At 38.5% G+C, this 288,358-nt stretch overlaps 4 protein-coding genes across 8 annotated transcripts in view; 3 read left to right on the top strand and 1 right to left on the bottom strand.

The window, feature by feature from the left end:
- DACT2 (dishevelled binding antagonist of beta catenin 2) overlaps window positions 1-4,192 on the bottom strand; it is a 13,534-nt gene extending 9,342 nt beyond the window's left edge. Inside the window, exon 1 of one of the 2 annotated variants that reach the window (XM_051811143.1) lies at window positions 3,375-4,192. In XM_051811143.1, the coding sequence (XP_051667103.1) occupies window positions 3,375-3,614 (240 nt within the window). In that variant the 5' untranslated portion in view covers window positions 3,615-4,192. The remainder of the gene's footprint in view (window positions 1-3,374) is intronic. The other variant, XM_051811142.1, reaches the window with a different exon arrangement.
- A 38,732-nt stretch (window positions 4,193-42,924) lies between these two features.
- LOC127481659 (sulfotransferase 6B1-like) lies at window positions 42,925-50,238 on the top strand. 2 transcript variants are annotated; one of them, XM_051811182.1, is made up of 7 exons: window positions 42,925-43,204; window positions 44,338-44,474; window positions 45,145-45,234; window positions 45,887-46,013; window positions 46,803-46,897; window positions 47,399-47,555; window positions 48,463-50,238. In XM_051811182.1, exons 1-7 carry the CDS (start codon window positions 43,003-43,005, stop codon window positions 48,591-48,593), a joined length of 939 nt encoding a protein of 312 aa, XP_051667142.1. In that variant the 5' UTR covers window positions 42,925-43,002; the 3' UTR covers window positions 48,594-50,238. The 2 variants fall into 2 exon arrangements, with proteins under 2 accessions (XP_051667142.1, XP_051667143.1); XM_051811183.1 differs by lacking the exon at window positions 42,925-43,204 and adding an exon at window positions 44,205-44,234 and having other exon boundaries at window positions 44,313-44,474.
- A 3,880-nt stretch (window positions 50,239-54,118) lies between these two features.
- On the top strand, window positions 54,119-61,639 carry LOC127481658 (sulfotransferase 6B1-like). The gene is made up of 7 exons (XM_051811180.1): window positions 54,119-54,408; window positions 55,620-55,759; window positions 56,202-56,291; window positions 58,987-59,113; window positions 59,537-59,631; window positions 60,055-60,211; window positions 61,292-61,639. Exons 1-7 carry the CDS (start codon window positions 54,207-54,209, stop codon window positions 61,420-61,422), a joined length of 942 nt encoding a protein of 313 aa, XP_051667140.1. The 5' UTR covers window positions 54,119-54,206; the 3' UTR covers window positions 61,423-61,639.
- Window positions 61,640-100,164: 38,525 nt separating this feature from the next.
- Window positions 100,165-236,776, top strand: SMOC2 (SPARC related modular calcium binding 2). Of its 3 annotated transcripts, XM_051811164.1 has the most exons (14): window positions 100,165-100,181; window positions 100,879-100,983; window positions 143,309-143,480; window positions 156,063-156,169; window positions 157,252-157,351; window positions 164,798-164,845; window positions 168,826-168,909; window positions 169,691-169,765; window positions 192,080-192,266; window positions 199,332-199,414; window positions 228,711-228,813; window positions 229,708-229,982; window positions 232,346-232,389; window positions 235,165-236,776. In XM_051811164.1, the coding sequence occupies exons 2-14, from the start codon at window positions 100,906-100,908 to the stop codon at window positions 235,183-235,185; spliced, it is 1,377 nt and encodes a 458-aa protein (XP_051667124.1). In that variant the 5' UTR covers window positions 100,165-100,181; window positions 100,879-100,905; the 3' UTR covers window positions 235,186-236,776. The 3 variants fall into 3 exon arrangements, with proteins under 3 accessions (XP_051667124.1, XP_051667125.1, XP_051667126.1); XM_051811165.1 differs by lacking the exon at window positions 100,165-100,181 and having other exon boundaries at window positions 100,213-100,983; window positions 229,708-229,955; XM_051811166.1 differs by lacking the exon at window positions 100,165-100,181 and having other exon boundaries at window positions 100,215-100,983; window positions 168,859-168,909.
- The last annotated feature ends 51,582 nt before the right edge of the window (window positions 236,777-288,358 follow it).

Here is a 288,358-nt window from a genome sequence, read left to right as displayed (position 1 = left end):
AAAGCAGGTTCCTTTACAGCAACACAAGCTGATACCTCAAATTAAGGCACCAAAACCCACTGGTCATACTTGACTATTCTCAACTATTAATGTGTTATAAAGGGGTGTGTGTGTGACACTTATTGTCTGTAGTTAGCACCTGATAGTTCTATCAATCTGACTGTATTTTGGAATGCACAAAACATAGAATTCTTACCTGGTTTTGCCCATCTAAAAGACCTTTGGGTCTTTTTGTAACTGATGGTGCAAAGCAGCCGATTTCAGAGGAAAATTAATATCACCTATCCTAGACCTGTATTCTAGAGTGCGCTGAATTCCTTCTGGAAGCATCTCTTTCTCTCAAGTTGACAAAACTTGAAGACAGTTTATTAAAAAAAGATACTATCTCTGGTTTAAAAGATGTCTTCTCCTATTTAAAATTATCTAAAGGGGAAAGAAGTTCTGTGTAAAATGCTGGGCATCAAGTGTTTGGTTTTTTCTCTTCAATATAATGTGTCCCTTCTCACATTTTTATAACATCATAAATCATCTGAAAGCTTGCAAAAACAAAATCATCAGATTCAAATCAAATAAATGGTTTATAAACATGTCCTCTGAGGAAAGAGCTGAGAAAATACTGGGTGTTGTAGCCTTTGATACCCACCTATTTGAACAGTGATCATAGATTTCTTTCTTTGCATGAGCCTGAATTTGCATCTCTTCTTTTTCCTCTTTATCACCATGATACTGTTTGGCTAAGAGAAGTTTAGTAGCTTTGGGATCTCTGGCGGTGGGCAGCATCACTTAACTCTGCTCCTCTTCTACTACAGAGTTGACCCTGCAGGCACTGTAGTAATTTGCAGCTGCCAGAAGAGACCCTGGCCACCAAAAAGAGCCACTGGCTGGGGCAACACAGGATGTGACTGTTAGGGGCAGCAGACTGCCTACATCAGAATGTAGGCTGCTAGAGTACAGGCCAGCTGCTGTCTGTCTCTGGTAAATGCTGTTAGGGAGAAGACTGGGATTCTGGAATGGCATCTGCACCTGGTCCCCACAGCACTTGATGGCTTTGTTCCGCTTGTTTCCACTACTGGGGCTTGAGTCCTTGAGGGTACTGACTCTGCTCTTCTGTTTCTTACCCTACCATTATAGAAGCCTGGCTTGACTTTTTATCTGCCTTCTTTCCATCACTGAGATGCCCTGAGCCAGCTCCAGCTGACACAGCTTCCCGATTTTATGTTGCAAGGACCAAACTTTTTATGAATTAACCCAGGACCATGCTAAAGCCCAGAGCTACAGCCCTCCTTAAAACTTGGATCAAGATACACTGCAAGGCAAAGCTACATTTACATTGTTAATGAGTTTCTCAATCTGAAAGCTTACAGAGCAGCAATCACATACTCTATCATCCATGGGCCAACAACAACAAAGACGTAACACTCCTTGAGGAATGCTGTGCTTTGCATTTTCTGTTGTTTTTCAGTTTTAACCTAATTTCCTGCAATCATGAACAGAATTTTCATGGGTTTTGAGTGCAATACACTGCTTACGAGTCACCAAGAAAGTTTTCCACCTGTGGTCGCTGAGATCCTAGGACCTGTGGACTACTTCTAACAGGACTGTGAAAAGCCTGTTTTCAACTGGGTTTACTTTGCTATTAAGCATCTTTGAGGTCTGCACCTCTACTCAAATATATGTCTGCAGTTTGCAGGGGGAAAAAAACAATAAAGGTAACAAGTACGCCTGAGCAGCACAGTCTGAAAAGCTTCCAGAGCCATGGGTCAATTAGAAGAGCTTTATATCACTACTTTAAGCATTCACAGAACTCTGTTTTTGCTGAAGAACCTACCCCTGGATTTATGTAGTCATCCCTCTCAAGCTTTATGAACACCTCCCTTCCAGGCACCCTAAGAAACATGTTTCCCATAATTGCACTGGCACCTACTGGTGAAATCCATCCCTCTCCAGAGGTGTACAGAGTTACTTTTGTCCACTCAACTCCCACATTTCTAAGGGAAGCAATTAAAGGCTGGTTTTTCCTTCTGTTTTAACGGCTAGTTTCTCCCATGCGCTTGGAAAACCTTAAAAGGCGGTAGTAAGGTCCTGAAAAGCCAACCTTCAATTTAATATTTTATTTGAAAAATATATAAACAAATGAGTAATTAAAGCACAACAGCTGACATGAAAAAAGTACAGTCACTACGGTCAGAGGTCATTGGGTGATTCTGTTACTCCAGAAGCCCCAGACAGGCAATAAATGCCTTCAATTCTTTTGTTTAGTTAAAAAAAAAAAAGAAGAAAAAATGTAGAGTCATTTCTTAAAATTATCAATGACAGGTAATCAAGCGGCTGACCGTCCACTTGTCCTGTGTCTTCTTAATCAAGATATGCCTGCTGCCGTGTTTTCACAGAGTGGTGGCTAGGTTTCCCTAAAGGTTAAAGCCAGTTTTATTCTGAGATGCTGCCTGATAAAGATGCCTATGGGGAGCGAATAACCACGCTGTTTTCACACCTGATTGATAACTGATGGCCGAGCCTTCCACTAGTACAGGAAAGGGAAAAATTCTGAATTAAGTCTGAGTTTACTGAAGTGTGTAATTGCCCACACTGGAGATTAACGCCCTTTACCCTTTGATTGTTGTCTCACCTATGAAACTCGTTTCAGCTTCAATTCAGATTTTCAGTTTCACAAAAAGAGCTGTGCAAGCTGCCAACGTAACGCTTTAAATACAAGGCCTGGCATTCAGTTATTCTTCCCTTTTGATCACGCAATCCGTAGAAAGAACAAAGTGCTCCCGGCCCATGAAGCCTTTCCTGGCGGATCGACTCCCACGGGCGCACACCCGCGCGGGCACACATAGGTGTGCGCGCACACGCCCACCCGAACCCCCGGGCGCTTAGTCTGTGCATGTGTATCTCCCTCCGTGTGCCTTTTGATCTCCTATGCAAACGGCTGCTGCCACTGAGAGCCGAGCGCTGTACTGCTGAAGTTAATCATCACCTACTCCTCGGCTCCGGTGAATGAGCGGTGCCGGATTAACAACTTCTCCCGAGCGCTTCTCCTGGCACGGAGCCCGCTACCAGCGCTGCCTGCTTCGGGCCGCCCAGGTGAGCCCCGCCTGAGGAAAGGAAGCTCCCGCCTGCTGTAGCGGGGCTGTAGCCGCGACTCGCACCTGCCCGCGGGGGGAGCTGCGGCTGGCGGGGCGGGGGCAGCGCAGGGGCCGCGGCTGCAGCCCTTGCCTGCTCCCGGTCCCGTCACGGCGCCGGCGGCTGCAGAGGCGGGGCCGGGTGTCCGGCAGCCCGGCGGCGCTCTCCTCCGCTCCGCTCCCCGTCACCACCGCGGCTGGACTCACGAAGCCGGGTAACGGGGTGTCCCGTGCCGTACCGTCCCTTACCAGCTGCTCCTTCAGGGCGGAGAGGGTGGCTTCCAGACGGTGCTCCTTGCTGTGGGCGGACAGGGGCTGCTCTTCTCCGCCCGCCGCCGGCCGCTGCGGCATGGCCAGGGCAGCCCGCACCAGCTCCCGCTGCTTCTCCCGCAGCACCTGGAGCTCCTGGAGGCCGGCCAGGGCCGCCTGCAGCCTTTCTCCCACCCGGCCGCGATCCCAGCCTCCCGGCCGCGGGGCGCCCAGCAGCATCGTCAGCGCTGGGCCGCGGCTCCGGCCATGGCAGTGGGGCGGCGGGGAGGCGGCGGGGCTGCTCCCGCCCCGGGCCGTGCCTGCGGCGGGGTCTGACCGCCCCGCTCCGCCACTGGCACTCGAGCGAGTGAAGCAGAGCTGCAGCGGCTCCTGCGGTTTTGGAGAAGAGGTGGGGACAGGGGAGGGAGAGGGAGGGCGGGAGCGAAGGGAAGAGGCTGCGGCTCCAGGCAGTGCCGAGGCCACCTCTCGGGTGGATACGCGAGGAGAGCAGCCTGTGCCCGGCGCTCCCCCCGCCCCGCACAGGGGGCGGCTCCCGCCTGCCCCGTTCCTGCCCCTGCCCGGGGGACTGCTCTCGCCTCTTCCCCCGCCCCGGGGGTGAACAGGGGTCGGGTACCTGCCTTCTCCGAGCAGAGACAGGTCCTGGGGGGCCAGCAGGCAGGTCCGGGGGCAGAGCGCCAGTCCCGGCCGGCAGCGAACCCCAGGGATGCTGCGGAGATCGGAGCTGAGCCTAGCGTCGTGCTGCAGCCGCGTGCAAGTGGAAGCGATGCGAGGGTATGGTGCTGTGAGCTCCCAGGTATAACAATGCTTCCCTCACAAAAACGTGGCATTTGTAACTCCATCGCTTCTCCTCCTGGCTGGTGGTGCCCCCAGCTAGGCACAGCACTGGCACTCCTTATCTTGCTCTCCAGGAACCCGCCCAACTGGGATCTCACTGCACAAGTTTGCTGTCATGTACTGAATTGTTGATTCTCACTTTGGAAGCAAGGCAGAGTCCTGTCTTGAGGTCAAGGTGTGGCTCAGCCCTCTCCCCTGCCCCAAGGTAATATGAAGGGTTTAGGATCTGCTTTAAATGGGACGTGAAAACACAGCCATGGAAATTCAAGGCTACAGTGCTGTTGCTACCAGGTAATGTCAGCATTTAAAGCTCTCAAGACAGGCAGCTGCAGCTTCTTCAGAGGTAGCTGGTTAGCAGGCAGCAAAACCAGAATGTGTAGTCTGTAGTGATGCAGTGGGGGAGAGGAAGCCCTGATACCAAGAGCCTAATGAACACAGTGGAGATCATGCTACAGGAGACTTAATTTTTCTACTACCTGCACTGAACTAGGAAGCATTTGGATCCTACAGATCCCAGGAAAACTCTGTGCCACACTCCTGATTTACATCATTTCAAGAAAGGTGTATGATTCCTCATAAGGCAGTAAGCACATGCACAGCCTATCTGTCTGTGGTTATGTTCTGTTCACCCTGTGTCATATCTTTAAAAGCTGTCATACTTTAATTTGAATGTTACTTGACTTTGTGCTGGGATACAGGACTTTGGGGAGTGGGAACCAGTTGCTCTGTCATCTGTTCTTCAAGGAGCCTCTTCTCAACACCACGTGTGGGTGGCTATGCTCACCACTGAGCACTGTAGCCAGGCTAACTTTCCTTGTAGCAGTCCCTAGCTTTACAAATGTTAAAAGCAGTAGAGTCATGTCAAATCCAGCTCTTGCTGGGGGGAAGAGAGACAAATTATTCCCATGTTTGTTCACCAGGTGCCATGCAACACATTATTTGAGAGTCTCAGTAGAACCCAAGCTTTGCTTTCATAATGTCACTTTCAACAGTTTTTATGTATCTTGAAGATTTGAGAATGATGTTTACCTTGAAAAGTTGAACTATGTCAGAAGGGGTCCAGAGAGGCCCTGTTCTGACATGTTGTGCACAACTAATAACAGATGTCTCCATCTGCAGATGGAACAGGAATGACTGCTGTACAGTGCTTAGTTCAAGTATGTGAGATATGACTTGTATGACATCACCTAAGACATTTTGTTGTTTTTTTTTTTTTTTTTCGTTAATGAGTATACCTCTACTCTTCTTCCTTCCCCATTCATCTCACAGAACTTCCCTGTGCAGAGCAATACTTCAGTGTCAGGATGACTGAACTATTCATTTACAAGGTGGAAAGAAAAACTGAGTTCAACACCAAGATGCTCTTGAAGGTGCTGACAAAAGACAGCATGAAATTCTACCACCTCTCAGATGGAGTGTGGTGAAGAACCAAACAACCATCACTGTATGGCACGTGGCAAGAATCTTGCAAAATGCCGTTGCAGGTATGAGGAGTGAAGCGTTTTTGTAAATCACTTGGCTTGGCACTTGTTAAAACAGACATACAGTTCCTTATTTTATTCAAACCATGTTCTAACACGACCAAATACAAGTCACTGACAGAACTACCATTTAGTATATACTTGGTAGGAGAATTAGATATTATAAGGTCATATATTTTTTTTTCCCTCTCTTTCCCTTGAATGGAACTGTTATTCCTTGCTCTTTGTTTTTCCTCTTCTTTCATCATTTTATCTTTTTCTTAATGAATTCCCAAATGGGCTATATCACAGCAGTATCTTTATTCTAATCAGCTTCCTTATTATTCCCTCTGTTGTACTGATTACTTTCTTCCCCAGAACCCTTATGATGTCACTTAATCTTTTCAGATAACTCAACAAATATCTTGTGTTATCTGATTTCTGGGGGAAAGAATAAAAGGTGTGAATCGCACCCAAATTTAAAACCATGAGATTATGTGGAGGAGGGGTAGCAGTAAAAGTGAAATTTGCATGGTAGGGACTTAGAAAACTTCTGCTATTCTTAATGACTTACAGATAAGAATGTTCAATATTGATACTCTGTAAAGTTTCACTAGACTTTAAGAATTACTTAAAAAAAGTTAGCAGTCTATAGGTAACACCTTATTTTGCTGTCTAGCTTTAGGACACTGAATTCAAATGCTTAAACTTTGCTTGCACTTTTCAGGAGCCAAAAGGTTTGACTTTTCATTTATGTTACCTTTTTTCCATTGATTTCTAAAATATTGCTCTGGATTTATGCAAGAATTGGAATAAGATTTCTGTTTTCCACTTGCAGATCCTGAGGTAAATGAAATTTTGCAAAAAGCTGTAGTGAAGGAACAATATGGTTACAAAATCAGACAACAAAACAGTAGAAAATAAAACAATTTGTTTACATAATTGTTATTTTACATTCTGATTTGTATTATATAATTGTATTATATATTTGTATTATATTTGTATTATAATTTGTATTATATAATTGCACAGTGTTGTTCTATGGGTATGTTCCTCAATACAGGAACAGTGTGGCCAGCAGGACCAGGGAAGTGATTCTTCCCCTGTACTCAGCACTGGTGAGGCCACACCTGGAGTACTGTGTCCAGTTCTGGGCCCCTCAGTTCAGGAAGGACATTGAGGTGCTGGAGCAGGTCCAGAGAAGAGCAATGAGGCTGGTGAAGGGACTCGAGCACAAGTCCTATGAGGAGAGGCTGAGGGAGCTGGGGTTGTTCAGCCCGGAGAAGAGGAGGCTCAGGGGAGACCTCATCACTTTCTACAAATCCCTGAAAGGAGATTGTAGCCAGGTGGGCATCAGTCTTTTCTCCCAGGCAGCTATCAGTAAGACAAGAGGGCACGGTCTTAAGCTCTGCCAGCGGAGGTTTAGGTTGGACAACAGGAAGAAATTTTTTACGGAGAGAGTGATCAGCCATTGGAATGGGCTGCCCAGGCAGGTGGTGGATACTCTGTCCCTGGAGGTTCTTAAGATGAGACTGGATGTGGCACTTAGTGCCATGGTCTAGTAACCGCGGTGGTAGTGGATCAAGGGTTGGACTTGATGATCTCAGAGGTCTCTTCCAACCTACTTAATTTTATGATTCTATTCTATGATTTTATAAGTGTATAGAATGAAAGATACTACTCAATGCCCTCTGTCCTCGCTCTCCAGCCCATGCCTTATTTACTGCAGATCACTTAAATTGTGCACTACAGATAGAATTTTTTACTTTTTAAAACTAAGCATTCTAGCTATTAAGTGCCTTACAGTGTGAGTGAATGATGTCTTTACAACATCCCAAAAGGTATAAAGCTGGTTTTGTTTAATAAGGGAGGACCTGAGGCACTGAATTTTCTTTCAGACGTGCTTGTTCATTTTGGGTGCCCACTGGAGATGCCTTTGGCCTGATTTTTCTGTGTACTTACTATTATACAGTTAATATATATCCATTTTATTGTTCCAAGCAGAGTTCCCTTTAACTTCAGTTGTAGTTCTGAGCACTCAGCACTTTGGTAAATTGAATACTGGGTATTCTAATTTGAATCACTAGAAAAATGAGGAATACAATTAGTCCTCCTCATATGGAGCCAGCTTGGGTGTGCCTGCACCTGTGGTAGAGATGTGCCCTCAGAGCCTCATAAACTACCAGAAAGGAGGCAGGTGTTATTTACCCTCTTTGGCAGATGGAGATGTAAAAAGAGGTTAACTCTTTTACATAGAATCGAAGAGGAAATCTGTGGTAGCACTTGAAAGTGAAGCCAGATCATTCATGTGACCACAGAAATTACTTTACTCTCTATTTTTTGGATGCATATTAGCTAGTTTGTGTGAGACTATGTTAGGGGAAGGACAATATTTATTGATCTCCAGATGTGTTAAAAGAAAAGTAGTTGAATGTTTGCTTTGGATGAAGTCCAGAGTACACAAAATACTTTGGTATACCAGACAACTTCAAGACCTAATTGCAGTTTGCTTCCCACGTTTGCTTATGTTTTGTTGTGAAAAATAATTCACAGGGTGTTTTGGTAACATTAACTTGTGTAGGAACATGAAGTCTCCCTGCATAGGTTTCAGCCTGTATTTTATTTGGGTCTTTAGACTGTATTGATATCAGCATGTGTGGCAGTAGGTGAGAAAGGATCTCTTGACATGACAGAAGTACAGTGCATGCACCAGCATCCTTACTTTGCCAGCCAGCCACTCTGTCCTCTGTGTTGTCCTGTTGTTCTACTTTACAAGCCTTTCGCCATCGATCCTGCTGCGGATCTCATGCAGAGACACTGCCTAAGGCGGTCTTCTGAGCTGTTGACATCTGGTAGATGTTTAGAAGGTTAGTTGGAGGATGCAGTCACATGCGCATTGAGTCAAGTCTAACACAAGCCCGGAATTTTTTGGAAATGTTAAGTTCGACCATTAGGAACAACTAAAAGTGTACTAAACCCTTATGTTGCCTGCACAGAATAGTGTAGGTTCTGTGCTCGCACTGTTTGCCAGAGAATGCATAGTAGTGTGTGTGTGTCCCTCTGTGAGCTGACTCTAAGTAAATTGCCATCATCCAGGCATTTCGTCTAATTAGCAGAACAGCTGCCTTTGAAAACATTCTTCTTAAGATCTGATGTCTTGAGGATTATTTAATTAGAAAGAAGCAAATCACTGGTGGGAATGGGGTTTTGTAGAGTTCAGACAATTTATTTTGAATGGAAAAAAATTACTTTTTGAACTATAGCTTACATGGTAATGGATAGGTAAAAGGAAGAGGGAGCACAGCTCTCACAAATACAGCTTCTACAAACTCAGATCTGAGGTGATGGAATTCTTTTAGAAGGAGAAATCTTCTAAAAACATGACTAAAATCCTGTCTTCAGCTACCAGGGATTAAGAGATGTCCATCTGTTTTTGTGCTTGTTTCTGTTTGTTTTTCACGAGGTTGCAGGTTGTGCTGGGAGTGTCACAGGAGAATCAATGGTGCGGGTTGCAGGGGAGGGAGGAGGCTTTGATGAGGACTGTCACAAGCTTAGTATGAAAGTGCTTATTCTTGTCTCTCTCCAGTTTATGCCCTCCAACTGAAATCTTTGTAACTAAAAGTCTGTATTTTGAATCATGTAAAAATATGTGCCTATCCATAAATCTGTGGATAGACAGGCAAACTGGGTAGTCACATGAACAAGTGTTGCACAGATGGGGACCTCAAGAAGCACAGAATATGCAGGAGTGGAGGGGACCAGAAATCCAGGTAGGCAGAAAGGGTGGCACACAGTAGCCAGAATGAGTCTGGGGACCAAAGTCCAAGACTTAAGCCAGAAAACAGTCAAGGGTATCAGTATTCAGAAAAAAAGGCAGATGTGGGAGCCTAATAGAAAATGGAAAGAAAAGTTATACAATTTGGTATGACTGTAAAAGCTTGCCTCCTAATTAGCAGGGAAAAAGTTGAAGCTCAAGGAAATAATTTGAACTGCAAGAGGTCTAAGTTTACAACAGATCATAACTAAAGGTGTCTGGGGGGGCACATGGGGTGTGTATGGTTGGCCTGGGGCCAGCACTTAGAGAGTCGCTACACGTGTTCAGGGACACAGAGTTAGTGTAAGGCTCTTTGGAAATAAAGGAAACATTCAATTTTGGGGTCCCTAAGAATGAGATGCCAAATGTTGATGCTACGTGCTTCTGCCATGTGATGCAGGAGTTCTAAAGGAAAGGGAGGCGTGGACCAGAAGGCTGTCCCACAGTGACAGAAGTAAGGCAGTTTTTGAAGAGGAGCTATCACTAACTTGCTGCCAAGAGGGCCAACAGTCTTATCCCATCACTTCAAAACCTCTTCTCTGTTATGATGGAAGGAACCAGGCTGGCTGCTTGGGGCAGGGCACAGGCAAAGAGGAAATGGAGGCATGGTCATTCTGCTGCCCCTGCGGGCTTGGCTTACTTTGTCCAGCCCTCCTCTAATGTGGCTTCTAGCCTTGCTCTGGATTGTGCTCACTTGGTGCTGATGGCCCTTTCCTGCCTCAGCTTCTGCTAAGAACAATGTGCAGGTGAATGCTTGCCTGAAATCAGGCACATAAAGCCAGGACACAGTCTGCCTTGTGCTGTTACATCAGAAGCCAAGGAGAATAATGGTTGTTTCTCCACATCAAGCGATACCTTCTTTTACACCTATTGGTCACACTCATTGTCATCCTGATGAAAATTCATGTTTCCTTCCACCAGTTGTAGCTTGTATTTTTTCCCCAGAAAACTTCACTTTCTTCCAGTCCTCCTGATTTCTGTTGGCTCTGCAGCAATATTTTTCTGCCCTCATTATAATTCATATTGTTTAACAAGTTCACATCACATGGAGATTTCATTATAATCTTGTTTAAAATCTTCTTCTTGATCATTAATGTTAAATGTGAATTCCATCAACATTACAATACAGTTGCAGACACTCCTCCCAGTTTGATTCTTGGTCTTCATTATTGCTTTCCTTTTACTTCATTCCCTTCAACAGCTTTTCAATATAGGTGATCATTTTTGCATATCCAAGCAGCCACCTTTTTCTGTTTTTGTGCCAGGTTATACTGGGTGACTTGTAATCGCTCATTCCTGGATCTGCTCTCATTCTTACCTAGGCAGTTATTTTCACTTGTGTACTTTTCTGCTAATATTGGAAATATTTTTGGATTTCACAATTATCCTCTAAAAATATTTTGAATGATAGTCTCTGTTGTTTGGTTGATTTAACCATTTATCATTTTCCTTGTAGTCCAAGAGATCATGATTTTCTTCTTTCGCTTGTCCAGCATTAATAAGGAATTAATCCATCAAAGCCTAAGTTACACCAATTGAAGAATTTTTGTTCCATTGCTTTGTTTCACATTGTACATTTCACATCAGATTCTTAACCTGCATTTACATGTGGATTTGTCTTTTCACCATTCTTTCTGCGTATGTCTGTGCGTGTGTGTAACACTTTATGATATTCCTGTTTTCAAAGTTCTACACTTCTCTGAAAAACAAAGCAAATCCTGGTGTGTGTGTGAGGTCTGAGCCTACTTCCTCAAAAAAGGAATGTGTTTTCAACAGAAACAGCTACATGCCAGCGTGTGGTTCCAAAGTATAAAGTATTCCTCCTGCCCTAATGCAGGATTCCACTGATTAACTTTGAGGCCTTATAAAGGAAGGGCACTATCTTTTTTTCTGGACAGATGTAACTTAAAGTTTAGTTAGTGAAAAAAACCCCAACCCTCCAACAGTTTTTTCCAATGAGAACAAAACACAATGCCAGAAAAAAGAGGGAGAAAAAAAGGTCCTTTCATGGTGCTGTATCGACTAGCTTAGTTAAGGATGGCAAAAATTTTCAGGACATAAGGTTAGAAAGCCCCAGGGCACCTATTCAGCAAGATGTGTAAACACTCACCTAACTCTAAATAGGTGAGTGGTCCCACTGAAGTCAAAAACACTGCTTCTATTCTCAAAGTTCAACATAGGCTTTAGTATCTTGCTAAAGTGAAGCCTAAAGACCCATTACTTTTAATCTTGCAAATACATCTGCAAATTCTGTGTCTGTGGAGCATTCAGAACTAAACATCTTTTGTTAAAAGTAGTTAGCTAAGGAAGGAAAGAGGAATTCCTCTTACAGTTTCACAGCATGCTGATTTAGCTGGTGTTCATATTTATTTGCATTGGAGATCTGTGCAGGTAGCGGGGGTTAGACTGCAATGCAGAGGATGGCATGGTAATATACTTTTATTGACTAACGGGCATTGAATGCATTCAGATAATGCACCCTTAACTTTCTGGATCCTCATAGGCCTGCTCTTTGGATCCTTTCGCTCAAAAACAGAAGAAAATCAAGTCAAAAACCTACTAGCTTGTAAGGACTGTGATTTTATTGTGCGTGCTTTAAAATGCATTCTCTTTTCTAGGAAGGATAGAGTGAGACTGATCCAGTTTTGACCACTGACCTGAATGGTTAGTGAGAGTGTTTTTGTGAGTTTTGTGAGCTAAGAAGGTTTATATGAGGGTGTATAAGAATCACACAGCACTGTGGTGACTGGGAAATGTTTTCACTTAAATGACTTGTTATAGGAAGTGCTGATGTGTGTATCCCCACAGATGCACATCAATGTCAGCAACATCTGAGATGGGAGAAGAAGCCTTATCAAATTCTTTTTTCTGATAATGTTAAATCCTTTTTCGTTCACTACAATGGATGTGTATGAAAACCCATACACTGTATCCTGTGTTTCAGTCATTGCTTTGCTTCTATGTATAAGAAAGAGCAGATATACGCAAAACATGCCTTGGGGAGTATGCTTTCCTGCTGAGTCTATGCTGAAAGAACTAATCACAGGGCTTCAGTTGTGTCTCTGTTTCCTAAAACTGGGGCCTGCCTGGGCCCCATAGCTAACTCAGTGAGAAAACCTTAGTAGAGATTGCTTCAGTATTATAAATTGACAAAATTTACTGTTGTACATCACACCACTGCAGTATTGCTAAATATGATGGTGAAGTTTTCTCATCAGTAAAGCCTTTGCTTTTTTATTGTCATGTCTAAAAAGAGCAGTGGCAAACTAAAATTTGTTTCTTTTTCACTTCTTTCTTTCCTGTAAAGGTTAACTACACTAGCTACTGAATAAAACTGAATTACTTTACAGACAATGATTCTTTGCTCTTAGGCATATAGCAGAAAAAGAGCTGTGCTGGCAGGAAGATGGTGCTTATTTTGTGACACTATATTTTCAGCATGTTAGGCAACACCAGCAGGTTTGCAAAACTCCATTTACCTATTGGTACCAACAGTTAGTGTTTTGTATGCTTTTCCATTTGCATGTTGGGTCTGCTGAATTCTTCATCCTCTTTGCAGCAGGGTGATGATCAGGCAGTTATAAGTCATTAGTGAGCTATGGAAAAACAAATGGAAAACTTAGAAACACGCTGAGACACTGACTGTGTGCTCAGCAATGGGATGGGCTAAAGCACATATTGCACATTCCAGGATGGGGAAGATGAGTGGGAGATGCATATCTGATCTCTAATTCCTCTGACACTGGGGCTGGGGAGTTTGTGCTTTGTTTAACATTTCTGTTCACAATTTTTTGTGTGAATAGGCTGTGAACAAACACACACATATATACATTATATATGGCCCGACTTTGCCATGTCACCCTGTCTAAAACTTATTCCTCTTCAGCACATTTGTCAGGTGCCTGTGAAGATTCCTTGGTTACATTCTTAATTGTAGTTTTTATTAGACTAGTCTGATTGCAAAGTACATAGCCATGTGAATACCTGGGAAAGATAGGAAACAGAAAATTGTAACAAGAATTTTTTATAAAATACTGGGTTCTTAAAATCACTTAGAGTGTTATAAGTTTATATAAGCAACCCATGCCCAAGTAACCCTTAATCATAATTTGATTGCAAAAAAACCCATACAGTTAATTGGGCATGAGTTGTTTTGGTATTGTGTGAAATACATACTGCTATGTTCTGTACATACTACCGTAGGTAATATCTCATCCCTCACCACAGGAGACTCATGTGGCCTCATTCTCTTTCCACATGTCTTTCTGATGTAAGAATGTGAGCACTCAAGGCCTTTCTTACTTGTCTTACTGTCCTTTTGGCTGCAGTGATACAAGGTATTCTTCCTATAAAATAAACATCTTGAGTCTGACCTCTTGCTGAATGTTCTTGTACTCAGCCTCAGACAGGGAGAGGTTGCTTGGATAGACAAGAGTAGAGGAGCTTATGGAATTGACAGAGGCCTATGACAAGAGTGTGCTGGGTTAAATTGTCATCAAGATTGAGACAGCAGAGAAATTCTCTAGTTCCTGGAGAGCACAGGTTATACTAGAGTGTATTTCAGTTATGGCACTACTAGAAAATTTCCTGTGGTAACGACTCTACTCCCTACATGTAAATTATCTGCCTACTAAAGTTATTAAGACAGGTCCACTTTGAGCATGCCTGAATCCAGCTTGAAAAATTAAGTTTGGTCTGAGCTTGACCTACTGGATGTAAAACAGTCTCCTGATGTGCTGGTTTGACCCTGTCTGAGTGCCACGTGCCCACCAAAGCCCTTCTTAAATATGTTATTACAGAGGTGTTAACTACAATCTCTAATATACTCAGCCTTCAGCAGTGATGTGTCTGTCTTGGAGGTTGGCATTGGCTGTGTCAAATATAGGAGAATCATAGAATCCGAGTTGGAAAAGACCTCCAAGATCAAGTCCAACCCTTGATCCAACACCGCCGTAGTTACTAGACCATGGCACTAAGTGCCACATCCAGTCTCATCTTAAAAACCTCCAGAGATGGTGAATTCACCACCTCCCTGGGCAGCCCATTCTAGTGTCTGATTACTCTCTCCGTAAAAAATTTCTTCCTGTTGTCCAACCTAAACCTCCGCTGGCAGAGCTTAAGTCCTACTGCTGGTTGCCTGGGAGCTTCAAGCTTCTCAGAGAAGCCACTCTATAGGCCACCCAGCCTCCAAAAGGTTGCCACATAAACCCAATACACCTGATAATAGGTTTTCTGGTCAACAGATATGCTGCCATTGGGAGTGGGTGCAGCACAACTGTGTGAATTGCTGCTTCTCTTGTTCCACTGGCTGTGGTAATTGTGCTTCGGTGTTGTGGGCATGTATTCTCTCAAGTACCAGTGGCAAAGGAATTTCAGAAGAGCATTTACTCCTCACATAGGGGCTTTTGTAATTGTTACATTGATAAAACACTGTAGGCCATGATGTGCTGGTACACAGTTACTGCGAAATATATTGGCGTGAGAACCAGAAAAATACAACACTGCCACTACCACAATTATGACTTTTAGGTCAGTGAGGGAGAGGCATTTCTAGATCTCAGTCAAAACTTTGCCTGACTGTCTGCCCCACTATATAAATTTAACCTGGAGCTTGGAGAAGGAGTTTGAAGTTACAGTGTCTCTTTGAAAGTGTTTCCACAGCTAGATATTTAAGAACAATTATTGAAAAAAAAATCAGTAACACTATCAGGAATCCAGAACGACCCGGAGAGAAACAGAGGAAATCTGAAGTCACTTAAGAGATTAAGTGAACCTCCAAAAATTATTCAGCTCAAGTTTGGATTTGGTAACTTGTCCTTCTCCTATCTGCACATTTGTTCTTCATCTCTCAGATCTGAGATTCTTCACTCTCAGGAGAGACTGCTGTATTTCTGTTCTCACTAACCATGGAAGCACTGCTGTTTTGGAGATCTGGAGCTAGCTGCTACATTAGTGCAGTATGTGTTTACAGATACCTTTTCAGGTCCTAGCAGGACTGTGTGAGTTTTCTTTGCGTTGGAGTCCCTGAGCTCCTTTGTGCCCTAGCACTGCTCTGGCACAGCCACTTTGTAATTGCAATGCTAGCTCATGGCCCCATGCCATGGCTTGAGCGTCCCCTGAGAGCATCGTGCAACCCTGCCCGAGAGACACCATAGTTCTCTCACATCCATGCCTTCTGCAGCAGCTTGAGTAAAGCAGAATCAGGTAGTATGGACTTTGTTCTTCCCTTTCACTGAGCTGAAATTATCCATGAGATTGTTTCCACTCCTGCTTCCCAGATTCCTCTTCCCTTCTGTATGTAGTTTTTCATTAGCTATTTCTCAACAGAGTAGATACGTGGCAGAAATCCTTACCCAGAATTTGCTTTGCAAAGGTGGAGAAGTTAGTGCCCAGACCCACGTTAGCAGCAAGGTAGATACTTTTTTCCATGTTCTTCTGACCTTAAGTGAGATACTAGTGTTTTTTTTTAAAATTTGGAAGGTATGCCAGAAGCCCTAAGATCAACTCTCTCCAAACACTAGGGTGGATCAAGTTCTTCATTCTCTCTTCCAAAACAGAGGCAGCTGCTATCCTCATTGCTACCATGAAGAACATCTGCTATCTGTTATCAAGAGTGTGAAACCTTAGCTAACAAATACCCTGCTGAATGTTTTTAATACCTGTAAAATAACATTGGTGCACCAGCTGGAGTAGAATTTAAGGACAAACACAGAAGCACTCGCAAGAAACTCCACATGTATGGACACCCAAAGAAATATTTCATCTTCACGGAACAGGATGTTTTAAATTAGATGCTCAAATCTCTTTTCCTGCAAGCAAATTCTTGTGAAAATACTGTAAAGCTGTTCCTAGAGAAAATTCAGAAAGCAAGATTTTGTATTTGCTAGTTGGCATATTCTGTTGCAGATCTATCCTGACTAGAAGACAGTAATCCAACCCTCTCAGGACATCAAATTAAGGTAGCAAAAGGAAGTCTTTGTCTTTTTAGTCTTCTGGAGGCAATGTTGAAATGAACAGCATTGTCTCTTCTCTCCACCATATAAGGTGAAATGCAGAGGAGATGGCAGGCTTTACTATCTACTGCTTTACTATCCTGTGATGGAGATTTGGGATATGTTTCTGTTTGTCCCTTGATGAATGTGGGAAAATGAGAAAAGTTGAGACTAAGGAGGGTGTGATGAGGGAGAAAATGCTCACTTTCTTTTCTCATAATGCTGAAGAGAATGAAGGTGAGACAAAAGATGTGCTTTGCTGTCTTGCAGGCTGAGAAGCAACTGTCTCAGACAAACCGTCAGAGCCTTCAAGAATACCATGTGAATCCTGCAGGAGGTTTTCAGGAGAACAATTGTGTTGTAAAATTAGCAATTCCTTTTTCCAGAATTCAGAGCAGCAGCTTGCCCCTTGTAATGGTGAAGGCGATGGTGACAGTCAAAAGTTGAAAGGTTTTGGTTTCCTGCCACTTCAGTTTGAAATGCCTCAGTTTGAAATGCTTTACTCCTACCTAAAGAACACTCCTCACCTGATGCTGATATCAGGTCAATATTTACACACCAGGCTGGACTTGGAACACTTTGGTAATTTTTGCAGCACTCTTGCATCCTTGGTGTTTGTGCTCAGGCTTGTCACTTTGTCTGTCTTAGTCATACTGGGAACCCTCTAAAACAGCACAGCCATGTGATATGACCCCAGAAACTTGTGCTCTGGATCCTCATCTCTGGAGGAGGAATAAGAAGTGTTGGTTTCTGGGCTAAGTTCTCCAATGAAGGTTGTAATTTCTGATGTATGAGCTCTCAGTCTGACAGTCCTGTGCTTCTCACTTGGTTCAAAGTGAATTTTGCATACATGGCTATCAGAGCTTATATCCACAACTCCTGTTCTTTTGGCTTTCTGCTGGTGTGTGTGTATGCAGCATGGTTTCTAGGACAGTATAATGCCTCTGCCATTGGAAAGCAGAACCTTTAATAACCTGTGGGGTTTTATAATCCTTTCTTTAATTTCCTTTTAAATTAATCCAGCCCTGTCTTGCTGTGACATATGAGGTGCTCTGCTTAAACAGACATAAATATGATTAGATTACAAGGTACTTCAAAGACGCCCCACCTTTGGCTGTTTATGAGCTGCTTAGAATTAGTGGAATGATGTGGCAATGGGCAAAAGTCTTATCCCAAGCAGTACTTTTGCCTTTGGCTGAAATTCCAGGATGCACCCAAACTCCGCAGCTGTTGTCTGCAATACAGTCATGTCAACAGGAACTCTGGGGACTTTTAAAATTTGTCCTGTTTTGACATGGCAGCTCTGCTCCTTGCAGTTTATGTATAAAATGCCATGATGCCCTAGCCTGGGAGGTTGGGAATGTAACAAACACCATAAGTGCAGTTAGACTGTGATCCTGCTGCCACAAGAAGTCAATATGTAGGGGTTTTTTTCCCTCAGGATTTCAGCATCTGCAGAATCCACCTGACAAATGTAGGAGTGCCTTGCCACTGCTATTACTTCCCCAGAGATTAAAGTTACTATCAGTCACCCCTGAGGGAGCTGCAACAAACTGATGAAATGCTTCACTGAGAACAATTCAATCAGGATAAAACTGCAAACTAACCAACCAACCAACCAAAAAGACTAAAGGAAGTAGAGCCTGTAAGAAACAGTGCAGCAACAGAGTGGTTAGTCAGTTAGCTTCAGATCCAACCCACCAGATATCTCATTTTTACTGCCTTACTAAAGCTCAGACACTGTACTCATCATTGCCTTTCGGCCCTCTCAGAGGCACTCCACAGCTGTGTTTCTTCATGGTTCTGCAGACCTTGGAAATTATTCCTTCCTGAAATGAAAGGAGGACGGGACTGAGTTTTTGCTCTATGGTGCCTGACTTGCTTTGCAGTGTTTGCTGTTGTGTCAGCACAGCCAGCAGCCGCAGAGGAACGTAATGGTGGAGGCCAGGGTGTACATACTGGAGAGGGCAGATGGGTAAGATGCAGTCTTGGAAGAGGTATCTCCTTGTTTTGAAACTGAGGTTACTGTTTGCAGATGGGAAGATGCTAGTTCATGCTTTGATCTGCTTTTGTATGGTCCAGAGTGACATCTAATGGCACAGCACCAGACTGCACCAGGTCTGGAGAGTGCTAAGTGGACAAAAAGCTGGAGTTGCCAACCATTTATCAAGTGACAGGACAAGGTAAATTCTGTCAGGAGCGAAAAACCAAATAGACTGTATTAAACTAAACTACAACACAATCTGTAGCCATAATTTGATATATATTACCTGAATAAAGCTGGAAAATTAAACAGTCTAAAGGTAGGTAATGGTAGAGTTAAGCTCCTTCTTAAAATGTAAAATATTTCACATGATATGTTAGGTTATGTTAGGTTAATCAGTAAGTTTAAATGATATTAAAGGAGGAAGTCAGAACAATGTTCCAAAAAGGATTCAATCCCAAATATTCTGAGTTTAATGTGATGTGCATCTTTCATATATAACTGCTTTTATTAAAAAATTACAGTATCCTACAAGATTGTTTTGCCAGAAATAACATACTCTAATAAAATATGTTCCATCAAATATTTTCCACCACTAGTGTGTTGGGGCATCATTTTTTTGAACTGTGCAAATTGTAGATCAGAAATCTGTCCAGTCCCTTTTAGGCACCCGTAAAGGCAATTTTGCACCATTAATTAATGTTGCAAAAAAATACTTTCTGTGTTGTGTTCAAGTGTAAGAGACCGGCATTTAAAATATGTAATACCAAATAATGGATAAAAATAGCAAGAAAAACTTTGGAGTTATTCAAGACAACTTTTTAGGAAAATAGCAGTTTCCCTGTTTACCTTAAGTTGATTGACTTTCATTTGTAGTAATGGACACTGAATGTTCTTCCATTTAAATTAGTTTCAGAATTTCCAAATTAAAAGGAAAAATCTAACTATTACATTTGTATACATATATGTGTGTGTGTTGGTGTATAAAATGCAGTTAGTAGGTTGTGCATAGTACACTTTAAGAGTGCCAATGTCTAAAATGCATTAGAGCACACACAGTTTTAAGGTAAGGTTTTCATCTCTGCTATGAATTCATAAAGTGAACCCACACCTACTTGCACTTAAGACATGTGAATTGGTTCTCACCTTGAGGCTGAGCAGCATGTGGTGAACCCAGGGAGAAAAGGACTTTGTTGTGTTTTATGTCTCTTCAGTCATGACCTGCTGATACCATGTTCCTCCTGTGATCCTTTAGATTTGCAAATTCATGATAAATATAATTTATCAGGGAAAATGGAATTTTTCCCTTTTAAAAAAGAGGTTTCTAAAAGGTGTATATACTATTTTTAAAGGATTATTTTCTTTATGGTTTTACATTAATAAATTGAGTTTCTAGTTACCTTTTGCCTAGAAGTCTTTATAGGGTGATAACATTATGATTATAGGGGGAAATATCATGCTTGTGATAGGGCAGAAGCAGTACAAGAAAAATCTTTTTTGCACCACACTAAGTTCAGTTGAGGAAGTTATTGCTACAGGATGCTGTGGAGACTAAAGTTCACATAGCTAGACAAAAGAAGATTAGGAAAAATCATGAAGAATTGGTCCACTGGTGGCTGTTAAATGTATTTGGAGTACATCCATCAGCTCAGGAACTCACAGCTGCTGATTGTTGAAGAATGGGTGGATAAACAAGGGAAACGAATACTCTCTGACTCTGCCCCATTACATATATTATTTCTCTTAGCATCAGTATTAGTTACTGTCAGAAATGTATTTCAGCTAGCTGCACTTTTGCTCTCTCCCCTATGGCTGTGCTAATGGCTGATTTTCATTACATGAAACTCCAGTAACAGCTTTCTCTTTTTTTTTTCCTCTTCCATCAGAAGCAACAAGCTGAACATAAGCTAGTGTTTCTTTTTGTTCTATCGACTGTATGAATTCAGGTTGGAAAAGCATTTGCTTATCTTAATAAGTGGGCTGTATTTTAAAGGTAAATTTGTTACTGTTGTGACCATGTCATCTTAACCTAATATCCAATATTTTAGATAGTTATTAAGCTGGCATATCTGGAAAAGGAATGGTTTTGATAGCCTAAAGCTTCTTTTTGCTGGTTATTGATTGTGCTCAGAAAAAGCTTTCAGCTGAACATCTCCAGCCTTCGGGCAAGGAGCCTTTCTCTCACAAAGTATTTGGTATCCAGCAGGTGGAGGTGACATTTTTAGACACTGGTCCTTTCTTTGGCTCTGAGGAAGGTGTTTAATTATATATCGTTTCACATCCAGGAAGTAGGCTGGGAATGCATGAACTGTTCTGTAGGCTCTTTGTGTAAAGACAAAGAATGTTATGTTTTCATTGTGCTGGCTTCTTAAAAGACTCTTTTCCATCTCAGAGGAAAAACCATACCTTATTTGGGGATAAAAGTTATTAGAAACAGGGCATCTTTTTTGAAGCTGAGGTAATTAAGTATTGGAACATTTTAAAACCAAAAGAAGATGACTTATTAAAGGGTTGGAAATAGTTTGGAGAAATCCTGAATAGACTGTGACCTGTTGGAGGTCAGTCTGACTGTGATAATAGTAGGGAGAAAGAAAGAAAAAGGAAAAAAGTGAGTTGGGATTCTGAGCAATTATAATCTCCAAGGAACAAGACAATACAATTATAATCAGTGTTTCTATAAAAACATCTAATCAGTGCTCTGTGTGATTAAAAAAAAAAGTGTGATTTGACTACTAAGATCTGTGGAAGACAGTAGATGGCGCAAAGATGTCAGGCAACCTCCTGGCTTTTCAGGTTCGGGTTAGGGTTAAGATTCCAGAAGGTTTTAGGGTAAGCATGCCAAGAGGAATAGTATCTGAATGTGTGGGAGGAAATTAAAGAATGCAGCCTATATGGGTACCACATATAGCAGCTTTAAAGTGAATTGTCTGCAAATGCTACTGCTAAAATTTTTTGATTACAGTGTTTTACAAACATTACACCCCCACCTACACCTTTGTAGCTTTTCCCAATGTGTTTATTTTTAGCTGTCGTGTCCTTCAAATTTGCACCTTTCCACTCCACCTTGAGAGAAAACAAAGCCCTCAGAACTTTCCAAAATAATTAATACATTGTCATGCAGTGCTCCCTCACACCTAGATTATAGGAGAGGCATGTTAAACTCCTTTCTTTCTGGTCTCCCTGATATCCTTATTCCAGGCTCTATACCTTGGCTAGTTATATTCTGTTTAGGGTGGGATAGTCTCTTTCTTCCCAGTAAAAGTTTCATTCTGAAGCTGGGAAACTTTACCCAACAAAAATTATGTGTGAATATTTTGGTGGAGGAAGTGAATTCTCATGAAAAGTGATGATGATGATGCAGCATCTCCTGACAAAACCTCCCCTACAGCTTTCAGAGCACTGTGGTATTCCCCTAATTTTGTGGGACATAGGAGTCAGCTCCTGCTATGGTCGTGGAACTGGGGGTAAGCAGAAGTCACACAGGATCTACTCATGTCTCAAGTACATGGAGCTGGTGAGTTTGCCAGCTATTATTAGCATCTCTGTAGCTCTCCACACAGCTGCTGCCATCTCACAGCCTTACACATATGTCAGTCTGAAGGACTCACCAGCCTCTCCAAATGATCTCTCACCACTGTGTGCCTGGGAGAAGAAAACAGCTGAAATGAAGAGTATTAAAAATTTTCTGCTCTAGGTCAAAACACACTCCCCAAATTTATCCTAGCTCTTCTTCATTCTCTGAAATCACTTAGCATCCTCTACTGTGTTTAAGGGGTTGGCAACAGCTCTGAGGTAGGAGACTTGCAGTGAAGAGCAAGGGAGTAGCAGGTGTACTATGTAAAGGGCTTTTCTGGGGTGCAGGAAGGAAGGTAGGAATGGGCAGATATGGCGAAAGTGACTGGTGGAAATCAGGAACAAAGCCATATCTATATATAAGGCTAGCTTGACAGGACAAGGAGGAGAGAAAAGCTTTGGTAAATTGCCTACTTTAGAAAGTCAAGAGTAGGCATTGCCTCTGGGATAGATAGAAGTGCTTCCAGAAAAGGCAACTACAGAGATTGTGGAGCACTCAAAATGGAACCAAAGTAGGGATCAGTTGTAAATATGGTTGTAGAGAACTGAAGAGGCAGGTTTACTGCAGAGGAAGATGAGATCTTGGCAGTTAATAGTAGTTATGGAAGGATGACTAGGCGTGCTAGGGATGTTGCTTGCACACAGAACAGTGGGTGCCTTTTAAGGTGGTGGCACCTTAAAAAGAGAGAACCAAGGAGAGGCCGGGCATTACAAAGACTGTAGCTGCGAGTAAGAAAATGAGCTTCAAGGATATCGAATACCCTGGGCTGCAGACAGGCGTGGAAAGGAGAAGGGCTTGAAGAAGCAGGTGTCTGGGTAGTACTTTGACAGAGGAGCTAAAACTGTCAAGCTATCAGAGAATGTTTGTTGAAACAAATTTAATTTAAAAACCAACCACTTTTCCAATAGAAACGTTTTCTAGTAATGTATTGGTTTCAACAAGCTTCTGGTAAGATGCAGGTAGTTTCTTTCTAGCCCACCTGGAGGAAAACTTGTGGCTGTTGGACAGCTCTGCTACCCAGATGTTTCCAGAGCTTTTAGGCTTCCTGTTATATTCATAATATGCCATAGTTTGATTCCAGCCTCATTTACATTGAGCGAAGGAGGTCTCTGGAGAGAAACTGCAAGTAGTTCTAACCCAAGCTAGGGCATCCATCTGATAGTGTGGTGTTGTGCAGAGACAACAGACTGTGGCCCAAGGCATTAGTACAGGGTCATATCTGAGGTGATAAATTCACCCTTTGGTTCTCCTGGTTGCACAACTGGCTGGGGAGTCACTGGACCCTGCTCCATTAAGTGGGATAGATATCTTCCTCAGCATTTGCTGACATCTCCTTGGCCACATGGCCACATGGCCACATGGCCACATGCAAACAGTGCAATGGTACAATGTGCCATTGCCAACACTTCTGATACAAGGGTAAAAATCACATTAATTTGTTGCACGTCATCAAAACTATTCACATTTTATTAATTAGTGTTATCTTTATAAACATGTAATACAAGCTTTCTATGTAATTACTGAGAAACAAATAACCTAACTGCCTCCTTATATCTCTGCTTGCACAGATTTACATAGCCATAGGGAAAAAAAAGGCCAACAAGAAGTTCATTGACACGTGGTCAAGGTTATAACTTTCCCTGCTAATCTGTCCCCAGAGAAGCTGATATTCTCCTTCCAGAGAGTTTTGTACCCTGCTGTGATAAGCAGCCAGAAATTTTTAAAGCTCTTAAATCCTTTGAAGTCAGGAATGATGATGAGTTATTAGCAGAATATCCTAAATCTGGTGAATAATTTTTCTCAACTTCAAGTGAAAGTATTATAAGATGATCAGGAAGTATTTTAAATGAAATTGAATGGAAAGGAGTGAAATAAAAATGAAATTAAGTGAAATTAAAAAAAAATCTTAATCTACTGCTAAGTGACCACTAATAAGAAGTAAGTGCATTGAACTTGTGTATGTGTGTTTGGATAATATATTTACTTTGATTCATAATTAAGAGATTGGAAATTAAAAAATAAGCAATAGAAAGTTACTGTGCCCAAAGCAGTCTTAGACTGGCCTCCATACCTTCATAGTATGGGTGGTACTCAGTAACTTCTTCAAAAGTTAGTATGGCCCAAATCCACCTCCACTGAAGGGGAAGAGCTTTGGGGTTGGAAGGGGTATGGGAAGCATGACCATCGAAGAGTTCAATTCTTCTTTTCCACTACACCCATCACATGCCAGGGCTATGTCAGGAAGAGTTTTCACTGGCTGCTGAACCTGTTCATCTTTCCTTCATGTCAGATTCCTGGGCAGGGAGAGCTGGAACAGTGATGGACTGGGTCAAGTAACATTGCTGTGAGGTGCAAATGGAAGACACTGAGATGTCATCACTACGCTTGAAACAGTTATTTCCCCGTGGTTTGTGTGAGAGATCCGTACTGAGATTTTATTATTAATTAGTGGTTGGGGTGAATAAGTTTATCTGCAAAATGTAGATCCAGATGAGAAATATAGAAGCTTCTTCAGCACATTTCTTTCAATAAAGGATTTTACTTTCAGTTGTAATTTTTTTCATTGCAATTGCATGGTTTTGTTTTAAACAGAGCTTGCACTTTGTTTTTCTGAAGCATTTAGAAGGAAATGTGAGTAATGTAGCTGCTTATAACCAATAGTTTTCTGTATGCTGTACTTGAAAACTGAGAAGCAGACAGAATTACATGCACTTTAATTACAAGTACATCCATCCTCAGGTAATGTTAATGCTGCCTCTCAAGCGCTGATATAGAACTGCCAAATAAGGGAGGAGAGTAACTAAAGTCCAGTGCAGTGAAGTCCAGAAATAGATCTTGAAAACTGCACTTTGGTGAAATCAAGTTAAAAGTAGTCAACCACTGCTGGTAGTTCAGTTCAAAGTGAATTGTTTTAACACAAGAAACTGGATAAAATGTCACATTCTCCCAGTGTAGTCAAACCAGATAATTAATTGTTTCTTTTGGACTTAAATCTGTATTTTGGGTACTGATGGAACTAGATTAATTGTGAAAATGCTTTCTGCAGAAGATGGGTAGATAGCAGGGAGTCTTCACAGAAATAAATAGACTTGCTAGGAACAAGGGACTATAAAGCATACCCAAAGCAGTGGAAAGTTTGAGATGAAACTGAGGGCAAGGCAGTGCTAAATGCAGGCAGGGAGATGATTTTCATTGAATGGCAGAGTTATCTTGCCTATGTACCCTTGCTTGCAGACCCACTACTGAATTTAGTACTGTGGACTTAAAAGCTTAATCTCCATGGATGTGGGGTCATCTACCCTGTCCTTCATTGCACCCCTTGATCTACTCCAGGTGTATACTTGAAGAATTTCCTAGCATTTCTCTCCTCATTGATCACTGCTGCTGGTTGAAAAAGGGTGTTGATTAAGAACTCTTATTGCTCATTTATTGAATACAATTCAGTAGTAATTATGAATGAGAGGCCAGAATTCTCCCCCTTAAAAGCAGTTGTTAGGACAAGTGCATGGAAGTGTAGAAGACAGCAATTTGGTTTCAGAATGGTTGTGTCACTGAAGAGCATTTTTCACATCTTGAAATACTTGTAGAAATGGAGTCTTGAGATTTCATGAAACAAAGGCAAGTTTTCAAATATTACTGCTTGCTTAATGCAAATTTAAAATCAATATTAAACACTAACTTGCACAGATTTTTAGGTAACAGCACAAACATTAATGATCCTCTTTCTCCTTAAGAAAACAAAATCAAGATGTCAGGTGTTAACAATTGTCAAAATATGGATTATCCAGTGTGACATAAAACTGGAAGAGCAATGAGTTCTAAAACAAAACACAGAGAAAGGTAGTATAATGCTGTGATTAAGAACCTGTACACCTAAGGGGTTTAAGAAAGGAACAGGTGAATCCAATATGAAAAATAATATAAAGTAACTCTCATTGTACAACATTTGCACAAGTAGTGAAAATTATGTTGTCCATAAAATGGAAGATACACATTTCTTGGATTTTTTACAGGAGTTTTTCACTGTCTTTCTTTGGGCTTTTCAAAAATCTTTCTTTTGGGGTCTGACATCTAAAAACTTAAGTTGTCAGCAGGAGAAGGGCTGTTCTTTGGGTCTCAGCTTCTTGGCATGATAGCTGAGTGTCTTTCAAAATGAGCAGTAAATGAGGTAACTAATAACAGTTGGTTTAGGGTTTTTCGCATTACCATATGGAGAGGAAATGTTTGGGTGTGTGCTGATTATAAAGAAAATCCGTCTGCTAAACAGCACAATGCACATCTGAACATCAAAATAACAGCCCCCAGATATTTGGCTGGTGTCCATATGTGAAATTAAAAAAGCAAAATAAAACCTAGCTTTGTATTCCAGGCTTAAATACAATGAGAGCTCCAAAATATAAAGGATGGGAATGGGGGGTTGATGCAATTGTAATAGTCAGCCTTAGAGCTGTCTGTTTGACAGCTTGTACCATAATTTTCATGTGACACCATGGGAAAGTGAACACGTCACTGTGTTAATTTTTGGCTTGATTGTTTTTGAAAATAATTATTCTTGCATTTGAAGGTCCTGCTCATCAAGAGTTTCAAAACATTGCATCTGAACCTGCTTGAAGGTTAAGCAAGACTTGTCCTGAGGGGGAAAAACCAGAAACAGTTCTTCACTGGAGGCAGCAGCAGCAGATACAGAAATGTAATGTTAGCCAGAGCACTGTGTCATCGTGGTGCAAGAAATTCAGAAAAATGGAGAACACTAAATAGAAATAATAATGCAAAAATTGGTAACTTTAATAGATGACATTGTCCTTGAAGGCATTCTACACTTAACAAAAGAGCCAGCTTATATTTGAAATAGTCTGCAGAGTCATGTCCTCCTTTATTACACAGAGCCATCACTGTCAATAATGCAAAATTCAGCCTCCCTCTGTGCTTAGTACAGTGTGAAAAGTTCACTCATAGGAAGTTCATTAATTCCAAAGAAGGGCAAGTGCTCTCGTGAGCTTACTTATTACAGTTCTGCACAGCAGGAAGAGGCTTCTTCTCAGCAGATGAAAGCATTATTGCAAAGACTCAAAATCTGCTCCAGTGTTGTCCACATTTGTTTTTCCTTCTTTTGTTGTTTTCTTCTAATTCATCAATCTTTCAAACTTTGCAGCTACTTTTGAAACAGATGGGATTATACTCTCTGGGTAGCAACAGTCAAGATTATTCTTCTTTCCACCATTTTTATACTTCTTTCATAGTTTCTCATTTTTTTTATAATGCATTTATATAGAAAAATTGACAGATATTTTTCTTTTTCCTGTGGAGACCCTTTAAAAAGTTTAGCACAAGGTGGTGCAGTTGCTCAATGGTGTTTTTCTAAAGCCATTTCTTACCTATTTCATTGCACTTTCCAAATATCATGGGACATACCTGCAACAGATGCAAAGAAAAACAAAGAGGTGGCAGGTGAAAAATGAAATATGATGAAGAAAAAATGGATTATTCATAACTTGAACTGGGAAACTCAGGTAAGTCCCACATTATTACAAGCATTCTGCCTTTCTTTGAACCTCCTCACCCACTATACCACCAAGAGCAAGAGCTGCTTCAGCACTCCTTGAGCACAAATGAAAGCAACTGTGCCCCTTTGCCAGCCCTGAGACAGGCTGGTAGTGGTGGCTGAAAGCTCTTCAGCTGGAGAGATGCTCTTGAGTGGGTAATGGCTATTCTGTTCCATAAGTGTGCCAAGAGACATTGGTACTTCAGGGAGGCAATTCATGACTCATTTTAGTTGTCTGTTTAGGATGAGAAGAATGATGCCCTGACAGCGATTACATCTCTTCACTGACTGTAATGGAGTCCTTGGGGAACTAACTCACATACAGAGCTGTGGCCGCGCTGCAGCTATTCGTAAGGACATCAGCTGAAATGCCTTGCTTTTTAAAGCCAGAATAAAAAGCAACTTATACAGTACAGAGAAAGCCTCAAGTTTCATGGGTCCAACTCACTATGGAGGGAAAACTTGCGCTTCTGTGGCAGCTCTGGCCATTTATTCATAGACTGCCAGATACAACAGTATTAATGAATTGATAATTCCCACAGATCAACATAGCCATTTTTGCTGATAGCAAAATCTTTATTAAGAAGTTGTTTCACTGCTCCTGTTCCATTTCTTCCTTCCTGCAGTCACCAGTCTTGGTGTTTGTTCTGTAGTATCTGTGGTTTCCCAAAGTGATCTTGAAAGCTCACCATCTCTGTCTCCATTGCTACTCTCAGCTATTCTCTTCCTTACTTCAGTTCTTGAGTTCAGTTTCACAGATGCAGTTATTCTCTGCACCCTCTTAACTCTCAAGACAAATCCAGGCTGCTACAGAGGGATTATCTTTTCCCACTTCCAACTTAGATGACACCAGAAAATTAAAAAAAAGCAAGGCAGCCATTCATTTAATTATTGGAAGAAAGAGGAGACTGAAGTTTCTCTGGATGTCCAAAACCCCTCTTTTGTTTTCTGAAGAAGTTGGGTTACAATGGGATAAGCTTTGAAAGTTCCTGAGAGGCACATGAGAAATTTTATGAGAGCTGTGCTGGCTACTCTGTGATTTCCAGTGGAGCAAACGAACACTCTGAGAGCAACACGCTTCTGAGTTGCAGTCTGGTTAATATCTTGGAGCTTCTGTTTGCACAGTTAGGAAAGCAGGGAATAAAATAAGAACATTCAAACTACTGGAAAATGTTTTGGGAAGTCTAACTGAATTTCCCATAACTCTGTTAAATATATTTCCAACATCAAGCTTGTCCAAAGACCAAGAAAAAATATGTTCAACACCAGTAATTTGCATTGTATCACCTATTATTTTTCAGAACCAGATTCTGGGCATAAAAAAAATTACTTTTTTTTTTCTTCTAGATCTAAGTAACAGGAAAGGGTGTTCAAATAATTGTTGAAAATAGTAAATTCTGGTCTTGGGAAAAATGCCAAGAAAAGTCATGGAGAATGAGAATGTTCTCTCTTCTGCAAAGACACATTAGCAAAGATACAAAGGACAGCAGGTAGATTTGCCTCTCAGAATACAAGATTCATGTAAAGTGTCATCTGTAATCTGCTTTTCTATTTTAGGTATCAGCAGTACAGCTGATGAGAACTTTTCTCATGAAACAAAGTGTGATCAGAAAATATTCTGAAAGGCTCTGGAACAGTTTTATAAGAATACTATTTCCTCCGTATCTTTACATACAAATTCACTAATACTATGTCATTAGTTTTATTCTGAATTCTTTCTGTATTCCAAACTGGGTTCTCAGAAATTATATGTATATACATTCTATATTTTCTATAAACATTAAGTAATTCTGCAGTGCCCCATGCCAATAAGACTACATAAGCATCAAGGTAGTGTTCATCCTGTGATATTTCAAGTATGCTTTATATGTATCAAATAGTGAAGATCTGATCTGGGAAATATCTGTCCTTGGCGATATTCGAAAGCCGTCTGTGCACAGTCTGGCTCAACCTGGTGCCAAAGTCACCAAAGGTAACTGCTTTGGCAGTGGAATTGGAGTAAATGATCTCCATGGTCCTTCTCCAACCTCAGGCATGCTGTGTTTCTGTGATACAATGTGGGCAAAGCTGGCTAAACAAAATCTCTATTGAATAGGCTCAAATATCTGTCATAAAAAAAAAACGGGCTGGATCACTGCTTCCAAATTGCTGCTACTTGGCTATTTCAGCAGCTGAACTGTTGAAAAAAGGTTTCCTTTTTCATGGTAAGAACCAAGTATGTGACAGGAGGTTTTACTTCTGATTGGATTGCAACTCTGCCCAACATTATCAGGAGACGGGACTCAGCTCTTCTGCTCCTTACTGCTCTCATGCTCTGTAGTAATCTGGGCTTTTATGCAGGATCCTGTGTTGAATGACAAATATCAAAGTCAAATTTCTGCTCCTTACCCCAGTGATGAACTTCAGCTCAGCTACCTATGCAAATAAGTCAACAGTGGGCTGGTGGTAGCTGTAGTTTCCATTCTGCTAAATTTATGTCCTTTATATAATAAGTAATGATAACATTTTATGTAGAGGAAAATTTTTATGTTATTTTACTGTTAAGCATGGAGAAGAAAATAAAACTGGATAAAATCCACGTGATTTATACTATGCTTATTAAAGCTCTAACTAGGGTAAGGCTTGAAAATTTTTGTTATCTTAATCTTTTGAACATGCAGAAGAAAACAAACTGGATAAAACTCATATAAATTATACCGTGCCTATTAAAATTCTAACTAAGGCAAGGCTTCAGTCATGACTTCAGTAATTAAGTACTAATCATAGTAGCCATAAAAAGGAGAGAAGAAAACCATTTTTTCACATACTTAAAAATGGCAAGATCATTTTTGCTCAAATTCTCATAAAAATATAGCCTTTGGCAAAAAGTCAAATTCTTAGTCTTAAAGGCTTTGGAATGATTGACAGAATTGACATGATCCATTCTTCATAAAGTAATATGAAACAGTACTTACAGACCCTACAAGTACATCCACCTAGAGCAGGCTAAACCCCTCTATTTTTAAGTATAATTGTCAGCTAAGCAAACAGAACAGTGAAATAAAAGCCCGAAAACTGATCCTTTCACCAACTGTAATCTGAGAATGAGATTAATTGTGTCCTTTAAACAAACATTGCATAATATAACATATATTGAAGCTCAAGCCATATTTTAGATCAGATATTTTATTTATGCATTACAGGATAAATATTGATTCTGGCTAGACTCCTGTGACATGAGGCCAAGTTAAAATGAGTCTTTAAGGAATATGGGACCCTAATATCAGTTGTAGAATGGAGTAAAGTAGCATTTAGCCATGTGTCCTAGGTACAAGTGTGGACAACAGAATATCCAGCATATAATAATAATTCCTCAATATTGCTTCCCAGTCTCCAACAACATGTCACCTAAAGGCAGCTTGAATCTTGAAGTCCTTGTATTTAACAGCCCTCTGAGAATTTCTCTTCCATAAGGTTGTTGGTGCCCTTTGAAATCTTGGCTTTCAGTAACACAGTGTCCTGCGGCAGGGTTTTCTTTAATTGGTTACATACTTCTATGATGAATCGAGCTATGGCTACTCTTACTTCTAGCACAGAAGCTCTTCATTTATGTAATACTTGAAATTATAAAATTCTAGTCTAGATTGTAGCTCACCATTTAAAACACTTACATATGGATCATTACCTCTTAGAATAAAATATTGCTGATACACTTACCCCATCCTTGTGTATCAGACCTGCTATCACCTTTCCATTGCCTAAAATGACAATAAAATATTGTCTAGTTCATAGGATGGTTTGGGTTAGAAGGGACCTTTAAAGATCATCTAATTCAACTCCCACGTTCTTCAAGCTGATCATACTTTTTAGGGAAAAGCAGATGCCTGAAAAAGCACAGTGAACACTTTTCTTAGAACCTGTTGCTCTGCTGCCTTTATCACACCGAGCCCATTGATCTGACCCTCAGTGACACTGCAATGAGTGTCCAGTCTGTCAGCCATCAAATCTCTTTTCAGTGCCCTGTCATCATGATGATATTCCTGCTGCCTTCCCCCTTCTTCTGGACCCTCTATACCTTGATCTACATACCCAGGTCAAAGCTCTGGTGTTGCTGAAGTAAACTGAAAATGGACCGTCACAGATAGTCTTGCACTGTTTCCCAAATTTGTGTGTTCTAAATCTCCTCCCTCAGATTATTTGAAAAACAAACAAAACAAAACCACATTCTTTTGTGAATGTTGTCGTACTCATTTATAGGCCAAGTATAAAGCCTAATTTCTCTTAATTATCTCATGTCCAATGAACATATGCCAGAGGCCAGGTTAACAATGATGAAATTGGAATAAGTACCTGATGATATATGTTGCATGTTAGCTGTCCTTTGAGTCATCATTAAAAACAGATAGATTCCTTTATATTTCCTCTGGAGTCTATGGATTTCTCAGTGAGGTCAGTGAGACAGTTTGAGTCACTCAGTCAGAGTGACTGAGCTGCAGCTCATTTGGATCTTTTTTTCTGTGAAGGGCTGTAAAGGGCTGTTCTTTACCTTACCTGGGAAGGCCCTTTTAATTAAGAAGCACTCACGGATACAAATAATCCATAAATAAGTAACCTGTGTCTTCCTCTGCTGCCCATGATTATTACACATCAACATGGAATTTTGGAAAGCAAAAGAGAAGAGAAAGGAATAGAAAAGTCTAAACCTGACTAAGCTGATGTGTTGGAAAAATCAGTGATTGCTGCTGACAGACTGGAACATAAAGACCTGTTTTTTACTTACAAGGAGACTGCCTACCCCACTACTCCTTGCACTCTTGAAGTATTTAAAGCTATGATGTCCTCTGAAGCCAGAAGAGATGATGTTATCCTAGCAAGCTTTCCTAAATCAGGTATGTTTTTCTTGCTGCACAAAGAGAGTTGCCATAATAATGCTGATAATCAGAACATATATATCAATAGCAATAATAATGACAGTAACAGTAACAATAATAATAGTAATTACTACTACTAATGTCATTATGATGTTTCATTTGCAACTATGAAGTATTTATTTCAGGTTTTATTTGAGATGAATGAGAAAGGACAATGGCCTTCTTATTTGAAAATTAAAAAAGATCCTACCATAAACTTTGTCATAAAGCTGTCTAATTTCTTTTCATGTGCAATACTGTATGTTGTAGACTTCTCCCTTCCAATAAACTATATCCTATGTAGAGGGATGTGAATAATGTTTCCTGAGAAAGTAAAAAAAAAATTCTTTGCATTAACCTTACAGTGTCAATAAGGGTTCTTTTTAAGTGATGTTAGCTATTGGAGGAAGCTTTTTGAGGGAAAGTATAGTTTGGAAATGGAGAAAGTGTACAAGGAACGGTTAATAGCAAGCACTCCACATTAAAATATGTGTTGCAAATCCTGAGAGATAAAAGAGAGCTGTTAAAGCAATCATTTCTTGAACTCTAATCATGAATGCAGTTGCACAATACACAGGACAAAAGTCGGTGCTCCAGATAAGTGTTGTAATATTTGGACTACAGCTGCCTGTTTAGTGGCTGCAGTGTATGTCAGGTGTTAATGCTAAATGTAAGACCTTTGACATACTGAGTTAATTTACTGAACAGTATTATAATTGATCACATACAGAGGAATCTAATAGCTGTGCTTCATGCTATGCCTTCTTAATGGAAGAATATATTTCCCGTTTTATTATTGAATTCCTCAGACTTTTTAGAGTAGTGAAGTGTATTATATACCTAGAGACCTTTCTAAAGACTAAATTCAGGTCACTTCTTGGCTTGTTGGCAAAAAGTTTCTGCCGTAGTTAGGTTTTCATCCAATTACATTTCAAATAAATGGAAATTTTTCATTGACTTAATTGAAATCTGAATTAAATATGCATTAAACACTACTAAGAAAGAAGCTCATGACACATTAGTAGCTCAATCTGTTTCAAGTATAGTTATCTTTTTGAAGACAGAATATCAGCATCTGTCTCCATAGCTTTGGGTAATCCTGATGCATATCTACTTACAAGGGTTGCTTTGTTAATTCTCTGCCAGGCTTTATGCTTCTTTGCAAGTCTGCATCAAACAAAATCTGAATCATATAAACATGTATCATGGCTACTTGAGCTTCCTGATTTATTATTTTAGCCTAATAAAAATGGTTGTCATAAGGCAAACAGATGATGTTTATATGTGTCATTCCTAGATGCTGCTTTTGTTGTTGGTTTCGTCACTATACAGTAAAGCTACAGTTTAGAGCTGCCTTTGCCTTTGTTTCATGGATTTCTAACACGCCTCCCGACCTGTCTTGCTCTGAGATTCATTCCTGCTCACAGAAGCAGGAGGTGGACCCTTAACCATAATTTCACTGTTGACATCACTCAGTGGTGTCATTTAGTCACCTACAGGTAACAGCTTTTTTGATGAGAATATTTGGGATCATCAGTGTTAGCTCTATGCATGAAGACACTACTGCAAGGAACAGACATTTACCTGGCTGGCATGAATGTGGAAAAGTGATGGGTAGATGTTCCTGCCCTGGACTTGAGTCTTGGCTACTTTTTCCCTCCACTCAGGTCTGCTCTGAAGTCAAAAGTGAAGCACTGGTCCCAAACTTTGAGACTTTCCCCTGAATGCTGATGGGAGCTCAAGGCAATTCACTATGCTGCGTGTATGGTAGTTAGAAATTTTCTGTGGGAGGGATATGTCTTTGCTCTGACTATGGAAGTCTACTGAGGTCTGTTCAGGGCCTTAGCCTCTTGGGCTTTTATAGAAGCTCAGAAGAAACTTCCCAGCTAACCTTTAGCTACTCTTTGACAAGCACACCCTGCCTGACCACAAAAGGAGTTGTAACAGCCGCTTGTACCATGAGGTCAGTGTGATGACCTAAAGGACGCCTCTGTCTTCACCAGAGTCTATGTGCATGCCTTCCCTGGGGAGTGAAGGACCATCTCTGCAGCCTTATGCACCTGACAGAACTCAGCATGTACAAAGCTCGTGCAGTGACTGAGCAGCAACATTTCCCTCCAGACCAGGATTAAAGACTCTCAGACAGATTTTTTCCCCTGCTACTGGCGGCTACAGATAAAGATAGGACACAACTCTGAGCCTGAATATAGGAAGTGGTCCCAGGAATGCTTTTGTCCTACCTGTTCCCTCCAGACTAGAAGAGAGGGCTTCCAAGAAATCTGCAAGGCACTTATGCAAATATTCTTCTTCAACAGTTAGTTCCCCACATAGCAGATGACAGCTTTTGCTACCTGCTCTTTGCATGTGTTGCATTAACATTTCTTTATATAGTTCACAAATCAATTAAATATTCAATACTCATAAAAATATATATGCTTATTAATCTGAGAGTGTTTTAATATATAAAATCTATTGTCTCTCATCGAGGCATTTCCTCAGAGCCGCTCTTTATCCCTCTCTTCAAAGTTATGTTTTTCATTTCTCCCTCACCCTGCAATTCTCCAAGCTGGTAGTATTCAGGTCTGGGGAAAATGATATTTTTTTGCATTTCTACCACTTTTCTTTCATAACTTGCTTTTGTTTGGTATGTATTACCTTAACTAGAGATCACTCTACTCTTATCCGAGCCTACAGCTACTAAAGGTTAGTGAGAACCCAGCTTGGAAGAAAGGTAAGTGTGGGGGTTAAGACCTAATGAGTGAAACAACAGTTTCCCATGATATGATCTGGTCTGTGTATAATAAAACCTTCACTGAGGAGTTGTACTATTTAACCTGAACTTTATATGATTTAGTAATCATACTTATTTGGAGTCTCTTACAAAGAATATCTACTCATAACCTTAAGCCTTAAGTATGTCATCAATTCATTGAGGAATACGGTGATCCAGCAAAGCTAGTCCTGGTGTCCTCTGGTCAGTGACCACTCCTTCCTACAGCCATGAAGGATCCTAGTTACCAAGCACCTCTTGCTGCTGGTCACAAGACAGAGATTAAGTGTGAGAACATCACTGGAATTAATGAGGAGTGAAAAATATTATACTAACTTGGCACTCTACACTAACAGGGGCCTTTTTGTTGTCTTGTTGTACTGCCTTCTAGATCCTGGTAATTCTGATAAAGTCAGCAGTTACAGCTGTTATAAAATTGCTATATAAAATGGGAAACACAGGTTTCAAGCCATATGGTGAGACAGATTTGAAACTGGACTGGCCTCAGGTGTCTGTGCTATCTTACCATCATGGAGGACTCCTCCATCACTGGCTGAAGGAGAAAGGCCTGGTGGACTGAACTTCAAAAGCAGTTCCTGGATGGTATCCCTGGTACATCAAGGAAAATTAACATCAGTTTAAGAATACTTTAAAATGGAATGGTAAAAGCTGAGGGTATTTAGGACTTTTGTCATTAACTATTTGTATTTACTCCTCAAAGGCAGCAGCTGTGGAGTTCCTGTGATGCAGAACAGCCATAACTATTGGCAGAGAATTACTTAAATGAGATAAATTGCTCACTTAAAGTAAAAGGAGACAGAAATTTCAGGGACATAGACCAGAAGGAAATTAATGACAGGTTTGGAGGAAATAGGACATTTAGTGCATTAGCAAGAATCAGAATGTCCTCCATAACATCAGTGAGTGTTTTCTGACATTCCTTGCTCCTTCCTTCCTGTTTCTTCCTCTTCCTCTTTTAATGTCAAGTTGTGTAGATACACAATGAGGCAACAGAAGACTTCTTGGGGTCACTGGCCTGGCTTCTGACATTTATGTAGTAATAAATTCTCTAGTCAGAGAATTCCAACTTTTTACAGTAATTTGACCAATATAGTTGGGAGAGCTCACATAAAACAAACAAGCAAGGAAATTTGTTTTGGTGTATTGTGATTTAACCCTAGCCAGCAATTAAGTACCACACAACTACTTTCTCACTTCCCCACCCTCCACTGCCCTTGGTGGGATAGGGAAGACAGTCAGAAAGAGATAAAACCTGAGGGTTGAGAAAAGAACAGTTTAATACCAGAAATAAATTATAATAACAGTAACAGTAATAATAATTAATAATAACTAATAATTATTCAAAAAGGAAAAAGAGAATTAAAGCCAGGACCAACAAGTGATGCACGGTACAATTGCTCACCATCTGCTGACCAATGCAACAGCCCATGCCTGAGCAGCGGATGGCCCCTCTAGGCTAACTCCCCCCCATTTATATACTAAGCATGATGTTCTGTGGTATGGAATATCCCTTTGAGCAGTTTGGATCAGCTGTCCTGGCCATGCTCTCTCCTAACTTCTTGTGCACCTGCTGGCTGGCAGAGCATGGGAAACTGAAAAGTCCTTGACTTGGGATAAGCACTAATAGCAACAAGCAAAACATCAGTGTGTTATCAAAATTATTTTCATTCTGAATCAAAAACATAGCTCTGTACCAGCTGCTGGGAAGAAAATTAACTCCATACCCTCTGAAACCAGATGGTGGCTTGGGCAGTCTGTTAACACACATCTGGCATCTTCAAGTTAGTGTAAGAAGATTATTTCTCCATCATTGTGTGCTGTGACATTCTCTGTATTTACTGGCTTGTTCTTTCATATTATCTAGTGGAGTATTAACAGGAAGGAAAGGGTAGGTAACCATTGCAACTTTGGGAACTAGCCAATACATTAATAAAGATGATGAAAGCTGTGGAAAATTGCTTATTTCTTACTTTGTTCCAGAGTGGGGATTACAAGAATGGAAACTCTCCAGAGATAGCAAAGCTGAGGCTGAAAAAAAGCTGTGAGAAGAAAGTTTAGAAGAGATGTGGAAAGTTTTGGGAGGCAGAAAGACCGAGAAGGATATACTTCTGTAGACAAGGGATAGTGGTCTAATCTGATGTTGTCATGAGCTTCATCCTGGTTAGAGAAGGTGACCATCATTAAAAAGGCTGTGCATTTCAAGAGGGAAAAAAAAGATAAAGGAGAATCCAAGAAAATTTTACTACAGATTAGTCTGCAGCCCAAACAGTATTTTAGAGTAGTCAAGAAAATGAACCCTCATGTTCTGAGGGTTAGTTATTTTTTATCTCTATTTCAGTACTTCCTATATTGTAAATGCTAATAGTGTCATGCAAGCTGGTAAATAATTTGTTTCCTGGTATTTGTCTCATAGCTGTCATGTAATCCTTACATAGTAAGTCATGTAATCCTTACATAGTAAGTCATGTGCAATCATGAAAGGCTCCTACCTGGCATTCTTTCATGTGCCTATACCCGGAGACAGCAGTCTCTGCCAGTCTTCAAAATATTCTCCAGCACTGACCATTTTGATGGGTCACCTTCACACCAGTATGCTGGGGCTAAAGCTTGCCTGGGATGTAGAAGGGACCTGGACAAGGTGTCCCTTCGTAAAAGTCCTTAACTTGGTCTCTGGCCTGCCTGAGCTCCTCTGAGGTTGTGTAGACAGGCCTTTGATGAGCCAATGGCATGGGAGTATCTGGTCAGGGTATTATTTGGGCTCCCTCTCCATTGTTTTGCTGTGCTTCTTTGTGGGTGTGCAGACAAGCTTTTATCACATAACCTAAGACACCCTACTACCCTGGGCTCTGTTTGGAAGCTTTGACTCCACTCTGATCAGCCACATACTGAATTATTCAAAGGAGAAAATGCCACATATGGCATTTTCATTATAGAGCCAATTCTGCTTCAAGCCCTACTTTTCATGGGCTCATTCGTAGAATCCCAGAGAATGTCCTTACTCCTTCAGGCTTTTCTTTTTTTTGCAGATGAATGATCAGGGGAGTTTTAACATACCTTCTTGAATGGATCAATCTTAATGGATCCATCTTAAAACTTATTAGATTATTTTAGAGGAATAATTTGTGGAAGACTCCTCCAGAGTTAGTTACTGAGATTAATGCAGATCATAGGAATCGTTATAAAACCCCATCTCTTCTCATTTACCACATGAAAGCACAAGTTTCGAGACTATGCTTTGTTGTTTCATTTAACAGGGAATGGATCTGCATAAGCAGATCAGTCCACTACACAAGGGCCAGATGGCAGTGTCCTGTAGCTATCACAGAAAAGTCACCATCCTCCTTCTGTAAAGCTCCACAGTCTGGAAAGACCAGGTCTGGTAAGCATGGTGTGGTGGTTTGGAAAAACCTTTCTCCCCTGGGGCTGGTGATAGTCTGCCCCAGGGGGTAGTGTTTTTGATACTGGACCAATTAAAATTTGATGCACCCTGCGGAAGTTACATACAAAACTGGAAGAGAAGACGTTAATTTTAACTGCGTAGCTGGAAGCAGAAGCAGCCATGCCTTGAAACTCCACATGTTAGAGGGGGGCCGGGGGGCCAGGAGCAGCACTGACTGAAGCCCCCCCTGAAGCTGGTGATCGAGGGGGACCCCAAAAGATTGGGTAGACCCCCTGGGTTGCATCTTCTTCCCCCCCTCGCAGTGGGGGGGAGAGAAAAGCAGCGGCAAAAGCAGCACAACAGAGAGCTGTGGCCATGAGCCAAGACGGGCTTCTGGCCAAAAGACTGTGCAAAGGAACTCCAGGAGCAAGAGAAAATAGCAGATGAGCAGCAAATACGGCATGGACCAGACTGAGAGACGCAGGGACATCCAACAGAAAGAGAGAGAGAGAGAGAGAGTTGGTTGGAATTAGTTCTAGGGTAAGGACTAAACTAAAAGCCCTTAGAACTCTTTGACCCCAGGGAGGAGGGGTGGAAATCTCCAAAGAAGTCTCCCGAGAACTCGTCCCTGGGGACCAGAACCTTCACGAAGCAAGAGCAGGGGATAAAGACTTTAAACTTCAACTCCTTGCACTTTGTGCTGCAGACGTGGTGACACGGGTGTTCCCCTGAAACCCATGGTAACACCCTTGGACGAGGTGGCCAAGGAGCGAAAAGTGGGGGCAGACCCCCCATACCCCTTAGAAGAAAGAAGAATTCTAATTGAAACTGCTGCCTTAAAGATAAGAGACACTTCCAAGTGCCACAAAAATTAATTTGGAAGAGCTGTGGCCTGAAAGTGAAAAAAAGACTTCTTTCTTTCTGGACTTTTTTTTGAAGGAAAGGAGAGATGGTCCATGTATATATATTGTTTCACCATAGAAGAGATAGTTAAAATTGTTATATATATGTATATATATGTATTATAGTATTTATTGTATAAGTAATAACTTGTAATATAATTCCCTTCCCCCATACTGAGTTGTGCCTGTCTGAAAACTTCTCTACACACATTAGAACAAATTGTAAAAAAAACTTTTGAAATTAGCCTTTTAAAGTTGTTTTTCCAAACCTTCACACATGGGAAGCCAGAAGCCTTTAGAGGAACTGTGGTGGCTTGAACAACAAATACCATTAATCTGGAGATTATAAAATCCTTTAATCTGTTTTTAATCTCTGTGTTTTTTAAGATGCTTCTTAGAAACTTTAAATCAACTGATGCTTTCCGTCAGTCTCTTGGTTCAGTATTAGGCAGGATCAGAGAGTCTTGTGTAATGCATACAGGGTGAGGTACACCGCTCCCATCTCCCAGCTCAGCTGTCATGGCAGGTGCCTGTATCAAAGGCTCATATTTGTAAATCTTGGTGCTGCTGCTTTTTTTGCCAAGAAATTTAACTCCCCTCAATATCACGCCTCATGACTTATGTCTTCTAATTGTTTTTTTCTCCATTAATACATTTCTCATTTTTTTTTGCTTTTGGGTTGGTTGGTTGGTTTTTTTGGTTGTTGGTTTTTTTTTTTTTGGTGTGTGTTTTTTTGGTGTTTTGTTTTGTTTTGATTTTTTTTGTGTTTGTTTGTTTGTTTGGGTTTTTTTTTGATTGCTAGGGATAAAACATGCCTCCAGGGAATAATTGGCCTGACTGCCCTCTCTTGCAAAAATACACAGGAAACCCTCTGCATTTTTGCTATCAAAATTTCGTTGGATTATTCTGTGATAAGTGAAGTGTAGGATTGAAATGAGCTGTCTTTCTGTTATGGAAATCCTACTCCAACGCTATGCTATTGCATGAGATACATTAATAATTTGCATACCATTTTCTCTCTTTTTCCATCCTGAGGGAGGACTGTCCCAACTAATTTTTTTTTTTTTTTGCCAGTAGGTAAAAATACCAATTAAACACATTTTCTTAGTTTCAGTCCACAACAGTTTAATGCCAAGGGAATGTAAGGCAAAAAAAATAAGCAAGCTGCTTTTTGTTTTGCTAGGGTGGCTGGTTATACCTCAAGAATCAGCAAAGGTGCTATTTCACGGTTCAGCAATTCTTAGCTAACATCAGTGCAGTGATGCAGGTGGGGCCAACTGTCTGCCCTTTAGCCCAGATCTCGTTCAGCAGATGGATCCAGGAAGAGCCACGTGTTATCCACTTGTTTCAGATAATGCCTGTACATAGGTAGTCTTTCTATGTTGATACGGCCATACAGAGAACAGGAGACAAAGGGAAAAACAAAAGATTTTGTATGGATTGAACAAAATTGAAGCAAAAATGTAGGGCTACGTCATGCCATGCCTCAGGGACCAGGTGTGAATCCCTCAGAGAGAGCAAATGGCAAAAGTACACAGGTAGGTAGTTGCTGGTCCTCATGCTTCAAGTGCCTAGCAACCAGCATTCAAAAGCTGGAGATAAGAAAGCATGGTATTTAAGTGCTTGGCATAAATTTTTCGGAGGAGCTATTTTCTTGTTCCTTGTGACACATCCATCCTTTTGACAGAGACTTGAGTATTAAAACCTAACACCAGTTTTTCTGCTGAGGTCAGTGCACTCAGAAGCTCATCACCTTAAGTACATTATAAATGCTAATCATTGTAGCTGAGGTTATATTGTTACCAACTGAGGAATGACTGATCAATTGTTAAACAATGATTGAGCTCATTAAGGAAATGTATAAATAAGTTATTTTCGTGGAACCACCAGAAAAATAGAATTCTGTACCACAGTCTGAACAGTGGCCAAGGACTGCATGTGCCCCTGTGCCGTCCTGGGCACCAGCTGGAGGAAGCAGTCTGCCACCCTCACGGGACTGCCCACAGCTCAGTCTCTAGCACACTGAACATTTCCTCTCCCAATCTCAACAAGTTTGATCTAACTTTGGTGAGATAATAAAAAAAAAGAAAATTCCAGTAGAGTGAGTACTGGAAAGAGATTAATTGCCTTTAGGATTTTGATTTTGACATTTAAATTCCAGTCTGCAATTCATGTAATTCTATTTTGTTATATTTTTTTTACAAACTCTGTGTTGTAATCATGGATTTTTGTTGGCAGTATAAAGTGATAGGTAAGGCCACACAAAAGAAGAAAAAGGCTCCTGATGGTTTCCTGGAAAAACCCATCACCAGGGGAGACATTCCCAGGAACTGATAAAAGGGTTAAAACAAAGAAAGGAGTGATATGGAGATAACCCGGCCTTTCTTCCTGAACATTCTGGCCCTCGAACTTGGGAAGTGGACCCTTGGGCCTATTTCATCTGTCTATCACCCCAAAAATTAGTTTATTGAGTATAGCCACTCAAACTGCCTAAAGAAAAAGGTATAAAAAGACATTGGGCATAAGCAAAAATCAGGGAGAAGTTCCATCAATGCTGTGGAGGTAACCGAAGGGCTACCTTTCCTCCCTCCACCTTCTTGGAATACCATGAGATTAGCAATTGCTTTATACATATGCACTAATTTTACTTTTGTTCCGTACAACTTTAAAATTTTTACTTATTACTTCATTGTAAGTTGCTTTTGCTTTAGCGTATGGGCCTATGCTTTATATTATTGTTATTACTACATACTATAAGTGTGCTTTTTTAGCAGTTGGACCCTATTCCAGGCACAGCAAACCCCATATATTATCACAGATATGTATTAATAAACATGTTATTTTGTGAACTGTTGGAGTGAGTTCGTTTTCAGGTGCTGACAGTTTTGTCGACAGTGAAATAACTCAGAGGAGAAACCTGCCGGGGAGTTTTTCTACCGCTATTAAGTGCAGTCCCCACATAAAAGGTATCAAATGTCCTACCCGTCTTGGTGAATCTGTTAAGCCAAGGGTCTCATTAGGTGAGACGCTAAAAGACTGTTTTGGACGTTAAAAGGCTTTGACCTCCTGGGGGACAGTGATAGCCAAAAAAATAAATTAATACAGGTTGGACAGAAAATGCTTCTTTTCTGCCCCTTTTCATGTGACAGGCATGATATTTTGAAATTATCTAAGCCCTTTTTCCTAGAATGCAATTGCATTTGGTTGTTTATCTTGTTTATGTTCAACTTTTATCGATTTCAAAAGGTTCAAATTACTCTTTGAAGCGGTACAGTTCAGAAAGAGTAATAAATTAATATCATAGGGTCCAATAAACCTCCAAACAAACAAAACGCAAAAAACCCCCAACAAATCAAGAACCTATAAAAAGGTAACACGTGGGTTTCTTTTTCTACATAGCATTTCACACTGTGTCAGAGCCTGTGTGTGTGAGAGAGAGAAGTAGAATGGACAAGTCCAGGAAACATTTTACTGATCTTATAGATAAAGGAATAGCGGATGCCAGTTTACTGCCTCGGGATGAACTGCTGTTTTCTTACAATGGAACTCTCTACCCTGTCACTATTTGTAGTCCTGAAACATTCAGAGCCTTGGAGTCCTTTGAATCCAGAAGTGATGATGTACTTTTGGCAGGATACCCTAAATCTGGTGAATATATTTTGCTTTTTTGTTAAATAATGTAATATAATTGCAAATAGGTGGATTTGTATTAATATATGCAATATATATGATATAATATATATTATATTAAATAATTGTATTTAGAATGTTCACAAAATTTTGTGAAATGTATTTTGTTCTCAAAAAGCACAAGATAATTAATTATGAGGATTTTATGTAGGAAATTTTCCAAAAGACTGAGAAAAACAATCTGATTTCTTTTCTATAACATGTAAAGGTTTTTGTTATCTTTACTTTTCATAGTTATGAAGTTAAATGCATGAATTGGAGAGAATTAAAATACACTGATTTACACCACACATAATGAGATCCTTTGATATTACAGGATCTGCTGTCACATTTATCTTTTTTACACGGAATTGAGCTTTCCGTACCTTCCCATGCCATGCTGCGTTTTCTTTAGTTTGTTTCATATAGATGTCAGGAAATAGCTATCAAAAATATTTTTTAGCACTTGAAATGATCACATTGTTCAATGCTTATTAGGAAATCAGGAGGAGATCTTTGCTAGGAGTGTAAGTTTACAACCTTTGCTCCTTCTGCCTGAGAGCACCCTGTGCTGCCCCTTATCAGAGCCACAGGTTTGGGTCAGATGTGTCTCATATCCATTTTAATCTAGTAGTTTCTCTCCTCCAGCAACTGGGTTTGCACTGTCTTAGAGCTGAAAGGATTGCAAGGTTTTTGATTTTTTATCATATTTTCTTTTTGAAGAAATGCTTGCACCAGACTGCAGTTGTTAAGACTGTAGTGAGAAAGATGTAGGAACCCAGTATCCAGAAGTCAGGAAATGGTAGACTAAAGATGGGAGTTCGCTACAGACTCTTTGGTATGTTTTGAGAAAAATATAATAAAAGTGTATAGGAAATGTTACTTCAGAGAATTTTTTTCCTATTGGCAAAGCAGATGAGTACATACAGCACAGAGGACCAAAGGTAGGACCCTGACAGGTGATTGTCCAGATAGTCAGCTGTTATTGTATCACATGAAAGGAGACCAGGTAACTCACCTCGTAGTACTACCTTCCTCCTGGCTTTCCTGGAAAATCCATTTCTGTTTATTCTAAAACTTTTACAAGAAATTCTGTATTTTTCCTCTTTCAGGCACAAACTGGCTAAGTCAAATCTTAACTGACCTGATAAACATATCTGAAAAGAAAACACAGGATGGAGAAAGCGGTGTGAATGATGAAGAACTAGAATTCCCTTACCTTGAAGTTGGAGATGCCAAGAAATATGAGGTGGGAACAGAATATGTATAAAATTATTGAAATTATGTGCTTCAAATACTGAACATATGGAGTGTGAAATATTCCACTGTTTGAAAAGAACTCTCCCACTTTTCTGTATATGGGATCTGATCAGGACGAATCTTGTCTGGATTGCCAAATGGTGAGGAATAAATGAAGACTTCAATGAGAGTGACAGGAGCACTTACCCATTAGATACACAAGAACTGCAGAAATTCAACATAGCATCTTCTGTGTTAAGGAAGAGCTTCAAGAAGTATCAAATAATGAAATACTAGCTTTTGTGTCCTTTACTAGCTCTTCCTTCTCACCCCTGCATCCAGTCCTTGAGATCCTTCAGCTTTCACATATACCCAGTTAGAGTCTGTATCTTACCTTCAGTTTTGAGCCCTTGTCTAACAGAACATGTCAAATTCATTATCACTAAAGAGAATTAACAATGGATAGTCTTTCTCTAGTCACTCATTCTCAGGGGTTTTTGAAGAGTAGAGCTACTCACAGCAGCCCACTAATATCCCAGGGTAAAACATACACACACAGAAAAGTACTTTTATCAGACAATAACTTGATAAGTTTAGCAAGGCAACATTTTAGAATAGGCTGTTGGAAAGAATATTTGTACTAACTGAACTGTCCACTCTCCTCCTTCCAATTCCTAAAGCGAATGACCAAATTACCTTCTCCAAGATTTATGGTTACTCATCTCCGTCCTGAAAACCTTCCCAAGTCTATCTTCAAAAATAAAGTCAAGGTGAGTACTGATTTTAATGTCTCAAAAGCAAACACTTCAACAGCTTTTTTTTTTTTTTTATAGCCAATGAAGTACTTTTCTGCCAATTTTCAGAATCACTCTTATACTTAAGTGTTTAACCTGGCCATTTCTACATGCCTGTTTAAGTATTGCCATTCATCTCACTTAACCTGTGTTTGTCCTTATTGGCACCTTTGTGACAGTCTCCATAAGGGAGTTGCAGGGCTTGAACAAATCCTCCAGAGGCAAAATGCATTTTGACACAATTTCCCATAGGAGACATTTTGTGGTGTTGTCACAAGTGAGGGCTTCAGTGTGTCAAGTTTCAGAGAGAATTTGCATTTTTGTGATTTTTTCCCTGCTACCTAAATGATGAATTATGCTTGTATTGAGCAAAACATACTTAGATTCTGCATAATTAATTTGGTTAATCTGTATAAAATACTTTAATAATTAAAGGCAATCATCTTCACATGGTTCCAAAGCAAAGTTAAATACTTCACCTTCTTAATTTGGAATGAAATTGCTATGTCTGCAAGTAGCATACAAGATATTAGAAATTCCCCAACTGCAATTATAAAATATATTATTATTGTTTTCATGCTATAGTTTGTTACATCTTTCTGTACAAATAATTAATTTTTTTTTCTAGATATTGTTATTGATTCGTAACCCAAAAGATTTAGCTACATCTTTTTACCATTTTTCCAATGGCCTGGCTATTCTTCCCTCCTATGAGACCTGGGATGATTTCTTCACAGATTTCATGACAAAGAAAGGTACAGTATATTATTCTGGCTGTGTCAATTAGTCAATGCTTTGTCTAAAAAAGCTTTACTTCAGTAAATCAGCTTCACTAGGAATTTTTAGTTTACAGTACAAAAGCAGAGATTAAAGAGAGAAAGTTAGACATTTGCACTAAAGTTTACCATACTTGTCTTACTGCTTGAGGATAAGTCCCTGTCAAAACTGCAGTTCCACAAGCTGCTTTAACTTGTCTAAACTGATATTTTTTCTGGAAGAAGTAATTCTTCCTTATCTCTGTCTTGGATCCCCTTCACCCCTCCTCTCCAGTGTCCATCATCTTGTGTCCATACAGGCATATAAACACCTAGATGCCAAATAGGATGAAAGGAATTATTTGGACTAAGTCTAATGCATTAAAAAGGAGAGAAAATAATAACACTAGTTTAAATTGCATAAGTTTAGCATAGCACATGGCCAGCTGAAGGGAGGGTTACACAAGGTTTCAAAGTGGATTAAGGGAGTCTGCAAGATGGTTTGAGTACTGATAGCTCTTTGGTGGAGTCCCATCTGCCCTGAGATACTAACAAGTTTTACTGTTCCAACTTACAAATTGTATCATATCCCTGAGACTTGTGTGTATGCCAGAACAGCCTGGAGCAAAACCTATAATTTCCACAGAAGGGTGTAAACTCTGCCATAGACATGATTAATAGTGCTCATGGCTGAGAGATCAACTTAATGAATAAAATTTAGTTTATTTTTTAAGGAGCTTGTCTAATGTTCATTTATGACATATCTTAGGATTCTTTTGTTCTATTTAGTGGCCTGGGGATCATACTTCGAATACCTTTCCAAATGGAACAACTATGCTGATGAAGAAAATGTTATGACAATAACTTATGAAGAGCTAAAAGAGGTGAGGTTATCAGTAATTACAAATATTTTATACTTCAAAGAGCATTTTTTCCTAAAGCAAGTCACCATTACATTCATGTAGGGTATGCAAACTGTGGGATAGATTCTTATTTTACGTAAAGAAAAGGTAAAATGCTTTTTACCTTTTAAAATTTCGCTTGAGAAAATTATTATTGTTTTTTATTTAGCTGTGCTATAAGCCCAAATAACTGTAAATCAAAATCCCCAATAATTTTCTGGGAGGAGCTTTTATATATTCAACAGTGTAGATTTTGTTCAGCTGTAAATGGTGCACAGTCTTTTGTAATCTATAGGGAAACAGCTCATATCTCCTCTAAAATAATTATGGAGAAGAGAAACACTATGTATTACTCTAGTCCTACTGAACTCTATGAATATTCCATATATGTAGCTAGCAGAGAGATGTAGGGAATTGTAAACGCCTTGGAAAGCAGTGTAATTTGCTTGAATGTCATGTGGTATGTTACATTGCTCTTTCCAGAATCCTGTCGTGGGTGTGAAAAACATAGCTGCTTTCTTAGGGATTTCAGTGACTGAGGAGGAGCTTCAGCTTGTGGTAGAGAGGAGCAGCTTTCAGTCAATGAAGAAGAACTCACAGAAGACCCATGGGGTATTAGGCAACATTCTCTTTCGCAAAGGTAGGAAGCTCCAAGCGGTTCAGAGGTAGAAATGTCACATTCTCAAGAACTTGGGCCATTCTTTGCTTCTTGTTTTTTGCACACATATTAGCATTGCGAGTTAGTATCAAGCAGGTTATCACTATTTCACTTGAGAAAGCTATTCAAGGAGCGCTGGTGAGAAAGATACCCAGCAAGGCTCTGGCAACAGAGCAAATTTTATAGGCCCACAGACAGCTGTCAGGAAGGAGGAAGTGTCATGTGTCTGAACTCCGCTTCACCTCTGTGCCTATGTCACTGATTGTTCAGCCATTAGAGGCTTATCCGAGCAGGCAGCACCGGGCCAAACAACCTGAGTGGCACGATCACACTTTTTAGGAGGGCCACTGCCAAACCCCTGTTCACTCTTACAGGTTAGGACTAAGTCAAGCATGCAAGAATCAGGTACACAGAGGAGGGGCAACAAAAGGGAACTATTTTTGCAGCATAGTGTAGGGGACACAGAAGTGGGAAGGCCAACTGGCTGTCAATCTATTTATGCAGTTTACGTTAAAGAAGTCATTAGATAAAAACTCTAGCTGCCAAAGGAGCAGAAACCCAGCTCTGCCTCCTGCGAGGTAATTCTTAATCAATTCCTCATGATCTTTCACTTTGTCAGTCATAACTGACTGGAGTATGGAGCTGTAGGGGACCAGGACTTTAGGCTGCCTTTTTGAACACAGTCACCAGAAGAGGAGTATTCTCTTTTGCATTATAGCAGTTTCGCAGATATGTAGCTCCATTGAGTTCACAAAATTATATTGGTGCAGAAATGAGTAAAGTTTTATCTGGAAAAATAGATCAACAGTATTTAGTGCACAAAGGAATAAGAATGACAGATGTATAGAAAAATTTTTCTTGATTTTCAAGTTTCTTTACTTCTCTGAAGGTGCTGTAAATGACTGGAAGAATCTTTTCAGTGAAGATCAGAATGAGAAAATGGACAAAGCATTTGAAGAATATGTAGGAGGAACTAAACTTGGAACAAAGTTAAAGTATGAAGTGTACTGTAAAGCCTGAAGAGTAATAAGATGTTGTCAGAACAAGAACTTCTCGAGGCACACGCTGATAATCTAAATACTATATACTGGAAAATTAGATCAAATTATCAAAGCACTATTAGAATTACTGTAATAAACACATTGCAGCAGCCTTTATAGTGACAATGATGAATAGTAGGCTTTAGTTTTATGGTGAGATCTTTGGCTTGCTTTGGCTACACCCATTTGCTGCAAGATGTGTCAACTAATCATATTCACAAAAATTCAACAGCCCTGTTCCAGTAGCTGTCACCTGGAGGGAAATGACCCTTTTCTTTCTAGCCAAACCCCATCTTTCTAGACTATTTTGTAGTTATTTACTGTGCAGATAACTTTTTCTTCAAAAATGTTTCAAATCAAGCAATGTCTTCACAGAAAAGATTACTAGCAAAAATATGGATCTGACACAAACCTAATGACAAAGGATGTCTTCCATGACTTCAGCACAAACTGGATCAGAGCTAGAGAGAGAAGAAAGAAAGGGAATGAGGATCATCATTCTTAAGGATTTTAATCTCTCTGAATGCAAAATGTGAGGATGGATTTCAGATTATAGGCTGGTGTCAACCGGAAAAATTCAGTAAGAGTCACTGCTTTTATAGGAACATAGAACAGCCCAGGATGGAAGAGATCTTGAAAAATGATACGATCCAACCTTTCATGAGAAATGGAGCCTAGATGAGATTATTGCATCTTGAAGACCTCCAGTGATGAGGACAGACTCTACCGCATTTCTGGAGAGGTTGTTCCAGTGAATGATTGTTCTCACTGTAAAAAATTTTTTCTTATATTAAGATGAAACCCCTCCTCATGCAACATGAACCCACTGCCTGTTACCTTCTCCATATGGCTCCTTGTGAATAGAGAACCTCTGTCCTCTTTGTTGCTGCCCTTTAACTACTGAAATACTGTGATGAGGTTGTCCCTGAGCCTTCTCATCTTTGTGGTCCTCCTTTGGAACCCCTCCAGTTTGTCCGTGTCTTTCTTGAAAATGGTTCTGTTGAGAGAGTGGGAGTGCCAAGAGTGATGGTGTGAGACATTACTATACTCAGCTATATTGTACTGCCATTGCTATTTGGCTCTGTGGACACAGTATTTCAGACCTGTCCAGGGACTAACTGCACTTCAGCCATCTGTTCTGGGAAAAGAAGCAAAATTAAGTTCTTTAAGTACAGTTGAATTAAAAATAGGAAAAACCACACCCAATTTATAGATTCACCGCTAAGCAGATAAGAAATAGAAATAAAATATACACTAGGGAACAATAAAGTGACTTTTTGCTTCACTCTTTTAAAGCTTGTTGGTTCTGCCTGGACATATGTAGACATGTAGGGTTTTGCGAAGAAATAGGAATGCTTAATATTTAGAAAAAATGAATGAATTCAAAGGCAGAGCAGCTGAAAATCCTGATGCAAGTAATCTTTGAACAACTACAAATTATCTGTAAGAACTCAGAAAGGTACCAGATGCCTTGGAGAACATATGTAATAGCTGTGTTAAAAACTTGAGAAAGAATCAAAATAGAGCAGTCACCTTAACTTGATACCTGGAAATGCACTAGCAAAAATGACCAAGCAACCCTCCGTGAAACATTTTGAGGATAATAAAGTAGTAAGTATAAATCATGTCACAGCTGTTTGTGTTCCTCCTTTAAAAGATAACTTACCTCTTGAATAAGCCATAGACAAGAGATACAATAGGTGACAGCATCAGAAAGGGTCTGAAATTATATGACAGAAGAGACACAATGTAAATCCAGAAATGTATGGCCTTGTATGTGGAGATGGCAGTGTACAAATGTGGTTATAGAAATGAAATTGAAGTACTGAAAGTAGATTTGTGTTCCTATCAATTCATACAACAGCTACAAAAGGCATTCAGAAGCAGGGTCACCAGCAGCAATCCTTTCAGGAATATCCACTTGTTTACATGGATGTTATGAACTTGGTTGCATGCTCATGGTCAAACTGCATATATTGGATGACAGCAAAACTGGGAGGTCAATTAAAACAGTATCCTCTAGTGGTGAGTCCTGGTCATATTCAACATTGTTCTTAACACTGCTGGACAAACTAATATCACATACTGTGTCATAAATGATTGACTTTTAAGACTGGAGATCAGAATAGACAGCTGAAAGTACTTGAGAAAATGGGGAAACAATTTGAAACAACATAGCAAATTGAAAAGATTAGCCAACACAAAGATCAGTAAAGGTAAGTGTAAAACACTACATTTAGAAAAGAGAAAGCAAAGGCACAGGTACTCAATGGGGGTAAACCAGTGATGCAGCAGTTGGCATGAAAAGACCTGAGGAATCACACTCAGCAGGAACTAACATGGTGACAGTGCTGGAAAAAAATGGCCAAATCTTATTCAGGTCTACTGTAACAGGAGTACCATACCTAAAACACAAGCAACAATTATTACAGCCTCTGTTTGCAGGTCAATCTTAACTGGAGAATGATGTTCTGCACAGACTGCAAAGAAATTTCATCTGTCAGGGAAAAGATAATCATGCTTGATACTTTAGCAGTACAAGGTGAGGACTAGAAATTCACATAAAGTCACTTCTAGATCTTTACTTGTAGGCATCTTATAATATAGCAGACCAGTTTTCTGCATTCTTACTGATCCCCTGCCCGTGCCCCTTCTTACATGAATTATATTTTCACCAAACACCTCAGTTTATGGAACAGACAAAAGTCTATCAAGTCTGACGTCTTATGTGATAATTTTCCCCCAATTAGATCCACACCAGATTTTAGAGTTGCATTCTGGATTCTCACTGGCTGAATCCCATTGCAGCTTCATGGCAGCTTTTGGGTTTTCAGACACTGACACCACACAAGAGCCTTCCCTTGCAGTGAGGCTTTCCAGGCACAATGGACTTTGTTAAGTAAATCTGCGTATCGCATTTATTTTAGTTAAGAAGGTGAAATCATTAATCTTTAAAAACTGTTACCTTTGTAGCATTTTTGGGTGAGAGATTATGTAGGTAGTTGTTACTGAGTCTGGAAACAGTCTTTGCAAACACTGGATGCTACACGGCTTCCAGGGGAAAGACAAGCTCTTTGGGTAATTCCTCAAATAATAATACATCACCATTACTCTATTGAACTAGATTAAAATTAGTTGGAAAACACCTAAACTAAAATAAAACATAGACATGTCCTCACTGATCTGACAGAAAACCAGACCATGACCTGTTTCTGCAGTTTATCCTCTCCTGTGTCATCCCAAGGCTTGGGTTTAGTCTCTTTGTGCCCTTACAGTCTCACTCTGAAGGACCGAGCTATTCAAGCAGTAACACCTCACATGCTTTTGCCCTGTTGAAGATACACTGTGGGCCCTTGCATTTAGTGGAGTAAGGAGGTGGGAGAGAAGAGGATAAAGAAGGCAAGCTGCCATGTTAGAAAATTAATGTAGGCAAGGAAACTTGATGGATGACTAACATTATGAGAGAGTGAAACGTCAGCAGAGGTGAAGTCAGTGAGTGTGAGAATCAATTCAGAAAAATTTGGGAATCTCTTTTCAGGTTAAGATGTAACTGTCTAACACAATAGGAGTGGCTTTCAAACGTTATTACTGCTAGATCCTTACCAGTCTTCAAAATAAAAAAAAAATTATCTTTCTTTTTGGTCTAGTCTTTTTTGTTACTTATGATTCCTGAAATTATATATTTCCACTGAAGGGGATGCTTACATTGTATTCTTTGCTGTTTGCTTTAAGAAGATGAACGAACCAGAAAAATTCTATTAACCCATCTCCTACTTCATGTCTTTTCCCCAATCCATTTTTCAAAACAAGACTAAGGTAAATCTTTGGCTAAGGTGAATTTTCTCTTTATGTTGTACTGCAAATGCTTCTGATATCAGCATTTCTATCCAAGGCAGATTTTCCTGTAGGTAACTGAACAACTCAGAGTTTTGCCTGGTGACCATATGAGCTGTGCCATATGAGTCAGTCACCTGTTTACCCTGAGACACTGGCTGTTGGACAGCGCTGGGACTGGGACTGCCGGCATCCTCAGGGCACCTGGTTAGCCCTAGTCTCTCCAGAGAGACAGGGCTGCTCTGAGCCCTCACCTCTGCAGCTCCTGAGCAGACTGACAGGTGGCTGTGACAGCATTGAGCACCCTGCTCATAAGCAGAGATCAGAGTCTAAGGGTTAAAGGACCTGGAGGCACCTTTGTCCCCAGTAGCTCAGGTGACAAGTTGTTAAATTTCATGTCAAGGTCTTATCTGGTTCCCTCAGGATTCAGGTGGCTGGCTCCAAAGACAGGAGAAAAAAAGTTTTAATTTCTTGATGCTCCTTAGTATTGGCAAGGGGAAGGAAATTTTCCTTTGCAACTCAGAGTAAACACATGGACAGAAAACTGAAAACAATAACAAAAAGAAAGCTGGCAGAGAATATAATGTATGAACAGTCTCAAACTTTTATGAGTAAAATAGCACTGCTAAAGAAAATATTTCCAATAAAATGGTCCATTTTGATGGTTCTGCATTTTGAGAGAAAAAAAATTTTACATTATTGTTTGTAAGTAACTTTTATCGATCTTCCAAGTCTTACAGTTATGCTTTTGATTTTACACCTCCTCATGCTTAATTAAACTTGTGTTTAGATTTCCTAAGTGAGTGTCTAACAGCCATTTATGATGAAAGAGACAAGTATGTGATGCAAGGGTTCAATATATGGATAGTGAACAGGACTCATACTATATTCAGGGGCATGAAAAGAAGAGTGAAAGGCCCTCTACAGGGCAATTAAGCCTTTCTATATTGTCTGTCTGTTTGGATGATCTGTGGAGATATCTATTTTTGCACCTCAATACTATTTATCTTCTAAAAAGGTATCAGCTAGAATACAAATAACAGCCACATAAAGAACAATTTCACCCAAAGATTAAATTATGGATGTTAGAAGAGAGAAATGGAACTGAAGTAATACAGGTAGAATTTGATTCACATTAATGCAGAACCTAAGTATTGATCTTCACATGAAAGTGACCCTCCTGTAGGATCTGGTGATGTAAAAGTCTCAAATGTGAGTATTTCATGATGAGAATTCTGGCTTAAATGGTACTTGTCCTTAGCTCTGTAGATGCTGCCTGAAGTGATGATGTTACAGGGACTGGCTTCAGGACAGAGCCACCATCTGTAAGGAAGCCATGGTGGATGTGTATCCACCAACGTAGTCAATAAGCCAGGTTGAGATTCACTGTCCACATGTACACTACATGCCACTTGTCCAGTTTGCAAATTGCATTGCAGTGCTCAACAATTAGAGATATTTCAGGGAATACCTTTTATAGGTCTTGCTTTTGTTTCATTTAACATTTTGAATGTTATTAGTTGTTGCCCCAATATATCCTCTTCCTAATATCGGCTGCAGCAAAGACCCTATGCCTCCATTGTCAGTCTCCAGTCCTGTAATGTACAAAGGGGTTAACAGAGTACAGAGTTAATCAGTGACTTGTACCTTCAACCCTGAGTGAACACCCGGTCTGATCTGCTAACATTGCATAAAGCTTTCCTGCATTGTGGAAAGACAGTCTGTATTTGTTTTGGAAGAGTTACAGAAGGATACAAACATGACCAGAAATACTGAAAGAAACATTGAATTAATGGACAAATATTTTTCAGAGGGTGAAAAGATTGCCCCAGAAGACATGCTGTTTTCCTACAGAGATATTTTATTCCCTGCTTCAGTTTGTAGCCCAGAGACTTTGGAAGCTCTGAAATCCTTTGAAGCCAGGAGCGATGATGTGATTCTAGTAGGCTATCCTAAATCAGGTGAGCCTTGTTTTTCTGATCAGTAGTCAAATACAAAGTGCTGCAATCTAGAAGTTTGAGCCATCATTTAGCACAGTAGTAATTCCCGAGAAAAGCTTATGGTAACATCAGAGTTCATAGGATCATGGATTGAAGTTGTAAGGCATATCTGGAGGTCAAATAATACAACCTCCTGTTCAAAACCAGGGAAAGAGCTAACCTTCAAAGTTAGGTTTGGTTGTTCAAAGCCTTGTCCAGAAGAGTTTTGAAACATTTGAGGGTGGAGATTCACCACCCGCTGAAATCTTTTACAGTGCTTTCCTATGACAGTGTTTTTTTGGGGGGGAGTGGGGGGTTGGGATTTTGTTTGTTTGTTTTTACATCAATGCATTCATACATCCTTGTTGTGATAAAGGCACTGTCTTCATTATAAGAGCAATGGAGGTGTGCTTCTGCTTCTACTGAGGGATGGGATGTGTTTCTGAAGCAAGCAGGGTGGCACTTCACAGTATCTGCTTGACAGCTCTGTCCCTGTTGTCTTTTGTTATACCCTTGTTTATTATTGCCCAGTGTCGTGACTTAACCTCAGCTGGCAACTCAGCCGCACAGGGGCCACTCACTAATTCAGTCCTGGCGGGATGGGGGAGAGAAACAGAGTGGTAAAAGTGAGCAAAGTCATGAATTGAAATACAGACAGTTTAGCAGGTCAAACAAGAGCCGTGTGTGCAAGCAAAGCAAAATAAGAAATTATTTCTTAGTGGCAGACAGATGTTCAGCCATCTCCAGGGCTCCATAACATGTGACGGTGACTTGGTAAGACAAGTGCCATGACTCTCAACATTCCCCTTTGGGGAATATTCTTTAGGTCAGTTGGGGTCAGCTGTCCCAGCTGTGTCCTCTTTTAATTTCTTGTGCATCTTCAATCTACTCTCTTGTGGCTCATTGTGAGAAGGCCTTGGTGCTGTGTAAGCATTGCCTGGCGTAACAAAAATGTCTCTGTGTTATCAACACTGTTTTCAGCACAAATCCAAAACATAGCCCCATACCAGCTACTATGGGGAAAATTAATTCCATTGCAGCAAAACCAGCACACATACTTGTTGAAAGGCTAAAGTACAATATAGAACAAAACTGGTTCACATGGAACAAGATTGACAATATATCCTATCAGCCAGGTTTACATGGAAAAGTGCAGTTGAATGAATGCACTTCTGGTGTCCTTATCCTTTCAGGAACCAACTGGCTTGAACAAATGGTGCAGGAGTTGGCAGATGCCAAATATACAGAAGAGGAAAGAAAAGAGAGAATAAATGCTGAAAAGGAGGTAGAGATTTTTCAGCGTCTAGAATTTGGAGATCCTGGAATATATGAGGTAAGCAGGAAATGAAAATATTGGCACTACTCACAAGTAGTAATAGCTGAAAGAGAATTGCTGATCTCACAGGTAATGAAGAGCCTAGAGCCTTAACAACAGCTATGTTCTACACAAGTAGCGTGTGCTATTGCCCTTGGTGTCTCAATACAAAGGCATTCAGAGGGCACACAGGGCTGAGAAGCCACAGGGTGCTCCTGCCCTGGAACCAGTGGATTTGATCAGCAAGACCTTTCTTTTGGGTGTCCTGTCCTCAGGCCTGTCTCATGTGAAATGATGTTTGGTGGCAGAGGCTGGCAGAAGCCTACACCACCAGTGCATGCATTCCTGTGAGTTTTCCAAGGGATAAGATCCTTATTCTTTGGACCCACAGTTCCTGAAAAGGCACATCACTGAATAAGCTACTTCTGTCTTGTCACCTTTCTCCCTACTTTCTTTAAAGAGGATGAAGAAACTGCCTTCCAGAAGAATTATAGTAACCCATCTGACACCTCAACTCTTGCCTCCATCCATTTTCCAAAACAAGGCCAAGGTGAGTCTTCTCTTTGCAGCACACTGCAAAAGCTTTTTCACCTCAAATTAACTTCCCTCTGTGTGAGATGGGTTTTCTGCTTTTTCACCTGGGCTGGTCAATACACAGGTAGATTTCCAAGGTTGAAGGGACAGCTCTGTGAGCTAAGGTTGTGAAAAAACATCCTCTCCCAGCAGCATCTTTGCTGACTATTATGGCTTGACCCTGGCCAGATGCCAGGGACCTATTAAAACCACTCCACTACCCTCCCTCCTCCCCCTGCAGCTGGACAAGGAGAGGGGAAGAAAAAAACAACAAAGGAATTTCATGAGTACAGATAAGGATTGAGAGAAGGCAGTGTTAACAGGCAAAACAAACTCAGAGTGAGGATAAAACTTAAATTTTTTACTAACAGAATAAGAGCTAAAGAGTAAGAAATAAAACAGTCTTAAACACACTTTCCAACCACCCCTGCTTCCTTCCATGTTCTCCCTCCTCCCCCTGCATCAGTGCAGGAAGAGAAGTCTACCCATAGGGCAACAAGTCTTCCAAGTCTGCTGCACCTGTGGGTCACCCTTCCGTGGGCTGCAGGGATCAGCCTGCTCCACCATGGTCTTCACCACGGACTATGGGGGGGGCTAAAGCTCTGAGTCCTTCCCCTGTCCCATGGGGTCCTTCCCATGGGAGACAGTCCTTGATCAACCTCTCCAGTGTGAGTCCATCCACCCCTCGGGCAACAGTTCTTTTCAATCTGTTGCCCCATGGACTACTTCCCCAAGGGGGCGCAGTCCTTCATGGGTTGAGCTGTACCGATGTGGGTCTCCCATGGGGTCACAAGTCCTACCCAGAAAAAACTGCTCTAGCGTGGGCTTCCCTCTCCACGGGTCACAGATCTTCAGCAGGACTTTGCTCCATTTTGGGCCTCCCACAGGGGGTCACAGCCTCCTTCATGTATCTTCCTGCTCCAGCATGGATTCCTCCATAGGCTGCAGGAGGGTTTTCTGCACTCCAATGGTTCTTTATGGGCTGCAGGGCCTTCAGCTCTAAGTCTTTGCCCTGCTTCTGGTGGAGGGGGGCGGAAGGCCTCCCCCTCCAGCTGCACTGACCTTGGTGACTACTCATTCTCCCACAATGGAACTTCTGCCCAAGAACCTTCTCCTCCCCCGTTCTTAAATATATTATCACAGAAGTGCATCTCATTGGCTCAGCCTTGGCCAGCAGCAGGAAATCCCTCCCAGAACTAACTACCATTGGCTTTTCATAGGACGGTGAAAGGTTCTAGTAGCTTCTAACAGAAGCCACCCTATCCCCCCCTCCCCTAAAACCCAGCCACAGGTTAAACCCATGACACTGGCTCAAGAGGGCTGTTGGTGGGTTTGTCTCTGGGTTAACTGTCCCTTCAAATCTCCTTCAGAAAGGTGCCTCCAGGTTTGTATCAGACAACTGAGCAAGATGAGGAGTTACTCTTTTTGTTTTAACTTGCTTCCAAGACCAGGGTACTTGTGGAAAAGCCACCACAGGCTGAGACTAAGATAATCTTAAATGGGAGTTGTTGCAGAGTGAAGCTAGGGAACTTCTACAGCCTACTTGTGGCTCTCTTGTTCAGTAACCCATGAGCTCATTTTTCTGGAGTGGAACTAGGTCAGAACTGTCTCAAGGGAGTCACTGAAAAGCTTCGTTTTCAACCTGAAGCTCACATTAGTGGCAAGTAACCTGCCAAAGCTCTGATTTCTTCTCAAGAAAATGAAATTAGACCAGTATTATATAGTCTAGTGGGCAAGTAAATTTGCAGACAACATCAGTTTGGGTGGGAGTGTTGTTTTACTGGTAGTCTCCGTAGAGGGATTTGGACAAATAATGGGCAGAAGCCAATTTTATGGGGTTCATTATGCTAAGTACTGGGTCCTACCCCGTAACAACCCCATGAAGCACTACAGGCTTGGGGAAGAGTGGCTGGAAAGCTGCCTGGTGGAAAAGGACCTGGGGGTGCTTGCTGACAGCCAGCTGAACATGAGCCAGCATTGTGCCCAGGTGGCCAGGAGAGCAAATGGCATCCTGGCTTTTATCGGAAATAGTGTGGCCAACAGGACAAGAGAAGTGATTATCCCTCTGTATTTGGCACTGGTGAGGCTGCACCTTGAATACTGTGTTCAGTTTTGGGCCTCTCACTATCCTATAAGAAGGATATTGAGGTGCTGGAGTGTGTCCAAAGAAGGCAACAGAGCTGGTTAAGGGTCTGGAGCACAAGTCTTATGAGGAGCAGCTGAGGGAGCTGGGTTTGTTTAGCCTGGAGAAAAGGAGCGTCAGGGGAGACCTTATTGCTCTCTACAACTGCCTGAAAGGAGGTTGCAGCCAGGTGTGGGTTAGTCTCTTCTCACAAGTAACAAGTGACAGGACAAAAGGAAATGGTCTCAAGTTGCACCAGGGGAGGATTAGATTGGATATTAGAAAAAATTTATTCATGGAAGGTTGTTGAGCATTGGAACTGGCTACCAGGGAAGTTCTTGAGTCACCATCCCTGGAGGTATGTAAAAAGTGCTTAGGGACATCGTTTAGTGGTGAACTTGGCAGTGCTTAATGGTTGGACTCAATGATCTTAGAGGTCTTTTCCAACCTAAATGATTCTGTGATACTATGACTCTATATGATGTGTTGAGAAGATGGTGTTTTGGTCAGCCATCAAATCATAACCACATTATGTGTTTTCTTCCTCTAGATCCTTGTGTTAGTTCGGAACCCCAAGGACACAGCAGTCTCCTATTACCACTTCTACAACAACCTGCCACTGCTGCCATCCTTTGCCTCCTGGGATGAATACTTTCAAGACTTCATGAATGGGAAATGTACTTTGCCCTGCATCCTCTGGCATTCCTCCTTACATGAGGGACATACACAGAGACCTGTGCATGGGAATCCTACTCTAACATACCTTGCCAAGGCACTCCCAGAGCAGACAGACAGGCCCATATTATAGCAGAAACAGGGAGTACCAGAGAATCAGTTTTGCCTTCAACTCAGAACAGAGATCATGAAAAAGTTTGAACTTAACTTTTCCATTCCCACAGCAGAGCTTGTGGTTTGGTACTACCAAATGGTCATAGGTGGGGCATTCTGCACTGACCTTAGGAGAAAGAACAGACATGTTGAGCTGGTCACTACTTCACCATCCCAGTGTCATGCTTAGAGAGCTGTCTTGACTGACTGATTTGATTTAGGGCCTGTTTTGGGGAGTACTCTACTCAGCTATACCTCTTCTTTCTCTGCAGTGGCCTGGGGATCCTACTTTGACCACCTAGTGGAATGGAACAAATACATCGACAATGAGAGGATCATGACAATAAGCTACGAGGAACTCAAAGAGGTGTGATATTTCATCCAACTCTTCCTTGATGAGTGTACTATGCAACCCTTCTGGTATATATGTGTGTGGGGAAGTAGAAACTCTTGAGTCAAGCCTGTCAGCCCATTTGGAAGGGTGTACCTTTCTGAGCTACTCTTTTATGTTTGGGGGAGGCCTATGTGGGTTAGAAGGAGGATATTCTTGCCTGTTTGTGAAAGGAGTCATATCTACGAGAGGCACACCTGCTTTGAGGAAAGAAGAAAAAGCCTTGAAGCTGAGGGCAGTATATGTGGATTTCCTCTCTGTAAGAGCTCTTAGAATTCCTTGGTAACATATGTGGGAGACAGCCTCCTCTGCTGCACTTCCCACTGGATTCTGGCTTCATGCCACAGCCACACTGTCAAATCTTTTGTTTTCAACTCTGTGCTATGTGCCTTTGGGCAGGACCCGGTACAGGGGATGAAAAAGATTGCTGCCTTCTGTGGATTCTCCCTCTGTGAGGAAGATTTTTCGAGAATTGCCAAGAAGACCAGTTTCAAAGCTATGAAAGAGAAATCCAGTGAAACCCACGGAAAGTTTGGGGATGTACTCTTCAGGAAGGGTAAGTCTCTGCAAATGGAGAATCTACCTTCTGAAGTATAACTCTAGAAGGAGTTTTGAATATGTTTCCTCACTTAGCCATGAACTCACTGGACTGTGTAAATTCTCTCCTGTAGCACCTGTACAGGTTTCTGCCAGTGATGGGATTTGGGGGCTGTTTGTGAGAAATTTGTCAGAGTGCCAGGCTTAGTGTTCTCAATCATTGTTTCCATGTTGCTCTTTTTTTGTGTAGCCCAGTTAGTTAGGCAAGTGAGGTGAGAAGGTGCAGGCCAACGCTGGTGAGGTTATGCCAACAACTATGCACCAAGTCTGCCTGGGCTCTATAGTTACTCTGTGCAGAGGGGTTGTGGTGTGGCCTTTGCCTGTTGGTCAGGTGATAAGGCTGCACATGTCACTTCATAGAAGTCCTCTTCAGGAAGACTTGTGCTAATGGGACAAGAGTCTCTTGAACCTCAAGGGAATGCATTGCTCACTGCTCTGCTGGCCTCATAGGCATCTTATTGTTACCTATTCAGTGAAAGCTTAATGTCTCCTCTCAATGGATGTGTCAGTGGTGACCCCAGAGATGATCCCTCGCAGACCTAGGGCCAGCGCCGGAGCTCTGGCAGCCCACCTGCTCCTCGTGGCATGAGGAGGCTCTGGTTTCTGAATACTCTGGGTATGGGCTTGCTTTAATCCCTTTCCTTCACCCCTCCTTGGAGGAAGAGGGATTTAGCCACTCTCCTCTCTACCACCTACCACATGAAACTTCCCTCTTCAGAGGAAGCCATTCATGAATGAGCTTTCCCTTGTGACAAAAGCAGATTCTCCTCTCTCCTGTGTAAAAGATTCATGAAGCCACCATGGAAGCCCCTCTGGAGGGGGAGGGTTGGCATGCAGGCAGCCCATTAGCAGTGCTCCCTGTGGTCTGGCTATAGCCTTTCATTCTGATCTTTGCTACCTTGCTTCTCCCAGGCAATCAGACTTCTCAGGGGAATAAATCAAATCCTGCCTTGTGTAGGCAATGACTCTGTCCCGTTGCTGAGGTATTATTTTCTCCCAGGAGCATCTTCCTTCAGTTGTTTGTACTTGTTTTACACAGGGGTTGTTGGAAGCTGGAAAGATCTCTTCTCTAAGGCTCAGAATGAAGAAATGTATCGGAAATTTGAAGATACCCTAGGAGGAACAAAGATGGCAGCAAAAATAAAATATGATGTGTACTGCAAGGCCTGAAAATAAGCAGATGAGTAGCATGACAGCAAGTCATGTTCCAAAGATGTTTCTCCAAACGTGGATAGTCCCCATTTTTCCTTCCCATGAGAGAACAGAAAAACCCCTTTAAGGACTATCTGGTATCTCCAAGAATTTGGGTGGTAATTCTTAGGTGGGTCCTGGGTCTAGGGCATGTGATTTGCTTGATGTAACCAAATAAAATGTGTGTATACCTCGAGTGAATGCCTGGTGTTCTTCCAGGAGGGATATGGTGCACAAACATCATAGCACCAGTCTAGTGGCCTCCCTGTGTCTACTCCATGGCCTGAAATGGTTAATAAGGCCCCTGCAGTGCTCAGTGGTGAGGCAGAGAGACCAACACAGAGTCTCTCCTTCTGACACACAGTGGACTTTACATGGATATATGGTGTGGATCTAAACCCACAAATGTCTGTGTACAGGGAGAACATGATAATCTGGTTTTAGATCTGACGTGGCTACCATGGTGTTGACAGGTCAGAAAAGCCTTTGGCACTTTGGCTTCACACATTGATGAAGGGTGGGACTTCTTGAGCTCTTACAGTCATGAACTCTTAAGCAACGAACAGCTATATGTTTTCTGAAGTGTTTTGCTCCCATTGGCCTCTCTGGGAAAGTAAGTGGCAAGTAGGAAGGACCATGACATTCAAATGAGAGGATCAGGGGAAAGAAGCCCCTTGATGATCCTGTAACTAAATTAGCGTGAAGTGGCTTTATTCAACAATAAATACATTTATACTACATAGTTATGTTTTCCACACCCTCCTTGCTTATGTCAGTGTCCTTGCTTACATACATGCAAAACTTGCTGCATGACCTCTTGTCACAACCATTCTTTTGGGAAACCAGAAAAACTAAGGAAATGTCTGTCTGGCAAAGGGAATTCAGTTCCTTGGAAGAGGGATTTCTCTGATATATTCCCAGACAGATCTATCTGTCGGACACTTACACTGAACTAAGATTAAAAACAGAGCAATCAGCAACCAAAAATATAATTAAAAAAATTGGAAAATTGTTGAGTCCCTGTCCAAGTGGTCCTCAGGACTGCCCCCGCCATGCCCATGACCCAGGATCCCATATCAGCCCCTGGGGCTGTCATCCCCTGCTCCAGTGATGCCTCAGCAGAATCAGACTTCAGCTCCTCACAGTCTGTGCTGTCTGGCCACCAGCCCTGCCAAGCTGAACCCATCCACAGACCCACATGCCAGCCTATCCTCAGCCCATCACTTTTTCCCAGGAAAGTGTTCGATGCCTGCGGCTGAGGCTTGTTGCCCTGGTGCTCCCAGCTGCCCTGCACCCGGCTGGAGGATGGGATGGGCACTAAGTGCTGGGCTCTGCCTCATGCCTCCCTGGCAGGAATAATGAGAAGTGCTGTAGATTCATCTTTGATGGGCCACTCACAACCTGCTTCCCAGTCAGATTTTCTAAATGTCTGTGCAAGAGCTGCCCATGTGAAATTGCTTTGCTTGGAGAGGTATGTTTGTTTGAACTTGACGATTCTGGGTTTGTAGGTTTTCATTTCCAGAAGACAAGGATTTCATCTTATTCTGGGCTTCTGTGGATAAAAAGACACAAGCCACCATGACCCATAATTTTGGAATTAATAACATTTTGACCTAATACCTAGTACAGGTAACGTCGCGACGGAAAGCTCTAGACACCTCAATATGAGAATCCAGGAACTTCGTTTATTGTAGATTGATAGTAGCTTAATATACACTCTATAATAGGTTCATGAATATTACAGAAATTAGGCTCCTTATTGGTACTGGGTTAGGTGGTGATATCATCTTAACTGCTTTCCACTGTTTACACAGGTGGCTCATTAAGTGCCTTTGTTTTGGTAATGCCTAGCTCCTGTTTCTCAGCTCAATTTAGGATACCCAAGGACACTGCCGCTTTCTCACGGCCCTGCTATCTCTAACTTTCTCATGGGCCTAGGGAAACTGCTTATACTTTAGCAGTAGTCTTATACTTTAGCAGCTCATCCATAGCCTTAGCCATGTTCATATGTCCTCGCATTTCTAACCAATCCTCTACATACAGGTCCTTTTCTATTTACTACATGGTGATATCAAAAGCTATCTAGATAACAGAAAGCAGTGTGAAATCTCAATGTCTACAAGGAGTTGGACAAGGAGTCGAACAAAGGAACAAGACTGACAAAAAATGGGAAACCATCCCTGACATATTCAAAAGGCTTTTACTAAAATGAGAAGGGGACATCTCAAGATCTATTGGGTTTTTTCCCTGCAAAGACATTTTGCAGCCTGAGGGGCCTTGTCAGCCCAGAAACTTTGGAAACTCTGAAATGCTTTTAAACCAGGAGTGATGATGTGATTCTCACCAGCTTTCCTAAAATAAATCTTTCTTGCTTGAGGAAGTGTCCACTGCTGCAGTCCAGAAGTGTGTAACTGCGCATGACAGAGCAATAATGGCCATGACAGGTTAATGGTGACTTCAGACTGCTGCGAAGGCACAGGATCAGGAGTTGTTCCATGAAGGAGAGTAGAAGGACTTGTGTTTCCATAGACTTCCTCTTGCAGGATGTAGGTCTTTCCTAGGTGCTGGCTGGAGGTACAGGCACACCTGCCACCCAGAATCTTGGACCCTTTTCCTCTCCCTTTCGATGACTTTCAATCCCAGCAATTGGGATTACTGGTTACCTTTATGTTTTCTCCCAGTCACTTAGAGAAAAAACATAACAGGTCATTTGAAGAAAAAATAAAAAAGAGGAGTTTATATTTGATCTGCATTACATCCACTTAATGCTCAACTTGAAATTTTTTTTCTCACACAGGAAAGGTATAAAATTGTGAGGTCTTATGTAAATATCAAAAGTGTTTTAAAGATAATTTGATCTCTGAGTTGTAACATCTCAAAGTTTCAACCAATCTTAAAAGAACTGTGTTAGAAAATGCTTTATGTGACTCATTTTAAATGTAACATGGCCAGCATTCAACTTGCTTAATTAGATGATGTGATGGTGAATGATGACTAAGCTTAGAGAGATGCAGCCTAACTTTTAGCTCAACAGAGGGAAAGGACTTCTGGCTTCTAAAACAATGTTTTTCACAGAAATTGTTGCAATATGACTTGGAGAGATGAGCTCAGACTCTCCTGATTGTTAAAAGGCCAAAACTGGTTTTGGTTATTAGGAGATAATGTTTGCACAGAAATACCTCTGAAGAGCAGTAAAAGCTTTGGATGGGACTTAAATTATCTAGCCTGTGAAGACTGTCACTTTTAACTGATTCCTCCAATTTTTAAAATATTTTCTTTTCAGAAATTGATAAATTATACTTTTTTTTAACTAAGTTGTCATTCCAGGCTACTATCTATTTGTTTCTAGGCATATAGTAATCAGTCTTTTCTAATTTGTGAGATCTTCTAGTTTCTCAGCTGATGTTACCCGACTCTACTTAAAGGATTTCCTTCTTCTGAACTCTCAGCCTATTTGTCCTTCTGGGTGTACATACTGGAAACCTTGACTATAATAAAAGTCCCTTCCTAAGACACACAATTCTTAATATTTTTCCTTGCTTTTTTTTTTAGTTTCATTTATAGTTCATGGAACTATCTGTTTCTATTAAAATGTTTATTTTGTATTTGCTTCCAATCCCATTAAAGAGAAGGAAAAAATTATCTTCCAGAAGATTGATATCAACCTCATGTCCTGCCCCATTTGTACCTTTTCAAACCAAGGCTAAGGGGAAAACTTTTTGCTTTAATCTGAAGCTAGTTATTTATAGCATTTTCATACAGATTAGTTTTCAATTTCCTGTGTGTCTTTTCTGAGTCTGTATGTAGGCTTTAGAGTGGTAATTATACATTTCTGAATGTGAAGTGATAATTGATGTTTATAAGGATTAGGGACACACATTCTCTTTAGGCACCATAGGTTATTGTTACCTTCACTCATCTCTGCAAAAGACAAATGTTCCCTCAAATTTCCTTGGGGAGCTGCTCCCTGGCCTTTTTCATCCCAAATAATCCAGACTAGGATATCTTTAAACTAACTGTGAAAGGATCTTGAGTTGTCCATAGCTTAGAGGTAAGCCTAACTAGACTGTTTCTTTACAGCGTACACACCATAATCGCCTAGAGGGCTATAAACTTCTAAAGACTACATTGACCTTTAGCTAAACTAGGGCAATCAATATTTAAGATACAGAAACTTAGTTTCAACTGAGTGAGAACATAATAATATAACAGACCTTTCTACTCACAGTTCTTTGTCTTAGTCTAGCAATATTTTGTGGCATTTTGGGTTGCATCAGGCCCCACACAGGCTGAATATTCCTGAAAAATTTGAGCTCATGGCTGCTCCAAAGGCTAGGCTTACTTCCCTCTTCTGACTGCAGTTGTCTGCTCTTTCTTTTGCATGAGCTCTTGTGTTTGTCTGATGCCCCCAGCTTTTTGAAGCAGCACAAAATACACACTTTCAGTGGCAGCAAGCTGTCAGATTGTCCCAGATGTCTTGCACAACCTCACCCTTGGTGCCTCTGAGTCACTAAGAAAGAAATTTTTCTATTGCTTCAGAGACTTGGATCTGTCATTTTCTGCTTCTTTCAGGCATCTCCTAATATCTGCCCTCGTCGCAGGCTTCCTCCCTATGCGGTCATGCCCCCATGCTCCAGAAAATTCAGAAGACTTTCCCAGCTCAGGGTTCTCCTTCACACAGAGCAGGGCAGGCACAGCAAGGCAAACAGGCAACCCCCTGGCTGGCCACTGAAAGGGAACAGGGTAGACACAGCACTCTATGCATGCACTGACATACAACCTCCCTCTCCCTCATGCCTGGACAGGGGCAGCAGTGGTTGTAGATATGCTGGAAGTCATAGTATTTTGGCTAGAAGGGAAACTGGACTTGTTTCTCTAAGAGGAACTTTGGACCTAAAATCCAGTGGTGATCATTTCATGTTTATTGCATTCCCTTTGTTTTTTTAGCAAGAAACATATTCAATAATTGAAAAATATAGAATTTGTATCTTTACTGTCAAGAAACAGCTTACTAGCAAAGGTGTACATTAATTATTTTTCAAAACAGCATTGACAATTTAAAAAAATGTTAAAAATATATATTTTCTGAGTATTTAACATATTTTTTCTGGCCGCTGAGTTGCATAATTAAGTTTTTTTCACATCCAGAACATCAAAGATAAAACCATTTTTACGTCTACTTTTACTTGTGCTGCTAGGATGAGTACTTCACATCCTTACGTGAGAAGGTACTTCGTGGGAGGGGTACTTTCCATTGTCTAGAAAGATATTCTGATTATTAGTGTGTACAGGTAAAAATAGTTGTAGCTAAAGTGAGCCTAGTTTTTTTTGGCAATTAACAAAAAATTAGGACTTGACCTTGTGTTTGGCAGAAACTCTGTTTTTTGACATGGTGTTATTTATGTCTTTCCAACAGAAAAGTATGCAAACACTTCATGTATAATTTCTAAGGTTCCAAAGGCAGAGATGTGATAAGGTTCTGCAGCGAACCTCTCCTAGCAAGTGACTGAGCCAGTGTTTAATGACAGGGGCTAGTTTTGTGCATTTGGCTTCTTCACTCCCACTAATGCAGTGCATGTTGGCTGCTGCAGCTGGAACCTGATGAAGGGAATTGTGGAAGGAGGCCACTGTACCCTCTTCAGTGATTCCTCTGTGCCTCACTACCTCTATCCAACATTCTGATGGCTGATAAGAAGCAACTCTGGGCTGCCTGAGCAATGTTCATTTATCAGAGAACTGCTCTGCCTGGGATCCAAGGGAAAAGGAAAGGATGGACTGAAACAGGTTGGATATAGTCCTCAGACTTCTTGTTGGACAGTTGATGAGTAGGACTTATTTTTTGCAGACGTGTAACTGTTTACAACCTGTGCAAAGCACAACATCACAGCAATCAGACTGGCGTAATTGCCTGGACATTTGCTTATATTAATAGAAACAAAAACAAACAAACCAACCCCATAAAAAATGTTAGTTATGTATGATTCAGTAAAAGTTTATTAAAGTCTTGGGTTCATAAGAAAAATTTTCACAAGCTAAGACTGGTTTGTGGTATGGACAGTTTCATTCATTCATTTTCATTGCTTGTAATGAAATATCAATTACCTATCTTTGAGGCTTTGTTGTTACTATTTGTAAAAATTCCAAAGACAAGACATGTTGAGTACTGTATCCTGCATAAAATGGAGCAGTAAAATTCTTGAGTGGCAATTTTTTGGAGAGGAATAAGGTGTAACATGACAGTGAGAAAGACTGTTACCAGGAAAAAACTCACACTACATTCAAATATACAGAGATGGAAGGTTCTAAGAGAAAATGTTCTTAGAGGCATAGATGATGATAATTATTTCACAGACATACATGCTAAAATATTTGAAGTATTCTTTTGGAAGGTTCTTCCTGAATTGAAATCTAATAAAGCACCTCCTGAGTATCCTTCTGCTGGAGAAGGAGAAGAAGAAGGAGAAGGAGAAGGAGAAGGAGAAGGAGAAGGAGAAGGAGAAGGAGAAGGAGAAGAAGAAGGAGAAGGAGAAGGAGAAGAAGGAGAAGGAGAAGGAGAAGGAGAAGGAGAAGGAGAAGGAGAAGGAGAAGGAGAAGGAGAAGGAGAAGGAGAAGGAGAAGGAGAAGGAGAAGGAGAAGGAGAAGCTTTAACTGTTGCTTAATACTTTTTTCTCTTCTACAGTGGCCATGGATTTGATTTCACTGTGCAACTGAGTGAAACAGGCATTTCAGTGATGAATATCTAAAGTCAATAAGCTGCGAGGAATCAAATGTAGTGGGGTTAATTATTTGAAGTAAAGCATATTTCAACTTTTAGTCAGACTATTACTAAAATCATGTACAGCAGGGTCATAATGATCCATTAAGATGAGTTCACTGATGCTGCAAAACAGAAATAGTCAGCAAATTGCTGTTCCTGCAAGTAACATTAAAAGAATGTATATTTATGCAATATACATGTATATTTATGCTGGCTTTTATTGAAACTTGAAATAACTTGAAATAACAAATTTTGGGGAAAAAAAGTGGAAAACTTTGCATAAAATTTCTATTCAGTCAAAAAACCTTTTTCTTCTTGGAAAACATTTTGGCAGGAGCTCTTACCATATACATTGAAATGCATTTTGAAACACTAAAAATTAGGTTTGGATATGACATAATTCTAATGAAATCCTTTGGAAAAAGAGGAATTTTGCCAACAAAAATGTAATAAAGAAGTTAGGCTTTACAAACAAAAGCACTTTATATTACAAGCCATATGTCCAGTGCCCTCTCTGATGATTCTTGGCATCCAAAGTATGCATACCTACACACAGATGTAAATCCCCAGTCTTTTGACCGAATCAGAAGAACACTTAGAGGTTCACTTTTATTCCTAAATTATCTGGAATATGTTGGCCATGTATGAATACAGCCAGTGACCTCATTTTAAAAATTACAGAGCATTTATTTTCCATGGGTATCAGTAGATGGTGATAGCATGGAATAGCTCTTAAAATCAGACCCGATAACATCATCATAAAGATACATAAAGATACTTTGGACAGAAATTTTGCCCAGTATAGCGTTTTTTTTTTAAAGTTCCATTATGTTGTCATGGAATTTAAATTACAGGACTGAATTGAAGAGTTAACTATAAAATACATATCCTATACATGGAGTTGAAAACTGCATTGCACTAGCATGAAATATTATACATTTGGCAAAAGTGCTTAGCTACTGCTTGCATGTGTCCTTTCCTATTGGTCTTACTCCAGATGAAAAATGTCTTCTAAGTGTTTCTTCAAGAAGTCTGAAATAGATAGACATATAGGGGATGCTACCCTGCCATCAGATAGCCTGCTTCCTTAGTTCAGTATCTCCCCATCCACTGGGGTCAGTTCCCTGGGAAGTGTGCTTTTGGCTCATACCCTATATCATCCCAGAAAACTCATTGTTTTTGGGATGGAGTCATAAGCTGGTTCAATGAGTCTACCAGTTTCCTGGAAGTTAGTAGTAGTACAGTGTTTCCCACTTGCATCATTTTGTATGGACAATATAGCCTTGCATGAGGGGAAACATCTGCCCACTGCTTCCCTCTCTCTTCTGCCTCTTAGATTTCCTCAGTGGAGCTGGGACCCAAAACCCGTGCACAGCAAGCCCAGGGAAAACTGTGAAGCCTACAGTAATGCTGCTGAAACTCTGCCAAAGGTAGAGCTAAAATATAATTCTGTATAAATTCTGCATCAGAATAAAATGCTGGGAATCAGAAGAGTAGCTAAATTCCCTGGGTTTCCTTGACTAGTGGAGATTGAAGCAGCTGCAAAGAAGACCAGTTTCAAAGCTATAAAAGAGGAACCCTCAGAAACCCAAAAGCATTTGGGAATATTTTTTTTCAGAAAAGGTGAGCTGACAATTCTTTGTAGGCAGCTGTAAAAAAATCTGTTCTATTTCTTAGTACTAATATATCTCACAATTGTGCTTATTAACTCATGTTACACAGAAAAATATGTGTATTCATTTACAAAATTATACCAAGTACCATTGAGGTTACCTAGGTTCAGCTACTTAAAAGTTAGATATCTATGCTACTTATTTATGTATCTCCCCAATGGAAAGAGGGAAACGCTTGCAGCAGAAAGTTCATTACTCTATTGTTAGACATCAGTGTTGGGGTATTGCCTCATGGAGGTACCCACTCTTCCCTGAGACTGTTTTGGTCTCTGAGGAAGTCTCATCCAAAATTACAACAATTTCTGTATCACTTATTTAAGAGCAATCTATTTAAGGGTTATGTTATGGAAAAATAGGCCATATTTAAAAATAAAAAGTCAGCTGAGCAATACAGATCCGTTACTGCAGATTCCTAGTGATATTAATTCTAGGTTTTCCCCACCAAGGCTAAGCACAAGTGACCTGCTCTATTTGACCTTGGTGGAGCAAGCTGGAATCTTACCATTTTGTCTGCTGGTAAATATGACATAAAGTTTCTGTGAACTAAAAGAAAAATCACTTGGATTTTTATATCCTGTTGAAAAATTCCATTTACTCCATGAATGCTATGTTTGCTTTTAGATGAAGCTCAGGCACATGGTGTGACTGTTGGGGATGGTCCTATGCAGGGCTAAGGGCTGGACTCAATGATCCTTGTGGGTCTCTTCCAACTCAGTATATTCTGTGATTCTGTATGTGCCTAATTGGATCAGAGGAAGTATTTAATATCTTGAATGGAGTCTAAGCAAGAATTAAAGTACACAAATGTAATATTTTTCATCCTGTAAACCACAGCTCAGGTGCTGCCTAACCCCAGAGGTGATACAACTCCATTTTTGTCTTAAAGGTCTCTAAACATCCAAACTCTTCTTCAAGATGTGCCCCAGAACTCTTCTGTCTTAACAGGCTCTGAGCCCTGGGGCTTCTTGAAATCATATACAGCTCATTTGAACTTCACAGTTAGATCTCATCTTTCCCTTATACTCAGCACTTTTGAAATATGAGTGCTCTTTATGAGTCTCCATCTGGACCTCTCCAGATGGAAACAGCTGAAAACGCTAACAATTTTTACAAACCTTTTGCAAAGCATGTAGTGTTGATTCTCCAGAACAGTATTCAGTACAATAAAATGCTTGCTAATTCTGGTCTGCCTACACAAGCCCAGAAGAACAATCTTTATTTTGTTAAAATTGTATATTTAGCCTGTCACTTTTAAAATGCTTTCTTCACCTCGGAATTACTTGGAGGCTGAAAGGCTCACAACAGCTCTTCTAGTAATTGCAACCTGGCTCAAAGTCCTTGGCATTGGGCTGAGGAGAAATGTGCCAACCTGGGAAGTAGGGTCTTCTGGTGGCCTGAAGGGAAACATTGGCAGAAGGCTAAGGCACTATGGGAAAACCATTTGAAAGCTAATGGCATATGAAACAGTGCTTTATGTGTTGGTTAATATAGCACAGCATAATTTCGGTTTTCTCTGCAAAAATATTCAAGGGGAAAAAAAAGAAATTCCCATTTTCTTCCCTGAGCTTAAGTTTACAGACTTCCCACAGAAACTTAATTCAAAGGCCAGTTATGAAAGCCAGCCTATGTTTTCCACAAAGTTGTGTCTGAGTACAATTTTTCAGCTGCTGCTTGTCTGGCATGCTGAGAAGAGCTGGGCAGTTCTACACAGGAGTTGAAGTTTCATCTCATTTAAAGATTGTTTGAGTAACATGCACTTGGGGCAGCATCTTAAGCCCTCTCTATAGTTACTGTAAAGCAGTAAATCCCATTGAGTCGCAAAGAGTGAGTCTGAATTCAGAAGCATCGAATCAACTTCTGGCCTCCACTGGCACTACAGCAACTATGTTTCTACTTGACATCCTGCAGATGCAGATGAAGATGGAAATGAATTCTGTCCAGCTGTGCCCAGTACCAGCACTGGGCTCACGATATCATCATACCACTAGAAATGATTGATTCTGAAGTGAGTGGGTTTAAACTACTGGGATGAAAGGGAAAGCAGTCAGGCTCCACATGTATGAGAAGGCAGATCATTAGGAATTTTGTTGTCAGGAGTCCAGAAGTCCAAAGTGTTTCTAGCTGTAAAGGTTACACCCCCTAATACATTTTTTTCCCATCTTCCTGTGTGCCTTTTAATGCCACTTATCTCCAAGAAAGAGAGATAAGTGTAAATCTTATCGCTTAGAGTAAATCTTATCATTCATGTGCTTATTTTCAACTTTTTGGGCAGTATGGACCTTCCTCTATCAGCATAGACTCACTCTTTCACCAAGATATTTTCAGCTTACCATTAGAAATGTTCTTGCCCAGTTTTCTGCTAGTTTGGAAGGAAGAAAGAAGCAGGTGAAACATCCTTCGGGCTTCAGTAGATGGTCAACAATGGCTTCCAGCTGCATGAGGAGTCACAGTTTAATCTGTGTGATATACATATACACAAATGTGGAGCAAAAAGACTGTCAGACAAGTAAACTCAGCCGAAGAATCAGCTGGAACATATTACTTCAAGACTTTTCTTTTGAAATGCACAGTTTTTGCACCACTGCAAAACCATCCCAGTAAATCATCCTTGAAAACACATAGGGTATATCCAGATGTGTGTGCATTGTCAGATTTTACAGTTTGTTTGTGCTTCATTCTACTTTAGGGGCATTTAATCTGTACAGTCTCTGAAAGTCTTCTTGTTGTGCATGCCCACACCTCTAGCTAACAGGGCGCCTGAGGACCTTAGAGGCAGCGTATTCTGAGAGGATGGCTTGCTCCTTGTCCTAGACACAGAAAATACATGCTGCTATAGCATCACTATGCCATGGGCAAGAAAATGTACCCCAGAATGTAGATCTCCCTGGATATCACTGAACAATATTTGGCAAGGAATTGAATTGTGCTGGGGTTTATGTTGGAAGCAGTTTGGTAACTTAATTTTGTGCAGCTGAAGACATCACTTCAGACTCCTAGTGGGAATCAAAAGCTTGGGAAGGGTCTCCTAGCCCCACATGACTGTTTTAACCTGTTCTAGAATCCCACACAAGCACAGATAGGATAATGGTACTACATAGTCTCTATCCAAAAGGACTGTGATATTAACATTTGCAAACTAGTTTTAAAAATATCTTTGATACCGTATCTTTTAAATTTTTTTGTGTGGGGGGCTTTTTGTTGGTGCTATAACTAAATTTATCAGATGAAAGTTTTCATGGTATTAATAAATCCATTTGTTAGCAAATATTGATAGAATATGTAGGCAATGCAGCTTTCATTTTATCCCAGTTTTAAAAGATGGTAGCATTCACTGAATATAGAAAGTGTTCCTAGAATTTTATAGGGATGAAAATAAAAGAGTTCCATAATGTAAACAGGAGATCCATATGAGTTATTGTAAAAACAGAGGGAAATGTATCCTCTCCAGAGTCTTTGACTGTTTTTTAAAAAGTCAGCCCTGTTGAATTCTGTAATGAGAACAGATATTTCTTGTTAAATATTTGCAGAAAAAAAATATGTAGGACACAGAAAATTAGAAGACTTTTCAGCTGTGCTGTGAATACACAACTTCCACCAGCACTAATGGTAATGAGGGCACTAGCACACTGGGGAAGCAAGCCCACTGAAATAGCTAGCCAAGCTCTCAGTCAGGCAATAGCGAATCTAGTGGGTAATGCTCTTGTTTCTACTCTACCTATAGGCCACACCCGTTTATGTCTCAGGGATCTGCATTAGTTTCAAAAGGGAGAGGCAGAAGCCCTTAGTGTCACTTCCATATCCTTTGATAACCTGCTGGCATTTTGATTTCAATAAAGGCTTGCCTTCTCTGTGCTCTAGCAGTAGCAAAATAACCTGCACATTTGTCGATGCTTTTAAGAGATATCCTGTGCTCCTAAATTGTTCCCTGCGATGTCTCAAAAAGGACACCAGAGGGCAGAAATCATTGACTGCTTTCCAGAGCCAGACTGGCAGGGATGCGGAGCCCAGCGTGCCCCTTTGTCCAGGCGTGAACTATGTTTGGATGAGGCTGATGTGGCCAGTGGGGTGACTTTGCACTGACAGACCTCTTCCAGGCCGGTACGCTGAGCTGCTTCTCTACCGTTGCACTGGAGACAGGTCCTCCCTCACCTCCTCGTGACTAAACTCAAACCAGATGGTACCTCCCAAAGTGAACAGACATTTCTTTCTTCATTTAGTGCAAGAGTAATAGATACAAAATGTTAAAAATGCAAAATACAACAAGTGGCATGATAAATGTTGTTCTGTGTCAGAGTCACTCAAGTATGAAACGACTTGTTAGACACATCTCGATAAACAATCAGGCAGCTTTAAATAGCCTTACAAGGAAAAAAGAAATTAGTACATTTTCCCTTTGAAATTTTGGCAAGGGTAGCAATCACAGATTGTACTATTTTTACTATCCTCACTAAGTATTTACATGCCTCTTTTCCAAATGTTTAATTTTTTTTTTCTTTATCCAAGACAGCTATGAGCAGACACTTAGTTACTCACATTTTTGGGTACTCTGCAAAAAGAAACGTTGGAGAGCCTTTTGGGTATATCCTTACACTGTATTCTGTGTCACAGTGCAACATGTGGGCAGGATTTGCTGTGCCAAAAGGACCAAGAAGATTCTTCTGTGCTATTATTGTCACCAAGAATAACTGATTCTGTTGGCAATGGAAAATGTAGAATTTCAGCCATGATGGGTCTGATTTTTTTAATCTCATACTTGTACATGTATGTACAAGTATGGATGTATGGAGGGTACATGTGAGGAAAAATTGTAGCCACATCTGACTGTCTTATGTACCATTAGATAACAGAAAATGCAGTGCTTTATAAATCTGTAATACCTAAACCAGAGTTTTTGTAGGGCAAAATGAGTTTTCTCCAAGCCAGACTTGTACCATTGGCAGCTGGTGGCTCTCACTTCGTAGATGGAGCCTGCCATTTGTACTGCCTGTTCAGCCAAGAGCTGAGAAAGTACATCACGGATGTTGTTTCATCTCCAGATGTTCTGTGTGACAAGTCCTTGCCACGGTTCAACTGAAAATCTTTAAGGCCAAAGCAAGACAATCTAAAAGAGTGCTGCCAATTGTATGAAAAATGCTTGACGTATTTTACACAAATTTGAACATCTGTGATGCTCAAGGAAGATTTCATGGAGTTCTGTAAATCATAGAATTGTAAAATCATTTAGGCTGGAACATGTAATTAGCTTCACAACATTATTGCATTTTTATCCATGGTTTAAATCTAAGGAGGTTGGCACAGGAAAGATAAGCAATTAGCCCTTGGGAAAAAAATATTTTATGCCCAAGAGGGAAGCAGAACCCAAGCAAGTCAAGCAGTAAACCTGCCCGTATCTTATTTTCCGTAACATCATTTTGTGGAACTACTGTTTCCCATTTGGGGGAGTTAGCAAACAGTTTAGGGTTACAGAGGTGTTGTGCTTTACAGCAATAAAATGAGAAGGGAAATACATTTCTTCTCAGATCTCCTTCTTATAGGTATCTAATAGCAATTGACAATTCCAATAACACAAAGTATAATTTCATGAAATTAATTTTTCAGGCTTCAGAAAGAAGGAGATTGTTTTAAAGACTGTGTTCTTCTTTTTAAAAGGGTATTTGTGTCTTTTACCTTCCAATTTTTGATCCTGTATGATACACTTAAAATATATTTTTAGCTTTTCTCCACAACCACTAGAATTAGAAGCATCACTATTGTTGAGAATGAGAGCTGAAATCCCTTTCAGAAAGGAAGTAGGGTTTTCTGGCAAAGACAATTTCTATGAAGATTGTCACAGCCACCTGGCTCAGTATCATTTTTACTTCCCTAGGTTAGTGGAATAAAGTTTTAAAATGTCCCTATCTCTTCATGGGCAACATGGAAACTAAACAGGATCTTTCTACTGCTTTCAGATCACATAGCTTCTAGCTCGGATGTTCAGTGCAGGTGTCTGGGTTCTAGCTGGCTGACTGACCGGGCTGGAGACATCTTCCATGTACACAGCAGTCCCTCCTGGCCCTGGCAGACACTGCAATGCTCAGGGGCAGTGGCAACTGGAAGAAAAGCATCCCTCTGATATGGCTTGAGGATCCCATGCAGGATGTCCTAAGTTCTGTAGTACCATAATTTAGGTGTCATTGATTTAGGTGAAGCAATTGGTGCTGCTCCTTATTAGAAGTTGTGCCTTATCATACCTGTTCAATCTTTGCTGTTGCCTGGAAATGCACAGAAGCAACTGGGCTCTGAGCAGTAGAGGTTAACACAAAAGCAGCAAGTATCCTGCCAAACATTAAGACAGTCGTCCCAAGCTCAGGGGAATGCGGCTTTGTTTCCAGATCCTAGGCTGAGCTTTGAGGCTGTTAACAAGGAACAGATTTTTTACAAGTGTCGTAATAGTAAAAAGGCTTTCAAATTTGTTTTGAAACTTTTGACACCCACCTGAAACAGCATAAACCACCTAAGAACAGATGTGTAGGTCTTCCTGCATTAGAAGGAGTGGTCCCAATGAGATGGTTTATCAGTTGAAGGTGAAAGATGTCTGGATTAGCTGTCTACTTCACACAGCTGTACTCAATTTTACCCTTGCTGAAAGGATGAAAAGAGGTGAGGCAGAGCAGTGGGTATTTCTGTCTGAATTCAGATGCTTCTACACACTTGTGTGGTGGGGGGGGTGGGTAGTGTGGGTGAGAGGTCCTACAGACAGGACCAGGAGTATCATGATAGTGGTGGATGGGCTCCAGGGCCCTTCTGAGACCTCAGAATTACCATGATGGGCCAACAGCCCCCACATAATTCTCAGTCTCACCAATGGCAAATGGCACCATCTCAACCTAGCTGAAAGAAGAAGGTGATTACAAACTCAGACCAACTTTCTGGAGCCAGTGGTCAAGGAGTGTGGTACAAAAGCCCTCTTGGAGGTCTGAGTCCCATTTCAGATGTGAGGCAGTGTGTACCCTTCTCAGACTGTTTGGGATGTGAGCAAATGATCTGAGCACAGATGAGTTTTACAAAAAATGTCAGGCAACAGGCAAGCATGGCTGCTTCTGTGAAGTTTGTGCAGGTAATGCAAGAGCCCATACTAGGTTCACAATCTATTTGAAAGCATACTACCCAGTTTCAATAGTTGATAACTACTCTGTTATCAAAGATTACTAATGAACTAACAATACTTTGGGGGTATTTTGTGGGAAGGGAGTGATTGTAATTCAAAAAACTTGAAAGAATCAGAAGAAATGGCACCTAATGATTGGAGATAACATGTTGCACTGAGATTTTGTTTCTATGGAAGGGAGAGAAGCAGAGCTTAGCAAGGTAAATGCATGCAGTCTCACCAAGAGTTCCTCTGCAGGGTGACTTTCCAGCTCTGTCAGATGGAAGATGCTTTCTATGGGATATCTGTAGTTATTTTTTTATACAGGATACACTTCTGCCTTCCTCATCTTTAAGATACCAACCACCTATTAATAGCAGGAAACAAAGGTGAAAAGGTAGAGGTCCTGATTTTGTTTGTGACTTTTTTTTGGAAGAAGAGTAGAAACCCTGCTGGTTTTTTCCTGCTCTGGGCAGATTCCTGATAACTTACACACCATTGCATGATGGAGATAGACAGAAAAGAAATTGCAGAAATGTATGCACTGGTCTGGAGAGGTGAAAACGTTGGTTTTACAGCACTGAGGACAGTGGTTGCAAACAGAGGTGCAAGCTAGAAGAGACCAGCTGGTTAGTGGTGTCCTGCTTTTTCTGAGGCTCGTTCTGACTAGCTAGTGTCCAACATACACAGTGGCAGCAAAGTCGTGACCAAGAACATAGTGAATTCCACTGGAGCTACTACTTTGTAGACTACATGATAAATTGAATTAGAGATATTCCAAAATTTTTATTTTTTGTTATTAAAGATGGGATACTCCTTCAGATGTGGCAGCCTTTGGACATTATAAGCCCTGCATGCAGGGCTTAATTCACAGCCATTTGGAAGGCCAGACCTTGGCAAGGCTGTTTGAAAAGCCTCCCTAAGCCAGGAACCCAAGTGTTCCTTTCATGTTCAGATGAGATGTGGGCACATCCCACCTGCGTGACAAAGATGCTGTTGCCCCTGTCCTGCCTTCGGCCAGTACTGCCTCAACAGAGACTATCAGATAACATACAAGTGTTCACATTAGAAGAACTTCCCAGCCCCCCGCAGACCTAAACCATTATAAATAAAGTGGTGTGACTGCATTAACGATCTTGACATTGTTGTGTGGCAGTGTGTAATAATGAGAAAACGTTTGAAACCTGACAAGCCAAAAGCACAGAATGTTCTCGCCTTAAGGGTGTAAGCGCTAGGTGTCACTGCAGCCCAAGGAAAAGGCAGCATCCCAAGGGTCCCAGAAACTGCCAGGGAAGAAGTAATTTTTTTACATTTCAGAAAAAGTTGATTTTGATGATGGCAAAAAAATAAAAGAAAAGTAAAATCATATTATAAATACCAATTTACGTATAAATATATGATTTTTATGTGAATAGCATCTTTATTCAGAAGAGAAACAGATGATTCATATAGAAAATTGCTGTCTATTCTGTGATCGTATTTTTTAGCATACAGTGATAGACCTCTCATCTCGTTTCAGCTGAAGACTCCCATCTTGAAAAGGTCTGCTGTACTGAAACTGGTCAGTATTATTTCCCTAATTAGCAGCAATTTTGGATAACTAATATAACACAAATGAAACAACAAGTGGGGCACAAGAAATTAAGGAACACCATTATGTAAGTACAGAGCATACTAAACCATAAACAAGCCTATGGGAAAACAGCCATACAACTCCAACACCTCAAATTTCCTTGTTCACTCATATTTCTTAAACTTTTTAACCTTTTTCCCCCATTACTTTCTCTCTGCATCCTAAATATCCTTATTTCTTCTACTGTCACAATCTAAATGTGTTCTGAAATATTTGCAGACATTGTGACTTGCAAAATTGAGAGTGAAAAGTAAGCAATACAAATTTATACTCACAGCCAGTGAATCTTTGTATTTCTTTATGTCTGGCTTTTATTCTTTGCTGATTTGTAATGTAGAAGAGCAGTGTGAATGAGAAACAAAGTTCTAGCAATGGGTTTGGGTTTTTTTCTGTCTTTTGGCAAATGTTGGCTTCTGTCAAAAGAACCTCCCACAAAACCTCACAGAGCTCCCTTTTGAGTCCTTCCTGTGCCAATTAAGTTCAAATGAAATGTAGTGGCTTTTTATTTACTTTTTAAAAAATTTATTAAATGTGTCCAGACAGTCTCTGGCTACCATTAGAAATATAACAGACAGCTTATTGGTCTGTGTCAACTCAGCTCAGAGTCCCCTCCAGGATAAACTAGACATGTTCAGTACCATCCCCTTAGGCAAGGACCTGAGCTAACAGATGAACCGTGCATCCTGCCCAAAAAAATCAACAGTCTGGGATACTGGCAGAGCAATGGAGGAAATGATATTCAGAAGTAGACATCTCCTACTGCTGAATAGGTAGGAGGCATTTCCATGCTCAAATGTTCCTGCTAAAAATGACAGGTAAAGAACTATCCCTGCTTATCTTCTGCAAAGAAAGGGAGGGGAACTGGGAGGTAGTTTGGTATCTGTCATGCTTTCTCCCAGCAGTGGGCTCAAAGATGAGTTCTGCATTCACCCACTGGAATAGGTGGGTAATTATGCATCCACAAAGGTTCCTTGCAGAGGTGAATCACAGGATTGGGGTGTTGATTTTGCAGTTGCAAGGAAAGAATACAGATTTGAGGTGCTGGGTGAGTTGCTCTTGACCCTGCTTTGAGTAGGAGAGCTGAACTACAGACATCTGCAACTCCCCATCTCAGCTATGCTGTGATCTGGAAAGTTTTTCCATTTCTAATTCCTAGGTTCATAGGTTATGTTACAGAGAAAAGACAGAGAAGTTTGGATTCTGGTTTAAACCTTTGCAGAGGAGAAAAAACAGTGAGTTCAAAGATGTTGTAGTAGGATCAAAGCACTCTAAGAAAAGAATGTGACCTCATGATGGCCTACCAAATTTGCTCTAGTTTAGTTTAGAAACTTTGTCTTTTTTCACCCAGTTACTTCAAGTGTAAAATTATCCTCTTAAGAATGGGTGTTAGCAGGTTGAAGAGCTGCAGATTGATAAATGCAGATGTCCTCAGTCAAGCCTAATGAGAAGCATTTACATGCCACATGGGCTGCCAACAGGACAATCTATCAACTCTGTAGGTGTCCAGACCATAACTGAAGTAAGCTGGCAGATGACAGGCAATTTTTCATAAGCTGTGAATAACAGGATCTGTGACACACAGCTAATACCAGATGATGCATTTTCCTTATTGATGTTGTAAAAAAAAGGAAATAAAAATTTAAAAGTTAATGGAAAGTTTTAGGTAGCTGGAATTTTTTAGGGTTTAACAACTGTGTGCATAATTATTGAGAGAGAAGTTCATATAGTTAACATTAATTTAGCTTAAACCAATGTTTTTCATAATAGGTTGTGGTCTTTTATGTCAAGGCCTACAATCAGGGTCCAGTTCCCTAAGTAAGATAAATGTTTCACAGACAACTTGAAACAGATTAATTCTCCTTCTGATATTCTTAGTACAGAGTAGGGTATAGAGTAGCGTGTTTGGTGCCATCCCATCATTCTCCTTTCTTCTCATTTCTGTCCCATACTTCCTCTCTTCTCAGCTTATTTTCTTTCCTCTGGTCATGTTCATGTCTTTTCCATAAACTTCATGTTCTTTCCCCATTTTTCTTCTCTCCTTAAACATAAGCTCTCCCTCACCAGACCCAATTCTGTAAGAGTCTGAGTCTTGCTGAATCACTGATTAATATCCCCACAGACTTCTCTTGAACAATCATTTCCAACAGCACATCAGCACATCCTGACTGCCAAAGAAGCCATTTGAATGGAAACAGACTTTGACTTAACATACCCAGCATGACACCAAACACATGTGATGTCATTCCACAACCACAGGACTTAGTGTTATTTTATTTTGATTTTCCCCAACCACTGGTACTGGACTAGCAACTTCACAAAGAACAGTTATTTAATGTCAGCTATGTCAGCCAGAGTGTCTGAACTAGTAGCTTGAGAAAGTTGTGATTTGATTTCACCCTGGCCAGCCTGAAAGTCAGTGTCAAAGCATCTGACATTACACATGCCCAGACAAACAGAAGACATAAGACAGTGATTTCATAAGAAACACTGAACTGTTATAATAAGCCTAGGGACCAAAAGATGAACAGCAAAGGTTAAAGAGAGCATGTGGAAAGACACTGTCTACTTCTCTTCCAGGATAAGAGGGAAAATATTTGTCTTTCTTCTAGCTTGGAGCAAAGCAGACAGAGCTCTCTCCTTACTAGGTAGGATGAGCCTCCTATCATGTACACTATCATGTACTGTGTATTATAGAGTATTTAACCTACTCCTTTTCAATAACATACAGCACAGCAGCTGAGAAGATATAGGTCAAAGTGCAGTGAGACAGACATGATTCTGTCTTCTAATAGCTGCATATCTGAAAGAAGGAATGAATAGACCCTACCATGCTAACTTTCAAAGAAAAATAGACACTGTCATTGGGAATAAGTGGGTGAGCTAAGGTTAAGGAAAATAAAATTGCTATATCAACATATTCTCTGTGAAGAAAACCCAAAAAGAGCAGGCACAAGCACATACATGTACCATCTTTCCTTTGACTTCCTCTCAGACTCTTCCAGAGTCATCCCCGTTTCTTTTTTGTCTACCCATCAGGTCGCCAGGCGTACATATTTGTCTTGCTTGCTTAGATCCATTTTAATTAATACATAGAAAGTTTCTTCTGAGGTTCCTAGGTCAATAAAACATCTAATGAAAATATGACAGGAAATGTTTAGCTTCTCTTATTCAGCAAATCGTAGTCCTCCTTAATAAAAGCACAAAAGCTTTATTTGTTGTAAATGCTGTTCCATAAGGCTTCCTCTGCTTTTAGTCACAGAAATTCTATCTGCTGCCTTGTCTTGTTGTGCCAACCCTATGCCTCTGCCATGGCCAAACATGATATCCCCAATATTTATGATAGATTGAAACTACAGTGACAATAAGTTCAGACGTGCTCCAGGCATGCCTGTACAAACATCATGGAAAGGCTTTGAGAAAAATTCCTTTTAAATGTTTCCTCTGCCACTCTGTGTTTTAGACCATTGCTAACAAGTCAGGATATAAAGTATTTATTGTTCTGGACATGTTCTCTTATTGTCAGGTCATCCACAGAAATATTGAAGTTTTCACACTGATAATTCCCACTTGCTTCAAAATTTGTATTCCATAAACTGCCTATCTGCAAAGTTTGAGCCTGCTTGTGACAGTCTTCTGGCATCATATGATATCATTGCTGTTATCTGGGTTTGATAAACAGGAAAGCATTTCCTGCAAGAACTGTTGCACAGGCATTTTTCAGAGTAGTCTCATGGGAGAATATTCAACCAGCTTTACTAATTCCTTTTCTCTGGTATTCATGCCAGTGAAATGCAATCACTTCAATGTTTAAGAAAAGATTGAAATGTCAAAGGGAAATAGAAAATGGCATTGCAGTTATAAAAGATTCTTGGATTATTTTTTCAGTTCTGATTTTCTGGAATTCAAAATAGATTAATGAATTGGTACATGCCCACAAAGAATAAAATCTCATTTTAGTTGCTCACAGAACTGTAATATACCCTCACAGATTTAATTGGTGCTTCATATTTCATCTCAGGTTATCAACACTAGAATCTGTAGGACGGAAATAGGAATGCCATGGGTTTTTTTAAAGACTGATAGGTTTTCTGCTGAGTTCACTAGATGTACAAAGAAATATGCCAAACATCTCTGTATTTAAACCACAAATTTGCATTTTATCATTACCTCATTCCAATTTGCTTGTTTCCCTTTCTTTCTAGAGGCCAAATGAAAATTTTCTCTTATAAAGAAAACATACTTCTCATCAGAACGTTTTAAAAGCCATCAAAAGTAAGCATTATAATGACAATTTAAAAATACCTGCTTTGGTTAGAGAATGGACTATAATCTGTAAAAAGGAATTAATTGAATTATGAACCAAAATAAATAATGACTAAAAATACATTTTAAAGGTTCACATGAATTTGACAGCAATTTTCTATCCAGGTCAACATGTAAGACACTTGCAGTGTTGCCAGTTCACATAAATTAAACTTTAAAGTTTCAAAAGTTGGTGTTCTGCTATGAAGCTTGAAACTGGCCTATTTGCAAGCCTTAAGCTGAAATATCACCAACATATTGAGAAGTGTCCACTGAGTGTGCAAGCACAAAGTGTACAAGTTCTTCAGGGACAGAAATCATGCAATTGAGAATAGAAATAGTATCAGATGAATCAGTTTCAAACCAAAGTAACCCAACAGCAGTGTATTTACAAATTCCTAAGTGGAGAACATGTAACATATTATCATTGAAAGCAGGAGTGTCAAAATCACTGGGTACAGCACTTGCCCCAAACAATATGAGAGACTGGTGCATAAAAGAGTTAAAAAACCTCAGAAAAGTGTGTGTCTTTCCCTTCTACAAGTCAGAGCAAAGGGAGAAGAGAAGTTAGTACAGGGCTATTACTATCCTATAGTATAAAGACACTGATCTCTCTGTCCGATAGAACGTCCATCACTAGAGCATGACAACAGCTAATGCACCTCTACATTGGAAGTTGTGTTATTAATGGCCCTGCTAATAGCTGGTGACAGTAAGAGAGTGAATTTCCACAGTTCACAGCCCTTTGTAAGTCTTCTTCTGGAACATTTCTCTCCACTATCATCACCCAGACTCCCCCTCTGACCTCTTTATCAGTCAGTGAGTGGTACCAGAGGCTTAAGACACATAATCACTGCAGTGTGCCATGTGTGCTCTGCAGAGCAGCACAACACAGAGGGAAAAATTAGAGGAAAAAAACCCAAACAAAACAAAGCCCATTGCTTTTAAAAATGTAAGTTCCTGTTAATACTTTATGAGGTAGTGATAATATTTTCACCTTTTCCTTTTGTGCTTACTTACTTCACATGAGTTTTCATATTTCACCTTCAAGTGAATCTTCTTATTTACAGCTATGCAACCTGATCTGGAATTCACCACGGGCAGTGGAAAGGCTGCCATCAACTTCAGTGAACTTCAGACCAAGCCCTTATCTACCTTAGAACTCTGTCTCCCTTGACTCCTAGCCATGAAATCAAAGTCCAAGCCTGGCTTATCTATTTAGTAAGAACACAAAAGTAACATTAAAAGAAAACATTATTATTTTTGCTTCCATTTCTCTCTTCCTTTCAAGAGGAAGAGAAGTAGTTGCTCATTTCAGCACATCTGCAATTAAAAGCAGTATCGCCAGCGACAGGTTACAGTTTATTTCAAGCATGTGTTGTATTCAGCAAACCTTAGAAAACAAGCTTTCTGCCCCTGCTTTTTGCTTCACAGACCAAGTGGTTGAATGAATCCCCATTGTTTGGTACAGATAATGTTATAGAGATGTTGCTAAAGACAGTACTGGCTCTTGGACTGCACTTGGTGTCTGCAGGAGCATCTGGAGCCTTCCAGGGCCTTTTGGAGCCTTGCACTTGACTTTTCACAGTAACGTATCTAAATACAATGATGCTGCTGGTGTCTGTAACTGGAAAGGTGGCTGTAATGTTGTAATGTCCTGCTCCATGTGAGACAGCAGAGGCATCAACTCTCACTACTCCAACTCTTGAAATTGCCAAAGCTTCTTTGAGACATTTCATTTACCATTTCCACTATTAAAAGTTTCTGTACTTCCACGGAAGCCTAAGTTATGAGGTTAGCAAAACCATCCTGAGTATCTTCTCTCTAAGAAGAGACAATATGAGAACAATATAAGTACTTGACTATCAATTCCTTGAGTAACATAGACTTTGAGTTTGCATTTGATCTGTTCAAAGAGGTTTAAAAACACTGCTCTTTTTTTCTTCTTTCTTTTTTTTTTTTTTTCCCAGCAGCATGCAGGAATTTGTATTGCATAGAAATTTCTATAATTTCTATAATTAAAAGATCAGTGAAGCTTTTTTCAAGACTGCTTTACTGTAGAAGTAACTTCAATCTTTCTGTTACTCTTGGTGTTTTTCAGCCTTGAGCACTTGAATGAAATTTATGTATAATTCAAATTCAGAAAAGCTGTTCAATTAGCACAATGCAAAGAACAGTCTGCAGAATATTGCTGAGCAGTGGTCAAACAGGAAGAATTTATATACTTTCCCCCTCTTTGTTTTGCTTTGATTATTAATCCTAGTGGTTCCTTTTGGCTTTGTTGGGAGCCCTGGGGAATCAAGGAAGTACCTTTTTCTTAGTTTTATTTTCCCCAAGAGTCCCAGGTTTAAGAATCAAGTCAATATATAATGCACTCTAATAAAAGACACACAGTACCTAGAAGTTGTTCTGGAAGTACTAAGACTGGCTGTCTTCCTGAGAACATGTCATATAATCAAAGATGATTTAAATATTTCAGCAGTTGGAGGATCCCTTGGCCCTTTCTCCATCATAGCATATATTTCTGGCCATCTACTTTAATGAAATTTGGAAGATCTTAATTTTTTCAGTTATTGTTTTTACTCTATCAATTTCATCAATGGATTCAAAGGAGATAGGGCAGGAGGAGTGGTGAGACGCAACCAGAGACATGCAGATCATGACAAATGTCTCATTTCTCTAAGACATAGTAGAGAAAGCCATCTATCATGTTATATTTTAAAGGAGTTTAGATTTCTGCAGATTCTGCATGGGTAGGATACAGCTCCTTGGACAGGACTGGCAGCAAGAAGCCCAAGATAAATGGTGGTTTTCAAGCCTAGCTTCTCAGCAGCTTCATGGGGAGACACAGGCAGCTGCTCTGAGCCAGCCCCTCCTTTGCCCGGGACTAGACCTTTCCAGGTGCTGCACATGCTGGCCCCACTCCAGCAAAGCACTTAAGCACATGCTTAACTTTCAACGCATCAATTACTCATGGAGAAGTCAAGCCCGGAGAAGCTGCTGCAGAGATAGTGGTGAAAAGGAAATGGGGAGGTGGTGACCTTATTGCTTCTCTTTCCCAGTGGACCTGTCTGCAGACATCATTCAGGGCCTGAGGTAAAATGATCACAGAGGCTAATAGGTCAATGACCTGCTACTCTGTTGTTAGCCTAGCCCCAACCTTTACAAAAGAGAGGGGAAGGGAGAGGGGAAGATCTGTACAGTTTGTCAGATGTTATCGCACTTGATAAGACAAAGCTTTCCTTTCAGGAACTTTTTCTTCTCTGGTTTGCTATGAAAAAAGATGGCAACTTGTGGTGGCAAAGAGGAAATTCATAGTCTTTTGTTCTTCCTCTGCCACTCACATCTGTGACAGGTTTCCTTTCTCCCTTAAGCTATTCCAATTTCTGGCTCTGCATGTGTCAAAATAAGCTTCCAAAACAAATCACAAATGTATGGGGTAATTAAAGCTGTCATTTTGTGTCAGGGGAAGGCACTCCCCTTCCCCAAGAAGAGTACACCTCCTTGACAACAGCATATTGTAGTGAGAATGAAGAATTTCACACTTGTTTCTTTGATTAATTATTATTTTTTCTGTTCACTTGAGGGATGGGATAAGGAAAAAATAAGAATTGCCTTATGCTGCTGCCATATGAGCCCTTCTCTGTTTAAAAAACTCTTGGAAAATGGTGTTGAGAGGTAGACAACTTTGCACAAGCACTAAAACACACATACGTGACCCTAGAGTCACCTCTTCAGATATGTGATCTACCTGAATTTAAAGAAAATTTAAAAAAAAAAATTCAAAAGTAACTTTCAGAAAAATTGAAATACAGAAAATCGAAAGATAAGATTTGTTTCTTAAGATCTCCAACAACATGAAAAAGTTTTTCCAAAAGTTTGGAGGAGTGTCTTTAAAAAAGGCACACAGGCCAGATCCTCACTTTTCCAGAGAGTACCTCAGGGACACATCTGAAGCTTCCTTCACAAGACTGACACAGTAATGGTATACTCACGTATTCTCAGCTGTTCTAATAGATTTTTTTTAATGTGAGCGTTCTGTAATAATGGCGACATATATAGAGATAAGTATTTCAAAAACTCCTTCTTTTCATTGTTAGAGTTTAAGTGCACTCAAAAAGAAATTATTTTTCAATCAAACTGCCCATCCTTTGTTTCATACTGCTGTGCCATACATGACTCGCCAATTTTTGTAAGTCTGTTTTCTCCAGGGCACATGCACACTTCACTCATGGGAAATTTCAATTAAAATGGGAGTCACAGCTGTGTTTTAGATGCAAAAAGAGCAAAATAGTTGGATAGGCATCTAAAATGTGTACTGCAGCATGAAAATGAGCTTTCTAATCAAGGTGCAGGACACCTGCACTCGGATTTGCTCTCTTACTGCTGCCCAATCCACTTTTGGTGAGTGATTTACTTCTAGTCCCTCTAGGTTCCCAGCTCCACAGCAGGAATCACTCTGACTCCTTACTCTCATCTTTCCTGCATATTTTGCAATGTGACTTATTATTGTGCTGGCAGTAACTACTGTGGAGCACCGGGCAGAGAGGGAGGGCCTCTCTGAGGTGCAGTTCAGTGGAGGGGTTTGCTGGTGAACTCACTTTAAGGACTTCTGCCCATTTCACCTGCTTGTCCCTGCCTGTGTGCTGCATTTCACTGCCCTGCCAGTTGTTCCACTCTGAATTTTTCTAGAAGATGCTGAAAGCGTATCAGGAAACTTATCTAGTTAAAAATAAGTCTCTCCTCACCAACATAATTTCTCATTCATGTCAATGTACTGATAAGGACAGTGTGGTCCCAACAACAGATCCTAACACAAGTAAGTGGACTGTGAGATGTAGCACAAGGGTGGAAACAAAGATTTTGAGATATCTTAAATTAGTTTAACCATCATTTCATTTCACTGCAGCCTGAGTACAAGTTTTAGACTGGAGAAACATAAAATGTGGTTATATGAGTCTCTGCTGCAAGTCCATTGTGAAATTTTGCCCTTCTGCAGGATTTCAATTCAAGTACCACGATAGCTCTTTGCAAACAGTGTGTCCCTACAACACACCTGGCAGGCAAATACAGTATCCTCTTATCAGATGGGCAAAATGAGCTGCACAGTGATCATGACTGGCTCAGACATGTAGCACGAGCCAACATGAGAGGCAGCAGGAAGCAGAAAGCCCTAATTGGCTGGACTGGTTTTTGAACTACTTGGTTTCTGCTGGAAACTGATGGCCACTCATGGTAACTGCCAATACAAAGAAGCTTCAAGCAGCAATAGGAATGGGTGAGGAGTAGTAATGATACAACTTGCATATGGCTTTCATTAAATGAGTTTTTATTGGATTAAAGACATAATTTAGAGCCTACAGTAAAACTACTTGAAATAGTTTAATCTTATCTTGAAGATGCTTTTTGACCAAATCAAACATTTTGCTGTGAATTTTTCAACTCCACTGAAATTTCCTGGGGTATTCTGGTTTTGAGATGAACAATAAAAAATGTAATTTCAAAACAGTCATGTTTCTTAGTTTTATCACTGAAAATGAGATATATTTTATAGAAAATGTATGTTTATGCTTCTAAGAATAACTGTTATTTTTGCTAGTTCTTATCAGCAGAAGCTTTGTCACCGACTATCATGAGTGACTGACTGAACTATACATAATGTAAGAAGCAAAATGGTTTTCTGTGTTACAGTAGTCACAAGAAAATACTTATTCCAGTGATGAAACTAGTGGTGATCAACTTTTCCTGAAAGAAAGCTTCTTTCATGCTATATTTGCTCTCTTCAACCTTTAAAAATATTCTTGTTTTCATAGTAAAAATTATTATGCACAATCCAAATAAGATAATATACAGGATTACAGCTCTATTTCCTGCTATATTCTTAGATGTTCACGTAAGTTTTCTGAAGCTTTTCTTTTTGGGGATAAATCCACATAGGTAATCTCATGGATAGACACTGAAGCTATGACTGAACAAGGTAATTAAAAGTTTGCCTTCTTTGAATAGTCAAAAGAAGGAATTGCCTTACTAGGTTTTTGAGCTTGTCTGTGATTGCTTCAAAACCCAAACCAACTGAAATTTTAGTTGCACTTTCCTTCTAAGTTCCAACTGTTCAAAATTAGCTGGATATCTCAGGCTCCAAAACCCACTTAGGCTGACTCCTCGAAGGCCAGAGAAATACTTTCTGATTATGGTTCCTAAAAAAAAATTGTTTATAAGCATGGAAAATAATATTCATATTTTAATAAATGATGAAAACAAATTGTGAGGAAGGTTAATGGAAGGAATGGAGCTTGCAATTCTAAAGCAAAGAACAAAAAGCAAACCAACAACACTATAAAAGATTCAGAAGTCCCATCAGATGAAAACCAAATGTTTTCAAAATCTGCTGAAACCTTTTGGTATAAAATAATTTCAAGTTTCAATGACCGTGTGGTTGGCAATAAACTGTAAATCATTGCACACAGAGGTTTCTAACTGGCAAGTGACAAACACACAAAGGCTGTTTCTCCATGCTTTTGGTTTATTTGAATACAATTTTTGAAGTTACTCATAAGAAAACAAGATTTATATAATATTACTGTATTTCTCAGCCCTTTCAATCTCTCTGTTTTCCACTGGATAACTCCAGCCCAAGCTAACAGAGTGCTAGAGGCTTGAACTGATTGTGGTCCTAAATGGCCTATGAATGTCACTGCCCAGGTACTGGAGAGAGGCTCAAACAGAGGCACAGAAGAGCTGTGGTGGGAGATTGACTGCTACACCTGCCACTAGGAACATTGGAGAGGTGAGACCTGTGGTGGTGCATGCAGGGAAAGCTGTGGCTGGAGCTCACAGATCACCAGACATGGGGTGTTTCAGCTGCAGAATTGAGGCCAGAGGCAGAGTCTGCTGCTTACTGAACAAAATCAGTCACTTATTTGGGGAAAGAATGTCTGCTCACTGTCAGGTCTCCTTTTACTCTGTTGGTTTATTTTTTTTCACTTTTCTCTCCTTTAGCTTCATCTTGATTGAAAAGTTAAAGAACAGGAGCTAAGCAAATGTACCTATGGGCACAAGGATGTGGGCAGTCAAGTGGTTTTGTAACAGCTGCTGTATTGCTTTCTTCTTCACCTTCCAGGAATTCTTTATTCCTCAGTATTTCTACCAACAAAGTAAAAAATTAAAGCATATTCCCCCCCCATATTCACTGCACCAGTCACTGCTCCAGTGTAAGCCTCTAGTGGGGCAGAACCCTCCCAGAGATTCCTCCTGGAGACAAGAAGATGCTTGGCAAAATGTTTTTCATAATCTTCCTCTCTCTTAATCTCCTGTGACATTTCAGCCACAGGCAAGAAAAGACTTGTCTTCCAGCAGTGGATCCATATCTGATAGGGACAGGAATGGAGAAAGGTGAAAACATGGGGCAGTAATTACCTGCATTACACAAGCCTCTGAGGACTCTTCCATAAGGGCTCATGAAAGTCAGAGTTCCCCATCATACCTGGTGAATCAATTTTCAGACACAACCTGTACATCTACATCACCAACACTCCAGTATAAATGTGTTTTGGTTGCTACCTGCTGTATGGTGCAGAACCATCTGCAGACAGGACAACATTCAGCACTGGTAAGTCATCTGAGTGTTTAACAGCTTCTCAGAAGATTTTGAAAAAATCTGATTCAGGTTCAGCCTGCGGCCAGTGATATTCCTCCTAACTCCTGACTCCAGCTGGTCGGGAGCTTCCTGCAATCTCACTGCCACATGCAATGAGTGTATGGTCAGGTGTGACTTTGAGGTACTAGTAGTCATGGGCAGGCATGGCAAATACCAGGAGCCTGAACCTTACTTCAACCCATAGTGAGCTCTATGCTCTAATAGGCTGTTCAGAAAGTGTATTTATTGTTTTGGAGTGGGAATAATTATCACAGAGAAAAAAAAGATGACTATGTACACTGATGCAGAATTAAATGCGGGCAAAGAGACAAGCAAGAGAGAAAGGATACTCCCCAGGAGCATTCGACTGAAGCTCTACATTAGGGGACAAAAAGAAAGTAGCCAGCTGAGATTGATGATGGAGAATGAATGTGGTTCGTATTTTATTAATAAAAGAGGTCTCCCCACAAAGGAAATTCCCAACTTGGCCTGGTGATGTAGCACTAAGTGGTAATTGATACATAAAATGACAAAACCCATAGAGCTCTGGTTACACCAGAGTAGACACTCTTTGGGGCCTGTAATTACAGGGAGCTGGCAGACATTCAGATTTCATCTTTGAGTGAGAAAAGGACTTTCTGCTCTCCTGCCAACTGGGTTGACTAAGCTCAGTGCCAGGCTGGACATACCTTCCAGAGTATTTGCAAAGTAGTGTTCAACTCTACCTCAGATTCTTTCACTCTCCAGGTTTCTGGAAATGAACAAATAAAATATTTGTAATGGCACCTGCAGCAGTGAGGCATCTTGGAGAGAAAAGCCAAGTCTTGCCTCCCAGTCAGAAGGCGGCACAGTCGAGAAAAAGTAATACCTCAGAGCTGTGTAGGAGGGAAACAGGAAAAATTTCATGATGACTGGGGAACAAACGATGTCTCAAGGACAGAAGATATTCCTGGACACAAGTTTGCTCTCTGGACCCATCCTAATGATGTGGATTAGGCACTGATGTACTAAACCATGGGGCAAACATAGTTTCTCAGACAGAAGGCAATTGACCATGCTGTCAGGGGACATCTATGTAGTCAAGACCTGTTGTTGCAAGACCTGGAAAGCCAGACCTGCCCTCTGTTGCTCTCTTCAGATTATCCCTGTACATTTTCCCTCTGATTTGTTGTATCAGCAGTACTAGGTCTGGCCTTGGAGGCCTATGCTGACTGCCAAGGTAGCAGATGATGAGCTATCTGATATTAAGTTTCTCCACATGAAATATGTAAAACCTGTGGGCAAAAGAGCAGTACCAATACTTCTTGGCCAAATTCTGCTCTCGGTTACACCAGAGGAATGTAAATGGTGTCAATATGATTTACAGGAACTAAGGATTGTACATGGCTTGGGGTTTTTTTGAGAAGATACTTAGATTTTCATTGTATCTAAAAGGACTGACCATAGACAAATCTCAAAGAAAAGTAACACTGTTGTTTGTTTTTCTTCCCTAACTTCAGTGTCAACCCCAGCCTAACAAAGCACCCTATAATATTTGCTTAGGCACTGAATTTGTTAGCTTAACTTATTTTTACTGTTTATCCCACATTTCTGTAAAAATGTGCTAAAAAAAATAATCTGTTAATGCCAAAAGTTCTCAAATACTCTTTTTCACAGGCATAGTGTACACTAGAAGGACTTTGCAAGTATAGCTGTGCTGGAATTTTTATATCAATAAACCCCAGAGGGGTGGTGCAACTCCTGACGGTGCACTGGTTCCAAGGATGAAATAACACATCCTGGCAACCCGAGCAGTTTTCGCCAGTAGAGCTGCAAGGCTTTTTTTTTTTTTTTTTTTTTTTTTTTTTCTGAGACAGGATACCAGCAAAAACTTCTCCAGAGAAACCAAGCAGTGACTCTACGTTAGCCAGCTTCTTGGGATGCTCACCCAGCACACAGGAGACAAAGGTGTGCATCCCCGCTCTGCTCAAATCAGCTACATCAAATCTTAATCCCTCTCCTAGTGAAACATCTTCCCAGCTCTGGCCCTGCTGACTACCAAAAGATCCTACTGTCCCTCTGTGCTTGTCTGTCAGAGCTGCTCCAGAACCACTTGTGGTTAGGATGGAAGGTGGGCGACGTGGGTGTCATTCAGGCAACACAGGGTGTCGAAGAGGGGGTGTCCTGTATCTCTGGACATCTCAAGCAGGAGTGTTCTGGCTGGCATTAGGGGCAGAGTTCTCTGGTTTTCAGCCAAAGTGCTTGCTGGGGGCTCAAGGAATCTTTCCTGACAAGGATATTGTTGTGACTGATGTGCCTCCCATGAAAAGCACAGCTTTTTAAAAGTTCATGTGTACTGACACAAGCACATTCACGTTGTGCTTCACTGAAGAACTTCTGATCGACTCTTGCTGTGAGCTCAGGAAAGGCCAAATGACCTAAGGGTTATAAGGTGCCAGTTACAGATACTGTTTCACATTCTTTCTTAGAAAAATAGTTAGGAAACTACTGGATTTTCTTTCCCTACTTTTTTCTGTATCTCTTCCAATGCAAAATACTTTGCTCTTCCAGTGGAAACCAATCATTTACTAAATATTTAGTGTAATTCCTATCTCTGTCTCTCACACAGGCCAGTGTTTACACTTCAAAAGCAAGAATTTTTTTCTCATGCCATAGTCACTCCATAGAAATAAATATAAGCTGCAGAACCTGCACAAATCTCTGCTGAGACACAAAAGTTTAAACACCTTATGGATTAATGTTTATGGAGCCTGTCAGAGATTTAAAACCACAAAGAGAAAGAAAGGTTTTCTTCAGCTCTAAGAAATGAACTTTTTGTCTAACGTCAGCCCTACACTGAAAAAGCCTTGGTAGGTTGTTTGTCTAAGCAGACAGGTCCTTATTAAATTGTTCATGATGTCTTTTCACTTAATTCTTGCTATAAATTTGCCTCTTTGCCACACTCTTTACACTTTAGCTCAGTGTGCCCCAGAGACTTGCAGACCCAGCAGCTTACCGCTAACTCAGCCTAAGGAGAAATGCTAGCAACAAAGACCAGCCTGCCAAAACGCATAAAACTTGCTGCTTTTTGCCTCACTTTAAAACAAAAAAATAATATTGTCTTTTCTCTAAAGTGGTAAAGCAACACACGCTTTGACATTACTCTACAGGATTTTTTAAGGGTTTCGAAGAAACCTTGGCACTTACCAACACGTTCTCCAAAACGTATGGTTGTTAATTAGTTTAGTAGTCAGCATAAGGAAAAACAAACTGATGGCAGGAGGTGCAACTAGTGGCTTTTGGTAAGGCAATGGGAAGTCTGTGAAAATCACAGCTTCTGAAATAGTGAATAAAGCCTGAAGGAAAGAATTATTAAAAGATGAGAGGTAGTCATGTCCATTACCATGTTAACCTACTGTTTTGCTGGCACCATGACTATGAGAATGTACCTGTACTTACCAACTGGCCAAAAACAGCTAATGAAAATCAAAACCATGAAGAGAAATGGGCATTTTCCCAACATGTGGTGCTTTTTTTTCTTTCTTTAAGGTTTAACTGAGCTTCTTGCATTATCTGTCAATTTTTTTCTCTTTCTGAAGGGAGCTTAGTAAGAAAAGATGACTATCAATAGACTAAAGGCCATTTCTACCCATTGCAAAGCAGAATTTGACTAGGTCAAGCATAGAAATTTTTGCACAGTTTGCTGTTAATATCACTTTCCCACCAGAAATGCCTGCTCCTCTGCATACCCTTAGGAACACTCAAAAACTGACTGCGGAAATCTGCTGCAGACTCGCACCTTCCCTAAGGCCAGTTGGGTAGCCCTTCCTGCTTTCCACCAATTGTGAGGTCCTTTGCACCCTCTTGTTTATATTTCCAGTATTTCACCTCTGCAGATGGGACTGTTGTTCATAGTCATGAGTTATATTTTCCCACCTAGAACAGAAGATTGTTCTGGCTTTCCTTGGACAGTCATTGAGAGCAGAAAGGAGAAAATGCACTTTTCTTCCTTGTTTGTCCATTATAAGGAGGGGTAGGAGGGAAGGGAAGGGGTAAGGAACAACTAGGCTATGCCTGTTTGCTTTCTACTTCCTCATTTCTTAGAAGGTATTAATGTCATTGCAAGGTGCCACAGTAACAGCCCTAGAGATGGAAGCCCTCTCTTTATGTAGCAGGCAGGAATGGTGTGGGAAGGGACAAGGATGGCTGCCCTGCATGCTCAGGCAGCTTCGCCCCCATCCTGTCCTGGATTGATCTCTGCCAGTGGTGACGGTGTGCCTCTGGCCTATTTGGGCCTTTGCATCTGGGCTGAGACTGCTCGGTGTGGTGAAGGCTTCACAAACACCTCGTGCCCACAGACGGCTGGCTTGGGACCACGGAGCTCTCTTTACATAGGGCTGAGGAAGAGGAATGAGAATGTAATGGGTTTTGGGTTACAACAGGCTTACAAACCTGAAATAGCAAGCTGGTACACAATACAAATATCAATGCTAGGGGCTGGAAACAAAAAAATATTCATGAAATTTTGCCTGGTTTTTTATTCCACATTTAGGACTGCATGAAATTTCCACTGGTAAAATACCACACTTTTCCTGTGAAAACATTTCCATTTAACCTCTCAGGATTAGGCAAATAGGACCTCTTCCTATTCTTTCGAGAAGCAGTGCATATGGGATGCTGAAGTAGCACATCTCTGAGCGTTGCTCAGGATCTTCCCAGTAAGAAGACATCCTACATTTTCACATTAAAACTGCTTGCTCCTTCTTTTATTTGTGTATATAAAAAACTGCCTCCAAAAGATGAAAAGCCATATAGCAAACAGGTAGTAATAGCAAAATAAGTTTGTCTAAGGAAAGGAAATAATAATAATATGAGATAAATACATACTACTTCTGTACTCAATGATTTAGAAGCTATTTTATGACTTAGACCTTCTGGTATTATTTTGTGTTCTTATTTTCTACTGCATCTTATGTCATCTATGTCAGCTACTCCCCTGGCTCTCAGAAAAGCATTTACAGCCAGTATTTCACTTCATGTAATAGCTCTTCTCCTGTACGATTTTCATGGTTGGTGCAAATCTAGATGAAATGTAGGGGATGAATTTACCCCTCCCCAGACAGAGCTCCTCCAGCTGACATTCTCCACACTATGGTTTGTTTCCAAGAATCCTGAAGAATTTCTGCTCCAAGAATCATGCAGAATCCCATGATTGTTTCCAGACAATCAAGTAGCAGACTAGGTTTGTCAGCAACATTTCCAAAAGGCTACTTTTTTCTCTTTTTCCTTCTTGCCTCTGTTGGTGTTCACATCCTTCTTACCAACTCAGGTGCTCCTTTAACTCAGCAGCCAGATGGTTTTTCAGGGTTTGGTCCTGATCCCAAGCATACCATCCCAGATCACTGCACCTCTGGCCACAGAGCTGTGGTGATCCAGGAGGGCGATTTAATGCATGGTAAGTGAGGTAGCAGCAAAGCCTTTCTCTACATTGCAACAAGCAGCCTTCTGAGAAGTCTAAAGAGTGTGCTGGTATTGGTTGGTGGGCATGGCATAGAAGAACTGTGTCTCTGGCAGGTGGGAAAGGTACTAGCACTGTTCTCATCACACAAGATGCAGACAGGGTTTTTTTTGCTGTTGTTGTTGCCCTGAAGAGGTTTAAGGCCTCTTCCTCATACTGACTGCTCACTAAGGTGTGATAAAACTCCACAAAGTAAGCTCTAATAATGAAAAATGCAGCATGCTGAAACTAGAAAGTCTAACTGAAGGATGACACTTTTCAAAGCTGTCTGTTTCCCCAAGGACAAAGTAACACACACTAGTTTGTTCCTTCGCAGTTTTGACTTCTACAGTCTATCTCCTCTCTAAAAGATTGGTTTGCTGACTTTATTTTAAATGATCAAATAATCTGTGGGCCTTGGTGTTTTGGGATGAGGGTTTGGTTCACCTGTGTAGTTCTCAAAAAAACAGATTTCAGCCCCTGATTCCCATAAACATTTAAAAATTTCACTCCAAGTTCCTCATGACACAGAACACAGCTCAGTCATCAGCTGCTTGCTCATAGCTGTGTTAAAACTTAAAGAGGTTTGCAAAGACCATTTTCTACTTAAAAAATTAATTAAGTTATTGAACGATTTCTAACTTTTTTAAGAAGTCCCACGAACTCCTACTTATCTCTTGGAGTCCATCTTCCCTACTCCTCACAGCAAACACAAGGTAAGACAGCAGAGGATTTTATTATTCCTTTAAACTAAACATATGGTATATGTGGGATATCACCCATATCAAGTATGAAAACCCATGAATACAGCTTGATGATACCACAAGTACAGTAGGGCTGGAGTTACTCAGATTTCTATTTGTGAGCTTTTAATTCAGGTTCATTTTAAAGACATGGGACACTTGTCATTGATGTCAGTTGGGTTTGATATAGTATCTTTGTTTAAAGGAAGCTAAGTAATAACGCTTTGCAAGTAAAAAAAATAATTACTACTATTTTGTTATTGTTTACTACAGGTGCAGTCTCTGTCACTGACTGGGATTTCATGGTGCTCAATAATGTAGAAAACTAGAAGAGAAAGGTAGATCCTAGACACAACATAGAAATAACTGTTCTGTACTTGTTTGCATGTTTGTAAGCACCTGTGTATTCTCTAAGCATTGTAACAACTGCTTGCTTGAGTTTTAATATAATTTTCCATTATTTTTCCAAACTTCAAGAATTAATCAAGTGTTTGGTACACCTCAAGTGAAACGACAGAACGCATTTGCTTCTTGAGAAGTAGCAAACTTGAAAAGCAGATGAGAGCAGAGAATCTGCTTGGTAATTCTTTCAAGGAGGGTACCAGAAATTCATAAGAGAAAAAGAATCTCTTTCTAAGAATCGCATTATCCTCTACCAAACAACACCTGATTCTGCTATGAAAAGCAGACTCCTGAATGCTTACATACCCCCAATAAGTAACTTGGCTTGGATCTAGCAGTCCATTCCTGTTTTTACAGTACTATATTGAAACATAAAAGGATATGCTTTCTGTAGCCTGAACAGTCAAGAGACTGATAAGTCTTCCTTTCTCACAGTTAGAGTTTCCAAGATTCTTAATGGAACAATCCTGTTGAATTTAATGCAGGATGGTCAACCATCCACAGGATTTTAAAGCAGCCTGCACAGTTCTACAGCAGAAAGATGATTTTTGCTTTTTCTGACAAAATTAAAAACAAGAAAAGAAAGCATTCATACTCTAGTAAATTCTGCTGAATATTTCCTGTGTGTTTGGATCCACTGCTGTTAAATTATATAGGATTGCTTCATGAGACTCCCTCATCTAAGGAATGAATTGCTTTCCTCAGCAACTCTAGAAAGACTCATGTGAAGAGATGAATATGTTGACCTCATTACAACAGTAGAAGTGTAGGACCTCAGGAAACTTTTGTACAAGGCATAATGTAGCACAGATCAAGTCTGGACATGGTCCTGGTGTGAGCTGGCAGGTGGGTCATAACTGACCCCAGTGCATGACTTAGAATGTGTCTCCCATTTTCCTCTAAAAATACCTACTTTAGGCTGAATTATCTTCTGGGATGGGGGGCAAAGAAAAGAAAGAACAAATTTTAAGTGGCATTTTCAAGTTTCTTTTGAAAAAAAAAAAGCCAGGAAAATTAGAGTACAGAAAATAATAGTTATTTTAAAACCATAATGCCAACAGTTTCTAGGCTCTAGGCTTGCCTTTTTGCAGAATTTTGGCCTTTTGGCTATTGATAACTCTGTGGAAGTCCACCCAAATTCAAGTAAGTAATAAACCCTCAAAAACCTGCAGCTTGTTTTTATTAGATATATTTCTTATCAATTCTGAGCATGGATTTTTTCCTACAATGTCAAATCCAAACTGCTGTGTCAATAAGAAGGTCCTGATAGATAAACCAAGTTGACCATGAATTGCATTTGCCCAGCTGCATGCCAGCAGTGCACAGGAGGACACTGAGCTGAAGGCAAAGGGACTGAGGGGCCAGCAAGCTACTAAGATCATGGCAGAAGGGAGAGCGGGCACGGGCTTCTGATGAGGGGGACCAGACCTGAACTGGGAAAACAAACTGGGATGAACTGGAGGAGGTGGAACAGGACTGGAAAGATGATTCTAGGGAGCTGAGACTGATTGCATTGACAAGGCAATGGTAATGAGAGACTTGATGGGGGAAACAGCATTCTCTACATATGGTGAATAACTTTGAGGTAGGAAAGAGGCTAGTCATGGTCACAAGAAAAAAAGCTCCTTCTGCCTCTGACAGAGATGTGAACATTGCCAAGTTTCACCCAGCTGAGAGGAAAGGGCAGTGAAGAACCAGGCTAGCAAAATATACTACACTGCCTACTACAGCAACTGGCAATCTGCTATCTCTGTGTGAGATGCTGCTAGTTTGAGGTCTGGTGCACTGAAGGGCCCCACACATGCTCTGACCTGGGCAGTACCATATTATAGCTCTATTTTCTTTTTCGCATTTAAAAAACCCTGAAGATATTGCAGGCCATGCACACATAGATGTGTGTGAATACTTCTTTGATAATTGCATCATATAGAACAAAACCTTTTGAAAAGGTGGCTTTTCAAATTCTTGTGAGTGTGGACACTCACTGAGACCTAGAGGTGCTGCAACTACTTTGTTGGCTGCATGCATTGAACATTGTAGAACCTGGAAAAGTCAGCAGTAGGTAGGTCAGTAGGTCAGCAGTAGGTCAGTCTCAAGTAGGGCACTCAACTCTGGCTGTAATCAATACTTCTCTTCACCTTGGTTCACCATGCATGCAACTAGTTCTCCAGAGAGCATGCTCTATCCTGAGTCCTGGCTGAGCCACATGTGACCATCAGAATCACAGAATATGCTGAGTTGAAAGGGACCCACAAAGATCATAAAGTCCAAGGATCATCAACTCCTGGCCCTGCACAGGACCATTTCCAAGCCTACAAGGATGTCAGATCTGAATGCTTGAGGAAATTGCCACTTGTGTGCTGGGAGCATGCCACTTTGCAGCCTCCCTAAAGCCCTTTCGTGCCAGGGTCCTCTCCCGCAAAGACACACACACGGAGAATAAAGCAAGCCCTGATAGCTTCAGCGTCTCTGGTAGTAGAGACTACTTAACCGTGGGGATCTTTGCAGGCTGGCAGTGAGCCGTGGTTCCCTGAGGAGGAGCGGGGGACTCCAGCGACAGAACTGCGGTTAAAAGGTTTCTTTCGGGCAACCGGGGAGAGGAGATCCTTCTCCGTAAGGAAATACTAACATTTGGCTCCTAAGAGAAGAGCAAAAGGAGCGCAGAACTGTGGGATGGAAGGTTCCGCCTGACACTGACTGCACGCGTAGCGGCAGCCCCGCAGCCACCGGCATCTGACCGGGGTACCCCCGGGCCAGCAGTGCGCGCTCCCCGCCGTGCCGGAGCGCCTGACTCAGCCCCCAGCGCTGTCCGGCTGCCCCACGGGGGAGCTGCTGCCTGGCTTTTGCCCCGGCCAGAAACTTGGATGCCGTGGCCCTGGCTCCCGCCCCGTGCGGTGCCCGGCGGGCGGCGAGGCGGGGCCAGGGCAGGGGCGCTCCGGGAGGAGCTCAGGGCTCACCAGGGTGGGAGTCGGGACCACCAGGGGCTGCCGGTATTTGTACATGTTGATTTAGCGTGAGGGGGTGTGGGGGGAATGAACCCTGCAGGGAAAGCAAGCGACGTCCCCCCGGCAGCATCGGGGAGGGTTAATCAGCGAGGATCTGTGGGTCTGGGAGGAGAAAGGGGAGGCCGGGTTGGGGAGGGGGCAGGATAAGAGGAAAAGGGGCAGAGCGGCTCGATGAGGTCCACACCGTCAGCCTTCTTAATCGCGGCAGTGCCTTCACGGGTGCTCCCGGTGTTGGTGGTGGGTCCTTCCTTCCCGTCCCAGTCGTTTCCTCCCGCTTCCCCTGCCACAGAGGAGTCGGGGCTGGAAGGGAAAGAAACAGACCCCCAGGGCTAGACAGCTGCCCACCCGAGGCGGAGGCAGGCGCGGCGCCCCAGGGGAGGCGGCGGCGTCCGGCACATTCCCCGGCAGTGGGAGGGCGCCGGGAGAGGAGAGGCTGGGGAGCATCTCCGAGCCGAGGCTGACTCCCGAGGAGCGAGGGAGGGACACAGAGAGCGGGAGAAACCGCCGGCTCTCAGTTATACACCCGTCCCCAAATTTTAAGGACTAGGGCGGGGAAAAAGAAAACTGAGGACCTGAGCTGGGACTTCCCAGCCGGAGCGACTGAAAAGGAGCCAAAGCAGGCATCGGGGGTGGGGGGGGCAGTGACATCCCAAGGAGAGTCCCCCTGCTTCGCTCCCCGCAGTCGCTGCGTGCCCGCCGCCGCCTCAGGATGTGGGTGCCACTGCTGCTGCTGCTGCTGCCCGAGCTGCTCCCCGCCGTGCCGGCACAGAAGCTCTCCGCCCTCACGGTAAGGCCGCCCCGCCGCTGGGCTCTGGGCGCCGAGCGCCCGCCGGGTCGGTGTCCGGGGCTCACCTGAGCGGGCTGATGCGCCCGCCCGGGCAGCGAGGGGGCAACCCGCGGCTGCCGGACCGGGGGCTGAGCCCCGCTTCGGGCGGGGGACGGAGCCCATCCCGGGCGGGAGTTCCGCCGCGGCTTGTCCGGCAGCGTGGGGAGCAGCCGGCACCGCCGCCCCGCCGGGCGCTGCCAGGGGAGAGCTGCCAGCGGCAGCCAAATGGAAGTTTAGTGTGGGTCCCCGCAGTGCTTCGGTGCGGCGTTAATGTCCGTATTAATGCTTTTGTTTTCCCGAAGAGGAATAATGCTGAAGTGAGGTCTGCTTTTGGACCGTCTTGGTTTGACGGATTTTACTTTATTTTTAATTATAAAGCGGCGTGAAACAAGCCTCTCTGGCTATTCCAGGCTCCACGATGCTAAACACCGAACTCTGTGTAGAGATGGGTGAGCCAATTCATTAGGCTTGCTAAATAAACCATAACCACTTTTCTAGCCAAGAGCTGAGGTTTGCAGCTAACAGCTCAGTTCAATCTTCTTGTAGAGTTTGCAGTGTTTGCAAAGCTATAATTAATGCAATCTGTAGAAATAAAAACATTTTCCTTAAATGTGTTTTTAAACAAGTGCTTGAGTAAACATAACGGGCAGCAAGTACCTCTTTCAAGCTGTTTTTAAGTGTTTTGGTGAAGGCTGTGCCCTTAGAGTGTATTATGACAAAGTTACAGGCAGTTGCAAAGTGAAATAGACCCTATTTTTGTCTCAGTCTTTCAGAAAATTTCTGTAAATACTTAGAGTTACGATTTTATTTTTTTTTTTCATTTTCTTTTCTTTTTGAATAAGGTGCTATAGGGACAGCTCAAGGAGAGATGGCAATGAGGGATAGCTGAGCTGTTCATACCTGAAATTCTTCAGAAGTTTTACCTCTTTGTCTAGTTTTTTTCCTCCTATATGATTTGTAGATTAGAAGCTGCTAACTGAAAACCTTAAAGTAATGAGTTTACTCCATGAATTTTATTGTGTATAACATTTGAAAGAGTGAGACAGGTAAAGTCAATTGATGTTCCTGTTTTATTTTTTAAGACCCTAATATGAAGCACCCTTAGACTGTCAGGTAATATATACTATTCTAGTTAACAGATTAACATTGCAATTTACTTTCAAGTTTGCTTTCACAAATATATAAACAGAATTTACAAGACAGTACGTGTTATATTCTCTTTTCTGTACATAAAAGGAGTTTTAAATAACAGCATGGAAGTAAACTGAAAATGCTACCAAAACTTAGTTTGTCCAAATGTAAAATAAGAATGATTGGCATTGTTGTATCATCTTTAGATGATACATAACCCAAATGTTGTCAAAGTCTTTTAACATATGTATATAAATCAATGCTGAATTAACTGTCATTCAGTGAGGGGTCGTCTGCCTTACAAAAGGGAACAAAAATCTGGCCAAGGGCACTTCGGCAAACTCTTTAAAAATTAAATGTCATAGATTCATGAGGATATATTTGACTTCACTGTTATCTGAGTGATATCTGAAGTCCCTCTCTTCCTTCTTTCACCCATCCAGAGTGTACAATATTAATTTCTGTACCTTATGGTAGTGTACATCTTTATGAACCATGACCAGAAAAGTCAATCCTGTTGAAATCCCCACCCTCTGCTACCAAAAAGGTAATGGTTTTGAAGACTTTAAGCATTCAGACTGATTTTAACTTGGACATTTCAGTAGGCATAGCTAGCCTTGTCAGTAGAGGACGGTAGGTACTGAGCCCATGCTAGTTTTTCTGTTGCCTATGCTCTTCTTACAGAAATGGCTCACCCATACAAATACTAGACTATGAAATCCTTCCATAAAACAAGTAATGAACAGGCAGACACTCATAGGAAGAAAACAACACACATACACACAAATGCACATATACATTCTACATCTTCCCACAAGACTACACTTTGAATGAGGCAGGTTTATTTCTACTATTTCTGTCCTTACCTATTTAAACAACAACAAAAAAGCAGTGCTATTACAGCCACAAATACCCTTGAATAATTCTTTACTCCTGTAGCCGTTTTGCTTATAGCTCACAGACTGTATAACCCCTGTGTACCTTTCTCAAATATTCATGGATATGTGCTTCATAATTATAAGGAACAACAAACCCAGGCTGTGTGGAAAGACCAAGAAAATATATGCTGTTTTCTCACCTGCTGTGCCAGTGTGTGATGACTGAGAATGGCCATTCTTTTCTACACAACAGGTGAAGACTTTATTTTTATTTGTGGTGTGAAGAATAACAAATAAAGGCTGATATTTTCATAAATAACCAGAGGCCATGGGAACAGACCGTGCTTCACTGTGGACCTGAGTTTCATAAAAACTACGGGATGATTACAGAGGGGGAGTGCTCATTCCTAATGATAGCACACTGTCACGGGTGTACTAATCTTTCCTGGTGATGGCAATATCAAAGGCACAGTCTCCTTTACTGCAGTGGAAAATCTGACATTAGATGAACCTTAGCAGTGACATGATAATAAAATTAAAGTTCCCTCTAACAAAAGCAACTTTAAAGTGAACATCATTTTCCAAAAGGTAAATACGTGGATGAGACATTTTTTTCCTTGCCCGGGTGTTGAACAGCTCTGGGCTCTAAGCAACAAACTGCATGATGGTTTGGGAGGGAGGGAGGGTATCAGTCTTTATGTTTTTATGTTTTTCATCTGTCTAAACATATCTCTGGCCTGTTTTAACTTTATGTCCTCGCTAGCTCCAGAAGAAGATCAAGTATTACTTTCAGAGAAGACTTTCAGTAGTTTGAAGAGCTGTATCTCCATTTAATTAGGAATAATATTTTTGCATTTTTCTTGGGCAGAAATGGTGCAACAACCACCCATATCTGTAGTCCAGGTGAATATGTAATTTTCAGATGTTGGAAGCTTTACAAAAGTCCAATAGCAAGAAATTACAGAGTTTTCACAAAAATAACAGCTTTGAGAGATTTCTGATTGCCGTCTTATAATGCAGTCTTATTTGACTGCAGGTTTGCAAGGAAAGATGAGCATATGGCTTCCTACAGCCTTGATAATAGCCATCAGGACAATTTCTTGCAGGTAGATGCATCAGAGTAGTCAGCAGGTAGTTGAAATGCACCAGCAGTCGAGAGTCTGGTACCCTGGTCTTTATGGCTATATTTAAAGTAAATGTGAGTGTTGTAACATGTCCATCTCTGCCGAAACTGTGGACCCAGCCAGAACTCATCTGATTCCCTGTCTGTGTGCAAAGGTAGAGAAGGAACATGAGAGGTGGGCAGATGCACATCTGAATCTTTACTGGAGAGCCATGATATGCACAAGAGTCTAACAGTTTCAGAGTTTCTGTGGGTTCATTTGGTTTGAGATAGGCCACAACTACTTGGAATTTGTACCAATCTTGGCCTCTTGTCATCAAAAGTTACTTTGCTGAAGCTGTTTCTGGACTCTCATCTCCTGAGTAGGACCATATTGCAATAATAGACAAAATGAAGGGAAACATAATATTCCTGCTTTGAATTTCTAACTGAGCCATAGGGATGCACGTGAGAGGAGGGCATTATTTAGTGTTATATTTATTGTTATTTCAAATGAACAAATATTGGCAACAGAACAATGGCTTTCATTCTGGAAAGGTAGGCTGGGAGCTGTCTCATAAGAAACTATGAGATCTGGAGGGACTGTAGCCAATTTGGCTGCTCCTGTTTTTTTCTCCCCTTGTGTCAAATACAAATCTTATGTTCCAGAAACTATCTCAAGTGGCCTTGTCCTTTTACCTTGTTTATGGAAAGCCAGGTAACACTTTGCAATTCTTGTAACACATTGTAGGAACATTTTTGCAATGCTGTATTTTTATTCTGCTCTGTGAGATGCACCCATTCTTTCTGGATGTATGAAACCAATGAGAACTGAGCCTTGTTGACATATTGTATTAGGACGATGGGCATATTAAGGATATAGGTACTTTTGTTTTGAAACACAGTGCTTTGAAGAAAGCTCATTTTGTTCCTTCAGTAAGTATGTTTATGATCACTGCACTTACCAACACACTTACTTTGGCATTGTTAATACTGCATTTTTGAAACCATCAACTTAGCTTTTATCTCAGTTGCTGTGTTGTGTGTGTGGATGTACTTTTATAAACAATAGGACACAAGTGTTTCTTATTTTAAAATCTTGATGACTTATAACATACCACAAACTATTTATTCTTTCAAAGCCTTGCTGAACCATGTGTTTCCCTCAATACAATCAATAGATCTTAAAAAGGAAAAAAGTTTGCTTGAAATCACCTCTTGAAATGAACACCTCTGCCTGTTAATAGTTCCTTTCATCGAAATCTGAATATTTCTGGGAACAATTGTTTTCTTTTTCTCCCTTGGCACATGCTTATGAGTATTCAATAGCATTTAATGCACTGGATAGCTTCCACAACACTCATCAATATAAGATGGACCACTAAGGTAGTTCAGTAAAGGGATCACAGCTTTCCAAGTTAAGGACCCCTTTGGATGGCGTCTGCAAACCAAAACATTTGGAAAAGTTATTCTAATTGTGACTGAAAAACCAAGACCATAAATAAAACTGTAAATGGCTCCAGATCCCAACAACATTGTTACTGTGAACGGGCATTGGTACAACCAAGGATACATCAGCTCTGAAAATAAAACACTTTCAACAATGCTTCCTTGCAATAAACTCTCAAGACATTTCTCACTAAAGAAACAAACCCAAAACCTGTGGGAGTTGTTACTGAAAAAGTCAGCAAACTTTTGATCAGGGGTCAGAAGTAATTTTTGTGCATGCAGCCAACATAAGCTGCATCTTATAATGTAGGAGACATTAATGGAGATGGCAAGTTGACTGCACACTCGTAAGATTTTAAAACCAGAAGTGGAGAGTAGAAATGAATGTGAGTGGGGAGGGAAGAGCAGGACAGAAGAAACAAAATGAAGTAGATCATGCATATTGTGGCCAGTTTTGATGCTTTCATCCATTCCCTATTACTTACTGAATACCTCGAGGAACATCTGTGTGTATTCCTTGACAGCTGGCAAACCTCAAGGTTTGGTTCATTTTGAGAAGCCTCCAAAGGTTCAGCTGCTAACCAAAACCTATCTGAACCCTGTTGGTTTGGAAATCGGGCTATGGATCTTTTCAAGATCTGGTTTACTCAGGACTTTGCTCATGTTTCCATTTCTTCAGCCAGACCAGCTTCACCACAGGCACAGCCATTTTCATGGTATTTTGGTACTTCCATTTCCTGTCAGGCCTGAGACCAGGAAGTGCAGAGGCGCCTGAAAATTAAAAACTGAGTAAGAAAGAGTTGGAATCAAAGACCTATTTTTGAACAGCAAATGAAGGTCTGAGTTTGGTTCAGGAGTCACATTTTTTATCTGAACAAATTTCCATGTTCTTGGACAATTTGCAGAGTGAATGGAGGCTACCCTTGCAAAAGACTCAGGGATTTCCAAACATTTTGTGTTTTCTTTAGAATCAAAATTCAACTGTGTCTTAATTTTCTGGTTGATTCAATATTGTTATGTGAGGCAGATTTTTAAGGAGTTGACATAATACATTCACGATAAAGGCCATTTCACAATGAAAATTTGGAGTGCTTTCTTCAGAATTTATGAAGTCAAAATAACTTTTGACTGTGTGAATACTGCCCTGGTGATGCCAATCATTTTGGTTTCAATGGCCCTCTGTAGTCTCATGGGATATGCTTCTGTTGACATTTCTTTATCCACTTCTGGTTATTAATTGCTAATCACCACCTTAATATTATCTACAGTGAGAGATAAAACTTTCCAGTGCAACATTGGAGGTGAACTTGAAAAGAAGAAATGCTTCAGGAAAAATTTACACTTTGCAATATGCTAATGTTACGCAGAATAGTTTATGACAAAAGAGAAGGAGGGATAACTTAAGATGTAGCAAGATATTGCCATAAGCAAATAAACTAAGCAGAGAAGAGAAGGTATAGCACAAATACCTGCATTTTTTTCCTTCACTTTTTCAATCTTTGTCTAGCTACCCCATGTACAGAGCAAATTGGTCTGAATTACAGCTGTTGCTGTAGTGGTGGTGTTCATGGAACACGATGACACAAATTTTGGTTATGGGGAGGTGAAAGCCACCCAAAAGCATATGGACTGTTTTTTATATCAGTGTGGTAATGTTCAGTATCACAGGGTTTCTTAATATGACTTTACCAAATTATCAGTGGTCACCAAGCAGCAAAGTTAATGTAGTGTCACTTCTTACCACAGAACCTGTGAAGTCGCTTGTGTGTCAGTGTCCCAAATGGAAGTTTTAACCAGTCCTTGCAGAAGAAATCACTTTGATGAGTTAGTAACTGCCCTTCAGTGATTTTTTTTCCCCTGTCTAATTTATTACCTTTTAAAAATGACCACTAAGTGTTTCATCAGCTGTTGAAAATCCAGCCTAATAGAGAATGCAACCTAGAATTCTTGTTGGGACGGAAAGACAAACCATTTCCTGAAGGCAATCCTTTCCAGCTCTCTCCCTGGCTTGCTCAGTGTGCTGCTAGAAAACTCACTCAAGAATGTTTACCTCATACTTGTCCAAAACCTAGCCTTTTTTTCTTCTTTTACTTTAGGCTGCTGCTTCTGTCATCTTCTGAGTCACTGAGTAAAGATCTTCTTTTCTTTTGTGTTACCTTAAATTTATTCTGAGGATGTAATAATATATTTTTCTGTCTTTTAGGTGTTCATTTTTTAAACTGTATACAAATTAGCTGTCATACATATACTATAAATCTTTTGCTCTTTCCTAAAGCACCTAAAAAGTACTTACATGAAAACAAAGAAAAATTCCATTGTTCTGGAATGCTCTTTCTTTATTTATGTCATGGCTGCATGCTGTATTTTACAGATTTTTTTTAGGATAAAATGCTGCTATAAAGTACTCACAGTTGTTTTATTTGGGCTAGATTTATCATACATTTATCAATATCCTTTTTTTTTTTTAATTAAAGCAAGATACTGGCAGTGAATAAGCAGTGTAAGAGCTCAGGGGACATCTGTACATTTTTTGAAATGAAAGTAGTGACAGATAAAGAATAATTTTAATGGTAATCAGGATGGACTCACTATGATCCAAGATGGACTCACTATGATACAGGTGGCAAGCTGCAGTACAGAGAAAACCTGCAGACTGTAGGCACTGTAGATGTCAGGACGGGAAAGCAATTACTCGGTTTCATTATCTTTCTCTTGCTTTTATCTGGAGTAAAGCAGAAGAGTGGTGGAGTTTAGTTTGAGTAAAAGTCTGCCATTGAGTGTCATTACTAATTTGAAGTAGGGTTAGAAGGGATGGTGATGTTTTGGTGAATACACAGACCGTTTTAACCATAACCACACAGACTATATTTTAACCGTAACATGTTTACTTGAACAGAATTGCTGTTAAATCAGATCACGTGTTCTGAAGTATCACAGAGCAAAAAGTACGTGATTTGTTTGGGATCTAGATCATGCAAAGTAGAGAATTGCTTCCCAAACCTTTTTCTTTGCTAGGTGCTGCTCTCCACAGTGGCATCTTTCTGCTAAAGGTAAATATTAGAGTCTGTTTAGAGAACACAAGTTGGACATATGGCATTGACAGCATCTCAGAAAGATGGTGATATTAAAATGTGAGAATCTTTTCTCAGTGAGGCTGATATGTGTATGCCATGCTGATATCAGTGCACTTGACTTTATCCTGACTTTCTATAGGCATCCAAACACACTGGATTCCTTCTTGGGACTGTGAGGTGAACCTCATGGTCTTAAAAAGAGAGTTATTATTAGAAACAGGAGGACATTTTGAACCCACCTTAAAACTGTCTCTGCTTCAGTTGTCCCAGTTAATGTATTTGTCCTCATGCCCATCTGTGTAGGTGAAGAATTATTTAATGCATTTAATCTCAGTGTTTTAAGCTTTAGAATCCATATTGATGCCACTTAGTGAAGAAAAAGGTGTGCCAGTGAAGCTGACCCAAACACTGTAAGGTTGTATTTGTCAAGTGCTGTGGTTACTATTTGCCACCTTTTTATGCCAATAGTGCTGTGTAATACTGCTCATGTCCAGAGAGCTGTCTTCCTGTGATCTGATGTGCCTGCTAGAGTGAAAAATCACTGACGTAAATATCACTTTTTAAAATAAAAATTTCTACCAAAGAAATGAAATCAAATAAGTGAAATCTGGTCCTGAAATAAGTATGCTACTTTGTAGTGGAGAATAGCACGTATTGAAAGATACCTTGAAGAGAGTACAGGAATAAAAAAATGATTGACAACAAAGAAACTAAATAAGTTTTTGACTTGATCTTAGACTTATTTGTTTTGTAAATTAACTCTGTTGTGTAGGCTGATTTTTTGGGGTAGAGAGCCACCGAAGACTGTAACACAAAATAAAAAGCGAGGGTGGAAGAGGGAGGGATCTCTACAGATATTTCTCCATTTTTCCCCCTCTCCATTCCCTTGCAAATATAAAGGGGTGGCATCACTTGCGCAGCATCCTGGCAAGGAGATCACCTTGTCTTCTTCCACGGCACTTCAGGGATCCACCACGGGAGGGAGTGCAAGAGCAGCGCGATCTGCACCGTCTTCTCTGGGAAGGGCTGAAAGGAGGGAAAGCCCTTGTTTCCCTGCCCAGCGGCGTTAGAGCGGAGGGGAGGAGGGAGAGAACTGGGGACCTTGATTTTTCTGCACTTGTCATTCAGTTCCCCATCAGATAGGCACTCAAAAGGGAAAAATCTCAAATGGAAAAATTCTTCATAGAAACTATTGAAAGGTAGAATGCAGTTCTCTAAAGTGTCTTTAATAACGTGGCTTGCCTTGACGTTAATTAACCCTTTGCATTTGTAAGAGCTCAGAGCAGGATGGTGTGGACAAGAGGGAATATATGGCCTAACATATGAGCTGCTCTTGGCCGTGGAACACCAGGAGGGGTTCAGTCTGCAGAAAGCATATGGCCTGTAATTCCTTTGCATGCATCCATACTGTTTCTTTTCACAGCATTCATTACATGGATTCTGGTGAGCAAGACAAAACAAAGTGAACAACTTACTTTTCACACTGTATTTAATGGGATTGTATTTCAGACTGTGTCCTCCTGGGAAGGCAGTTTTCAAGTATGCCAAATTTTTGATAGATTTCAACCTAAGTGGATTTAGTTGCAAATCTGAACTTTGAACAGGAGGCTTTATCTTTCCATCATGTTTCCTCCTTGAAATGTTCCATAAATTCCATTTCTGAGAAAAAGGGAAAGTCCATTTCTGAGAAAAAGGGAAAGATTTTTTGAAAGAAGGGTCCATTTGGTAAATTGCTCTTCTGTTTTAACTTTCCCTTTTCCATGTGCTGAATGACTTCAAGAGCTAAAGTTCTGTCATTGCTTTGTGATGGACTTCCATCAATTTGCAATAAAATTACAAGGCAATACTCATGCACAGATAATTGATTTCATTCTGAAGGAAAAATGGCAAAAAGCAGAGCTCAAATCTCTACTTATCTGCAATTAGTGCAGCAATTTTCTCCAGTGCAAAATAGGTATCAAGTATTGCTCTTATGACGTATCAGTGTTTACGTTCATTAGATGCAAGACCAGGAGAGATGTATGGCAATAAGAGAGTTGGAGTATTTCCTACTAGATAGCAAAGCCAGATCTGACACCAAGACTCAATGGCTGACAGAGATTGCTTTATGCATCTTCGTGGCTGATGACAAACTCACAGAAGCTCAGTAGACACAGCCCTGCTGGTTTGATAGAGTGGCTGGTGAGATAATCACAGATTCACAATACATGTAGTACTGAGGTGAAACCAAAGAAAAGAGCTAGCTGCAACCCTGCTGGTAGGAGAAAGCCCAGAGGACCTGGAAGCTGATGTCCTTTGGGACTTGTAGTTGTGACTGGGCTCCCTCTGGTCTCTGCAGATTTTTCTCCAATATTCTTCTTCTCCATATAGTTGATCTTTCCTTAGTACATCTTTTTCCCCAGTGCTTGCAAGCCTTATCTGTGTATAGACTGTAAGCTCTTTAGGTTTTTACAGTGTTTTGGGCAAAAGAACCTCCTTCCTGGTTAGCCTTCTTGGTCTACTATCATTATCAAATTCAGTAATAAAAAAGAGTAAATCATGAAGGACACTTGCAGGGGAGGCTGAACACAAATAATGGATGATATACAAATAGTAGAGTTCATCAGGCAGTTGTGGCTGCAGTCTGGTTTTTTACATCCTCTACATAGCATCCAAGCTGGCTGTTCTGTATAGACTTTCATATATAAATATATTTATATATATATATATATATAAAATCGAAGGAATTAATTCAACACTACAGGAAGCAATTAGCAAAATTGTCTATTCCCTGGCCTTGTCATGCTGCTGGTAAAAGGGCTCTGCACAGTGCAGAGGGCCAAGTGTCATCTGGTTGGTATTTCCTGACTTATGAGAGCTTAGGGTTTCAACCTTATCATTGCACTAAAGCTGGGATTGTCAGGCTGTGGTATGTGTTTCCTTTCATACTGCAAAACTCTTTTCTCCCCTAAAGAAAAAAGAGACCTGAATCAATGCAGCCTGCTCTTTCCTGCAAAGAATAATGGGAATGTTTGGATGCCTCTTCCCAGTTTTTCACATAGGTCAGCATGGAGCTTGAAGCTTCTCTAACCAGTGCCCTTCTCTACCTTTTCTTGAAGGAGAGAAGAAGGTGGGTCTGGATGCAAGATGCTTCCTTCTTGTGAAAGAACTGAGAGCTGTTCTCACTGTTACATTCCCCATCTCTTGAATATACTCTTTTTTTCTATAGCAGCAGCACCAAGAACCCTTTGGGAAACCTGGCCCAAAGGTTCTCTTGACAAACTCGAAGAGGTGCCAAGCATTATCAAGAAGCACAGATCTTCCTGTAGGCTTCCTGGGGCTTCAAAATGTTATCCATCAGCTGCAATAAATTCCCTAGATTGCCATCTTCTATCTTAAGACTACTCATGTCAGTCGTATATGTCTATGCAGGGGTAGACTCTATGAAAAGCTTTTCTTCCTTTTATTTTCCAACAAAGCCCCCATAAGAGCTTAAAGTTCTTTTGGGCTTAATAACCAGAATATGAGATTTTTTTCCCCTGAACTTTAGGTAAGTTGATCTGATCACTTTTATCTGCTATTCTTTTATGTGTTTTGCTCTAAAACAGGAAATACTGCATAGGAGTTTCACATTAGTTTTCATTTGACAAGATTTCTAAATTGTTAGGTTTTTACTTAACAACTTTTTTGTGCTGGAGATGCTGCAGGACAGCTGCGTTTGTTAGTTGATGAATTTGTGTTATCTCGAGACTGAAAAGATCAAGAAGAACACCATTTCCCTTCAAATCTTAGGTCACTTCAGGAACTGCCGCAGGCAATATTTGGTCTTATTTTAGTAGCTCTCTTGATTGTCATCCTAAACAATGAGAAGAGAATAGAGAGAGCTTTTACTGTCTGAATTGCTTATTATGACAGGAGCAATCAAAAAGTCACACAGTATCTCTACTTGTTACAAAAGTAAATTATTCCCTTAAAACTGCTGTCCTGTCTTCTCAGCACACCTGAGGGTGAGGAAACTCCCAGGTGAGATTCATTTTACAAGCATGTCAGGAAATCACAGTCTTTTCATACAAGTAAGAAGCAACCAGAAATGTCCAATGAAATTAGGAGGTTAGGAATAGGACTAATCACTTGTAAAAACTATTTCCACCTGACAGCAATTAAAGCAGTGTCAGAAACGCAATGAAATTCCCTCCAGGGATCTTCATAAAATTGAGTTAAACATTAGAATGAGTGTTCATGATTGATGGAAAAGTTTGAGAGAAATGACAAGTCTATCAAAGCTGAAGGGGGTCACAGTTCATGTTCTGCAGCTATTTTGTGGTATGCAGGATGTCTCTCAGGAAGAGCCCCGCAGCTATCTGCTGTCAACAACACCAAAGCAGGTGTGCGAGTGTGTCTGAGAGAGGCAGAACTACATGCTTTCTCTTTCTCATACCTGACGTTTCTTGCTTGAATATAGGTCAACATCTTTTAAAATGTTTTGATTATTTTTTAATGTTTCTCATTTTGCTAGAAAACCACTGTTTAATGGAGTGAGATTTAGAAGTTGTCGTCAAAGTGTAATTGGAGATGATTACTTAATTTCCTATCAGTTTCTCTGTGACTCTGAAATGGCCAGAGGGCTTCATATGTCATATGTACACATTCTGTGTCCTGCATTGATTAAAAAGGGGTGTGATGCATGCCAGGTGTCTGCAAGGCGAAGTAGCATGGGTGAGGGGAAATGAGATGGTTTGCCTCCCCTAGTACACTGTTTTGAGAAATCAGAAATGATTCTGCCTCACCATGCTTCAGTCCTTGATAAATAGGGTTATCGCAACTGCAGCTTCTGTCTTGGCCCTCTGGAGTATCAGTTTGCTTTTGTGCACCCTCATGTGACTTGGACAGCAGAAATGCCTGAGATAGAGACTCAACTAAAGGGGAGATCTGTAGTCATGTCATGTGTGTCATGGATATAGGAGGCTGCAGGTTCAGCTGTACGTAGGTGCCAGAGTGTTTGTACAATGGCAATTCTAATATTCCAGAGTCTTTATAATGGGTGTGTCCAGCTTTCTCCACAACATCCTCCTGAGTCCAGTGGGAGTTTGAGCAAGGTGAATTTGGGCATATCTCTGTCCTCTTGGGTCTGGAACAAGAAAAACTATCTGTTCTCTTGAAAGTAAATAAGAAGAATAAACTTGACTGTGAGTCTACTCCATAAGGGCAGGAGTGTGCAGAGAAGCTTGGATATAATGGAAGCACCTGAAACTGATGTTGTCAATGAGCACGTTTGCATATGTTAGCCTTGGAGATGTGATAAAATCTGTTAGTCTGTATATGTCTGGGGGGTGAGACTGTTCATAACAGAAACACGTTGGCAGCTTTTTGTACATATAGATAGAAGTTGATCAACAGGATACCACTGGGCATATACTGTATAGAGTACATCTCTTCCTAGTCTATGCTGCTACCAGATGCTACTTCACCATTACTTTCTTGAATTAACCCTGTCATCATATTTGTCCTTACATATCATTGGAAAACGCATATGATTACAAAACTCAAAGGACTTAAAGTTCTGCTGAAATAGCCATCAATCTGTGGAATTAAACTTGTTAAAATCCTATCTTTCACTCTGCAGGGCAAATATAGCTCACTTTCTTAATAGGAGGTTGATAAGTTGGAGCTAAATCCCAAAGCTACTATTTTAAGACCGCCAGTCCAATTTTTTTTTTTTTTTTGTTTTTGTTTTTTGGTGAAAATGATTGTTTTGATCTTGGCTGCAAAGGGAGAATCTCTTCATAGACACAGCCATTCTTAATTGACATGCTCTATAAAGGATCCAAAGACTTCTGGGAGCCAAAGATTGGCTGAAAGATACCTGAACATGGTGGAAACACTGGCTCAGGTGAAATAGAGATGGAAGAACTTGGAAAAGACACTAATCAAAGTCAACAGAATTAGAAGCTGTACTCATGCCAAAAATGAATGAAGAAAAAAGGTTGTGTCTCAATATTTTTTCTTTTTCTCCCCCCCCCCAAAACAGTGGATTTGTTTTAAAATAAAATGGGTTATAAATAAAATGGGCTGTAAATAACATGGACATATTTTTATTAAATTCTTTTCTTGTAAACAAGCTATAAGGCAATCTCAAAAGGATTCATATTACATCAGTCACATTGACTATCTACACATACAACTCTTGCTAAATTAGAGCTATGTATGTATATAGTTCAACACAATCATTAAGAAAAGCTCATAGAAGTGGGAGTGCTAAGATATCTGTTATTCATTCTGACTGCATTATATAGGCAAGCCCATTCAGTGTGCATTGATTTCACAATACACTTTGTTTTCCAAACTCATACCTCTCAATCAGTCCTGCTGTCCCCCATGGCCTGAAATCCTGCCTGAGCTTGATTGCAGTATATCAGGTGAGGCTCCTGCTGCTTACCTGCTGCTACCATAGTTGAGAAGCTCCCATGTTGTCCAGAAATGGTTAGAACTCCTACTGATGGCGTATGAAAGCATGGAACGTGGAAGTTTGTGTTTTCAACAGGCAGCCGCTATCTTAGCAACTGTATGATGCATGAAACAAGCTAATACTGTATTTCAGTTAAATGTGGCCAGTACTCCCCCATGTCCATTAAGCCAAAGCTGTGAATGGTGCTATGAGAAGAAGGACTGGTCTTTCAGTTTGCAGGTCACTTGTATTGTTGCAGCACATTGATCAAGGTTTAAGCCTTTTGTAGCTCAGAAATCTCTGCTGCTTACTGTTTTGCTTTCTCAAATAGCTGTTGACTATATGCTGTCTTTCAGATAGACTTTTTTCTTCATCGTGTTTTTTACGTCAAAGGTAAACACCATTGTATTATTGCTATTTAATTTTCCAGATTGCATTAGGATCTGTGCCATGGGAATCCATTTAACTGTTATGGTATTGTTCAAATACACTATAGCTTGAATTGAACACTTGGCAGGTTTAGTTCGATGGCCTGTGAGTCCAGATGTTATCCTTCTTCTATGCATCACCTAATAAATACATATCCAGTACTTGTTACCCTGGGGATAATTTATCAGCAGCACTCAACTTCATTATAGGCCCTTGTCTTACCCTGCGGAGAGTGGCTGATCTGTCTGGTGAAGTGCAGTCCCACTGTATGGAGTAGGTTGTTTAGGAATTTGTCTGGATACCCCCTCCTCCTAGAAAATATATATTAGGGATTGGGAGCTAGTCCTGAAGCTCTGATAAAGGCCAGATTGGTGACAGTGTGCCTACAATATCTCTCAGAACTAGAGGAGACCAGCTGGTTCAAAAAAATTTGAGCAAATATTTCTGCTTTATTCCTAGGTGACTAGCAAATCACTGCTGTGTTTCTGACTGATGGCCTAGTTGGTTAGGAGCCATTGGAAACTGAGTTGGGGAAAAGTGTGATTTCCTCACCTAGTCAAAGAGCATTTGAGAAAGGCCAAAAGTGGTATCAGCTATAAGATGGGTTGAAAAAATAGAAATAGAAGAGTTACATATATCCAAAGATAGGTACATATATATTTGAAAGATCAAAAAAGAAAAGCACAAAAGAAGAAGGTTTTAGTCAGTATCACATACAAGATAAGCATCTACCTCCTGGCAGCCTAGAGAAAATGCTCCCCTTTTGCCCCAGTAATGTACCTCCATTTACTGATTCCTCTGTTTGTTTGTTTGTTTGTTTTTTGGTTTGTTTAGTTTTTAACTAATTTCCTCATTTATGAATAGATGGTTTCTCATCTGAGATTTAAAAGAAATTGTTATCAATAACAAAACAAATAACAAATTTGGTACCCAATCTGATTAGCTGAATGACTAAATGTTTTCTTTCATGATAAGAATTATGTAAGCAAAGCTACAAGTGATTAAAAATGATGTTAGCATAAAGAGAGGAGGAACAAGAAATGTGGCCATTTTTTACAAGTTTTTTAAAGGGCAATTTGCCTATGAAATGTTGCATTTTTTGAGAGAACATTTCTTAACAAACATTTCTTCTTTTTTAAAGTTGTCTGTAAACTTTGTAGATTTTATTGAAATCCTGTGTTTATAATGCTAATGTTTTTAAAGAGATGGAGAAGCAGTCACTGTATTGTATTCTAGAGATATGTAGTAATGCAAAAGAATTTTGTTTCCTAAAAGAACTAGCAGAAGACAAAAATGCAGGAAATCTAGCAATTTTTTAGTAGAAGGGGTCTTTAATTGGAAGGAGCTTCTAGCAGCTGCAGTATTTCATGTGCAGTGTAACATAAATGCATTTACATGTTACTATAGTTTTGTGGTGTATCAGTAACATGATATCTGCTAAACAGCAGATAAAAGTTTCATAAACTGATTCTACTTCTGTGAACCTTTTCTAACCTGAAAGATATTCTGCAAAATTAGCAAACTCTTCAGCTTCTCAGACTTAGCTCCTTGTTAATGATCACACCATCTTATTTCAATATTGAAGACAACACAGAAGTACTCACTGTTACCTTTTTTCTCTTGAGAGTTACCTTTCTTCTTTTGACAATTTCTTTTATGATTTTCAATATGATAATATCCATTTCTGATGAAAGATTTGATGTGCATCAACAATGTGGCTCATTTAAAAAACGGTGTATTAAAACTATAACTTTAATAAAAAGTAGCAAAAACAGCCAAGGATTTTGCAGATTTTACAGAATACTTTTCAGCCTTCACATAGCTTATAAAACCAGGCTCTATTCAGGAAACACTTGAAGACATAATGAGTACTGTTTAATTGTCACGCAAATGAAGGAAAATCTCCTAGGTACCTCTGAAATATGGGCAAAATTGATATTTGAATTTTGAATCATTATTGACAAGAGACTGAGATAAGATAGGTCAAGTTGTTGTTACTTTTGCTAAATTTGTTTCTGATCAGGCATATTAAATTGTTCACAGACAGCTGCAGATTTACCCTTGCAGAAACAGGAAAAAAAAAACCTTATCCAAACATGCCTTTGAAAAATCCCAAGATATTTAATTTACGTATTTTTAAAGGTATCTTTGGTGTTATATAGAAAATTGCTTCTTTTTCAGTGGACAAGCACTGTTCCTTTACATTTATATCACTTGCATGATCTTAGTGTCGCAGTGACCTTATCCATATAAAAATCTTTAGTGTCAAAATAGTCCAATAGTCTTCTCCAATTACCGTAATTACCCAATGTCAAAACATCCCTGTAACCCAGTCTAAACATATTTGAATCCAACAAATTAGCACATGTAAGACTTTTTTCTCATATTATTCAATTAAAAATGAGCTCCCCTTCCTCAGTCCAAAGCAAATCATTACACATCCCTCCCAGGGGACCAATTCCTTTCTACTGGAACCACTACGAATGCCTCTTAATATGGTAAAAAATGTAATGTAAAAGACAAGAAGTCTACATTAGAGTGTCAGGTGCTGCAATGACCAGGGAGTGGGAACAGTGGGGGCTCTCTGTGGGCAGGCAGAGCCTGTCCACCCCGAAGTCAGGAGCAGGGCAGGCATGGGGGCCTGGGCCTGCCCCAGCCCTAGGCATCAGGCACCTCTCTGGGTATGGGCTGGTCTTAAGGTGGGAAGTCACCTATAATTTGGGGTCTGAGTCTGAATGAGCAGAGCCTATGGTGAAGATGGAATGTGGCAGGAGCTGTGGATTAGGTAGAGGCCAAGCAGCAAGGTTTTAGCTGTAAAGCAGGTCCCATGGGTGGGTTGTCCCCTCTCCAACAATGCATGGGGACCTCTCTGCAGGGACACCAGGGAAGAGGGGCTGCCTATGGACTGTGCTTTCTCTCCACTGACCCTAAGCCCAGACATCCAAACCTTTATGAAGGGCATGGTCTCAGGACCTGTACATGGAGATCCAACATTATGTTTAAGTGCTAAAATTCAAAATACATCCTGAAAAAAATCTGAATAATCTGTGAAGTGGTACTTCTGGTGGAAAATCCTAGCAACCAGATTTTTGGTCTGGGAAAGGTTACAGAAACCAACTTAAGGCAAGCACAGGCCAAGCTTTTGTTTCCAGTTTTGCTGGACAGGAACTGTGTTGGTTGGTGGCTGCATAAGAGCCCTAGTAAACCACCTCTGCATTCTAGTTGATTTTGTGTAGCATTGTCCCTTGAATAGAACAGCTTATACAGCTTTAAATTGCTATGAAATACACAGGCAATAGAGACAATTAACCTCTGATTTGATCACATATGCTATGCTGAAGTTGCTTTGCTGTTTGTGAATGAAGACTTTTCCCTTAGAGAAGGAGGATTAAAAAAGAAGCTAGCCCAATACAAAACCTAAGGGTCTCATCATCCCCTAAGTCATGAAAAGACTGAATGGAGAATCTGGGGAAAACTATAGAAAAATGCAGCTCTCTGAATAGAGTACTGTTTCAGACAGACTGTGGAAGCAATGTGTGTCCTGCAGTCTTACAGCTAATCGCTCGGTATGTCTAGGGAACACTAGGCTTTGTAGGTTCCCACATCATATTGACTATTTTTTGCAAGACATCAGTAACCAGACTGTTAGCAACTCATGTTAATATATCTGACATGACAGCCAGCATGTAGATAAAGTTCCCCCATCCACAATCTCCTCAGGCGTGAGGAGCAAGTTATTACAAGAAATTAATAAATTATTTTCCATCTTGCTTTCCCTGCTTTCCATGCCATATAAACCAGGAAGTGTAAGTAAACCTTGTGGGAGCATGGGTAGGCTGCCAGAGACAGAAACTGCAGAGGGATATGTCTATGTGCATGCCTGTGTACATGTGTACAAGTGAAGGAAGCAGGATGGGTGTTTTATAACTATTTCTCCACTGCACAACTAAGTATTGATCAAACACTCCTGATTGTAGGAGACCACATAGCTCACTGTAACTATGTTATCATGGCACAGTGCCCAAGCTACTATGGCTTTCAGAGCCATGCAACATTGAGTAAACATACCCACCTGCATCAACACTAATGTGGCAGTACAGTTCTCCACCAGGCAGGGCAGGGATGCCATAGATTACCAAGCTTGGAAGTGTCAGACACATTTTTCACTGTTTTCAAATTTCAGAAGACTAAACTGAATTAGCAAGTTTCAGGTAACTAACAGACATGTGGCTTGCGTTCAAATGTTCAGACCAGAAATGCCTTAATGAAATCAGTTTCTATTATATTACGAGGTCTGGTCAAAAATAGCTTTGGACCACAAGAACTGATCTCATGTTGACAAAAGATCAAATTTCATGCCTGGTGTTTGCAGTTATGAAACTAAAGGCACTTGCCAGCATCAGCTTTTCTGAGACAACAAGAAAACTCTGAAAAACATTTTCTCCTTACTGAAGAAAGAAAAAAAAGAAAGAAGTCTTCACTTCTCATTTCTTGCAGTAACAGAAATGATATTTTTACTGTATTGTATCAGGATTTTTTTCTGAACTTTGGGAGAAACCTGTACTCTGAAAGCACTTGCAAATTAATTGATTTTACTGTTATATCTGATCATAAGTGTGGACATAAACCAAACTCAGTTACAGGATTTGGAGATGATTTTCCATTCATAGTTAATATCTTTGACCAACTTGAATGAACAAAATGATAGGAAGAATTTTACAGTCTTATAGTTTTCTTGGAAATTTCAATTACTAACTGCTTGGTTTTTGGGGCAGAAGGCTTGTCTGACTTCCTTTGATGTCTTTGTTCAGGATAGGTATTAGCTTATGAAATGATTAAAATTTTATACAGGAACTAGTTATTAAGAGTATATGTGGGCGAAAAATTGCATCAGTAAGTCCTATCTACCATCACAATAAATGTGTTAACCTTGAGTAATCTATCCAGTTACTCACTGAGATTCTCTTCAAGTAGTGGAGATTTTGTCACCTCATTGCAGTAGTTTTGTTTTTTGACATAATGTAGTTAGAGGTATACGTTTTACCAACATAAACTTCAGGGTAGTACATCAAATGGAGTGATGATATGGATTTAATGGGGGAAAGGAGGAATAAAACTTATTTTTTATTTTGCACCAGTTCTATTTAATGGAGATATGTTGCAGCTGGGCATTTAGCTAGCTCTCTCCCTAGCTCTTTTATAGCTGATGGTGTCAGGGAATCTGATATGTTAGACTGGGAAGGGTCTGAGTGAGCTGTTGGTGGAGCTGAGGTGTAGGAAAGGGTCTAGACTATCAGTGCCTGTTTGCCTAAATACTGTGTGGGGTATTGGCTCTCAGCTGGTGTTTTTCACAGTGCTGCTGCTGACAACAGACTGGGATTTCTCAGGTAGACTTTTAATGAGTTGTTTCTCTGTAAATGACAGGTTACCTCTGCTAAGGGGGCAGCTTCTTATGGTGCCAACAACAGTGTGTAATGCTTGCTACCTAAACCATCAAGGCAATATTAGATATGTTCTGGTTTGAACTAAGTGTTTGGGCTAGACTTGAAATCTAGTAGAGAGACCATCCCTAAAGAGGGCTCTTCTTGAGGTGACTTCAAAATAATTCTTTGCCTAATGGGAAAGGAGCATGAGCTCTCCCTCTGCTCACCAGAGCTGAAAGCAACATGGGTACTACAGCACTGAATAGGAGTAGTTTCTGTTCCTTCCATACTTATTATGCCTTTTGTAGGTGTGGTCTATAATCTGTTGCACAACACTGATGAACTGTAATTTAGGAAACAGTTTAATTCGTCAGGGAGGGAATCCTGAGGGTGAAAAAAGACTTTGTGTTTTTATAGTGCAGGAGCCTTGAAAATTTACATTGATATCCTGTCTGAGAATTAAACTCTTCTCATGATACCAGCCAGTGTCTTTCTGTCCCCTTACTGTGTAGAAGTCTCCCTGAGGGGAATGTCCATTTTGGTAGGCTCAGTCTCCTCTTTGCTTCTGTTACTACACAAACATTGAGTAGCTATTTGAGCAGTGACATCTCAGAGGGAGCAGCTAACTTTGCAGTACCACTGAAGTAACCTCCACACCCAGTCCAGTTCACATCTAGTGTCTTCAGAGTAAAGATCTGTGGGTCTATTTGTGAGGTAGGACTCTCAAATACGATATTGTGAACTGTGAAACTCCTAAAAGTGCTGCTGTGGAGTGGTTTGTGTACCCCTTTTATGGCAGCAGTGGTGTCAAGGATCCTGGTGAACTGTATTGTTGATCTGTTTTAACCTGGTGGAGGGAGCTGTTGTAATCCTGCTTGTGGGACATGGAGGAGACGTGAATTCATTGAAAAGAAGAATTGAGAAACAACCCATCTTCCCAGGCACTTCCAAACTAAGTGCTTCTGTCAAGCTGTTTTTGCCTAGAGGCAGTAGAAACCTGTAGCTGTTTGGCAGGAACAACTGAGGATTTCTCCAGAGGAAATTGAAATCCTTCAACCTTGACTTTTTGGTTAGAATTATTCTGAAGGTAAAACTCTGCTGCCCATGTAGTCCTCCCTCAGGGGGAACAGTGGGCGGGAGGAGAGGATTTATTAGGCAGGTCGTGTCACTCAATTTGAGCAACCACCAGGAAAATCTTACATGGTGGTGAACTCTTACATGAACTGAATTTTAGGTTGGATTTGATGCCAGCTAGCATGCCATAACATAAGCTTGGTGCTCAGAGCTCTGTGGTTGCTCTAAGAAAAAGTAATTTTCCTGCAGTAGCTCTGTGTATGATTCATTCCACAAGTTCATGGTTAGAAAACCAAATGTTACCCCCATTTCTGGGGATGGTGGGAAGGGGAACATGTGAAGAATGTTGAAAAGTTGTTCTCTAAACCACATAAGAGAAACAGTGGAAAAAGGAAGAGTTACTTCTCAAGCCATTATATGCCCTGTGTATGTTTCTGTGAGTTCACTCAAAATTGCTGTGGACACACTGCCAATATTCTTAACTTACGGTACTGCTGTGTATCTAAGTTACACAACTTTTGTTGAATACTGCAGAATCCTGAATCACTGAATTTGCAGCACATCTCCCAAAAGGAACTCTGGGGGATTCTGCTGAATGCCAGCCCCACACACCCCTCAAGCCCTCCACCTTCTATTTTACTGTTGTAATAAAAGCTATCGGGATATGTACATTAGACAGCATGAGGAAAATTTTTCCTTACTATAGCAATGAATCCTTATTCAAATGCAAGTTGTTGCAGATTGCAACTTGGAAGAGCTTGACCTGTAGTATTTACATAGGGGAACGCAGTGATGGATCAGTGACATCTGCCATTTATTTTGTTTTGTGTGAGATACTGCTGTGTTTAGTGATGATAAACAGCATTCCTCAGTGACTCTTGATGTGCCCATATTATTCAGCTAGTAGTGAAGCTGTTCAGTTACAAGGGTGAATCTAAAATAATTAAACACCACAGAAGATCCTATTTGAAATGGTGGTTTTCATTATAAGAAAAAAATTAAAATATTCTAAGGTATCTGCAGATGAAGCTCTCATCTTTCCCAAAAGGAAAAGACAGATAACACTTACCAGTCTGTGCTCACTTCAGGATTGGGAGAATAAACCCTACTGAAGGTTGTATTACAAATAGGTCCTTTCAAGAGTTCATCAGCTCCATTTTTTGTCTTACATCCAACTGGCTTCTGAAACCATGAAGAGCTTACCTGTTTGAGAAGAAAAACACCATAGTTAGCAAAACTTTACTGACTCCTGTAAACTGGATTGAGTTTACTAGTTTAGAAAAACTAAGATTGTAACCTTGGAGCTTTTCAATTAATAGAATCTAAAAGGGATAAAACACAGGATAAAGTAATAAATTGTTTCTTAGTCTGCTAGGAAAAATCCTGAAGCTGAATATTTTCACACAAAGTCTATTACCTGCACTATAACACATCAATTGAGTGCTGTAATAGAGTTTAAGTAATTTTCAGGTTTCCTGGATAGGCTTACAGTTAATGAAAATTCCAGGTGCTGCCTGGATCTTAGAAATAACAAGTTGCAAAATAAAGGCAAAGAGGATTTTATTATGAGTTGTTAGAAGTTCAGCCAAATATATATGAAGATGTCCTTCTGTGCTGAATCTACGGATCAGAGAAGGTTTCAATCTCAGAGTGAAATGGTGCATAATTTATTGCATTCGGGTCTGGTTTTCTGCAAGTGTACTGTGTCTTACTAGGGCTTTTCACTTGTAAATACAACAATTAGCCACTGGCTGGGCAAAAAACCTTGGACTCTTATCTTACTTGGTAACTTTCAGGTCTTGGTCTCATAAGGAAATGTCCTCGATTTACCATGCTGAAAAAGGGATGTTTGTTTAACTTTTATTTGTCCCAATTAATATGGCCCATAAATGTACTGATCAATCTAGCTAATGATTTACTCTTTAGGGAGTCAAATGAGTTTAAAACATAAACTGCAAATCTGTCTAACCTGTAACCTGTAGGTAGGTATATTTCTATTGAGAAAATATGTGTGGGAAAGGTTATCAACTTACTAGAGGAAAATAATAATTAGAGGAAAAAATGCTCTGGACTCAAGCATTTTAAGTACAGCTAATCTAAATTGTATAACTTGCAAGAAAAAGACATAGCTGTGTATACTGATGGTAGTTTACAATCCCTTCTTAGAGAGTCCAAAAACCAAAATTAAAAGACAAGATGAAATTAGTCAGTTACTTGGAAAAATAATTTCAAGTGTATTAAAACATTTTACTTGCACGAGTTATCTTGTTTATTGACAAATAGCTAAAAAAATATTTAGATAGAGTTGGGTCTTCCAAGTATAACTGGTAGCTGTGGTGTATAAAACTCTTCTCTGCTCACATGGGTAACACACATGGACTATTCCACTTCTCAGTTGTGTTTTTGCAGATGGCACAATGACAGTGTGGAAAAATTGTTTTGTACCCATCAGACACAGACGTAACTGGGACTCCATTTCCCCGGTCCTCTGAGCCACAATAAAAGACCACAGAAATTTTCATTCAGCCAGTTACCGTTAGTGTGTGAACTCGTCACTGTAGCTTTATTCACACAAAAGCAGTTGAGTCTCCTGTCTGTGTCAAAGAGAAGAATGTTTGCAGACATGCTTGGGTTTTCAGAATGAATGTTTATCACCCTTAAATGTAGAAAGAAAATTTCAAGCAGCAAGAGATCAGAAAAATCAAAATCAACTACTTCCTGAAGCCTGTATTTTGTCTGTGTATATTCTCTTAAGATATAGCTGGGCTGACAAAGGGACAACTGGGCTGACAGAGGATCGCTTGGTATTTTTGGAAACAGTTGACATTTTCCCACTTATTTCAGTATTGACCTGAACCTTTTAATTAAGCTATAAGTGTCACTTGCCGCTGTGGATCAAATATAGGTGAATTTTCCCACTCCTGTCTAATGGAAAAAAAGTTGCTTCCTACTTTCTAGCTACAAGATTGAAGAAAGATACTAATAATTCTGTTTACTGAACTTTACCCACTCTTTGGATAAAACAATAACACCTGTCCTTGTTGCCATATATTCTTTACTGGGACTGAATCTCAGCATACTGTCAGTGAAATAATATAATTTGTTTCTATAAATCTGACTTTGTATGTTTTTCTTGTATTTAACATAAGAATCACAGTATGACCAATAGTAAGGCAAATTTCTCATGCACTACATTGGCAATGTGACCTTGACTCGGATACCCTTTAACTGAAATAGTTTTATTTCTAAATTTTTCCAGGCTTAGAGTTTTTCCGAGATACTCAAAAAGGTGGCTGTTGTGGGGCATATTGTTTGTATAAAGAAAAGAAACAATGCCCAATCCCACAAAACTACCAACAAACTTCTGATTTCACATGTAAGCTAGTTCTGAACAGGCAGATAAGAATGAAGATATGCACATAAACGGACTTGCATCGAAAGTCCCCATTTAGCCAAAACCACCAGTTTTCCCCTCTTGTGAAAACATTGAGTTTGTTGCTACAGAAGCTGTGACAGGTGTTGCAATATGGATCACTCCGAGGCAGTGGAATTAATTTATGGATGTTTGGAAACAAGTACAGCTTTGGTAACTTTCTTTTGATGAATGGTGTCACTGTTGATGTGGAGACTCAAGAAACCACATTTCTGTTTACACATTTCATGCTTTGTGCTTAGATGACTGTAATAGGTATATCACTACTTGTTTTTAACCAAAATACGTAGTTTTGTCTTATCTGATGGTTCAGATGGGGCTGACAAAATCAGCTCATGTTCTTGTAAGTGATTCTGTTTTTCTGGCTAACATATGGCTAGAGATCTGCTTTGAAGGTTGCTGTTGTACCCCAAGACACTTGTTCCTTTTGTTATCCAAGCAAAATCTATGGAAACAGTGAAAGCAGTTGAGTGGGAGCAAGTAGGCAGGGTATTCTGACATTGGGAAAAGATAAAATACTGATTAGTTGTGAAAAAGTTGTGTTGAGAATAAGGGTGGCATCTAGTAATGATAAGTACTAACATCTGGCATAGAATTTCAGTTTTGGATTTTTGTTCTTCAGTACTGCCTGATAAAGAAGAGAATCTCAAGCTGTCTGACTATAGTACTTTGAAAACTTCAAATTACTGGGTTGTTATAACTTAGAGTGAAAGGGAAAATGAAGACTTATTCTGCATATTCCCAATATTTCTGAATTGTCAACTTGGTTGGCAGCATATATCACCTCTGAGAGAAAACATCTGTGGCTGGAGTCAGTAGACCTTTAACTTCATTTGAAAGCACTTTCTCAAACTTGAAATTACTGGCCTAGGCTCTAGGAAAGAAACCTTTTTCCCACAACTGACTCATAGTTAACATATTTTGGCTTGGATACTGATTCTCAAGAGTGGGAAGATGATTTAATTTTATTACTGGGTTAATTAATTCTTATACAACCATTTTCAGTATATACATTTAAAAAATGAACACTTCCAAATTCACAAAAATTAGGCTATTAGGGAAGTAAGTATTAAGCATGAACACATTCATAGATGGGCCACTCCTATTTTCATTCATACTGAAGAGTATGTAAATCCATCTGATAAATAAGATTCAGCTTTTAAAAATAAAAGTAGTTTGTGTTTTCAATTTTTCTAACTTTAGCTTCAAGTTATTTGTTCTTTGCCTTTGCTGGAAGTTAAGGTAGATCTCTTGAATAAGAAAGGTATTTTTTTTGTTTATTACTTCCTGTAAAGTTTTCTTGCCTTGCAAATATATTCAGACTGGGTGAGTTCTGCTTTCTAATATATAAGCATTCAATGACTTGTCCTAATGGGATTACTGCTGCTAATGACATTAAAAAGAGTTCAATACCCCCCCCAAATATCTGAACAAGGAAACAGCTGAGGTTGATGCGTAATCTTCATAGAAACAGAGAAATAACTTCAAGAAAAAACTGGTTTTGGAACCATAAAAAAAATTTTCATGCTGGAAATTGTTGGGTTGTCTCATAAGTGTCCCTACAGCTTAACTTGAAGTGAGTTCTTCTAATGGTCAGGTATTTGTTGATACAGTAAATTAATGTTCACATCTGAGTTATGGTCAATGGAATTTATAATTTCAATGGAACATCAAGTTGGCACTTGCCTGTTAATGTTTATTTTCTATGTTTCTGTTTTAGACCAGTACTCATTACTGTTCATGTTCTACAACTTAATTTACCAGTTGCCACAAAGCCTTTAAAATCCAAAGTAGGTGCCGATGTATTTGGCGTGATATACTAGCTAAAATTACAGCAAATTATGAATTGCTACAATTTATATAGACAAGAGTCTGAATCAAAATCTTGGATCTAAAACACACCAAACTTGAGGAGGATTTGGATTCAGTTCTAAACTCTGTGGTTTGGGTTTTTCTTTAATCACATGGTGTTACAAACATCTATTTCATGTTTCTAAACTCTCCCAGCTGTGTAGAGTATTTACTTGAGCACATTGGACTTATTTTTGCACAGATGTAAATCAGGAGTAACTTTGCTAAAGTCAGTGAAACTGGTGCCAGTAGATGATGTGTAACGAAAGGTCTGTGCCGTTTGTATGATGTGTCTCTATGCTACTAATATAGAAATTACATGTATTTATTGCATCAACTTTGGGAAGAAACTGTCTGCAAGTCTTTGCATGTGCAAGAGCACAATGCAGATGTGCTAGCAAACACAAAACACAAATGGGTTGGAATGGCTGCTCTCTACAATGGACATTTGAGACCTTTTTTTTCAGGTAGTGCTCAGTGCCATTCCTGCATCCTCCTTACTGTCTTTCTCCCACCTCACTGGTTTCTTCCAGGCTCTGCTAAAACCAATCCATTCTCTTCACATGTTTTATAGCCATGTCCTGCTGCATCCTGTCAGATCACTAGATTTGCCATTGTGCTTTTTGCCTCTCATCTTTAAGGCTGTCACTCATCAGCTATTTGGAACCAACATTATACAAGCATTTGAGGTGAAGAGAATATAAGAGCTGGATCAAGTCTTGATTTTCACTCCAGTTTTCCCTATTGAATTACATAAAGGTTTCAACCGAACTTGAGCTGTAAAGAAACCCAAGCTTTTCTTTAGGTTGGACAGGGCTTGCAAAAGTCCTGTGTTTTTGTGTCTGTCATTCCCTATCCCTCCATCTTCATTATTCTTGCATACATATCCAATTTCGGATTAAACTGTGGCTGTTCATGTGGTATTTCATGTCCTGGCCAGAGATAGGAACTCAGGGAAGCATTGGTGAAAAATCCTCTTGTTGGGTGTTCCCCTGTAGATTTCCTGACTTGCTTAATCTAATCTTTGTTTTTAGATTCACATTGCATGAAAATAAATTACCATTCCTTTACCTGTAGCTTTATTTGGACGCAATTGCTATTTTTCTGTTTCATCAAAGGAGGGGATGTGACTTACCTGTGCTAGTGAAAGTGGTCTGACTCGTATCATATTATGCCAGCAAGGAAAAACTGCCTTACAGATTTTTATTTTCCAAAGATGACATGTGGTCTCTCCACAGCTGCAATCCCCCTGGAGGAAGATGGTCAGACTTCTCATTGGGGGTTGTTCATTCTTGCTTCTTCTAGCCAAGAACAATATAAACCAGGGTCAATCAAGGGTAAGATCCATGCAGTTACCAGTTCAGTAATGCTTAGCACGAAAATATAATCCACTAAGGGAGCAAGAGAGAAAACAATGAGTTCCATAAAATGTCGCATTGCATATTCTATCAGATAGAAGAAACTGGTACTTTGGGCAAATAATAAATTAGAGTGCAGGAAGATGATTAAATCTACACGCTCTTCTTCAGCAAAGTACTGGGTCTTGGCTAAGGAACATAAAAATCCTGACACTTTCTTTTAAGTTGCCACTCAAGTTTGTAACTTTGAGGCAGGCAAAGATGAGCAATAATAGACTGCCTCCCCTTGAGAATAGCAGTATTTCAAAGCTTGCAAACTGTGTGAATCCTTGAATGAACAGTGAGGATCTTATTTTTGTGTACAAAAATACATGATTAGGTAAAGCCTTTTGAGAGCATAGGTGAATTTTGTAACAGTTATCGGTTGTTCTTTCAACCTCTTAAAACCAGCTCAAACATACATCACAGAAAAACCAACTCTGTTTTAGCACTCTTTTTTTGATATTCACAATACATCATGAATGATTTATCAGAGGTGGATTGACACCACAATATAAGAAGGATATAAAGGTGTTAGAAAGTGTCCAAGGGAGGGCTGTGAAGATGGTGAAGGGCCTAGAGGGGAAGCCATGCAAGAAGCATCTGAAGTCACTTGGTCTGTTCAAGCCTGGAGAAGAGGAGATTTGAGGAGAGACCTCATAACAGTCTACAACTTCCTCAGGAGGGGAAGAAGAGAGGCACGCACTGATCTCTTCCCTGTGGTGACCAGTGACAGAACTCGAGGGAATGGCCTGAAGCTGTGTCAGGGAGCTTTAGGTTGGATATTTGAAAAAGGTTCTTCACCCAGAGGGTGGATGTGACAGGCTTCCCAGGGAAGTGGTCAGAGCATCAAGCCTGCTGTAAGTTACAGAAGTGTTTGGACAACACTCTGAGGCACATGGTGTGACTCTTGGGGATAGTCCTGTACAGGGCCAGGAGCTGGACTTGATGATCTTGTGTGTTTCTTCCAACTCTGGACATTCTAGGATTCTATAATATTCAAGCTGACAATCCATTTAAGCTGTACCAGAACACAACTTTATATAAAATGTTCAGCTTATACATTACGTGTAAACAAAAGGAGAACAGAACTAGGAAAAACTCAAAGGTAAAAGTCAACCTACATGGTGATTAGGGAAACTTGTACAACCCCAAAACTTTAAAGCTAGACACCTTTATAGTTAGAGAACAGTGTATATTCTCTCTCACTGACAAGTCAGACAGACCAGGTTTAAGTGTAAAGGCATAATCTTTGTTACTGAGAATCAAGTTTTTCCCCAGACTTACTACTCACTCTCTGTCTACTGCAATTTTATATATGCTTAACAGTAGATAACTTCTGGACTCCATCTCCCTTCTGTTGTCTGCACCAGATCATCACCTACTTTATCTGGAGTTCAAGATTCATCTGAAAACCTGACATTTGTCTGTACTACTTCTGCAGGAATTGTTAGATATAGTCTTAAAATTTACTGGTTAAATTTATTCATACCATTTTTTCTCTTTTTAAATAGTTTCTGTCACTTCCAGTGCTTCTCTTAATATTTTTTGTGTGTGACATTACTATTGCCAAAGAACACGATCTTTGTTGGGTTCTTGTTCAGGGTTATGTCAGCTGTGCTGAGAGGTCTCAGAATATCTCTTGGTTGACATGATTTTTAGATTTAGAAATGGGAAGAAAGAAGAATGTTTAGTAATGGGAAACAACAATTTAAGAAGCTATGTATGCAACACATCTACCATATGAAAAAATACTGCATTTGTCTATTGTTTCTTTGGGTGTTCTGTGCACATGAAAACGTGATATTCTGTTTCACTTCCATCTGTACAAGACTGTTATGCTTTTGAGCTAGGGAGAAAGAAATTGTGTGATAAATGGAACTTGCTCTTTGGATTTGCCTTTTCTGAAAGGCTGGGACTGGAACATTGTTGCAAGAAGCAAAGCTTTGACTGGACTAACTTAAGCAATAAGAGTGAGCTGTTCTTTATCGTATTAATTACAGTTGACTCATGTCATTTCACCTCCCAAAACCAATGATGGTTGGTTAAGATTATATCCAAACCAGTCATAAGTTACCAATGAATCAGTAACAGGGTATTTTGGGCTGGTATACAAAAACATGTCTTGCTCCATATTTAGTTAGCTTGGATCCTCTTGTGGTTCAACAATATTTTACAGAAACAAAACATTTTCAACTTCAAGCAGAGTCCAGTTTCCTTAATAAAACTTTTAGTGCAAGGAGAGCAAAGAATTTACTCAATTTACAGCTTCATTCCTTTAAGAGCAGCTAACAGACGTACATCTTGCCTACTCTGTGTCAAGACTTTCCATTGTCATTTATTTTGATTATCTAATAGCTGTTGTGATATTAAAAGCATGGTGTGCAGCAGATGAATCATGATATCAGCTCCTTGTCGTGCTAATCGTTTCTGCTTTTCCAACTGTGAGCAAAAAAGATTGAAGTGCTAAGACATGGAAACCTTGTTAAGAAACATATCCTTCTTGGTTGGAATATTTTCTATTTTTCTCAGGTAAGTTTGCAACTTGGTTGAAATATTGCTGTGGAGAAACATTATGGTACAGCTTTTAAAAAATTAGTGGTAAGGAAAAATGTTTAGATAAACCTTGAAAAATACACCTCTACCTTAACAGTGTTGGTTTGCTGCAGAAATATTAATGTATCATATCTATTCTGTGTTTTCATGGATATATTAACAGTGATGTCATTGTTTCTATATGTCTGACAACTACGTAAAGAAGTATCTGGAAACTGAGGTGCTCTTAAAGCTAAAATTCCCATAACTAAATAAAACACAATGCTAAGCTGACATAGAAAATACAAGTAATCAATGCTCCGCAATAAATAAGCCCAAGTGAACTAAAGGGAAAGTCAAGTTTGTGGCCTCATTTAGAGCCTGATTTTGTGACTTTGGCATTTATTTAATGTTTTGCTCTTATTACATTTATCGTTTGTGGTTTAGGAAATACTTTACAAAGTCTGTGATTCAGTCAGTTCATTGCAGGTAGAAAAAGTAGTGTCCTGACTACAATTATTGCTTTGATTTTTAGGAAGACATGGCTATTTTGAAAAGGAGCATTGCAGTTATATACTTCTTACAACTGAATGTATTATTGTTCTCCTCTACTCTTCAAGGCTCAGAAGTGGAGGAGAGCTGTGTGAGTACCTTGAATTCAGGACTCACCCTGAAAGAGCTAAAGAATCAATCAGTACCATGCTGTCGGGAGAACTAATAGTGTGCTGAGCCAAGACAGCTCAACCCATGCTTTTTCCATGGAACATCATCCTAGATTGCATTAAAAATGACCTTCAGTGAAGATTTTTTTTTAATGGAAACAAAAAAGGTCATAATTTAATTTACAAAACATCCTCAAATGTTTTTAACTGGAAAATCCACATACCAGTTTTGAAGGATTCATACCGTTTCTCTTGCTGGGTTCTTGCTTTGTTAATGAATTGGGCCTATTTCAGCCATGACTAAATCTTATGTAGGAAAGAACATTTGGAAGGATGACATATGTGGTTAAAAAAACAGGAATGAGTTTCTGGAGTCCTGTGTTTAATTCCCAGCATTGCCACAGACTTCCTCTGTGACTTTGAACAAGCCACCACATCTCTGTGACTAAATTCACTGTCTGTAAATTGATGCTAGTAGAATTTCTCTCTTTTAATGGCAAGTTGTGAGGAGAACATATATTTGGGTATCAACTGCAGCTGCAGAGGACTTAGATTTTTAACTTTCTAAAACATGTGAATCCAAAAGAATTATTTAAAGGTGTAGCCAGTTTCTATGGGTTGTTTTGATAAAGGGAAAATGCCACAGAGTATTTGGAGTTGTTTGCATCAGCAGTCTGTGGTACTTTGGCACCTCTTCCTGTCAGACGGCTTCACAGCACAGCATACTTGCCTACCTGTGAACCTGAGTCCTAGCCAGTGATAATAAACCTATGACAGATGTGTCAGTCAGCTAATAACGCTGCTCTGAATACATTGTGGGTGGAGCTGTGGTGTAGACTGCAGTAGTGATGGACCTCAGGGAACTTTAATTAACAGAGAGACCTGGCCCTCAGGTGCTGTAAGAGGTGACTAGGGATACAAGCCTAGTGGATGACATCCAGCAGGTCAAGTGACAGACCGTGCAATGACAGAAGGATAACTTTGTCCAGGTATCAAAAGCAATCTGTTCTAGGTCTGATACGGGACAGATTTTTTATGTCCCCAAGCCTACATCTTAAAGAGAAGAAGGCCTCTCCAGTACTAAATATGGGCACACCGAATTCGCATAAAACTTTTGCTCTCCTGTTTTCTGAACAGTTAAACAGTGAGTTACATTTGCCAAGGTGTCTGAAAAATACCCTTGTTTGTCTATTCCAAGCCATATTTGTGGCTGAATATATTTGCACTGACATTTGTCATACTTATCCAGACTGTTTTTTAATGTGGTCAAGCACTGTCCACAGAGAGCATCAGTAGACTGTGGTGGGCAGCTTGTAATTCTCCTTAGGTTGCTGGCCAGACTCTCCCTACAAAGAGGGGTGGGTAATGACAATTGCCCTCAATCCGGTCACCTGATGTTCTTTTTCCTCAGGCAACAACACAAAGGGAGATAAAAATGCATCTGCTGTGGAATATATTCTTCTTCCTCTCTGTGAAGCAGTAGACAGGGAGAAAAGATTAAACTTTTTGTAAAATAGCTTCATAATTTCTTTTCTTCCTCCCATGTCAGTGAAACTTGGGCTGGGTAATCTTTTAGGACATATTTAAAAGCCAGCTGGTGTGGAAGGCAAAGAACAGCAAGGAACATGTGTTCTGCTACAAAGAAAGAAGAGGCCACTTAAAATGTGACACAGAACTTGGAAAAATTCTGTTTTATTCTTGTAAATTGTCTGGTTTGGATCATGGTTTGTTGACCCCTTCTATCCACTACTAGATAAACACAGAATTTTTTTCAGATTCAAGGGTTTTTTGTTTTGAAAAAGTCCTCATAATAATTAGAATTAAATGGCTTCCTAATGGTTTTTTTTCCTCGGAAAACAATGGTTTAAATTAAAGGAAAATTGTTTTTGCTCAACATACAAACAAACATACAAGAGTTCCATAAAACCCCAAATTTGGGAGGAAATAGAACTGCCAGTGGTTTGAGAAAACCACTTACCAGTTCTTCTGTCCCTATGGAAAGTGTTTTTTTCTCATTAGTCTAGCTTGTTAAACCCTTATATATTCCAAATATGTACTATTTAACTTTTTGCTTTTAGCATGATTCCTCTTTTTAAAGATGACAGTATTTAAAGCTAGCAACATGTTGTTTTAAGATCAACAGTTTCACAAGAGCAAAATCTGCCTCCCAGACTCAGCTGCCTGCCTTCCTTCCCAAATACTTTGTTCTGAAGGAGCTGATGGCGGTGATAAATGTAAGAGAGTTAGAGCTCTGTAGTTATTGTCAGCAAGTTAGCTTTATGGCTTGGGGATTAGACCTTTGATGTCTTATCGAGTTTCTGCACTGCGTGAATCAGTTGCTTACTTGATTTAAATTCTAAAAAGAAATACTCTGTTGTGATATTGTCTCATACTGTGTCTTCGTCATTTGAGATGCCCTCTCTGTTCTTTAGTTCCCTAGGAAGAGAAGGCAGCAAGCCATATGGAGGGTGGCCAGTTGCTTGCCAATCGTGATAGGCATTAAATAGTTGCACAGAAACTCAGCCTGTTTAGCTGAACCTTTCTGTCCCCCACAAAGGGAGATTGTACCCTAGAAGTCTGCAACACAACATCCAGTACTGTTTAACTTTAGCTTTTGAGGGGGTTCCCCTGTTCCTTTAATAAACTATTTCCTTTTCACTGAGGTAAGTGGTTCTTATGAAGTTTTCTTTTTGACATCCCCCAGTGCAGCTGGACTGGTGTGGAGAGCTGGTAGCTGCTTCAGCAGGTGGTGGTGGGAGATCAGAGGTGAGCTGGAAAGGAGGTCCCCCTTTCATGATTCCAGGGATAGGAATTTTACCCTGGAGATGACTGTTTCAGACCATCTAGAAGCTCATATTCAGGGTTTTGCATGTCCTATGTGCTGGTTGAGGAGGTTTCTGGCCTTTGTTGCAGAGGTTCAACCTAATGCTTCTTGTTTTGAGTTATAGATCATTGCCTTTAGTTTTACTGTTTTAAGCTACCTCAGACACTTTAAAGGGTGTGTGCTGATATCCTTTAATCCTAAAATAAACCTCTCAAATATAGAAATGTTGATCTGATTTAGATTTTATTTGCATTTTAAAATAGTTTTTCAACATTTTGGAAGCCAAAGTATTTTTCAAATAAGCAGTCTTTGAACTACGTTAAAAAGTAAATATGTCTTTTTTCCCAAATTGTAGCTGAGGTTATAAAAGACACCAACCAGACAGATTAACTGTGTTTAAGGAAACTAGCTAACAAGATGGTTGTGCTAGTCCACTTGTATTCTGAAAGATGGGTCAGTACTTATGAAAAGCTTAAGTAAACTAGAGGATAATTCAATACATAGACAATGCATCCCACTGTTTCTCTGTTTATTTTCTCCCTGTGTGACTTCTGGCAACTGAGAAGAAACACTATAAATGACAGCAACCCGCCAAAGAAAAGATTATGAATAACAATACCACAAGAATGAAGGGCATAAAGTTACCAGTGACTTGGGAAAAATGCAGAACACTGGACTCATGACACACTTAGCAACTAGTGGACTGCAGTACATGTAGAGCAGAATACCTTCAGATTAGAAACCCTTTCAATTTGAGTTTCAATTTAAATTTATGCAAGTTTGTCTTGTTTCTGGTAACCAAAATGTGTATATCTGTAGGTGTTTGACTCTGCTGAACCACTGTACTTTGCTGGTAATACTCCAAAACCAAGAGAAGTAATGTCACTGGACACTGACAAAATAAAATGGCTGAGATCTGTCTAGTTAGCAGTGGTGCACACCTTTTTACTTTCAGCTCTGTACTAAGACTGTCATGTTTTCCATCCCAATCTACACTTCAATTTTCAGGCAATGCATACCCTTAGTTTAGATACCGTTTGACTTTTTTGATGTTGTAAAATGAAAGAAGCCAGCTTTTTATGTTAACCTGGAGTTCAAAATCATTATAATAAATATCACATGAAGATTTTTTTTTTTAATCCCTGAAAAATCAGATAAACTGTTCTTTTGAAAGAAAAAAAAAAAGCAGTCTATTTGCCCTGTGGTGCACTTTTATTACTCCTAAATATCTACAGTATTAAATATGTTGGCTGTTTGCTTCTACTGTGACTACAGTAGGCTCTGTTTGCAAAAATAAGCGATTTCATGAAATATGGAGGAGCCCTCATCTTCGAGGGGAATGAATGTAGTCAGATAAAGGGTGTTTTAGTGTCACTGATGGTCTTTGTCATGTTTTGAAAATTAAGACTATTACCTTATTTTTAGTTATATGGGGTCAATGCCAACAAGTTGTTCATACATTTTTTCCAGTGCTCAGACATTGCAGCTTCTGGCATGACTCATTTCAAGTGAGTGCTTTGTGCTTGCAAAGACTATATTGTAGAAGCAGTCAAATGAATCAGTGAAAGGTTCTTCTGAAAGGGTAATTCACCAGGGCTGAGTGCTACTAAATAGGACCCAAACTACTTCTATTGCTGTTTGTGTATTTACCTCAGTAGAGATGGAACCAGATCCTAGAATTGAGCTACTCAAGGGAATAGCCCTTCAAGAGATACGATGCACTAACTTTAAGTTTTTTTTTAAGACAAAAGGAGAGAAAAAAACAGTAGATTTTGACTGCTTGTTCTTGTAGCATTTTCTGGCATTCACATGTAATAAATTGATGTCCATCTTTTTGTTAGAGCAAGAAAGAACATGTGTCACAGTTTGCTTCGATCTTAGCTCAGTCCTTCCTAGTTTACATGGCTGAACAACTTAGAAGTTTTGCCTTTTTTAGTAATTTGTGAAGCAGCAGTAAAAAGAAATGATGGATGTGCTGGCATTCATTCTCCTCCATCCCTCCATCAATACAGCAAAGTAGAGGTCACTTAAAAAAACACCTGTTAAAGCAATAAACATTTAAAAAATAACATGCCAAAGCAAAACATATCAATCAAAGCACAACTCTGTTTAATAATTTTCTGTGCTGGTCATAACAAGAGGAGACTGTAGTTTTGGCACTGAGGCTCCAAAAGCTCTGCGGCACTCTAGGGCACTAAGTAAAGCACAACACTGTTCTAATTGATAGGTAGGTAACTAGAAGCTGACTGAGTACTGATCCATTAGTGATTAAAAAAAATAAAAAACACCACTACATCAGGAACAACAAACTCAAACCCCATCTTCCCACTTAGTGAAACTGCATACTCTAGTTGTTGATTTCAACCATCCTTGCTAAAGTTTATAGGGAAAGAGGTCTGATATTGTAAGTTACACATGAAAAGTTACATGAAATATAATGAGGCAAAGGTGATGGTGGTGGATGTCTGTTCAAAGGTTTAACAGGGTCCTTTTCAATAAAACAGTGTCTCAGAAGGTACTTAAGGAAGCTTAACCTTAATGGTGATGTCTTGTATGTCTGTAAAAAGAAGGAAGTCCCAATTTGAAGTAGGCAGGTCTGAGTTTGTCACGAAACAGTCATGAAGGACTGTTTTGCTTCAGTGGGACAGCACAAGATGAACTAATCTGTTAAAGATAGGTTAAATACAGCGGTTATACAGAGTTGTCATTTTGAAGGTATCTGCTGGTACCATTGTAAATAACAAGGATAAGGAGAACTTAGGTTTTCCATACCATTCAGTGCTAGGGCTGAATGCTTTCCCATGGCATTGGGAATGAGAGTGGAGTTTGTTCTGTAAATGTACTTTGAAATCAGAATATGCTGAGTTTGAAGGGACTCATCAGGACCACCTTCTACTTCATTCCTAGGGAGAAGAGTGATGAAATAACTATTGAAAAAATTAGTGGTGTTTTAATGAAGCAGACTAACCAAGACAAGATTAGCTGATTTGGGTGCTCTCTAAGGCAGACTATAACTTGTGGATATTTAAACATCATTGCCTTTGTTTGAAATACACATGGGAATATGACTTTGCATATTAGAGCCTACATGTGTGGATATATATATACACAGTGGTATGTGTATATATATATATATATATACATGTATATATATATATATGTACACACATACATATGTATTATTATTGTCTAACTCATTTTCCCATTGTAGATAAGCCTGGAGGGAACAAAATATTCCTAGCTTGGAGGTTTCCACATCTGCCTTTCAAGCCTCTCTCAGACAGAAACAGCATGGCTACATAAATCGTTATAAATCAGCACATTTTTCAACAACAAAAAGCTCTTAGCACAGAGCCACTTCAGAACACACTGCTCCATAGTTTGTTCGCAGACCTCCCATGCCAGCAGCAGGGAAGTCAGACTGTTGTATTCAACAGCTCACAGTAACCAGATGCAGAATAAAGAAATTGCCTTTCAAAGCTATAGTCTTCACTAGGCTTTTCAGAGCCAAACAGTGATGTCTAACATCCATCTTTTCTCTTCTGCTTATTTTTCAGGCCTTTTTGGCCTTCAGCACTCCAAGATGAAGTGTTAGTCTCCTGTTTTGCAAGCAGTCTTGAATTTCATTTTATGTTCTGAAACAGTAGTTTTAACTTCATCAGAGAGACACTCTCCATATATAAGGGGTCCACAAAAAGTAACAAATTAAAAAGCTGTTGTCACTGTGCTTAAATACCTAGCGTCAGTAGAGGGTATATAGGTTAAGGAAAATTGAAGGAGTCTATGAATTGAAGAAAGGTTGAAAACCTCTGAAGAACTGTCCAAATCCATGAACCTTAAGGTCCGTCTTCTTCCTAGTGTACAGACTTCAAACTGGTCCCACAGAAGAGGATGGAGTTTCTATCCACAGACAGAAAAAACAGTTTCTTGGTCTTTAGCTTTAGTAAGAGAACTTAGATTAGGGCAAAATAAAATAGGTTTAGCATAGTTATGAGTTATGCTTTGTGTGCAGCCTGTTTGTATTAAGGATATCCCTAAAGAACTGCAAGAATTAGAGACAAGCTGGCGTGAATTAAAAAAAAAATAATATTAAAAAAAAAGAAGTTGGGGAACATTGCCCTGCCTTGCTCAGATTAATCAGACAGTAGCCTCTGACCAAAGACAATCCACAGCTGTGCATTATATTGTGAAATGTAGAATAGAACACTACTACTTTAAAGGCTTTGAGCCAGATTCAATAACTAAGCTCTACCCCCTCAGCCTAAGTGCATCTGTCATCAGCTTTTCTTCCAATGCAGAGAGACATCAATGCTCCCCATGACCAGACTGTAAGACTGGTCTTGACTCTTCTTTGTTTGACTGGTGGTTTAGCCTGTAGATGTATCCAGTTTTTGGCTCTCTAACCAAGCACCTTTTTTCTTTCAGTACACTCTGATCTGCTTAGGTGGAAGAAGAGTTTCTCTGCGCTACACAGTGTGGGTTCACAGAGTTGTACATTTCCAATGCACAAATGTGCATATGTCTCAGGTTTATCTGAAGACCTTTTCTGTCCTAGCAATGATGTAGCTGCAGGTTGTAGACCAGAGAGAATGGCTCTGAATCCCTGCATAAAAGCGGATAGTGTAAGGTAAAGAGAAGATAAATGTTATGCCATAGCAGTGAATAAACTTATATATGCATATTATCTTGGTAAATAGTTTAATATCACAGTAAGAAAATGATCGAACATCTACTCTTGAGGTACTGGAAAAACTTACTCATTGACTGCAACACGTTGCTTGTGGTTGAAGAAATAAGCTGTCCACAGCCCAGATGTGGGACCAGTGACAAAAACAAAGCTGAAGGATAAACCAAGCAGAAGACAGAGCAAAAATGGAGCATAAATGTTTTCCTCCACTTTAAGCAAGGTTTCAGGTATCCACTGCTTCATATTCTGAACTTCAGTAACAGAGGGATGAAAGATCACTGGGACCATTGGTGATACAGGGAGGCACGTTTCAACCAGTATTGAGTCTTTGGGGAGTGAGACACTGAAGGAAAATACTGAGATTCCATGATGCCTGACACATATGAAAGTAAATAATATTTCATCAATGCTTATTCCTGTCAAGTGGGTACACATATCTAATTATTTTGGTTTTATTAATGAGGTAAACTAAATAATCAAAAATTTTTCTGATATGGTCCCATTTTCATTCTTCTCAGAAATACTACATAAGAATATAAAGCACTGCCAAGTAGAGAATCGGAAACCCTTTGGAAGTTGTGTATTGTCAAGTATAGTGCTTTGGAAAGGCTAAAATGAATGTTATTAAAATGTAAAGCAGACGATAAGTTAAAGCAACTAGAGTTAAGGAGTCATTCCTGTTGATCTGTGGTCTAATTTGTAGTTGAAACCAATCTTTTGAAATTGGACTAGGCTGGTTTCTGTGTTATTAGAGCAAAAACACACCTCTGTTAAAGTGGTTTGCTTTTTAATAGGATTTAACCATAATTGTCCAGTTTGTACTTCTAGTTCAAAATAGTTCCACCTTGGTCAGCTATTGTTGGCTTAATTTCAGTTGCTACCAGCATTCAACAGAAATGCTTCTTTAAGCTTGTCTTTCAGTGAATCACATGTTTGTACCATAACAGATTTATTTGTTAAATGAATTCAAAGACAGAATTAGGTGAGCCAGTATTAAAGGTGAGTCACTTTCTGGTCTGTACTGAACCATCTTTCTCTCTAAACTGTCCTGTTTTGATCTAAGGGAATATTTTCACTGGAAACTACAGCTTTAAGATGTGCGTCAGTGTGAACCTAGTTTTCGTGTCACTGACTCTGCTTGTTCCTGTTTAAACAAATAGCAAATCTCATGAGAAATTTCATAGCCCTTACTTGTTTCAGCATTAGTTTTGGTGTATTTGTTGATTCCTTTGGTTATGTGAGCAAGCAATACTGATTTGCACTTTTATCATCTTATACTACTGTAGTAAAGATGATAAGAAGTAATTTCCAAGTGTCAATCACGTACTTTCTATCTGTTTCTTTTTCTAAGTACATTTGCTAGTCTCTCTTGCATGTTAGCGTTCCTCACAGTTGCTTGCCTTTTTGTCCTTCCTGCTCTTAAATCCCGCAGTTACATTAGGTTGATGGAAATTGTTTAAATGTATAACCCAAATTCTCCAGTGAGGTTTGGCTAACCAGCAAGTTATTCAAGTGGTTTTGTCTCCCGAGTATGTCTTCATCTTCTGCTTTTCCAGGTTGCTTGAATATCCTTGAACCCATAATTTGCCCTAATCTCCTCTAAGGCTTTGAAATAATAAAATACTTAAATAAAACTCTTTGGATAAATGCCCTTTAAAATAAAGCTTTATCTGTGAACTATCATGCTCTCAAGGGAGTGGACTTTGTTCCTCAGATGATTAAGGGGATTTTCTGTCCAGTGTGTTACTGTGGTTTGTCCACCATGATCAGACATATCCATCTTAACTTCTGCAGCAGCTCAAAACAGTACAGATGAGGAAACTCTGGGAGAAAAATGCTACAGAGACTAGGCTGTTGTGGTATGTGATTTTTTTCCTGCCGCCTGTGTTTGGTTCTCCGGTCTACTACATGATTTTCTGTGGGTCACAAAGCCTTTCTGTGCTTTTGAAAAATAATTCTCTGCTCAACAGGGATGCTGCTGAGGATAAATTAAGGGTGGCAAAGTGCCTAGCCGCTACAGAGGGGTAGTCGTATACATACAGAAAGGCTCTACTCAGATCCTGACTTCATAAAACAGAAAGAGGGAGATCACTTGACTTGCCATCACCAAATCCACTGAGGAAATCCAAGGCAAAGCAGAGGACTGGATCCAATTTTTCTGCCAGGGGCCCCATGTGGTCCTTTTTTCATTGAAAAGTCCTTTTTGTAGTCCTAACTAGGCCTAAACCTGGAGTCCTCCAGATGCCTCCCAGGCAAGAATGAGAGGCTTGGAGGATCTCACCAGGGCTCCCACACTGCAGCTCATAAGGGCACCCACGCAGGCCCTGGAGACCAACATGATTTGTAGGTTGTTGAGAGTCATGGGTGCCTGTCTTTACTGTTGCTCATTTTGTGGGTAAAGGAAGATGACTTTAGTTTTTCTCCCTTCCCATGCTGCTCAGCTAATTATTAATTTCTGTCAGCAAGAAGGATCTGCAAAATAACACCAAAATATGGGGAGAAGGAGCATCTATCCTTCACTTCTGGAACTCTGTAGCTAAATTCCGTGAAGAAAGATTTGGGGGTTGTGTGTAATTTGTGAGTAATTTACTTCTGAAGCTAATTATTCTTTAAAATGAAAAATTGCTCAAAAACATTGGGAAAAGGAAGCTTCCTTTTTTATCTTAGTGCACCACTAAAATATAAAAATTCTGGTAAAAATCCAGAATTACTATTATTTTAAGGGGATACCTTTGAGATAATCTCTCCATTTGGGGCATGCTCTCCAGAAAGACATCTGTATTTTTTCATGTTAAGTGATAGGAAATGCAAATAGACCATGGCTTAAGTATGAAGAGTATGGAGATTTATAACTCTCATTATACATTTTTTGTGTGTAATAAAATTCAGGAAAACTATACATAGCAATTTTTTTTACTATTTTTTTAGCCCAGTTACTGCTCTTTGTCCTCTTTTTTTTTTCTTGAAATTTTCCACCTACTTGTCTTAGTTTCTTATCTGAAGTTCAAAATTTTCTGTGTCTGAGGTTTATGATGATGAAGTAGCACCAATGAAAACAGTGCTTCAGCTGGATGAAGACCTTTTCTTGGGCACCTTTTAAGGCTCAGGAAAATGATTGCCTCCTGGTAGCTATATGTCATACTTGTTCAGAAAAAGCAAAAGGATAGAGAAATTCATCTGAAGACTTGCTTGAGTTCACCTTCTTCCTAATCCCTGCTTTTCAAGAGCTCAGAAGATAAAGTACTATCTTTGCTTTTGTCTGCCTTTGTGTTTGGCTGGCACATAATGGCATCAGAACCAATTAGTTCTTCTGGCAGCATGTTTCAGGGTGAGGAGCTCCTGCTTTTCACGGAGCCAAGGATGATACCAAACTCACAAGCCTTGTCTGCAGTCTTGGGGGTGGAGAAATGAACAGTTAGGCTGGGTTCAATGTGGCTTTGAGGCAGAACTAAAAAGAGGAGCATTGAAATTCACAATGAGAATATTTATGTTAAATCTTATTTGAGTCTTAGAACAGACTTTTCAGGTTTTTATTGTAGAATAGTTAATACATATCTAATAAAGTAGACAAGTTTCCATTGCTGTCTCATTTTTGTTGTGAAGAATGTTTCTGCCATAACCATTTTTGTTGTTTTTATTTTGAGCTTAATACTGGTTGAAGGAGATTCAGAGACTTCCTAATTGTGATACTGCATTTCATGTATGTTATGGAAATGTTGCAGTAACTGCCATTTCAAAGCAGCAGCTGAACAACCTCAGATATAATGAATCAGCTAGTATTTGAATAGACTAAAAAGGCAGAGCTTTCTTTTCAGTTTTGGGTAATATTTGTGTCTTCCCTGGGGAAGGAAATCACAGAACAATTTTCACATGGGAATAGCATTCCTACAGCATTAATTTTTTATTTTTCTAGTTTTTGAGAGTGGACCAAGATAAAGACAGAGAATGCAGCCTGGACTGTGCAGGTTCCCCTCAGAAATCACTCTGTGCATCTGATGGAAGAACTTTTCTGTCCCGGTGTGAATTTCAACGAGCAAAATGCAAAGATCCTCAGCTGGAAATAGCCTACCGAGGCAATTGCAAAGGTGAGGAAATCAAAGTTTCTCTTGATCATAATGAAAAATGATAGATGCTAAAATTGTTTTTTGGAAATATCTGTGTATTGAAGACTAGGAGTGTTGGACTTGAAGATTTTTCTAAAACAAGTAGGTTGAAATCCACCCTGTTATTTCTATAACACTACGCTATGTAAAGATAAATTAATCTTGAGTCTTCATCAAAATTATGACGCCCACACCCATTTATACTATAGTTAGTTACTATTAAGGAAACTGCATGGTTAGGTCCTTGTTCTAAAGGACCATATTACTTGCAAGCTCAGAGAAACTCTTAAGATTGTTATCTTGCAAGGTTTCGGCACTTTGGTATTTTGAGTTAGAGATAGTCAAATTAAGTCTTGCATTTCCAAACTACAGTCCTTTAGAGGGGGGTGGTGGTGAGGGGGTTTCAATTAAAAGAAGGAGAAAAAAAAACTGTGTAATGCATAGAGCTCTCACAGGCTATTCCTGCATTCCTATCATCCATTCTTTTACTTCTGATCTCTGTTTAGAGAAACTGTATGACACGCAAACCTACAAAATATCCGTTGTCAAATCATTTCACTTTTAGAGTAGCGTGGTGCTAGAGAATGCATTTCCTTACTGAAGTGTAAGGTGATTCCCACCACAATGATCTTCTTTCTAAAATGTAATAATAGCAGTGATCATAAAGATTTACTTTCCCTTTCTCTCTGTCTAAAGAGAGGGGCAGGGTGTGGACGTGGGGGCTGGGGGGAGGAAAACCCCAGAGACCACACCAATTCAACCTGTAGGAGGCAATTTTCCACATCATCTCTCTCCATTAGCTCCAGAAAACCTATGAAGCATCAAGACTGCTTCAAAGAGACATTCTGTCTCATCTTCTGCCTAGATGAAATAGTATCCTCATTCTTCAGCCCTTTCATAGTAAACCATTGTATTACCTGATGGATCTATTTACTTTGGTGAACAAGGATAACATAATGAAGCTACTTGAGCCAAAGCTTTTATTACACTCATGAATGACAGAGAGAATTATTGTGCACTTTGTATTTGTTCGTTTTATATATTAGAGCATTATACATCTTTATGGAAATTAGTTTTGAGAGTTTTTCTTTATTTTTTTTATACCATATTGAAAATATCATCTGCAAGAATTTTTTTTCATAAAGATGTGAATTACTCTACTAAATGTGTCCTCAGTGGTGCAGTCAAATTTTTCCGCAGTCAGTAACTGCAATTTGGAGAACTGCTCTTTTACTGTTTATTATTAATGAATAGAGTGCCAGTACAATTGTAGAACTTGAATAAGACACCATAGGCAGTGCATTGTTAATAGCAAATACTCATTGTGTTCTCCTCAATCAAATATTTTTAATCTTACAATTAAATTAATACAAACATCACCCTAATGTTTAAATATTTTTCCTTTGCATGGTAATAGACACATATTTGCCAATAATATACTTGGTCAATATCAGCAAGAGACTGGTTTTCTTTTAATTCTACATTTTCATGGTATTTCTTATTCAGTCAAAGCAGTCTTAAATTTCGAAGTGACCAATATCTTTATTCCTACCCATGGCTGCAATCATCAGAAGTATTTCAAGCTGTAAAAACAAGTTTTAGAGAAGAGAAAGATGATTTGTTGGCCAAGCTGCAGTTTCAGTTTTAGCATTACTAGAGCTACTTCTGATAGTCTCATCAAACATTCTGAAAGAGCTAAATCCTCAGATTAAGACCTCTTTTGAGACAGTTACATTTGAGTGGTGAAATTTGTTGATGCAGGTGATGCTTGATGAAAAAGCAGAGGGCTGTTTTAGTAGAGCTAACCAAAAAGTGATGATTTCATTTCAGAACAACTTTCAAGGTTTCAGAATTTGCTTTCATTCCATGTTGGAATGGAAGCAGATCCTGCTGGAAGTGTTCATCTGTCCCCCTAAAAAAACAGACACCCACCCTAAGTCCCCAATAAAGCCTTGGTTTTGAAGCAGATTTTGAGGTTACTAGTGCAGGAAAAAGGGAGAGAAACACACATTTGCATGAGTAAGTTCTGAAGGGAGAAAAGAGATTATTCCTGGTATAGGTCTCATAACTTTAAATCGGTGTCTGATATTCATCCGATATTGTTCAGAAAAGGCAGAAAAGGCAGTCTTAAATCTGTATCTGTCTCCTCCTTTCTTCTTTTGAGGTAAAAATCATTATTAAGCTCACAAAAATCTTCTCTGAAAATTAAATATTTCCAGGTTCCATTTTAATTAGTTGAAAATATGGTGTCTAGCTCTTTGTTTAGTTCAGTCTATTCAAAAGAAATCTAAAGACCTTGACAGTTTATGTTGACAACCTTTTGGAATAATTTTGAGTCCATCATTTCTTGTTTATATATACAGAACTGTGGTTTGTTTTTATATCCATAAGGAAGTTTGAACAGACTGATGTCTGCTTTCTCTGTTTCTTTTTTCCCTAGAAAATCAAATTTAGATTGACTCTTTCTCCTCTTTCTCACCTGTTCTCAACATTTTTCTCATCTGTTTGGTTTTGATTACTTAAACACCAAAATCACAAAGGGATAGTTTGCTTTATATGTGCTTGCTTTCCTCTCTAATTCAAGTTTCTTTCACAGTAAGAGTACTCAGCCCAGGTAATTCTTCAGCATTGCAAAGGAAACAATTTTAACATCCTAGATCTTAAAAGATCACAATAAACTGGTAGCATTTAAACCATTTTTCCCCTTGCACTTCTGTTTTAGTTCCTGATGTCTATAGCAGAGATCAAAACAGTTTAAACAAACCTGAAAATGAATGAACTGTGAAACCTTCCACTCAGTTCTGAAAAACTCACCTTTGACAAAAAAAACAACAAAATAGACTGTTCTGATAGTGTTTTTTTCTGCAGACATTAGTTTAGTAATTTTTTTTTTTAATTCCACTTCCAGGCGATGCTGGAATCCATTGGTAAGCTTGGAAATGCTATAAGAAGTTAAAATCTTATAAAATTTCTAGCTTGCTTTTTGCAGTTTCCAAGGTCTCAAAAAATCTGTGTACACTGTAGATGACTATACACATTTTTGGATACTTTTCCAAAAAAAATCTTAACTCTGAAGTTCTGGAGTTTTGCCACTTGCTCGACACAGACGTTTACTGTGCAACAAGATTATGAATCTAAAAAATAAATGTATGTTGACAGCTGAGAAATACTATTTGTGTTAGGTGGACTGTGAAAATATCACCTGTGATGGGGATCAACTACATGCACACACAAATGCTTCACAGTCCAAATCTGGACCAGCATAACCAAGGAAACAAAACATACAAGAAGTGGAAAAGCAATATGATTGCTATTAAACTGCTCATAAAAACACAGGCACTATGTCTAACAAATTAATTAAACAGTGCAAGAACACAGTAGAAGCACCCACACATGTAAGGTGGTAGAGTGCTCACTGTTGCACTTTGAGACCTGGCCAGGTAGCGCTTTCCCGAGGACTGTGTCTGTCTGGCTCAGCAAAAAGATGGGTGAAGGACTGTTACCAGCAGACAGCATGCACAGAGGTGCCTTCTTTCAGGGACTTCAGACTGTTCAGCCTGAGAACTGAGCCTAGGTACTCTTTACTGGACTCTCCTGATGCATACCAGGGAGGATTTATTCCTATGAGTAATATAAACTCAGGGAAGAGTCCTTTAGCACTCATTCCTACCACTACAGCTGGTGAGGATGGGACTGGAGAGCTCTGAATGTCACAAAAGGAAGGCTTTGTAACCTATAGAATAGATCCTTTGATATTCTTTGTTAGTGCATGCAAAAAGTACATCTTGAACTTCCTTAGTCTTGAAAATAGGACCAACCATGCAGAAGTGTCATGTCTACAAAAGAACCCCAATGATGCAGTTGGCCCTTATGAGTAGGAAGTGTTGCCCATCAATATGTTCTTCCGTAGGACCAGTAGCTGGGGGGATTTTACATGATTTGGAACATAGTATGGATTACTCCAAAAGGCTGTGCTTGTATTGAAACTGGAATGGACAAAACATCAGCTAAAATCGTCTTCCCTAGCAGGCAGGGGAAAGGCATTGTTAAGTGAAGATCTGCTTCTTTATTTTACAAAATAAAGCTGAATATGTCACAAATTGCTATAGGTAAGACTACTTGAAACAAGTAGTTTGGTCTTTTTCATTGTACATTTGTACAAGGATTTGGGATTTTTTCCCCTCTTTTTCTTTGTTAACTGTTCAAAATAACTCTGTAAAATTTGCTTATATCACTGTAGGAATTTTCTATTGTTATGAAAATTTTGCATTATCTATACAAAAGAAAAAGAGAGAATGCTTCAACTGAAAATGACAATGTAGGAGCTTTACACAGTGATATTTAATTTCTGAGGGGTTTGGAATTTAGCCTGGCTGACACTCAGAGTATGTATTCAGTATTTGCAGAGGTGGCCCCAACAGTGACTTACTGCTTTGTGAGTACACTAAGGAAAGCCATCATACAGAGTAGTGTCATTGTTATTCTATAACTATGTAGATCCCCTTTCTGCATTGGAAACTCCAGATAGCTCATGTGTAGTTTAATTCATTTATAGTATGTTAAAGAGCCTCACTGTTTAAAAATGCTGTACTTTTATGGGCTATCATAAACATAATGAAAGGTACTATCTACAATCTCACAGTTCACATAAAGAACTGAAACACATCAAAATATGAGTGAGATTTCTCATAAAATAGGTATTTTACTATTTGTTTTCCTAAAAGAAAAAAATACTCAGCATTTGTTTCTTTAAAGTAGGGCTTTCAGAAATAGTGAGAAGTTTAACCCATTTGAATTATGGGTACAATGATTTGATGAATGGATTAAGAACATGCTTAAACAAATTGAAATTATCTGAATTAGGGTACCTTACTGTCCTTGGACAAACATGCTGATACAATTTTCCATTTGTGAAGAGAAAGGAGGCATTGCTGGGCAGTAGTTGTTTTGAGCTCACAAATTAAGCTTGGTCCCATAATTCATGAATCCAAGCATAATTTGGGGAAACATTACTGTTGCCTTTTAGCTAAAGAACTGGGTTGTAAATTCTGGACATGGGTTCCGAGTGCACACCTTATCTAGTATTCCCATGCAGTCTGCCATCCAGCTCAGGTTTACCTGTGAACCAGCCAGGTGTGAGCTTGGTATTTGCTTGCAGTACCTGAGAATGTCCCTTAGCTCAGTGTGTGGGCAGGGACATTGTCTTGGCCAGTGTACTTGCTGCCTGGAAGGCAGCCTTATGGGTTGTATTTAGGAGGCAGAATATGCTCTCAGGATGTTTCGTCTGGAAAGAGAAAAATGAAGTGAGTAGGTTTGGTTCTTTTTCCAGCTGAAATGAGTGACAGTTGGACTGGACCAAGGTGTCATTCTAAAACATAATCCTGAACACACTGAGACCTTGCGCAGTCTGCAGATTGAAAGCAGAACATGTCTTCATATCTTCTCACCTCTCCTTTTTCTCCTCTCCCTTTTCTTTTTGTTCTCATAGTTTATGAGGAAAAAAAAGAGTCATGCAGGTTTTTTCATTATTTTGGAAAAAAAGTATTGAAAAGAGAATGTATTGAGAAGTGGTACTGGCTTTGGGGTTTGTTTTTTTTTTTTTTTTTTTTTAAATAAACCATATGGGGGGAAATTGATTATAGGGCAGATTTTTGTCTTAAAATGCTTTTATCTAGGAACTGTCTCCTCATTTTTCAGGCATATTTTCTCACTGTAGACACTGTGTTTAGTATGCATGAAGACTGCAGGTTTCCAGACTGTGATGCTGGCAATCATGAGAGAAACACTTGTCAGCTCCAAGATCATTTTGGTTTTGAGTCTTCATTTAAATCATGTGTCAAGCTGTTACATACACATCAAGCTACTGTACTAAAATTGTTGAGAAACAAAATATTCAACAACTCAGTGAATAAAGTTAAAATTTATGTTTCTCTGAAAGCAAGTGGAATTTAAAGTACTCAATTTTTCTGGATAATATTTCACCGAGCACAATTTGCTAAGTAAGGCATATAAGAAGTAAGGACAGAAGTAAGGCATATAAGAACATTCTTGGGCACAAAAATGTAGCTTGTTAGAATCAAATATGCACTACTGCAATTGTAAGAAAGGAATCTTTTTGTTTTGTTTTGTGAAATTTTCATTTCTGCTCATGTATTTTCCATTTAAGTTTCAGATAACATAAAAAGGAACTTCTTAAAAGAAGTGAAGTAGAAAGTGCTAAAAAAACAATACTGCACTGAAGATTAGGAACCACCAACAGTTGCAAGCCTTCTCAGACTTTCAGTAAAAGAATTAGTAAGCTGACTCATATTAGACTTCTCTAAGCTATTAGCAAATCTCTGCTCTGCTCTGCTCAGAAAGTGTGGTGTAGCCTTTGTTAGGCAAAAAAATCAGAAAGCTGTAACTTTAGTTTCTCTTGCAAGCATTTGATTCAGTTCTAGTCAGACTGTATCTCTCCAAATGTGACTGAGAGAAAACTGAGAGAAATAGTGTGCCAAGAGGAAATCCAGCACAGCATTCCTTATTTTATCTTAGAGCTTAGCTATCTAAATTGCTGTGTGGCTGCAAAATGTGGGGGGAAAAAAAAAAGAAAAAAAAAAGAAAACAACAAAGAAACCTCACACTGCTTGGGTCTGTTAGATGCCAATAGAGGAGAGTTTAGGCTAAGATTGCTCTGCTGTTTTGTTAGAATCAGAAAGCAGCAATAAAAATAAATAGTGAAGGAGTTGGCCAACCCTTGTCATGAAGCAGCAAGTCTTTGTTTTATGGCTCTGTCAGGCTAAATGTCTGTGCTGACATCCTTTCCAACCCAAGAGACTAATATCTCTGCATCTTTAAAACTGACACTTTCACCATTTATCTATCACTAGAGGCTACAGCTATTTATCTGCTTTGTTTTTAAACATGATCAGTTCTGCAGAATATACATTGACCTGGGAAATTATTGTGTTGTGAGTAGTGTATGCCGTATAAACCAAATGGTGTCTTGTGTTCTGAATTAAACTTCTTTGTGCTAAATTAACTACAAATTAAGACCATTTGACTTATGTCACATCACTACAAGTTAGCAAAAGGGTATAGCAGTGGGAAAGAAGCACAAAAGTAGAAGTGAATTCTGTTTCATTGTTGGGACAATTCTGTAAAGTGCTCAAGTGGACAGCTAACTTTAAACAGCTTGTTGCACTTCATGTTTCAAAGTTTAAGGACAAGTAAGTGTATAAAGGTGTTCTGGCATAATCGAGGTGCAGCAAGGGAAACCTACAGAGAAATAGGGAGAAGCTCGTGGGTTATGTCTATCTATACAAGGTCTGCTTGTTCACGTCAATGTGACTTTAGAAAAGCTTTCTCTTCAGCGTAAGAACTTCTGAGTGTCTGTAGAAAGCTGTCAAGGGAACTTTTTCTTCAAATGAATAAGTTAACCAGTTTATATGTAATTTTTACAAAGTAGTGAATATTTTTTATCTGTTCAGCAGAATATTTCATCTATAATAAAATACTAAACTGTGAAGTGCATTTTATGCATAAATACATAGCAAGGTCATGTCACACACTTTGCTCTTTGAAAGCAAACAAAGTTTGCTCCATGAATTGAGACTGAGAAAGGTACTTTTATTCTTACTGAGATACATAGCAAACCAAGAAATACCAGATGAACTAAATTGAAACTCTTGCAGGAGATTTATCCATTCTTTTGGCAAGCTGTTTATTTTCCCAGACAGAATCTGGGTTAGATCTCCCTGTAGAGCCCCAAAATTGCTGTAAATTCAGTAGTATCGAATGTCACTCTAGAGATGGTGCTTACACCTTTGATGAGTTTGTGTCATTGTTTTAAAGATAAACTTCTACTTTGCAGTAATAAACTTCTCTCTGTATGATATATTATTCAAGGATTAGCCAGCAGAGTTGAATTTGATGGATGTTTTTTCCCCAAAGGTCAGTGGTTTTGGTGCTGTACTGTTGGAAATACTACCAATAAAATGAGATTGGTTCCAAGTCAGTCTGGTGCTATTTGTGAGATTAATTCTGTTTCCAAAATTTCCTATTGACTTCAGTGCTATCTTGGGAAGATTCTGCAGTAATGTACCAGTATTCACTTCACTTCATAGGTGAAAGTCTTCCCTGTTGAATATAGAATCTTAGCACAAAATTAAGATGTATTTATATTTTGCTTGTGCTTTCTCTTCAGTGGTCTCCCCTGGAAGCCAAAATTGTCACCAGGGCAATTCAGAAAGACCTGCCCAAACAGCTATAACTCTGTACTCTCCTCAGCTCTGTGTATTTCTGTCCACTCCCATACAACTATTTTTGTCTTCAGTTATACACCCCAAGATGTGTTTGTCTTATCAAACCTTTGGCTGCCTTTGCAGTCCTGGTGCTAAGTCACAGAGGGTACAATCAACACATTAATCAGCATACTGTGCTTCAATGCACTGAGCTTTGTACCAACCAGTCTGACAGCTAATACCATCCCGGAGAGCTGATTTAAGGTAAAATTCTTGCTCAATTTCTATGCCATGGGTAGAACCCTCTATGAGAGGGGGTTTTTTTTGTTTATTTTGGGTTTTTGTTTGTTCAGTTTGGATTTGTTTTTTTTTTTTCCCCCATTCCCCACAAGGTTCTGGGATGTAAAAACCCATTTACCTGGAGTTTAGAGGATAAAGTCTCACTGAGTTGCCATAATTCCAAATTACAGCTGGACATACATATCTTCAAAATTAGGTCTTCACATTGTATGACTATAAGCAAATAAGGCCTTATTTCAGCCAGCTTTTAACAGGTCTTAGAACTTAATGGTCTTTTCATAGGGTCATGGACCAGATTTCAGCTTGAGCCTACTAGCTCCCTTATTTAATACTTTAGCTAGGGAGTGAAATAAAGTGGGAATTCTAGTAACAGATTCAAGGCCCTTATTTCTCCACTAGACAGTTCCAAAAATTTAAACAAAAACAGATTTTAAAAAAAATACGTTTATAGCATTGCACAGTGCTTGTCAACCTTCCAACACCTTGCAGCCTTGCAGTTCCCTCTACTCACAGGTTCTTACCAGAGGGACATTGCTCATCTCAAAAGAGTTTAGCCTGCTTTGGTCAGGGTCCATGATGAAAAATCAAAATCCGTGGGCTGATTAATCAGCCCAGAGATACCAGGTAAATCCTACCATTTTTCATTCTCAGTCTTCATTTTAAAATAATCAGGGTCCATCCTGATCTGAATGATTCCTGTTCTAGATAAAGAGCGAAGTTGAATTCATATGTGAGAGAGTTTCCTGGTATCCCCTTAGATGTATATATATATATGTATATTTATTTATTTATATAAATCCCATTCTGACAAACCATATAAGCCTACACTCATCCTACTAATTTGAGATTCATGTGAGTCATCTTCATTAGTTAGACTACTGCAAGGTGCACAGAGGGGCCTGTAGACAAGAATTATCTGGGTGCCTTCAAACGACTTTGCACAACAAATCCCAGATTTGGCTTTGCTGAATGATCATGAGCAATGGCCATGTGAAAGGTTTGTTTCCCTATGGATTAGGATCTTGCCCATGACTTACGTGTGTTAAGAGCTACAAGATTTCCCTACAGCTCTCTCTTTTCTGGTATTTTGATGTGAGCTTATGTTTCAGCTTTTCTCCCAGGCATGTCACAAATTTATTTTCCTCATCCTTTTTCAGCTCTTATTTATGTAACTGTCTAGTCCTTAAACATCTTGAATTCTTTTTCTTTGGAAAAATTGTCTGTAATTATACAGTAGATTTTGAAGATATTGCAACCAGGACACAGAGGCAGATGCTCAGATGGTGTAATCTTAAAAATTTGTTACAAAAAATATTATAACTTCTTTTGTCTTCAGTGATTTATTTTATTTGGAAGGGATTTAGCTCCTCTGAATTAATAATTTAATATTTTGAGTATCAATGTTTTTATATGTCTTCTTTTTATCTTAATCACCCTATTACATTTCCTCTATCAGGTTTGGGCCTCATTTCTGTGCCATAGTTATTCTCCTGTGGTAATATCTTGGTAAAATAAAAAATGGAACTGGAAATAATATTTTGACTTTACACAGTTTCAGATGCTTAACTTGATAAGAGATTTTTCTCCTGTTTTTTTTTTTCAGCATACTGAAGTATAGTAATGCCCAACAGCTTTAAAATGTTTCCATGGTTATAAAATACAAAGTAAGACTTCAAATGTGAATTTTATATTCCAATAAATTTGGTAATTGTTGATTTTAAAGCATATTAGATCATCCATGAATAGGAGGCCTTTAGAGCATCGGGCTGTTTAGGAACAAGTTTGTGGACAGTTTTGGAGAACTTCTCTTTCTCCTTGGCATGTTTTCATGATAATTCAAATGTTGGAGATAATTTACAACCCTGTTGGTACTGTACCAGAGACCTTATGTGATGGAATTTATATCACTTTTCCTTTTAGACATTTAAACCACATGTCATTCTAGAAAAACGAGGACAGAGGTCCAACAAAGGAGTGATTTATTTTCAGTTAAAATACTAGCTACATTAAAACCACATGTTATTAAGTACTGTATAACCAAACCATGCTCAGAAGAAGGCTTACGACACTGAACCTTGCATAAAATGTTTCTTTTTTTTTACCCAAAAAACTTCGGCAGTGAACACATTAACAGACTTTACCTGAGCTGCACAGTACGTTGGCTGTACTTTTCCCCTGATGAAACAAGCTATTAAAGTACCAGAGTACAAGTTAATTCAGTTCCTCGTTATTTTTCTTTCTCACGTTTCTGGATGCTTGAAGTTTTCTGATCATTTTAGGTATCGTTGCATATCTGTAAGCATCCCTCCTGAAAGAGCATACTACAATTAAGATTGCTAAAACTGAAATATAGTTTTTTATTTTTTCAAAATGAAACAATTTGTATTTTGGGTGTATTACCAACATGAACTCTCTAATGCTCCTGTGAGAAGAGTAAAGTAATGCACAGAAGTAAAGCACATGAATCTGAGACCAGGAGGGAAATATGAAGATTAGAATTAAGGGGCCCCAATTTTGTTTTCAGAATGTAAATGCTGGGGACCAGTTTCTGTCCTCATTATGCTACACTTCCACACCAGATTGCCTATGACTTGAAGGGATTTTTTAATGCTAATGTTACCAGGTGAGTTGTCAAAAGCTAGTAGAGATGACCAGTGAAGGATTTATCCTGTAAAAAACATCTCTGCTGTTCCAAGAAGTTTCTGTGCTGGTTCTGTGAATGTATGTCTGGATCATACTGGCACAGAGAGGGTGCTTGGGGGATGAGAATTTAGCTGGCTCAGCTGTGTGCTCCTGGGAATGCCAAAACCCTGTCAAGTGTTGTTGCCTCACTGTTTAGATTCTTTTCAATGTGCATCTTACATAGACTAGAAAGCCTGTCCCTGTGCTTTCAAAGAGCTTCGTAAGCATTAACGAATCACCCCAATACTCCTGTCTCAGATATTCACTGGATAGTTTCTGTCAAACAGTCTTTAAACAAAACAAGGATCAGAAGCAGCAAATTTCTCTGTTTGTATGTTTGAGATCATTCTAACTTGGATGTTACAGTCACATCTTGAAATCATTAATACTACCTTAAACTCACTTACTATTCTCATTTTTCCTGAAATTGCTTAGCTCAAGCAATTTTGCATCAGCAGTTCTTATTCTGCGTCAGCAACATGCTAAAATTTGTAGTGTCTTTAAACATAAAAAAGGTACAAAAGCTTATGTTATGTGTCTTTTTCAGCCCTTGGCTGCTTAATTGAAATAAAGTACATGTAATAGACAATATAATTTATTAGACAATAGAAACCCCACTGAATTAAATCTGGCTGGTTTGCTAACTTGTCTTAGGTGGACACCAGTACCAGGTAATGAAGGAAATGGTGCAAGAAATCACATAGTGGACAAAAAAGGACCATGTGTTAGACTTGACTTGCGCCATGTTTAAATCATCACGTTTTAGCATATTATGAATTAATCATGTCCAAAATTATTATTGAATCACCATCCCAAAAAGTCCCTGTGCTCTACAGTATAATTTATTTTTTTTTGCCAGTTTGGTAGGGACATCTGTAGTCATAGCTGAGGTTGCTGCCTAACTGTAGTAAGCAGTGTGTAAATTCTCAGTAGGAAGTACAAGGAAGCTATGCTCTTGCTGCCTCCTTTGCCTTTCCTGAAGCACCAGAAAGCTGGTGCTGCCATCAGCTCTGAAAGAATATTGTGCAATGGGTGCAATGTGGCAGCTATTGCTGTGTTAAATTGAGAGGAGAAACCCTGTTTGGGCTTCTGCTCTTTGGCAGCATTTAGAACTGAAAGGTTATATCTCTAGACATCTCTCCATTTTGTTTCCCAGTTATGGATTACTGTCCAGAAATTATTATCCTTCACTGGTTTCTTCCCTAAAAACAATGCAAGTGTTGGTACATTTTCCCTGATTAAAATTCTGTTTCTCTTTACATGAATCTCTTAGCCCTCTTCCTTTTTCAGAATACAGATGGTCAGCCATCTTTTCTTCATATTGCATCATTCAACTGACTTGTCTTTTTCTTTTCTTTAGATGTTTCCAGATGTGTGGCTGAGAGGAAGTATACCCAGGAACAAGCTCGTAAAGAATTTCAACAAGTGTTTATCCCAGAATGCAATGATGATGGCACATATAGTCAGGTTGAAAATTTTTCATTTAGTATCTTGCATGGCTGTAAAGTCAGAATATGTGTGTTTGAAAAGGGTAAAGAAGAGACAAATGCAATGACGAGAAATGTAATTTCAATTTAAATGTAATTTGTGTTAACACTGACATCAAAAAAATTGAAGGAAAATCCATGTTATGTGCAGAGTCCTTGTTTTTTTTTTCAGAGTTGACCAGCAAAAGAGCCAAACATTACTATTGTTTGTGTAATACCTTCCCTGTTCTTCTAGGATGAGGCAACTGAGTCATTCTTGTAGCCCCCTGAATACAGATTAGATGGGAAAATACTTGGAATTTCTGATCTGTTCCTGATTTGAACCAGAAATCTTGCGACCAGAGTACATGTCTTAGTGCTAAAGCGTGAATCATACAAGATTCTTCCCTATTCTCAACTGAATTTCTTTCCAAGCACATGTTCTGAGACTAATTTACTTAGCTTAGATCATGGAATTCAGAAGGGACGCAGTTAGAAGCTTAGCCTGTGATACATATTCCAGTTAAGATCACCTTCTGCCACCTCTGTACTGCATTTCAGTTGTGGATTTGTGCAGAAGACGGTGAGGGAAGTGATGTTGGCCCTTAGGAAATATAATGCAATTGATTTCTAAGTGGAATTCCAAGAGTTTCCTTTCTGACAGCTTGAGACATGAATAATGCTGGCAGAAGTACTCTGTCATGCTCATTCAGTGGGTGGAACAATATGTTCTTTATGTGGAAAAAACCTCAAGATTGCTTGTTTCAGGAACAGTTTTTGTGTCCCTTGAGAAACTTCCTTGTGAGGTCTTTATAACACCTGCACCTCACTGATTTAAGATAGGGTGTAAACAACACATATTTCAATAGTTTTCTCTTCAATTTGATTCTGAAGGACCTACCACACTTTGCTTGAAATATGCTGTATGCTAAAAAATCATATGTAGGACTGAGATTACGTCCAATTTGGTTTCCTGTTTTAGGTTTTGTCAATATGGTTTGCTGGATTAGTCTTTTGTACTCACGTGTGTGATTGCTGTGGGATATCTGACGAGCTGCACATGGTTCATGTTGTTTCTGACAGGTTCAGTGCCATAGTTACACTGGATACTGCTGGTGTGTCACTCCCAATGGTCGTCCTATCAGTGGTACTGCTGTGGCCCACAAAACTCCCCGCTGCCCAGGTAAATCTTGTTTGGCTGGCCAGGATATGACAGTGTGTCATGAATAGCAGAGTTTATCTGTAGCATCTTACTAGACTTAAGGAAAAGAATTCTTCATTGGAAGAGTGGTTACGCACAGAAACAGGTGCTGCTAAATGGCCCATCCCTAGTGGCAAAATTCAGCTGGATGAGGCTCTGAGAAAGTTGGTCTGGCTTTTCATATAGACCTGCATGAAATCTAAAGTCACCGTCACCCTAAACCTCCCTATGGTTTTGACATCCCTCTACTTTATTTGTACTTTAATCTAGCTATTGAAGGGTTTTTCTGCAGTGGTTATTTGTACCATATTTATGTGTCCATATATGAAATCATGCAACTGACTTATGGATATAGTACTTTACGTTGAAACTCTCTTGCACATAAACTCATAGCAAAAAAATTTCAGAGGAATTTGCCTTTTTCAGATATTTAGAGTACAGGAAAAAAACCCATGCCAACAAAAAGTACAGAGTGGGAATATGTGTTTGTAACAAATCCCAGTGAAAGAACTCCTACAACAGATTCCTTGAATGACTAAATCCAGAGGAGAAATTAGAACAATAACAACAAAAAGCATTAAGAACATAATGAAACCACTGTCTTATGAATGCATAATGAAAGCACTGCCTTGAGTGCTGCCTTTTGTCTTTCCTCAGGACAATTAACAGGTTCAGTCTTTTAGGGATTTGTTTCTGACCCTATTCATTAAAATTGAAAATAAATATAAATCCCAAGAGTATGAACAGTTGTCAGAATTGCTGTTGACCTCTCTTGAGATTGACAGAATTGCACAAAAATAACTCTACAAATATTGGCTCTCTATCTATTGCATTACTGTTTGTGCTGCAGCACCATTCTCTGTCAGAAGGCCAGAGAAATAGCTTTAAAAAGTCAATCCTGTAATGAGAATGGCACTGAAAAAGAGAGTGGACTGGGGCCTTTGAGGGAATTCATTTGACCTGATCTACTTCAATCATTCATTGAGGTTTTTAATAAATAGATGGAGGAAGGTAGAGGCCATTGAGAAAGTTTCAATAAAGTTTATAAAATGTTAATTTCACTTTTAAGGTCTTTCTTGTTTAAATGACTTGCTGAATCTTCCATGCATTTTGCCTGAAAGAATACTCTTCAGAATATTCCTTTTGATCCAGTCTGAAAAGTCACTGTGGAATGACAGTCAATTGTGAAAAACAATATAAAATATTCAGAAACCTTAAAATAGAGGTAAATGCGCATTCATTTTAGTGTAATTATTGATTATGACTGGTTTGCATCTTCAGAAGACACATGGATATGTCTTCTTTAGTTGTGGATGCCCCAGTCCTGGAAATGTTCAAGGCCAGGTTGGATGGGGCTCCAAGCAACTTGCTGTAATGGAAGGCATCCCTGCCCATGGCAGGGAGGTTGGAAAGAAATAAGCTTTAAAGTCTCTTCCAAACTATTCTATAATTCTTTGATTCTATAGCTAGGGTAAAGCTTTTGTGCTTCAATGTAATTTTGAGTAGAGGTGCTTTTACATGCCCATAGCCAGGGCTTTCTGAAAGCAGGCCTTCATTGCTTTCTCTGCAAAATCCGTTCTAGCTTCCTTCCTTCCTGTCCTTTCACTGACATCAGTGAAAAAAGGGCTATGCTGATGCTGAAAGTTCAATAAATTGTTGTTTTTCAGATGTTTCATAACACATACCACTATTTTTGGCTCAAAATGTTGTTGAGTTACTATACTTTCCCTTTTTCTCTTTGTACCCGATATTATTGAGGAGAAGCTGCAGTGCAGTTCCAATCTAATTAATAGATTAATATGAGCACTATTCTATCTCTACATTTTACAGAAATGCTAAGGTGAAGGTCATAGTAGCACTCAAATTGAATTTAGTAGCTCAGAGATAAATAAAGTGCTCCAGGGCCCAGGTGAGTATGCAGAGTCTGATTTTACTCCATGGAAGACTGTGGGTAATTTTTCAGTTGTTATGACACCCTGTGGGATTACCTCTGCACGTTTCCTCCCCTTCTTGTATCAGTGTTTTACTGTTCACTACTTCTCCTTTGTCCCTCAGGAAAGAAGTCCAGCTACAGCAGAGTTTGGAAGTAAGACTTGAAATGCTAGGGGATTTTGCAGTGGTATTGGCTAAGAAATCAGTTTTGAGAGATCTGGAAAAACCTTCTCATTCAGCAGAGAAGACAGCTACAGATTTTCTCAGAAAGAACCTTATTATGGTATAATAAGGCAAAACTTTGTTCTTATATCACAGAATGAAAGTCTGATACACAATTGCACCCTTCTCCCATTTCCCTCTATATATTCAAAATTACCATCTGTTTAGGATAAGGAATTTTCAGGTTTTTTTCCCCCAAGAATGTTGATGTTTTCCAGATCACCACTGATTCCTGTTCCTGTATTTAGTACGACTATGCACAGGAATTACGATCAAAACTTCAGTGATTCAATTGAAGTTAAGTAGAAGTACTCCTGTTTTAACTAGTATTTTAGGAATACCATTTCTTCTAATACTGTTGTCTCTAGTCAGTCCAACACACTGCGTCATTTCTAGTCTTGATGAAGGAATTGCCTTGCTATTTTTGATGTTGCAGGCAGACCTCCTGCAATGGTGGCATCCTGACACCAGCATGTTTCTACATTTTCACATGCTTCCATGTATTCTGTAGGCTTGATGCTATAGTTATTTTAAAAACTTTTATGCAAATATTTCAATTTACATGCACCATACCTTTTTCTCCCGGGATCACTTTTACCACCTCTACCCTTAAGATGAGAATGTGTACAGACATTCAAGATGTTTTTGTAATTATTTTCTCATTGGTGGGAAAATTCCTTGTTTTAATGAAAATGTTCAGTTAGTTTTCGGTTCTAGGTTAGTTCTTCAGTAACTTCAGATAAGGTTCAAATATACATCCAATCAACTGTGCTATTCCTAAATTATGGGATAATTTTTGCCTTTCATTTTCTCCCAGTGGAACTACCTTTGACTTTGGTGAATACCCAGAAATAAGAAAGAAGAGCATGGCAGCCTGTAAGAGTTTGGATTTTAATAGAGGAAATTTGCAGCAGAATTTATGTTGGGCAGTTAAGACTTTGGCTTACTAGTTCCATCTCTTATCCATGCTTCACATTTACGGTGTGATACCAGATATGTGAAGCAGTCTCTACATTTCTCTGACTGCTAATATTGGTTAGCTGCATAATGTGATGGTTCCTAAAATTTGCTCAAGTCTGAAAAGTATCATGTGTATTTTTTATGCATCAACAATAACTGTACAAGCCATTTTTTGCTCATTGGTTTGTTTGGTTGCTCTTATTTAAGCTGTCTTTTCTGCTAGAGACAAAATATGTGGAAGGATGAAAATCATAAGCAGCATTAAAAAATGCAGGACTCTTCAACTGTTTTATGTGAATCTTTGCTTTAATTACATCTTTACCTGAAAGAGGTTCTTCTTCCATACTTTCCAGTTTTTCCCACACCAACACTTGGTACTGCTAAAATGCACATGATAAATCCCAGGATGCCATTCTACTCCATGGAAATAATGTTCACTATTGCAGGAGCAATGGGGAGAAGGAGAGTAAATCAAACACATTCCCATGGCAGCATTTAAAAGAAAGCTCCTTAAAAATGATGAATGTCCCCTAGTACTTTCACTAAAGAACACCAGACATAAAAAAAGACATTTTTACAACTCTCCATCTCTGTTATCAGCACTTCAGGGAACTACAGAAATTCCATAGTCACTGAGTCCTGAGAAATGGGGCAGAAGTTGAGAAGCAGGTGTTAAATTATCATTAAAAAATACAGTGTTTGCCTATTGTTGGGGTTTTATGCCTTATTAACTATTCTGAGCTTCTGCCAGTGAGATTGCAGAGGTATGGAGACATGTTTATTTCCCTGTAAAGAAGTTTTGTTACCTTTTGATTATGACATAATCATGTTTTATGGTCTGAACTTCCCTTTAGAAATTCAGAACTCTTCCAGCCTGTATAGTATTATGATCAGATAATATGATGAAAACAAATATATTTGGGAAGGGAATGAACTTTTAAAATATACATTATATTGTTTTTGTTAGCTGAAGAAAAATATCCATCTTTGGATCATTCTTTCCCCATACAGTACTTTGTCTATACATACACATTCAGACACACCTATAGGTGAGATAAAGGATAGCATGGGAAGTTTACTTATCTTGATATCTTCATTCAATTATTACATATCAAATATTCCTTGGTAGGAGATCAGAAATCATTATCTAAACTAGAGAATAATAGACTTTCGCCTTCTCTTTTAAAGTCCAGTCTTGTATGCTCAGAACAATTGAAAATAGATATGCTAAAATCACAAACCACAAAATTCATATCATGTTCCCTGGAAGGGAATTGTGCCTCAGAAGCTGTTAGAGCGAAACTGGGTGGAATTGTGGGGTTTGTAATAAACTAAGGCATGAATATGTCTTCTTTTTAAAAAGGAAATTAAATTAATCATGGTCATAAATGGATAGATGGCTAAGCAAATTACAAGCTAGAATGGTACTAAATTCTTCATTAAAGTAATGCTGCTGAATCTAATACCTCTCCTTGCTCTCTCCCATTCCATAGCATATTTATTTATGTGGTGATTTGGTTGCTTACAGTGTACTGAAAACTTGGAAGCCAATTGAATAGCCCAACTTTTAGATAAGGTAGAAATTGCCTTTGTTTCTTACCTTGCGGCAAATGTGAGGATTTGTCAAGAGTATTAAAGATATAATTTCCTAAAAACTTGCAAATGCAACTTCCTATCACCACTGAAGCTAGAAGTATTTCTACCATAAATATATTCAGAAAATGGTTAAAAAAAGATAAAAATGCAATAGCTCCTCCTTACCTTGATTTTGGAGACAACAAGAACTGTTTATGCTGCATAAATTGAAAATTTCAGGTGAAACTATCTGAAGGGCACATGTTTTCCTTTGTAGGAAATTCTGTGAATATTTTTGTTAACTTCCTAAGACTTAAAAAAATGTTAGCCCAGTAAACCTAATTTTCTTAGCATTAATCTAATTTTTTAATGAAATTAGATTCACTATGATAAAGTTAGTCTTTGTAAATGCCACTGTCTTCCCCATTTATCAATTTTCCATGAAAATTTAGGGTAAAAAAATGCGAGCCCTGAAAAAAGAACTTAATTCTCCCTGACTGTACATGAATATCGCATAGTCATTCTCACCATTTCACATATAGAGGGAGAAACCTGAATGTATCTGGAAAGATTTTTCTCCTTTTGGTTTAAGATGTGGAATATTATGTATGTTTCACCAATGTGTTAAATTACTTAGGCATGAACTGAATTTAAAGTTCAACTTACACTAGTAGTTCTGAATGTACATAGAGAGACAACGCTGGTGCCAAACTGAGACTTTACTTAACATGCTGGTTTTGGTGCAGGGGGGTATCAGTGGCATTCATCACACGTATTCCCCCCTGCTGAGACCTCATTTCTAGTCAACAAACTAAAAAATAGTTTAAATGCTTTAGTGTGGGTGAGAATCAGGCCTAAAATCTCTGGATTTGAAAGCAAATTATAATTATAAGCCTGTGAATCAAAACGAAATTCAGATACTACAGAGTTAATTGTAGCTGGATGAAATTTGAGGAAAGATTGGATCACTGGTATTTAGTGCAATTAGAAAAACCTGTAATTTTGTATGTAGTACTTCCGAAAACCGGAACATCTTATTTGAATTCAAGCTGAGCCTTTTATCAAATGCAAGCCAAGCACCAAAAAACTCAGATCTACTGGCTTCAGCATAAATGGAAAAATCTGCCTCTTCTTCAGAGTAAATAATATAGATTAGTATTGCAATGTCTTCTGAGCAAACTATCCCAAACACCTTTGGATATAATTCCTACAAGATAGCAATTTTATTTTTCCTGCCTGAGTTGATACTGATGCATCCCTAAGTATATCGAATTTCTGATGACCCAAAGATAATATAATAAAAATATACTATTGACACAAAAGGAAACACGTCTAAACAAGAATATTTTTGATATGGTGAATCCTTCAGAAGGTAATACCAGCTTGGCTGCATTGCCAGTATTCTTTTATAGAGGCTTTAAAATCATCAGAGCAGATTTGTGACTTTAGGCATCTACGCTCTGGCAGATTCCTTGTCTAAATTTCCTGCTGAAGTAACCATCGGTTCAGCATTGTAGGCAAAGCCTGTGATTTAGTGGGTTCTCTTGTTTAAATTGTCCTTTTAGAACAGATTTATTGTGCTACAAGGTTTGGGATTTCTTTTACTTTGTTTTAAACACAGTGAATGTAATTATTTTAAAGGGAATAAATTAGGAAAATTAAGGCAACCAAATTATTTCATGCACATACAAGCATGTGCCAGATGTGTGTTGGGGTCTTTTATTGTTTCATTAAAGCAGGTGTATGTAAGAAGAGACTATGTGTTAAGAATTTATAGACTTCATGCTTTTTAAATTTTGATTACTCCACGTGGGCTCTTCAGAGAGAAAAATACCACTTTTAAAGGTGATTTTTAATGTAACAGAGACAAATAAATTGTTAAAAAGTGTCTAGGAGTTAGAATCATAAAAACAGGTGTAATAATGACACATAAGCCAGAAATAAGGAAATATTTCCGTTTTAAAACCTAAAACCTCCTGAAAAAAACTAAGAAAACTAGTAGATTCTCCATTTTTTGATGACCTGAAAACAAGACTAGATTCTTGGTTGAAGTCCAGGCTGGTAGAATAAGCTATTAAAATCCATATCTTCTAATCTTCTTGACTCCCTTCTCACATCTGCTGTCTCTTTTCCTAAGGGCCACAGCTCTGAGGATGTGTCTGAAAACAGTTCAGGTTCAAACTCAGAATAAGGTGCTGTGTTTCTGCTGCCCCAGCAAACACACGTACTTACCCACATCAGCGTAGGATTTCCACAAGGCTTTGCTTGAGGTGTTTAAAGCAGAAAGGGGCAGTTTTTAATCTGAGCCAGGACTGGGCTAGAGGCTGAAGAAGCCCCTCAGAGCAGCTGAGGTGTGTGGTCAAGACTTTAAAGGAGCATAAGGGGGTGGTTCTGGGGTGATGCTTCTTACTGCAGAACCTGTCCTTGCTGGGGCAGTGGGGAAGGGAAATGGGGACTCTGCAGCATGTGAGCATGTTCTTGCACTTGTCTATGTAGTGTTTAACGTTATCTCTTTCTCAAGTCCTGTGGTGGCCAAGAAGTAGAGTCTGACAGTGTATGGATCGTACATGAATGTAGAAGTCAGGCAAAGCTAAAACCTCTGGTTTGCAAGGGAAGAATTTGCTGATATTTATTGCTGTAATATACAAAAATGAATCATTAGAGCTGAACTGTGTTTCTTAGATAACATATTAAAAGAAAAAGTAATATTTTTCGATTAATTCCCTTTTCCAATTGCAGGTTCAGTGAGTGAGAAGCTGCCACAACGAGAAGGTGCAGGCAAAACAGGTAAATATCTTAGTTGGCTGTTAAACAAAAACTAAAATAGCTTTTGGGTAAACTACTGTGATTTTCCATAGATCTAAGTCATCACATATTTGTGATGTATTATAACTGCATATATAGTATATATACATGCATACATGTTATTCATTTTACTTTTGCATTGTAGAAATTTAGTAAACTTATGAGTATAAACATATATATATGTATGCATGTATTTATATATATACATAGGCACTATATTTTTCTAGTTTCAGTCCTACAGAATTTTCACTTCTGTACTGTTTGGAAGGTAACTTTCCTTCCCATAGCTGTGCTCTGAAATATTTTCCCATACTGTTTTCTTGTTCTGGAGGAGAGATTATTCTGTCTGTTTCATAAAGATAACATTCTGCAGTATCAAAATCTTGGGAAACGGAGTCCTCAGTGTATTTCCATATCAATTGATGCTTGAGTCATCTTGGACCCAACACTTTGTTCTATATTGCGATTAATTCATCTGATGTCTTGTCTTTATGGCCAGATAATTGTTGTTGTTAGATACAGATCATGGTGTATATCTTCTTGGAAGGACAAAATCTGAGATGCATCCAACATAGCTGGTAGATTTAAATGAGGGAACTGTCTATGCTTTAAACAAAATTAAAGCTTACACTCTCCAAACGCTTGAAACAATTTTAAATACTGAATAGTTCTGTCAGTTACACTGCATAAATTAATTTTAAAGAAGCTACTCATTTTTGTTCCAATGTTTATGCTTATCTGTTTGGTACAGTGTAAATATAATTAAAGTATCTTTTTACAGGAGCTTTTGCAGTATTGCAATATACCCAACATTTAAACAAACTATAGTGCTGTTAGGTTAAAAAAATGAGTACTTCTTTAAAGGCTAATAATTACAAAATGCTGGAAAATTGTTCCTTCATGTATTTCCAGACACACTGTGGGTTCCACTACCCTTAGGCTACCTATTTACTTAAGGTCAGAACTTTCATTTTCAGCTTTGAACTGAATGAACTATTCCATATATAAAACTTATCTGGAATCCTTTATTTTCATTTGTGGCCATGACAGCTGAGTTACTGAACCCTGAATGAACAGTCACAGAACAAGGAAATGAACACAATTTATCAACACTCCCTTCTCATCACATATGTTTGTGTCTCAAGTGACACAATTGCATTTTACTCATGCCCTGTTTTTATTGTCCAGCACAAGCCTGCAGCACAAAGGGCCTCTGACTGGGTTCCCAGGTGGTCCCTGGTTCTTCTTAAATGCTGCTGTCTTCTTCTCTCCACCCTTCTTCCACTGCCTTATGCTTTAAATAAAGTCATGTTGTCAGAGACATCTCAAACTCTGTAGAGACCAGGATCATCTGTCTACCTGTGCTTCAGCTTCACAATCAGTGTAGTGAAACGTATTTTGTAGCTCAGCTTGCAAGGGTATAAATAACCATGAATCTCTCTGCTTATCTTTCCTCTGCATGTTCCGGTGGACTAACCAGGGGTGCCTCTGTGGGAGTACCTGCCCATATTGTAGCCCAGCAAACTTAGGCAGGTTCACAGTGTTCTCACTGCTCCCAAAGACATGCTCCAGACCTCCAAGGTGTGGTCTGGAGAACTCTACTCAAGACACTGAATAGACTTAACGTGACAGTCTCATGCACCAAAATGTCTCATAGATATGGACCTGGCAAGCCACATCTGTTGCAGTTGTGCACCTTGCTTTCTCTGGGTATTCCAATACTAAAAGAAAATTTCCAGCTGCAGATATTAGAGCTCAGGAGCTTTCTTTGCATGTTTGTAAATTTAAACATTAAACTGAACAGAAATGAAACTTAAAAGCTAATTCCTCAAGTATCTCCTCTGGCTCCACAATTCTCTCCTCTATCCAAGGAAAATATTCAGGCTCTCTGAAAAGCATAGGTGTCAGAGTTGGGATCACATCCCTCTTTTCTGATTCTTTGCTGACTGCAGGACTATGTTCTTGGTAACTGAACGCCGACAGCAAACAGAATTTAATCAGGTTTCTGTTTGAATATATGCATATATGGACTGATATGCTTGTGCAAGCCAGGAAGGCCTATGCAATTAGTCTGTGAGATCTCTAGTTCATATAAATCATGAAATATCTGTTGAGTTAAAAAAAATAAATAAATAAATTGATAAACTGTTTTAAATACTCCTTGAACAAAGTTCAGGAGGCCAGTTTTGATTGGCCTGATAATAGCTGAAGTTGCACATTATGTCTGAATTTCAGGTAATAACATAAGACCAAATGTGTCACAAACTGAAATTGTTTACCAAAAGGCGATTTGAAAAATGTCATTTAAATGCAGGTCTGAGTTTCTGGCTTGGCTCTTGGTAATATCTACCTACCATAAATTACCTTTTGGAATTCTGGGTTTTCTGAATCACATACTGATTGATGATCTAAATATATGTCTTGATTTTCAGTACACTAGGATACTCGATGGCCTCTCTGAAATTAATCAATAGTCTTATTCCACCACCCAGAGGACACCACAAAAATGCCAGCAAAACTACTAAGAAGTGTCAGTCTCTTATGGCATTGGAGCAAAGAACCCTGCCATTGTGTGGACACGAAGAACAAGCACTCTTAAAAGAAATCTTTTTATGCCTTGGTTAAATCATTTTACACTGAAAATAAGTTCTTGTTGCTGCTGCTTTGGTTTTGTGAGAAACATGGAGGTCACTATTCCTTGGATGGAAATTCAGTTTTACCTGCTATCAATATTTACTTGGTATCTATATTTGCTGTGTACTAGGCTGTGACCTCTAGAGGTGAAGGTCAGAGTGCCCCCATATCCTCTGAATGATTTGCATAAGGACAACACAGATTTAAGAAAACAGAAATGCAGACAGCAAAGAGAACACTAGGCTCTTCTGAATTGCAGTAGCAAGAAGAAATGGAAAGAGATAGCAGCCTTAAAGCTGCTACTCTCTTTTACCCTGGTAAGGCTATATGATAGAAGAAGCTTCTCAGTTGTCTTTGATTCTACCTTCTATTAAAATGACAGGAAAACAACCTCATAACTATTTTGGTCCAAGATCCAATTGTGAACTTGCAAGAAATAGTAATAAAATCTTTGCATTTACTGTTTACCTTAGTCTTGGAGTTAGCTTCATGCTACAGGAAACAGTAATGACTGGAAAATCTGTACTAGCATGGCCTCCTGAGACATATTGACCCAATATTGTCAATAATTTTAAATAGCAATAACATAATAAGGTAAAGATGGATCTTTGGTACGGTTCTTCCTAGTAAATGTTAATTTAAATATTTTTTTGTTGAATTTTTCTTTTCCAGCACTATGTCCACTGTGTTTTACTGACCTTATAATTTCTCACATCTTCTTGTCATTTTTGTAATTTTTCCTCCCTCTTTTCTTGCAGTAATTGTTGGTAGTGGATGGATGGAGAAGGATGACCAGAGGATAACGGTTGTGCAAACAATAGTCTGGTTATATAATCTGTGAACCTTACTTATAAAATCTGCAAATCCTGCTTGTGGAATCTACTTGACTCTTAAAATAGATCCTTCTGTGCTAAAAAATCCTTTTATTTTAAGGCATCCAGTGGTCTGCAGCCACTCATTCTCCCCAGACTGTTTTTGCTTTCACAGGTTTTACTTCTTCTATACATTTATCTAATTACTTCTTTATAAATGGTGATTTATCACTAAAATCTATAGGTATCAATGAGCAGTATTAGAAATTAAGAATTACACTCCAGAGAGCAACTTGATCACATCATGCATCATGAAAGACCCTGCAATAAATTCATCAGCCACAACCTAAAAACCCATCCTTTTGTAAAATGTAGTCTGTATATGTAATAAATCTATGCTGTGTAGTGCCTATAAAAAATGTTTAAATTGTTGTTTATTTACTGGCCGGGGCTATGTGCAAATCATTATTATCAATCATATATGTACACTTATTTAGCTTACTCTCATAATTGTAGTCTCCTTGCAAATCTTTTCCATTCTGAATTCAGATGATGCCTCAGCTCCTGCACTGGAGACTCAGCCTCAAGGTGATGAAGAAGGTGAGCAAACTTAACAGTGTGGTACTAAACTATGTAATTAGGGACTATATTCCACAACATCAAATGCTACCTTAAGAGTATTTACAATTGCTGGGGTAGTTGCAAGAAATTGCAAGTATCTGTACCTTATTCAGGAACAGCAAAGACAACAAGCACAATAGAATATTTACGTACAAGCAGTGAATTTTGTGGGATTGATTTGAGATAACACTTTAGCTGTGGAGACCAGCATCAGCAAATGTAGTTGTCACTACTGAGGGCAGATACAGGTTTTAAACTTGAGCCAAAGTGCAGGTTAAAACTGTATGTTCAAATAAAGAAATTAAAGGGTAAATTCTACTCTCAACATATTGCCTAGTAGTATTACTGTTAAGGTTGATGTTTTGTCAGGCTTACTTGCCTCTTCAGAATTTTGGTGCTCAGTAAATGTAAAGCTCAAGGTCTAAATGCAATAATAGTTTTATGTTATGTCTGCCTTACCACGCTCTGCAAATCTTGCAGAATCTGAATTTATTATATCTTTTGGGTCCACATTAGGAGATTTTTATTCTAATTAACATAATTTTAGTCTAAAAGTGTTTCTTTCAACCTTTTGTACAAATAGGATAAGGAAGGGACTATTCATGCCTTTGTATGTATAAAAGTTTTGACTGTCCTAATACAAACCAGTGTACCTTTTCTTTTAGAGCTATGTATCTATAAAACTAGCCACTTATTCAGTTGCTAGCCTTTAAAAAATGTTAACATTTATAAGTTATTTTCTATTGCCTTTTTTTTCTAGATATAGCTTCTCGTTATCCTACACTGTGGACTGAACAAGTAAAGAGTAGACAAAACAAAACCAATAAAAGCTCAGGTAAGAAACTTATGTTGCCCTTACTTTGTAAAGCTCCTGTGAAGACATGCGTGAGGCCATTTTAATAACAATTATGCTTCCACTCTCATTGTAGGATAGTGACTTAATGATTTGCGTGATGATGACTTAGTAAGCATTATAACTTCTTTTTAGAGAGGAGTGTTTTTGTCCAGACTTTATTTGCCTAAAATGATACTAGTCCACTAAAGTCTCTGGCTTACATCTATTTGCACCTGTTAGTGGGTTTGACATTTAATTTTTGCATCCTCTTTAGTTCCCTGCCTCTTTGTTATCTCCTTTTTTTTGGGTGATGTGTAGTAAGAAGGTGTTTGTAAAATGACAGTGTGGGTTACATTTGTTTGGCGGTAAATCTTAGGAGGCAAACTGGAAAAAAACAAACTCCATCAGAAACCAGTTACCAGCAAACAGGATTTGGAAAGACAGTGTTATCAGCTTTTTGCTACATCAGTCACCTGTTATTTACAGACTGATCACCAGCTTATAGTGAATTACTGATGTTGCTTTTTAAAAATAATTGTTGAATTCTGGTTTTACTTATTTTCACCACTCTTCATAATTGAGCTTTGACTAGGAATGTCACGTGAACGTCCTAAGACTGAAGTCTCTGTAATATTCAGATGCATTCAGTACTTTGGTGGATTATAAGTTTTGATGCCTTCATCACTGTGTCTTCCTTTCAGTGGGATAAACTTTAGAGAATCTTCCTTGTCTCTTTTTCTCTGGAAAAATATTGAGTTTGAAAAGACACATTAATGATGCAGGCTAATATTCAGTAAATCACCCAAAACCATGTTTGAAATCCAGTAGAAATTTAAGTTATGCTTTACACTAAGTACTGCACTGAAGTATTTTACTGAATTGAGGCCTAAAAGGATTTTAAAAAAGACAAATAGTCATCATAAGAAAGAAAGCAAGGCATATCCTTACTAAGACGTTTACGGATTCCTTTATAAACACTATTTTTAACATGAGAGCAATAATTATTAATACTTTGTTCCTCTCTTTGATTCTTCAGAAGGTACTTAAAAGAAAGTACTTAAACACAGTGTAGACAACAGTTTGAAGCAAATACTTTTCGTGCTGGAGATTTATTCTGTCATTTCTTTCGCCAGAGTAAGCAAGAATAGAATTCTTTTGGGATTTCTGTTGTGTTGAATTCATGCATAGAAATTAGTCACTTTTAGGAGTGTTTAATTTTTACAGTGCTAGAGACTTGATCTAAAGCAAGACTTCTTGATGCAGCTGCTGGAAGCCAGATCTTCAAAACACACACACACACATGCACACACACACAAAATAAAAGTTGGGTTTATTTCTGAGAACTTGTTACCTCCAGTCCATCTAAAGATATATTCACAGAAGAAGACAAACCAGAAGCACAGTTTATCTGTCTTATGACTGCTAGCCCATGGTGCATTAGCATCAAAAGCATCGTGTTGGACTTGCTAACAGGACTTGCTCACAACTGTAGTGCCATACCTAGATTAGCAGAAGTAAGTCAAGAGACACTACGTAGCCAAACTTCTTCGTAGTTTACTGTACTTGATTGGATTCATGTGTTAAATTTTAAATACATTAAATGAGTGGGGAGAAACTGAATGTCCCTGTCAGTCAAGGGCAGAACTCCCAGACCATGTTTGAACCATTCATACTCTGACTACATGCTACTAGTTCACCTGATAGATCACATTTCATCTGGATCAGACATAGACACGTCACGCAGTGTTTGTGCAAGCTTCATGCTTTCTGCTATCTTTATGCTTATGTACTTTAAGCAAGTGCTAGAGGGCAAGCCATACATGATCCAACACAAAATAAGGTCGACTCAGAGGAAAACCTGGTCTGCCATTAAGACTTCTGAGGCAAGGTCAGGTTGTAAAAATTCTGAACACATCTATGCAAAGAGCAGTGGATTCAGAATTCAATGTCTCCTCAAACTATGGCTTTAGTGACTTCACAGATGCCCAAATTTCAACCACTGCATCTGGATATTCTGGTAATGTAAAATCATCATCATTTTTACTTCAGCTGTGCACACATGAAAGGAACACTTAGCTTTTTGTTTAATTTTCTGACACAGTGGATTGTTTGTTGCTACCTTTTTTAATACAAACTATCAGTTTCAGGGCTTTGAAAATCTGTTACGAGATTTTATCAATTAGTCCCAGTGAGCTTGATCCAACAGGAGTTTCATTCTCAAAATACCATCTGGGAAAACACTGCCATGCACACACATTAATGTAGTATGGACTGCCTGCAAATGCAAACAAAAACAGTTGGTATAATGTCTACTGAGAATAACTTCTTAGTAGACTAAAACTGTGAAATTTAAAGTGATACTGTAAATAACAATTATGTGTCTGTATGTATACCAAATAGCTGCTTGCATTTATCTGTCTGTATAGTCTGAATCTGTTGGCAAAACCTGCGAGACTGACTAATATGACAGAATGACATTCTGAGAGTTGAACGCTGGTTTTTTGCCTTGTCATCTGACAACTTTAAAGCATTTGTACATAAGAGTTTTTCTCACATGGAAACTATGTTGGTTGTCAATGAGGTTTCTGTCTTGGTATCTTGCTATGTTTTGTTTCTCAGAGGCAATTGTTCCAGTGGGATCCCCATGCACAGATCATTCCCTGAAAGTTACCTTCTTATAAAGGACCTTGTTCCATACTCCAAACTGAACCTGACTAACTTCCTCCTGCTATGCCTATCCTGACAGAAGTCAGTCTTGGAGTTAAAAAAAAATCTTCATGAAAAAAAACAAAACCAACATTTTCTTTCAAAGGAAATAAATGTAAGAGTTTGTGTGTCTGCCCAATTACATCAATTCTAATAACCATTCCTTTCTGGGCATAGGAAAATTAATAACTTAGAGACAGAACACTGAGTAACAGCTCAGTGACTTTGTATTTATTCTCATTAATTGTTGCATTTTCCAGATGTTGCTTTTAGTATTGACTGAAGATAAACTACATGCAGTTGAAGTTGTGTGAGCTAGCAAGAAAAAAAATAAGATCCAACTGTGTGTTTCCACTTAAGTATTTATTACAAAATAGTTAGAAGTGTTCTTGAAGTATTTTGAATCAGGCTTATTTTGCAATGTGAAGATTTGAGATATGAAACCAGTTATAACAGAAGGAAATCAAAATGGATATCATAATTAAGTGAGAAAAGAACACAGGCAAGAGGGGGAAGAAAATATTCTAAAAGCTTGTTGCCTCTTTGTTTCAGCAGAGTTTCCTAGGAAGTCATGTGTTGGCCTGCAGAACCCTGGCTAATCTTCTGTTCTCAAATTTGATTGTATTCAGCATAAGGAGGGACAGGCAAGGACAAGTTCTACTTGCTCTTGCATTACGCATATATTGGACACTCAGAAATTGAGTTAAAATTAATATATAAAATATATTTGCATAGGAGAAGAACCTGAGCAGAAGTGGTCCATTAGTTGCAAACCACTGATTTACCTAGGAAAACCAGAATTTTTTCCCTGTTATTACCTCATTTTAGCTGTAAAGACAGTGTTTCCTTCCAGCAATTAGTGAGGTGTGAGCCACACTCAAACATGGGATTTGCATTCCCAAACTTGTATTGTAAGGGCAGTCACTAACTGTAACTGGAGAAGTAGAAGTATGGTAATAAGCTGTTGAAATATATCCATCTCATGCCTTCATAGGGCCTAGTGTATCTGATATCATCATGGTCTAAAAGTTACAACAGACTACTGTAAATCTGTGATATTCTGGCATGGAGGTTTAATAATCCAGAGCACCTGAAATGGAATTGTCTTGAGCTCTAAAAACCTCAATTCCAGTCATGAAAGTAAAGAAGTATTGATTTTAAATGTCTTCAAACGTATCAAATGGTTATTAAGTTCACACACAGGTTCTGTCCATTACAGATGGGCAATCAGTCTCTACCAAATTTTAGATGAGTTCAAGTCTCTATATTATTGCTGTGAACTTCATAACTTGGACTCATCTGCAGGTCAACTCTCTACAGAAGAAAAGGCACTAGCATTTTTCCATGACATGTACAGCAAGTCTGAATGTTTTGTGATAACCACAGATCTGGCTTTTGGGCCTTGTAAAATCTGCAGGTGCTGAAAGACATCAGCTGGTGACAGAACATTTGTTTTTTGGCCTGTTGCCTCAGCAACTTGTACATGGAAGTCAAAGAGAAAAGCATTATGAGGGAGTTTAGTAAGAAAAACTGATAAAGAGGAAGACTGGAAGCTTCCAGAACAAGTGTTACGGCCTTCTCAGACTCTATGGGTTGGCTCTGCTTGCTAATTCATTAGATGTTCACTTTAGAGTTCATGAATGAGCTCAACTATTTGGACTGAATGATAATTTCTGATTTGTATTTTACTCTTAAACCAGTACTGTTAAGAAACTGTTGGGGAGGGAGATATGTAAGGCACTGTCACAACTTATATCTACTACAGTCTTATTTTTAAATATTTTGAAGAGTAGGGGGTAGTTCTCTTTCTTCTCTTTCATTTGTTGTTGTTTTCCTGGCAAGTACCGCAATAGTTTCAGAGTAGAATTATTTTTGAATATTGATGGCAGGATACCCCTTGGCAGCTGAAAAACTCAAGGCTTTGAAACTACTAATTCACACCATTAAGGCTAATCAGTAAATGGTTGACTTCGTGCCTAATAAAAACTTTGTTTTACTTTTCAGCAGCAATTTTTGATAATATCCTATTCTTGATTTAGGTATTACGCAAAGAGAGAACAATACTCTTCACCCTCTTCACCTTCTTCACCTGAGAACAAAGTTACTTGTCATACTCTGGATCTCTTTCTTTTCCTTGCCTTGCTTTGCTTTGCCTGTCCTAAATTGGTAAAAGAAAATTACTGTTTTCTTTCAGTTCTTTCAGCCTCTTCCAAGAAGGTAAAACTTTCCAGACCTCCTGACCTCCTCACAGTGCTTGTATATTATGATTCATTCTTAATTTGTAGGCTGCTGGATCATGCTTATTATAGAACTGTCCTATCTTTAATAATCCTTTTCACAAGAATTTCCATTTATCTTCATTTACTTTTACATATTAGTTCAAAACTTTTAGAAAGATTAAGCAGTGACATTTCCAGGTTTTTCCTTCCACTACGGGGGAAGATCCTCCCATGCTAAACCATTAAAAAATAGAGTTCTGTTTTACATCCAATTGATGTTCTTTATGCTCAGGATGTTCCAGGGTTTCATTAGACCCCCACTGTGGGGAAGAAAAAAAAAATCTGTTTTATGCAAGGTTGATAATTTCTATTTTACTGCGTGTGTTAAAATTTGATGCCAAAAGATAGTAATCTTTCCTGACCATTTTTAATTATATCACATTACTTTCTGCAGCAAGTAAATGACATAAAAGTCCTCCTTGAAGTTCTTCTTTCGTTTTCAGACATTCACTCCCCCACCTACCCGCAGCTTTCTATGGTTTGCCAGACATCAGATTGCATAATCAGAAAAGCATAAATAAGCTCCATAAATCCTAAGAGGGATGTCAACCTGTCTATATTTTAATGACAGATGTAAAAAAAAAAATCACATAAATCATGTCAATGCACAGAAATATATTAGACTGGATCATATCTAATGCCATAATCTTTCTGGAAAATACATAAAACTTTCAGTCAAGACAGTCTGGATCTGGCTATGGCTATACTATGATTGCTGGGTGGTATATAGAAGATAGATCTTCCAATGAGGTAAACAGTAAGAGCTGCCAGACCTTCCATCATCATCCCAAAGAACTGATAGTTAGGAGAAAATGCCTGTGTTCCATGCAGAGATGCAGTTTTTTCTTCTTTAAGTCAAATAACTGATTGTGCACCCTTCTAATAATTAAGCAAGTAGTATTTGAAAAAGAAGCCAAAACCAGTTATGTGAACTGTGGAATTCTACTGCTTGATCTGCACAAAAAATCTCTGACTGCTGTTAATAGAAATACAGACCATGAAAGGACCAGTGGTTACGTAACATATTGCTTGGTAGATCAGTTTATGGCTAGTCACAGTGGCTTAAATTTGGAGGGAATTTTACTTGAATGATTTATCATGTATGACTTCCAACATTCTTATTTGCCAAACAAATGTATCTCTGAACAGAATTCCTGAAGAGACTGACAGCTCATGCTAGAGTTCATGCATTGCTTAATTATTTTCAAAAAAATTCTTGTCTTTTTCCTTAAATCTTGAAAAAATTTCCACGTCATGCAGAAACTTACAAGGCTTCATCATTAATTTTAGTGTTCTCCACTTGGTCCAAAAGTAAGAGAAATTCAATTCCTACAGGCACTTACTTTTGTGCAATGAGTGTGCATTGGCCACCTGCCTGCAATGAAGCTATTGCATCAGTCCAACTCTTTACAGCAGTATCTGCTTTTAGGAACTGCTAAGGTCCCAGGTTAATGCTGTCTTCCACGGATCCTTTACCCTTGCCTGCCTTTAATTCAACACAGTGGGTTTTTTGTTTGTTTCCGGCGTACAGTCTCCTTTCCATGAAAAGCCACACTAAAAGTCATGATCAGAGCAAGGGAACTCACTCTAGTCAAATTACATTGCTCAAGTACATAAACCCACTTTGAGATCTTTTCATCTGCAAGGTCTGTCTATACCTCAAGTACTGTACTATTACTGGCTTGCTTTTCATTTTCACCACACTCTGTCCATCATGCTCTGTCCTGTCTCATATCAGATTGTTACAGATAAATGCTAGAGCTACCTTTTTCCTGCACTCTGTACTGCCTAGGAATAACTGTTTAGGGGTAACATTGTTGTATTGTTACACTGCATAGTATTGTTGCCATAATTCTATGTTACTGGAAAAGAAGCAGTGATTTAAAAGACAGATCGCTGTTTTTCATTCAGCTATTTTTAATACCTGTTTTAGTTTAAAAACAGCAGGTCAAGTGTCTGCATTCAGCCACAAATAAAATTATGTTTAAATAAGATTAAGACTTTAAATTAAATTTCAGATCTTAAATTCTCTTGGTGTGTTGCAAAACACAAGAAAAAAGAGAGGACTAAGCTTAATATACCGAACTAGTTGAAAATACAGCCTTCCATGTAACCATGAGATTTAATAGAAAACTTTTTTAAAAAAGTTAAGCATGTTCACTTAAAAAAAAAAGGTATCTTCAAGACAAAAATTCAAAGAACAAAAGAGTAGTTCCTAAAGCTTAGTGGTTTTGGTTCAAAACTCAAAATCTTGATTGTTCACTGTAATGTCTTGTTGGATCAGTAATTTTGAAACCTCATTAGTTCCTTCTTTTTTGAGGGCTGGGGTCCTTAACCTGACAGTACATGCAGGACATAAAGGGGTCCCCTTTTTATAAACTCAGAGATACTGCAACCAAGTTGTAGGCATCTTGGATTTTGTGATTCTCTGTGAAGTTCAACACACAGAAACAGCTTGTTGTGGGGTTTTGTTTCGTTCTCATTTAAAAAATCACCTTTTAATCAAAACCAAACACTTTGAATGAAAAAAGTCTTTTCATTTAAAGACTTGGTTTTCTGGCAAGGATAGTCACAAGGAAATTTTTCAATCAGCTATATTATAGTCATAACAACCTGTGAAAAAATTTGTATTTTTACCACTTAAACTGTGTTACCTTGTCCCATTGTTTTCCAGTGAGATCTTAGTGTTATTTAAACTTACCACTTCTGTTCTTCAGTGAATAAAGACAACCTATGGAAGGACTTTTATTTTCTCTATTTGAATTAATGCTTAGGTGCAGTTTTTGTTGCACTAAAATGCAGTATAAATACATAAATTCCTCAAATGTGAGTGACCTGTACTGCCCTTGAAATTTTTCCAGTGCACCCGATTAGACCAGGGCAGCAAACTGGTTGAGGTTAGGTCAGGAAGCAGAGGAGTAAAAAGTCAAATTAATGCCTCTAGTGCCCCTGAAAGTTGAGATACAGTTTTAGCAAGAAAGACAGAAAATAGTTCAGAATTGCATTATCTGTTCAGGTTGAAACTGTAGGAAGGGTTGAGTGTCTTCCTCTGTCACTTGGCCAAATTTTCACATCTGTATTGATGTGAATTCTAAAAGATATAAGAGCTGACAAAGACTGATCCTAATGGTCATGTTTACTTGTCGTTTAGTTAATTCATCTACAAAGTCTGTTACCATGGAGAGTCTCAACAGAGTCAGGGGTGTGATTAGCTGTGGAAGCTCATGACCAACACATTGTCGTGTGCAGTTTACCCTTCTTTCAGGGCAGCACTCTGCCCAGTTATTCTGCCTGGAAAGAAGGTAGGGACCCTTTCTGTTTGTTTACTTGCCTAACTGCTTTGGGAAGCAGACTTGTAAGTAAATTCTGATCTTGTTTCCTCTCTGACTTTCCCAAAACTCCCACCATGTAGCTAAAGTCAAACTATCAGAAGGTAATGAGAAAATTGTTAATTTCGTTGCTCTCCTGTTTGGCTGAATAAAGGTCCTTCAGCTTAAGTGACTTACAAATTTAGTGTTCTAGCAATTTCTAATCAGGTTTAAAAAGCAACCTAAGATCATTTTTAGGACATGATTTTTAGTTCCTATGAGCTGACGCAACAGAGAACCAGCAAAGCCAAAAATAACGGTATAAATGTCAGTGGTTTGAAAGGTCAGTTCTCTCCATTTCCCTACCAACCTCTCTAGTACGAAACAGTGACTTCTAACATAGTAACACATCCTGTAGTTCATCCCTTTAACTAAACAATCCAATATAATAATAGCAAATGATTGTAGGAGAAGATGGTTTAGTTTCAGCAGACATGAAACCTCATTTTATTCAGAGCAGTGCAAATAGGATAACTCTGCTGCAGTTAGAAGGGCAATGCCACTGGAAGTCTTATGAGGAGAGATGCGAATCTGGCCTGGAGGGTTTCTTTTAATTTTCATTTAATTTTCCCTTAAATGGGAACATTAGTGATACGGCACCGATGATTGTGCCATTGCCTCTCTTGGAAGCACACTCATTTCTTAAGGTAGTAGTTATGTAGTTAGTATGTAGTTAGTAGGAATCAGTGATAATAGGACAGTCCACATCAATCCAGCTCCTCTTGCATAGCTGGAATAGTTTGATGAATGTGCTGTCAGCACAAGGGCTTCTCTACTCCACTTGTATTGCCAGCTGAAAAGCGGAACAAAGTATTTTCTCTTTATTAGTTTACATACAACTTAATTGTCTCCAGATGATGTGTTTTGCACAATGAAACATATTTATATTCAGAAACATTGAATATTCATTAATACCTTCACACATGTCTGAGAATACGTCAGATAGCTAGTCATAGTGTTAGCTGTAAGGATGTCAATACACTTGTCAAAATGAGCCTGTTTGACTTCAGTTTGTGACTGTAGAGCATCCCCTGTCCACAGAAAGGCTAGAGGAAAAATGCCTTACTTCAGATCTTTTTATTCCCCATATAATTGAGTAAGAAAGTTTGTGAGTCAGAACACTATATTTAAACTTAGTTTACCTTTTTTTTAATATGTGCTTTTATTGGAGCCTTGTGCAATGTTATTATAGTCTCTGTTATTCATCCTTAATGTTGGTTGCACACACAGTCCATATTCTGTTTCCAGTCCTTTCTTTGCAGTCTTTCTCTTCTGTCAATAGCTGATCTCGATTGCATATTTCTCAGTTTTTTTCCTAGATATCATTCTTCAATCTCAAATGCTGATGGACTTTTCTTTGTAGTGCCAATTTCTCATCTCTCTTTTCTTACATCTTCTCTTTTTAATTATAGCAACCAGAGGCATAAAGCGAAGGAAGCTTTATGAGGAGAATAATCAAGGAATAAAGGCTGTAGATCCTGCTATGACTTTGCAGGCTGCACTCTGAAAATACAGTGGCTCCAAACCCAAGCTGAGAGTTCTTAGGAGCATCCAGTTGAACAGTGCAATGAATAGGAGAGAGAGTTTGATTTCAGAGACCATTTCAGGGGTAATTTGTCCAGTTGTGACATCCATACTGCAGAATACTGAAGGATACCAAAATGCAGGAGCAACTTGGTGTTTGATCCTAAAGATAGTAGAGTACCTTTTCAGTATTAATTCAGTGCTTTTCTAACTAAGAAGGTTTCCTTAGTCAAGGCTATAAGTTTTCTTTGTGGAAATTCATTTGAGTTTTTAAAATAAAACTTAATACAAGTGTCATAACACCAATGTTGTTGGTCTGATTGACCAGTGCTCAGTCTCTGTTTTGGTCTGTATTTTGTGCCAATATTATTTCCTCAAGATGTCATTGTGGAGACTTAAGCAACCTGCAAAGTATTGTATGTGAAAGTGCCTGATGTCAGCTAGTGGAGGGAGACAGTGTGGTTTCATTGCTTGCATTTGGGGAAGCTAGCCAGAAACTCCAGGACTCAAACCCCAGCTCTGCTTCTGGGAGGGCTGTTGCAGTCTGGACAGATCAATGCAAACAGAACAAAAAGCTTCATCAGAGAGGTAGTTTACATAGTGTCTAGTAGAGGACTATGGAATACAATAATGAGCTTTACAGACTTATATAGTACAGGAGGTGAAACTGAAGAAAAAGGTGTTGCACTGACCAGTTGAAATAGTTGCATTTTTCTAAATGAAAAGGCACAACCTAAACCCTTTTTATCAGTTTCAATTTTGCATGTAGACTTTTTATCTTTTGTTTTGTTCATTGGTCTCTGTGTTTTAGTCATGGAAATCCTGACACTGGATTAACACTCCTTTTCCTTACAACTGACTGACAACTTCAAAGATTCCTCCCCTTCATTCTGCAAACTATACTTACCATTGTGTGATTGTAAAGTACACATGTAGAACACAAACAAAAAGAGGATACCCATTACTTTGGTGCAAGGGAGAACATGTGTCTTCTCTTCTGTGTTATTTTTATCAAAATGAACACACATGTATGAGGCAAAATTATTGGTATTTCAAGGGTGCTTGTTATGGGACTGTACTGCACTTATTCTCAAATGTGACCCAAGGCAAGCAGGTTTGTAAATACAAAGGCTTTCCCACTCTTCTTTAGCCTGCATTTGCTCCTTATGACTGTTGAAAACAAGTACAACTAAAGGCCCCTGTGGACTTCATTAATTATGCCAGTGGTTGATTGATTTGTCACAGCAGGCTTTATAACAATAGGCAGATTTAATCGGCAACAGCTCTGGTTGCAATAGCTTCACAACCTCCTGGGACCATCGTGCACTGAGCTTCCTTTTGCATTATTTTCACGTCATCAAACAACATTTAATCTTCCCAAATTAAAAAAACCCAAAGCATACAGTGTATTATATGTAGAAACAATAACAGAACTGTCTTCACATAGGCGATAATAAGAATGTTTCCATATTAGGTGACTGAATGCCAACATTACCCTTTCCTGTGATGCTCATTTTCTGGTGAAGTTAAATATTTAGAATCTCTTTTATTTGAACAGTACTGACAAAACCAATATTTTGAATTTTCTCCCTTAGTTGTAGAGAGCTTCAAAATAAATAAGACCTGAGGTAGATGTGCATGTCTGTGTGGGGAGACAAGATAGGAGAAGGTCTGAAAGGCAAACAAGCTAAGCAAACACCTTGAAAAATAAAACTTTCCGAAACCTGTTCTTTACTCACACAATGGATTGTTGGGAAGTATTGGTGCAAGGCCTATTGCATTCATACAGGCTATTTGTGTGACATGTTAAACAATTAAAACTAATAATCTTCTGAAAACTTAAAGAAATCATGCCTTGTAAAGGATTAAGAATTGCTAGTCACACTTTAAAACTCTCATTTTACTCGTTCGAAAGTCTGACTTTGCTACCACGCTTCATCTAAGAAGCCTTTACAATTGTTCTGAATATTCTTGGGACTGAGTTTTCTACTGGTGATCCCTACTGTGTACAGTGAAGTGGTTCCAGTTTACGGGAGCAGAAATTTTGATCCGGAATTTTAATGATAGTGGGTCTTCATTCTTCAAAAGCACAGGGATGTTTCACTATCACACCATATTTAGCATTATCTATACTTCAGAGAACTACTCGTTTTTGAAAACAGAGATGAAAATGGAGTGGAATTGGCATTTTTATTTTTAGTTCAGATTGCACTTGTTTTTCTCCAAAGTTTGAAGGTAAAGCCAAGCCAATGATTTGGCTTTGTTCTTGAAACCAAAGCATCAGCTGAGCTGTTTAACCATGGCCATATGAGAAAAGAGTAACGTAAAGCTATATTAAAAGTTCTTGGAGCCAAAAGAATTAGTATTAGAATATTTTCACTGGTTTTTACTCTTCTTTGGCTCATCCGCTTTATTGAACACTAAACTTTGCCAAAATCAGTAAACAGACTTCTGTCTGATTCCTTTGCCTCTCCTGTTATGAATATTGACATTGTATATGCTTCATAAATAGTGTGCTAGGGAGCAAAGACCTGTACAACACTTTATCAAAGATGAGCCTTTGGATTTGTGCAGGTTAAGCAGTGCAATTCTCTTTTGACTAGGCTTCATGTTCATGTAGTTGAATCTCATACTGAGGACAAGAGTTAAGGCATTCTGGGAGCAGTGTGACTCAACAGATGATAGCACATTACCGAATCTGCTTGTTGCTCTGTTAAAAGACTTTTCATTGCACAACAAAATTCTTGTAATTAGAGACAGAAGCAACAATATGCATACTCATTTTTCACCTGCTTCTTGCCTTCTCTTTGACAAGAAAAACAAGATCAAGCCAGTATAAAAGTGGCCAATTTTGATTCATCTGTAATAAATTAGCTTTTAAGTGTGTAACTATGTTCTTAGTATTACTACAATTTTTTAATGTTGAGATTGTTTAAACCACGTAGGTTTTAAGGGTGAGAGGCAGTGATGGTAGCATAAACTTTTGCATTATGGCTATCAGAGTAACAGTCCTTGAAACACTGAGGAAAAAAGGAGGATTTCTGTTTCTGCAGCCTGTTAATCTCTGTATTCCTGCTCAGTGTCAGAGGGCCAAATCCTTACCATTCTGTAATACCCATCCAGTCTGCTGTGAACTAGACAGAACTGTATACTGACCATTTTGTAAGACACTCTGAGACACGTGAAGGAGAACTACCTAAATGCAAAATAACATCTTCTTCTTCTTTTGAACATATCTGCACATTTTTTTAACCGTGCACCTCAGATCACATTCCCATAAGACAACCAGAAGTCCTCCTGGCTCATGCTGTCTTCTGCAACTGTAGTCAGGGTTCTACCTGTAAGGTGGTTGGAAAAGAGCTGATACTTAGAAAATCAAGTGTATTTGGAGTACAGTCACCTCACGCAGGAGTTAAGCAAAAAGGCTGGAAAACTCTTGGTGCCAATACCATTAGCAGTATGGGCCAGTGGCAGGAACAAGACAGAGGCTGCAGCCAGAGATGCCACTGTACACCTCTGAATACTTGACCCTAGGCACCCAAGTAATTTTCCTTTCAAAGTCATATCCATGCACTAATGTAAATATTTCAGTTTCCCAAATGGTGAAGAGAGACATCTTCTGCTTCACTTTGGGGAAGTGCTGCATTGATAAACATCCCTGTAAGCTGGCTGGGTTATTTAAGTGTCAAAGCATGAATTTAGGTACCTGTTGGCCCATTTTGTTTTTTCTAATTTTTAGTAGAGCCATTCAAACAAATACTCTCAGCTAACCTGGCAAAGACTTTCATTTTCACAGCTCTGTGGAAAAAATGAACCAGCTTTCTTTTCATTTCAAATCTTTCTTTAAAAATGAGAGATTTTTCCACTGGCAGGAGACTAACATTTGCTGGTCAACATACTCATAAAGCAAGAATGGTAGATTTGCGCAATTTTGTTTAATGAATGAGCTTTCAGATTGCTATAACAAGCTGGCCAGCTAGCCACTGTGTTTGGGAAAAGTCAGTGATTTTCATTTGCTGTAATTTTGGGTGGTGGCTTTTTCGTTTGGTTGATTTTGCAGTTTGAACACAATGGTGCTGCTCTGCTCTGGCAGAGTCAAGGCAGCCATATGTGGCAATAATAGGTACCGATATTTCTTCTTATGTAGGAAAATCAGATTTCACCCCATTTGGCAAATAACTGCTTTCAGATGTATCCTAACAGGATGGGACAGTCTTTTGCACAGTATCCCTGCTGACTTTAGGGAAGTCAAGTTAACAAAGTCAAGCAAGAGCACCCACAGGTGATAATCCATGCTCTTTCCATTAATTGAACAAAAGGGGGATAAGGGACCTCATCTGCTCAGAAGACCAGGTTTTTCACTCTCCTTGTGAAGCCTGATGTCATGTGATTGACCAGTTGTCTTTAAATGATTTTTATTTTGTGTAAAGGTCATATTTAAAGATCCATTGTAGAGGGTAGGGTGTAAATAGTCCTTGGGATCATGTTTGGCGCTTTGCAAAGGCTTGCTGTCACTTTCACACACTGCTGTTAATGATTAACAAAAATATGCTGCTCTCCATTCACTCCTCTCTCACATTTCATAGACAGTATTATAAAACGTTTGACTTGGGATGTTCAGGATACAAATTTTGTCTCTAATGCAAAATTTACCTTTGAAATAACATAGATCTATGACCTAATAGATACTAACTTAATGTTTCTCTGTTACTTATCTACAGTAGTATTAAATGCTAATATTGTAACATTTTGAATCAGATTGTATCATATTTGTAAATGAAGACTAATTTTTCTGTGAGTTTTCATCAAGTCAGTGGACAGATCTCACACTACTGTTTTATTCAATTTAAATAAGAATGGCAAAATATGGAATTATATTTTGTTTAAAAGAAGTAGCTAGTTTGATCCCTTAATCTGTTGAATGACCATGTGAGAACTCAGTGAGGAGAAAAAGAATCATAAATGAATAACTGAGTAATTTAAATCAGTTGTAATTCTGAGAGAAGAGAAATTTGAATACTTGTATAATATTTCTCATCTCTTTAACCAAGCAGTTGGGCTAAAATAAGCAAATATGCAGCAAAGAAGCAATGAAACAATGCTAAAATAGCATTTTTTTGGTGGCAAAACAGGGGTTTTCTTTACAGTATTGTGATTACAGTGTTTCTCACAGTATTCCTAGTATTTCAAATTCTAAGAAAATAAAGAATTACAGAGGTATGTGCAAAACTTTCCCTAAACCAGAAACGTAAAAAAAAAATCCATTAATTGGATTCAGATTAAAGAGCAAGTCATCCCATTCCATTTCAGACCTCTGTCTTACAGCCCCTCAAAATTTCTCCTGTTTTTAGAACCAGAATTTGTTTATTACAGAAATGTAGATTTGACATAGGGCTACTTGGTTACTCAAACCCAGGGTAAAAGTTGAGACAATCTTGGTATATGCTGGTAGATTAAATTGACTGTGATAATGTTCTTTTCAGGTAAAGCTAAATGGGAACTGGTGGTCTCTGTGTTTTGGATCTTTTTTTCGACAGGCTGAGCGCATTTCCAGATGGTTTTCCTTGTGACCTGCAGTATCTTTGCATATGAAACCACATAGATAAATGAGAGCATCTGTCTGTGTGTTTTCCTGCTTTGGTCAGTGGAGTAAAGTACATAAATTAATTACTAAGGCTGTGTTGAAGTTCTGAGCTTTTTGTTTAGCCGCAATCATCTACCCAAGCTCCAAAAGTCCAAAATAGCGTACAGCTATACATCAAGAACTCTCTGAAAATGCACATAAGGGGCCTGCAATATTTGGTTCCCACAAGTTTTTTCACAAACAAGAAAAAATATGGGTAGGAATGTTGCCAGCTTTCCCCAGTCCTTGAGAACCCTCATGCTGATGCGTATCTGAACCTAATGTAAATCAAAACACATGGCGCCAGATGCGTATTAGTACTGTAATTTAGTCCTAGGTTTTGGTTGCCATTTAGATGTTGGGTCTAAGGTTGAGTGTTTATTAATATTACCTATATGCTTACAAACAGGACTTGCTCCATGAAGAAGTATTAGGTTTAACTGGAAATATATGCACGTGAATATATTCAGCTGAGATGACGTCCATTGAATTTAATGGGTATTTTTCCATGGATTTCTACTGAGGGAGGACTGGGCCACATAAATACCCCTTGTTTGATTCAGGTTAATGAATGGTCTTTATAAGAAACTAGTAGCATGAGCAAATTACTTCTTGCATTTTTTTGTAACATTGAGCTGCACTTGATTTCTGTCAGAGTCGAGCTTGAAACTGTCAAGAGGGGGCAGGCAGACAAATTCTTGTAAGAACAAGTCTTAAGAAAGGTTGGTGTGAGGTGTCCATACCCTGGCCATAAGGGGTGACAAAATAACTTTGTGTACACAAAGGGTAGGAAGTTAGTATCTTAAGCAGCATTATACCACCTCATCTATCTCTTCAGAGAAGGAATCTGTCATGCTAGAGAACATCTCAAAACCTGGAAAACCTGAAAGAATATGAAGCCATGGAATTACACCTCTCCTTCAGTAGAACAAAATAGTTTAGGGATTTTTTGTCATTTTTATTAGCTGTGCTTATAGCAGGAACAGACATGATGGATTCTGGGTGATGAAATTGGTCAGCTGCAGGTAAAGAACCTTGTAGTTTACCTTGAAGGTGCATGTTTTTTGGAGTTAGGAATAATGGGACCACTTCTCTAATGGACCATTTTGCCATTCAGTCAACATAAACTCCTCTACAGGGAGAGCATACCTTGAATAGAAATTATCCCTCTTCCTACTGCCTTTCTAAAGGGAATGTTTTGGTCATATTTGGAAATACAATTTGGCTTAATCTAAGTGGAAATCCATACAATGAAACTTGAAGACTACGAAAACTAGTTAAAAATGTAAAAACATATTGTGATCAGTTTCCTTGGGGCATACTAACTTTACTGGTTCAAGGAGGGTTCATCCTAAGCAAATTAATCAAACTCTCATTCTCATGAGATGTGAATTTCTTGGAGGGTTTTATGGCTGTCAGTAGGATGACTATTTAGCCATACTAATTATGATGGTATTGAAATTAACTAGCACAAAGTTTCTGTAAATCAGTATTTGAAGTGTTCTAAAGGAGTGCTTAAGTTAGGCTTCATTAATTAGGACAGAGAGATAACATTCTGACTAGCAGAAATTGTCATACAATTTAAGTCTCTGTATAGTGAAATTTGGACATGATTATATTCTGTCTGTATATCCTCCTAGAAATGTGGTAGAACTGCAATATTAACTGTCTGTAATGTTACACTCCATTCCTCTAGAACACACTTATCATTTTTTGAAGTATTTTTGTTCGCAGGTTTCTTGTTACCTGATTTCTTTAGAAGACACTGAGCTTCAAGCCTGAATAAAAGATCCATTTACCCTGAAAAACAGGCTTTCTATATTGTTCTTTCATGACCTATTTATCGTAATGAGAAAAAGAGGGAGAAGGAACCAACTGAAAACAGAATTTCTTGTAATGGATTCTGTTTGTCATATACACATTGTAGGGTTAAGGAAATTGGAAGGAAATGTTTGTATAGTGGCAGGAAATGTTAAAGTACCATACAGATGCCTTTGTAATTTTCTGCAGATTTGACAAGTTGTTTCTGCAGAACACACTGAAATTTAGACGCAAATACAGCGATTTATATTTACACAAAAAACGCCAACTCAAATCATTTGTAATCATGAAAGTTCACATTTAGGGAGAAGTTGTGATAAGACACAGCAGAAAAACTGCCAGAATTTCTGAAACAAGGGGCCAAAACATCTCCTGTTACAAGACTAACAAGGTGATTATCATAACTTACATAACACAGCACTTGGTGTTTTAGATGTGCAACAGAAAAATGCACAGTTTCATATATTATTCAAGATGACTTTTCCAGAAAAGTCACTGCACTTCTCCTCTAGGATATTCCCTAGTAAACATTAATTAACAGTTTAGGTAGTCCATCAGAGATGAATAAATAGAGCCTTTCATAAATAAGGATCTATGGTGTTATTACTACTGAGGCATTTTTCTGTTCATGTAAATGAACTCGATTCATTGAAAGGCAGACTGTCTTCTTAGGAATAACTGACAAAAAGAACTGACCGCAGATTTTACACAAAATGTGAAACTTATCCACAGAGTTTGTCATTAGTTGAAGTATGTTTCTCCTTGACAGAAGCTGCAGCATTTCAGCTGGTTGTTTGTAATGGATTATAAAGGAATCTTGAACCAGAACACCAAAAAAAGCATTTAGTAATTAACCTTTAAAGTAAAAAGGGAAGAAACAGAATAGCACTGTGATATAGAAAGAGTAACATACATTATATCTTAAGTAGTTTTTTAAATTCACTCTTAGTTGTGAGCAAGAGTTTTATTTGTTCATTCAAAAATGGTGGTACAGAGGCTCTTGGTGTAAAAGATATACTTCATTACATGATTGAAATGTCTGTGTTGAATCACCAATGCTTATGAACTTAAATAAAATACAGTTTTGGGTAGAAACTGCAGAAATGTTTATTAACCTGAAATAAATTATCCCAGCTGAGCTACAGTATGGCTGACTAACATGGTAGGCTATGCAGAAAGGATTTTTCAGCCATTTCTAATTATTTTTTTTCACTAAGATGCTTGGAAAACATTTTTTATTTTCCAGCAAGACAAAACTGAAGGAACTAAGTGAAATAATAATAGTGTAAGCACATTCCTTGAGAAGAAGCTGGAGTGTCAGTGCTTTTCTGTTCCCAGAGGGAGTGTTATTGTAGTAAAACATACCATAGAAAGTCGATGTATTTTAATAAGTCAGGTACTTATGCTACTTTTATTGTGGCACAGATCTTTTTCCATACTGTTCACTTTATGAACTTCTGGCATCCATCTGTTATGGTTCCAGTTCATAGTTGTCATCAGATTGTTTGGACAAACTGTCAGGCATTTTCTAAGTTAATGACATTTATCACTGGTTCTCCTGGGAAATGAACATTTGTTGACCGTGACTCCTCTGACATTACAAAGACAATTATTTGCAGCGATATGGTAGTTCTTGTGATAAGGGCTCTTAGCATCACAGGACTACAATTGCATCTTTCCACTACTCCTGCTGTAAATAATTGAATGAAAAGTTTGAAAGGGAATGAATGATTCCCTCAGAGAGGAAATTACACAGAGAACGAATATTCTGGTTTTGGCAGGCAGGATTATAGATAAGCACTTTAGAGCAGTTTTCTTTGAGGTAGGAACAGTGTTCTAGTGGGGAAAACAAACAAAGAATTGGTGGCACAAATGGTCATGTGAAAAGTGTACAAAACCATTAGACTTCAGAAATTGCTCTCTTGGGCAGTCACAAGGCTCATTGCCTGGCAGCTGATCTGAAGCTAATTAGCCATTGTAGAAGGGAGAAAAATGATAAGCTATTCTGCACTTTTGTTAGATAAAGTGAATGAACTGGGTTCAGCGGATTTGTAATAAGACTTAGTCATTTGGCTCATAGAGAACTGACAAGCATGGTGTCCATCATATTAATTTATTTTTTTCTATTTTTTCAAAAATAATCTAGATTTTATCTGACAACTAATTTAGGCCTAATGAGAAGTTCCTTTTCTTGTTACAATTTCCCATCTGTAGGGGAAGGCTAAGAAATTAAAAGTTCCAAGAAGGTGAAAGTCCTTCCTTTTTATCTTTAAACTTTCCTTTGATTACTGTTACTGTCTGCTCTGTTTCCAGTCTCACTTGAAATGTTAAGTTCAACCAGTCTTCTGACTGTCCCTCCTAAAGCCCTAAGTCACACTTGCAGCCCTCCTGTGACATGTTTCCCATAATGCTTCTTTTCTGTACTTGTGAGATTTAAAACCAGACATAAGGGAGAAAAAGGACCAGAATAAAGCTGACCTAGTGCAAAAGATACAAATTTCTAGCTTGAGCAGCAGCTTGTGGAAAACTTTGCCTCAGCAAGTCCATCAGTAAAGACCATTTATGTAAGTCTATTACACTAGCTCCTAAATCACCAGAACTCAGGCGACTGGACTGGCCTGTGAGTCAGCATTGCAGTCCTCTGCTGCTTGTTTCAATCAGTAGAAATTAGAGCTTTAGGGAGTGTATCTTATGCTCACAGCTGAAACAGTCCATGTCTGCTCCTGCACAGGGACTTTTCCATCACACCCTCTCCGTTCTGCTACATTTTGTCTGCCTGGATGACCTGACTATGTAGTCTTTATACACCAATGTATTTTCTAAACAAAGCTGGAAGCATGAAAATGTATTGCACCTCTGGGTTTGGGAGAGATAATAATACCTGCACATCGAGATTGTGTTGCTGGTTACAAGGATGTACAACAAAAGAAGGTCATAGTAGCTAATGGCATGGTTCCAAGGTTTATCAGTATGAAAGAGAAATTAATTTAGCAGAGTTTAAAGACAAGTAATGATTTCTTCCCTCTCACTGCAGTTACTTCACCCAGGTTGCTCCTTTTTACTTGGTTATATACAAAATGCTAAAAGTGAACAACTAAGTTAAGTGATGTGTTTTTCAGGGTTGTCATACCTTGTTACTTGATAATCATCATAATCCAGACAATGAGAGAAAAATTTATTTTGGCTATTCTGAGACAATGTTGGTGACAGATTTCTAATTTGTGAAACCATAGCTATTTCTGCAAAGGTTTCAATGTGCAAATAATTATTTATTTACCTTTTTTAAAGAAGCATTTCTGTCCCCACTATACTGATTCTCTAAGTACAGTTTATTATCTAAGCACTGGCACTTTGAGTGCTATTCAGTCTCTGTTTATGCAGTGGATCGATCAAGAAAAAACATGAAAAATCAATCAACTTATCTAAATGTCCTGTTCAAATATTCTGTGAAAAAAAGAGGAAAAGAAGTCAGCCAAACATGTTTATCTGTGCCTTATAATCAAATTAGCATATGCTAAATATACTTAGTTTTTAAACCTTTTGCATGGATTGGAACAAAACATACTGTTTTGTAAACCAGGACATTGTATAGGTGGAATTATGTGCCATTTAAAATATGAATGTGTCTAACTTCCTACTACCTTTTCCCCTGCAGCAGAAGTTTTACTGATTCTGGACATCTGAATTTGCAAAAAGTTAGCAAGGAGCAGTAGTATTCTGGATATAACTCGTGAATTTCTGTCAGCTGATGCCTACAATTTGCAAAGCATTTTCTGAACCCTGTGGATAAAAGTAAATGATATTATACTAAAGCTGAAATTTGTTAAAATGTACTAGAAAATTCAGTCAGGATTCAACTTGTTCTTCTGTGGGTTGAACTGTGAAAAGTCAAGAAGCAAATCCTTTAACTGACATGAAAGAAAAGCAAATATTATCCACAGATTGTTTTTATTATTGTAACATTAAAATTACTTTTTTTATCTGAAGAGAATATTTTATTGATTGAAATTCTAGTAACTTCAAATTTTCCTATGAGTAATTTGTGTGTTTGCAGAGGGCTTAACATTCTTGTTTTTCAAATACTTCAATTTTTTTTCCCCACTGGATAGTTTGGGAATTATACAGAAGCTGTATTATTAACCATCTAAATACACATGGTAAGAGACTGACTCTAAAATCCCTGGCAAAATAATGGCTTGACTAAATAGCCTGTCTCATTTATTATCTCTACATGGTCACACGTACCAGTTAAGTAATGACCAAAAGTCCTCAGCAGAGGTGTTATTTTACTGATGTTATTTTACTGGTGTAAACTGACAGGTATTCTCAGGCCCTGTGGTTTCTGCTCTTTCACTGCTGCCTCATAGTTTCATATAAAGGCTGGGGATGTGTAGATACATAAGTTTTTTGCACGTTCAGAAAGATCTAGGACATACTGATAGTATGAGATAAAAATGTATTACTTTTTCTTGTGGGTCTTTTCTCTCCAGAGCAAATGATACACTGCCAGTACCAGAAACACCAGTAGAGAATGTGGAAGAATTTTCACTGTTTTAAGAGGTTGCTCCAAAACTGGAAAGAAAGAGCAAAATATAAAAATCTAAATGAATATCTAGATGAACAATCCATTTAAGGAATCCTGAGATGTTGGATTTTTACTGTTCCCTCTGAAAAGAATCAGTAGTTAAGGGACTGTGGAGTGGAGGAGGATTTTTTAGGGTCACAGAGAAAGTATTTGTTTATCCATAGATCAAGTATAGGAAAGGGGGTGTTCAAGATATTATTAGGACTATAAAATGGAATAGCTGCATGAAAAGGAAACTAAAGCTTCTCTACAGTATACAGCCTAAACCAACATAGCTGGTATTTGAGCTGTAGCACGCCTCTTCAAGCACAATCCTTATATGCAATCAAAGATATAAAAACTGTTTGATAAATCTAGTAGGCTCTTCCAGTCTAGCTTCTTCAGTACTTTTTCTTTTCTGTCCAAAAGCATCATCATGTGATCAAGAACTTCAGTCAGCCCTGGAGGAAGCTAAACAGCCCCAGAAAGACAATGTGTTCATTCCGGAGTGTGCTCAGGGTGGCCTCTACAAACCAGTACAGTGCCATCCTTCCACAGGCTACTGCTGGTGTGTTCTGGTGGATACGGGACGTCCCATCCCTGGTACATCAACAAGGTAAGAGACTACACGTTCATTCTCAAAATGATCTAAGATGCCTTAGTGTCGATATACCAACATGTAGATTTCTATTCCTGGTGGAATTATGTCATATAGGTTTTTTCCGCTATAAAGTGAAATATGTTAAGAGATATCAAAAGTTAAGGCCAGATGGCTATGGACCCTTTCACTGCAATGTCACAGGCATTTTTCTATCCTAGTCATCTTCTTTACTTCTATTTTGTGCTGGGAAACCAAGACTTGGAGCAGATAATGAATAATCCCAGAGGAAATCTCACACTCAGCCTGAATATAAAAGAGCCAAGTAAGACAGTCTATGACAGAAACTACTTCCAGCCTCTGAAATGCTCAGTTAGTTTTCCAGCAACCTCTTCAACTATTTCGTATGACAGGCTTTGATGGAACAACTGCTCAGGAACCCATAGAGAGGAAATATCATTTTAGTGTGTTATTAATAGAAGCTTGGAGTTCAGTCATCTCAGCTGAGCCAGATACATGATAAAGTGTTGTAAGCCACATAGAGCAGATGTAGGCAAGGCACATATCAGGTTCCAGAGGATGTTATTTAGGTCGTTTATTGTGGTTTGACCCTTGTAGAAATGCTATAGATACTCATACAAAGCTAGCAGGCAATATGGGTATCTTTTCAAGCTTAAGCAAAATAATTTTTTATCATTTATATAAGGTTTGTGAAAGAAACACACATTATAAGCCACTTGCTGTAAAATATTATATTACTGGGGAGGGTTTTTTCACATATTCTTCAAGTGCTGATTTACTGCTAACTGTTTATACTACAGTCTAGACCATGACAATTACAATACCATCTGAAGTGGACTCAATGAGCCTAGATGTCTTTTCCAACCTTAAGCATTCTATAACGCTGTGACTTAAGTTACTGTTGATCTACTGTTTCTGACAAGTTGAAGTCCATAAACTGTCAAAACAAAATAGTCCAAATTTGCTCCTGAAACTGCAGGATGAGTACGCATATTGTCTTAGGATCTAGAGATGTCCTCTAGAGATTCCAGAGGCTCTCTTTTATGCTCCTGCTCTGTTCTCCATCCCTAGGTTTGATAACTGTTTCTTCCTTTTAGTGCTAATCCTTCTTTGAATTTTATTTCCTATTCCCTAATTTGAGTCCAAATCATCTTCTTGTGCTCATCAAGCAATGAGGCTTTCACTTTGGTTTTGGTTTTGTTGGGTTTTGCTTATTGATGGGTTTTTCTTGTTGTTGGTTCTATTTTGTTTTGTTTTTCTTTTAATTTTTTTTGTAGTTCTTATTAGTATAATTTTATTATAGAGTCACAGAATAGCTGAGATAGGTGGGGACCCCTGATGATCCTCTGGTCCAACCCTTCTACTCAAGGCAAGGTCATCTGGAGTAGATTGCTCAGGATTATGTCCAGTTAGTTCTGAGTATCTCTAAGTATGGAGGATCCACAACCTCTCTGGGCAGCCTATTTTAGTGTTTCATCATCATTATGGTTAAAAAAAATTTTTTTTCTTACAATTACACAAAATTTCCTCTATTTCATTTTATGCCCATTGTCTCGATTCCTGACACTGGACATCACCAAGAAGAGTCTGACTACCTTTTCTTTATTTTCCTCCCTTTGGGTATTTATAGAGAATAATAAGATCCTCTCTGAGCCTTCTCTTCCCCAAGGCGATCAGTGTCAGTACCCTTTCCTTATTATGTCGAATGTTTCAGTCCCTTGACCATATTCATGGCCCTTTGCTAGGCTCACTTCCAGTATATCCACATCTCCCTTGTTTGGAGAGCTCAGAGCTGGACACAACATTGCAGATATGTCTCCTTCTCTCAGTGTGAATGAGAGGGGAAGGACCACCTCCCTTGACCTAATGGCAGTACTCTTTCTAATACAGCCCTGGAGGCTGTTTGCCTTCTTTGCTGCAAGGGCATATTTCTGCCTCATGTACAGCTTAGTGTCCATCAGAAATACCAGGTTCTTGCTTCAAATTTGCTTTCTGTCTGGTTTGCCCCATCTCATACTGATGCAGGGGACTAATCTTCTCCAGGTGCAAGAATTTTGCATTTGCCTTTTTTTGAAGTTCATGAGATTCCTGCCAGCTCATTTCTGCAGCCTGTTGGAGTCCCTCTAAATGGCAGCACGATCATCTTATGTATCAGTCACTAGTCCCAATTATGTATCATCTGCAAATTGCTAAAGCTGTTCTATCTCCCAGTATCCTGGTCATTAATGAAGAGGTTAAAGAATATTGCCTCTATGAGCTTTGGGGAACTCCACTGGTGACTGGCTTCCAGCTGAAATTTTGCTGCTGATCCCAACTATTTGAGGCTGGCTGTTCGGATAGTTTTCAACACATATCCCTGTTCATTTTTCTAGCACATACTTCATCAGTTTATCTATGAGAATGTGATCAGACACAATGTCAAAAGCCTTGCTAAGATTAAGATAAATAATATCTGCCCTTCTCATCTTATCCACTGAGCAAGTTAGAGAATTGTAGAAAGCTGCAGTGCTGGCCAAGTATGATTTCCTCTTCATAGTTCTGTGCTGGCTGATCTCAATCACTACCTTCTTCTCCTTCATATGTTTTGAAACAGTTTGTAGGAAGATTTGCTTCATCACCTTCTCAGGAACTGACATAAGCCTGGTTGGTTTATTATTTGGCTCTTCCTTGCCCTTAGGGAAGGCAGAAGTGACATTTGCTTTCTTCCAGTCTCCTTACACAGTCAGTACAACTTTTCAGATATAATTGAGACTGCCCCACAATGACATCAGCTGGCTCCCTCACCAATGGTGGGTGCATCCCATCAGGTCCCATGCGTATGTCCAGTTTGTTCAAATAACCCCTTCTCGACCTTCCTTGCTCTAGACTTTACTATTGGTCTCAGTGACATGGAATTCCTGAAGACTGCTCTTAAAAATAAAGATCAAGGAGAAGGTGGCATTAAGTACTTTTCTATGTCCTTTGTTACAGGCTCTCCTGTCCCACCTAACAGCAGGCCCACACTTCCTTAGTCTTCTTTTTGCTGCTGATACACATGTAAGAAGTCCTTCTTGTTGGCCTTCATGCTCCTTACTAGATTTGCCTCCAAAGGGCTTTAACTTTCCTAACCCCATCCCTGAATACTTGAAGAGTGTCTGTATCACCTCCTGCATCACCTGACCCTACTTCTACCCTTTGTATCCTTCCTTTTTAAATCTGCATTTTGTTAGGTGCTCTTTGTTCATCTGTGTAGGCTTCCTGTCACATCCTGCACATTGGGATGAACTATTTATGAAACTGGAGGTGGTGATCCTTGAAAATTAAACAGCTCACTTTCCTATTCATGTGTATAGTCTGAATGCACTATGTGCCATGTGACTCCTCCTGTCATATAGGCTGGAATTCTAGGTCTTCCCAACCCCTTGATGAACCCCCTATGGACCTTGAATCAGTCTCTGTCTTCTCTTTTTTCCTGTTTGGTCTGCTGGCCTCCTGTGTTTCTCAACTACACAGTCACTCAGCTGTGGGAGAAGAGGGAGCAGGAGTGTTTTCACTGTGCTGCATGCCTCCAAAGCTGGAAGGCTGGAAAATTGGATTCAATTATTCCATGCATATGGTTCAGACACAAAAGTGTTCTGCTTGATGACTTATACTAAAAAGATCAGCTGCTGTGGTCTTGACCATTCCTAATTTGTTCATCTTTTTTGGACTTATGGGCAGTTTTCAATAAAGCTCTGAGGAAGTAATATTTAATAATATCCCCGGAGAGGACATTTCTGAGCACAGATGGGTAAGTAGAGTACTCAGTTTTAGGAATTTCATACTAAATAAAGAATGACTGGTGTATTTAGGAATCTACAGTCTTGGTAAACAAGCAGGTGGAATTACTGCCGGGAGTTTAAAAGGAATGTCTAGACCTCATTTCTGAGAAAGATTTAGGTGGGCTGGAATCCCATAAATTATTTCTTTTTTATTTTTCTGTATTGATAAAATTAAACTTTTTTTCTCTGGCAGAGGGAAGTAAAGGGGGATCAGAATATGATAAGGATTATACAGTTGTCTTTTTGCAATTCTTTTTTATGGAAAGGAAAGAGTGAACATGTGAGTCTTTTCTAGTTTAAAGAACCAGGGATTTGTGCAAAATTGGGTGTACTATCTTTCAGTTTTCCTCTGCAAAATAGAAATTAAAAGGTGTTAAAATGGTACTGCAGGAACTGATAGCACAAACACTCCTGGTAACAATATGGATTCATAGCATACTGGAATCTCTGTTCTGCAACTATGGATTAAATCACTAAGGGACAACAATGAAAGACAGATCTGGGAAGCTATTGCCAGAACAGCTTAGCATTTTGCATGTTGTTTCTTTTGAAAGTATTCATGAGGATATTTGTCAAATCATAAGGCTCTGAATAGCACAATAAATAAAGTTAGTCACATTAAATAAGACCTCCAAAATGAAGAGAAATTATTAATACTTATTCAACTTGTAATACACTGTCATCTGAAAAAAAGACAAATAATTATTTTTCAGAAAAATAATCTCATCCTAGAGTTAAAATAAAGATATGTCAATGAAGAACGACTCTAGGACATTTAAGACAGTAAAGCTCAAAAGAAATAGGTGAAGTTGTGGTATAAGTCTGGATTTTATGAAAACCTAGGGAAAACATCCATTTAATTAAAAGGAGGTAATGCATTTAAAGGGTAAAAACAACTATCCTCCCAAAAGGCTTATCAGTATGGTCCTCACCAGCTGGCTCTGAATGCCTCTTGGATATCACAGCATGATTCTCAGCCTTTTTTTGTTCAGTGGGGGCCATGAGGTTGTGTTCTCATATGGGACTTTTTAGCAATTAGGACCATATGAAAAGTAATCCCCAATCCACTTGCACAAGGTTCTCTAAACTTAAAAAAAGATCGTAAATCATCTGTTTCATGAGGCTACCTACACTGTAGAATCCCTGTGAAAGCCTCCATCCTGTACTACTTTTACACATCAGTAAATCTCAATGCTTCCCAGCAGACTGATCAGAGGTACAAAACACCCTTCGTAAGTCCTTGCCAATACTAGATATACATTCACTTTAAAATTCAAAAGAGTAACTTGGGATGTCTTTTGACTACAGTTTAACCTGACAGTGCTCCATTCTGACATGCTATCCCTTTCCCATTCTTTCTCCATGAAAACTGGGGCAAGTCTGTTTTTCTTATCTGTTTTTACCATGGCTGTTACTGCATGGTAAATTTCTAATGACTCATTTTCTTTCTTCAGTTACTTTAAAGAATTAAACATAGACCTTTGACATTTAAGCATTTAACACCTATTGGGCTTTAATAAATTTAGTTTGTATATTATGAACTACATGTGTATTTAACAAAAATATAAGCCAAAAGAGAAGAAGAGTAGAGGCCAAAAAATAAAATGTAGGCACAGAGCAGAAACACTAATAGAAGAGGATGGGGGGAATGTAGTCAGGTATCAGATTAATCGGGGACCAGGCTGTTTGCCAGATACTGCATTAGTGAGTATTGCTCACTAATTTCCCTTTCACTGTTTCCTTGACTGATTGAAGTGGTCATCCATCAGGTATCTGAATCCAACCCATGCTATCAAAGCACCTTCTATTCCTGCCATTCTTGAGGGGAAAAAAAGAGTCTCTAACTCTCCCATGTCCCTAAAAGCAGCACTGTACCTTCTTGCAGCAGATAGAATTTGATGAACCAGTGGTCAGTTTCATCAGATGATTTAAAAATATATTAAGCCCTCAATGGAAAAATAATATTGGGTTTTTTTATGCTGCCTGATAATTAAGGTCAAAATATTTAGGCATTGCTCTTAGGAGCAGTCTGGCCTGGACCCAGGACATAGCTACCATTTAATGTTTTTAGAAAGAATATTATGTTCTAAAAAGTTTGGATTAGTATATTTTAATTAGAAATTTTAGTGTGCCACTCAGTAAATGTCATTTTGATAGGCTTAGAATAGTAGAATTTTAGTTATAAAATATGAAAGAATCTAGAATCAGTGAACAGGCATGTATGTGTACATACATGTACGTGGACGCAATTCATATTAGTAAGTCTGTTTATCTCAGAATTGAAACTTTGTCTGAAATGCTGCATGCTAAATTCTGCAACTTCCAGCCACAATAGGAGAATGTGACAGTAAAATTTCTCAGAAAGAGATTCTGTCGATCTGACTTAAAAACTGCAATGCAATGACAGTGAGACGTAAAAAAAAGGTGAGATTCAGCATCAGGTGCTCCCATGTCCCCCGGTCTTGCATAAAAGATATTCCTAGTGGTGTTGCATAAGTCAACATTTATTGGAAGTACAAATAGCACAGTTTCTTGTTACCAGTTCAATGAACAAAGTGACTTTAAGTAAACTCTAAGCGTAGAAGAACGAGAATATTTCAGTAGCAGGTGGAGATTCAGTGTTTTTCACCATACATTTGAGCAGTTCCAGGCCAATTTCCTTCTGGTAGAAATCCTATCAATTCTTCACTCTTGTTCAAAAAGTTAGCTGTTTGTGGCTAGTCCTTCTTACTTAATTTTTTTTTTTTTTTTTTTTGAGAGGATACAGTAGCACATGGTTTTTGATCTACAGTAGTATCTAAATAGAGTACTTGCCTTGCTGTGATTTTGAAATTGCTTTTCTGGTGTTTCCCAGCATGAATACTGTTTGTCATATTGTTTATGTCTTTTTGGTTTTGTAGGTGGGGAGACAGCCTTACCTTTTTTGATTCTTTTGTTTTCTTTGGTGTATTTTTCAAAATAATTTTTTATTATGAATTAATTTGTAACAGTTCCTTAGTTTTCTGCCCTGTAGAATGACCTTTGGAATAGATAATATTTTTTCACTTTGACATCAACCCTGGGAGAACAAAGATGTGGTGGTTTCTTTGAAGTAAGTGAAAAATAGGTAGATAAGTTTGCATCAACCTTCTGAGTGAAAAGCAGGATAATTCCCTGAATATAAGAAGATACGAGTTTTGTTTGGACTACAAATTTGGAAATAAATTCCTCCTGAATCAAATTAACCTTGGCCGGTTTTATTCTCTCCCTGTTTGTTCTTTAGGTATGAACAACCTAAATGTGATAATGGTGCCAGAGCTCACCCAACAAAAACAAAGGATTTGTACAAAGGACGCCAGCTTCAAGGTCAGTGAAATCGATTTAGGTTTGTGCACTCGATACTTTGTTTATTCACTGTAGCAAGTTAAAAAACAATTTTTTATCCTATATCAAAACAATGTATCTTTTAGTTATCACTATTTTGATTTGCCACTGACTGAAGTCTTTAACTTTGGAGCAAAGTGTGTCAATATGGGTCTTGGGATGTTGTCGGAGAAAGTAAGGCTCATTTTTCTCTAGTTTAGTGGCAGTCACATTTACTTGCTGGAATTATTCCTTGCTGTTGTCATATTAGGGAAATCAGCAAATACATCTAGAATAACTCGGACCACAATTCATAATCCTTGTTTTACCAAAATTCATGGGAAATTGGCCTCTGTCTTCAAATCAGTCAAAAAGATGTATCATCTTCCTTACTTTTTTCTAAGAGTATCCTTGTTAGTTTGCCTTGGAATAATATATTTTTATTCTTCTTTATTGTAGAAAAAAACCTTTTTGTTTATTAGCATTTTTATAAATGTTACACTTTTTATAAGCACGGAGTTCAGCAATATGTCATGTCATGTCATGTCAGTCATGTATGTGCCACATAAATCCTCAGATGTGAAACTTAGTGGCAAATGCATCTTTGGTGACAGTCAGAGTGATGATGTTTATCCATCATTTTGCCTGTCTGCTGCTGTTGTAACTTCATGGAAGTTAGCTGGAATTTCAGGGATAATTTGAGAAAATATTTTGGACCTTATTGCAGCCTTTCAATACTTAAAGAGGGCTTACAGGTTAGATGAAATCAAACTTCTTAGCAGGGCCTCTTGTGATAGGAAAAGGGGTAATGGTTTTAAACCAAAAGAGGGTGATTCAGATTAGATATAAGGATGAAATATTTTATGATGGGGGCTGTGAAACACTGGAACACATTGCCCAGAGAAATGTTGGATGCCCCATCCCTGGAGATATTCATGATCAGGCTGGAGCATCCTGATCTAGTTGAAGATGACCTGCTCCTTGTAGGGGGGTTAGACAAGATGAGCTTCAAGGGTCCTTTCCAACCTAAATTATTTTATGCTATTTTACAATCCTTACTCCATGGAAACCGATGGAAAGTTAACCATCTTTGACAATTTATTTCACACAGCACTTGCATAGTTACAGGCTTGGATAATTACTTTATTTTATGTGGGTTTTTTTCTGAGTGAAAAGAACTTGACTCAGAAGAGACTATAGCAGAGCAGAAGCTGAAGAAACAAGTTTTGTAGTAAAAGATGTCACTTTCTGGACACTCCTACCTTTTGCTAAAAATTTTGAAAAGCATTTGCTAGATGGAATCTTAGAGAGAGGATGGGCAGGTGAAGGTTTTTAAGATTTCACATTTCTATTTCTTATCTAAATTGGTAATGCTTTTATACAGTACAGTAATAAATATTTATCCAAAATCAAGATACAGTACCAGTGAAACAATTAACAAGAATTTTTAGTGCTGCAAACTCCTATCTGATAATTAATTTTCATTAAGTTAGACAGTGATATTCTGATTTTCTTTTTTTGCATTATGGTATTTTGCATTATTTGAGCTTTAGTCCAACAAATCACTACAGCAATGCAAGCTCATAATTATAATAAATTATATGCATGACATGGATTTGCTCTCCCTCATCTTACATTGCTTAATCTTTGACTTTCCAATACTTTGTGTTTTTTTAAAATAAGGCAAATACCAAAATTTTCTAACGTTTCTTAAATACTTACAGGCTAGCTAGAAGAACCTGCTTCTTCTAGTCTGGAGTAGCACAGAATAAATACATACCTATAGAAGTAACAGGGGAAAAAGGCTACTTCCCAGTTGCAATTGTGTTAAGATGCTTATTTTTTTCCCTTTCTCTCTTTCTAAGCCTAAATGTACAAGTCCTCAAGCGGCAAATTTCTCTCTTAACATGCAAACACTGCATCAAGTAAAAATGAATTGAATTTAATTTAGAGAGTTTTTTGAAAAAAGGAGGTTGAAAGATGATCTTGCACAGGTGTGTCTCGTTGATAACAAGTAACACAAACTTGTGCAAATAGCTGATATTAATCAACATTTTAGTAGAAATGAACCAGTGTTACTCAAAGATTCTATTGTAAAGTCTTGCAAAAGCATATTTGCATCGTCTATATTTAAATATAATATATAATTTCTCAGTGGTGCCAGGACTGAATAAAGAAAAAAGTAGGATAATTGGATGCTTATTTTTAAGGAATAATACATTTTTGAAAGGATGGGTTTGCTTGTTTGGAAGACTATAGCCACAAAATGTGTAGTAGCCCTGGGTGAAACCGCTGTGACTACCTGCTATGTAAAACGAGGAAGATTTTAAAATTAATTACTTTACTATTATGAATGATCTTATATGGGATAAACCCCACCAGAAGATCCTCTAGTGGGTTAAATTGGCATAGTTCTCGAGCTACACTGGTTTATACCACCTGAAAGTTTGAACCCATTACATATTAAGACAAATGTTTTTAGCAATATTTTGCAAATAAATCAAGATACAATTTTTGGCAAGCACTGATATCTTGTTAAGGCAAAATTGTGGAAGGTAAGGGCACCTTGGAGTCTACAGCAAAATTCCCACTGATTTAAACTGAGCTAAGAATGTGTCTTCATATCCTAAGGCTAACCTAATATAAAGCATCTGAAACTGAAGGCTAATCTGATGTTTGTAAGGACGATCCAAGCCACCTGTATCTCTTAGTTTGAGTTGGAAGTTACACAATAATAATTCTTCCCATTAGATTTCTAGTTGTTTTTTTAAAGCCAAAGCATTTTTCTGAGGTTACTTGTGGTTATGGTCATTCTGGGAAACTAGTTATTGCAAGATAATGAAAATGAACTCAAAAAGGAGTCTAGAGAACGTCACATACTGGGGAAATGGAAGGGTTTTTTACTTTTCTCATAGTCAGAGTTTTCAAACACTCATATTTTGATCTTTTGTTCTCTGTGTTATACAGTAAAATGGTAGCCCTGTGATGAACTGACATATTCTGTAAAGAACCTTGAATATTTTTTTCCTCATACTTTTGGATTACTTGTTTCAATAATCAGTTTTATACACAAGAGCATTTAGAAAGGTATAGCATGAAGGCTAGTTAAGCTAAACATAAAGTATGATGGAATGAGGTGTAGGTGCTGCTGTATTTTCCTAAAATCAAGAGTGGTGATAGGTCAAATTCAGCCAAGCTTAAGAAACATCAGTTGCTGAAACTGTAATTTTTCAGTCTGGGTCTGTGGGTGAAGGTATTCTCAAGCATTATATGTATTCACTACTTTTTAATAACCAGTAAAATATTTTTAAACACATATCCTCAATAAGTGTATATCTATTGGTAAATTATATATATGTACTACTGTAATAATACATTAAGTACATTGTAAAACATATGCAAATACAGAAGTTAAAAAAGGATGAAATAACCATAACTTTATTTTTTTAAATGTAATCTATTAATAGTGCAAAAAATATTTTCTTCCTGCACTTCAGCTGGGCCTCTCCTGGGGTACATGCATCCCAGTTTGGATACAGTGGGTAGGCTACCTGTTCATAAAGCTAGTCTGGCCTCTGCTGAAAGCAATCTGGATAAAGGGACTTTGATATGTAGGAGAGCAAGACATGATAGCATACTGAGACAGTGCCAGACTACTCAGATAATTTGCCTCATGGGCAAATCTTCTTATTTAAAAAATATGCATTGAATGCAAGAAGTCTGTTTTAGGCTCCTCTATGTGTGAGGGCTGGATAAACTTTGGATAATCCTTTATATCATTTAAGATTTTTGTATTTTTATTTAACCTGGGGATTTATCTGTTTTTCCTGTAATATAATTTTCATTACCCAGACCTGAAATTCGAAAAGTAATTGAAAAATTTTTTCAAGTATTATGGGAAATGTCATTTTACTCACACAATATGTTTTAATTAGAAGTACCCTTATCTTTTGTGAAGGAAAGAAAACCAAAACCCAATAAAAAATGAGTAAATGGCTCAAAAGTTTCAGTGGGGGACACAATGCCAAGCTGGCATTTCAGACTTTCAGACTCTACTGTGTTGCTATAGTTTTGTGGCTTTGAATCAGATTCCTAATTTTGTTTACATTTCATTTTGGTTTGTTTAAGTTTCTCCTTTTCTTTAACACAATATGTTTTTTTAAGTCCCTACAGTTGTGATAGTTCCTTTCATATAAAGGGATAATTTGGGAGGGGAAACTATAGTCTGGAAATGACAGTGCCTCATAAACTGTAACAGTAATACAATCTACTGACTTGGTTGCAGATTCGTTGTCAATCTACTAAAACCCTTAAAGTCTCCCTCTTCTATTTTCTCTAAATAGCATAGCTCTTCACTGTTGAATATTTAGTTTTCCTTAATGCTGATCTCCTTTTACCAAGTTGGAACCCAGTAGAATGCGTCCGTTGCATTAAAGTTACTGTAGATTTCTACTGGTGAAATAAAATCAGCACTTCACTCCTATTTTTGTCCTCTCTGTCAATTCCTTATTTCAGATGCTTCTCATTACAATTTTTGATTTTAGAGCATTTCTCAAAACAAGATGTAGTATTTTGGGGTTTTGATAGCACTGAGTTAATAAGTATCTGAAAGGATTCAATTTTTACTGTCTAGGGTTTAGTCAATGGCACAAGAAGGATCCAAATTAGTTTGCAGAGCCTTTATGAAGACAGATTTTGAATCTTATATTTGGACAAGAGTATAGACCATGCCCCCTCCTCCCCACAACACAAAACCAAAACGCAGTGCTTTGCATGAAAGGCCTAAACTCTGCTAATCATTGTGTTGGTACTGTGGAGGTCTACAGTTTAGGACAAGCTTAGAACATTAAAATACATTACTAAGTTGAAATGTCTTAATGCAGGTCTCCTGAATAGTCAATCAACTTACTTAACAGCAAAAAAACCCCAAAAACCAACTCTTAAACCCCTTCCTTTAATGTGAACTGCAGATTGTTTTCTAATTTCATAGCCTACTAATGAGTCAGCTCCTGTTTTGTCCTAGGGGCCTTTGTAAGCTTGGTTTAACCTTGTCATTCAAGCAGTTAATATTTTCTGCTGCAAACCATGCATGAGAGCTGTTTAATTCATTTGTTTATTTCATATTTGTGTTACTTAAGAGAAACAAACGTATTCTAACTGCCCAATTTTCTTCCTATTGTAATGGCTTTATTTATTGTTTCTGATTGGGTAATCCTGCGCTGACTCTGAACAGTTTATGTTTCGTGGAGCAAAACTCATGATATAAGGTATGGGTGAATTATGTATGGATAAGTACTGTTTACTTTTGGTTGTTGGCAGTGCATCTTCTTTTTCCAAAGTTAAAGACAAATAGTTGGAAACACTCAATCCACAATGATGCAAGACCCACAGCCAAACAACCATCATGTGAAATATTTCACTTAAAGGCACCTTTTTAAAAAAAGAAAGTGATAGAGGCTTAACTGCTTTTCCTTTTGAGGTACATTCTGTTATATAGTGGTTCCAGTTTTGACCATTAGCGTGTCAGATTTCATAAGGTACCAGACTATTTCTCAGCTAAAATGCTAAGGTACCTCCACTGCCCTGCCTCATCTTGCTTTCTCTGTTTCCTCTGTGTAGTCTGGTACCAGCACCAGGTAGAAATTAATCTTACCCTACTTCACATTTCTTAAACATTTGAATGACTAAAACTTTGTGCTTTTTTAAAGGTATCGGTTAAGGTATAGTGCAGATTATATACACATGCCTGCCTTCCCATGAGCTTCAAATTGTTAGGTCAATTGGCATGTAACTGTCTCCGCTGAGCTGTGATTTAAAAGGATTATATTTTTATGATGTAACCAGCTTTTTGGCTGCGTGAGCTAATATTCAAAATACCCCTTTCTGCTATTGAATCTTAAAGCTCCAAGTTGTCAACCAATAATTTCAAGTTTGCAGCTGTTTTGAATGAGTCTATAACCATCATCCTGAACCAAAAGGTTCTTGGCAAAAAGACTCTTTATGGATCAGACTTGCCTAGTGAAGTGTTTAAACTACGACCAGGAAATGGAGCAAAGCTGGTGTGAACTTTCATGGCAGGGATGGCAGAACTGAACAGCTGCATGACAAGTTGGTGGAGGGGACCTGCCTGGAGCATGGTGAGGTCTGCAGAGAGGACGTGAGGCTCAACAGCAAGGTGCAACTCCCAGAGCTAGAAGTTAGCAATGGAAGCTGAATGAAGCCCCCATAATCCAAGAGGGATTGGTGACCTGCTATGCCAATTAGGCAACCATAATTCTGTGGGCCCAGAAAGGATGCACCTGACAGTAATGAGAGACCTGGCAAGAGAGCTTGTAAAGTCCTTTTCAATCATTTACTTGCAGTTGTGGTTAACTGGAGAAGTCCCAGTTGAGTGGTAATTTGGAAATGTAACACCCATTTTCAAGAACAGTCAGAAGGATGATCTGGGGAGCTACAGGCCTGTCAGCCTAACTTTTGTAACAGGGAAGGTCATGGAGCAAATTGTCATGAGTACCATCACACAGCACATGCAGGGCAACTAGGAGGCCAGGCCCAGCCAGTGTTTCTTTATGAAAGCAGGTCCTACTTGAGCAACCTGATCTTCTATGAGAAGGTGACCTGCTTAGTAGATGAGGGAAAGGTTATGATTGTTGAGTGTCTAGACTTCAATAAAGCTTTTGACACCATCTTCCTCAGAATTCTCCTGGATAAATTGAGGCTTTTCATGGCTTGGACAGGTGCAGTCTTCACTAGGTTAAAAGCTCCCTGGATGACTGGGCCCAGAGAGTAGTAGACAATGGAACTAAATCCAGTTGGCGACCAGTCACTAGTGTGTTCCCCAGGGCTCAATATTGGCGTTAGTCCTGTTTAACATCCTCAGTAAGTTCCCAGATGCCACCTAATTAGGTGCAAGTGCTGATCTGCTGAAGGATAGGAAGGCTCTGCAGAGGGATCTAGGCATGCTGGATCCATGGGCTGTGGACAACTGCATGGGATTCAAAAAGGCAAAGTGCCAGGTCCTGCACTTGTGTTGCAACAATCCTGTGCATCGATATAAGCTTGGGGAAGAGTGGCTTGAGACCTGCTCAGCAGAAAGGGACTTGGGGGTGCTGTTTGACAGCTGGCTGGATATGAGTCAGCGGTATGCCCAGATGGCAAAGAAGGCCAATGACATCTTGGCCTGTATGAAGAATAATGTGGCCAGCAGGACTAGAGAAATGATAGTCCCATTGTACTCAGCACTAGTGAGACAACACCTCAAGTCCTATGTACAGTTCTGGTCCCCTCACAACAAGAAAGACTTTGAGGTGCTGGAGTGTATCCAGAGAAGAGGAACAAAGTTGGTGAAGGGTCTGGAGCACAAGTCTTATGAGGAGCAGCTGAGGGAGATGGGGATGTTTAGCCTGAAGAAGAGGAGTCTCAGGGAAGACCTCATTGCTCTCTACAACTACCTGAAAGGAAGTTCTAGTGAAGTGGAAGTCAGTCTCTTCTGTCATGTCTCAAGCGAGAGAATGAGAGGAAATGGCCTGATGTTGCATCTGGGGAATTTCAGATTAAATATTAGAAAAAAATTTGCACTGAAAGACTGTTTTGGCATTGGAGTAAGCTGCCCAGGGAGGTGGTGGAGTCACTGTCTCTGGAAGTGTTAAGAAGTGTCTGGATGTGGCACTTGGGCATATGGTTTGTGGATGGTTAGGTTAGTGATAAGTTGATGGTTGTACTAGATGGTTTTGAAGGTCTCTTTTGACTTTGATGATGCTGTGGTTCTGTGCAGAGGGGTGCTGGCGGGCCAGGAATGCTCCTTCTCAGTTCTGTGGTGCTGGAGGAGGAAGGGAAATTGCTACTTCCCCTCCTAAAACAGTCTCCTCTAGTGTATGTAGTGGTGGCCTGGGGAGGGGTTTGGGCAGAGGCAGTACTCCTCACCACGACATAGCTCTATGGGTCAAGCCTCCATACAAAGAGGGACATCTGCAGCTGTAAGTACTGAGCCACTAGTATGGCTTCAGAGCAGTTGAAACTCAAAAGAGGACTCTGTCTCTTAAACCTACAAGAGTTTCCTTGGGCTTTTGGATTTAGTAACTTCAATATTATTACCCTATTGTCTGAATGTATGAGCATATTTTAGTCTCCTGGTGGGCAGTTTTGCTCCAGTGGGCCTGCTCCAGTCCTGAAAGTTATTTTTCAAGGCTATGTGGATCATATTTATTTCCTTCACACCCTCTTCTGTCCATCTCCCCATCCTGATTTAACAACAAATGGTCTGGCCATTGTTGCTTTATTTTTGCCTCAGTTTGTAGTAATTTCTTATCAAAATGATTAAACCTCCCCCAAACCCAAGCAGAAATATTAATATCGGAAACAAGAAAAAATCTCAAGCATACAACCTAAGAGCTGCTGTATCTTTCAGTCATGTGTGAATTTGTCTATAAAAATTACAGTAAAAGCATCTGTGCTGCTAGTAAAATGCCAGTGAAAGACACAGCTGTTTCATAGCTAACAAGAGAAAAGCTTGCTAATTAAAGGTGATGCTACTGGCTCAGCAGTAGCATTTCATTCATCGCTCTAGTTTGTATTAACCAAAAACTTAATGTTTATTTTAAAGGGCTGTATTAGGACTAACAAATACTGACATAATTTGCTTCTCAGCATTTGACTATGCCAAAGAATATAAATTTTGTTTCTCGTGATGCCTTTAGGCATCACTCACCTCACTGGTTACTGCCCTTTTCCAGACAAACCCATTTTTAAGGACAGCAGCCCTGCCTGTTGTGCTGCTCTTTCCATTGGGTCCATTACTGTCAGTGTGAGCAGTGGGGCACCTCCCAGAGAACATGCCCAGAAAGGGAGAACATTCTCCTGTGTCTGGCTGGCTTCCCAGGAACTTGTCACACAAGAGTCGTACTGTGGCTGTGTCTGCTCCAGTGTTTTTGAAATGAGTTTCTTACTGTGTTTTATGCCTTTTTGGCCAGAGAGTGAATAAGTGAGAGGATGCTTTCCCCCATCTAAGCCTTTCCTAAGTCTGAGCGTATGTCAGAAAGTTCCACTGACCCTCATGAAGGTGTTTTGGTTCACTTGTCAATGATGCAAACATGTAGAGAAATGCTGCCCTCTACACTTTATGATTTTTCCATTGATTCTGATAAAGATGGACCCTTTTCTTCCATCTTTACAAGGGAAATTATTATTTTAGATGGAATACATACATACATATATAATATATATATATGTAAAAATACATATGCATTAAAATATTTGATTTCCCATCAACAAGAAGCAATAAACTGTGAAAGCTTTTTTACCATAAAGCTTTGGTGAAGCTAAAAATTACATTTCAGATAGATATTTTATTTCCTACTTTTTATTTCTCTATACATTTAAATTCATACATTTAATCCATAATATTATATTTACTCTCCTTTTATCTTTGGTTTTCTTCTAATACCAAAAAGACAAAGAAGGAAGTGAGTTTATGTGAAATGTTTCAATGCAGAGATTAACCAAATCAAGAAATCCAAAAAACAGAGCAAAACAGTACATGTTAAATGGCTTTGTTTCTTTTAACAAGGACTCTGCAGAAAATGCATGTCACTACTAAGAAAATCAAGATACTTACTGTCCTCTAAAAGAAATCTAAGGTTTACAGTGAAAATACCACAGACTCTTTTAAAACAGCTCTCATGAGTGCAGATACTGAGTCTGTGCCCAGCATAAAATCGTAGCATAAGCAGAGTAAAACTTTGATCACATTGAAACCTAAAAGGGATTAAAATATTTGTCCTAACTGAATAAACTTTGATGCTGTATTCTTAAAGTTATTAAGCTTCAAGAAATGCTTTTGAAAAATCTTGAAATAATCTCTGGTACAGTGAAGACATAGGAGAGATATCTCATAATAACTTGAAGCAACTGGATTGCAGCTCTTGGGTGAGCAGTAGAAAAAAAACAGCACGAGAGGGGAAGATTGATATAGAATAACCTCAGTGTTTTCTGCCAGAATGCCTACAATCATTATCGTCTTGCAATCTGAAAGCTGTCAGGGAAAACTCATATGACTGAACGGAAAAGGCAAAAACCTTTTAGTCTGCCAGGGCTGTAATCATAATGAAAAATGACACCTGAACCTTATCATGACAGTGAGTGGGAGTCGCATAATAAGACACTATTTCCTCAAAGGCACATGGTATGGGGCTTCTCCTTTATAATCTGATATAAAAACATCTGAATAAAAACATGTGGTGGATTTGTAACACTGTTCCCTTCAAAATTAATATCTTGTTTTGTTGTGTTTTCATACCTGGATACAAGTTCTCCTTTATTATGTGGCAGAAACAGCTCTCATGTTTAATTTCTGGACAGGGAAAAACAAATATTTTCATTTCAGATTGAACATATATCTGCAGCTATGTTTTTGAGAGGGAACAGCAATGGTTAGGCATTTATTCCTTGTGTTTAGTCATTTGGAGAAGTGTTCCAATTTTCACAGTGAGTTCAATGGGATTTTCTGTTCCCATCAACTTTGAAAATACCCTGTACTTATAATAAACCACCCTAGAAATTTTGCGTTTTGTATCAAATAGTGACTTTTTGAAATGCAGTGTTATGAGGGTAGGGCTTGTGAAAAATTAAGCCACTGCAAGAGTTCACACTTCCTAATGTTTTGAGTAACTTAATGCATAATACAGAAATAACATCAATTTTGGCTAATGAGTAGTGACTGAAAGTGTCAAGCAATGAGTCTAGTTCATTTGCCAAGGAAAATTATCAAGGTGTAGTCAAAATTGTTGATGCTCTGATCTCTCATCAGTAGGTATATTTTTCTGAAGAAAATATTTTTATTTTAGCCTATTGCAAAAGGCTAAAAAATTTCCTCCTCATGAGCTCTCAGTTGTGAAGGCCTAGATGTATTATTCAACTAAGGAATAACATAATGTATTTGAAAACCACTGAGAGAGTCTCGCATGCACTGTCATGCAAAATATTTAGCCGTCTGCAAAAAAAAAAGAGATTACTTTGTTCATCTCTTTTGAGAAAAAGGCTGTCTCTGACAATCACAGTTTCCATTCAATGCTCACGTTTTCTAAATATCAGCATGGCTTACCTAAAAAGACCAGTGGAACTGATCACCAGTATAAGAGGCAAAGTCAGTGTTGTATGTTCTCACTGATGTTAGCTTTATTTTACAAAGTAAAATAGCATTATTGAACTTAATTTCCAAGTGAGGCTCAAAGGTAATGCCCGATTATGTCCCCCTAGTAATATTAGATCAAAAACATGATTAACCTTGCATGCTATGCCTTTGTGAGGAACTGCTGCAGCCTTGGTGCAGCCACAGATAGAGGATGCCATATCTGCTGCTATTAACATGGAGAACCTGGAACCAGAGATGAGCTTGGGAAGTCTCTGTGGTTGATATTGTTAATTGTTTGTATCTTGGTAGTTTATAGTTGTACAGTCTGGGATCCTGGCATTCTGGGCACTGTGCAAACACATAATAACAAAATGATGCCTGGAAAATTTGCAGCCTAGCTGACTGTAAAGCCACTTGGACAATGGGTGGATAGATGCCATCAACTGGAGAGGCAGTGAAAGTTTCTTCCAATTCCTCAAAGTGCTTCAGTCTGCCAGCATGTGTCACCTCCATTTCATACTGGCTGAGCCTAAGCCAGCTGGCTTTCCTCCAGGTTCTTTTTCACATCAGGTATTTAGACAGCAGAGAATGCATTTTTCTGTACTCAGTGAAGAGATGTAGAACAAATACTGTTGTTCACAATGATGACAGTGTATACCATACTACCTCAGTGGTTTTTAAATGATGTTATTCCTTGGTTAAATACAAAATCTAGACCTTCACAACTGAGACCCCCAAGGAGGAAATGAAATTACTCCATACAAACATCTGGGAATTCTTTCAAAGGATTCAGAATGCTTCACAAGGTTCAGAAATTTTCTTCTCTATAGCTCAGCAGGAGTGCTACTGTTCATAGATTCCTGATGTTAGCATATGGCAAAAATCCATGAGTAATTTTGGGACATGAATTAATCACAAATTTTGCCCTTTACACTTACGATGTTCTTGTATTTGTTTGCTATCTAGAAATGTCTTCTGGTAAAGCCTCTTACTCTGTAAGTCATCCACAAGCAATTCATTGTAAATATCCCTAAAATACAATCCATGACCTGCTGAACCCTGATCCTGCAAACACTTACTCACATTCTTCTTGTGCTTAGTTCCATTAAAATCAAAGAAACTTTTACATGTGGTTGTAAAGTTAAGCCCAGGCATAAGTGTTTGTAGGACGAAGGTTTAGGTTGTTCCATAACCCTTGATATTCTATGTGATATGTAGTCTCTGTTTGTCAAATGAGATGCAGGCACTCAAAACCAGTGCAAAGTCAGGGTTTTTCAGTCCCAGGGTATTACTCCTGTTCCCTAACTGGAGAGTTACAGAATCCATCCTTACAAGTCTGAATTTTGGGTTATTTGAGTACATAATCCAGATTTGCTGGTAGTGATCCAACTTGAAACTAGCTTTGGAGCACAGTTAAATACAAAGAAAAGGTTATTGAATCAAGTTCATTTAAGGAACAGAGTGAATATTCATCAGCTTTTTTGATAATTTCTTGATCACTACAGAGCCTTCTGTGCTGTGAACTTTATAATGGGGAAAAGTACTGATAAGCAGAGTTTCTAGGCTTTGTAGCCGTCCAGAGTTCTAATGGAAAATGTTTACTAGAGCTGGACAGATTTGTTTGCAGAAAATAAACCCGGAGTTTGATAATCTGCCTAGCTCACTGAAGAGAAAAACAGAGTCTAGGAACAGCCGTTGACTGGCATGTTCAACTATGTAGTTAGCTGTATGTTGTCTACTATACATCCAGTGGTGAAAAGAATATACAGCATTTTGAATTTAACACATAAATTGCATTTGGCATTTGTTTCTACAGTCTCACTTACTACTATTGCTGTGTCTCTCTTATTTTCACCATTTCAAGCAGGAAGGCATCATAAAAAGTTCCATCAGTTATGTAATTACTTGTATATATGTGCATCTAGATATGATCACCAGTGACTCAAAAAAGTGACTCCTTCATATATGCTGGAGATTTCCATCCTGTAATTTCAGTTCAGAGAAGTGGTATTTAAATGGTCACGAAACAGGATCTCTGAACTACTGAAAATAAAAGATTTCTGATTTTCCATTAGGATATGTAACACATGTTTATACACTATGTTTTTCAATATATATGGTAACTGGTCTTTTAGGCCTTAAATGTAGAAAGTCAATTTGAAGTTAATTAGAGAAGGGTTTTATTAGTTAGAATTTTTATCTCCTGCTGAAATCTGTATAGCTGAATTCACAGTATCAAAGAAAGAGCTGGAAGGATACAAAAATATTCCTAATAAAAAGTTTACAAACTCTCTAAAATATTTATACCAGAGAGTTTTGGATTCTTTATTCCCCAAATAATGTGTTCTTGTACAAGGTTTTTGATGGTATGTTGTAGAATAGTTTCTACTGGTGCTTGCTTGGGGGAAATGTGCGCTTGTAATTTCACCCACAACTCACAATTTTCACACAGGAATAATGTGTGTCTGATTCCTGTAGATTAAAATTGTTTATATGATAGCTAACATAGCCCTAAATTTGAATCTGTGTTTGTACTAACATGTACATATACACACGGAGATCCTCTTATGCCTCTCAACTTACCCTCTTATGCAAGGATCATAAACAGGTTCTACTTATGAAAATATTCCATATATATTCTCAATAGTTTTCTCAGGTATTGAATTGAACTGAACTCATTCTGCAATCTGTATCCTATCTGTGTTTGTAATGAATTTCTGTGATGTAACTTAGAGAAAGAAATCACAATTTTCCTGAGCCTCACTCAAGTTGACTGTACTATACAAATTTAAGAAAACAGTGATTTTTCTATGAGAAATTTAAAATTCATTGTGTCATTGTATAAAGGGAAAAAAAAGTAAATACATATTATGTCAATGCTTCCAATAGTTGATATCATCCAGATGACTATATAGATAACTGCTTGAAAGTAGCTTTATAATTGTATGCATGACAGTTACTTGCTCTAAAGATTTTTATTTTACTTCATCTATAAAACTGTATTTCAAATTCTGCTTCTAATTCATTGCTTTGAATTGAAAATAATCTCTCTGTAACCAGGCTTGAATTGGTACAAAGGACACTGATAACTAGGACAGGATGCCTACCAATCCCTACAAAGAACTCAATACAGAGAACTCTGATATTTTCATTAGTATTTTTATTGCTTTTTATTTTACAGAAGGGAAGAAATAAGTGAGATTCGGTAGCAGGTATTTTTAGAAGGTTTCATGTAGTGTCAGTATTTCAATCTATAGCGAATACTTATCCTGGGGATACTAACTTATCCTGGGGACCTGGAGGGAAGATGTCACATTCTCTGCTCTCAAAACTCCCTTGAGTGGAGATTTGTTCCTTTGACTCTGCTCTCCTGCTCCGGAGTGAGACAGCTCAGACCCCAGATTCTGGTGGGGTTGCAGGAGTTTGGGATGACACTCTCTGTGTGCACCACTGTGCTGGGGTAAGTTGAGACTATCAACTCCTTCCACACATGGCAGAAGCTGGCTTGCTCAGGCATGAGTCTGGGCTGGGGCCGAGATGTGATGAATAAGATCTTTTTATATTTTCCTGTCTGTGAGACCTAGCAGGGGTTTTGAACTATTTCCCCAACAGAAGTGGAATGAACTGCTCTGACCAGCCCACTTTTCGTGTTGGCACATGTATCTGCCTCCATTATTTGCCTAGAGTTTGTTGTGTGACACATTCCTCTGGGAGAGTAGAGTTACTCTAGGCTGTGTTGATGAGCTCAACAGCTTCAGACCATGCTGGGTTCACTGCACATACGATGTGACTCCTTGAGCATATCCACACTCTCCATTTATCAATGATTTCCATGCATCTTAAAGCCACTGAGTGGCAGATTACCATGTACAGCACTAGAAAAGGCCGTATTTTTCACCTCTTTGCTCTGTGTACTTACCTTTCAGATTTCTCATGCAGACCTATTAACAAATTGGAGTGTACTTAAGTGGGAGAGAAAATTTAACTTTACAGCCATTACAACTGTGTCTCAGCATCTTTTGTCTTAGAAAAACGGGAAGATTGCTTCTGAAAAAATGTAATTGATGCATCTTATGCTGTATGTATATCAAAGGACTTCTTTCTGTATACCATGTGAGGTTTTTTTCCCCCTGGTAAGCCAGAACACTTAGTTAATTAGGAACTTTTGGTAAATCTCTCCTTTCCTCCTTAATAGTCTAGCTGGATCCAAGTTTTCCTATCAGGTTTGTGTAAAGCATACTTCAGCATAATTAGAACATTAATTATGCTGAAGCATTATTAATGGCTGTAGAAGTTGGAAGTCATCTAAACTGCATAAACAGCACCTACAGGGAGTTCATGCTCTAGGTGTCATTGACACTGTCATATCAATTTGAACCAAAGTAATGAATAAAATCAATTAATACTATATATACAATCCTAATGTCAGATTTTAAAAAGAAATATATTTCTCTGCCTGAACTTAGTCTGGTTCCTACTGAATCAGAGGAAGCTAGTCTCTTTTATACAAAAATACTTTGTCCTCTAAATTCCTTGAAGTTTTACTAATTTTTCCATGAAACTTTAATGCTTTCCTATTGCAAGTTTTTTTTTTTCCAAACACTAAAATGCCAGTATGTTATGAGTTATTTGAAATCATGTGTTCTGTTTTGACTGTCCACTTTCTTTGACACAAATGACGATTTCATCCTTTGTCTGCTGTGTGTTTGTTCCTGCTTCTTGATTAAAAAAGATGAAGACAAACAGAGCCACAACATCTACGTCTCACATGTTTACAAGCCCATTTCATTAATTCTATGAGCTGTCCAGGATTATATGTAGCATTTTGTTTGCTACATAGGTGTACACACAATTAGGTGTGATTGTCAATAGGAAAAGTTTAATCCATAAGGGATTACCAAACACATAACTTAATTGAAGTTCCTATAAAAAGTTGATTTCTTAAGACGGGTATTTTGACTCCTGCATTAACAGGGTGCATGGTTCTGTTGGACCAGCCCACTTTTTGTGTTGGCACATGTGGTTGGCTCGTAGTTCCAGGCATGTGTCACACAACCTTATTACAAACTTGGCAACCAAATTGAGGAAAGAGATTAATGTGTACTGCAGTGGCTGGACATGTAAGGTCCAGGAATCAGCCTTTAATTTACAGTTCTCTGGATGGCTTGGCAAAAAAATAAGGTACACTGCTACAGTGTACCTTGATGTTTAGAAAAACAGGGCTTGCTGTTCATCATGAGTTGTTTTTACTTTTGAAGGTCATTGATTTCCCTGACATAGGCAGGTGGCTTGGTGAAACAAGGGTTATTTGGGAAGGCAAGATTCTTCTGGGAGAGTGAAAACTGTATGGTTTATTCTACAGTGAAACCTTGTTTTGTCAAATTCCTTAGCTGCTTGAGCCTTAAGCTTGGAGGCCTAGCTAAGCATTTGGGTGAATGCTTTGTTGTTGCTAGCTCTCGTTCATATCTGGCTGTAGGGCATCTTGCAGACAGGCTTCACTTGATAGTCACTTCATGTGGAAGGCAGAGAGGGAAGGAGGAATGTGAACAGATATACACTGCTCTAATTCTTTAAAATCTGGCCAAGAAAAGTTGCCCTGGGAATCAAGTCAGAAAACTCTGGTTTAATATGAGAGGCATGCATTTCATATCATAAAACAGTTACCTGAATGAGTCTATTAAACCTCATTTCAAATCAAACCTGGTAGTCCGGAGGGAATGTGAAAAAAAAAACGGATTTGACCCACTGGATCTTACTCTAACTGCAATGATATAGCTGATACACAGAAAGTGAGTTGATTGTGGGGTATAGTGCATGTCTTGCTGCTGAAGTTTTTCCTTCTTCTACTTTGAATTTCAGAAGTTGTTCAACTGTGAAGTAAGAGAAGGGTGCCTTGTATGCCTTGTATCTTAGATGGAACTTGTAGGTTGGTCTGTTTTCAGTCCTAACTTTGAGGAAGACTTTTTTTTTTAAAGTATTTCTTTACAAATGCATTTTATATTAAAGTAAGGATTGTGCACAGGCTGAAGTTAAGTTTCTCCTCACAGATTTTTTTTCTCTCAGGTGTTTAGCTTCAGCGCTTTCCTTTAGTAACATTTTTAATTTGGAGACCGGTAGGAATTAATTGGATTAATTTGCTTGTAACCAAACCAAAATTTGTACTTCTTTCTTCAACAGCAAAAGACTAATTTCCCAAGCCCCAGTTTCCTTTTTAGTGATTTATCTCTGTTTACAGATAAAGCAGAAGGCTGTAAGACAGGACAGATAAAGTGAAGGCGTTCTTTGCTCATTATATTTTCACTAGAGTCAACAGAAAAATGCTTGTCATAAAAGAAGAGCAATTTATTCTTAAAATGTGTTTTGATAGGCAGGCATTTATATTCTTTTTTAGTGTTTCTTGGTAACCATTTCCAAACACATCAGTGACATTAATAGAATCTCTCAAATATTTGAGAGATGAAAAGTGATTCTTTTCATGCAAAAAAACCAGAAAACGAATTAACTAAGGATCACTAAAAAAGGATTGTAAAACTTGAATTTGGAACTCCCATCCTCTCCTCTTTCCTTGATAGATATTTGTATCTTTAAATATTCATGAAATTCATAGATCATATTGATTCTACTTCATCAGAACAACCCAAAATACACTTGATATTACAGACAAACCTAGATGCTTTACTGAGTTGAGTCATTAAGCATAAAGTTTGGGATGTTTCTGAAGGTACTGTGTGAGAAGTCTGAGTTTCCTTCCTATTAAAAATTTAGACAAGTGAATTAAACCTTTCTCATTAAAATAAAAAAGTGACAGAAATGAAGCTTGTGAATGGAAATGTAGCTGTCAGATTGAGACAGAACCACTGAAGTACCCTATGCTTTTTGTTTCCCCTATAAATGATCTTTTTATTTTTTTTTAACTTTACCATGATGTCTGAACGTTTGATTCCCTCCAGCTGCCCTATTTTTTTCACTGTGCTCTGAATTCAACATTATTCCACTGGAAGTTGCATTGTCTACACGTTTTATGTCTCCTAAGTGAAACACTTATATTGAATAACAGAGAAGCTAAAGATTCAGTTTTCAATAGAATGGATTTAAAGTTAGAAAATAAAATCCAACAGACTTAATGAGTTTCTGTATCAAACAACAGGCTTCTCTTGTGTATATGCACTGCTGAAAAAAAATTTAAACAGTGACTTATAGTATGGCAGAATGATAAAGTGCTGCTTAAACATCAGTTCCCATAACTGTTGTTTCATAAGGCAGAAAGCCTCGAGTCCAAAACATGCAAGGCAAAATACCTTTTTAGTGAGAATTCCACTCTTCGGTGTGCAAAGTGCAGTGGCCTTTATCCAGCAAAGCACCGAAGCCCATGTTTTTCTTTAAACCCATGAATTCATTTGATCTAGTGAGAGCACTCTGTTGACACACTTGCCAGGCTTTTTGGAAGATGTTTTTTGCGTTTCTATATGACATGTGGGATTAAGCTCTGCCCTAAAGAACATGCTGTCCAATCTGATGCTATTGTTATTCTTCTGAAGAAAAATGTTTTAATGTAGAAACAGAAGTGGTTTCTGACACTCTCTTTGTTCTTAAGAGCTTACTTACAACAAAAGGAACCCTTCTGTGGACACACAATAGTTTGCTGATTAGAGTACTCAGCTGAAGAGGAAAGAACCTAGGTTCAAATCCTTGATCTAAACCAGACAGAGCAGGGAATTGAACCTAAATTCTCTAGTGTGAGAGATTAGGATATTCCACAGGGATAACAGCAAGCCAGGTTTCAACTCCCTGCTCTGTCTGGTTTGGATCAGGGAGTTGAACCTCAGTCTCCTCCATCTCAGCTGTGTGCCCTCATCACCAAGCTATTTGGCCAAGATGGGATGGGTGTTATGTTCTTAAAGAAAACCCCAAACAACAAACCCAACAACAGCAAACAAACAAACAAAAACAAACAAAGAAAAAGCATTATAAAACTCATTTTGCACCAGAGTAAAATCTAAACTACCCAATCCTGACTATTTCCACATGACAGAATTGTTGTTTCCTGGCCAGTCCTAGGGAGAGCTACTTCGTGGTCACATACTGAGAGTGCCAGAAGCAATAGGAAGATATAAAACCCCTTTGTCCCTGCAAATGTAGCTAAAGATGAAGAGATTCAGCCATGTTATCCACATGACTTTGGCAGAAACAGAGAAAACAAAACCACCAGAAGCCAGTTCATGTGAATGCCAGAGCTATCTCAGTGAACCACAGCTTTGTTTGGAGGAAAATGGGGGAGGAAGATTAATATTCTGTCAGTGCTGTCAGAGGTGTCTGTGTCAGAGCACAGGCTGTCCCTGTGAGTTTGCTTGAAACTTCAAGCAGCTTTTTTCTCCACTGATTTCCATGCCTCTCTTCTCTCCCTTGATTTTCTACCTGCTTCTCTCTTATTTCCATACTTTTCTTCTCCTTTCATTTCCTTTACCATATATTCATGTCCTTCTGCTTTCTACAAAGAAATTGTACCGGCTTAGGCTTTAGTCTTTGCATAGTTCAACTTTGCATAGTTGAACCTTGCTGCAAAATCCTCTGCGAATGTGCTTATATCAGTTGACAGAAACAAATGGGTTTTAGCTGTTTATCTTGTCTTTGTAATCCACACACATATGTTGAATTTCTTAATCTAATCCCAGGCATTTTTAAAGGTTTAAGTGGATTTCTTTGCTCATTACCTTCTCTTTCGCCTCCTGATTTTAGCTGGCAGTAGACCACCTATTGATTTTTGACAATCTAGCATGTGAACCCTTTTATAGCCATTTGCAGAGGGCTTGTTTACTTCAGTCATGTGAAGCTCATGGATTGAAAGTCTGTGTCTGTTGGAATTTGCAGTGTTGAGTATCTCCAGGTATGAAGCGTGGACTTCTACTTCAGAATAAGAATCTTTTACATTCATTCACTTGTAATGGAAAATGACCACTGTTTACTAAATCATTAAAATGTGCATATTTATACCAAAGAATTATTCACAGTAGAGTGGAAATGTGGGGTGTATGAATTATAATCAGAGTCATTATTTCAGTTCCATTCACCAACAAGCAAGCACTGTTGCAAAACGCGTGCCTGGAAATCAGGTTATTATACGTGCCCAAGATGGACTCAGTTTTGCTGGATATGAGCATTTGGGATGCTGCTGTTGTACACTCAGATTGCATTTTTCCCTATCCCCTGCAATACCCAGGGCACAAAGATATAATGTGATATCTTCTTCCCATCTCTCTCCATTCACTCAGCAGCACAGAGTAAGATGTATAAGAACTTCCCTCGTGTTTGTGTTGCTGTGTTATCGACAAATGAGATTCCATGGCCTGCTCCAGAAATTGTGCTCATGCACACACTCCCATAATTGCGTACACGTGCTCAGTCTTGTAGCATGTCATGTCATGTTAGCCTGTGTATAAAATGGGGTCATTGTTCTTTTGCATACCATGCCAGACTTCTGGAGAAGTATGATAGGGTATTTCTCTGTCTCTTTATTTCCTCTCAAGTCCCATGGTCAGTAAGCTTGAGATGGTTTTCATATTTCAATAGCCTCTCAGCCCTTTCTGATGTCACCTATTAATACCAAGTGACTGACTCTGCAGAATCTGGTTAGCATTTAACTTCATGATGTCTGCTGAAGTTGACATGATGTCTGCACAAATACAAGGAAATCCAGGCCTCTGCATGGCTCCAGGATGTTCTTATTGGGTCCCTGACCAAATGCTGGATGTGCAGCACGCAAGGGAAACAGCACACTGAACACAATGAAACTAGCATACAGTGTAGTGATCCAGTGAGGAAACTGCCCTCATAATCCTTAATGGAGTGCTATCATGGAATTGGATCTCCCTACTGTAAAACAACCCAAGGTACTTTGTAATGAAACCGCACACTGTAAACTGCATTACAGGAAGTCAGCTGCATTGCATCCTTCCTGGCAGACACTGTAGAACCATAATTACATTAATCTCCATCTTTAATTTGCTCCATTGTTCTTCTGTCATTGCAGGATCTTTGCTACCAAGAGAGATGTGTTCATTTCTTCAGTGCTTACTGTAAATTGCAAATTAAGGGTGACATGATTAACTCTCAATTGCCCTGTTTTTTATGGGATTAAGTCAAACTCATAATTACTTGAACATTAGTTTATTGTGGTTTAATGAGATACACAGTACTATATTTGGCTTGGGGCATCTGTTCCAAATAGAGGTCTATTTGCAAAGAAAGTTGGTTTGAGAACCTGCTGTAGCTACAGAGATCTCTATCGACTCTGGGAAAGTGAGCTGGGTAATGGTGAATTAGGAATGGACCTTCATCTTTAATTTAAATGAATAGTATCGAATTATTAAGGCCTGTGCCTTATCAGTCTGTCATAGTATGCTCACCTCCTTCAGCAGGAACTAAGGACATTTAATTCTTACATATGTCATACCTTGTAAGACTTTCATACTGAGCAATTGTAAGGCTGTATTGATGTTTTTATATTAGTCATTTTACAGCTTTTTTAATTAGCAGAGGATGAGTCAGTGAGATTTGAAATGCCATTTGCAGAGGAAATCTATCATGTATAGTGGAAAGTGTCCTGGAAGGCAAAACGACTGCAGATCCCAGATTAAATACTGCATAAAGAGAAAGGGAGATTTCTGTGATGCCAGGTTTCCAAGGACTGGTTCATTCCATAGTGTTCAAGTAATGTTTTAGTGGTTCTTTCTGATTCTTGTTTCACTTCAGTTACTTCCAACATTTACATTTTATAAACTTTTAATCACTGTTGTAAAAATCCATTCTGAGTTAAAATTCAGTATACAGTTTATGTTCCAAGAAATAGACATGCCTGCCTGGCATTAATTCTAACTTCCCTCTGAGTTGGAAATCCAGTTTCCAAAACATTCACTTGCCAGTTATGAAAGGGAGGAAGAAAAAAAAATCAGATAAAACTGATGAAAATGTGTCTCCTAATTCAAGTTCACAACTTATAGGTATCTGTATAAGCAAAACAAAAGCATGGGTAAAGATTCTGATACTTCACCTGACTGCTTCTGGTGTAGCTAAATCTTATACTTCCTTTCTCCTCCTTCCTTCCCCCCCATCTTTTTTTTCCATCTCATCCTTTACCATCCAACAACATGCTTTGGGCCCTGGTAGCAGTGACTTAGATTTGCAGTTGGTGATTCTGCCACTGCTTTTATTCCCAAGATCAAGAGACACCAAGTCACTGCATCTGTAGAATGCTCCATTTGTGTGCCACAGTTTGAGGTTGCTCTGTACCAACTATATTTAAACAAAAAAAATCAACAAATATGCAGTGTTTCAAAGATGTATTTGAAAAAATCCATCATGTATATAATGCTCTTTGAGGTACTAAAAGGTATCTTTAAGGAGTGCTGGCCATAGATTTCCACCCGTCCTGTGTTATGACTGTGGACTAGCATGAAGGTAACACCATGCACAGGAACTCTTCGAAAATTGCCCTCACATAAATATGTGCTGTTGGCCCAACAGCTCTGAATTTCCTTCATCTTTTTGATTTAATGACCATTGGTTCTTCATGTCTAAATAGAGACTTTTTTTGTGGCTTTAGATGAAGTGGATGCTTTTGGGATTTTCAGCTGATACTTCCATTGGTAAAAGGCTCAGTAAGAGATATCCAGAAAGGTTAAAATCAACATCAGTTTGTAGAAGAGGCTGTTTTTCATGAACATTTCCAAGGACCAGGCTGCTTAGATTAATTAAATAATGTAAAAAACATCCCCACTAAAGCAAGTCCCCACAGTTCAATTTTTCCATCAGGAGACCAGAATTATGCACCTTATTTCTGAGGTCATTTCCATAATTGCAACAACATACATTTTTTTAATAGCTTTTCCTTTTTAATGGTTATTTAAATGGAGGTAATTAAATACCTTTTTTTTTTCATACCCATCTCCTGAGAGGAAACATAACAACATGATGAAAATAAAAGTAAATGGGAAGTAATAAATGTCTACTAAAAATAAATGCATTTTTACTCCCTAAGCAATACTGCTTGCTAATTGTTAAGACTCTCAGAGTGATAATGTGGAGATTCAGATGCTTGTAATACAGTATAAAACTGGATTTAAAAATATTTCAGTTTAATAAGCTATTGTTGAAAGTGTTACTGCAGTCAGAAGTACCAGCTGTATATCTCAGGGTCAGGCAGTCATGAAATATGATATGTAAAGCAGATGTATAACCTTTTGAAAATCAGACCCAGTTGCTTTTCTCTTCTAGACATTTTTGGGCCCCTTTCTAATTTTGAAACTCTTCTCTCTCTGTCCTAATCAGACGGATGATTGACTTCTGTCACTGGGCCAACACTTCAGTCAAATATATTGTGTTTCTTTCACTGGAGCTGGACCCACATGACTGTATTGTAGGTCATGGTAAACCATAAGGCGACAAGCCTCTGAAGGTTAGAAGTTTGCATTGGCACAGACTGAACCTAAATGCTCAGAATTTCAGATCCTTCTCAACATACTGAAATGTCTCTGGCTTCCAAAAGTGGATTAAATATTATGTAGGTACTGACTGACTAATAAAAACATCAACTGCCTTGTGTCCATTGGACAGCAGAGACAAGACCTTATCATCTCAGTTTTTAGACCTTTTTTCTGTTCCCACTCAAAACTAGAATGGTAAAGGTCTACAAGAGAATGTTTAAGAATGTCAAGTAAGGTCCAAAGACTTTCTCAAGTTCATTTTTGATTTTTAAATGACCCCTGAAAGGATTACAGTGTTCTAGCTGGTTCATCCCTGCCTGTTCTCACAGTGACATCTCTGAGCTGTTAGTCGCAAGACTTTCACTTCTCAAAAGCCTTTCAAACTCTCATTGAGGGAAAACAAAACTAAGAAGTGGTAATCAGAAGTTAGCCATTTCACACTGCATATCTTATACTTTGATGTTCTGATTTTCCTTTTCTTGTTTAGCAATAATATTACTGGAACAGAAATAAAGGTAATGGATTGCTTTTCCTATGAACAAATGCCCTAATCTAACTTTGTCACTCAGTTGCCAGCAAAAACTGTTTGTAGGGTCATGTGTTTCTGCTATGAATATTATCCCTTCTTTCCTCCACATTTACCCAAAGAATAAAAGAGTAGTTTAAGGCTAAATGTATTTATAGAACATACACATATAGAATTAATCACAAGTGGTTTTACACCAATTGGGAATATAAATTAGCTATCTGGGCTTCCTTTGTTAATGGGGAAGAAGAGAAACATTTAAAGGGAGATCCTATTCTGCTCCTAGAAAAAAGATCTCAGGTAGTTGGGATGAATGCCTTCTGAATGGTTTCCTTTATACTGAGCTTAAATAACTATTATGGGTGAGACATCTCATTTCAGCAGGCTCAAGTTCAACAAATCCCACTCAATGCACTTTGGTATGATATAAATGCCTTGGATTGAAGGGTAGGGCCTAGGGAGAGCACACTTTTGTTAACTCTTTAGTGTGTGTGTGTGTGTGTACACGTGTCCTGACATTGGAACAGAAAGATAATTTTAAAATGTTAACAAAAATAAAGTTAAATATATGTTAGGAACTGAAATCTGCTTCCTGCCCTTCTCAAGAAATAGTACTTCTTCCCTGTAAGACATAGAAGTCAGGGGCTACAAGGCAATGGATCTGTAGCTCCTCTACAGCTAATATCTGTTCTATTCCATTTCATTATTTCTGGAACTGGGGTAAGGACATATAAAAGAGAATTTGGCTCTGAGCTTATTTATTTCAAATAGTAAGAATATTTAAGAGAAAAAATAAAATAATTTTTTTAAAAATAGGTAATATCTGAGGAATGAAAACACAGAGAAATGATAATGCCCTCAACCCTTTTAGAATGGAGACTAAGAGGTTTTGTCTGTGAGAGGTTACCAGGAGCTGTAGTGAGGGGAAAATTGCAATGAGCCATAGAACCATAGAATCATAGAATTGTTAAGACTGGAAAAGACCTCTAGAGGCTAATCATTAAATAAAACTATAAAAGCACTGACTGTTGAAACCATGATTTTTAGTCATCATCAGAGTTACAAATTTCACTTCCCAGGCTCATCTGTTGAGTTTTTTGGTTTTTTTTCCTGGAAAGGGAGTCAGGAGAAGCTCAGGAAGTCCTCCAAAAAATGAAGAGACCTCTCAACATGTCTAGACAAACACAAACTTGTGGTTCATATGGATCAACAGGAATAAACTCATGAACTGTACCTATATGTGCGTATAGAATAAAAGTTCAAGAAAAAATATTTTCCATGTATTGTCTATTCTCCCAGGATAACCAGTAGCACTGAAACACTTCGTTAAATTCTTTTTTTTCTGTATACCACTATTTTTCAGTGAAGTCAAAGGTACAAAAGAAGCATGAATATAAATAGTTCTGATCATTCAGTTTTTTAGCAAACCAAAAGCTTATTTACATTTTTCAGAGGTATTTCAGTGGTCATTGTATTTAAGATCACTGCTAAGCCTCATGTTCATATTAACAAATGGGGAATAAAAAAGAAGCTTTAGATTTGCTAATTGGAAGTTGTTGTGTCTTTAGTAACTTGAGTAACTGATTGAAGACAATTTCCTCTCTTGCAGGAAGATTGATGCAAAATCCCTTTTAAAGTGCTTAATCTTATCTATTGTATTCCCATTTTTACAGAAATGAACTAAATGCTCTTCTAGCCATGGCTTCAGATGTGCTGTAAAAGATAATCTTCCAAGACTGACAGTAATAGATTGTTATGGACAAAGCAGGGAGCTCCAAGGCACTTGGGTGCATATTTTAAAAGGTTTATGGAAAGCCTCCCCACAGATTTAACTTTAAAAGTCCATTCTTAGTACTAAAAGTAGTCATATGTATAGTGAGATGTGTACATTTGAGATATATAATGCATAACAATGATTCTTTGATTTCCTTTATATTATAGTTTAAATGAGATGTTTGTGTGTTCCTGTCATGTGTTGTATGTGTTTGTTGGTCTAAGGTTTACTCTGGGTAAAACTATCCTTAGAGCAAACACTCAGCTCTACATCTCTAAACCTGCAGGTTAACTCCATGTGATTTCAACTTCCATTCTTTAACAACAAATTACTATTTATGTAAGCTGTCAAATCCACATAGGACAGGCAGCCGCAGAAGAAACTGAAGTGTATAAACCATAGAGAGAAGCATAAGGCTCCCATAAGAGACTTGTCTTTCATTTTCTGTATTTAGCCCAGCAAGAGTGAATTATTCATTACAATCAAGCTAAAGCCCCTCCAGTCTTACCAGTTCATCCACAGATTTGTTGAAAATTAAAGCTCAGTGTGAAGCCTCCAGAGAATTAGTCTGAATTAATAACACCTGTAAAGAACAGAGATTTCACTGTGAGGTAAATTGCTGTGTGATTGCCCACACATCAGCAAAAATTGTAATTGGGAGAAACTGAATATTTTCTCTGTATTTAACTGGTGAGGATTTTGTGGGGTGTCATTTTACGTTAAGTAGTACAGTTATAATTTAGAATGTTTCACAGCACCTGATTGTGTTTATTTTAACAGCAATTTTTCTTTTCTACGACAAGATTTCTATTACTGTTAGCTGCTATTGCAACTTTATGCAATACACGTTTAGAAACCTTTCTTATTCTTAGGGAAAATTGTCAGAGACAGGCTTTAAACTGTGGTATTTTCTCCCCGTGATTTCTTGTGAATTTAGAAGTTGATACTTTCCCCTACCTAGCTGTATCTCATAAAGAGAAAGCTAAGTCAGGATTTTGATCTCTACATCTGTACCATATGTACACTCAGCAGCTCCCTGGAGAGCAGTAGAAACTACCTAAAGCATAGGTTCTTCTTTCTTCCAGATGTGTCAGAAATACAGTCATAAATAACATGAAAAATTCAGATGGAGCTCCTAAATCAAATAGGATATTAATATTATTATGTATCAAAAAAAAAAGATAGAGAAAGAAAAAAGTCAAATTTCCTTTTCTCGATGTTGTGCTGCATTGTTACATGCTGAGGTCTTATTTCCTGCATTTTCCATGAATCCTGTATTAATTCACAACTAATGTTTGTGGCAGAATTCAGGCTTCTGACTGATGATGGTAACACAGCTCCAATATGAAATGGATAAAACATATCATTCAAGATAGGTCTATATGGGAGAGCCTCCGACAGACTTCTTTTTGCCTGTCTTTTGAAGAGAACTAGCTCTGGTCCACAGTGCTATCCTTGGTAGCAAGATGTAGCACTGAGCTCAGTAGGTTGCTCAGAGACTTAGTTTCTTGTTTCATTCAAGCTAACACAACTGAATGTGCCTTCTGCTTTGGAACTTCTTGGCATCTGCCTGCTTGTCTCTGGACAAATGTGCTTTTGTGGCTTGCAAAGCTATGCGACCTCATTTAAATCATAATGCACAATTTATTTACACGGTTGTAGTGCCTGAACCTTATTTAACAGCAAGCTCTTTGCAGTAGAGAATATGCTTTTAAATTATGCACTGAATGCTACCAGCAACCTGTTGCTATAGTCTTTTGTCCTTACCTATTAATGTCTTACCACCCTTCTCATTTTTCTTCCTTACAAAGATCAAGTGCTTGCCTCACTGAACTTGAACTCATAGTCATAGCTGTTGGATTTTTGTTTTGTTTTGTTTTTTTCCTTTCTTTTTTCTCTTTTTTTCCAGTTGTGACGGGAAAAAAACCCCACACTGGTTAAAGATAAAGGGAAGAGGAACATAGAGAAGGACAACTAGTTTTGTGTGTGTACTTTTAGTGCAGTGAAACTTGCCTCAGTAAATTCCATACACCTTTTACAGTTATTGGAATAAAATGTCTCTGATGTGAAAAGCAAACACATAAGAGACAGGGAACTCATAACTACATGAATGTGCTAGACAATAATATGTAGTGGGTGCTCCTGCTGTACATAACAGCTGAGCTATTCTTACTGCAACACAACTAAGGGCTAATATAAAACAGGTTTATTTCCTTGGATTAACATGGGATATATTAAAAAATAATTTTCTGGCCAAGGAGGCTTTTCAGGCTCATATAGTCCTGCTGCCTGCTCCAGAGGTTTCTGAGAAGTGTAATAAAATAACAAATCCCTACTGGCTGACTAATCTTTATCCACAATGCTTCAAAGTATTTCCCTTGTTCACTTTAAAACAGAACTGTGGGTAAGTGGCTGCCAGCATAGAATTGTCTCTTAAAGTCCTGCCATGGACTCCAGTTTCAAGTTTCTAATCTCTGTGTCACTGATCATGGATCATCCTAGAGTTTAAGTCAGCTAATAGAGGGCTGGGGAAGACCTGGTGTTTAGCTCAGGGCTCTGGGGAAGAGGAAACAGGTGTATTGTATAAGCAAACCTCCATGTGTCAACATTCATGCACTTGTCAGAGGAATTTATGTGCTCCAGCTGTGCTGCTCGAAGAGGGGATCTTTCAGTATATATTTATCTGATGTATTAGGTATCTGAAACGTGCTGTCAGTTTCTTTCAGAGAAAAACTTTGTAGCATTGGGAATGTAGTCATGAGGATGATCGAGCGTCACCATAGGATCCCTCGGTATTAACCAAAGTAGCACAGCTGATTGGGCTAATGCCATGTAGTGGCAGTTAACCCTCGTCAAATAGAAAAGGGAATGAGGCAAGGAGTTAACTGTCATTTTGCAGAGAGGAAAAACAATGCACTGAAAGAATGCGTGTTGAGAAAGCCAGTGCAAATTCAGAGGAGCAAAAGTAGAAAGCTGAAAGAAGTCTTGTGCTGTGAGCTTCTAGACCATGTTTCAAACAGTTTCTAGACCATCTTTCAAACAGTCTGTGTTAGGTACAAACCTCTGTTGTTTCAAAGCTTTTATTTTCAAAATATGACACCCATGTTAAAGATATCTCAATAAAAGGAAAAATAATGGCCAAAATTTAAAGAAAGGAACTCCAGGTATGCAAAACAGACTCCCACTTGCTTGAGTTCAAATGGTTGGTTGTTTATTCCTGCTCTGTTACAGATATATACCTGAATTTAGATATGTGTATTTGAATCATGAACTTGTCCACAATGGAAATTTGTGTACATGGAGTTACATCTATCTCTAAGTTTGAAATATTCTTGGAATATGAATCTTGTAAAAACAGTTAACAAGAAAAGAAAAAAAATCTGGTTTTCTAGGTTGTCCTGGGGCCAAGAAGAATGAGTTCCTGACTAGTGTTTTGGATGCATTGTCCACAGATATGGTGCACGCAGTCTCTGATCCATCCTTGTCTTCTAGCCGGTGGGTTTCAGATCCTTTTTATGTGTCTTTAAAAGGATTCTGGCAATGGTGAATGAATTGTTGATGGGCTTGAGAAGCCTTCACAAAGGGTAAATTTCCAAGAACTAGGAGACTTTACTTCAAAGTTATCACTGTAGACTATATCCACTAAACAGAGATGCACTTGATAGATGAATTCTCAACAGCACAGATTAGGGTTTATCTGTACCTGCTGGTGCAACTGTCTGTCAGGTTTTTTTCTTCTCTTAGGCTTTATTTGAGGAATGTGTTTTACTTTCCTGATTTGTATTTTGCCTAGTTGTTTGCAAAACAAGTCAATGCTATCAGCAGTCACAGGTAGCATTAAAAATGCATAAGTACTGTCAAAATTTGGGCATCTGCAGGTCAGGTGTTTATCATCTGAAGAGGAGATGGCATTTATTGTTATAACTTATCCTGTAATTCAATACCTTCAGGTGTTTCATCTCTAAGAGTATCCATCATGGGTTGTAATTGGAACTTAGGTATTTGGCAATGCTGATTGTTGATCTACTTCAGTTGATTACACATTTAATGCATCTGCTGTCTATGCAACTGTCTTTTTCTTTTTTTATTTCTCTCTTCATTTTTCTCTTTTTCAGGAAATTAAAGAGGAAAGCACTGTTTGCCAATGTGGTGCTGATCTCAACAGGGTTTCAGAGAGTTAACTAATATTCCAGCCCTTAGTGTAAAATTTAGGGTACAGTTGGCCAAAGAGAAAAAAGAGGGATTTACTACAAGAAGTTAGTGTCCAAAAACAGGGAAGTTTGTGTAACAATACATATGATGGTGATGTAACTATTCTGAAATAAAGGCACAAACTGAGGTTTATGTATCTTAGAATTAAGACTAAACTCTCTTTTTTTCTTGTTTCAGGGTTTCAGAGCCTGATCCAAATCATACTCTGGAAGAGAGAGTGGTCCACTGGTATTTCAAACAGCTAGATAAAAATTCCAGTGGGGATATTGGCAAGAAAGAAATCAAGCCCTTTAAGAGATTCCTGAGAAAGAAATCAAAGCCCAAAAAGTGTGTGAAGAAGTTTGTGGAATACTGTGATGTGAACAACGATAAGTCCCTGTCAGTTCAAGAATTAATGGGCTGCTTGGGAGTAACAAAAGAAGAAGGTAAAACAGAAACAAAGAAACGCCATAGTAAGAAACTTTTCTATCTGTCTTTTTCACTAAATACTTCAAAGCTGATGAAGCCTGATATTTATAAGTGCCAGAATCGTACAAAATAAAAAAATACACCTGTCTGTAGCTAATGCAGCTGTTGCTAAAGGCAGATGGCAGGAAAGTTGCTTCTGTGTAGGCAAAACATCACTTTGCTCCAGCAGAATCAAAAACTTCCTGTTGATTCTGACCATTAAATGTATTACAGTAGGAAACCTCAGAGGATATGATAACATTAACAGTCATCAAAAAGCCAGTTTAATGTTATTACAGTACTATGTTCTGAATGAATGGAAGTATCACACCTGTGCTTTTTGGATTCCTGGAAGGAAGCATGTCGTTGAACTTTCTAATGACTTCTCATTTCTCAAATGTGGTTTAGAGATAAAGCAAGGAATGCAGTCATCTGCCAAACAGGTGGAACAACTGCTGATACATAGCCACCTTACCTTGCTGCCAAAGTGGTAGAAAGGGGAACAACTAACTACAGAGTATAATAGGCCCTGCAGAGTTCAATCATGCAATACCTGAAAATGAAGAAGAATCTAAAAAAAAAAATTGTAAACAACAGCAGTAGATCCCTATACTTTAAGAAGTTGTAGAACAATTAATGTAGGCAAATTGGTTTGTCTGGTACCTTAAAATGAAGGGAGGACAGTAAAACAAAGGTGTCATTGGTTTTACTCAAGTCCAGAAAGGGAATACTGCAGAAAGACAGAAGAGCTCTACATTTTACTAATAAATTGTCCATGACTCACAGAAACAGATCACTCAAAACAAGCATCAATCAAATCCAGAATTTTTTTTCTGATGCCTTTTTTTTTTTTGTGGACCTAATCATAATACCTTGCAATTTTCACTTAGATGATGGAGGTTAAAAAAAATGACTGTTGTTATCTTTATGCTAAAAATGTGGAAAGTAAAATGCTTCTGTCCTGCTGCAACAGGCACTCCTTGGGCTAATTTTAAATAAAATTTGGGTCCAAAATCACTGCCCAGAAGGTAAAGGAAAGCCATAGCAAGACTGAAGGCAAACCCTAATCTTTTTGGTGCACATTCCAGCGAAAAAACCCTCAAAGATTAGGATAAACTGCTTGTTTTGGAAAGGAAAGTTGTAAGATGCATGAAATCATATAAAGATTACACAGAGATTTGGCTCAAGTAAAAATTGTGTTCACTATAACAGGAGTTTTTTAACGGATCTTCTCCAAAAAAATCCATTCAATAATGAGAACATTCAACTTTGGAATGAAAAAAATATCTCGGAACTTTGACATTGAAAAACTAATGGCATTCAGTTGGAAAAAAGTTCTAAAAATCATTGTGTTGCTTTACTGGAAATACATAGTTTTAAGGACAAGACAATAAAAATTACTGTTGTTGGAATATCATTATTCTGTTTTGTTTCTCCTTACTTGATAATTAAAATTTCCTTTCTGATAATCCTTTCACTCGCACAAAGAGAAATCAACTGGCACTTCACTGCAGCTACAGTTACATTTCTAGGAAAAGATGAGACCCTCGTTTTCTGAGGTGTGAGAGCTCAGACAAGGAGGTGGTTCTGTACCATTTTGTTTGAATCCCAGGTGTCCGGTATGAGAACCATTTGAAGCAATATAAAAACCATACAGTTGCAAAGCATGCTTTCTGAGTGGAGTACTAGTTGCTGCAGTATTTCTCAAGGTCCAGTTTTGTTGCCCCTTGTCCCATTACAGCTTGATTGACTCACAAACTGACATGGAAAACCAAAAGTGCGAGCTCCTCCCTAGCCTCTCAAATTTGCTTGTGAAGTCGAATGGGCCAACAGATTCATGAAGCTTATTGGATTTTTTTCCCCCATTTTGGGTACTGTCTTGGGCTTTAACACTAAGAAACTTAAAAAAACCCAGTGATAATCTTGTAGTTTTACAGTTTAAATATGAACAATGTCTTTGGCTTATAGAACTGTTTCTTTACACTATCTTTAAGCAAAATGAATGCTTTCCAGACAGTCTGCTTGTCAACGCTTCTTTCTCACCAGGGATAATAGACTGTATTTACTACTAAAGATTTAACAAGTTTGAAATGCTCAGCAATGACTAGATGCAATATCCTAAGCAAATGTCACATATTACCTGGCAAGAGATGTTGTCATTTAACTTTCATATAACTCCATGAAAGAAGCAACACCTGTATGAGGAAAGAAAAAGGTGGACATTTCAATGAAAGATCTGAAATATTTTATTTCATTTATTGAAAGCTACTCTTAAAAAATACCTTTTCATAATGAGATCTTAAGTTCTTGGGGATGTTGCATACAACTTGCAAACCACACTTACAATATTTTATTTTCCCTCCTTTAGCGGCCCCTAAAACCAACACTGAGAGCACTTCATCCAGCAGGCAGGTGAGTACTGGGGAGAGAAAGATCTCCATTTCTGCCTAGATCAGCTGACTTTCTTGGGGTTTTAGCAGTTAGCATTTCAGCTTCAAACTACATTAATCTGCTATTCTGCAGACTTGCCAGAAAAATGTAGACCAGCATCCCAATTAACAAATTTTGGCTTAAGTTCTATCTGGGGAAAGCTGAATCAGTCAATTCCAGGTGCAAGTAAATGTACATAATGTGCACAGTGGATTAGGCTTGCATTTGAAAGCTCCTACGAAAGTGTAAGTTGACATATAGGTTATATGATAATATAGGATAATTTGATGACTGTAACTGAGCCCTCATGAGTCTTCTGCATTCCTGAATGACAGCATTCCAATACACTTTTAAAAGTGCACTGCTTTATCTCCATTTATCTTTTGCTTTAACTGAATTTTGTCAATTTTTCTTTGTGTCACACTGTAGACACAAACTTACATTCACTGAAATTACTATTTGTGAGCAAAGCCGTGGATTTCGCATGCCCTGTGAAAGTCTGTACATTTCACAACCCCCACCAAATTACTAAATGGTGGCTTTAAACACCTTTTAAAATCTTAGGGCAGAGAAAAGAGCTGTCACTTTCAAATACCTTTGCTACCTGAGCAAAAGAATGCTGAAGAACTAGGATTTTTATCAGTCTGCTAGTGTACATTTAAACTAAAATTGGCTTGATCTGCAGAATGATTGGAGCAAATAAAATGTCAGATGCCCTGACAACATAATCTGTGATTTGGGTGTGTATCAATTTTCTGCAAATACTTGATTGTGTTTTTTGAAATAACACCAGTGTATGTCATCCGTGGAGGTTTGGCTAGTCAAGGCTTTCAGAGCTGCAAAAGTCACAAAAGTGGAGTTTTTAAATGAAGGACGGGTACATTTTGAAAAGGAGGGACTGAAGTGAAAGTTCAGGAAAATAGATTAAAAATGGGTTTCTCATTTGTATGTGTCTATTTTTAGAATCATTAATTCTAAAGATTCAATTTTCTGGGCTACATAGGCATACCTTCCTAGTACTTTTGCATGGTTCTGAAGAATGACTTGTAAGTTATTTGAATGGTCTAGTAAAAGAGTCATCTTCACACTGTTCTTACCTCACCATTGTATTAATTAGAGGAATTGAATTATTAATTCCCACGAAAGCATCAGTAAATTATGAACTGGTTTAAAAAACACCTCATGTAAATATATTATAAGAACAGCTCAGGTAATCCTGCACCCATAAAAATAGGAACTTGGTTAAAAATATCCCAAAACCATAGTTGTGGTAAATGTTGTCCCATCTATTGTAAAGCTAGATTAGTTTGTTAGAAATTAAACTCAAGGTGAACCTCCCCACAAGCCAAGAGAAATCTTCCTCTCATCGTTGCTCATCAGTTTGTTCCATTTTTCATCTCTCATTTGTTTGATGTTAGGTTCACACTTCCTAAGGCAAGCTCAACACTGGTTGTGGGTTTTACCAGAGACCTCCTACAAAACTTTGATGGACTATAAAATATTCTCACAGCTACAAGGATGTGATAAGTTTCTGTTTGTTTAAACAAATATTTGTGGTCTTAATTTTTCCAGCTTTCCCCACAAATTACTTATGCCTTTAAACAAGGCAGCCTGAAAACTATTATCCTGTCGGAACTCAAAAACATGCAAAGGGGTTATTTTAATTATATTACTGGCACACGTGCATTTCACTTGAAGCATGACAAGCCCTCTCCCCTTTCTTGTAATCTGATCCCGAGTTGCAGAATCTGTAATAAAAGTATCCTTAGAACAGCTATGGTTTTTAATTTTGACCAATAATTTTGCTGACTCAGCATTAATTGTTTTAAGAGCTGTTGCTGACAAATGATAGCCTTAAATTAAGGCTGGCTAAGCAAACCATCTGTTGGCAGTTTCATACTTGAACAATACATGACTGCAAATGCAGAAGCTAGTTTTCATCACAGAAGTTCTCACTTGAAAAGAAGTTATTGAAGAACATGGGAGCCGCTCAAAGGAAACCACCCACCTGAGGGCATGATAAGATTTGCACCACTCAGGAGACACACACTCAAAAACTCATTTTCTACTAGTTTATTGCAGCAGTTTAGTTATATATATGCTTATGTGTGCTTAGAGGTGTATTCCTGAATATATTTTTTCGCTATATGCACATCTGTGTGCGTACCGGCACATAGAAGCTTACTGAAAGAAAGCAGATAGAGAAACATATACTAATATACTAACTGAATATCAGCTGGGGTTGTTCCAAAAGAACAACGTGAGGGGTCTGACAGAACTAAGGTAGTGGCCAGGTATGTTTCCCTTGCTCAGCTCCGCCCTGTGCAACAAACATACACATACATGCACACATGCTGTCAGTGAGACACAGAGGGTGTTTTGCAGCCTAGCAAAAAGTTTACAAGGAAACTATAGGTTGTTCAGGAGACTTTGGCCAGCAGCCCATTCCTTATACATCACATGCCATAGAAAGGTATATTGCACCAGGGACTTGCCCAGGCAGTTGCTAAAACTGTGTGTTCAACAGTAATAGATTTAAAGGGACCATAGGTAAGAAATAGTAAAGATGTTGCTCATACCCTTGCTCATAGATGCCATGAAGGGAAGGGATTCTTTTTTATTCCCCATATATATTTGTGCAGAACTCGCCTTCTGATAGCGTCATGTGGACACTGTTGAGAAATAGAGGTAGATAGTTATACTGTATTAATGAAAAATATCATTAATGACACAAATTTTTCCAACTTCTTTCAACAGGTTTCTAAGAAGCAAGGGTGAACACCTTACCGATCCAAGGCAGATCTCTTTGACATGTGGGAGATTTCCTCACCAAAAGGCAATAAAAACAACTGTAGTATTTGCACTTTGTACTTAAAAATGTAAATTCACTTTGTAGAAATGAAATATTTAAGCAGACTTTTTTTTTAATCTGTGAAAATGTAATGACTAGTTTTGAAAAATTATCACATACAATGTATGTGTATTCTTTTGTTGTCTGAAATATGTAAAACATGTTGGAGATGTAAAAGTTTGCATTTAAATCATTTTTTAGAAAATAACTTTTTGGTAAAAAGTAGCATAGAAACCTGATTCTATGTATTTTGATTTTGATAGTATGCCTCGTTTTTCTTAAAAATGTCATTTAAGTAGAGTTATGCTGAAAAGTCTACTGTATTCTCAATTTTTTCCAAGCAGTGTTGAAAATTTCAGGTTTGTAGGACTGAGAGAATTATGTAAATTGCTGTTTACTTAGTTTTGCAGTTTTTTCATCAGTGGCAATATTTCATTTTGTTTTGTTTTTATTGTAATTATTAGGCTTTCCAAAGATCATGCAATGAGAATACTACCACTAATGGATTAAAAAAACAGTTATTCTACTTGGGATGTTTATAGAAAAATGTATCCTTTTATCCATTTTTAAAATTCCTTTTATTATAAATTTTAGTAGGATTTTTCTCCTGTTTGCTTTCACTTGGGTTATTAGTACAGCAAATCAAAAAGGAGTAAAGTGAATTGGATTGTAATGTCACTCCTGTCTGGTTCAGCATGGGCCTAAAAGCATGTTTCTGTGGTCAGTGCAAAGCAGCAGCAGAGTTTATATGGGTCAGAATTTAAATCTTGCTATAGAGATGGGGAATGTCAAGCAGATGGTTCAACCTTTTTTCACCCTACGCCCTATCAACTCTTTAGCTTGCCTCAGAGTCCACTAGAGGTAAAGCTGAACAGCAGTTACCCTCAGGAGGGGCTACTCACATCACCCCTGCCTGAGACTTTTTCCTTGCTGTCTGAAAGAAGTTTTCACAAGTTCTCATACCTTCTCTGTCATTTTTTCCCCCTGATGCTCTTTTTTTTTTTTGTATTTGTGTCTGAGGGGAATAAGAACTGGCAGATATAAATTTAGGGTAGGGTACCCAAGTGAAAAAAAGCACTCCTTTTGAACAATTGTGAGTTACAAGTAGCTGAATTGATCAATGCAGTGGTAGAAGGTCTGCTGGCATCTAATAGCTGACAAGGGAAGGCAGGAATGTTGCAACAAGCAGCGATTTCATTCTGGTTTGTTTAAACAATGTATGGGATCTCACATCTGACTAGCACCCTGGCTTGAACTTGTACCTGGTGAAGCTTTTTTTTTTTTGCTAATAAAAATGTTTCATTTCAATTCCGACATATACTGAAGTGACAGGAAACACTGTAAGAAGTGGAATCGTACCCCAGAAATTATGTACTCTAAGCTTTGGCAGCAGGAGAAACCAAGATGCACCTGTGTGTTATCTTGTATTTTTGTTTTAAAAAGTATTTGTTATTCTTTGATACTGTTAAACTTTGAATTTAATCTTCTTTATAGATTAAAGGTCAGTATGCTATCAAACTATGCTGGTGATTTTTATTTTGCAACGTAGTGAGCTATGTTGGGAAACAAATAACACACAGTGGTGACTTCACCACTGCGTAAAGTTTACAAGAAACCTCCTGAGTGCACATTGTGTCAATCTTCTTTTCTTTCTTTGTCCCTTTGTGGAATTCTCTTCATGCCTTATTCATACCATTGCTTTCTCAAAACAGTAATTTTGAGGCCATACCCTTTGATGGTACTGTCTCCATATAGCTTCAGTTTAGCCTCTTGCCTTTTCTCAGCAAAGTGAGAGATGACACCTTTTCCCCTTGATGAGACTGTGAGCTGCTGGGCAACATTCAACCTGGCTTGAAACAGTGAGAGAGAGGCAAACCCTGAGAATTCTCAGCGCCTGGTTAGGTGGTCACAGTATGGTTAACAGCAGCATTTTGTAAGAAGAATCTAATTCCACCACTGTGGCCTTTGGAGACAATATAAATGTAGGTTACCAAATATTTTGCCATGTTCATGGTTTGAAAATGCACCCCATTTAAACTAAGAGGGTGGGTGGGGTGGCAGATTTGGACTAGCCATGTGATTATATAATGAGTAGCCTCAAATACTGAGGGAAACACAGATAAATGCTAAAGGCACTCTGAGGTATTCAAAGACTTCTATAGCACAGAGTCATTTAATAACTCTACAGTGACTGAAACATGAGGTGTTTCCTTTTCGTATGTATTTCTGTCTCATCACTTTTATAGTTTATTTCAATTACCAGCAATTATACCACTTGAATATAAGTAGTACTGATTCTCATAGTTCCAGTTAGAGGCCATATCCCTGATGAGATCACACTTGAAAGCCTGCTAAATTCACCTTGGGTTCCTGTATCTTCCATATATCCACAGGAAAGTTAAACTTGCATAAATTTTGGTTTTCTAGTTGTAACCAAGCATGGCCTTGATACGAAAAAGGAATCCATTTGAATAGGCCTTTAGGCTCACACTGCAGTACCAGTGTTTATTTAGTTACACAGTAATTAATTAGTTCTAGTTTTTATCCTATTCCATGTGCAACAGTTTAGTTTCAATTTTAATTATGTTCTTATTGAAAACACAAATTATATTCTGCTTCTCATTGACCAATATTTGTTCTAGTTCCAGCTATTGCTGAGCATATTTGTTTAGAGTTTTTATAAGGTTGTAAATAGAAGACTATAAGGTTTGAAAAATATGTATTTATTCAGTGATTTGTCCAGCCTGTTGCAACATCCATTAGTTAACAGGCCACACAGCGAGAAATGTCCTGTGTTTTGTCAACACTTTGAAAAACTTTCTCATTTTGTTTCCATCCCCAAATATAGGCAAATTTCATAGTTCAAGTTTTACCAAAACTACTTAATTCTCAGTCTTCTCCCAGTCTAACAAAATGCCTAGCTTTCAGATACTCATTTTGTAGAACTGGGACCTAGATGATGGCTCTGAATGAAAATTTTTCTTGCTGATGTCATTTCAGATATTAAAAGAGTAAAAGAGAGAAGACTTTAACAATATTCACTGCATATAAATAGAGGAATACACTGTAGTTTTTTTATATGAACCAGGCTTTTGCCCTTCACAAGTGCCATAAGCTATGGAGACAGGAGGCATTTCTAGAAAGCTGGAAGGAAAACAAAAATATAAATTAAATCATTAAAAACATTTAATTGTGTCCCAGATTTGATATATTTAACTAATATTTTCCTTTTATAGTAGTAATAAAAGATGGATTAATGGAAGCTAAGAAATCTTTACTCACAAAGATAACACAGTTGTCCCTTTTAAATATTTACACTAGTGTATTACATAGCTAAGTTATAGAAACTAATGGGAAGAGTCTTTAGTACAATAAGTGAAACATTTATTACTTTTGTTTCTTTAGGATGGCAAATTGATGTAATTTTGGGGTAATTACTTCGACATTAAATAGGAACCAACTAAGTTTAATGATGTCTTAAACATTAGAATGATTGTAATAAATTATTGATACAAACCGTACTCTTTGTCCCATTTAATTGTTCCAGTTCAAGTTTTATAAGTGAAAATATGCCCTTTGTTTAAAAGGCATAAATAATACATTTTATTTTTTTTCTTTAATCAAAAACTCATGTAGAAAGCATTCAGAAAAACACATTTCTCTAGAACATCCAATGAGGGGGATAACAGGGAGACAATTCTATTTTTATCTAGGTTAACAATAGAAGTGCATGTATATATGTCCATTTTCCCTTTTTCATCATGCACTTTGTCCTCTCACTGCTCATATACAAAGCTTTTTGGAAGGGAAGATAGTGAAATGAGAGTCCATTCTGTGCATGTGTATAATCTTTTCCATAAAATAGAGTCATCTGAGTCATCCTTTCCCTAGATACTCTCTTTACTCATTATCAACTCAATGCATAGGATTACTTGCTTCATATCAAATACAGAATCCTTCTCTGCACAGGCATGGAATCCATTCATTCATGCCTAAATGGGTAGAAGAAAATCACTCATAAATGATCAGCACAGTCTATGAGACTGCAGGTGGACAGCTATAAGCTTTTATTAAGCCAAAAAAAGTATTATAAAGATTTACAAAGCCCACTCAGTATGTGAAGTGCATCCATGGAGATTCCTATATTCAATCAGGAAAAAAAAATGAAAAAAGTGGTGAATGAAGTTTCCATTGAGAAACATTGTTTCACTAAACCATGACTGACTAATCTCATGTAATTGAGGTTTTCTACGAAACTTCACTTTTAAAGGATTTTTGATGGTTATTTTTATGTTGAAACTTCTTTTCCGTTGTCTAACAAGCATGAAGTGTCAACACAGAAAAGGCACATTTGAACACCAGTTTTGTCCCAAAATTAGATATTTTGAAAAGCAGCAGCATTCTTGCTTTTCCACAAATTTTTTTAAAAAAATCATATTTGTTTAAAAGAAGTCAGGTCTCCAAACATTAATTTACCATGCTTCATCTGAGTTTTTGAGTGCCTTGCTATACCTGTATGAGGCAAAGAAATGCTAAATTTTCATTTAACAGGACTGGCGCTTGATGAACTGATGGATTTAGCGCTGTATGCACAAGAAACATGAAGATAATTTCAATATGGGTAAGGGTACTTATATTAGTTTGTATCTATACAGCACAGTTGAAGAAGTGTGGATTAGTGACCCTCAGAAGTATAAAGGAAAAACTTTTTTTCCAACTTGCAAAATAAGCCTGCCATGGGTCTGACTGCAAACACCCTCAAACCTAAAATAATCTAGCATATCTCATTTCACCCAAAGGCCGATGTGAACCACACTCCACTTTCAGCACTACCCAAGGAACATCTCTAGCTCTGTTGGTATGCAGTTTCCCAGGTAGTCTTCCTGATCCACAGCTCAGATACAGTCTTCTGAGACCCTCAGGCTGTGATACTAGTGGGACCAAGACCCAGAACAAAGGACACAAGAAAAGCCATTATGAGAGATACTGTAAATTACAGTATATTACTCCATAGCTCAGATTTTTTGCCCTGGTTGGCTGTGTTCCACTGAAAATTCCTGCCCTGTATCATAAACGACAAACTTTAAGAACTTGCTTCTTATTCCATCAAATCTATACTCAGAGTGACAGAACATCATGCTTCAACTGAGAGTCAATGTCAGTCTCAGCTGAAGGGCATTCGAGAAATACTGTGGCCTCTCAGTGGTTTCATGTGCTCAGTTAACTCCCACTGCCCAATTCCTCTTTCTGCTCAGCACCATATGATGGAGCAGTGCCTGCACACATCCATTCCTTAGTGCTCTGTAGATGAGAGGTGTGCTTCTCCTTTTGTAGCATATTTCTTTGTGTTGAATACTCAGCATTGAGGAAGGAAGTTTGTTCTCTACTTGTCTCTTGCTGTTATCCCAGGAACCTGAATCGCATCATTGCTGCTTTGTAGAGGCTTCAAGAAATGTTTTGCAACACAAAATACGGGACAAAAGAGGTGCTGAAATGAAAAAAAAAGAATATGCAATTTTAAAAAGGATAATTAAAAAATAAAAAGGAGAGAGAAGAAAAAAAATTAAGCAAAGGAAGAGAGAGAAGAGAGAAGTGAAAGGAGGATCATGGAGACACCACAGAGTGGTGAACTGAGGAAGATGACCAGAACTCTTTGCTGAAGCCAGATGTGGGAATGAAGGAGGAGCAGACAAAGAGAGAGAACAAGTAAGGAAGGAGAAATAGCAGGTAGAAATGGGTGGAATGGAAACAAAGGAAGGATAAAAATGGCAAAGATAGAAAGAAATAGAATGTTCAATAAGGCCTCCATGAGGAGGAGAGGTCAGAGAGGCCCAGGGGAGAAAAAGAAGAGAAGGGACATAGATGAAACAGAGACTGCAGATTTCCTCTTCCTGGGCACAGCATCTCTCTCACAGCATCACTTTCTGACCAGTACAAGGGGTCCATATTGCCTTTGAATTGTTTCCCTGTCCATTCACAAGGTCTGAATTTGGTCCTCAGTATCGCAGTGACTCCAGTGCTTTGTTCTAAAAGACATTTTTTTCATGGCCAATCTCAAGGCTTCCTTTAGATCCAGGAAGTCTGAGCAACATTTAATGAAAATATGAAAGAGGAAACCAGCATATTTCTAAATTAAGAGCAGATTTGAGCAGGATGAGGAAATCTGAACCACAACAAAGATAAATTTCATTTTGTTTTTCTTATTCAGTAAAGATGCAAGCAAAGGGTAATCAGATTTTTTTTTTTCTTTTTATTTCATTCATTGTATCAGTAGATCTTCTACAGGCTTGGATGATACCCTACGGTTTAACATTTTCTTTAATCAACACATTGGTGGCAAAGGATTACAATAGAGTTCTAGCTTCTCCTCTTTTTTTTTTGTGGTTGTCTTTTTGTTCAATCTCGGGGTGGCTAAAAGCTAATTATTTAAATATTTCTCAATCTTTAAAGGTGTGCGTCTCTGTGAGAGAGGAAAAGGCAGACAAACAGAGTGCAAGAAAGATGCTCAAGAAAATTTTGGAGCCCACAGAAAATATCACAGGTTCAGATTAGAAGTACTATCATGGTACCAAATATTTCCATGACCTGATGACAAGGAGTTTAACTTAATTAGCTTTGAATAGTCATCTGGAAAATTACTTGGAAAATAGCTAATGACACGAAATGTCTCACACTTCAGATTTTCAGCAGTGCAGTGAAGAAGGTGGAGGAACAAGTCACACAGTGTCCTAATGCAAATAGCAAATTGGCATAGCCTGGGAGGGCTCTAGGGAGTGGCTGGGAAGGCTGGTGCAGCTGGGATTGAGGGAGAGACCCAACTACATGCCCACAAACAGCTTTGAGGAGGATGGGGAAAAAGGACCAGGTGAAGAAGAGGAGGCTCTAAGTATGGCCAGAATCCTGTCTTACAACCAGCATCTGCTGCACCACTTAAAGCCCAGAGTCTTTTAACTGTACAGAACCTATGTCTGAGCAGTAGGTAGCATAGCCAGTCTCTATTGATTTCTGGCTGGAAGGCTTTCACATTAAGCAGGCAGTACAACTGAAAAATGGGCACAGGGGCACAGATTTCATGTTACTTTCAGTGTTCACAGATGGGAAGAGGGTGGAGTGACAGAAAGATTGCTTTAGACTCTAGTACGTCTGCTCCATTTTAACTTTTTAATGTAGAAAGTTTCATTCTCTTCTGAAATCCATGAGCTGCAATTTCCCAGGATTAATTGTCATCTTCACAGTGAGAAACAGGGATCATGACAGCACTATAAATAAGATGTCTTTGAAGAGAGATGGTCCAAATGCTATGGCTTTTTAGTCAGAAACATTGAACATTGCTTTTCATTAGAAGCTAAATGTATAAATGAATACTAGAGCATAGAGACTCAATCATCATATACCCTGTCCCCTCCCCCCCTTCTTCCTTTTAATTTTCAGCATCACTTTTGATGGGTTTTGCTTAAGAAATTGTTTATTACAACCTGAACCACAGAAATGAAACAGTAAGTTTCAGATTAATTTTCCCTGATAAGTCTTGCTTTAGTTTGTATTGTTGGTATATAGGCCCTATCACAGGAAAGAAGTCAGTAATGGGTACTTTAGCAACTTTGGTCGATTACAACTGTTAGTGTGTATTTTATTTTGATATTTTATTGTGTTTTTTCCTTTGGGGCTTGAAACAGTCTTTTGCAGCATGAAACACCACATCTGTACCAGTTGACCTCTATACTGTGTAGTGTTGTTAATCTTCTTCTGGACAATAGAAAAAACACAGTTGAAAGAAAACTAAGAGGACAGATCATGCAACATCAGTATATTGGTGACAATGCTTTGCTGATGGTATTTTCACATTTTGCTCTTCGTGAATTTAGATTATAATTATCTTTCATCATAATTTGTTTAATCACTACTTTTAAAATAAGAAATAATGAAAACAGTCAAAAAATCACCTATTTTAGTGATGCCTTAAAATCTAGGTTATGTTTTAGGCAACATTAGGAAAAAAAAATTAAATTCCACCAGGAAATTCATTGTATCTGAAATTTATTAAAGTTTGTCATCATTTACACACATTTCCATTAGCAAAATTCAGCTCATGTTGATCTACTACTTGGTTTCATCATGCTACAGGATTTCACAGGAGAGTTCTGCATTGTTTGAGTGTCTGCCATAAATATAAGGGAGTTGACTATTTTTGTCCTAAACCCCCTGTGTTTGTAGTCTATCATAAAATCATGAGAGATATATGTGGCTGACAGCCTTTGTTTCAAAGTCAGCAAGAAGTGGAATGAAAATGATTGAAGTGGAAGTGCAAAGGCAAAACTACATGTGGAAACTTGTAAAAAAATGCCTTTTTGGACTATTTGTTAGCTTACCTTTTAGAGAATTTTTGACTAAGTTTTTGAAAAACAATACTTAATAGGTAGCAAAGTAGGATATGTTTGCTACAGGAAAATGTGTACAGATGTTTCTGCATATAAAGATAATGTCCTCTGTCTAATAGCCTTTGAGAATTGCCTCCAATAAACAGTCTTGTAGTTAATAGCAAAACTTTTGTTTATTCAGACAACCTAACATTCGGGCAGATTTCTATTCCCACACAAAGAAACCTACCTTTCTGTAAAACATTGTGCAGACCAGCTGTGCGCGGTTCCCTGGGAACGTTAAAGCAGTGTTCAGGATCAGAGCCTGGAACTCTAATGAGCACAGCGTGGATTTAAAGAGTAAGCCAGATTTGAGAGGGTAATGGAAGCATCACTTTATCACATCCTGTTCCTATGAGAGCCAACATACAAATGCTCTCACAAGTGAGTTAAGATATTCTGATATAAAAGTATGCCCAGGAACCAGGGGCTGCCAGTGAAGTGAGTGCAGGCTGGGAGCTAACCTGCTTGCAAAGTGCTGCTGCCATTTCCCTTTCCACCTCAGCCTACAGCATGGTGAGTGTGTTATGCTCTGATACTCCATTCACTGTGGAGTTTCTCATGCTTTTTGCCTTAAAAACCTGTCAGGAGGGTGCTGCTAGATGGACTAAATGCATATCTGGTTAGGTGCTAGGTTTAAGTGTGGTGCTTTCAAAGCAGGGCTCCAGCACCATCCCCTCAGATCATGGCTTTGTGGGCTCAGACATGGAGTGAGACTCCAGGCAAGCCCCAGCATGAGCCATTCCTACAAATGGTGCCTGGCTCAGAGCAGCCTTCCCATTAGGCTTAATAAGTATAGGCATAAATAAACAGATGAAACAGATGGGACACACTCTGAATTGCAGAAGTGCTTAAGGGTTGGCTTTCATGAGTGGGGAGGAGAAATGATCGTTTGCCAGGACTAAGTTAGGGCAACCAATAGTTCGAATTTAATTCACAATAAGACCTCAGACAAGGGCATAGTTAGCCCCAGATGCAAAGGAATATATCTGTGCTTGTTGGCTGACTTTCTGAGTAATGAGTAGCATGAATCCAAGATAGGGATTTCAAGAACAAGGTTAATGCTGGTTTTATGGACCAGATATATTTTGTTAAGTTTAATTTTATTTTTTCTCATGGGTGAAGCTGGGATCAAAGTACCTAATGTGTAATACAGACATCTGTACTGATGTAATGGTTTAGACTATCATCAGAAGGAAAAAAACATTGTCCACATATTGAGAAAAGTCAGCAAATTATAAGTTTTACAGTGAGGGATCTAAAGAAAGTTGAGTTAGGAACAAGTGCATAATATAAAATTTAGCAGTTAATCAGGAAATTAGCTTTATGCACTGTTTCTAATAGTGGATAAAATCTGTCCTGCTAAACAGAATCACAGAAGTTATATGCAATGATTATATGCTAGTTGAGTTTCACCATCCTTGTACAAGTCTTCTGAGAACCTATTTTCAGTAATAGAACAAGTTTGGCAGCCCAGACTATTCACACATCTGCTTCCAGGAGCATGGCAAATCTGAGGTTTGCATCACAAACTGGATTGCACATGTTCTAGAAAGTCTTGAGCACTGACTCTGAAAAAAAAAATTAATATGGATTGTTTTAGAATGATTTAAGGTTTAATTTAGTTACTCTGAAAACAGAAACTTAATTAAATTCTCAGCAAAAGCAGAGAGATTGAAGTCTTACCATAAAGCTTATGGACTGCATAGAGTGACGGTGAAGTTTGTGGTGAATAGTTCTGTGCAAAAGTTCTGGTCGGGTTTGACAAAGCTTGTTGGCCACCAGAAGATAGAAAATAAAAATGGATCACTAACTTAAGTCTCAGCTGACTTGAAGCAAGTCTTGTTGCCTGCCTGACAAGCACATGCATCACACAGAAGATTCATATTTAGTTATATTCTCTTTTTGTGGTCTGGTAAAAACTGAAATACAAGATGTATAGCAGCAAGTTCTCAGTAACTTTCCAGGTTGCAAAGGGGTGTGAAACCTGAAGTGGTGTGCAAAACACTAGAAATTATTTCAAACAGGATTACGAGTGTAGTCAAGACATGTAAAAAGAGAAGTAAAGCCAAGTCATTGCAATGAAAATGCATTTTCTTTGCAGGTTTAGAAGTTACACCTGCCATTTCTATTGCTCTGGGAAACATACTGGCACCCTCAGTGTTAATCTATTGTTCTTCTAATTTAAGGCTATAATCTGTATTTCAAAAGTGTGTAGAAACTCCCACCTACCTTGGTCACTAAGGCCACCAAGCATGGGAAATAAGATAGTTAATTCCAACACTTTCAACATTACACAAGTCCTTCACTAGATTGGAGTCAAATGTCTTGGCACCAGCAGGTGTCAAAAAATGTTATAGACTTGTGACTTGATAGCAATTCCATATGCTTCATCAGGCTGGTAACTTAAATATGGATTCAGGCAGTACCAATTTTCCTGAAAACATAGGGAATGAAATTTAATTTCACTGTAACACTCTTAGGACAAATGCTATTTTTTTCATAATCTTTTTATGGGACTATTTTTGAAATGTCTTTATTAGAACAACATCAATTACTTTTTCTTTTTTCTCAACTTGTCTTCTCTTTCAGAAATCAACTGTCCTATCAATTTGCTAATGCAGGGAACAGGATAAGAGACTCCTAAAGGAGTAGTTCCTAACCTTTTTCAGTTTGTAAATCTATTTTTTCTCAAAGGAGTTGATTTCTCTTGTTGAGTAAATACAAGGTACTATCAGTAGATCTTTCTGGACCATGTTTTGCAGATTTCTTAGAAACAGTCCATGGACCATCAGAAGATACAGTTCACGGTTTGAGACTATCACTGTAGTGAGAGAATATTGATAATATGTATAATATTACATATGAATGCACTACCACTTAGTTTCATCTGCTAATACTTGTTCTTGCACCTTGAGAAAAAATCAGTTCTGCAATGAGGTCAACTGGAAAATCTGATTTCTCCCAGTTTGCAACTGATATTACAGCCTGACAAATTTGTTCGTTTGTGTTTTGGTATCTGTAGCAGTGCTGCTGATTGCCTGGATTACAGTGTGTTTGTATGTCCTTTTGAATCTGTCTCTGGTCACATGTAATGAATTGAAGAATTCCTCAGAGCTCTAGAGACCAACCGCTTCATCAAATAACATTACTGCAGATCCCAAACACAGAGATGTGCAAAGCAAATATCACCAGGTTCCTTGGGTGATTTTTCTCCATATTCACTGAAAGTTTATCATATCCAAATGTTTAGCTGGTAATTATATAGGTGGGATGTGGGGAAGACTTTCCATGTGCTTCTGTGGGGACAGAATTTCACTTCTTAAATCATGGTTGGTGCATCCCTGAAGATATTCACTGACTCATACAGAATTCTGAGCCTGAAGGAATAGTGACTGAGTGAGGGTCTATGTAGATAGATGCCTGTGACAGGAAATCAGACTGTGGATTATGTGGCTCTTCTTAACTTTCACAGCTTGTGAATTTCAAAATAGATGTGCAATACAGAGGAAGAAAGTTGAAGTACCTTTAATGCCACCCATTTAAAAGAACTGTTCCACATAACATTTAATTAGAGTTGAGATTAACTTGTAGTACTCAAATCTGTCAAACTTTACTGATGCTTGTTTTCCAGGAGGAAACACTGGCTCCAATATCTAATTTCAGGCATGCTACTTTAGATTTCAAGTTTGTTCTATTCTCTCTTTAAAGTAAATAAAGATTAAAATTTTGCACAACATTGAACCATTTGGTTGTTACCAAAGCCCAATGGCACTTTTCTTTCTTGTTCATCAAAAAGTAGAAGTGGGGGAAAAAAATATTAGCCACTCTTGTTTTGACTGTTACTGTGAATCTTAAGTCTGTTTCTCATTTTATCTGTCTTTGCACAATGAAATGTAACTGTGTTGGGATGAAAGCTTTGAGAGACTGTCCTGGGACCCACTGTCTTACAGAAATTGAGTTGGCCAAAGAAACTTTGCTTGTCCCCTTACTCCCTGTCTGTAAGAAGTCAAACTTCCCCTTTATCCTACTGAGAGTTACCTATCAATGAAACTCAGCAAACCAAACAGGAATTTATTGAAGCACTTCCTATGAGAGACACTCTTGGGAAAGTCTTGCAGGTTCAAACAGTAGAGAGCCTAGATCTTGACTCACCCAAGTGTGTCTAGCTGGGAATCTCAGCCCTCATGTTACATTAACTTATTTAAGCATTTTCCAGGAATGCAAAGAGGTCCTGACATTTGATGGAGAAGTTTAAACAAGTTTCATGAAGCTAATATAAATAGACATAGAGAGAGGTAAGTACTGGAAGCAGGCATAAAAAAAAAAATATTTCTATCAGCAGTGGATGGGGATTGATTTCTGATGGTTTGATATATTTGATTTAATTTCCTGTTATCTAATAAGATACAATAGACTTGTGGAAACAATATCTTGAAGATCCTCACTCCTTTGTTCTGAAATTGCCTAGAGAGTTCAAAATTTATTAGAAATATACATAAAGACATCACACTTGCTTGGGAGTCCTGGGTAACAACACATAGGAAGGGACAAAAAGTTTCAGACTTAGACACTTCAAAATAACTGTATAAAAACATGCTCTGATGCTCTAACTGCTTGTACATGAAGGCATGATTGAGTACTCTGAAAAAAACAGATCTCCTCTTGTGGTGCCTACCACCACAAATATGAAATCTTTGTCCCAAAGCATAAATCACATTCACAGATTGATTTTATAGCAAAATATCAAAGCTCAGCTTGCCAGAGAATGCTGATAATAGCATCTTTCAAAGCTTTCCTCCAGATGAAGCATCTGTCCTCCTGCTGGTGTGCCAGTGTCTATAAAATACACTATCACTAGCTCACAAATGATTTTTATTGTGTTAAATGAAACCAGAAGTCTGTTTAGGTTAGGTTATTGTTTCATTTATTAATATTAAGTACAATTTCTCAAACAGGCTAATAAATGAGAACTAACTTGTGTATTATATTTGAGCTTACTTTAGTGCTGTAGGGGAACAGTAACACAACAGTTCTTCAAAATTCACTTGGTTCAAACTGCTTAGGATCTTATTAGAGTAAAAAACCAGCATTGCAGACGTGTTTGTAATGATTACTTAGCAACTCTGGTGGAAGTAATATGTTGTTCTAAAGTAAAACTTTATTATTTTTCTCTGGCTAGGAGCAATCATATACTTTTGAAGAGCCTACATATTTTTCCTAACCAACACTAACATATAATTACACAATTTAGTTGAAAGACACCTTTCAACTAAAAAAGAAAAATAAAATAGAAAACTAGTATCTTTTCTGTATTTCTCTTTTCCTTCCCCATTTTGACATACAGTGATGAGCTTAGGTTAGTAAAACATGCATTCCTGCTCTGTTCAATGTACTATCTGCAAAATTATTACACGGTTATTTTGGAACATTCATGTTTCTCTTTTTTTACCCTTAAAAATAGAGAAACTGTCACTAGTAGGGGTTTCTTCAGTGTTAAAACTCCAAACATGAGTGTGTAAAAGATGTGTACTTTCTATATACATAACCTGAAGGGACATCCTTATATCCAGATGTTTGATGGAATATCCCATTCTCTTCCCATGACAGTAGTGAAGCCACGACACAGGACTTTATTGAGAAGCTGTGAAGAACACTGTGAATTACATGAGGAGCATGAGATGGTTAACTTTCCTAAATTTCCTGTAGCCGTGTCTGGCTCATATCTACAAATTTATGCTGTGTTACACCCAGGAGAGTCAAAATTATTCTCTGTCTGAGGCTTAAGGATTTCAGGACTGACAGGAGGTATATGAACAACTTTGATCTCATGAAAATCCGTAAGGGTTTAATGAGGGTTTAAACACAGCTTTTACCTGTCCAAGCAGAGAACTGAGTTTCAGCTTGTGTGCTAAATGCCTTGATCTTGGACTATTCATCTTGCTCAGTAGAGAAAAGGTTCACTACTTTCAGTAGGAGTAAGATCTAGTTTCTAATCCTGCTTGTGTTAACTACAAAATCAACTAATCAAGGAGTTGGCTGGATGCAGCATTTTTATGCTTCAGCTATAGCACCTCATAAACAGATTGCTTGTTTACATCTGGTATACTAATCTGTAAACAGTTCCAGATAACAGATCTCTTCTTAAATCTTGTTAAGCTGGTGGAAATGACTGTTTTCCTACCACCCCACAGGTGTGAAAAATGAGTGAGCATTTAGACTATAAAAGATATATAGAAGATCACTGCCACTGTTACCTTTCCTAATAGCTTATGAGAAGTTTGTCAAACCAGAGTGAAGGGAATCTGCTCAGCTAAATTATAAGAAACATCACCAATGCCACTATAGTTTTGGTTAAAGGTACTGAGCCAGTGACATGAGAAAATTTTTAACTTGAAATGGTCCATTGTCTTCTGCTCTCTTCTAAACAGCAGAACTCTGCTGTTCAGCTAAGCCTTACCTTAGGTTTAATTTGAATGCCTGATCATTCTTCTGTATCTAATTCTATTTGTGAAGAAAAAAATCTCAATCCTCCATGACTACTAAGGACAGATCCTATGCCTGGTATTCACTCTAGCAATATGTTTGTTCCAGTGAAGAGAAGCCTCTACATAACAATAAGTAATTTTCTTTATATGACGGTGTCTGCACTTTATGTATGTCCCTTCAGTAAGGGCTATCTGAGAACATAGTTGCTTGAGAAGAAAAGGAAGCTAGACAGAATTAGGAATTTCAAGTCAATTCATAGAATGACTTTCTGGAAAAGGAAGTGTCAATTTGGGCTCCAAAGGTGAGTATTTTATAACAATTTGGAACAAACTTTAATGCTTGACTTGGTCAATGAGTGGTTTCCTTGCTACAAATAAATCATACTTGTGACTCTCATTTTCTTTTCCAAGCTTCATTTCATCACTGAACACAAAGGAAAACTTATACCACCAAGCTTGCAGGTTTAAGAGTAAGAGAAGGGGAACAAGGTCGACCCAGAGGAAAGGGAGAATGAGGTTTTAGTTCACAGTGAGACCTATTTATCTGTGTTAGATGTGTCTGGCCAGACCTCAAACAAAATTTGATGGCATGGCTCATCAACCCATAACATGGAAAAGGTGAGTGTATTCTGCATTACAGGCAGGGTGCTGTTCTTATGATTTTGTAATATAATTAGCCAAGTGTACCAAAGGTCTCTGCATATCTGACCACATTCAGACATGACATTAACTGGCACAACTTAACTGGAGTCTGCCAGGAGGTGGGTCTACCTCACTTCTGGTCTTTGCTCAGTCTTAAGGCACTTGAGAACAAGCTGAAAGCAGGTATTTATGTGCACTTCCAAACCAAGTTTAATGCATACCATTCTGCAATATCATCAGCAAATCTGAATGCATTTTGAAACAAATTATGCTCTGCAGCACCTCAGCAGAATTAATCACAGCTACATTCTGCATAGAAGGAAAGAATAAGTAGTCATGGAATTTGCCCAACACCATAAAATGGAAGCCTGGCTTTCTTTTGTCCACTTTGACTTCCTCCCTACCTGCACTTCAATAATTAGTGGAGCTAGAAAACATCATCTTTATTCTTGGATAAATTCTAATTTATAGATTTTGTATGTGGTTTGCTTAATTTCTGTAAATAGATTTGCTTAGGGAGCAGTAAACACATGAAAACTAATTTGAAAGCATAATCAGACTATGGAGAACACACTACAATTATTCTTTCCCAGACAAAACAAGCTTCAAGAAATTTCATGCTAGCCTTCTTCTGATGGGACAGACTGTTGTTGAACAAAAGGATTCTTCTAAGATCTTCATATTTTCTTTCATATCTTGTTTTGAACAGTTGCCCTGATTCTTCTGTTGCTGTTCTATTTGGAATTTTGTAAGATAAATTTTAGAAATGCAATGAATTAACTGCTCAGGAGCCTTTTTTCATTTGTACCATGAGGAGCATAGTATTTTCTCAAAGGAATGATGCCATCTACATTGGTATTATAGTGATAGTAATCTTTTCCTCTTGTGTGTTTGCCTCTAACTCCCGGATCTTCTCCCAAGACACATTTAAAGAAGTATTCCTGCACAGTGTGGGTTTTTTATTACTAATCTGCAAATAATTTTTATGTTGTTATGAGGATACAATATACATATATGAGGAACAGAGAGCCAGTCTAATCTGAGACCTGTGGTTCAGATCTAGCACAGAAATTGACAATTTCCACTTCAGTCAGATTCGGGTTTGGTACAATAATCACAGAAACCAAATGTGTATGGAGCCGAATACAGACTTTGAGTATGAGACAAATACTGCTTCATGTTTGTTCTCAAAGGAGAAAAGCCTGTCACTTGCAAACAATTCTCTGCTGAGGTTCTGGCAGGTTTATTTTAACTGGGACAATACTGAACTCCAGCTCCACAAACTTTTGTCAGAATAAGTAATTTCATACTTAAACAGGAACAAAACTCCATTGTAGTAATAAGATTCTTTAATTCTTGTGTAACAATCAACACATATTATATTTTATTATAACAATTAGGACTAGAGAAATATGCTCTAGCCAAAAAAAAAAGCCAATTAGGTATTATTGTTATTAATACTATCTGATTATGTGATCTGCAAAAATAATGGGTACATTCTAAATGCCTTGGATGAAAATATCGAAACTTGAAGGCATAAAGTTAGAGTTGATGGGTACATTCTAAATGCCTTGGATGAAAATATCGAAACTTGAAGGCATAAAGTTAGAGTTGAAGTTAAAGGCCTGATTTTTTTTTTTTGTAGAATGCCAAGCTGTTAAACAAAGCCAAATGCCAGTAAGCTAACAACCTACCACCACAAGAACAACTTCAGAGAGATTTATTGTCCCTCTCTCTGAACCTTTTGTCTTTGAAGATGCATAACTTAACTCTGCACCATGGGTGGCAGGAGTGTGAGAGGGGGTGAAGGCTGCAGTCGCTTTCCTGGTCTCTCTTGCAAGGCAATGGCACAGAGCATCAGTAGCCTATAAGAGCTCTCTTCATGTTACGAAGAAGCAGACAAACTGTCTCCTCTTGTTCTAGTCACAGCATTGCTTTCTTAGGGAGTTGTTTTTTCTCAGCTTGAAACGTTACAAATAATAAAATGGAGCATTTTTTTTCTAATCTGAAGTTCTTTGGGAGTGGAGGTGATGTGAAAAGTCTTTCTGACTCTGAAGAATTATTCTCCTTTTTTTGTTTTAACTATTAGAACACAAGAAAGGGGGAATCACACTGAAGGAAAAAATAAAGTACAAGATAGGGAAAAAAACCCTCAAGCATTTTACTGAACAACTAAACAATAAAAAAAGTCAATCCTACCAAACCAAAACAACTTCTACTTTTGGTGTCTATGTGAGTTAATTTGGTGTTTTGTTTTTCTGCTGGAGACCTTAAAAATATAACGAGGCAATTTTTCATGGTAACTGTTGGACAAAATCCCCTTTACTAGCAGAAAGATCACACTTGAGCTTTTTGACTAGTTCTGCTTCACATTCTGAAGATATAGCCAAGCCCTCCTGCCTATATTTCATACTTGTCAGGAGCACAGGCACTCAAGGGAGAAATATTCTATAGTGTACTCTTTTTCTGGAAGTCATTCAAAACTGGTAGGAGAAAAACAGGCATCCTGCCATGAGCCAGCATTGTCCTCTCTCTGCTTTCCACATCTGGCAGAAGTCTCTTCTACCACATCCTTTTTTACTTTCCCATAGAACCTATGCGGAGGGTTGTTTTCTTATCATCATTACTGTAATCAGTAATATGAACTTCCTCCCCCTGTCCAGATTTCTCCTCTGAATACATGTTTACTAGTCCAAAGGTGCTTTCTGTACCCATTCTTTTATACCACTGAGATGATTGCATTTATACTGTCTCGTGGGGGGGCAGAAACATAATAAAGTCATGACTGTACATTGCATTGAGACATTGAGAGAAAAATCAATAATAAAAACATGCTGTATTAGCACGTGCATTGTAGTTTATAACAGTCCCAAACAGCAAAATTAATGGGATGAACAAGAAATACTGTACTGAATCCATCTAAAGGGGGAAATCCTGGACTTTCTCATAGCTAATATAATTCATTTTTTTGCACAGCTGTTCTGTAGTGTTTAGAAATTTGTTTTAGTTAATTCAAACACAGAGTAGACAGAGTACCTACAAATCTTCTTTAATTTGCACCACCTGCCTTATTTCCCTTGCCTGTGTCTAACTCCCCATAAACCTCTAAAAGATGTTTGAAAGTTGAGCTCTGGGTGGTTGACTAGACAATCTCAGTTGTGTGGGATGTCCTTGAATCTCAGTCTGCCTCAGCATGTTCAGGAAAGGTTTTGGGAATTATTTTTTGTCCCCTCTCTTAGGAACTTCATGCAATAAAAATATGTTTCTTACCGGCATGTATGATGTGCTCTGACTCCCCATCTCAAGTTATGGCCCTGGCAAATAACCTGTACTAATGCCAAAAGGGATTAATCAATTGAATAATCAACAATATTGATAACATGATCACTTCAAACTCTGGTCTCTGTGCAAGCTCAAAGTCTTTCCTTTTCAGAATAATCAGAGAATTAAAAATACTCCAATTAGACAAAAACCATGGACGAGGACAAAGTATGGAAAACAATTTCTCTTTGTGGAGAAATATATAAATTTTTCAAATACCCTTAACTGTTTTTTTATTAAATAATTTCTTAAAGCTGAACTTAATTTCACTGCAGAAGGAGGCATCTACTAAGAAATACAATTTTTCTTTAAAAAAGTTAGACTTATTTGAGTTTCTAAATTGTTTAAAGCAGAAAACTTGTCTCTTTTGAATGATGCCTTAAGGAGCTGAGGAAAAAAACTCCAGAGCAATTTAATTAGAGGTGAAATAAGAAAAGGATTTAATCATGCCTCCAAAGCACAGAAGTTACAAAATGCACGTGCACCTCTGCCTCAGGTGCTTACAATTTATAATACTGTTTGTCCAATCCCAGGTTTTTCCACCCTCTGGCTTTTGCCCTGGTCCACCCCCAATCCACCCCTTGGCAATTGGGTCTGGGGTCATTTTCTTCATCATCTTCATCTTCCTCGGAGCACAAAGGGCACATGTTCACCCAGTTCTTGGCTGTATCTTGTGGTTTAGGTCAGAGTACAAGTGTTCTTAAGCAGAATAGGCCTATCTGTAACAGAAGACTAAATATTCTAATGGAATTTAGGAGAATTGATATGGAGAATTGGGGTAAAAGGGTTGGGATATGTGTGTAGTTGCTGTGTTAAGGGTAAAGGAATAAATGCTTCTGCTTCTAAAACCTGCATTTTCTACATAGCTACTTATAAAACTTATAAAAATTAGAAAAATCAAAAAATCAAAAAGACTCTAAGGCATCATGAAGAATAATATGACTTGCTTTTACTTACCTCAGGACAGTCTTTTTCTTTTTTCTTTCCGTAAGGTGCTCAGGTGTTTGCCTTGTATTATAAATCATTTCTTTTACTCCACAAATATTTCCCTAATTCTGTCTTTGGCTATCAGAAAATCATAGTCAATCTAACAAGTCAATCTCTTGTCTATCAAGTCAATCTCTTTCAACCATTTCAGTGCCGTAAGCTTAAGACAATACCATGTCCTAGACCTAATTCCCATGATTTCTGTCCTGTTCTACAGTTCCTCTTATTTAGCCAAACTTTTTAAAGAGACTTTGTATCCATTGAATTTTTTTTTTCTATTAAGGGTAAGCTACCTGGGATATAAACTTCTCTGTCTTCTTGCTTTGTCATATTATTTCTGATTTCTGAGTTTTATATCTTAGGAAGAAACCAAACATAAGTTAGGTCTGTGACTTGAATATTTTCAGATGTTGAAACTAGCCAATAAATTCCTCTTTGCTCAGACCTGCTATATTTGTTATTCTAGAAAAGGATTAGTCACATATAACTTGTATGTGTGATATTCTGTAGCAGAGTCGTATTTGATAGAATTTACATTTATACTAAGCAGTAATGCTGAGGAAGTTTCAGATTTATGATTGTTGTTTTATGTACAACCAGAACAGTACAACAGAAAAAAGCCATTGTATTGGAATGGTAAAATTTATTATGATTATTTCATCATGTTTAGATGTTGTAAGTGGTTCCATGGCTGTAGGTAAGGTAATTAGATGAGTATAGTTTTAATGTCACTGCATGTTGCAGCAGCCTGGAAAACATTTGACTTATATAATGCTTTCATCAATCTTTAAATAAACTTCAGTTTCACTCGGGATGGGAGTCGAACCTGACACCCTGATGCACTGATGCAAATACTCCCATCTTCAGTTGTGCTTCTTCAGTTAATTGGGATTATGTAGGTGACCTTTCTCTACATCTTGGCAGTTAGTGAGACTGACAAATGAATGTACTTTTTGTACCATTTTTGGCTTAAATATGAAAAATGTATTCCTCAGGATATCACCTCTCACTGTACTCTTCAGTTTCAAGTAAATGTTTTTTGTTTGGAGCTATTATGAGAACACTACTCCTTCTCAATCTTTCCAAATGAGAACCACATGCTGGTGACTTGGGATCTCTTGGAGAACAGCAGCGCAGTTTCTGCTACATGATTTTGGCTGTTTGCATTGACAGGTATCTCAAGGGAAGTAATGAAAAGCTCAGAATGACAACTGTTCTACTACAAATATTATCAACTTGGGAAATAGGTTGGAGGAGAACATAATGAACAAAAGTAATATTACCTAGCCTTCTATAAAAGGACCCTTTACATCAGGAACAACCTAAATATATTAAGCCAACATAAGCTGTGACAATAATTTATATTCCCAAGTAGACAGAGTATGCAGCTAGAGGTGAGACTTACATTTGTTTCATAAATAGAAAAGGGACAGGATGATTAAGATACATGTATTTTATTTCCATTCTGACCTGCAGTGGGACTCAGAACTTCTCATTTTTATGTTCCTGAATTTGAATTTGCACACCTATTGCCAAAATTCTGTCTCCCAAAATTCCTTCCTCCTTCCCACCTTCCCCAAAATCATGCAAAAATGCCAAGCATTGGTATCATGTACAGATTGCCAAAACCGGGAAATACTGTGGTTGAGGTTGGTATGCAACCTGTTACTTTGATGTCCTCAAACGATGGCCTTCTTATAACCTTGCTAAACAGGGCTTTTGTGGGAGTGCCAGAAAGAGAGCACAATTCATCTGAGTATTAAAGCCATGCTTTAAAATAGAAATATCTATATGCTATATAAAATAATAATTTTATTACGTTCTCCTCTGCCCTATGTCTGTGCAGTGGAAAATACCAGTTTTCCAAGAAGCAAATGTGTCTCATTACATTATTGCGCATGTGTGCGCACAAGTACATGTTTTGGTCCCACAGTCAAGACATGAGAGTAATTAATTCTAATTCACAATACCCTTTGAATACCTTTTTTTTTTCCAAATGGATCTCTTGCTTTGTCTTTTTAGTCAGTAAAAAATTAGTGGAAAACAGCACTTCCACTTGGGAAAAAATTTGCTGAATCCAACTTGAACAGTATTAGAAGAAAGAATGTAAGACCTTTAAATCTGTAGCATAAACTGGAACCACTTGAACTATTAAGCAGTTGGTAGAAGTGGTGTGTTAATACTTACAGCATGGACCACTGCTGGACAGCACAACCTGGGGATTTTGTTAAACAACAGAAGAGTCAAAAAGTAATAATAGTTTCTATTCTCACCTCTTGAAGTATCTTTCTAGCTCATTCTGTTTTGTTTAGTTTTAGTAGTTTTCTTTTCATAAGTGGGAATAATTTTTATTGAAATGAATTAAAAGAAATTTCAGTAATAATAGTTTAACTACCCAAGATCTAAGAAAACTGGAATAATTCATTTAGCTTAATAAATTCTTGTTAGACCCCCCATTGGAACAATATTATAAGTAGGAATGCAGAATGAAAAAATGAGAAAAGGAAATTAAAAGAAATAGCACATAAATTTTAACAGACAAAAGGGAATGGGAAAAAATTTATTCACTGTATTTGCCAGAAAAGAGTAAGATTAAGTATTTTTAAAACTTTTGCAAAATGTAGAGGCTATTTGAAAATGTTCTGTTTGAATTAATTGAGGGGAGAAAAGAAAAGGTGATCTGGAGCAGATGAAGCAAAAGCATCTGTTTTTAATGGAAAAATGAATTTTCTAGCAAAAAAAAATCTTATAAGATTAGATTTGGAGTTGTCACCATGTAGGTGGTGTGGTTCAGCTACTTCTGTATTTTCTGGCCAACATTAGGTTTGCAGAATGAGAGATGGACCCTGTATGAAGCATACCACTTATGTTTTGAGAGATCTAATCTAGCCACTAAAGATGAAAGCAAACGAAATATTGAAAGTAATACATCAAGATGAAATTTCCCCAAAAAAACCAATATACAGGTTCATTAAGGGGTTTTTCACCTAGAATGAACATCAAAGCTTTGAGTAACACTTTTTTTCTCTCTTTTCACCTACAACATAACACTTGTATCTGAAAGGCCCTAGAAATGAGCACAGACTTGAGGGACTCCTTTGATACTTTCTCAGTAAAGGCAATGTCAGCGCTTTCAAATTTCTGTCAGACACTGGAAGACTATAAATGAGATGCTCAGGAAACTCTATATAGGACAAAAGCATGTTCTTGAAGCAGTTCAGCTCTTCTTTACAGGGTGGGAAGGTCATGACCAAGAAAAAATTACTCTGAACCTTTCTTTAAACACTATCTACTACAGTTGGGATTGGAGGTATGTTTCTCGGCTACTTTAAACTGTTCCAGTAATAAACCTCAGTCAACACTGTTTGCAAGTAGGCTGCAAGGTAAAGGCTTTGTTTTAATTGGCAGTGTTGTCCAGGATGCAGAAAAGACAATGTGAATGGAATAGCAAGATGCAATGGACCCAGGGGAAGGTGCAACAGACCCAGGGCACAGGGAAGGTTACAGTTGCCTTGGCATCCACTACACCGGCTGCTCCTGCTGCTGGCATTCCAAATATTTCCCCCCATTTTTCCCTCTCTCTTTTATTTTGGAAATATTTCTTTGCAAATCTGAAACAGCTAATGAATAGAGGCACCCACAAATATTTACTAGGGCTGATAAACAATGGAAAACTCAGTGAACAATCTCAGTTTATTTTTACGAAGATGAAAAGCTGTTCATGTTTGCCAGGTCTAGAAGCCTCAGGCTGTCACCATTAAAATAGTAACAGCATCATCAGAATAAAAGGGACTCAAAAATTGAGCTCTGGACCTTGTATCCACTGCAAAATTCACCTTTTTAAAGCAAAAATATGGGTTTCAAACCACATTGCTCAAACATACATGAATGCCACAGGGTAGGCTTTCAGTATATCTGTCTAACAGGCAAATATAAGCTTCTGGTTAAAGTAATTTTGAAAAGGACCTCTGGCTTCTTTCCTGTGAAGACAAACAGAGAGGTAATACTACCTCTTTTTCTGATATGAACACAGTTTGTAGGAAAGCAGGGCTGTGCACGAGTATTCACAGCTTTGAAAAGATTTTCCAGAATGAGAGAAGGTGCAGAAAAAGGTTTGAGATGAATGCTTACAAAATTACCATGCAAGGAGAGAAGTAAACAATACAATATCATAGAACATCACAGAATATGCCAAGTTGGAAGGGGCCCATGCTGATCATGGAGTTCAACACCTGGCCCTGCACAGGACCATCCTCCAGAGTCACATCATGTGCCTGAGAGTATTGTCCAAATGCTTCTTTAAATCTGTCAGGCTTGGTAAAATCTGTCAGGCCTTCCCTGCATCAGAAACAAATAAATGATATCTTCTCTTGGTAACAAGTCTGTATGGACAGTTACCTAAGTTAAACTAAATCCAAGTAAATTTTTGTGGATCTATTGGCTTATGTTTGCACTTTCACCTGAATTAAGGCTATTTTCAGATATAGTCCTGACCATGGTATCAGATCAGAAAACCCTAAATTAACACATAGTGTCTTCTAATACCATTTTTCCTCAAGTGCCAAGTAAAGACATCATCACCTTTGTTTGTGTGCTTCATTTGAACAGCCTAATGAAGGAAATCAAGCAACAGCACTTACCAGCTGCCTGTAGGAGGTCTGGTTCAAAGGGGAATAGGAGTTAAGGAGATTAACAGAGGAGCTTCCTCTTGACCACTGCATTAAAGGTGATCCTGGCCAGGGTATGATACAGCGGAAAAGACTTTTTCCAAATGAAACTCTCTTCAATGTGATGTAGGGCTCTGACTTGTCATGATGTCACAATTTGTGGGCGTTTCTGCCCAAGCTTGGATAGAGAAATTATAGGCACTTAATAAAGCAGTTGCTTATGAAGCCAAGTATTTTTGAGAGCTGGTAAGCACAATTACTGTACTGCAGCAAGGTCCCTGGCACTTACCAGAAGCTGCTCTTCAACTGACTTCTGTGTTAGCAGACTGCCAACTGGGTTAATGGGACCAGGAGCTGGAGGGTTTGAAAGCTTTCTGGCCAGTCTTTCGGTAGCAATCAGGAAAGTTGGAATTGTCACTGCCTTTTGCACTATGGTAAATTGTTGCATTACTACAAAGCTTCCACTACTGTTAACATCTATTTTGAAATGCTACAATGGCTTCAGAATTAATTTTGGGAGTTTTTAGGATTTGCATAATCATTTGACAATTTGCAAAATGGTAGGTAGATACTTGTGAAAGGTAATAGGAAGAATAGGACATGCTGTTTAAGCATTGGACCAGATAAGCTTTTGAGGTTCTTTCTATCCTGAGTTGTTCAATAATTGCTTCTAAAAGGAAACAGAAGATTGTTTGGCAAAACCCTGCAAAGACCTGGGATTGATGATGTTTGAAATAGAACCATAAAATGGCATAAAGAGCCACAAACTTACTTGCTCTGCTGTGCTGGTACATATGGACCTTGAGGGAGAAAGCAGGTTTTGAAAAATAGGTTCTTAAAGGCCTGAAATGGAGAGTTTTGTAATTCATATGGTACCAGAGTAACATATGAGACCCAGACACTTTAAATACCACAGTGGTAGCATATTTTTCCCATGGCCCAGAGACTCTGCCTATCCGCAGAGTTCAAAATTTCATGCTGTTGCCCTGGGCATTTCTAGCTTGAACTGTCAAAGGGGCATGAAAGGACACCTTCATCTGCTGTGCCTGGCAGCAACAAAGCTGCCCATTGCAACAGCCAGTCTTGGAGGCAACAGGGCTACAGCTGTCCAGGCTTGTGCATGAGAGACCTGGGAAGTCACTACTTGAAGCCCTCTTAAAACAATTTAATGATGTAAAAGGCTTTTAAAGAGTTTTCCCAGTTTCAACATCTCAACAGTACAGAATGAGTCAGCTGAACTTTTTTTTTTTTTTGGTGAATAATCAGTTAGTTGCCTCTTTTGTTTGTGTGGATCTGTCAAACTGCAAGGATAGAGGAGTTTGTTATTTTTGTATTATTTTTAATATAGAAAATGTGAATGTAAAACCAGCAGATAAAATCCTGTCATACTGTATCTATGTAGTACCTGAAATTACTTATAGCTCATTAAATGAAAATGAATAGGTTGCACATTGACTGCAAGGTCGTTAGAATTGTGCGCATTTATTGTCTGTGGGACTAGAAAAAAACCTGAAGGGAAACCCTGTAATGATGTTCACATTCTTAAAATGTTACCGTGGAGAAAAATAATGGTTTTGTCTTCTACCAAGGAAAGGAACAGAAATGATGAACTGGATCTGTAGCAGGAAAGATTCAGGCTTGACACCACAAAAGCCTCTCCATTAGCACAGACAGTTAAGTGCCAAAGATTGTAGAAGAGGCTAGTGCATAGGGTCTTAATGAGCAGACTGTACATATTGTAGACAAAGTCAGTCACGAGTGATTCTCAACTGGCAAGGGGATGCAGCAAACATCATCTCATGTTCCCTTTTATCCTCTTTTTCTACCACTTTATGAATCTTTTTTCTTCAAGCTTTCAGACTGTTAGACTTTAACTTCTGAGGCCTGCTAAAATTTTTATTTCTCCACCCTATCTCCCAAACAAGCATATCCAGTTCCAACCGCAATCTCTAGGTCCTGGTACTTATTGCTTATTGGTATATCATCTTGTTCCAGAATGGCACTGCTGATTTTGTCTCCTGAATAACAAATAAATGTCATCATTGCAGAACTCATCAAAGGTTTGTGTAAACAAAGGGGGTTTTATGCCAATAATTTTTTCTCTTTCCTATCATAGAGTTTCCATTAGAGTGCTAGTGTAGATGCAGCACAGGCTGGGGCTGGAACTTTAACATCTTTTTTTTTTTTTCCTCCAAGTATACCTAGATAATGTTGCATATAGTGTAACCTGACATTATATCCTTTCCGGAGCTCCTATCAGAGGAGCTGAACCATCAGTAGTAATGATTTTTTTTTATAAAGGCATGTGGCAATAGGAAAAGGAAAACAGCCTTAAGTTGAAGGAGGATAGATTTAGATTAGATATTAGGAAGAGACTCTTTACTGTGAGGGTGGTGAGACACTGGAACAGGTTGCCCAGTGTAGCTGTGGATGCCCCATCCCTGGAAATATTCAAGGCCAGGTTGGATGGGGGACTGAGCAACCTGATCTAGTGGAAGGAGTTCCTGCCCGTGGCAGAGGGGTTGGAGCTAGATGATCTTTAAGGTCTCTCCCAACATAAAGCATTCTATTATTCTATGATGGGAAAAATGCTGGGAAGACTAAGTTCATTCCAACTACCGTTATAATTATATATCATATAATGAAAGAAATATCACAGATAAATTAGTTAAAACCATAACTACCAGATACCATAGGTACTGACTTCTAACACTTTCATTAATAGCTCACTTGAACACTTAAAATTTCTACCAACCACCAGCACCTGCTTATCTACTTAGGGTATTGTCATTAATAATAATTAAATATTCCTCTTCCACCTTGCATTTTCTTCTCCTTACTTGCTTCTAACTCTGTCTCCTCAAAATTTACTTCCCATTTCCTCTCATCTTACCCTCCTTCTATTTTCAGCAAGACTATAAGTTTTGTAATGCAAAAAGACAGGCTTTTTATTCAAGTATTCCTTACATGCCCAAGTGATTTGCGCTTTAGAAGAGGGGGAAGAGTGCTTAGAAGAGGGGGGAGAGTGCTTTGGATGAAATGCAAGCCCATGGAAGACAATAAGAGTTTTGCTATTAATTTCAATGTAGTCAAAATTAGTGTTGTTTGTCCAAAACACGATCATTTCCCTCTTATTTTTCTAAGTGGTTTCTCTTCTTAGGGATGAATAATCTTAGATTACCTATGCTGGTCTCTGAGTATTCTTTTTATCATGATATACTGAAGAGGGCACAAAATAGGCTCCTCTGTCTCTTCCTTTTGGATTTTTTGCTTTCTGTCATCATCTGGTAGTTTATCAGCACAATATATTCCAATCTTTTACTAGAAGTATATTATTTCATTGCATTTCTCTGGATAGTTCTGGTACCACTGCAAAAGATGTCAGTAGTCTTTTTGACTGTTATTTTTAATTACTTTGAAGTCTTGGGACACAAGGGTGCAGCAAATATTTGTTCCAAAACCTACATACAAGATATTTGTCCTTCAGGTACAGCCTAGGCCTTGCAGTTTTAAATTCAGGCTCTGCATTACACAGCATCATTTTTTGGTGAATTCAGCACATTCCTGTCTGCAAAAATATTTTCCTTGACATCTATACACAAAAAAAATAAGTGAATTAACAGAAAGGCAGTACCTCCATAAAATGATAGTGGAAAGGTTATCTGATGGGGAAGGACAGGGTATGTCCTTTTTCTTCTTTCCTCTAATTTCTTGGTGCTTTTTATAATTCAGAACCCATCTCCATAAATACATCAATTACAGGAAACTGTGTATAGAGGTGATGTGAACGTGGGTCCTAGTGGTTCACATAGCAGAGACAAACATGTATATGCCCAGCGTTATGTTATAAGGTATTTTAGACCAGGTTAAATTCTTTTCCTCCTCTCCTGCATTTATTATTATCTGGTCTTTGACATGACTTGACCTACAGTCCATTGTCTGTGCCTGGCTTTGTTTATCCCTGGCTCACAGCCTCCTTTGTTTTGTTTCAAGGTAACATTGAAACAGAAATGCTGAGAAAAGCAGAGCTAAGAAATTTTTTGCTCCCTCCCAACACCCCTGTGTAATAATAAGAAGCAATCACAGTACTCTCAGGATATTTGCCTAGGCTATAACTAAGAGAAGATTTTATAATATGGACTACCTTGTCCTATTGCAATATTTTTCCTATAGCAACTTTAAACTACTGTATACAGTTAAGTTCATTCTTATGAAACAGAAATATTGAGATATGAAGTCCAAGGCTGAAGAACAAATCAGCTGAAGTAGCAAGAGCAGAATAGGAACAGTGAGATATTTCCTAACACAGCTGCAACCAGTCTTATGCACAGTTTCAGAACTGGTTTAATTCCTTTGGTGGTGTTAGTTTAAGCTGTTCCCTGTTATGGATGTGCATTTCTCTGACTCTTGTCATAATTTTATATGTTAGAAGGAAAGTAGTTTAGGCTCAGTATTAGAAACTAAGTGCACATTTCCATCTCAATATCAATTCCATATAGCCACAGCTATTAAAATATAGCATATTTTTAATGACTGTGATACTTTTATACACAATTAAATGTTAACAAGCATATAAAGATTGATATTTGCAATTTGTCTTGAATCTTCAGCAATAAACCACTCCTCTCCATTCACATCTCTTGCACATTACAAAGTAAGGTTTTCAGGTGCTTTTTGTCACTGAGGAATGTGACTAGAATGCTCCATTTCAATAGCATCCAAATGATTGTGGAATAAAGAGGCTTTTATTTCAGAATAGCATTTCTAATGGAAATTATTCCAGAATAGGTTTTCACACAGTATCTGTTTGATTCACTTTTCTCATACAAACTCTATACTGAATGAGTTAAATCAGTATTCAAACTTTATGTATGCCAAATCCCAGGCTTCTATTCTGAAAATATGATGTATTCTGGAAAAAAAAAATGGACTGACTAGGTTATATTGCTCAGGACATTTTAGTCTTTATGTATTTCTATTTCGCCTTTCATTTATTTTAACAGATTGCCTATTTGTAATTAGGACATCACTTAGCCAATTCTGAAAATATTTTTTATTTTAAGAATAAATACAAAATCTCTTAGCAGGAATATATAGCAACTCTCTCTTTTTTTTTTTTTTTCCTTGGTAATCAGTCCTGCATTTGCCTGGCTGATTCAGGAATCCTGTGGGATAATCTTCTTTAAAAAGCTTGATCTGTGACTTCTCTTTCTTAGTAACTACATTAGCTCCAGAGGTGTGTTTTGGAGAAGAAACAACTCAGCTTTTCCAGACCTCCAAATCTGACTTATTCTGTACTTTGAGTAAGTGGTCATGTAGGCATTTATTTTATTAGACCTTGTTTATCTATTATTAACTGTTAACTATAGATGAGCACAGGACTGTGGTTTTGGTCTGTTGCTTTGTTGTTTTTTAATATAAACAGCCTTTTGAACATCATGTTCTGCCTTCCATGGGCTGGGGGTACAGAAGAAAATTAAACAAAACAAAAATCAAAACAAAGAAACCACACCAATGAACAAAAAATAATGAAACACATGATGTTTTCTGTATGGAACTAACTGCAGACAAGTTCACTAATTAAATCATCCAACATGAAATTTAGTGGATAGTAAAATTCAGGCTACTGGTAGTTTCTCACATTACTTGTCTTCTTTTATTTAAAATATTTAAGCATTCTCAGACTCTTTTTCTTTCAGACTAGTGATAGTTCGAATAACACATTCCAAATGATATGAAGTTAACTTTGGAAAACAAGCCTGGATGAGTCTGGAAAACAAACCTATGAGCCAGACATCCCTCCTAAATCTGACTCCAAGTTAAAAACAGACTTCTGCAAGGCCTTCATCTACCAGAGCACAAACAGGCATTTAGCAGGGACCAGAATGTCAAGCACCTTACTGGAGTAAAGTTTTATGTCAAATTAAGTATTACTGTACCTCAGGTACCTCCACATTTCTTGCCACTGAGAGTTAAATACCAATGGCAATGACAACCTATCCTGGACACCTGCTCAGGAGCAGTTGGATGTGTAAGATTTCCATACCACTTGCCAACCAAAACATGAAGGAAAAAGTGTCCACTTGTATGGCTAAGATAGTGGAGCAGGGGAGAATCTAAAACAGCTTGGAAAAAAAGCAAACAGAAAATAACATTAATCTGAATGAACTGGGCATTGATGCAGACAAGTTGTGCTTACCAAACGGATGAATGGTTGAAGACAGTGGGAAGTTAGGATGCATCGAGTAGATAATTTAGGTTGAAATCTGTAGGTATTTCATCCTCTATCCCTATGAATTTTTCCCCAAACCAATATGAGCTACTGAGGTTTGGAGGCATTTGACACATGCGAGAGTACTGTTTTTTAAGGCAACGTCATGTTATATGCAGACCTGTGGGAAGCAAGAATCCCCAAGAATTTAAAGAAAAAAAAAAAAAGGTATTATTAGCTTTCCATACCAGTTTTGCAGGCACAAAAGGGTTAGACCCTTCAGAAGAGTTTCAGATAGGAATACAGTTCTTCAAATGAATACCAAACCTTGTATTCTCTTCTATAAGGGAGTTTCAACAGCTGTCTTTTTCCTCATCGTCTTTGGAAGTTGATATTTGCTCTAACATGGAAGAAGCCAAAAATTCTGGAAGAGTTATTGCTGGCTCTCAGAAATGCATGGAGATAGACACCAGCTGCTGGGCCTCACCAGCTCTGGCTGGTGATTGAGGAATATATTCTTCCTTTGAAACTCTCTGTCCCTCCAGGACATTCCCTCAGTATTTTTACACCCCTTTTGAGCCCCTTTGTGGCCTCTCAGGGAAGGCAGCACACACACACTCACCAACACACAGACACACACAAAAAGAGTATTCCAGGGATAGGTCAGCATAACACTCATAGTCTGTACAGGGAGAGGCTTAAACATACCCTCCAGCACACACAGAATCTTGCAGGCCTGAGCATGTTGATCAGGTTAGCATGCCAATAGGGATGCTTGGCAAACTCTCTGAAGCCTGTTTGCAAGAAGGGAGCTCACCATGCTAAAAGACACTCTTAATTTTTTTGCCAATGTCGCCACTTTTTTCCCAGCTACCAGACAAAATCCTCGGTGCCAACTGGGACTGAAGTTCAGATGCCTGTGGAGATATGTCTTCAGTGTCCAACTGGGTACAAGTTCAGTGGAACTTGTAGGAACTTCTCCCCTTATTCAATTAATCACTTCAGTCTGGAGCTTTGAATATTGTCTACCCTTCTTTCAAAGGGTAGACAAGTGTCACTGTAAGGTGACACTGGTGTAAAGTCCCTCTAGCTACCTCTAACCTGCAGAGAAGACAGTTATTCTTTGTATCTTCCCTGATAATTTAGGGTAATTTAGGGAGTCAGGTTCAGTTATGCATCTTTTGTAACAGAGTGCAGCAGTAAGGGTTAACAAAACCACGCTAAAATGTTTGCAGTTTTTCAGCAGTTCTGCATTTGAATTATTAGGTGCAGAGATTTACAAAACAGCAGTTAGCTTGTCAGTTCTATTTGTGCCCTTACTCTTTCTGAGTCTTTAGACCCTTTCTTTTACTCTCTCTGTATTTTTCTTCTTAATGGTTTCTTCATGTTGTTATTATTGTTACATTGGCTCAAAGGTAATTTTTCCTGGCAACATAACCTTTTATTTGGGGGCTTATACTATTGTTGTCTTTTGAAAGGATTTTCCATTCTGCTTGGTAATTTTAATATCTTTCAATTTTTTTTCCTTTTCATCAAGCAAAAACCATTCTGTTGTGGCTAACTTTCCTGACTATTGTACTGAAAAAAACAATAATATACATATATATATATATAAACTATATATATAAACACACATGTATATCTTATATATATGATAACACACATATATATGTGGAAAATACCTACATGTATTCTATGATTCTATGATTCTATGTAAAGTATATACATTTGAAAACCACAGACAACCAGGCTAGGGAAGTATAAAGGGAAAGGTGACCTGCAGCTGATTTTGTGCAAACCATAAAAATTACTGCCTCCAGTCCATTATTCCACCATTGTGTTGACAGCATGTTGTAAATGCTCTGTTCCTTGTTTGAGCCAGGGACTAGCAAAGAACAGCTGTGTACATCTCCTAAACCAGAACTGCTCATTTTCCTTGAAAAGGTCACTACTTGTTGAAACAGTTCAACAAGTAGTTAGATGTAGCAGTAACCTCTAGCTGGGAGTATGTGGTATGGGAAGCACTGAAGGAATGGAGTGAGCTGACAGCTGTGAGTGGGATAAGTCGACTCATGTAGCTAATATAGATGCAGCCAGATGTGGAAGGATGGGTATCACCAAAATATCCTATCTTCAGTACTGGGCAGAGAAGAGACATGGGATGACTAGATGCTACTGCAAAAGTGCAAGACAAAGCTGACTCTTCATCCCAGTTTCATGGGAAGTGGGTCAGAGCTAATGCTTTCAAGTCCGAGAAAAGATTACAATTTAAGTACTTTAATAAGAGCTTAGATTTTCCCTGGAGTCTGAGCCACCCAGCTCCCACTGAAAACCCTAGCCAAAGCTAAATGGATTTTTTTTTTGCCAGACTGAACACTCAGACATTACAACGACAGTTGGAATAAATCCTAATAACATTGGGGTGGGGTGGGGAAGGGTAATGTGGTTTTTCAGAAATCACTATTTAGTACCTCTGAAAAAACAAATCATATCTACGCTACTCACCCAAAACAACGTAATTGCAATAAATGATTCATTCTCTTCCACCTCATACTCAATCATGTTTGGCTTTTCTGCACTCAAATGGCAGAAAAGTGTTTATGAGGACAGCTTTCAAATTCCAGTAGATCTTTCACATCTCAGTTTCTGAGTCACTTCAGAAATACTTGAATGCCATTGTAAGCAGAGCTACAAGAATAATATTCCTCATTTACACACTGACTTAGCTTGAAGCATGAAACACCCTAATAAAGTCTTTATGACTCCTCATGTATTAGATTATTAATAATAATCTAAGAATCAGGGCCTAAGAGTAAGGAAAGGCATAACTTGGGTCTCTCCACTTTCAGTGTCTCTGTAGCTGTTTTCTTTCACACACAGATTTTGAAAAAAATAAGTAAAACACATTCACAATAGCTGATTGAAAGCAATTCTGGTGACATAAATGAGTGTCTATGATGCACAGAATGAAATTATTATGAGTACAATGGGTTTTATGGTATATTTGAAGGCAGAAGCTATGACTTCACACCTGAATAGTTTTTCAAAGCTCCCCCAATGCACTGGAGAAGAGCACATCAGGCTCAGGTTGCCTGGGATTTATTCCTGAATAGACTACTGACTTTTCATTTTGTACTATTACATCTCAGTGTGCATTGGTTTCCCACATTGAAAAAAAGGGTGAAGGTATGGGTCTCCCTTTTTAAAGCCACTCAAGATGCACTGCTGAAAAGTATGCTTTAAGAATGAGGCCTTATTACTGAGTTCCATTCATGTGGTGGAAATTGTGGGACTGGGATTACAGATTCTTTACTGGGTATTTAAATAACCATAAAAGCCTGAACTGGTCCTGACTGCTCCTGCCCTTATCTACAAATAGCTTCTGACAGTATTTGCAAGGATTAGTATTGCCTGTGTGGGATTGGACCTATTTTCAGCAAGGTCCTACACTACCCAGGAAATAACTGATTATTAGACATCCGTATGCTGACTTGCTGTCTTGTGATATATTATTAGAGGCTGGTGCTTAAGGAAGGGGTGCAGTGTACAAAACAATATTTAACCAGCATTTCTGATATTGCCCTGTATATCTACTACAGAGCCAACACTAATAATTTCATCACAGGTCATACCTTTTTATGTATTTCTTATAGCATTGGGGCATGCAGCTCTGTGATTACAGTAAAATTGTTGCTGTCAGCCTTAAAACCAGCAAGTTCATTTGCAAATAAAAGCTTACTAATATGAATTCGAAAGATCAGAAGCTGGGAAGAATGAACATATCCCACTGCTTAGATTGTTCCATCTGGACTTGGAAAATCTGGGAACTATTCCAAGGTGTCCCAGTAGCTTTCTGTGTGATTCCCAGCCCATCACTCAAGTTTCAGAGATATATAAGGACCTAACAGCCAATGGAACGAGACGCCTAATCCAGTTTCAAAATCTGGGCTTTGTTTCTGGGGTGCAATTCCTTTTCTGCAAAGTGAGGATTCCAGGCCATTCATGTTTCACATAGTTTGGGAAAGGTTTAGGTATGAAGCCTAGCAGTGCAGGAATCCTCTCTGGTAATAGAAATTATATGCAAATTATGGATATTATATGGAAATTATATCCAAAGGTTATTAACTTAATTGGTAAAAATGTGTTCACCAGTCTATGCTTGTAAATGTAAAGGTCACTGTCAGTATATGCTGGTAAAAGTGAAGGTCACTGTCTCCAGAATGAGGAGCAGTCATGTGAGGAGGCAGAGAATCCATGTTTACCGAAGGATGGCATTTTTCTGCAAGTAAGGAATGTAAGGAAGTCGGAGATGCCCCAGATCCTGTGCTGTTGGAGGACAAGTCAGGGTCAATTGGATTCAAATCTTGGCCAAATACTGTTCACAAGCATTCTTTCCTCTGACATTTTCATGTGTTTTTCTTTACCAGTTGTATAATAGATCTGAACCCTCTTTCTGCTGTTCTCATTTTATGGGCAGTGAAAGATCTGGCTCCCCTCCACTTTCAATTCCACAAAACTGTAACCATAACCAAGGACAAGTATGTCTTCCGCTATAGTATGATGTATTGTGTATCATATCATTATCTTTTGGGTTTTTCTAGCTAGCAAAATAATAATAATGCTTAGCACTGACATTGCAATTACCTCTCCTAGTCCTTTGTAACCATTGGCTAGTTCAGTGCTTCCCAAACTATAGCCCATGCCCCAGGAGTGGTCTGCAGAAAGCTGTTGCCTCATACTGTTGAATACCCATGTTTACCAGTGGTGCACTGCTGATGACAGCCACATATCTGTTCAATTCAGTGATGCAGAATAGCAGACAGGAACCCCAGTCCGTGAAACCAACTGGGGCCACCTGCCAAATTGCACTATGTTGATAACTTGACACCTGGACCTGTAACACTTCTTTCTTACACCACAGTAAAGGCGTATTAGTTCTCACAAGAACAAGTGTTCTAGTGGCTTCAGCGATATTCTGTGACCAGGAAAGGTCTCTAAGATGGCATGCTGGAGGGTTTTTATTGCTGACGCTATCTTCAGAAGAAATTGGAATAAGAAGAAATGTGTTAAATCTAGAAAAGCATTTCATGTAAATGAAAAATTTTTGCATTAAAGTATTATTAGTAATCCATTTTTAAAGGGCTTACACCTGTAGAAATAACTATTTCAGATTTCTGTATATCCATCTAGAACAAAGACTCCAAACTGGGCCTTCTTAACAGCAGTCTATTCTAACAACCAGAACACAGTTGCTCATAGTCACCTTGACCTTAACAAGGCATCTCAATGCTGTATAAAAGGGGAATAGCTTCAACAGCCTGGGATAAAGGCTCTCTACTGTCACGTGACAAACCTGGATTAAAAATTATCACTCTTCTTGATTTACAGAACACAGAAAGATCAACCCGAGCCTCCTTAACTGCAGATATATAAGGAAGGCATAGACAGGAATGGGCACAAGCTACAAACCTTGATCATCTGTCCTGAGAAATTGTTAGAACAGCTCCTGGGATATAACTAGGCACAATCAGGAGCAAGCACAGGTCAGCAACCACTAGAAACAACCAGGCTGGATGTGGCCAGCCTATTTTGGGAAGTAGGAGTGGGTAGTCTAACATAATTGCTCTCAGGGCCAAAGAATGGGACCTAACTGGTTTTAAATGTTTAATGCACATATAGCCACAAAAGTTTTGTGAGTCCAGGAAAGAGGAAGCTCTTCAAATCTCTATCATCTAGATGTATAAACATCTCAAAGTAGGCCATGTCAAACCAGGCAGAGCTCTGGACAAAAAGGCTGAGTTATGCCCCCAAGTCCTGTAATGACAATGCTAATCAAGAAATTAAGACCAGAGGAAGAAAAGAAGTGTATGAAAATTAGAACTTCAGTTCTGGATTTCAACACATTTTAGGAAGAGATGTGCTCAGGAAAACTTTTATGCATATGCCCTTGAAATTCATTCTTTTCCACATGGTTCTTGATGTTTTCCAACAACTGAGTGCTGCATGGTACAGGCATGACCCAGGGATTAAAAGAAACAATTGGGTCAAATAAGTATTTTTGCAGAAAAAGAAGTTCCAAATCTCTTCCAGTCTCGAGGATGAAAAATTTCTGCAGAGTTCATCTTTTAGGAGTAATTCATTTAGGACCCTGCGAAACTTGATCATCTTTTTGCAGTCCTGAATATTTTCTGCAGGCATCTGCTCTCAAATTAAAGCTCTGAGATGTGTCCTCTCAGAGCTTTACCATATAACAGCCACATTTCCCTTGACACATATGAACATACACATTTGCATTGTTCTTATGCAAAACTGCATTGCTTTACCTTGCAATATGAAGTAATCTTTTGATAGTCTTGTTGTATATCTTCAAGCTGGAAAGAACATAGCAATTTGAAGCTACAAAATTAAGCTGGAAGTCCCAGGAGAAAAGACTGTTTTGTGAGGTTATTAATCCTTCCTGTTTCCACTCTGTCCAAAAATACTACAATTTCAGTTTTGATCATGGCATTTCAACACTTCTTTCCCAATCAAAATCTTAAAGTATTCAAATGCAAGTAAAGGAAAATAATCAGGGGTGATCTCAAACTTGCATGCTCTTTTTCTCTCTACGCCCGCCTCAGGTCTTCGTACTGACCCTAGCCCTCTCCAATCCCCTTTTTATTTAACAAAAGAATATTTATTATTTGCAAATTAAATTGATCCAGTAGTCCTAAACTTTTATAATTCTGAGGAGAGAAGATATTGAAACTGTAATTATTTGTAGAAAATAAAATAAAGGCTGTCTTGCATAAAAAAAAACATTCTGGAAAACAAAAATTTAACAGAAATATTTTGACAACTAATATTTAAGTTCATTCCAAAAAATGTTCGTATATATGGTTAGCTCAAATCAGAAAAATCTTTCAGTGTATTCCTACAGTAAAAAGTCATTCATTGCAGACATTTTCAGAAAACCTTTTTAACAAATGTGAGATTGTAGTGGCTAAGAGTCATAGATGGGCATGACAAAGGATGTAAACACAAGGGGGTTTGGATTATTGTTTTTCTCTTCAGTTGTCAGACTTTAGTTTGTAGCAATTAAAAACCTTGAGGCTTTAAACTATCTAATTGAAGTCTTTCACCCTTGTTAGTTTGGTACTTTTAAATGGTGATATTAGGGGCCCAGCAGCTTCCAGGAATGCACTTTACAATACGATGCTGACAAATTTGTTCTAGCTTTCTATCACTCTCTGTAGGCATGAAATGGCTTTTTGTTAAATCTGTTAATTTTTTGCTCTGGTTTAGAAAAAATCTTCCAGAAATAAAAAGGGTGGCACAACTAAAGGCAAATGTTTTCTCTCCTCACAAGGCAAAACTTTGTCTTATTTTGTTGTTGTTTATGAGAGAGGATAGTAGAGAACTGCTACTGTAAAAGGAGAGTAGGGGATGGGAGGGGAGGGGAGGAGAGGAGGGAGGGAAGGGGAGGGGAGGAATGGAATTAATAACTATGCAATCTAAAGGGGACAAACCAAAGTGGGGTACCATGTAAACTAAGTAAACGGCAGAAATTCAAATGTTCTGCTTGCAGAAGAAGGAGGGCATGGCAGTTGCAGTGGGAGTCATCTGCCACCTGCATTGTCTCTCTGTTCTCTTTGTTAAGTTGTTCTGTTGTCTGCAGAGACAGCTCAGCAAAGCTGAACAAACTAAGTTCTCTTAAAAAAAAAGAAAAAATTCTCATAAAAGTGGAAGGTCTCAAAGGGATGGGTGTGGGTAATAAACCCATTGCACAGCTGGGTGACCTGCAGTCTGACATTAGTGAGGCTTGGAGGCTGATGAACACTGGACTGGGAGAAACCTTTCTGATCAGGTTAAGGTCATTAGTTGTGTGTGAAGTAAAAGTGGTCTGTATCACTCTTACTGCTGACATTTGTTAACCTCCTTCTTGTTAAGTATAAGACCAAGCTTAAACTCTCAAATCTAACTTCTTTTCTGATCGCTTCCAGAAACAAAACACGGTAACAGATTTGCGTTTTACAAAACTTCAAGGCAGCAGCAGCAAAAGAATGAGAATCCAAAAGTACTAAATTGAATGGAGAGTACTAAGGAATGCCACAGACTGACAACAGCTGCAAGTGATATATCCACATGACATATTGTGAAGGTATGACCCTAGGGACCAAAAGCAACATGGTCAAGTTAGTAGTATTACTGTGGACATACATGTTACGTATTGATTTTAATTCCATGGAAACACATTTATGTGCTTCACATGCAATTAAAAGTGATTAAGTCTTATGGATATGTGTAAATTTTGTTTTTGTTGGCTTCCTAGCATTTGACTTTTCAATCTAAGTTGTAAGCTACTAGCTATATTTTTTTTAAAAAATCTAATACAATATACACTGGCTGTTCCAGCATAGGCATGTATATGCACTATTTCCCCAAACAACAGACATATAATGAGACCTCTCATCTGCTAAAGCAGTCAGGCTTTTGGAAGTAACCAAACAGGGCATATCACGATATAAATGTAGATTTAAATGACCTGAGTGCATGTTCATTCACTTTAAATATTTGGAACATCTCAAATGTACCTAAGGTTAGACCACCAGATTTTTAAGCATATTTTTAGTGGTGAATTTTAGCTCCTGGATAAAAATTAGGAGATCTCCTGTGAAATCCTCTAGTGTGTTCTAGGGCTTTTGTGCTGACGGATTTCAGTTTTTAAATGTATGATAATTTGTTAAGAACAGACTCCATAAAGCACTAGCTGCAGCAGGATTTGCCTAACTCAAGGCATGTATTTGGCACTCTGTTTTCATTTATACTACAAACATATTACTAGAGGCATCCCAAGGTTAACATTACAGCTATGGGATACTATTCAAGCAGCATAGGAAATTTTGTCATTTGTCAATAGTCCAACCCTGCATTTTCCTTTCATCTCCTTTGCAGCTGTCCATGATTCACAGAAATGTATTATTTCTATTGTAGAAAAAAGTATCATTGGTCTTTTGGATTAATCATTAAATGATATCTCCTGTTCCCAGAGCTACAGCTGACTCAGAAGCCTTTGAGAGTTCTTAAAGAACCAGTGCCTCTAGTCTTTTGTTTTTAAAGCTCTTTGTAACTGAGAAAAGTATCTTTTGGGTATATAATGTCTCATAAATACACTGATGAGATGAAATCCATAAAAATTGATTTCTAAAATTATCAAAAGTCTCAAAAATCCTATGCGCATTGTGTTTATAAAAATAAGCCTTAAAAATAAGCCTTGCATGAGCAGAACATCAAACTGTATGTCAATGTGGGATTTTTCCAATACTGGAAGTTTAAAAATCCCTCTGCACTAATTTAGTTCACCTTAATGATGAAAGCATGCTGTACATATATAATTATGACAGATTACAGGAAAATCTCAAAAAGTGACTAATGTTTATGTCTGAAAAAGTTTAGAAAAAAACCACTGCAGGTTCATTTTTGATTCCAAAGAATGTACTTTTCTGCATGACTTGTTGTGGTGTATTTAAATAAATGGGCTGCACTAATTATGGTTTCATCAGAGATGGTGTTATTGTTCATTCTTGTCTGGAAGATCCAACAGGCTGAGCAAAAATACCATCTCTATTCATCCGTATAGTTATTTTCTCATGGGTAGGTATGAAGTTAGTTCCTGAGGGACCTCAGAAGTCAACTTAAGAGTGATTGGTCACCCTGTATGAGATTGCACAATACATATGTTAGTCACATACAAATTATATGCTCAATGAGTTTGTGTCCTGGCTGGTTTTATTCCTTCTCTGAGCCCATCTGAGAAACTAAAGAAAAAACAATAAAACAAACCAAAAAAATCTGTGTTAATTTATTTATGTGAAAAGTAAAAGAGAATAGCAGAAAGCAGGTAAGAATCTGCAGCAAAACTAATTGAAAAAAGGGAAGGTCATTAGAAGAAAAATGGTGGAAATTAAAGGTTATTTTTAGAGTTTACAGAGACTGAAATCTGGACATTTTTTATTACACATTGTCTAACAAAATATGAAAGTTGAAGAAATATAAATGTAATTATTTTTTAATTTTCCTCACTTTCTTCCAGTTTTCTAAACCAATGAAAAAGTGTCCCCTTAGTATGTAGACACACTATTTACATATTTACATTTTAGATGCTTACACATTTTCATTTTTCCTTCTGCCATTTGCAACCCTTGAAATATGACAAAGCTGTCCAAATAATCATCATCATCATTGTTGTCATCTTAAAAACCCCATTGTATACAGGTGAGGACTTTTTTTTAACATTTTGCTCCAGTCAAGTGACTTTTTAACTATCTCTTTGTAAAAATAAATCTTGAGACTTTAAGAACAAGGCATGCTTCCCCATGTTTTAACCAAGCTTGTAATGACCAGAATCAGACTCTCTATTTTTAGAACTGTGTCAAATGTAGGAATTCATTTAACAGAAATAATAACCTCCTTATTTCAGTTCAATATATTCTTATTCATGCAGTTATAGAACATGCCATTCTTTATCCATAGTCTTGCAATATGATCCATTTACCATCATGGCTTGCTGCTAGTCAAAGTCAGGGATTTATGACTTTTGACATATAAGTATAATTCTGAGATATGTATTTTTGCTTTTAAATATAATATTTTATAGGTTATATCTTTAAAGGTGTTATGGCTTCTTTGTACCCAGCTTATAGTAAATTTCTCTTTCTTATCAGTATTTCCATTATCATTTTGTTACCTTAAAAATTGTCAGAAATAACTTCACATATTTCCTCAGAAAGGCAATACAAATGGAAAAAAATTTAGTGCTAGAGCTTCCTCTCTGGACCTCCTCAGAAACCTGCCAACTCAGAGGTGACTTCCTGTGAACATTTCAATTACTGCTCATTTAACTAGTTTTCTATTATGGTTTTCTTTTTTTGATTTTGTTTATTTGTTGGGTATTTTTATGAAGTGGAACCATTAGCATGACAAATATTTCACAAAAGTTTGGCAATTGTATGAATTCTTGCATTTTAATCCATCGAAATGCAAAGTCTTTTGTGACAATACAATTTCCTATAAAGACCATCTTAATTGACTTCTATTCTATCACTTTCTCCTGATCTTTCTTAATGAACTTCTTCATCAGTTGTTTAGATAGGCAGACTAATGTTTAGGAAGGCAAGGATTATAACCGGTTCATTTTATTTATCTTTTATGAATATTGGCATGAAATTAGGATTTTTCTGTTCTATTCAAACTTCCCTACTCTTTCCAAACTTACTGGAAAATAATATTCACAATTTAAACAGACACTCAACCAGCTCTTTTTAAAATCTTGATGCAAGTTAACCTTTATTCACTGGTTAAAATGTCAAGTTTTAATAGTTTTTGTTTAGTGTCTTCTGTCAAAGTGGAAACTATTTCACCAGAATGAAATCTGCCAAGAACAAATCATGCTTAATTTATTTCTCTAACACAATAACTGAGCAACAAATACACTGATGACATTGTATATTCTTGTTTTAATGAAGTTTTTTATCTCCTTTTGAGGATTCTAATGAAATCTTGTGTGGACTATAAACTACATACAAAATCAAATATATAACAGTTCCAGAGAGTTGCTAGCAATGGTCCACAGTCAGTGACCAAACATACCCATTTGCATGCTGCCCTGGATCTAGGTGTGTTTAATATTTTCATGACTGACTGACCCTCAGAAGGGAAGAGAGATTGTGTTGATCAAATTTACAGTTGATTGGAGATAAGAAGAGTGGGAAGAGAAATCAAAATTGCCTTAGCCACTTGAAGAAATGATCTGACAAAAAGTCTGGATGGAATTCAGTAGTTATAAGTTTAAGAAAAATCAGCCACACAGGTACAGGATGGTAAAAACCCACACCAAATAAAACAAGAAAGTAGCCATTTTTTTGAAGCCTATCTTGAGATTTGACTGAATCATTATTGAACATAAATCAGAAATGTTCTGATGTTGTGGAAAGGCTAACATCACAGTGGGATGTATAAAGTAGACAAGACATAGGAAATAATCCTGCTCTTCTTAGTACTGCAAAAGCCTCATCTGTTTGTGTCTATGAGATATTGGGTGCTTGGGTTAGCACAACATTTTAAAGTACTGTGATAATTTATTTCTGGTTTTTTATCCAGAACTTTGACCTGAGAATTGTTATAGGTGCTGGTGGAGCATTCTAAAGACACTTTTTTAATAGCTGCATGAGCAATTTCACTTGGCTCAAACCAAAGACCTTCCTCCTCCTTTTAATTATGCTCTCATTTTAATTACACTCTCATTTTAATTATGATCTCTTTTTCCTACACAATACATATTTGTCCTTAAAGCATTGATATCAATAGAAAAAATATTCTTTGGGTAACAGGGACTGCAAATGATTGAAGTAAACAAGTTCCATTGCAAAGTAGAGAACCAGAATCCAGTCACACTGTGGAAATGTCACTAGTGAATGTGTGGTGAGAGCAGCATCAAAATGGTCCCCAGGTTACACTACATTTTACTGAAGAGAAGAAGGCAAGAACACCGTGGCCAGACAGGAAAACAACAGAAATTGAGGTTGTTCCTCTAATCCAATACACATGCAACTGCAGAGACTTTAGACACAAAGTCTAGAGGAAGCCACCTGAATGCACTGGTATTGCTTCTTGAAGAAATTCTGACTGTAGTTCACAACGCACTAATATGTAAGTAATGTCATGTGTGGATCAGAAATTAAATTCAAAGTGGAAAGCCTCTGATACTCCTGAAAGCAGTTATATATAAATTAAGTGTAAGAATGAGCATAGTTACATACTTTCTCCTCTGCATGCTGGAACATTTACCCCAACACAGACTGTTCCTACAGATGCTGTCAACTATTTAATAGTTATTGTAACAGAGTCATGCAAAGATTTTTAACGCTACCTTGTAGTTGTTGCAATACCCCATTCAGCCATCAAAGCAGTCACAACACTACAGTTATTGCTAGGATACACATACAATACAGGGAGAATGAGGCTCAGTCTGAGCCCTCAATGCCAGGAAGGCTATGGGGGTCTATGACCCAGAGGGAGCCCATCTGCCTAGTGATATGATTTGGCTCCAATTTTTTTTCTTATATATGTTATATTTGAAAGAACCAAAATCGGAGGGGGGGAGTGGGGAGAAAAGGGAAAGGCCTAATTTGTTTAAAATTCTCCAAGAAAGAGAAAAATTATAAACCAGAATGTCACCAAAGCCTGACTGGCCTCATAAAAATATAGGTATGATTTAATCTCTGATGTAGAGAGAGGTAAACACGAGAGGTGGGCTTGAACTCTAGATTGTGTCTTCCCAGTAAGATGCTTGACTTCACTGAAATACTTTTCAACAGAGGGGCCACAACAAACTTAAGACCAATCTAAAGTCCAAAGACAGGAGAAAGAGAGAGATAGTGTACAGGTCTTCTCTGCACATATGTATAAGTATCAGCTCAAATCCTTTATTCCTCCAGCAAGAAATATATCTGAAAAAAAATAGTGACTGCTGTACAACAGGACATGTGAATCAGTGTGTCAGTCTTTTCCATTCTATGTTTGCACATTCTGAAAAAAGATCCCAACCTTCAAAAAAGCTTCTTTCCTTACTACGTAAGAGATATTTATTTTCTAAATTTCAGTCCTTTGCAAGAAACCCCTCACAAATATCAGTTTTCATACCCTTATGTTTTCAAAACATAAGCAAATGTGCCCATTTCCTCCTTGTAATCATTCTGCAGTCGGTTTTTACAGCTGACACAATTTATTTGCACTCAGTCAGAAAAAAAAAAAACAAAACAAACCACCAACAAAAAAGCCTTTCTTTTGGAAATGTATGGCTAAGACATTTAGAGGTGACTGACAATTCTCAGCACTGAATTTATTACATTGCCATACAACCTTGAAGAGTGAATGCTCAGCATTTTCTGAAAATGAGGTATGTGGAAAGTGTCATAAATTAAACTCCCCCAAATAAGTAGTTATTTGATAATGTACTGGTCGATTGCTGAAAGCATTGGAATACATGAGTACATACACACATCCATTCATATCAATAAAATATGTAGACAGATTATGATGACATAGGGAAGAAGAAAACTTTTATGAACATTTATTTAGAGTGTTTTATAGACAGCAACTGAGAACTAACATACTGTCACATATCCTATATTAGATATAGCAAGTTAAAAATATCCTAATTAAATGTGTTTTCCATATTTCTTTCCCACAGAATAGAGTATCATTATGCTAGAACTATTGCCCTTGGTCTTGCTCTTAGACAGAAGAGAACATTGCAACTCAGCAATTCCAGCAAAATAACCCTGGCTGTGATCTAGGGAAAGGAATGAAGCAATTAACTCTCTTTGTATAAAATGGAAATGGAGATGACTGTGTGTTTCATTGAAGCTGAGCATCAGAGTTGAAGACCCCTATCTACCCATACTTTGTCAAAAAAATGAAGCCCGTTGACTAAGTATTTTGGTTGCTTACATTCATTTATCTCACAGATCCTGGAGGAAGCTTGTATTACTGTAGGTTCTTTCTGACTCTCAGGGGAGTAGAGCAGTAGCAAATATCTAGAGCATCAGTGAATTTGCAACTGACACAATATTCCTCTGCACTAATGGAACAGCATACTCTTTTACATATTTCCAAAGCAAATTAATCATAAGGAAACTCATTGCTTTCCAAACATTAGCATAGGCTTGTCACTAACAAAAAAACAAGAGAAAAATTGTGTCTCCCTAATAAAATGTGTTTTGTTATCTCAGTTCAGGGAAAACCCTACTGAATCAACAGGATTTGACAAATATATTTTGTTAACATAATTATGCAAATACCCCATCCTGTACTTCTGTACTGTACCGCAAGGAGCTTGCAGGCCAGGCCAGTGGAATGAAAAATAACTTTAGATCCTCCCTGTGATCCCTGGTTCCTGACCTCTCAGCCAGGTCGACTGAGCTGAAGCCTCCTTCTGGGGTTATGTCATCCCACATGTTGCTGAGATTTGCTGTGTATGCCTGGTTTCGTGCTTCTCCAGATCATGCTTGCTCTCACCTCCCCAGGTTTGTCATTCAGCGACTCAGTCCCTGGCTCACATCTTCTTTGGCAAGGGGATCCTCACATAGCCAGAGACAGAGCATTTATACCATCACAGCTCTTTCACAGCATGAAAAAACTAAAATGCAGGATGTGTTTATGTCTCAGTATTGTAACCCTTTTAAAGCAAGTAGTCAGCTTCCAGCTTTCCCTCTCCTTCTATGGCTACATCAGGTTTTGTAGCCTTTTCCTGGCTTCTTTGTTTCATGAAATCTGATGTGTAGTTTCTTCCCAATTCTTTTCAGCTTTCCAGTCTACCTAAACTGGCTTGGTCATCCAGCTCTTTTTCCTTCACAGAGACAAGGTCTTTTTTACAGAATGATATTTTGAACACACACTTCATTGTTTCGACAAAAATGAAGAAACATCCCCTCCCTGACCAAAATAATAATAAAAAAATAAAAAAAGGGAGGGACGCACACATTGCTGATTTTATGAAAAGGAATGATGTGACATTATTTGAAAAATCAAGCCATATTCATGTTTCCAAGCCACCAATTTTTAGAATGACTCATATGCAAACTCTGTTAGAACTGTCTGATTGAAGGTACTGATGTGAAACACAAAGAAAAAAAATGGTTTGAATAAACACGGCACTCATACATGGATGGAAATCTTCCACTCCTTCCATCTTCAGGAGATAGGAGTGCATTTGAAGTAGATCTTCACAATTTCATTTTATTTTGGTTTTTTTTTTTTTGTTTTCTCTAATAGAAATGGAAGCAAGTAAAGACAGAAATGACAACAGAAACAAACAAACAAACAAATGTTTTTCTGCTGAGGTTATAGTAGCTCTTTTCAATTCGAATATTTTCAAAAGGAGTTCATGAAAAATTTCATTAAAACAAAATCCCTGTATAATTGTGTCTCTACCCCATATACCTGGAAAGAAGGATTGCTTTCATTCAAATATGAATATTTTAATATGTCCATTTTAGTTTTATAACCATGAATGCTGGGAATTCTATAATTTCTCTCAGTCTATCTGTCCAATAGATGTCCTTGTTACAATAATCATCCCACCCCACATACTCTACATTTTTTTAAAAATCATTGACACAACAGACACAAAGAGCCCTTATGGAGATATTCTCACTTAAAAATGCCTACATAGAAAAAACAGAGGAAAATGAAGTGCTGCATTTTTGGCAGTGGTACAGAAAAACATAATTGCTTCACCACGTTTTGCAAAAATAAGGAATTAATTTTTGCAAATAATCATAAAACCAGTTTTCTATTCTGTTTCAAGGAAGCCTGATCCAAACTTTGCTTTGCCACAGTCTTTTGTGGCAGAAGAACAAAGGTTGTTAAATGCTTAATTACCAGGACAGTACACGTGACTGATGGATTGAGTTGGATCAATGAAGCTGCAATTATTTCTCCACAGTGTGGCTGACTAAGATTGATACTTGACCTTCACTCAATGGTTTTCATCATTCCACCAGAAATAAACAGAGCTCAGACTAATCTCAATGTGTTTGTGCATCAGTAACTTATATTACATTTGGAAACTTAAATTTATGCCAGTTGGTTGTAAAATAGAGCACAGTTTTGATTTTTTTTCCCTCTTGTCCTGCAATTTAGAATCAATGTGTGAACAATTTTCATCCTCCTTACAATGCATGCTAATCCTAAGAGCTGAGACCAAGAAATATATGAACATCCTTTCCTTCATCAAAATCCTACTCTATTCTGTCCCTTTTGCAAAGATTAGAAATGGGACATGCAGAAAAATTAAGACATGAGTCCAGGTTTCATTTTCTCTGAACAAATACATTCAGAGACAAGAATTCGGTTAAGACCAAAGCAAGTTACTCTGTCACAAAATTTGGATCTGTATGCTAAACCTCCTACAAAGTCAGTGGAGACACATGCAACCACCAGCCCCAGTGCTGTGAAAGCGCCTGACTGCAGGATGGCTCAGAGTAACAGTGTCATAGTGATGAGGCTATATATCTCCCAGTTTAGAAAGGTGCATGTTCAGCCAGCTCAGAGGTCCAGCAAATGATACGGCCCTTATACCTGAACATCCTTGTCTGCTTTTAGTTCTCTACCCAATTTAGAAATACAACACTCCCTGCAGAAACAATTGTGGAAATACTGTCAAGAACATAAAAACTGTGATCTTTGTTCCTCCTTCCCACTGTGTCATCCAGTCTGGTTCCAAGAAGGATGAGACGAAGAGATGATGAAAGTCTAGTTGCCTTTGATATACCAATGTGGCTAATAGCATAGCAGTTGTAGAAGTGCTGTTTCAATGACAAAACTCTTATACAAGATGCTCAGCATGGACATGGCTACAGAGATACAGCAAGACGTAAAATAACAAATAGAGTTCATTAAACTGTCTTTACATACTTTTTTCAGATATGCACAATATCTTTTGTAAAGAAGGTCATAGAGTCATAATTAATTAATTTTAGATCTTTTCTTAGTGTGGCTTACATGTGTTAATTCAAGCAAGGACAAAGAGAAGTCTTCTGAAGCACATCTCTGACTTTCTGACACAGGAAACCAAATCATCTGTCTTGTGAAGAGTCTATATTTTTTATTGACTGATTTTCTATAATCTCAATGAGGCCTAGCATAACTGTCACATCTATTAGCCACTCCATAAGAGGCTGTTGTTTAATGTCACACGACTAAATAATTTCCATATAATGGAATATTTATTTACCATGTTCCAAAAGACATCTTGTTTATGTGTATTGGGTTAGTTCTGAATCTGCTCTGAGTTAGCAATATCATGTGCTCCATATGTCTTTATGACATTTTTGTTCAGTTTAGGATTTATTTTTTTTACGATTAAGATTAATTCAAGAAGGGTTTGGTATGTAGGAAGCTAAAGAATACCATCTCAACTGGTTTATACTCTAGCTCGCAGTCATCAGTGGTCTATTCAAACCAGTTCAAGCAGGCTTGAAGGCAAAAGAGAACTGTCTGATTTTAGCAATGAAATACTATCTCTTACATACAGAATACAAATCCTGGGGCTAAGGATAAGTCAAACTACAGAATAGGGAGAGGCAAGGTAGGAGTGACCTAGGAAAAGAAGGAAGGTAGATATGTAAAGCCTTAGATATATTGGAACTAATATTTTAAATTTATTCACTACATTCATTCAAGACATTTTTTACAGGGCCAGATTGGATGGGCTTTTGAGCAACCTGGTCAAGTGGAAGGTGTCCCCGCCCATGGCAGGGCAGTTGGAACTCAGTGATCTTTATCCAGGTTGCTTCCAACTCAAACCATTTCATGATTTTATTATTCTAAGACTAATGTCTGGCCTTAGTACAAAACTAATCCAATTCCTGAAGGAATGATTTTCAGGTGCTAAAGCCAGATTGATTTTCCCAGTGAATGTGATTAACGTGGGTTACCACGGTGAAGAGTTACAGACTAAGAGTGGAAGAACTACAAATTGGAACTTTGGTACAGGTTTGGGTAAGAGTCAGCCTTGTGGGGAATGTGTTACTGATCAAGGCTAAATGGAGGAATAAAAAGGATGCCATCCCTATTTCTGTAGGGGTGCTTCTTCATAATTAGAAAGTATTTTCAAGACACTTATTTCAGTGCCGGACTCAATAAAGTTATGTTTTCAGTACAATGGAGTTATGCTGAAAATAATTAGAACTGAATTTAAAAAAAACCACCTAAATCATCTGTTACTTTGTTTACTTTTTTCATTTTATTTAAATGTTAAATTCAAATATTTATTTGCACATAAAGTGTATCTTTGATTTTTTAAAGGTATGTGCTTATTTGAGGTAGTTAGGAAATCTTCCAGCAAGCATCAATAATATGATGCAAGTAGTTAAAGTTATAAACTATGGGTGTAATAAGCTAGTCTTGGTCAGTTTGAGAAACTGGCACTCAAGCATTAGTACATCTCTCTCTCTGGCTTGGGTTTCAGAATATTTTGGGAAATTGTTTTTTTGAAGTATTCTAAAAAGCCTGAGAACCTGTTTCAATGTCAAATTTCTAAATTTCCCCCCTTGAAAACTCCTGACTTTTTCTATACAAGCTGCTTAAGCCTCCTTTTAACCCTGAAGTAAGTCTATGATAGATAAATTAAATCAAACCAGCTGATATCACTTAATGCAGTTAGTTATGCACCAGAACTCAGTTTAAGGAGGTGCAACTTAACCTTATAATTAAAAGGTTATAATTAGAAACTACATAGAAGCAATAAAATATTCCTGGAGCAAATGAAGAACTATGGAAAGTATGGAGGCTTATGCAGTGTGGTGTTGCGAAGTCAGCATAAGCAAAAATAAAATAAATTATTGGGTATAAATTAGGCTTCTTTTAATTTCATTAAACTTGACTTTACTTCTTTTGTTACTTTTTGAGGAAGATAATGCAGATATTAAACAGCCAAACTTCATTTAGCATGAACTTCCAACATCTTAGATTTGCTCTTCCACATCTTCAAAACTTCTTATAATTTCTGATTTACAATGTGCCTGCCTTCCACATAATGCCCTTCCCAATGACTTTATGTTTCTCAATTACTTGCAATCTCCCTTTATTTCTCATAAGAACGGGTTAGAGAACATATTAAGAGATATCAATCTAATGTAAAACAGATGACATTAATACCCACAAATGGCCAAAAAAAAAGGAGGATAGGGGACACAAAAAGAAAAATTACTATTGAGTTTTCTTCCCCTTAATTTTCCTTTTCTCTCCCTTAATTTTAATTTTCTCTGATAAAAAGAAAGAAAGGGGGAAGATATTTTTGTTTAAACATTATTATATTTAGTCAGTCTTTCTCTGCAGATTACTTGTTTGGAAATTGTAATTTATAGTATAAATATTTTTATAATCTATATTACATGCCCTCTATGGGTTATTTTAAAGGTTACTAAAATTAAATTTTCAATGTCTTTCTTCCAGGAATCAACTATTCAATTCTGAAAAACATAAACCTGGAAATGTGAAGAGTAGTATACAAATTAAGTCTCAATTTCTAGACCTTCAGAGTAGCTTTCCTGGAAATACTTTGAACATAGTCCCTTATATAAATGTAAAGTAACTTGATTTATGACTGAACCATCTATGTTATTTGCAATATTCTTTATTTCTTTTCTTCTTTTTCTATTCATTTCAACCACTGAAAAGAGATAGTCAAATACAAGAAGACTTAATAAATGTCTTTAAATTCATGTTGCTTCACTTTACCCTGGCCTTCTATCACTTCAAGCTACTCAGAAACTCCTTAGTAAATAACTTTCTATAGTATAGATTTTCTTTCATATCTATTACTGTGATAATAGGATGTACATTTTGCATAAATATAGGTGTTTTCTGTGGATTAAAATTCCCCTGTTCAGAAAAAGCAAAGACATCCCCTGCGTTAATATACCATAATATATTATTATGTATATTCCAAAGAATAAATATTTTCAGAGGTATTCTTTCTTATTAGAAAAATTCTATGATCTACACAGATTTGAATTTTACCCTTCAGAAGCAGAACAAAAGCCAAGTAACACTTGAATAAGCAACTGTAGAGACTAAAACAGTCAAATTGAAATTATACTAGATGATTACAGAGCTTTCCTCTGACTTCATCCACCTTTTTGTGCTTACGCTGGGCAGCAAGTGAGCCTGGTTGCTACCATCAAGACAAGACAGAGAAAAAGTCAGGCTTAAATTAAAAGAAGTGTTCAATTATGAGCATGAAGTGGAACAGAATTTGAGAATTTTCCTACTGTGGTAGTGTTCAGAACAAGTTGTAACTTCCTTGTCTCAATAAGAGCAGCAATGTAAATCCTAAAACCTTACACAGTTTGCAAGATTGGAAATATCAGGGGGAGATTGTTTTGTTGTTTCTTTTTTCTCATTATTTCCTTGCATTATCAGTATGAATCAAATCATCTAGCTCTGAATTTGCCTTTCTAACTCATATAAGGTTGTGTACTGAATTAGCCAAACAACTAACATCACCAAGGTTTTCTTTTAGGATGAGCAGAGTGCAGTACTGAACCTCCATAACTGTTATATTTAGATTACTTATTATTATCTGAATTTTCAATCCCATCATTTCCATTTTGTGGTTCATGGGAATCCTGCAAGCAGTTTACCTGAGAGCTAGTCATAGAGATATTATTCACTGTGAGACACTGAAGTGATGCTAAATCCATTGGAACTTTTTTTTTTTTTTAACTGAGAGGAGTCTTCCTAATAGAGGATATTTGCTGTAAATGAATAATGTAAAAGTAAAGCTGATATGGAAGATGTTTATTTGTTTCATGGTCTCTTGAACTTCCATATCCTTATTTTGCTACTTGTTGGTATAAGATTTAACCACAGACTAAACTGGTATTAATTTCCAGGTTATCCAAAGCAGATGCAAAAAAGAGAATGAAGAAGCAGCCATTATCGCCTACATGATGCCCAAGACAGCTTGGAATTTTTACAGTGATTGTATCAGTGTACAAACATAATAAGTGCTACAGAACAAACCAGAGGACCATCTAATTTGACCTTCTGTCTTCAACTGTGCTGGTGCCAGCCATCTCAAATGTAGACATAAAACCCTCTAATACAAAAAATTGTGCAATGCTCTGTCATAGAGGAAAATTATTTCTGACTCCAGTTGTTGCTCAATTATGTCCTGAAGCGTGAGGATTAATGGTTTTTGTGACTTTTGTCCCAGCATGAATAATTGCAGATGCCATTCTTATTCAGATCAATGGGTAATTCTGCTCTGAAGCTTCCTCAGTGCTTTTCCTTGTACTAATCTGTGGCCTTAAATGGCAGAAGATGTCACACCATTTTAGAAACACATCCTAGACATATCCTACCATGCACCAAAGAAGTAGATTCTATCTTGGTGTGAAACTAAATTTATCTGCAGAGAAATAGTAACTAAGATGATGAGTTATGCAGTCATTTGGCTGCTGTTCCTACCTACATTTCACTCAGATTAATGCATTTAATATCTTTATTAATATCCTAATATCTTTATTGGTGATCTGAATGAGAGGATTGAGTGCACCTTCAGTAAATTTGTGGACAACAGTAGGGTGGGCTGGAGTGTTGATCTGCGGGAGGTTTGGAAGGCTGGGCAGAGGGATCTGGACAGTCTGGATTGGTGGGCCAAGGACAATTGTATGAGGTTCAATAAGGCAAAGCACCAGGTCCTGCACTTCAGTCACAACAATTCCATGCAATGCTGAAGACTGGGGAAAGAGTGGCTGGAAAGTGGCCCAGTGGAGAAGGACCTGGGGATACTGGTCGACAGTAGATAAACACAAACC

This window comes from Manacus candei, unplaced genomic scaffold (genome assembly GCF_025592945.1).
Source record: "Manacus candei isolate 608988 ecotype Guabito, Panama unplaced genomic scaffold, ASM2559294v1 h1tg000081l, whole genome shotgun sequence".
NCBI lineage: Eukaryota > Metazoa > Chordata > Aves > Passeriformes > Pipridae > Manacus > Manacus candei.
Note: the sequence above shows the minus strand (reverse complement) of the source record. Positions and strands in the feature narration are given on the sequence as shown.

Excerpts from the sequence above, each read along its gene's own strand:
- LOC127481659 (XM_051811182.1), top strand. The coding sequence starts at position 43,003 with ATGGACAAGTCCAGGAAACATTTTACTGATCTTATAGATAAAGGAATA. Across the intron at positions 46,014-46,802 it reads AGATTTCATGACAAAGAAAG|TGGCCTGGGGATCATACTTC; the intron begins GTACAGTATATT and ends TGTTCTATTTAG. Across the intron at positions 47,556-48,462 it reads CAACATTCTCTTTCGCAAAG|GTGCTGTAAATGACTGGAAG; the intron begins GTAGGAAGCTCC and ends ACTTCTCTGAAG.
- LOC127481658 (XM_051811180.1), top strand. The coding sequence starts at position 54,207 with ATGACCAGAAATACTGAAAGAAACATTGAATTAATGGACAAATATTTT. Across the intron at positions 54,409-55,619 it reads AGTAGGCTATCCTAAATCAG|GAACCAACTGGCTTGAACAA; the intron begins GTGAGCCTTGTT and ends TTATCCTTTCAG. Across the intron at positions 60,212-61,291 it reads GGATGTACTCTTCAGGAAGG|GGGTTGTTGGAAGCTGGAAA; the intron begins GTAAGTCTCTGC and ends TGTTTTACACAG.
- SMOC2 (XM_051811164.1), top strand. The coding sequence starts at position 100,906 with ATGTGGGTGCCACTGCTGCTGCTGCTGCTGCCCGAGCTGCTCCCCGCC. Across the intron at positions 169,766-192,079 it reads CAAAACCAATAAAAGCTCAG|CATCATCATGTGATCAAGAA; the intron begins GTAAGAAACTTA and ends TCTGTCCAAAAG. Across the intron at positions 229,983-232,345 it reads AGAAACAAAGAAACGCCATA|CGGCCCCTAAAACCAACACT; the intron begins GTAAGAAACTTT and ends TCCCTCCTTTAG.